The 288,358-nt window shown below is 44.3% G+C and overlaps 1 protein-coding gene across 1 annotated transcript; it reads right to left on the minus strand.

Moving 5' to 3' along the window:
- Positions 1–49,246: 49,246 nt before the first annotated feature.
- On the minus strand, positions 49,247–218,522 carry LOC146786126 (cytochrome P450 2J2-like). Its single transcript, XM_085635626.1, has 9 exons — positions 218,008–218,522; positions 197,345–197,507; positions 182,380–182,529; positions 176,076–176,236; positions 169,233–169,406; positions 165,667–165,808; positions 153,926–154,113; positions 71,300–71,441; positions 49,247–51,216 (listed from the first exon to the last, which is right to left on the minus strand). The coding sequence occupies exons 1-9, from the start codon at positions 218,176–218,178 to the stop codon at positions 51,038–51,040; spliced, it is 1,470 nt and encodes a 489-aa protein (XP_085491752.1). The 5' UTR covers positions 218,179–218,522; the 3' UTR covers positions 49,247–51,037.
- Between the last annotated feature and the right edge of the window lie 69,836 nt (positions 218,523–288,358).

A 288,358-nucleotide genomic window follows, 5' to 3' on the forward strand; every position in this document is an offset into this window, starting at 1 on the left:
ACAATAATCAATGCTTAGGAAAGGAGAGGACAGAGAGAAAAGAACATCAACAATTAACGAGAAATTATATTTACCAAGGATGGTGTGAAATACCAACCGCCTGGCCAAAGGGCTGGTAAGGGTCCCCCGGGGTAGGTCAGGACAGGATAGTTGACCTCTCTAGAATACCGACGGTTGTGCCGCACCCCTCTCTGACACTCTCTTCCTCCTCGAGATTCTTCCGCGATCTTCTTATCTAACCCAATTAATTAGGATAGAAAGTTCTGTATTTGGCTCTTCATCAGCATCCCACAGCATCTCTCCCAGCAACAACAGCATCCACGACTCACAGCATCTGTGTCTTCTTCGTCTAACTAACTAACTAAAGCTATCTTAAGTATACCTTTCGTTCTTCATGTTCTACCGACTAAAATTTCAGTATCGTAAAAATACTAAATATGATTGGTCAGGCAAGGGGGGCAGCTCCATCACACCATGCTTACATGTCATTAAAATCAGTTCAACTATTGTTCGCAAACCTATGCCCTTAATTTTTATTCATAAATGTGATTCCCATGCGCATTCACATTTCACTTTGAAACAATATAATAACATTTTGAATAAGAGTCTTCATTAGTTGAACTCTTCACCGTCCGTTCCCATGGTGTAACACTCAATCATGGCTCTCTTTCAAATGCGCAGTCATGGCCTTCATGGAATCACTCAATGGGCATGCATGGATTTCACGTCACTCAGTTTAATCCAGTTATACGAGAGAGGCCCAAATACGCACTAGTGATAAAGTCATAAAGACAAATATTATTTTCACAAATAAAATGGTCACACTGTATACCACCCACCTCTACTCTATTCCCCTTTACTTATTAATACTTTTCCCGCAAGCAAGCAGATGCCATGCACAGGAGTCTTCAAGACTCCATTTTAGTGTCTTCTGCTCATGCGCCAGAATTTCGCTCCAAGCATTAATACGTCATACTACATAGATGCAGTTGACACATGCGCACAACAGTTCCCCGTTTAAATCGGTACTGGTCCGTCCCCATTGTTATCCGCATTAGTACACACATACACAAGCTTCACTAACCCATGTGTTCATGTAGTGCGTATTAGTTATTCACGAAACAAGATTAATAACTTCGTTAGTAAGTTAAACGAGTGGATTGCATCCGAGCAAGTCTCTTTTCCACGAAACCTTGCTCCATCATGCACACCTTCAATACCTTTGAAAGTCTGTTCTTGGACATTATACTGTTATTTGATCTTAGTGGGGTGTATATTATTTCATATTCTATTACCACCACTGCTGTAATGTGCACACCTCTTTATTATTATCTTTTATGAACGTATTAACTCTGAAGTATTAACTCTGGTATTGCTATATTTTTGTGCTCTCACTTTATTACTCTATTGCTATTAGTCATGGAAGCTTCAGCTGATAATTCGGTACAAGTACCCAGTGCATCATCTCAAATACCCGCTGCATCATCTCATGTTTTTGTTATCCCACAACCCTTTTACTTGATGCAGCCAGGTACACCACCAATGCCTTGGGATGTTTGGGCCCTCATGTTTGATAACAATTTAGAGGCACTGGGTGGAAGTGAGTTTAAACCCTCTCGAAAAAAGCTTTGTTGTTGAGTGCTGTTGGTAAGGAGGGTTAGAGAGTTTTTAGTTATCTCCCTCAAGCGGCTGGTGCTAATGGAGATATCATTCAAGATGTGTGTATGGAGGCTAGACGGAGACTATAGTTATGTTATGCCAAAGAAGAAAACTTAGTTATGTCTTGATACAAGTTTTACAAGCAACATCAGAAGGTAGAAGAGAGCATTAATAAATTTGTGTCAAGACTTCATGAATTATCCACCAAGTGTAAGTTTGGGGCACTGACAGAGGAACTTATTAGAGACCAACTTATTGTTCAATGTGCCAATAAGAAAATTCAAGAAAGGGTATGGGCTTCTAAGAACCGTAGTCTTAATGACGCTATAGGTATAGCCAAAGTTTTAAAATAATCCAATTTGTGTATGAAGGAGTTAGAGAGGGCTGATCAAAAAACAGATGTTTCTGAAGTGGGTGCTGTGAACAAATTCCCTCAACCCAGTACCTCTTGGGGCAAACATTTTCTTCAGAGGGGTAGGTCCTTGCCTCCCCCTGTTTCCAGCAAGTGTTGCAATCGTTGTGGCAGTCTCAACCATGGTTCTGATTCTTAGTTCTGTTTTACACAGAATAATGAATGTTGAGGTGTGGCCACTTTGGTCACTTCGCAAAGATGTGTAGGTTAGCTCGGAGGGGCAGGGTTGCGTGCGTTACTGAAGAAAATGTTCAACCGGTTGAAACTCCTGACAGGATTTTATGTTTTGATGGGGAGTGCCTGGAGATTGTGAGGATGATTCACGCAGACACAACAGACCCAAAGCATTGTTTAAGGTAAATGGCAAAGATGTGTCACTCATGGTGAACACTGGTTCCAAATACACTATTGTCCCCAAAATCCTGTTCATGCGCTTGTGGTAAGGTACAGTTCTGGAACCCAAGGATATCACACCCTCTGCATACCAAGGGAAAATAATTGACATTATGGGGTTCATGGAATCTCGTATTGAGTTTGGAGGGAGATCAGTTTGTGGTAAAGTGTATGTTTCGGAAAGTGGCCCTGCTATTTTGGGCTGGGTTTACCAATATGACCTAAATATTAAAATTGACCCCAGGGATCCTATGCAAGTCATGGTAGTAGAAGATAAACACCTTGAGGATATTTTGAATTCCTATAAGCATGCCTTTGATGAGAAATTGGGTCTTCTCAAGGGTTATGTGCACAAGATTGTCTTAAAAAAATGCTAACCTTGTACAGCACAAATTCAGAAGGGTTCTGTTAGGATTTACTCTACTCCTCAGGATCCGGGCGATGCAATACAGGTCCACCTCTCGATATCCCCGGACTCCAACCAATGGTTACGGAGCCCAAAGGTGATCAGGCGAGGGAAAGAAGGGAGAAAAGGGAAGGGACAGCTGGGACAAGAATCTGAAAGACAAAACAAAAAGCATTCAACAACACTTTCTACTGTAACTGTTTACTCTCATGTAGGTCTCACTAGGTAACAGAATTACCAATTGCTCTTGTATCGGTCATCCATACCACTAGTCCCAGCGGTTCTCATCCATGTTCAAACATATGTAGATCAACGTAAATAAACGCTCCCTGTGTTGCCAAGAAGAACTAACCCCCTTTTTGATTATAAGGAACAACTATAGGAGGAGTGACAGTCTTTCCTCAGACCGTATTTCCACTCCGTGGAGTGAAAGCCACAAAAGTAACAAGGGCAACAAAAGGGGGGGGGGGCTTCTACGGTGGGTACATCGCCGCCCAAGGCCAAAGCGACGTAGCGCTCCCTCACTCCGGTGAGTATCAACACGCTAATGTTACTAGAAGGAGGAATCCACACCAGGCAGCCAGTCAATGTCCTTTCTAGCACTGTTCCCCAGGTTATGCTCCTCCGAATGCCAAGGTCTGCTGCTCATCCGAGCACATAACACCCCCTAGAGTGCTTCCCCGAGCACTTGAGGTCACCGCTCCTCCGAGCAGTGCGTGCTTCTTGCTCTACCGAGCACAGGATCAAGATAGGCACCTCTATGTGTGCCAGGTTCAAGTCACCGCTCCTCCGAGCAGTGCGTGGTACGTGCTCCGCCGAGCACGGAATCCAGATAGGCACCTCTGTGAGTGCCGGGTTCCGGTCACCGCTCCTCCGAGCAGTGCGTGGTACGTGCTCCTCCGAGCACGGAATCAAGATAGGCACCTCTGTGAGTGCCGGGTTCCGGTCACCGCTCCTCCGAGCACTGCGTGGTACGTGCTCCTCCGAGCACGGAATCAAGATAGGCACCTCTGTGAGTGCCGGGTTCCGGTCACCGCTCCTCCGAGCAGTGCGTGGTACGTGCTCCGCCGAGCACGGAATCAAGATAGGCACCTCTGTGCATGCCGGGCTCAGGTCACCGCTCGTCCGAGCTGCTGAAGGGAATCCTCACCTTCCGTTTCCGGTACTTGCTCTAAGAATTGCCGCAAAAACTGCAAACACCCTTCGTGGAGTCAGGACCCTCCGATCTTCCTCGCCTCTTCCCAGGAAAGGAATAACGCACGCCTCAAGCCGTGCGTGGCGTCATTAAGTAGACGCCTACTTACTGGTTCTGAGGCTGCTGGGAATGGTAGTTCTAAGCGCTGGGTAGGCGCTTCAGGCCCCGAATCCTTACAGGTTCCTGTCATTGTTAGAGAAGGAGTTAAAACATTGTTGGAGGATATGCTTAGGGAGGGGATTATTGAACCTGTTGAGGCCTCCGATTGGGTTTCACCTCTAGTTATCACACGCAAGGCAGACGGTCGCCTGAGATTTTATGTGGACTTAAGGTCTCTAAATCAGAATATTGTTGCAGTGACCTTCCCACTGCCTAACATCAATAAACTGGTCATGCTACTAAAAGGTGGTAATTTTTTTTCTCCAAATTAGATCTTAAGAGCACATACCACCAAATAAAGCTCCACCCGGACTCAAAACCCCTTACAGCTTTCATCACTCCAGAGGGGATTTTTCAATTTACCCACATGCCGCTTGGACTCTCTTCTTCGGCCAGTGTGTTTCAACGTATAATGGCTCTAATTTTGTATTTTTAAGATGATATCCAGGTCCTTGGTGCAACTGTTCAGGAACACAATTCTGTATTAAATCAGATTCTAAAAAGAATTGCTGATGTCGGAATAACTCTGCACAAGGATAATCCATAAACGCGTCCTGTTCAAGGTCCTCATCATCACTTTTAGGGCATTCCATTCCTTGGGCCCTCAATATCTCCGAACAAGATTCAAGCGCTACTTTCCCTCCCGGAGTCTAAGATCATCAAATGCCAATCTGCTGAAAATGCCAGCTTTCAGATTGGCATCGAAGTGAGGATAATCGCTCACAGTGATAGGCTCAAAGGCATGGAATAAACTTCCTCTACAGCTCTGCCAGATCACATTCAAGTCCTTTTTTAGGAAGGACCTAAAAACCTGGATCTTCAGTGCATCAGACACTCTCTGCAAAACTCTGATCTGATTCCCTGTTCTTACTGTAAGCAGTCAACCAGGCCTTTTGCTTCCATCTCTGGGTTCCGTTTAGTGCCATGATGCTCCTCGGAGTGACAGTTGCGCTCTGCAAATGTGCTATTACATTACATTACATAAGTGTTCCTTTCTTACTGAGAGTGTTGAATATTTGGTTCATACCTTGTCATCTGAAGGTGTTAAACCCAAACTAAGCCTTCTCTGAGCCATTGAACAAGACCCATTGACAAAGATCAACAGAGATCCTTTATGGGTTTTATTGACTACTACGCTAAGTTTGTCAAGTCTTTTGCTAGCAGGACTGAGAAACTCAAGACTCTTCTAAGTAAATGGCAATGTTTTCTGTGGGGCCTTGAACAACAAGAATGCTTTGATTGATTGCATCAAGAAAGAAATTTGCAGTGCTGGCATTTTATTGCCTTTTGATGTCAAACAACAGTCAATAATAACTGTTGATGCGAGTGCAACAGGCTTGGGTGCTTTCCTCTCTCAAAAACATTGTGGAACTGAGAGGACAGTAGCCTTCGCATCCAGGACACTTTCTAAGTCCGAAAATAACTACTCTGTTATTGAGAGGGAGGCCTTGGCTGCAGCTTGGGGGGTGGAATAGTTTTGCAATTTTGTCTGGGGGTTCAGAATTTTATTACGTTCAGACCATAAACCTCTCCTCACCATTCTTTCTCCTGGAGGTGCAGGCAAAGGATCAGCACGCTTAGCCAGGTTAGCAGCCAGGCTGCAAGAATATTGTTACTTTCTTGAGTACATACCTGGGTGGCAGAATAAACAAGCAGACTGTTTATCTAGGTTGGCTGTAGATAATTCTCAGATGGACAACACACTTGCCTCGAACAAACATGATGATCACGGTGCTTCTGTGGAGAATGTGGTGTGTGAAGGAGCAGGTGTGTTTTCCCAGGAGGAGTGGAGTGTGGAGATGTCTAAAGGTTCTGGTCTTGGTGAAGTCATGCGTCTGGTGTCTTCTGGTAGAAGGAGAGAGAGTTGTGTCTCTACTACTGTGTGACCTTTTCTTAAAGTGGTGGATGAATTGTCCACTTGTGGCAGCGAGATACTCATGAGAGGTGACAGGTTTGTCCCTCCATTTTGTTTGAGAAGCAAAATTATTAAAATGGCACATGAGGGTCATCTTGGTCAGAGTTTGACTCAACGTCGAGTTAGGCTCAATGTTGGTGGCCGGGCATGGATAGTCATATTACTGATTGTGTTGTTAATTGCAAAGTTTGCAAGAAGGGTGAGAAGAGGCTCAAGGTAGGCAAGCAGGCGGTCATGGGTCACATCTCTAATCCTGGCAAACCGTGGCATAGTGTTTGCATAGATTTTATCGGCCCAATGTCTGATTTGGATGAAGATTGTAGATTTGCCCTGGTTGTGGTGGATGTGTTTTCCAGGTCGCTTCCTGTTGTGTTTTTGAAGGAAATTTCCACCATTTCCACCATTGTAAGCCTTAACAAAATTAGCCTACTACTAATCACTGACAATGGCACCCAATTATTTTCCCAGGATATGGAAGTTTTCCTTAGGAAGCATGGTATCTCTCACCATTGCACTACTTTATACAATCCCCAGGGCAATTGCATGGTTGAGAGGGCCAACAGAACAGTGAAGGGTGCTATACAGATGGCAGTATCTGCGGGTTTGGATGTCAAGAAAGCCGTGCAAGACCTCGTTTGGGCCTATTGCACAACCATTCAGGAAGCTACTTCCAAGTCTCCTTTTGAGATTACGAGAAGCAGGCCTCCAGGGAGCAAGAGTGTGGCTTCTTGGTTGAAGGAGTTGGTTCAAAAAGAGGGCTCTCTGAACCTAGAGGAATCGAAGGATGTATGCTCCAAGGGAAGTGTGGTGGAAAGTGATTGGGTCAAGATTAGATCTGGGCGCACAGTAAGGGGCCTCTCCAAGTTTAAAGGACCCTACAAAGGTTTGCGTGCTTTTGATTACTATGTCATTCTTGAGAATGGTGAATGCTGGAATCGGCGCACAGTTGCTCTGTACCAGGAGGAGGTGTCTGTTCAAGAAAGCAAGAGAGAGAGAGTGACGGCTACTTGCTCATGGATGATGTGAGGTTTGGCCATTGTGAACAAAGGCAACAAGTTCCTGCTGCGTCAGAAGAACCTGTGTTTCCTATGTGTAGTAGAGAAAGGAGCACCACTGATGTGAACTTCGATAGTGGTGCAACATCTAGGGTTGGTAGAGTTTGTAGATCACCTAAGTATCTAAAGGATTATGTATCTTAATCTTCTTTCTTTATTTCCTTTTTGGTTTTCCTTAGACCTTTGTTTCTGTTTCTCTCTCTTTTCCATGGCTTTCTTGTCTCCTTTGGTTCTTACTGTTGGCCTCTTCTCCTTTTCTCTTTTGTTCTTTGTTTTGGTATTGAACGGAATGGGATGTGTTATGTAGAGCTTGTGTCCACAAGAGCTTGAGGACGCCTCGTGCCTCAAGGTCTCATGGTTAGTGAGGTTTGGAATGTGGGGGTTTGATCCGGGAGGTGAAAACGGTTTGCAGCTAACGTTGGCGAAAGTTGTTGCCGGCCAAGTGTTTCTCCGCTGCTTCCTGTGTTCTTTGAGAATAAAGTTACCTCTTATCTCACACATTGTGTTTGGCGTCTTCCCTGTACAACAGAGATTTCAGCGTGAGTGTCCTTGCCAGGCAGATAACGTAATCAGGGGGCAAATGGACAGAATTCTCAACTACAATGCCCCATCTCGACAATGTATAAGCAAACATGTTCTGAATGCCAGGAATGTGAGTTACAAAAAAAAATATTGTGAAAAGAAATAAGTCCAATGGGCTTTTCTGCTACTTTTACACTGCATGCTCTGTAGAAACTGGAGTTTTTAATGGTTTTTAATGGTGTGACCGAACCGCAAAAGGTTCAACTCCTCCTATTAAAACATGCCACCACTTCATACAGGCTTATTAATGGGCCAAGAGCTCACATTCCAGAACAGAACGTCTTAGTTCACAATGGTTGAAGAAATGAGAAACATAAAAGATGGGATGCTTCAGATTGTCCTCCGACTGGAGCTGAAGCTATGCTTTCACAGCAAAATGAGATGCATTATTTACCACGGTATATTACTCGGATGCATCTGGATGCCTGAGATTGGAAGCTTGGGTGAAAGTCTTCTTGAGCTTGATCCTTTGAAATCAAAGAAAAACCTTGAGCCGGTTCTCCTTCTTCACACACATTATTAATAAACTGTCTATAAAAGTTAGCCAGTGAAAGAGAATCTATAGGTCTCCTTGATAGACTTGGTGATTGGCCAGTCCAAAATGCCAGCGATCTTAAGAGAGTCCATACAAAATACACACTCACAGAGATAAAAACCCAGATGCTCCACTTCTGTTCTCTCAAATTCACTCTCCTTCACCTTACAGGACAGATGATTTCCTCTGAGATGAAGAAGGGCTGAATGAACATGGAATAAATGCTCTGGAAGGGAAGCAGAGAAGATCAGGATATCTTCCTGCTATACCACAAGAAACTGGTTCAGGATGTCAGAGAATTTGCTATTTACAAACCTCTAAAAACCTGCTGGAGCACAGGAAAGACCAATGGGTATGGCCCTATTTTCGTAGTATCTGGAGGGAGTCCGAAAATACATCTTCCATTCTTCTCCTTTCTTAATCAAGAGAAGATGGTAAGCTTCATGGAGTTCTAACTTTGTGAAATATTCTGTACCACGAACAGACAAGTATTGATGGATAATATCTATTTTGGATATTGAGACTGGAACTACGTTAAACCCATGGACCCTCAGAAGAGGGGCAGGGTCAGTTGTCGATATCTGGAATCTCTGCACATATGGTGTGGCACCCACAAAAATTGGCTGGCAAATTATGCTTCCCAAGTGCTCAAATATAATTTCTGGAAAGCAAAAGTAGGTCTTTGATGAGTGGAATTGAATAGGGTGTTTAATGATGAGCTTTTTAACCCACAATATTCGATGCAAGGCACACATCTCTGGACTTTCTCTGGACTTCCTAAGGACGAAAATAAGTTGAGCTCCAGCAGGTGATATAGACAAGATAATCAGTCCATTCTGAAAATTTTAGTCAAAATAATCCTTCAATACCACCTGTTTCTCATGCTGGCACAGGGAGTACATTCTGCCATAGAGAATTATGGCTCATGCTGTCCAAACTTCTATGTGGCAGAGAAACAGAGCTAGGATTCTGAAAGACATCAGAAAATTACAAGTAACGAATGGGCAAACTCTGAACAATTGTAGCTCGAGACGGGTCTTAGGAAAGTTCTTGTACCACGTAGTCCAATAAATCACATCCGAACAATAGTTATGTCTGCAGAACTGTGATGATAGAGATATGACCCTGGTCTCCCAATTGACATAAGTATTGTGTAATTTCAGCCAGGGTATCCCTAGCACTACGGCATAGTTAGGAGACGTGATTAGATCAAAAGTAATTATCTCCTTATGATTGCCTAAAGGTGTAAAAGTGAACCTCTGGCTTCTGTTTTTCCATTCTCCTTTCCTTAAGTTGGTGTTCAACAGGGAGTAACTCGTTCAGAAGTTCGGAACTCTTCTAGCTCATCCTTTAAGTCCTCCTTTAACCCTCTCTGGAATAAAGAAATCTGTGTGTGTTTCACCCAGGTTGTCTCAGCAGTAAGCTTGCGAAACTGAGTGCAAGCGGTGAGCACAGTGGAATTTCCTTGAGAAATTCCACCGTTGGCTTCCACAGCGGAAGCTTGACAATCTGGTCCCTCAAACATTTTCTCAAGCTTTGGCAAAAACACTTGGCGTAATAATTTGGGCACGGATTTTCAACAATAACTAAGGAGTTGCCCAGGCAAGAGCTGCATCAGTCAAGGAACCAATCAAATATCCCAATTTGGGTCGCTGAGAGGACAATTGTCCAGGTCAAAAGGCAAAATAAACCACCAGGTCATCCAAAACCTCTCCAGGATCTCCAGAATACTTTGCTGTGGAGGGGCTGATTGGACCTGGAATGAATAGCTTGACAAAGGATAGCAGTCTTGATCCTTAATTGGTTCAATTGAAGGGTTTGTTGCAGGAGAACAGTGGCCAAGTCAACAGCAGGATCCATGCCAGAAACTGTTGAAAGTGTTTGGCATTGCAACCTGTTCAGCACTGAGCATTACCAGCAATCCAGAACTGGGACTTACTTTACCCAAGGTCAGGGCTTCTGTTGACAGAAGCTACAATGTCACCACACACTGAAATATATGGTAGGCAAGTGCCCCCGAGAAGTTGCAACCTTCTCAGGAGTTAAAGGCCAAAGGGGCAAAAAAATCTCTCTGCTGATGAATTTTTCAGAGGTTGGAGAAACCAGAATCAGGTATCCAGGTGAGGATCCGATCAGGTGATCTCAAGAACTACAGAACTCACTACATGTTTCCATTAACTGTACAGGTTGCGGGTTCAGTACTTCATTTTTAGTGGGCTCAAACACATTAGTCCAGTGCTTGCCATTAGAACCATAACCCACTTTCCAGAATGACAAACTTTGACGACCAACCTAGCTCTAAAAGACATGAGAAGGGGGCTATGTTTTAAGGTAATAGCAGACATGCTTTCAACATGCTGTGAATTACCAAAATAACATACTCCTTACAATTGTTTGCGTTTCTCTCTAACAGCAATTATTGGTAAATATCACAACCATGACTTTGTCCTTCGATATGTTTATCAGACTGTAGCCAAGATACTGAACTGCTCATAAAAATGGCTGATGATAAATTGTACTGGAGCTGGAACACATTTCACAGTGGAGTGCTGGCCTGTGGCATCTGTTCGCTAAAATCAAATGGTCATAAGGCTTCTGAAAAATCTTGGTGTTGATTCCAGCGTTTGTAGCAAATTTGCAATACCCCTTCTGCAGCAGAGTATCTGGTAAGGCCTCAAATCTATTTTTATGGTAAAACTAGATCGTGTGAGGCATTTGAAAAAAAATAAATATATATACATATATATATTTATATACCTATATATATATATATATTCACTGAAAAAACCATAGGTTTCACACACGTTATAGTTAGGAATTATCATTTACAAAACCTTACAAATTCACTTAAAAAACCATAGGTTTCACACATGTTATAGTTAGCTGTACATTTCACTCGTAAAAAACCAATGAAATTCCACGTTATAGTTAGATCAGATAACTATAACTTGCGCGCCCACAATAAACTGCTGATGACGTCACATAGTACATCACTCAGGACATGGTCAGTGACATCACTCATGACATCAATGATGACATCTGAAATTACACATTGTGGATTGCGGTCACGCAAGTTATAGTTACCTGAAATGTACAGCTAACTATAACATGTGTGAAACCTATGGTTTTTTAAGTGAATTTGCAAGGTTTTGTAAATGATAATTCCTAACTATAACGTGTGTGAAACCTATGGTTTTTTCAGTGAATTTGTACGGTTTTTTAAAGTTATGTATTTATTTTTTATTTTTTTTTCTGGTTTTTCACTATGCGCACACCCTGCGCGCACGTTGCGCTTCGCGCACCGTGCGCGCGCTGTGGGCGCTCGGTGCGCATCGCGCACCAAGCGCCCACGTTGCGCAGTCCATGCCATGCGCGCCTCGCCTTTTTTTACGCAGTAACATTTGTTTTTTTCTCCCTTGTGGGTCCTTTAATTTATTTAAATAAATGTGATTGTTACTTCTTTATTTATTTTTTTTTATTTTTTTTGCCGTGCGCGTACGGTAAGCTTACCATACGCGTACCCCGCGATTTTTTTTTTAAATTATTAAATTTATTTTTCGTACTTTTGGGTCCTTCTTGGACCCCCTGACAAACACTAGGGGGTCTGCAACTCTCTTCGTTGCCACTGTTTCACGTTCACCACCTTTGTTTCTCAGTGCGAGAGACAGAAAATGGCGGCCGAAACTTCCTGATTTCGACCGATTCGAATGTTTACAGTCATGTAACCACCAATCAGAATTGAGCTCGCGCACGGCACCGTACGCGTACGGTAAGCTTACGGTAAGCGCACGGAGCGCGCTTACAGATATATATATTGATTTAAATGCTATTTTCTCAGGACCTACTGAACAGATTTACACCAGAGCTACAAATGGCACATCCTTGACCTGAGGACTACCTCTCTGCCAAATTTCAAGTAATTCTGTTCAGCCGTTCGGGCTGTAGCTGTGTCTAAAGGTCCTATTGAAAAATGCATGGGGAAAACGCATTTTGGGACCCCCCTTTTTTCTCAGCCCCCGCTTGACGAATCCCCCCAAGACTTTCAGGGTAACTATCTACTGGCGACCGCCAGTAGATAATATATATATATATATATATATATAGGTAGTTATAGTTAGGACCCTGTTTCCATAGGAAAACCGCAACATTCTATTTGGAATAACTTTGGCGCCGGTCGACGAATCCTCGCGAACTTTTCAAAACTAATGGGGCGCTACGCTCCGCTCCTACCCTGAAAGTCTCGGGGGGATTCGTCAAGCGGGGGCTGAGAAAAAAGGGGGGTCCCAAAACGCGTTTTTCCCATGCATTTTTCCATAGGACCTTTAGACACAGCTACAGCCCGAACGGCTGAACAGAGTTACTTGAAATTTGGCAGAGAGGTAGTGTACAGGTCAAGGAAGTGCCTTTTGTAGGTCTGGTGTAAATCTGTTCAGTAGTTCCTGAGAAAATAGCATTTAAATCAATATATATATCTGTGGCAGCTTACGGTGCGCTTACCGTGCGCTTATGGTAAGCTTACCGTACGCGTACGGTGCCGTGCGCGAGCGCGATTCTGATTGGCTGTTAGATCTTAGTAAACATTCGAATCGGTCGAAACCAGGAAGCGTCGGCCGCCATTTTCTCTCTCGCACTCTGAGGGGGGAGGAAAAACAAAGGGTGAAAACATGCAAAGGGGCAGGTTAACAGCTCCCAACCACCTAGACTTGATCAAGGTGTCCAAAAAGAACCCCCCAAGCAAAAAATTCAATTTAATTTTTTTTCGAAAAAACACCGATTTCGCTTACCGTACGCGTACCGTAAAAATTAATTTAAAAAAAAAAAACGGTATCCACACTTTCCCACCCCCGTGTGCAAATGGTGTCCGCAGTGCACCATTTGTGCATGGCATATAACTCAATCGAACATTTAATAGATTACCTTTCATAACGAAGGGCATAATATGTTCTCCGTGAGCGGACGGTGCGCGAAGCGCATCGTGCGTACATTGCCCATCCAGCGTAACGTGGGCACGCGGTGCGCGTAGCGCACCGTGTGCCCACCGTGCGTGCACGGCACTAACTGCGTAAAGTGGGCGCGCAGTGCGCAAAGCGCACCGCGTGCTCACTGTGCGCGCACGGTGCGCGAAGAGCACCGTGAGTGCACAGAACGAACTGCGCTAACTGCGTTAAGTGGGCGCGCACGCCACGAACGGCGTAAAGTAACTTAGCATTTAAAACACCGTACAAATTCACTGAAAAAACCATAGGTTTCACACACGTTATAGTTAGGAATTAGCATTTAAAAAACCTTGCAAATTCACTGAAAAAACCATAGGTTTCACACATGTTTTACTTAGCTGGAGATTTTACTCATAAAAAACCAATGAAATTCCCCCGTTATAGTTAGTGCAGGCAACTATAACTCACGCGACCGCAATCCTCTGCTGATGACATATGTGTCTTTATGAAAAAAAAATATTTGTAATATATGTATGGCTAAAATTTAATGGAAGAAGACATGGGCAAATAAGTGTCTAAATACAGTATTAGCATCAGCAGAGGATTGCGGTCGCGTGAGTTATAGTTGCCTGCACTAACTATAACGGGGGAATTTCATTGGTTTTTTATGAGTAAAATCTCCAGCTAACATGTGTGAAACCTATGGTTTTTTCAGTGAATATATATATATATATATATGTGTATATTTTTATATAATTTTAAAATGATAAAACAAATTAAAATTAATAGTTTATTAATTATTTTAAAGTAAATATGTATGTGTATATATATATATATATATATATATATATATATTCACTGAAAAAAACATAGGTTTCAGGGGTGTTATAGTTAGCTGGACTTTTCACTTGTACAAAACCATTGAAATTCCCCCGTTATAGTTAGTTCAGCTAACTATAACTCGCGCGCCCGCAATGCACTGCTGATGACGTCACATATTACATCACTCATGACATGGTCAGTGACATCACTCATGACATCACTGATGACATCTCAAATTACATCACTGATGACATCACTGATGACATCATCTAGTGAATGTGTGTTTTTCTGAAAATTAAATATGTTTTATATATGTATATCTCAAGGTCGATGGAAGAATAAATGGGTATATAAGTGTCTAAATGAATGATTTGTTTTTGAAAAATTGATTGTGTAACTGACTGATTAAGTGTATCATAGTGAATACATGGCTTAGTGAGTAATGTTTAAATATGTAAATATCTGTATCAGTCTCTCACTTTGTGTATAAGTGGCTACATGGGTGTCTATATAGGTTATTAGTTGGTTTTTTGAGTATCAGTCTGAGTGTCTGCATGGTTCGGTGGGGGGTATTACGTAGTGCATGGGTGCATGAATGAGTGACTCACTGTTTGTATGTGTTGACGACAGCATGTGTGCAGGACTGTATGGGTGGATGAGTGTGTGTATGGGTGTGTTAGTGAGTGAATGACTGTCTCAATAGTGTCTTTATGAGTAACTACATATGTTTTAAACTAGTATATGTGACTATTGGTGTATATAAGTGAGTATATGTGAGAGTGAGAGATTGAAAGAGTTCCTGTATGAATAAGTATGTGTTTCTATAAGTGATTGTTTAAAAGACTAAGTATGTGTAAGTTTACATAGAAGTAAGTGTGGTGGTGTGTGTATAACTGTATATGCAAGTAAATGTATGTTTGATTCTTTATTAGCATGAGTGACTATGTGTGTGAGTAACTCTATGGATGAGTGGCATTGTGTAACAGGATGTATAGGTGTATGAGTACATATGATGAGTGAGTACATGTATGAGTGACTGTATAGGACTGTTGGTGAATGAGTGGATGTGTATGTGGATCTTAGAATTACTGAAGAGGTTGTTGTAACTGGTATTGGTATGTCCATTGTTTTGAAAATTTTAGTCTCTATTTTTGAATGTGTGTATCAAAGGTTATATTAGGGTGAGAGAAGGTCTGCCACTCTATCACAAGGATGATATCATCAGTGATGTCATCAGTGAAGTCATTTGAGATGTCATCAGTGATGTCATGAGTGATGTCACTGACCATGTCATGAGTGATGTAATATGTGACGTCATCAGCAGTGCATTGCGGGCGCGCGAGTTATAGTTAGCTGAACTCACTATAACGGGGGGGATTTCAATGGTTTTGTACAAGTGAAAAGTCCAGCTAACTATAACACCCCTGAAACCTATGGTTTTTTCAGTGAATTTCTGAGGTTTTTTAAATGCTAATTCCTAACTATAACGTGCCTGAAACCTATGTTTTTTTCTCTGAATATATATATATATATATATATATATATATATCTCACCAAAACATGTCCATGCATATAGACACGCACTCCTCCAGCTGGAGATTCAACAAAATCTTTAATTCGTAGGAACAGGCATTGTTACTTTGATTATTTCTCTCCTGCTGCCTGACGCGTTTCAGAGCTTCCAAGCTCTTTCTTCAGAGGCAGTTTGCCTGCACCACCATTCCTCTGCACCCACAGTTCCTTGCGCTTTTTAAACATTTTATTCAGCTTCAGGTGTGCCTTTCAATTAATTACCTTGCGCAGTGCATGCCGGAACGTGTAGTTAATTCAGATCGTTTTTAGCCTCCGGTGGCTTTGTGTGCATTCCAAACCATTTCCAGGACCAATTATTACCCTCCAGTGGGCCTCGGAGCAAGAATCCTGTTCCCATTAATTATGAACCAGCTGCGCCGTCACATATTCACCCGAGGAATTCAGGCAAGACGGTCCCCTCCGATCTTCCTTAGGGGTGGTGCGACCTTCCCACGGCTGGACCCACCGTGCATTATTTCTCACCAAAACATGTCCATGCATATAGACACGCACTCCTCCAGCTGGAGATTCAACAAAATCTTTAATTCGTAGGAACAGGCATTGTTACTTCGATTATTTCTCTCCTGCTGCCTGACGCGTTTCAGAGCTTCCAAGCTCTTTCTTCAGAGGCAGTTTGCCTGCACCACCATTCCTCTGCACCCACAGTTCCTTGCGCTTTTTAAACATTTTATTCAGCTTCAGGTGTGCTTTTCAATTAATTACCTTGCGCAGTGCATGCCGGAACGTGTAGTTAATTCAGATCGTTTTTAGCCTCCGGTGGCTTTGTGTGCATTCCAAACCATTTCCAGGACCAATTGTTACCCTCCAGTGGGCCTTGGAGCAAGAATCCTGTTCCCATTAATATATATATATATATATATATTGCGCTTTCTTTCTCCCACATTCAAAGATTGACGACGCTGTGTTCTGGCCAAATAATTTATTAGCACAGCTTGAAAAGACGCGTTTCGCCTGCCCAGCAGGCTTGTTCACCAATAGTTTAACTATTTGTAAATTGGCCATTTTAACCTCAGTGTGTGAAAACCCTCTCACGTGGTGTGACTACAACACCAGTGTATTAGACAAAAGACTGGTAGTTCTTTGATAACGGAATAGTCCGTTTTGCCTGCAATCATCTTTTGAGATAAATCATACATTTTCTTACAGTAGATGTTGATGCAACAATTAATTCAAACGGAATTCATAGCTTTTTACAATTAAAACTATTCCAATTCATTATTTTGCAATTTGAATAAAACTTTATCCAACTGCTAATACATACACAACCTTTGCTGAATCAAGCGATTGTGTATTTTCACAAACCAACCCTAGTGGGCATGGCAGCATCTACTCTACATATAAATATTGTTTCTATTCTCAAGTGACAATTGCCAATGTTTCAGCCCCAGTGGGCAACTACAGATCTCAATCTACACCAGTCTTATCTTAAATTTTGTGTCTACCTGTGAAAAAATACAAAAAATAAAAATTGAACAAAAACAGTTAAAACCAAATTTCTGAGGGGTTATCGCTGTTCCTTGATAATATGGCCCTGTGATGGTTAAATTGTGGAGTTCCAATAACTGGGTTTTACAGACATCTGTGAATCCCCAAATGTTTTACTTATTCAATTTTCACAGAGCAAGGGAGCTTTTCGACCCATAATCCATTTCAGTTCCATGAACCCAAAATCGGATCTGGAGAGATGAAGCCCTCCGGTTGGCTGGTCTTCAAGAAAAATGGTGCCACCACCATTACAGGGCGCAAGGGGCTCAGTAAAATTAAAACAAAAGGACACATAAATGGGCAGGGTGAGTACACCATGACCCCCAGGACCATGTGGCAGCAGTGCAAAGGGGCCTCTGTTCCATATACAACAATGAGATTAGATTTTACTGTTCTCCTATGTTTCTCTCTACCAGAAAGTCAGCAGGTCTGAAAAAGATGCTTGTAACTACAAGTACTCATGACAGCTTTTCCCTAGGGCCCAAGGGTTGTAGACCTCTAATAAGGTTCCTCACAAAAGCCGTGTGAGACATCTCAATGAATGCTTGAGCACCCACCAGGCCTACTTTAGGGAGGATGTGTTTTCAGAGGAAACAACTCTATTGAGCCTTTTAGCTATGACAATAGTGGAGATAACTTTTTCACAGACACATACAACATGCTGTATTATTTGAAATTTGTTTCTACTGCCAAGTATTATTTTCGCATCCGGGATCTCCAAGAGAAAGCCATCATCAACTTTCCAGGCTGGGACATTGTGACTCCCATGTCTTGGTTCCTTCCTCTCACATCACATCCCACACTGTGCTTGGGTCAGAGTAAGTGCACCCTAAAACATGGTGAGGAAAGGAATTTGTGTGTCTCTGACCACTTACACGTGATGCTACCCTAATGACTTCTCACCCACGTCCAGATCTCCTGTTCTTTATCTCCCTTTCTCTAAGCCTCGCTTATCTGTTTTATTTCTAGGATCTAGTCTCAGAGAAACCAATGCTCTCTCCTGTAATTTCGGACTTTTCTCTTCCTCATATCTGATTCCTTCTCAATTTCTAAATGTGCTTTTGTCCTCCCTGCTTCAATTTCTCCCTTTACTGCTTTTGGGGTCGTTCACTGAGCTCGGTGTTTCCAAGTTTATGTCAACATTTAGGACGAGGAGCATCCTCTGAGCCTCGTTGTCCATAGTTAGGGCAAGTCACTACTTTTTTCAAAAAACTGTTCCCTTATTCTCTCCTCTGACATTGTTGGTACAGTGGTCAATTGAAGCCAGGGTGCAAGTGATTTTAATGTCAAGGCAAACAGAAAATATATTCTATGACATGGAGTCACTTTACAACTCTACTATGATGCCTTTTGCCAGGGATGCTGAAGGCTAAGGCTAAGATCTACATACAGAGTTTCTCCTTTCAGTCATCTCATCCAGGTCTACTCCTTTTCTTTTTCATACTGCATTCTACCTTTTCTCAATCCTCAGCTATCTGGGCAATAACTAGTTCTGATTCTCTGCTTGTTTAACCAAGATTATCCTATTGCCTTTTGCCATTGAATCCACTGCCAATTTTTCAGGCTTGTAGCCCTCTGATGATATTTCGGTAAGTACTGGTGGTGTTTGCACCCTATCTCCACCCCCCACCTTCAAGGGATCGCAAAAAAGAGCCCCTATTTTCATCCATCTCTGCATAGGTCGCATGCCAACAATGAATGACAGATGGTCATGATGCACCTGGAAGCCCTTTCAATGTGTTGGGACCTGTGGGTGTGAGAAAGAAAATAATTCCTTGCAGATCGTCTTTCTGAATTGGACCTCTGAGATGTCCCTCTCTGGATCTCTTTGAGGCCTTCCTTTTTCAAGCTGGTCCAGCAAAAACAGTCTCCTTGAAGGAAGCCTGCAAGGTTTCATGACAGACTAGAGAACTGTACACATCATTTCTAAGCATCCCAATGTCCTAATGCTCTCGGTTCCGTTTGCAGTGCAGAAATTGGGGGTGTAGGATCAGTGGAAACACTAAAAGGGTAAGCAGGGGAAATAACATTGGTCCACCATTATTCCAGAAGGTAACAAGCACTAGGTGGAAGCTGGAGACTGTCTCCTTCTGGTAAGACTGTAGAAATAACTGGAGAGAGTTGAGCACCAAGCAGTTACTGAAGGGGGCCATGTTACATCCTTACATATATCTGCATGTTGTTTGTGCTGCAGTCACATTCTTTTCTTATTGCTATTTGTGTTATGTTCTCTATTCCAATTCCAATTGGAACCCTGTTGTTAGGCAGCTGAAGAGTCAGTTGCACTGGAGCTTCGCTATAACCAGTCTGTCTCATGTTGCTGTGCTGCATGTTAAAATCTCACCCTCGTCGCCAATTGTTGGCCCAGGAAGAAAGACATAAGTGCGGCAGTTATGCCTTTGTTTAAAGTTTCTGATGAGTTAGAATTGCATGGAGATCTTATGTATAAGGAATGGTAAATGTTTTCCACCCACTGGAGTGCAAGATTTAGTTTTGAAATTGGCTTACAAATCTCATCCTGGTATGCCTGCCATGAAACGTCTTGTGAGAAACTATTTCTGGTGGCCAGGAATGGATCGCATGGTTGATCGCACTGTTAGAAAATGTGATGTGTGTATATCTAGTGAAAAGATGTTGAAAGTCAATGTACCTCCCCTTAAAAATTCTGAGTGGCCTGATGAGCCATGGAAATAATAGCTATTGATATTTCTGGTCCGTTCATGTGTTTACCATATGATTCACGGTATGCTTTAGTACTTGTGGATTATCATTCAAAGTGGGCAGAAGTCAAGTTTGTTCCACACTCATCTACCAATATTGTATTGGAATTTTTTAAGGAAATTTTTGCGAAGAAAGGTTGTCCATCAATCCTCGTCACTGATAATGGAGTACAGCTTATTTGCAACGAGATGGAAGAGTTTCTTAAAAGTCACAACATAAGACACGTTACTAAGTTTCTTTATGAATCACATGAAAATGGTCAGGTAGAGCGCTTCAATCGGGTTTTGAAGGGTTACATTTCTGATGTCCTTAAGTTGGGGGGTGAGTGGAAGACTTTACTAAGGGAAAGATTATAGTTATATCGCATTACCCCCACATACAGTCACTGAAGTTAGCCCTCTCCGCCTTTTGAAAGAAAGGGATCCTGCATCCAAAATATGTCCTTGGTGGTTTAAAGAGAAATACAAGAAAAATGAAAAGATTGAAGAAATAGTTCATAGTACTGCAGAAAGAGTGAAAATTAAACAGGGTAAAACTAAAGTGTTGTATGACAATAAGCGGAAAACCAAAACTCATGATTTTAAAGTTGGAGATTGGGTAAAAATCAGGAAACCTGGTTTAATTAGCAAATGCTCAATAGGTTTAGGAAAGCCATGAAAATTACCAACGTTTTTGAAAACAGTGTTATCACACAAGATGAAAAGTTGTGGAATGTAAAACGTGTTGCAAGATGTCCTGGTGATTTCTATGGATCTAGTGTTATTGATAAATCTAATAAAAATTCTCGTGTAACTTTGGAGAATCCTGTTCACAAGTTGGATCAGGATATGGTCACCAGTTCACGTCTTGAAAAGTTGAATATTTCTGATGCAACCAATGGTTATGATGATACTGTTGCTTACTGGGTAAAGGATTCCTGTTGCATTAGACAGTTTCCATTGAAATTGCATGATTTTGTAAGATAAGCTGTATTCTTGTTTTCCTTTTGTTGTTTTATTATTTTCACCTTTTATTTTTATTATTTTCACCTTTTATTTTTTTTATTTTCACATAAGGGAGATGTGTTACATCCTTACATATATCTACATGTTGTTTGTGCTGCAGTCACATTATTTTCTTATTGCTATTTGTGTTATGTTCTCTATTCCAAGTCCAATTGACACCCTGTTGTTGGTCAGCTGAAGAGTCAGTTGCACTGGAGCTTCGCTATGACCAGTCTGTCTCATGTTGCTGTGCTGCATATTAAAATCTTACTTAGAAGAAAACCTGGATCTTCATATTTGTAATAGGCCACCAAAAACACAAAAAAGATGCACACAAAGGAAGGGGGCTGTGTTAGTGAACTAGTCAGCAGCAGAAGTATTTACTAACTATGGACATTGTGAAGCATTGCCTAGAAGGTAACTCTGGCTTACATACTTTTAGAATATCTTTTAAACCGAAAGCAGAGGGCCATCAATCCAGTCAATGACAGTCATTCAGGCTTGGGAAATGAGCCATTACGGAAACAGAGGTCATAAAAAGTTGGTGGCCATTTTGAATCAGGGAGAACGCTAACCATGGACAAGGCACAATGGACAAACAACTTCTATGACAGTCCAGGTGACTAACAGTGCACTCCCTCCCCCATTCCCCCCAAAACTGGGGGCCACCTAACAACTATTGTGAAGAAGGAGAGGCTGCGACTGTCTGCTGGTCATGCAACTACCAGGAAGCCTCAGTAAGTCCTGACACAAAGTCACATGACTGGAGAAGCTCTTGATGGGTTTAGAACTTATACATGAATCCACCTCATTGCCCTACATTAAAATGAAGTATTATATCCCTCCCACCTTCCCAGTGGGGTATCAAGTTGCTCTTTCTTGGTGTATGCCTGTTTAATTGCCTCTCAATTGTTCTCTCAGCTATTTGTCTCCATTCCTATTCATTTCTCTTTCCCTCATGATTGTCCATTCTTGCATTTTTTTAAGCTGTTCACCTAGCTCTTGTTCTCTTAATGTGGCACTCCAGTAGGTGTCAGCCCATTATCTGTTGTGTGGCCTTTTCAGCATTGAGTCTCCAGTACTATTCAGCTTTGATTTGTTTGCTCATCAGGCTTCTCTTTTCTTTTCTTCCTATTTTGCAGCTGAGTGCCATCTGTTTGTCATGTTACTCAACTTCACATGGCCATCTTCCTGTGGAGTCTGATCATCCATTTCCAAAGCCCTTTTTTGCAATAATTGATCTTCTTCAAATGTCCCGCCATCATTTCTCTCTAGTAACAGTTTCCATATGCCTGCCATGGGTTATGTCCACCTTACATCAATTGCTATGTTTTCTTGCAAAGGGTTGTGGTCACTCGCTCTCTCTGTCCTTTTTCCTTCTTGCCTATTGCTCTTTGCTCTGCCGCCATATTACAGGAGCATTGTGAACTCTGAGTGCTTTGTTTACTCATTCTCATGAGTTGGTTATGGTTACCTTGAAAATGATATACTTTGCCTATTATTTCTTGCTTTGTGCCATAAGCCTTTATTCTGGGAGTCTCTCACAGAATCTTCTCTTTCAGATTCCTCGTGATCTTTTCTTCTGCTCTTTTGTCCTCCTTTCTATTTGGCAGTTTGTTAGACCTGACAGGCTTAGGGTGGTCTTCCTCTAACCTTTTGCCTGCCCCCCTCCATTTTTTGACCTCGTTTTTGCTTGCTGTAGGACTTAGTGCACTTTACTACTGCTGACCAGTGCTAAAGTGCCTGTGCTCTCTCCCCTAAACATGATAATCTTGACATACTCACAATTGGCATATTTCATTTACTTATAAGCCGCTAGTAAAGTGCACTACATCTGCCGACAGTCTGTAAAATAAATTCTACTAGTGGGCCTGCAGCTCTCATTGTGCCACCCTCTAACCATGGTTCAGGCCTGCCATTGCAGTGCCTGTATGTGCACAATATAACTCTGCCACTTCGACCTTTCAAGATAAACCTCATGCCCGGCCTATACCTTCCCTTTTCTTTGCATATAAGACACCACTAAGGTAGGCCTTGTATGACCAACTGGACAGGGTGCAATATATTTAAAAGACAGGACACATACTTTTAAGTTTTGGTAGTGAAAAACTCCCAATTTCTTTTTTGACTGCTGCAAGGCATATCTGTCTCATAGGATTGCATTGTGATTACCTTATTACATTTTGTAAGTGAAATTCCCAATTGTGAAGAGATAGATTTTTCAAGTTTGGTGTCACTGAACTCTTAATTTAAAATCACAACTTATGATGAAGTTGGATTTTAATTAGCAGTTTAGCAAATGCCATTTCTAGAAAGTTGGCATTTAGTCACTTGGGCCTTTCTGTGCCTTCCGCCTGTCACTGAATACACTTCTGGGGTGGGTGACAGCTGGGCTTTATGCATTCCCTCTAGACAGCCATATACAAAGGGAGCTTAGGTGTAACTGGTGGTCTATCTACATCCTGATGGGCAATCCTGTGCAAGATGGGAGGGAGGGGATGACACTTACACCTGAAAGGGCTGTGTCCTGCCCCCACACAAAGGGCTGCGTACCCCCTAGTAGTGAGTCTGGAGCCAGGGCAGGAGGGGAGGGCCTCAGTGCACTTTCAAGCTTTCTTTGAAGTCTCCTCCACTTCAAAAGCACAACTGGGTATAAGTACTGGACTTCTGTCACCATGACTTCAGTACACTTCTGGACCTATGACCACTCTGCCAGAAAGAAGAACTGCTGTGCTTCCTGAACGACTGGCACTCTGCTGGACTGATGCTTTGCTGGACTCTTGCCTTGCAGTGCTCTTGCAGAGCTGTGCTACCATGCTGCTGCTATTCTCCTGCCTAGGTGAGAAGAACTGTACCTACATCACTTGAACTTAAAGTGACTCCAAGGGCGTGCCTCCTGTTTGAAGTCTCAGGGATATCAACGACTTCAACTACCTGCATCTGCATCTGGACTCTACAGGTTGTGAGTTTGCCCTGCGAAGTTGTGCCACCCCAGTCCTGGACCATTGGAAGTGAGGCCTAAGGTGTTAGTACAACCAGAACCCATAGCATCCTCATTGGTTCCGGTGCATCTTTGCCTGTGTGTGGGTCGGAACCGCTGATTCCTCCTCGAAGCGTGGAACTGAGAGCATTGCATTCAGAATCGACGCATCTCCTGCTGCGGGAGCAGTAGCCGTGCATCGGCTTTGGAACCGGTGCCTCGCCATGGTAAACGACACATCGCTACCACTGCATGGAGAATCTCGACGCATCTTGCCCACTGCGTAGCTCAACACTGACGCATCGCTTCGGCTGCACCTTGCATCTTCTTCTATGTAAGCACAGATCGAGGTACTGTTGTCCAGCGGGCAGCAATTGTGAATTCTGAACTGACTCCATCTTGCTTAAAGTCATGCAAATACATTCCTGAAGCACTACTGCATGCATAACCTTTAGCAACTAATAATGAAAGGTATGTTTTTAAGAGCTCAGCTTAGAATAGCATGGAAAGATCAGGGAATTAGATATGATAATCTCATTCTGCAAGTGTTTCTCAAGGATGTATACGTAGTGGGAAGAATTCACTGTTTTACAAATGTAATGAAATGTACCAGGAAAGAGTTGTTGCACGTATAATGAATACATGACTGCTCACTTCGCCCGAGAAGTGAACTGCTGGGTAAATTTCCATCACTGAGGGAGGGAACAGCTCTCAGTCCTTAATGTTTTTGTCAGACATTTTGCTGGCACTCAAGGACTTCCTATGTCATTCGGATAAATAAAACCAGGCTCTCAAAGAATGATCCTGTTTAGAATTTTATAGGTGTCTGTCAAACTTTAAGCATGTTTGTCACAAAGTGCAAAAGTTATACGCAAATAGATAGTTGGCTTTTCGAAATGCAAAAAATGTTATCTTTTGAAGTCCACCCTGAACCTATTTCAGACACTAATATCTCAACAACTACTGAACAGATTATTCTAAACCATGAAAAAATGTGCATACCACAACTCAACATGCATATGCTGACTGAGTATCCGTCCATAAGGCACACATTTTTAGGTAAATCAAAAAATCCTGGATTGTGCAGCTATACCATAACTACACAGTAGCAACTACCACTTTCAAATATATATGTGTGTGTGTACTGAATGTAGGACGCCAAGGCTTGATTGGGATCCAAAACCAGCATTGGCAAATTTTATTGTGCCAGCCCCCCATAATGGACAGAGCAATTCAGAGATGCAAAAGTGCCCAACCATTTCTAGAAGAGTTTGATTGGTTCCCCCCTCATGATTGGGGAAATGGGAATTTTACAAGACATTGTTCATTTTATGATACCTTTTCCACATCTATTCCCCCACAATATTCCTCTCTTCTGCACTCATCCTTTCTCCTGAACCCTCGCCTCCTGTTATCCAACCATAACAGCTCCATGATTTCCCAGTCATCCTTCCTGTCTTTTGCTCCCTGCTTCTTACTGTCAGTCCCCTTAATCGCCCTAATTCTTACTTCAGTCTCCTCCCTGTTCTACTTCCCCGTCTCTTTTTCCTTGCTTCACTCACCTTCCTTCATGTACAGTCCTGGGTAATCCTCTCAACAGCACTGCTTCATTTTCATGATTCAGCTCCTTCTTCCTTACTCTCTTCTTGTAGCTAACTTGCATTGGATTGCTCCTTTCCCTCTTTTGCCCCCTCTTAGTATACCTTACCTCCTGTTTGTCTTCCTTCGCCTTGTATTCACTTACTCCTAAAGGCACAAGTAAATCAGTGAGATCAGTAATAGAGTGAGAAACTAAAACGCTAAATGCCATGAAAGGTCTGACAATAACGAGCCGGCTGGAAATGGGTACACTGGGTGGCCATAAAGCACACAGGAGGAAGAAGGGTAAAAGGGCATGAGTAAATCTAGAGACTCTGGGCCCGATTCACGAAAGTAATCTGAAACAAAATCCTAGCTTTATGACTTTTGGTATTCACAAAAGGCATTTAGTAGTAGCAAAGTTAGGATTTTGTCTTAAATTGTCGCAAGTTTTGACCTTAAGACAAAATCCTAACTTAAGTTAAACTTAAGTTAGGATTTTGTCTTAAAGTGGTCTGGAGTTTTGGTTTTAAGACAAAATCCTAACTTAAGTTAAACTTAAATTAGGATTTTGTCTTAAATTTGTCTTAAGTTTTGTTCTTAAAACAAAATCCTAACTCAAGTTTATCTTAAATTTAACTTAAGTTAGGATTTTGTCTTAAAACCAAAACTTAAGGCAAACTTAAGACAAAATCCTAACTTTACTTCTCCTAAATGCCTTTTGTGAATACCGAAAGTCATAAAGTTAGGATTTTGTCTCAGATTACTTTTGGGAATCGGGCCCGCTTTATAAGCAGTGCAAAGCAATGGTGGCTTAAGCAAGTGTGTAACACACCTGATCCTCTGCTGACCAAGAACTGGTCCACAAGAAAGTCTCTAACCTTCATTTTCTTTATTTATTTAGGAGTTTTGTGCAGCGCCACATGTCACATTCTTGTCACTGCAGGGTGTTTTATAGCCCAGGAGGCCATGGCACACAGTGGCTCACTGGTTGGTGTTAATAATTCAGCTTGAAAAAATTGGAATCACAAAAAGATTTGAGCCAGTGCAAATGGTGCAAACAGAAACCTGAGGGAGTTTTCACATATTGTCTGAACATGAGAGCACAACCCCTTTCATGGAGCAGTTAATATTTGTGTAAATAAACTACACATTTTGAGCATTGAATAAGGACCTCAAACATCATTTTGAGGCTGCCAAGGTAACGTGTATCCACTGATGGACAGTACTGTATAAAGACATATGAAATATAGCACAGTACAGGTTATGGAAGTGCTGGGACAGCAATCGATTGGGGGATGCACAGCCTGCTTCGTCATTCCTCCTTGCTCTTCCTCTGCATTTTGAACTATAAAGTTGTCCATTCCTCAGGCAAATAACTATGCAGTTGTTTCTGCTGCAAGGGTCTCGGAGCCCTCAGTTCATGCCTGCCAATTGTGGCAGGGAAGCATTTGAAGCACGAAATGCAGCATACAGACAGATGGATTAGATGTAGTATCTAAGGATGGAGAAGAAGCAGTGTATGCAAGCAAGACAACAGTGTGCAAGGAGTTAAGGACTATAGCAAATATATATATGCACATAGTCGCACTAGACAGCTGAGTCTCACTGCATAATCATACATGCCAGCTGGACCATTTGAGGCGGGAAAAAAAGGCTTTACTTTAGCTGTCTCCCGCCTGAAATTGCATCTGATACGATATAAATCAATGGGGAAAATACACTCCCCCAATTTTTTGTCAAACTCTCTCTCCCATTTTACAGTTTTTAAATGTCATGCATGCACAAGGTAACAAGCATGCAGAGCTTCACATTTCAACTGGTACTGCTTAGTGAATAACCTGAAGGACAGTGTCTTAACTTGCCTGTGGTGCCTTCTACAGCTCTCAGGGTGCTAGAGTTTTCTCTGGCGAAGCCAGGCTACTTTAAGGCCAAATCTTCACCATCTTCCATAGAAAGATCTCGTGCTGAAGGCCTGAAGCAGTGACGCAGGTTCAGACACCAAGCCCCGCCCTCAAAGCCTCTCTTTGCCGGGAACTATGTTGATTGGCTGCAAGTGCTATCGCGTGCCCAGTCTCAGGCAGCCTTCTTCCGCTGAGGCGGTGGGGCTTGTTTTCCCCCCATTGTATTGCTTAAAATGGCTGCGTTGTTCTGCCCCGGCCGGGCCGGCCCTCACGTTGACGAAGGCCCGAGACCACCGAGGAAAACGTCTGTTGTCCCCGCAGTCCGGCCTGGCGGACCGCCCAAAAAGTTTGGTTTTTGAGCAATGTATTTTTGGAATGGTCTGGTGGCCGGACTTAAGGGAGGTGGTTTATAAATTTAGCAGGCTTTCTTTGTGAGACAATTTAAGAGATTTCACAATAACAGTGATGTGATATGAAGGATACTTTAGGGAGGGGGTGGCCCTTCAAATCTAGTCAGGCCAAGAGAGCATTGCTACAGTTGACATGAGAGATTATAAATGCCTTTACAACATGTTCTAGGTATTTTTGTGCGGATGCAGCGTCTGATACCAAAGAGTCTGAGGTGGGGGTGTTCTTCATCATGTTTTTAATGTATAGACCTGGATGAAGCCTGTTATCCATCAAAAACCCAAGAAACTTGGCAAAGGTGACCTGCTTTGGGGAAATCTCTAGTACTGCCAGAGGGGCGAGGCAGGCCAGGCAAATGTGAGGAGCAGGAACTGTCTTGTCTAGGTTACATTTAAATTGGTTGATGGTCTGTCAGCCAAGCTTCGAATGAGAGGAGGAGCTAGCCAACTGTGAGAAATCTGTCCTTGAGTTCCGACCAAGTACACCTTTTAGAAATTTGTAGCATTAGATGTGTAGTGAAGAAAAGGCAATCAAGATGAACAGTCCAAAGCAAAATCCTAGAGTTGGGCGCTGGAGAACTGGCAAACAAGATGGCTTTGTCTGGATTGTTATCCGCACGTTTGCCTCCTGGAGCTCCCTGGAAAATCTGCAAAAGGCAGCTGACAGAGATGCGCACAAAGATACTTCGGTGAGTGGGAATGGGGAATTGTCTTTTCCCTCTCTGCTTTACCCTTTTTTGCTTTCTTGCTTCTTCCTTTCTTCTAGTTTTTTTTCTGTATCTAGCTTGGTCTGTTGTCTGATTTCTGTAGCTGGTGGATGTACAGAGTGTCGCAGGACTAAAGAGGTGAGGCAAGGTAAGTCTATTTTAGGGATGCTTGTTGGATTGTACTATTTTCCAATTTGTCCCAGGCAGCTACCAAGAGAAAGTGGATCTCTTTTTTTTGCCAAAGACTAAATGGCTTATTAAGTAAGAGCCTGGTGGACTATTGCAGTTGTAATATTGAGCTATATTTTTTATCACATAAAGTGAACCTTAATATGATTTTCTTCCTTGCTTCTTGTCTTTCCCTATCCCTGCCCTCGTTACTCATGTGTCAATGCGTACAAGGCATTCGCACTCTTTTCTTATAAAGTTGGCATGCTAACTGTGCTAAGTGAAAGTTGTGTATGAACTCTGTGGAGATGTTTGGAGAGCTAAGTTGAATGGACGCTTTGTGCTCCTACTGAAGACCTCCAGCGTCAATATGAGCATTTTCTGGTGATGGGACCGTGTTGTGCCTTACACTGGCCATCCTCGTCGCCAGTGTAATAAAGTGTCGATCCGCTTAGAGTTGAAGTAATGAAGGTTTATTATCTGGTACAGCGGGATCAGCAAGACAGCACCAACTGTTCAGCCATCGTCTCTCTCTGGAATGAACGATACATCACCCGATGCATTACTCCATTTCATGACATAGAGAGAATTCCAACAGTACAAATCATAACACATTGCCATACATTACTTCACTCAAATCAAATCAAAAGATCTTTATTCGTCCAAATATGACCATAAAACAGAAGACATCATAAAAAACTTACATTTGCTACATGTAAATGCTAAAAAACTGTGCTAAAACAGTTAAGTGCCGTCAGTTAATATAGCAGGATTATCAAACGGATTGGCATGCAGATATGAAACTCCCCGATCTTTACAATAGAAGAAGATTCCTTGATTTAAAACAGCAAGAGAAGATATGATGGAAACAAATAATTTATACAGATATATACAAAACCAATACAAAATTCATAAAGTGCAGTTAGTTAGCATAGCAGCAGCAGTAAACAGATTTGCGCACAAATAAGGAGCCGCTAGCAAATACTCTCAAAACGTGACAATAGAGGTTGGTTCCTTGATTGTTACAGCAGGCGAGAGTAGGCAGCACGGAAAAGCCAACCTTCCTTTGATTTTGAGCATCTCACTGCAGCTAATAGGAACGAGGTAACCCTCGAGCAAATGTCATGACTGTTCAACAGTTGCAAGTGGAATAGAGTTTTTCTGCATTTCCATCGGCCCAAATTGTTTAATTATGGTTTTAGAAAATTTCAAAACAAAGGATAAAAAAAATTGCAAAAAAAACTATGAAATGCAGCAATGTTTGTTCTGTTGAGCGATCATAAGGGCAGGACGGGCCATGTTCCCCCCAGAGCGCTTTAGCACACCCAAAAACACAGAAGCCACCAGACCATTCCAGCTCTAAAGTGCCAGATCTTTTGGTGAAGTCCAGAGGGTCTGAAAAGGCATTTGGGGGTACTCCTCGAGGGATTGGCTCAGGTTTTTCCCATCAGTGTGAGGGGGAACGTCGCAGAGACCCAGATAAGTACCAGTGTAGTTGGATGGCTGAGGGGTCCCATGTCCTGTCTCAGAGGAGAGGGAGTGGGGGTGGACAGAGGCCCAGGGTGCCCGATACCCAGTCCCAGGACCTGGATGGTTCCCACAGGGAGCACCAGGAGGGGGGCCTAGTCAGCACTGGAAGGCCATCCATGGAGAGGAGTACCCTAGTGACAGGAGAACTTGTGGGGCGGCTGATACAAGTGTCCCACCAGTTCTGGTGTCTGGCAGCACCACTCCAGAGAGGAATGTTCAAAAAAAGGGGTGGGGGGGGGGAGACAGTCCCCAGTGGGAGGACCAGTGGGTCAGGAGTTGCTACCTCTAAGGTCAGAGCACCCCAGGAGTGACCCTGGTGAGACCACTTGTCCGGAATGTAAAGATTACTCAAAGAGCGGAGTGAGAATCCAAGCTTCTTTATTTGTATTCACCAACACAGGCTCCGACGGAGCGCCTCAGATGCTACCGTTCACCTGGTCATCAGCTGTCAACTGTCAACATTCCAATCTGACAGCTGATGACACAGGTGGCACGGTACGGAGCGCCAAGTGGACATAAGTCAAACGTAACACATCTTCCCCCTTAAGGAGGGATGAAAACAAAGATGAGAGAGAGTGTAGAAGAGAGAGAGAGAGAGAGAGAGAGAGAGAGAGAGAATGAATAAAACAATGCAATATGTCTAGTCATGCAAGAACAATACATTGTAAGGTGATGCAAGTAGTGACCGGAAAATAATTACTCTGCAAAAGAAGATAACAATACATCATTCACGTACATAGTCAGACAGCTTAACGGGTGGTAATACCCTCCTACCTACACTGCTGGTGACCTGAGTGTGGCTTGATTCAGAAGTGGGTATGGAGGGTAACCTTCTGCTAGCTCTTCCAGTGCTTGAAGCACACAGACCACCCTGGATGGGGAAGAGGTAATCTGTACGGGTTCGGTCGGCTCAGGAGAGTGGTGGGCGTGAGGTTCGCAAACTACTTCCTCATCTGAGGAATCAGCGAACGTGCTATCATGAGCACGGTTGTGTGTCTCCCTTTCAGCGTTATGCTCAACAGGAGTGTTTGCACAACGTGAAAGAGCGGAGAAGTGCCAAACCTTACCATCACTGAGTAAAGCTGAATTACAATACACTTTACGTACAGATAGGGGCTGTGTGAATTTATCATCACCTTTGCTAATATGTCCACTTCTTCTGACTTTGACTGTGTCCCCAACTTCTAGCCTGACAGGTTTGCACCCATGTTTGAGGTCATACCTTTCCTTGCAAGAATATTGTGCTACTTTCATTTTCCCCATAACTTGTACATTAGACCAGTCGACTCTCTTTGCAGCTTTGGCCCATCTACATTGTCCTTTGACAATGGGGTTCTACCACGCATCAGTTCAAAAGGGCTATGACCTGCAGTGACACATGGTGTGATGCGGTAAGCCCAAATAGTTTTAAGAATTTATTTTTTCCATGCCAGCTTACTGCTGTTAGCCAGTTGTACAATCCCTTTGATAACTCTGTTAAACCTTTCAACCGCCCCATTTCCGGCGGGGTGATACACAGAGGTGGTCTTATGACAAATGACATTTCTCTGGATGTAGTTTTTAAAAGTTTCAGACGTGAACTGAGGTCCATTATCGCTGATAATGGTTTTAGGTAACCCCTCACGTGTGAAGACCTCATCCATAAATTTTAATACACTCAAGGAATCTGGCTGAGTGATGAACTTAACCTCAGGCCATTTAGAAAAGTGGTCGATGAGGACAATTACATATACTTGTTCACCATTATCCAATATGGGTCCAGTAATGTCCACCCCAACCCTTTCCCATGGCATGGACGGGCAGGGAATAGGCTGTAACGGAGGTCTAAAAGTTACCCGAGACTTATCTGAATTTATACATAAGGTACAGTCTCTGACCGCTCTTTCAACAGCAATACTCACACCTGGCCACCAGTAACTATTCTTCACTCTATTCTTTGTCTTGGCTATTCCAAGGTGTCCCTCGTGGCAGATTTGTATTATTTTCCTTCTTAACATGTTGGGAGGAACGACTTTTCCCCCCCTTAAAAGCAAATCATTTTCTTTTGAAAGTTTGTTCTTCACTTCCCAAAAATGTCTTAGACTTTCAGGTAAGGATGATTTTTGACCCCAGCCTTTTTCAACTCTCTCGATCACTTCACATAAGGTTTTATTTTTTTTTAGCTCAGAAACCCATTCCTCTTGTGATATTCCATCAAGGTCCTCCTTCACGCTAGCAATGCAAGGTTCATCACCTTCTTCTTTTTCCTCGCAATCAGGCAAAGGCATACGGCTCAAAAAGTCTGCAACAACGTTCTTTACCCCAGGGACATACTCTACAACATAATTGTATTCAAACAGTCGCATCGATAACCGTGCAAGCCTAGGTGATGCTGCATACAAACCTTTCGTGGTAAAGATTTTAGTCAAAGGCTTGTGGTCACAACGTAGGGTAACTTTGTTACCCCAGACAAATTGCCTGAAATGTTCACGGCCCCAAACACAGGCTAGTGCTTCACGCTCAATAACAGAGAATTTTTCTTCACTGGGAGTCAAAGAGCGTGAGGCAAAAGCGATAGTAAACTCATTTCCTTTGATATCCCTTTGGGTTAGCACAGCACCTAGACCTCTACAACTTGCGTCTGTCGTACTGATGTTGCAAAGAGTGGGGTCAAAACCTTGTAAAGGTACCGTTGAGCACATTTCCTGCTTTAAGGATACAAAGGTATCCTGACCCTCATTATCCCATGTGAATTTGTTCTTTAATTTCAACAATTGTCTTAAGGGATAGGTTTTCTGTGAGAAGATCTTTATGAATTTTGCATAAAATTCTACTAAACCCAAGAAGGATCGTAACTCCTCCTTATTCTTGGGCACAGGAGCTTCGTTGATGGCTTCCAAAAGTTATTTCTTTGGACGAATTCCTTCACCTGTAATTTCGTGTCCCAAGTAATTAACCTTACGGCAGGCAAATTTACACTTCTTGTGCTCAGCTGTCAAACTCTTTTCAGCAAGTATACTCAGAACCAGGTTGACCTTGTCGTCGTGTTCTTGCCTGGATTTTCCCATGACAAGAATGTCATCTTGGAACATCAGGAGATCAGGAACGTCTGCAAAGATGTTTTGCATTAACCTCTGAAACATTGCTGCCGCAGAAGCCAAACAAAAGGGGGCTCTATTGAATTGATAACACCCAAAAGGCATTATGAACGTGGTGAGTCTTTTGCTCTCACGATGTAACGGGACTTGGTGGTATGCGGATTTCAAATCTATAGTCGAAAACCACTTTATTCCTTTAGTTTTTGCCAGCATTTCATTAATTCTCGGTAAGGGGTATTGCTCAACTACAATATTTTGATTGAGGTCGCGTAAATCAATACATAGTCGAAGACTGCCATTAGGTCATTTAGCCACGACCAATGGAGCCACCCACTCTGAAGCTTCTACTCGCTCTATAATTCCTTCCTCAAGGAGGTTGTCTAATTGTGTCTTTACTTCTTTCCTTATTGAGAAAGGCAGATTACGTACTTTGTGCACAATAGGAATTGCATTCTTCTTGACTAGTATTCTGTGTTTATATCCCTTGAGTGCGCCAATTTCTCCCTTGAATACACTGGGATACTTAACCAACAAGGTCTTACTGAAGCTTTCACTGTCATGCACCACTAAGACAGGGTCCGACCTGCTGGGATCCAGTTTTATTCCCAGGTCTCCTTGGTCCAGCCATCCTAATACGGATGGTCCCACAGCAGATACGTAGCGTTTGCAGATTGGCTCCCTACCTTTCAACGCAAATTTTAATTTTCTAAATCCACATACTTCAATTAGGTCCCCAGTGAATGTTTTGATGGAGATGTCAGCCTTATCCACTGTTCTCCCAATCGAGGTGCGAATTTCTCCTTCCATACCTCATTGTTCACTATGGTATACGGTGAACCTGAGTCAGCAACAATATTCATTTCAATACCACCAATTGTCATATTGCAAACTGGTTTTTTTGTACGATACTTGTTTTTTTCATTAACACTTGAAATGCAGTTGTCATCAACATTCAACACAAATGCATCTGTATCATCAACCTCCGATGTGTTCGTGTTGTGTGTTTCATCGTTTTCTATTAATTTTATCGAACTGGTGTTCTTTCTGTAGCACACCTTCTGAAAGTGCCCCACCACACCGCAGCATGTACATTTAACATCACGTGCAGGACACTTCCTGTCATCAGCAAGATGATTGCTGCTACCGCACCTGTAACAGCGCCGTTTGCTGCTGAATTGTGACCTGTCTTGCGTTGGTTTGTAATTCCTGTTAGTTTTACTATACTTTTTTGAGTCCGAAATTTTATTAACAGTACTTCCCTCGTTCTTTTCTTTGTTCTCAGCAATGACAGCTTTTGCACATCGACCAGCAAGTTCAGCTTTCTTTGCAATGTCAATGAATTTCTATAAAGGGTACTCCCCTTTTGCCCATAGATTGTCCTGGATATTGCTGTTGGACCCTTGCATGACAATTTGGTCTCTTATAAACTCGTCATGTAAGTCTCCAAAGCGGCAGTTAAGGGCTAAGTTTTTTAATGCAGACACATAGTCATCAATTGATTCCTCTTTGCCTTGCTTTCTGTGAAAAAATGTATATCTATCCACCCACCGCAAACTGTGGGTTTGTAATATGTGTTCAAGTCGTCAATAGCATTTTCAAATACATCCCCCTCACTTTCACTCCTTGATGTTTTGTTAATGCTATTGCATACTTTTATTCCGCCAGCACCCAGACTATGTAGCAAGATTTTTAGTTTTTTCTCAGCTTTAAAGTCATCATCATCTTCAAAATTTGAAATATAATTCATGAAATATTCTCTCCATTCCTCCCACTTAATTTCAGGTTCTCCCTTACCCGGAAGGAAAGCTTGAGGAGGTGTAAGATTCCACAAATAACCTGAAGCCATGTTTGTCTTAAGATCTTTAACACACTGTATAATGTCGCTGATTACTTATGTTCGCCTTAATTTTTATGTGTACAGTAATTCTCAGAAACCTCTACGTTAATCTGGCGCAGGAACAAAAAGTTTTTCATTAAAGGTTCAGAAGTGTGGTTTAGTCATATCACTTACTTAGGCTTTGTCTATATTTTCTTTTTTTTTTGTGCAGAGGAGTACATATAAATATTTTCCTTCAAGATCTGCTCAGCGACAAGCAATTAATTGTGTTGCTCACACTACTAATTTTCCATGTGTCACCAATTAAAATTAGAATTTTCACTCAAAACATTCCTCATGTACCTTCTAATCTTTCTCCTAGTATCTGCGTGTCCCCGCTTCGAGCGATCTTCTTCCAGAGAAGATTCCGATCGCCCGACGCTATGGATCGCTTCCGTTACGATGCGGAGACTCGAAGAGAAGCACAGTGAAAATGATAAACTGCAACGCTGAGCTATTTTTCTCCCAAAATGGCCGCCAATACGTGAGCGCACACCTGCGCACGCAGTCAACAGCTGATTCCTTCAATGTTGATCGTAATACACGTCACGTTCTTCGTCACAACGGTTGTCGGCAAGAGCATTCAAGCCGTTAAACAGTTATAACGGTAACCTTCTATGCATCAATCCTGACAGGAATTTCTTACAGCTGATTTAATTTGACAAATTCCGCTCTTCTTTCACTTAATGTTCCATGCTGATTTTTCCCACATTAATTCGCCTTCCATTCTCATACATTTCATGTGCTCACTACTCTTGAGTTTTTACAATTTTTCTTCGTCGAGTAGACTAGGAGATATACTTTCTTCCTTCTTTTTTTTTTTTTTAACACCAAGTCATCCAATTGAGTCTTCTAAAATTTTACACTGACCTTCTTTTATTTTTCTTTCATCTCCTTCATTAATTTTCATTTAAGTTCTCCTTTCCTTTTTTTTTCTTCTTCGCACGCGTAGATCTGTGTGTTGGTGATCATCGCCAACTTTTGTAAAGATTACTCAAAGAGCGGAGTGAGAATCCAAACTTCTTTATTTGTATTCACCAACACAGGCTCCGTCACGACGGAGCGCCTCAGATGCTACCGTTCACCTGGTCATCAGCTGTTAACTGTCAACATTCCAATCTGACAGCTGATGAAGCAGGTGGCACGGTACGGAGCGCCAAGTGGACATAAGTCAAACGTAACACGGAAGTCCTGGCTTTCTTGGCACAGGTCCTGCCTAAGGGTACAGACCCTGGATTGGAGGGCCAAGTTCAGGGTGCCCCCCCTGACCTGGAGGGAGAGGTGTAATATCTTATGTGTTATCCTTGTTCTGAATGTTGCTGTGCTCTCTGTTCTGAGAATGTTATGTAGCTCCTAGCAACCCTGTTAGGATGATTCAGTTTAATGTTAGCTGCTGTTGGAGTCGGTCTGGCCCGTCTCCCTTTACCATGTAGCCTTAATAAACCACTTAACTCACTCTCGACCAGTGTGTTTACTACAAAATTATTGGTGACGAGCTAAGGCTACATGGTCATCCTACCCACATGTGTTGGCTCATCAAAGAACTCATCAATTTACTACTTGCCAGCAAGTTTTGTTTTGGTTTTCTCTGCAACTGCTGACCAGTTTATGCAGCTGTGGACTACTTGTGGCCAGAGCGTACAACAGAGGCGGTGAATTTTCTGCTTGTTGTTTTGTCAAAATTGTTTTTATTAGCATCAAAGAGAATGACAATCGGGACATACCATGACAATTGCATTACAACTGAGTAGACCAGCAAGCGAGGATGTAGAAAAGAAGAGAGTACCGACCCTAGGCCATACACAGAAGAGGCAAACTTCCCCAGTAGTAACATACGCTAATGGAGGGGTACAGTAGAGCGAAAAAAGGAGGGGAAGCAAGCCCTGAAACTACGCCCTGGAGGACTCCAGTGGGCTTCAACCAGAATCTAATAGTCCGGCGCCGGTCGGTTATGCAGAAAGGTGAAGTCCAAACAACCCGCCGTCTCTGTGCCATGGAACTGCAAATTCGTTTTATAAACACCCCAACTCCCCAAAATCCCTCCCTCCCCACCCCACAAACCCCATAAATCATGAGAGACAAAAAGAGAAAAGGAGAGAGAAGGAAAAGCAAGAGAGAGAGAGAGAGGAGGGACTCAAGGAGGGAGCTCAGAAGCCTAGGGCCGGAGAGAGGCCCATCCAAAGTGGAGACAGGGCAAAGTCTCATCCAGGGGACCCCGCAACTGCGAAATAGATTATCAGGAGAGTCCACCCGTGGCCGCCTCAGCCGACTACAGCTGAAACAGCCGCAATCCCCTGACCTGGGGCGGACAAACGGCCGCCGGTAAACCCCGAGAGAGGAAAGTCACCAGCGGACCCCACTTGAGCTCGAATGCGGCATAGTCCTCCCTGAAGATGTCCGCCATTCTTTCTAAACTTAGGAGTCTCCAAAGGCGGGCATGCCACATTGAGGCCGTAGGTGCCGCCTGTTTCTTCCAGTTAGCGGCGATAGCCACCTTCGCCGCCCCCAAGCAAAGCCACATTATGGCCTTATCTGCTCTGGTTTGGTAGCGCAGGGAGGGATCCCGAAGGCCCAACAGTGCCGTCTCCATGGAGATGGGGATCGGATAGCCCAGCATAGATTTAATTTGCGCCAGAATCTCCTCCCAGAAGGGGCGGATCGTAGGACAGGTCCACCAGATGTGCTGAAAGTCCCCCAGCATCCCACAGCCCCTCCAGCAGCGGTCAGAGGTGCCCGGAAAAATACGCTGCAGTTTAGCTGGGTATAAGTACCAATCCACCATTACTTTCATGTGAGCTTCTCGTAATTCTATCGAGTGGTTGTGTTTTGAGATGTCGGACCATAGGGCCTCCCACTCCCGCTCCTCAATCGGTCTAAGCACCACCTCTTCCCATTTAGCCTTAAATCGCGGAGATGGGGAAACCACAGTGGCCAGAAGGTGGCCATATAGAAAGGAAATTGACCCCTTCATGGTGGTGGTAGTGCGAATGAATTTTTAAAACGGGGTCTGGGGCCTGTGGATCGCCGCCTGAATCTCCGATGATTGAAGCCAGTGCCGTAATTGGAGAAATCTATAATGTTCAGTTTGCGGGAGGCTAAAGTCATTCCTACATTCTGAGAACGTCATCAACCTAGAACCTCTAAATAGATGTCCGATCATTAAACAGCCCCCCTCCTCCCAAGCTGCGAATGGCCCTCTATTGAACGCGGGCGGGAAGGCCGCCTGCCCATGGATGGGGGTGTGAGGGGAAGGGAAAGTGATCCACCGGTAATCCGGGGACAGGGAGTCCCAGACCCGCAGCGTTGTTCTGGTGGGCGTACTAATGTACGCGTTATCCGGCCTATCTCGTTTCGTGCGCCACGCTAAGTCCCAAATAGTCCGTCCCGCCACCGACCTGTCCATATGTGACCAGTGTTTATCCGACTCTCTTTTCGACCATTCAATCAACACGCGCAGTTGCGCCGCCTTATAGTAGAGGTGGAAGTCGGGGAGGCCCGCCCCACCCGCAGAGCGAGGCCTCCGCAACATGGAATACGACAGGCGGGCTCTTCCCCCCTGCCAGATATAACGGGAACAAAGGGAGCGCATAGTCGAGAAAAAGGAGAGGGGGACGTCAATGGGAAGGGCTTTAAATAAGTGGAGCAGTTTCGGCAATACTGTCATTTTAAGCGAATGAATACGCCCCAGCCAGGATATGAACAACGGCTTCCAGCGTGCCAAGTCCGCCTTAATTTGCGCAAGAAGGGGGGGGAGTTAGCCTTATACAGATCTTCCACGGACGGAGTAAGCCGGACTCCCAGATATTGGAGCGATGTAGTTGCCCATCGGAAAGTCGTGCTCTGTTGGAGGCGCGGGAGCTCCTCCCCGGGTATCGTAAGATTGAGGATGTACGACTTGTCCAGGTTGATCTTGAACCCCGCCACCTGTTCAAAGCGCCGTAACTCTGCATGTAGAGTCGGGAGCGACGTGGAAGGGTGAGTGAGGGAGAGGAGAACGTCGTCAGCGAACAGGGATATCTTGTGGTCCCCTCCCGCAAACGGAATACCCGTTATCTGTGGGTTGTGCCGATTGGCCATCAACAGGGGCTCAATGCTCAGGGCAAATAACAGGGGGGATAGAGGGCAACCCTGTCTCGTGCCCCTAGAAAGGGTAAACGGAGCCGAACAGGCCCCATTGACTTGAACACGCGACGTGGGAATCCGATAGTTGGCCTGAATCATTGCGATAAAGGCATCCGCGAAGCCCATCCGTCGCATTGTGGAGAAGAGGAAACCCCAGTCCACCCGGTCGAACACCTTTTTGGCATCCAGACCGACCAGGAGGGCCGGCAGGTGTCTTCTAGAGGCTTTTTTTATGAGATGTACAATACGTCTTGTGTTGTCATGCGTTTGCCTCCCCGGAATAAAACCCGATTGGTTGGGGTGTATCAGCGCTGCCATAAGAGGATTGAGCCTGGCGGCCAGGATAGAGGAGTACAATTTAGCGTCCAAGTTTAACAACGCGATTGGGCGGTAAGAGGAACATTGATCCTTGCGTTTCCCCGGTTTTGGGAGGACCGTGATGATCGCCTCCGCCATGGACGGGGAAACCACCCCTTGAGCGATGACGGCGTTAAAAAGAGACTGCAAGCGTGGAGCCAGGTCCGGTGCGAAAGTGCGGTAGAATAGGGCCGTGAGGCCATCGGGCCCGGGTGCATTATTGAGTTTAAGCGCCATAATGGCTTTGGTAACCTCTTCCAATGAGATGGGGCGCAGAGGTCCGCGTTGGTAGAGGCGGCGACCTGGGGGAGCGATAACCCCTGCAGATAGTCTTCCTGCACTGGGGCCTCGAGAGAATCAGATGTATACAGTGTGCTGTAGAAGGAGCGGAAACAGTCCGCCTTCCCCTCATTGGAGTGAGTGACCACATCCGCAGCGTCTCGAATCCCCTCAATATATTCCTTGTCCCTTTTAACTCGGAGCTGTCGGGCTAGGTGTCTCCCGATCTTATTCCCTTGAATGTACGAGGTGTGGCTTAGGTGCAAGAGGGTAAGCTCGGCCCTGTTGGCATATATAGACTTCAATTTGCCCCGCAATGCCTTAAGGGGCCGTAAAGTGATGCGAGAGGGCTTGGCCTTATGGCTCTGCCGCCACCAGCTCCTCCTCCAGTCGTTCCTGTTCCGCTGCTCTCTGCCGGTTGAGCGCGGAGTTAAGTGCGATGCACTTGCCCCTAAGCACCGCCTTAAAGGCGTCCCACCATATCAGCTCTGAGGTCTCCTCCACGCTATTGAGGGCAAACTATTCGTCTATAGCCTCACGCAGAGATATGCGCAGTACTATGTCCCTAGTGAGGAAGGCGGGGAAGTACCACTTGCGCTGGCGGTCCCGTGGGCCAGCCCAATGGAGCGTGATCATGACCAGACTATGGTCAGAAACGGAGAGGGGAAGAATCTGTGCATCTCGTAAGAACCCCGACAAAAAACGATTAATAAAAATATAATCTAGACGGGAATAAGACTGATGGACATGTGAAAAATGGGTGTAATCCTTCGTGGAAGGATGAAGTGTGCGCCATGCATCGCAAAGGCCCAGATCCGATAAGCGTTGCTTGGAAGCCGAGGGAAAGGAACCCGAATCCGCCCTCTGCAAATGAGAACTATCCAGATCCGTCTGCCATACCAGATTAAAGTCCCCCATCAAGACGACCGAGCCTTCCGCAAACTGTTCCAATTTTGCGCAAAAGGTGGACAGGAACCCCGCCTGACCAGTGTTAGGCGCGTAGATCGAAATGAAAGTGCATGTCTGACCCCTTAGAACCCCTTTCACCATCACCCATCTCCCCATCTTATCCGAGCACACCTCTAAGGGTTGAAACTTTACCCCGCTATGAAACATCAACACTACCCCCTATGCTTGGTGACAGCTGAGGAACTGTATGTGAGTGGGAATGACCTATGTCGTAACCTGTGTTCATCCCCCTTACGTAGATGTGTTTCTTGGAGTGCAACTATGTCCAGGTGATGATCCGATATGTATTTCAGCACCCTCTGCCGCTTCTGGAGGGAATTAAGCCCTTGCACGTTCCATGAGCCTATGGATAAAGCCATCGTGGGATTGGATGTAGGCTACCAGCATTAGCAAGGCTCAAGGTCTGCCCCCCCACCCCCCTGGAAGATCCCCCCGCTCTCCGTGTCAAGAAAAGAGAAAGATAGAGAGAAGAAATGAAGAGAAGAAAAATAAATAACCAAAAGACCCCAAGCTCACACAACATCCAAGTGCAGAGGACTCGGAGGGCCATGACAACCCGCCCACGCCTACCCCGGCTGCATAAATCTCAATGCGAACAAGATAGATGAAAAAACATCTTCAACTGTTGAACCCAAGTCCCAGACACGCCGGATCCTGTAATCCACTGCCCAGCGCGACCCCTTCTCCTGTACTGGCGGCCAGCCTCGGTGGTGCAGCGTCCAAGCGGGGCCCAGCGGGTCTGCAGCAAGTACACAGGGCCCCCTTCTGTGGCCAAAGCGATCTCCGGATGGTTTCTCCTGTGGATTCATCTGGGAGGAGTGCGACCCACCGTGGGCCACTCCCCGGCCTTCGCCCCAGATCTGCCAGCCGCCGAGGCCCCCCCTCCCCCTGCTCGTCTCCCGTTGGGGAAAGTCCCAATATGGCCCTGCCAGCCGCCAGGTCCACAACAGTCCGTTGCTTATTTTGGTATTCAAATGATAGGCCAAGGGGGAAGGTCCATCGGTATCTAATGCGCTCCGCTCTTAACTTAGTCGTCAGTGGCCGAAAGGATTGGCGCCTCGCCAGCGTCTCCGGGGACAGATCTTGAAACAGCGCACACGTAAAGCCCTGGAACGATACCTCCGAAGACGCCCTGGCCGCCGCCAGGACAGCCTCCTTGATTTTGTAGGAGTGAAATTTAGCCAATATGTCTCTCGGCCGCCGTCTGTCCCCTGGCGCCAGGGAGCTCACCCTATGTGCCCGGTCGAGCTTGATTTTGAGGGTTTGCGGCTTCACCACCTCCGCGAAAAGGCCCTCCAAGAATGCTTCTAGGTCAGGGCCCTCCGCCCGCTCCTCCAAGTGGCGCACGCGGATGTTATCGCGTCGAGCGTGGTTCTCCAGGTCCTCCGCCTTGAGCTGCGTCTGTGTCAGTTGATCCTGGAGGGCCTGAATCCGTCGCGAGTGGTCTGCGGACCTGCTGTCCAAGTCCTGATGCTGCGCCTCCAGCTCCACCACCCGCGTGCCCACCGCGTCGACATCTTGCCCGAGGCCGGACAGCTGGTCACGCAAGTCCGAGCGCAACTGGTCAATTGAGCGTTGGATATCCCGGCCTATCTCCTCCCGCAGCTCAGTTTTGAAGTCCCGCAGCGAGGCCAGGAGGTCCTCCTTGGTTAACGCCATCGCCCCGATGGGTCGGCCGGAGCCCCAGACGTCCCCCTATCCGTTGGGCTGAAGAAGGCAGTCACTGAGGTGGTGCGTTTTGCCGGACCCTTCTTAGTAGGCATATGGCCGCCCCCGATCGGCCCAGCGTGCGACCAGTGAGAGCAGGGGCCTCTCGGCGGGCGTGCCGCGATCACGCAGTGCCGCACTGATCAGCTTCGGTGGGCGCAGAGGCCAGCAGGGAGTCGCCCCCGTGCGCGGGAAGGCAGCTGCCGGATCTCCTTCAGCACCCGGGTTCTCAGACCACTCCGGTGTCGCGCATCAGCTGCTTTAGGCCCCCCACGCCGAAGCCGCCACTTGATCCCCGAAGACTCACCAGGCTGCACACATGTAGGGCTCGACCTCTGCTCCCACCACTGGCCGGACCTCCTCCGTCACCCCTGGCCTGCACCTGTGCGACCTCCGCCGAAGTCCCTTACCAGCCCCCCAGGGGGAGGCGCGTAGCTGATGTCCCTCGGCGTGTCCACGAGGGGACGTCGCACCCACCAGTGCCCCAGGATCGCTTCGCCCGCGGGCCCGCCCCGCAGGGACTCGCACAGCGGCTCACTGGCAGCTACACCTCTCGGTCTCTCCAGGCTCATTAGCTCCACCGGGACTTATCCGTCAGCTCTCACCTCCGCGCGGCACCGTGCAGCCTCTGTTCGTGCTCCGGCCACTCCTCAACGCGGCCTCCATATCCGGGGCCGTCAGGTCGCGGGTCCCGGCCGCCTCACAGCCTGCAGCCTCAGGGGAATCTCCAGCGGGTCGGCAACTGGTCCGCGTCCCGCCCCTCCGGGCCCGGACCGCCACAGAAGCACCCAGGGGGAGTCAACGGTGCTCGCCTCCGGCCAGGCTTCGCCGGACCGTCATCCTCGTCTGGCGCGGAGCGCGGATCCGTCCCCGGGAACCGCCATCTTGCGTGTCTCAGGCGCCGCCGCAGTCGCGAACTTCGGGCGTTTCATTCAGCCACCAAGCATGTCTCGCCCACCTCCACGAGTGCCCATCAGCTTGCCATGGCACTTAGTAGGCGTCCAGCCTGCCCAGGGGCCCAGGAACAGCGCTGCAGCCGGGGTAAGCCCAGGGTGGTGCAGGAGCCGACTCGGATTAGGTCCGATCGGCCATCTTGCCCAAGCCACGCCCTTTTTTCTGCTTCTTTACTTATGGACTGGTGTGTCTTCACTTTGAGACTTGAACAGTGCTCCCTGCACCTCTCTTTGTTTGAAGACTTATGCTGCCATTGGATACGGTAGGGCGTTTGCTTTCCTTGCTCTACCTTGGCCTCCCGCTCTGCGCTCCACTATTTTAATCCCCATCAAGTCTTGTTTGACAACAACGGCTTTGCCCCACGCTCGTGTCTCCCTGGCATCTTTTAATTTACTGACTGTGCATGTTCGCATGAATTCTCACGCTCCTCACCTAGCAACTTCCACTGATGCCCCCTGGCAACCAGCGCACATGTTCGTCTTCCTTGCGAACTGAATTCTGCTTCGTTGTCCTGCAATTGTGACGTATGCAACGTCCCGACGTCACAGAAACCTCCGCTGTTGTTGTCCTGACATCACGGAAACCTCCACTGTCGTTGTCCTGCAGTTGTGACTTATGCAACGTCCCGACGTCACGGAAACCTCCACTGACGCTCCCTTGCCTGGCAACCTGCACGCATCTTCCTTTATCTTTGCGGACTGCATTCACCTTCATTTTCTTTCTATTGGTGACGTATGCAACATCCTCACGTTACTTCACGCACCAGCGGCCATTTTGGATTGGGACAAGTTCCTCGCATCTACTTCCTGTTTTTCTCTTGCTGTGTGTTACGCGGTGACACGCACACCCTTTTAATTTAAACAGCCATCTGTTGCAACATTTCATTTATTGTTCTTGTGTGACAATAAACAATTTTCAACAAGTTTTTGTTTTATCAAAAGGAAGGGAAATCAGATCTACTCAACAAAATGATCAACATAATGACTCCTTCTTTTCTGATACAGTGCGTCACACGGTGATACTCACATCTGTTCCATTGCACACAGTGTCCTGTTGCAACTTTATGTTACTTTGCTGTTCCTTTATTGTTAACATACTTTCACAATTTTTTTTTTTTAAACTTTATTGCTACCCAGTTCAACAGTTCTCTTGTTTATCACAGTGATACACACACATGTTCAACTTCTAAACATTGTGTGTTTCCCTTTCTCAATATTTGACATATTTTCAGTGATGCACACACTTATATTATAATATTTCTCTCTTTGCCTACCATTTCATTCATCCAAAGTTTTTTCTTTCTTTGAAAAAAACCCACAATGTGCACCATGCAGTCCATTACTCCTCCTCCATCATTTTTGAATTGCCCAGGAGAGCCAACGGTTGGGAAATTTGGCATGATGCTTTTGAGACATACTTTTTTTTTTTTTAACTTTATTTTCCAAGGTGCCACATATCGAAGCATACAGGTATGGTGGTTCACTGTCAGGTATAACATCACCTAAGTAGCAATAAAAGCATCATAATTGAGCATTTCAATAACGTCATGACAACTACTTTGGAAGTATAAGACTTAGCAGATCTCTAAAATCACAGTCCCAGCGGCTTCTCCAATATCCCTCTTTATTCGTTACCAGTCCATCACGATATCCCCGGACCCCTGGATGCAACATACATAAAAAGCCAAGTAGTCGAGAGGTAGTTTGTATTAGTGGGGAGTACTAAAAACCTGTGTCATAATATAAAAAGGATGAGATCCGCTACCCCACACCCTCCGGGACGATGCCCCGTTTCAGTTGGGAGTTGGAAGTCTGTCCTGAAGCCTCCACATAGGCTCGAAAAGGGCCCCATATGTCTTTAGGGCAGGATGAGCTAGGCATGATGCTGGCGTAGACCTCGCAATTGGTATTACAGTAGGCCAGGCTGCACAGCCAACTCTGTAGAGTAGGAGCTGACTTACTACCCCACAGTATAGCTATTTCTCTTTTGGCCAGCAACAGACCGAGGGATGCAAACCTTCTAACCTTTTTGGGAAAGTTGACCGTATACCCCAGTTGAGCCACTTCCGGTGTAGGGATAAGGGACAATTTAGTCATGGCTCCTAGTGTGCTGTGTATCTGTTCCCACTAGGCCTGAAGTTTGGGACAGGTCCATGTGAGGAGTGCAAAATCAGCATGTGGGGCAGCGCACTTCTGACAATTATGTGGTCTGGACGGGTCCAGCCTATGTGCAGTGGCAGTGGTAAAGTACATTCGACGTAAAAATTTGAAATGTAGAAGCTTATGCCTGCTGTTAAGAGAAACTTCGTTCGTTACCTCGCAACACTTAGTCCACTGCTCATCTGTAATGGGCCTGCCTAAGTCGATTTCCCATGTTTTGCGTACCTTGTCATCGCTCACTGGTCTCATATTAGCACACGCCTTATATAGTTTGGATATTAGATGAGCACCATTCTCTATCTCAATGATAAATGTGAGGGGAGTGAACGGGTCAGTTTCAATGGGTTGTTGGGAAGTGTGGCGCGAAGAGCCAAGTGGATTCAGTCTAGAACGAAGTTGTCCATGAAGGAGACTTCTTGGAAACGGACGTCTGCCGACACTGAGAAGATATGTCCCTCTGGGTAGCAATCTCCCAGTTTGGTGATATCGAATTTGGCTACTGTGCGTAGTACCAGTTTTTCACCTGTTATTGGCAGCCAGCGCACGTTGGGAAGAGGTAAGGCAGAAGAATGTGGTGGCGCTGGTATGCCGTTGCAGTTTATCCCAGGCCCAACTGGTGGTGGAAACTGTCTGTATGTCATTAGGGTTTCTGGGAACGCCTTTGGACAGAACAGTGGACAGCCGCTCCGGCAGGACAAAATCCGCCTCCGGGCGAAGAAATGGGATTCTTGCGTCTGGATGAAACCACGCATAAGCGTAGCAGCATTGGGCCTCTAAATAATACAATTGTAGATCCGGGACACTATATCCCTCCCCTATCATATGGGAGGGTGAGCACCTGCCAGCGATCTTGTGCCTGCTTGCCCCCCCAAACCAATCTGATGAGGTGTGTGTGCAACGTCAAGAAAAACCCGTTCGGAAGAGGTATGGGAATATTGTTAAAAAGATATAAAAATTTGGGGATCACAACCATCTTAAGTATCGCGACTCTCCCGGCAATCGACAGCGGTAAACGCAACAATCTCTCCACCTGAGTCTCCAGGGTGCTAACTGCTTGCCCATAATTCAAGCAGAGGATCTGGGCCGTGTCCAGCTGTATATGAATGCCATGATATTTGACTGAGTCCTTGCACCATTCGAGAGGAAGATCACAGTCCCATGGACCTGTGCTGGTTGTTAACGGAAAGATCACCAACTTATACCAATTGATGCCCAGCCCTGATAAGAGGCCAAATCTGAGTATTTCTCTAATGAGCGGCTCCAAATTCATCCAGGGATCCCTGACGCAGAGGATAGTACCTCTGCATAGAGCGAGACAAGGAGGGGGCCTGTGTTGAATTGCAAGCCTCTCTGTAAATGCAGTTCCTGGAAATGGCAGATTAGAGGATCCATAGCCAATTTAAACAGAAGCGGGGACAGCCCAGACGTGTGCCGCAGTAAAGTGAAAAGGGTCGGGATAGAGTGCCATTCAGGCGAAGTCTCGCCTTGGTCCGGCTGTATAATAATGCAGTGGTGGCTATAAATCCCATGGGCATGCCCATGCGGCGCATAACCGAGATGAAAAATGGCCATTCCAAGGAATCAAACGCCTTTTCTGCATCTAACAGGATTATGGCAGCAGGGACCTCCGGGTTAATTCTATGGATAACAGAGAAGAGTGTCCTAAGATTCAATGAGGTGGAACGGTGGCGAACTAAGCCAGATTGGGCCAGAGATATGATAAATTCCATCAACTGAGAGAGGCGGTTGGCGATAATCTTAGCTAAGATTTTATAGTCTAAGTTTAATAAGGATAGAGGCCTGTAGGATCTTAGGCCTGTAGGTTTGGGAAGGAGAATAATGACCGCTTCCCGAAGTGTGGGGGGCAGTATTTGTTTCTCGAGTGCTTCTGCATAAACCTCTATCAGATGTGGCGCCAGTAGGTCCTTATATGCCTTGTAAAAGTCCCCCGGAAAGCTGTCCAACCCAGGGGCTGAGGAGCTGTGGAGGGTGTCAATAGCTCCGAGGACATCGGCCTCGGATATAGGTTCTGCTAAGAAGTCTTGCATATTTTTTTCGAGAAAAACCAGAGGGATCTCGGACAGATAAGCTTCCTGAGCCGAGGGGTCGCTCCCTATTTTAGTAGTATATAGGGTCGTGTAATAATCCAAGAATTCGTTACGAATCTCTGAGGTGGAGGTAAGAGTTTGATTCGTGGAGGAGCGCAGTTCGGTGATGTAGGCTTTACTGTATGGGGGCCGGAGCATCTGCGCAAGCACCCTGCCAGGCCGCTCACCCTCTCTATATCTCCTGGCGCTCTGATATTTGCCCATGTATAACAGCTCGCGGTCCGCAGCCTCCCGGAATTCAACCAGGAGGGCCAAGCGTCGTCCCGCCGCACCTGGGTCCGGGGAATGAAGCGTTGTGGTGTCTGAGTCCGCGAGGTCGCGCTCAATGCGTGAAAGTGTGTTTCGGAGATCTTTAAGTACTCTGGCGTGTTTGACAATACAAACGCCCCTGATGTTCGCTTTGAAAGCCTCCCATAGGACTGCCCATGTATCAACTGAGCCAGTATTAATGGAGAAGTAGTCCTCAATGGCTTCGCGTACCTCTGCATTAAAAAGATCATCGTAGAGGGCGCGGCGCGGGAACCGCCATTGCTGCTTAAATCCCTCAGGACGAGGGACCCTCAGGTGAAGCTGTACCGGAGAGTCATCAGAATACATACTCAGTAGTGTCACGAGGGACCGGAACCAGCCAGAAACACCAGGGGAAACCAGCCAAACGTCGATTCTAGTCTAGGTGTTGTGTTGGCCGGAATGATGTGTATAGTTTGTGAGGGTGGGATTGCGCATGCGGCAAATGTCTAGAAGCGATAGCTACTCGCAGAGATCTAAAAGGGCGCGGCGAGCTCGTGGTTTTGTGTCTGGAGAAGTGGCGGTGCTGTCTAAGCTAGGGTTAAGGAGCAAATTGAAATTACCCCCTACCAAGAGCAAACTGGGTTCTAACCTTACTAGCTGTATGAATGAAAAAAGTCGAGAGAATCAGTGTTCAGGCCATATACACATACCAGTGAAGTGCTGTGTCCCATGAGGGACCCTGTGACAATGATGTATCTTCCCTCACTGTCCCCCACAACGGAGCTGAATAAGTGCACATGTGAATAATAAAGTGCCATCTTGTCCTTTTTTCACAGTGATTACGTTTTTTCACAGTGAATACGTTTTCTAGGTTTACATATAGATTGCTGTAACCTTTCTCTGACGTGGTATTGAGTAAACATCCCTGTATATATAGGGGATGAAGACACAGTGACCTCCATGTGATAACGTTTTTTTTAGTAATTATAGATAGTTTAGGCAGTAGAGTGTGAGTACACTACCTTGAATAAAAGTGAGGAGTGGTAAGGGAAAAGTGTGACAGAACTCCTTCCTCGGCTTATACAATTAACCTCCAGATGAGGAGCCTATAAATGAACAGGTCTTTTGTGTATACATATATCACAAGGTCTTCTGCCAGTAGACAGGGTGAAAGGCAGGCGCGGTGCATAATTACTGCTATGGTTCAAAAAAGGAAAATGAGAACTATATTTTTCTTCATCTGATATGTTTTTCTAAAATTAAAAGATTCAGCAGATAGGAGATATTTCTGGCAACATGTTTATTTTTTCCACTATGTAATTACAGAAAAAGTAGAATGCATGTTTCAACACAGATTTTTTAATATGATGTGAAAGAGATCCTAATATCTTTTGGCAAATAATAGTAACTGATTTTTGTTTAGTAGTGTAGATTCTGCTTTTATACTTCGTGTCTACAATGAACATGAACTAGCTAGACACTAAAGGGCAGATTTACAAGAAAGTACCGCAGCGCAGCACCGCAAGCCCTTTGGCTGCGCCACGCTGTGGCACTTTCAGAGCATAGGAATGCAACATATTTACAAAGATAATGTCTCATTCCTGTGCTCTCCCCTGCGCTGGCGCACAATCAGCTGCCATGCGCCGGCACTGGCACCCTTGCACCATGGTGCAAGGATGCCTGCGCCATGGGGAGATTGTTTTTGTGCAGGAAGGGGCACCTTCCTGCACGAAAACAATCACTACAGGCATTTTTTTCTTTCAATGTGTGCTGTAGAATGCAGCTCGCATTGAAAGAGGAAAAAACGAGGAGGAATTAAAACATTTCTCCTCGTTGCGCCTGTAGCATACTGCCGCAATTCTAGGTTTATGATTCCTTGTAAATCTGGAAATGTGTCTGGTTCCATGGGCGTTGCGTGGGAACACCCACAGCAACACTCATAGAACGCCCCTTTCACGCAAAGTGCTGTGTGTAAAGGGGCTGTATTTACAAGGGCAGAAAAAGCCACGCAGGGTGGCTTTTCCTCTCCTTGTGAATATGGGGCAGAGAAATGCACTGTCAGCGCGTCACAAAAAGTGACGTACTGGTGGCGCAAGGGGCTTGTATATCTGCCCCATATGATTCAAGCAGTTTGTCAGAAAGGTGCGAGTGTGACTATGTATTGTAAAAAAGAAAATACCCTCTGCCATACATTAAAAGGATATTACAAGTCACCTCTCAGTTTCATGGACTTATAAAGAACTCGTATTTCGCCCTCGTTCCTCTGTATGAACATGGAACTCCCCGGTGACGTGCAATATACTTATAATGTACAGCATGGGGTACTTTACCCCATATATGTTGCATAGAGTAGATTTCCAGAATTTTGGCCGGTTCTGGTGAGCCTGCAACAAAATAACTGATAAATTACATCTGGAAATACGAGCAAGATGGATCTTTCTGGGTTTTAAACTGGAAGGATTTATTTAAAGGACTCGTAAGTTTATTTCTGTCCTTTTCACACAAGCAGCTTCCAGAAAGTATATCATGAAGTTCTTCTGCAGGGCTTGAATTACAGCATCGCTTTCTGCTCATAACTCCCTTATTACTTTACAAGGATTGGAATTATCTGTTCTGAATCCGTTATTTAAGTTTTGTTCTCTTTTTCATTTACACTATATAAGTCTACTTATGTAACAACAACTTTTGATGTGACATCACCACAAGCTGAACTGCCATTTGCTGTTTACTCATCTATGCCTAGTACCCTGTCAGCCTCTTTGAGTTGTTCCAACACTTCGGGTCTCTCCTCCTTGCACGTGTCACCTGCTCCTACCCTCCTGTCTGTGGTTTGAAGTTGTGTTGGTGATCTCTTGCCAGTGTCTGTAACATAGAAGTCATTGGAGAACTAGAGGTGATGAAGACAGATGTGTAGTGCTATAAAATGACATATACAGAGTCTGTTATGATGACACAGCAGGCCTAATCCATATACAAGATGTCACATCCTTAACGTGACTGCTACCATTCCATCCTGATGTTGGAATTACAGGCAAGCCCATACATAGTACATGGGAGGCGGCTCTGTGGGCCTTAACGCGGAATGGCGCAGACCTTGTACGGATAAGGCTGTAGGGTTCCTGCAAGAATATAGTCCTCCCTGATTTTCTTTACTCCCTCAGGAGGCCTGAAGTTGAAAGCCCGAAGCAGGCTGGAGAAGAATATGAAAAGCTCGACCCTGGCCATCTGTTCGCCAAAACACACCCGGTGGCCTGGGAGAGAGGGAGGGAGGGAGGGAGGAGAGAGAAAGAGAGAGAAGCCACCATTAAAATGCATTATGGGTGAAATGTATTCATTGTAAAATATACATCAGTCATTGGGATCTCTGTGTAGCCTCAGGCAACATAAACCAATGAAACTGCGCTCGACTGGAGTGGAGACATGTCATTTTCGGTCTCACCTACTAGCGAGAGCACGCTCAACTGTTGTAAGACTATTGCTAGCTTACATTGGGCTTAAAGCCCACTTACTGTGTGCCATTGTGTGCCATTGGTTAGCTTCATTGTCACTCATTTGATTGCTTCTAATACAGTACATAGTGTGGGCTTTCCTTCCTCTTTTCGTGTTTTTCACTGCCCTGGAGCATGGATGCATTACTTGCACCCTTCCACTACTCTCATTTTAGGTGCTGCTTTTTACTTTTTGTTTAAGCATTCCACGAGTGCATGTGTGTTTTCTAGCAGTCTCTCTTAAGCACATCCCCTTTCCTCTATGCTTGCTTATGATGCTCTTTCGCAGCTTGTGTGCATTTCCCCTCCTTCATCTATAAGGCTTTTTAATGCTTATCCCCCTTGGTGTTACTTTTTTGCCCATGAGCTTCTCCCCCTCCAGCTCGAGGTTGCTCTCTCTCTTGTCCGTTTGCCCCCCATCCATGATCCCCTCTCTCTGTTTGGTTTGCCCCCACTCTGGCCCCCATGTTCCTTCCTCTGCCTGCACCTGTGTTGGTTCTCCCCGCTATCCTGTTGCTTCCCAAGCCCTGCCTATTCCACCCTCTCCCCTCCTCTCTGTTCTCCCCCCCCACCCATACACAAATTATTTCTTCTGTTTGCCAATCCAACCCGAATTGGCAAAGAAAATTGCTTCGTCATTGTGTAGGCACCTACATGCTTGGTGTGACAGTATACAAAAAAATGACAGAGGGATCCATAACTTTTTTGTATACTTCAGTGTAACGCACTAAGTGGGACGGGTATGCTCAAACATGGGTCCCGTACACACTCTGCAAATGACACTAGGCTATCCCAGACTAATTGTCCTAATACTGGTCCAAGGTTGCTTGTGTACCAGTCCAGGGAGGATCTGGCATGGCAGTTTGTACTGAACTGTTCCCATTGGAGCAGAGTCAAGACGGATTTGCATATGGCTGGGTCCAAACTGAGGTGGCATGGTGTGCAAAATGACTATGGACTGGATGCGCCCGTGGGCAGATAACAGTAGCTGTGATTAATTCAAGTGCTCCATTCATCACTTTTGGTACATTTCAGTGCATGCACCTATAAAATGACACGGTTGGTTGCATCATAGCCTTTTGTAAAACTTTTAACAGACATGCTGCACAGCATCGGATATGCAAAGGCAAAAGGCCCCAGCATAATTTCCAAATTCCACATATATGTTTCCAGATGGCACAAATGACAAAGCTACTGCTAACACACTGTGTACCAGTAGGCATAGAGCAAAGAGCGGAACTTACCTGTTTCCCTTTCAGAAAACCTTTCTGGCCACACTGCTGCATGCAAGGCTTCCTTTGATCTCCCAAAGAAGGGTCCATATTATCAATTTGTAACTTTTTTTTCAACATAGTTTTGTACATTTTCCGTTTTTATTTTAGAACATAGATCAGAAAGAACAACAGTGGGTCAACAATCAATCCAGCAGTATGATAATAAGCTATATCATCTCTTACAGTCTATGGCACCCATTCCATAGTGACCAACAGAGTAGAAATTAGTGACGCAATCACTGGTGAGTCATCAAAGTCCCAGCAATGTCAACCATCCATATACAACCACAAGGCAACACACAGCACATTCACATTTAATACCAATCAATAGCTAAAAAAAAATCCAATGTGGCCAAATAATTTTCACAGTTTGTATGGCCTGGCAGATCAAGCTAGACTGTTCCTATTAGAGCAGGACCAAGACTGATTTGTATATGGTCGCTGCTTGTGTGCAATTGCATATTTGGCAGAAAATTATTGACTAGAATGCAGCCTGAGTTGATTACCAGAGGCTGAAAATAGTATATGCATTATGCCCACCCCCTTTAGTTGTTTTAATGTGATGACGTATGTGCAACAGTAGTGTACCTGGTCGGTCCTGTGCTTGCTGAGACATAGGACTTAAGCAAAACCTCACTGATGTGGTCCAACCAGGTTGAAACCAGTATGCAGTTACCTGTGTTTGTGTTTAGAGGTGACATGGATTGGTAGTTCTGGACAGACTTTTTTGGAGCCTGACAAAGACTGATTTGCATACACTTGCTGCCCATCTAGAGTGGTATAGTGTGCAAAACAACAATGGACTAAAATGCAGACCAAGTAAATCCACGTGACGGACACTTTTGCAAGCATCTCATCACTTTTTGTTGTCTTACAGTGATGCTCTAAGTGCGACAGGTTCATCCAAATGTGTCCTGTGCTTGCTGTGTCAAATGGCTCAAGTTTCATCTTATTGAAAAAACTCAACTAGGCTGAAATGGACTCGGGTTACTTGTGTTCCCATTCACAGGGGCCTTGGCCTGGCAGTTTAGGCTTGACTTTTCATTCTGGAGCAGAACAGACTAATTTGCATATAGATGCTTCATGTCAGCAGTGGTGCAGTGGGCAAAAAAGACTGGGATAGAACGCCGGGGGATTGCTAATGAATGACATTTATACAGGCATTCCACCTATTGCCTTTTGTTATTTTAACATTTGAAGCACCTCACGATTGGTCAGGCCACCATTCTTTTGAAAGCTTATCTTCATGTCAGAAAACAATTTGCTACGTCACCGCCAATTAAGGTTTAGTCCTGGTGGTAACACTGAAAAAGGCAACTTTATAGCCATGGATAAGGTGCTGCATGTTCTTGATGATCAGAGACTAATTTGTGTTTTTTTATGACCACTGAACAACGCTGAACTCTGTAGACCACAAGATGATCTTCAATATATTGAGGAAATGTGTTGACAATTATAGGGGACAGTTTGCGGGTGTATATCATTCCTTTATTACACACATACAGGGACTAACACCAGGAATCCATATCTCATGTGGCGTTGCTCAATTCTTATTCCACTCCTCCTTCAACATTTAACTCGGGTGATCTGACCATAAAGATGTTATGATCTGTATCTTAAAGTACCCATCTGAAGAATTGATAAAAAATCTTTATGAATTTTTTCATGGTTATTTTCTGTGTTGTTTTAGAACACTGTTCATTTTTGATAATCTCCCATTTGATGGTCTTGTTTCTCTTGATGAAGATTATTGGGACTAATGTTGATCCACTGAAACTTAGATCAGCGTTTTTTAATTGACCACATTGCTTTTCTTTAACCTCGGTGTATTCAAATATTGCCAAAACTGATTGCCTAGGGTCTATTGTTGACTCAAAATCATTTTATGTTCCTTAATATGCTTAAGAAAACGTGCATAATTTGGAGTGGGAGATTCATATGGGTTTAAAATCCATTTAAGTGTTTCTTTAAGCATGAGGAAGAACTACTGTATAATGTTAAAGCAAAATAGTTTTTTGTATTTTTGTGAATACAAGATGAGGTAGTAATAGAGTTATGCTTATTTATGTGTGTAAGTTATTTGATTAAAACTGAATGTGATTAATGTGATGACATATAATATATTAACAAATTTATTGAAAGATAAAGTCAAGGTAAGCAGGGTTCTGTTGTAGCTGTGTCTTATCCGTTCCGTGCTACCTATATTTGAGGGTTCCCTTATTTTTAATACTTGTTAAAGCAGTGCAACATGCACCACCTCACCCCTGTAATTCACCAGGCTGCATTGCAGGACTAAGGTGAAGTGTAGGTTAGATCACATGTATGGGTTCCCTACGTAGGCCTAGAATTATCTGACAATTCATCCCTCTCTTCTTAGTACCCCACCTGACATGCCTGGGTTCCTCACATGTCTATCCTGAAGGCACAAGGGTGTGTGATGCTCTTAAAATTGGAACTGGAAGGAAACCTCCATACCTACACCATATCTCTCCCTGCAGACGCACCCAACTAGGCAGCCATATGTTATGTTATATGAATTTGTAACGCGAGCGGCTACTAATGAGTGTCCCGGCGCGGAGCCTAGCGGGGTATGAGCAGAGAGCTTCAGGGAAATAGATGTGTTTTCAATTTCATCTTGAACACGACTGGGCCCTTGATGGTACGCAGGGCAAGAGGAATAGCATTCCAAGCAACTGCCGCTTTTACTGCAAATGATCTGCACCCTATCCTCTGAAGCTTGAAACGAGGGACCTGAGCATAACATAAGGACGAGGATCGCAGGGAGCGCACGGGAACATAGAAGGAGAGACGCCTCTGCAAGTAGAGAGTACCACAGCTGTGGAGAGCACGGTGGGCTAAAGCCAGTAGTTTAAATTTGACTCTATCCACCATGTGGGGCCAATGGAGAGAGTGCAGCTGTTGATGAACACTGCTCCTAGCCGACATGCCCAATAAAAGTCTGGCTGCCGTATTTTGAACCACCTATAACTTCTTCGCCAGGTAGCCCGGGATACCAGCATAAAGGGCATTGGCATAGTCCAGCCGTGACAGAATCAGCGCACAGGTGGCCGTTTTCCTTGCCGTCTGAGGTAAGAGGGGAAAGGATCTTCTGAGACTTTTAAGCAGGCCGAAACAGCAGCCAGCCAGCTTCTTGATGTGTGTCGAGAAGGTAAGACATTCATCGAACCATACCCCCAGATTTTTAGCTGGCTTCCCTGACGAGGTGGGTAATGGAAACTCAGGAGGCCAGAGCTGCTCTCTGAAGTTAAGGGGGAGTTTACCAAATAGCAGAATCTCTGACTTTTCTTCATTGCGCTTAAGCTGCGCTTCCGCCAGCCATTTAAAGGTGGAAGATAGTCAATGATGAACCAGTAGTACAGAGTCCGCATCTTTGTCCCAAGTAAAAAGCAACTTGGTGTCGTCAGCGTAGGCCATCACCTTGGCCCCTAGCTCCTCCGCCAGATAAATCAGAGGAGTACACATATTGAAAAGAAGGGGGCTAAGGGAAGAACCCTGGGGGACACCCGTTGTTACTGGCTGAGGGGAGGAGGAAGACGGAGGAATCCAGATCTACTCAACCCGCCCTTCCAGGAAGGACTGGAGCCAGCCCCACACGGCATCCCGACAGACCAATCTTGGCCAGACGTGGCAGGAGAAGTGAGTGCAGGACCGTGACAAACACCGCCGAGAGGTCAAGCAAAATTAATGCAGCTCTCCCGCCGGCTTCCAAACACTCCCAGATGGCCTCCGCCACCTCAACCAGCACTGTTTCGGTACTGTGGGACGCCCGGAACCCTGATTGGGCTGTATGCAGGAACACCTCTCTTTCCACAAAATCGGTGAGCTGTTTATTTACCACCTTTTCACACAACTTCGCCAAAGCAGGAAGGAGAGAGATAGGCCGGTAATTCCCGGGACAAAGGGGGTCCAGTGATGGCTTTTTTAGGAGTGGCAAGATCTTAGCCTCCATCCAAGCCTGTGGTACCACCGCTTTCGGGAGAGACATGTTAATGATGGTATTCACTTGGGAACCAGGCAGCAGTTTTTGAAGCTGTGCGTTCACTAGATGTGCGTTATCGTTCAATCTCTGCTATTTTAAACATCGTTTTTAATTGTGTTGTATATTGACTCGTTTAAAAACATTTAGTATATTTTACATTGCTATTTGCACTACTTACCTCATTTGAATTGCTGAACAGTTGTGGCATCGAGCGTGGGGACTGAAACGGAGTTGTGTTCAATACTCCGGGGGCGACGGGGCGGCTGACATTTTGGGAGGAGGAGGTTAGCGGTGCAGTTGCCGCTCAGAGCACGCACGTCATGGGTCAAAAAGGGCGGAGGTGGCGAGCGCGCACTTGAACCAGGCAGCAGTTTTTGAAGCTGTGCGTTCACTAGATGTGCGTTATCGTTCAATCTCTGCTATTTTAAACATCGTTTTTAATTGTGTTGTATATTGACTCGTTTAAAAACATTTTGTATATTTTACATTGCTATTTGCACTACTTACCTCATTTGAATTGCTGAACAGTTGTGGCATCGAGCGTGGAGACTGAAACGGAGTTGTGTTCAATACTCCGGGGGCGACGGGGCAGCTGACATTTTGGGAGGAGGAGGTTAGCGGTGCAGTTGCCGCTCAGAGCACGCACGTCATGGGTCAAAAAGGGCGGATGTGGCGAGCGCGCAGCGGACGCGCGCATCGGACGCGCCGAAGGCGCGCCTAAGGCAAGCCCGTCTGCGCCCGTCCGCGCACACCCGAGACCAGAGGCCAGTCCCCTTGCACCTGCAGGTATAGATCTGCACCCATATTCAGCGGAACAACTGAAGGAACTCCGGGGCACGGACAATTGTCATCACTGCTTGGGCCCCCCCTTTGAACAGATTAGCTGTACTAACTGTAAGTTTGCCCTGAAACTCGAAGATCAGACAGATAAGATCTCTCCTCTAAAAACCAATTTTAATATGAAGCTGGTAAATTGTCGTTCTCTACCTAAGCACGCGCTAGAAATTAGACTACTTTTAGAGGAGACCAGACCAGACGTAATATTTCTTACTGAGACTTGGCTTACGGGTTGGTCTAATCCCTCGGTAGTTCAGGCGCTCCCCCAAGGCTACTCCATCCAGAGGCAAGATCGATGCAGTGGCCGAGGAGGCGGACTTGCCATTATTCACAGGGAGTCCTTAAGCTGTCGAATCTCAGAGGGACTTATCCGGGATTGTGAAAGCTGCTCCTTTTCTATTAAGCTATCTCCCACATGTACATTTTCAGGCATGCTAATATACCGACCTCCAGGAGCCATAGGATCCTTCATCAGTGACTTGGTGGATAATATTTCCACATCGGTCAGCTCCCTGTCCAACTATACTGTGTTGGGAGACCTCAACCTACATTTCGAAACCCGATCAGATACCTATGTAGAGGAAGTAATTGATGCATTAGAGGTCTTACTGCTGTCCCAGAAAGTGACGGGCCCCACTCATGTTAAGGGACACCTGTTGGATCCAATTTTTTAAAAATATCCACCTCCAGATAGAGGATCCCCTGTCGGTCCCTTGGACGGACCATCACTTAATTTCGTTCTCTTGGCCGACCTCCGAGAGCAGGAAGGCTGAAAGTCACTCCAAAATTCCGAACCAGAGCTGGTCGAATATCTCCAGAGAGGAATGGGTCGCTATCCTCAAGGGAACAAGGCCTAGTCTTGATTCTGACCCCGAAATTGCTAACATACAATTTAATCAATGGATTAAAAATTCATTGGATGTACTTGCCCCTATAAAACTTAAAGATATCAAAAAAGGCACAAAAAAAGTGGCATGGTATACCATGGAGCTAAGAGATCTAAAACGGAACTGCAAGGTGCTTGAGAGGCACTGGAGGAAAGATTTTTCATCTCAAAAAAAGAAAATTTATCGTGATGCTTTAAAACTGTATAAAACTAAGATCTCCAAAGCCCAATCTACATTTTATGAGGCAAAGATTTTGTCTGCGCCCAACGCTCCCAGAGAAATCTTTAAAATATTCAAAGCCCTGACCACCCCTTCTGTAACATCAATGACACCGATTGATTTACAAGGGCGTTGTGACAATCTAGCAGAATTTTTTCACGACAAGGTTCAGGCGATCTACTCAGCCTTCTCGACCGTCGATAATTTTAATAATGACCTCTCAACGGTGGAAAATACAGGCCGCCGAGATCAAAGCTTGGAATTTTTCCCGCCCTTAGACGCAGACATAGTGGTGTCTTTACTTAGTAAACTCAAATCAGGTTCCCTTGGCGCCTCCCACTGTACTGCAGCAGGTCGCCCCAGAAGTAGCTCCTGTCATTGCTACACTGATCAACTCTTCTTTTGTAGCAGGTAAAGTCCCTGCACTATGGAAGGAAGCCATGGTGAAAGCCCTGCTAAAAAAACCGGGATCGGACCCGGAATTAATGGCCAACTATCGCCCTATTTCCCTGCTCCCGGGAATAGCTAAAATTGCAGAGAAACATGTTAATACTACCCTTTCCTCCTATTTGGAAGAACATAACTGCCTGCACCGGACACAGACTGGCTTTAGATCTCATCAAGGGACAGAAACCGCCTTGGTTGCAGTAGTGGAAGAAACAAGGAAAATCATGGACTCAGGAGGGTCAGCTGCATTGATTCTCCTCGACCTCAGTGCGGCCTTCGATACTGTTAATCATCAAATCTTGATTCTAAGGTGTCTCGAAATGGGGGTGACGGGCTCAGCACTGAGTTGGTTAGCCTCCTTTCTGGTAGGTCGCACTTTTCAGGTTTTTGAGGAGAACGTGTCCTCTAGGAAGGTTCCCCTGAAGAGTGGAGTGCCCCAGGGCTCCTCCCTTAGCCCCACTCTTTTTAATATTTATATGAGTCCCCTAGCTAAAATTGTGGAGGAATTTGGCATACAAATAGTGATGTATGCCGATGACACTCAGCTGATTGTCTCGCTCACAAATCTCGGTCAGCCACAAAGCAATCTCTCTAGATGCCTTGAAGAAATATCAGCTTGGATGAAACAGTCTTGCCTCCAACTGAATGGAGCAAAAACAGAGCTCATGCTGCTGGGAAAGCCTCTGCCCCCAGACCTGCCTTTGGCTTGGCCCAGCTGCATGGGATCCCCACCCACTCCAAAAAACCACATTAAGAGTCTAGGAGTGTGGTTGGACGAAAAATTAGACATGAAGACACCGGCCAATAAGGTTGCTGGATGCTGTTTCGGGATCATGAAAACAGCTAGGAAGATTCTTCCTCTTCTCCCATTCCACGCAAAAAAACTGCTCCTTCAAGCATTGGTTTTGTCACGTCTGGACTACGCTAATGCTTTATATCTAGGAGCTCCCCTATCTACAATAAGCATTCTGCAGAAGGTCCAGAACTGCGCAGCAAGAATTCTCCTACAAATCCCGCGGAGAGAATCAGCTAAAGGAGCAATCAGACAATTGCACTGGCTTCCGGTCGCAGAAAGAATCCAATTCAAGGCCCTATGTATCACGCATAGGATCCTGAACAAGAATGGCCCTCCAATCCTTCAAAAGTTAGTTTCCCCGTACCATCCCAACAGACACCTTCGCTCTGGTAGTAAACACCTGGCTATGGTTCCGAGAATTCTAAGGTCCAGATGCGGAGGCCGTTCTTTCTCTTATGTCGCATCAAAGACTTGGAATATCCTCCCACACTCCATTCGAATGGAGGAAAAATATCTTCCCTTTCGTAGACTCTTGAAGACGCATCTTTTCCCCATCGCATAAGCAGTCAGCATCTCTGTTTTCCTGGTTCTCAGCGCTGGGAGGCCCTAGGGTAGCCATGCGCTCCACAAATGCCTCTTTCATTTAATTTCATTTCATTTCACTTCTGTGTTTGCGACACCTGCAACTGCTGCTAGTATCCTAGCAGGACATGGGTCCGGAGGCGAGCCAGACTTTAGACCCTTGAGGATTTTAAGACAGTCCAATGGATCGACTTGTCTAAATACCGACAAGGAATTAGCTGTGCCAACAGGTTGACACTCCAAAGATGCCTCCATTCTGATGTCGCGGGGAGTAAATGCAGCTTGGATAGCACAAATCTTATCCCTAAAACAGCAGGAGAGAGTGTTACATCAGGAAGGTGAAGTTGGCGCCACACTAGCTTGGGCCAGAGGGGACGTGAAGCTCTGGACAATAGTGAATATTTCTTTAGAGTTGTTACTGGCTAATTCAATATGGGCCGCGTAGAATTGCCCTTTAGCCAACGTAATGGCTGCATAGTATATTTTCTGCTTATCTCTGAGCTTCCGCTTGTCAACTGGACAATACACACTCCTCCGCCAGGCCCGCTCAAGTTTACTTCTACTTCCTACACCCTTGCATTACTATTTGGTCTGGAATCTAACTGCATTCGCAGCCAGGGCAGCATGTTTGTCTTCCTGTCCGTTCTTTTATCCCCTATGCTTCTCTATTGTAGGAACTCACACTAACCTTTTCTCATCTCACTCGCCTTTGAATGAGGTTAAAACTCGGCTATGTTAACTTTCATAGCCCTGAATTTCCCTTTATTTAGATCAATGTGTTACTGCAAATGTGCCAGTGATGGGAAAGACCGTGTATATAGCTAACTCTATGTCTTCCCCTTATGAGCACATATGGTACCGGCTATCTCTGAATTCCCGTCCACCCGGGCTCCCTTTTTTCCATTTTATTTATTCTGCAAGCTGAATGATGGCTTGTGCTCATAATGTATTGGGTTTGTAAACTTTTTGTGGCTTGGTTTATGTTGTAAAAAATGATAAATAAATTAATAAAAAGTTAAACTTCCCCCCCAGGCAGTGTACATACATGGTTGGCTTTAGCGCTGGAGGCTTCCTGTGCAACAATCTTTTCCGGACACCCGCAAAAAAAACTGAAAAAAAAACTCCTTCACCACAGATTCCATCAATGCTACCCTCAAAAGTGCTCCTCTGAGACCTCACCTCTTAATAGCCCCTCTCTCACATGTATTTCATTTGTTTTATAGTGCTACTCATCCCAGTCTAGTGTGTTGTGCACTTTACATCACACACACATTATACAGAGGCAATGAATCATACGTGTATAAATCAGTACATAGAAAAGGTGATTACAAGGTGTAGGATTCAAATGTAACCTATACTGGTAGCCATTTTTTAAGAATACTTGGTCTGGGGAAACACAAACTCTAATAAGAAATATAACACAATGGTTATGGTTGGCTTTACTAATAATAATTTATTTCCACCATAACAAACCTTTTTAGCAACATTAGGATATTGAAAGACTGGGAAAAAACCTTTGAACCCGTATCATGCAGTTTGCATGCAGCTGTTTGATGGTAGTTCATAGCTCACTGTGTTATATTACGATTGTAATGTGCAGCGGCAGGTCATTCATAGGGGCATTGAACCCCTACTGCTACAAGCCACTTCCTCCCAGTCTCATTTTCTCAATTTAAAGAGCACCATACCTCCATTCATTTTTTTTCTTCCTTACGGGGCGGGCTGGTGCTCTCACGAAAGTCGTAGGTGGGTAGTACGAGCAACTGATGCTAAAACTGAGCTGCGCATGTCAGATTGGCAAGTATTTTTGCACTAGCCAGCCTGGCATGCGCAGTTCAGGCTTCCACATTGAAGGCTACCATGGAGCTGCGTCAGCAAAGACACAGCTTCATCTGTCATCAATGGAGTGTTGTGTTTGCATGCCCCAGCCTATCTTAGTTTTTATGCTGCTTGGTATTATATGCAGCATAAGAGCAGAGCTTGGATTAGGTGGGGAGCTTGGGCTTATTTCTCCCAGGCCAGAAGGAGAGAGAAGTAGTGGCCTGAAACTGAGGTGTGAAAAACCATTGCTTTGTCCCAGGCTGTACTGCGACATTTTAAGGTATTGGCCGGCCTCCTATCTCACACTCAGTATTCTGTCCCCTGGTGTTCTGCGGACAGACTGCAAAAGAAGGCCGCCTAGCCCAAAATCCTGTCCTCCCAGCGGCCCCTACCCTTCTCTGGGACTGAGGCTTATCGGCGTCACAGTAACTACAGATGAAAGCTGCTTGTTAATTGAGGTTTCTGGCAGACACTGACCAACACTTCCCTTTCGATAGGAGGGCCTATGTCCTGCATCTTTCTTCGGCTGTATTGTCGAGCTTTCTCTCCAGACCTATGGTTTTCAAATCTACATTTTTCTCACCATCTATGAAAGCCCAGCAGGAGGAGGTGAATAAGTGAAAGTGAGTATGAGGGAGTGAGTCAAGGAGTGTGAGTGTGATAGAAGGAGATGTTGATTAAAGGTTGTGAGAGAGAGTAGAGGTGAGTCAAGGGTGTGGATATCAATAGTGCAGCATGTACAGTTGCACCAGGGCCCAGAATAAGTGATTGTGTGCAAGTGTGTTAGTAAGTGAGAATAAGAACCAGGGAAGGTTAGTATGTTTGTATGTAACAGTGAGTCGGAGAGAGTATGAGTGAGAATAAATGAGAATGTGAGTTCGAGTAAGTGAGGGGGAAGAGAGTAAATGTTTGGGGGAGTGAGTATGAATGAGGCAAAAAAATATTTAATGGGGGAATTCCTGTCCGATATTGCGTCTCACCACTTTCAAAGATCACCAGCTGCCACTGGTAATGTATGAACTGCAAGTAACAAAGGGTTGTATGACGTTATAACACATGCTTTTATCCCACATGCCATTACAATGCAAAGTTTTACCACAACTTGCTTTTGGGAGTGCGCTGGATGTTGGAATAGTATAATTTACTATTCCAACTCCAGTGTGTGCAACAGTGGGAAGGTGTTGGAGTTAAATCCAACACCTTATACCTCCCCATAAGCCATTTGCGTTGTAAAGGCATGCGGGGTAAAAGCATGCGTCGTAAAGCATGTGTTGTAACGGCTGTTTCCCGTAATAAAGGATCTCTATGACAAAAGCAGTAACCCACTGATCTATCAACATGAAATACAGTTCTGTGATATGCATATTGCTTGTTATTTGCATCAGGCATGTTAACCTTGTGCGCTACTTTGGATGAGTCAAAGCTGCCACTAGACAAATTTCGAGCAGGAACATTAATCACCAGAGTTATCTTGACATTTTTATTGTTGCCTGAAAACTGCTAAGCACACAAAGAACTCTGCCCATGAGGAACTGCTGGAGACACAAGGAATTCTTTAAACTGAGCTCAGCGCCAGGTGAGGCTGGACCAGACATACTGCCTTAAAGTTGGCCCTTTACCTGCCTGCCGTTGACCGTATGTAATACAGCACTAATGGTTCAGTAGGGTCCTCAAGCCTTTGGATCCTGCTGCCACTACACCTGTGGCACCAATGGAAGCTACGTGCAGAGTGCCACCTGGCCTCTACTATACATTGTTTCGCACACTCACCCGGAAGGCCGGGCTCGGCCGAATGGTATAAATAAAGGGCCAAGAATCACTTACAGTTCTTCTGTGAGATCTGTACCCAGTGTCTGTGTGCAGCTCTCTAAAGCGGTGTGTTCCAGGTCAAGTAAACCTATACTAAGGGTTGACATGGGCCCTTTACACTGGCGACAAGGTCGAAGGTCCCTCTTTGCAAGAGTGCCCACCTCTCAGTGCGGAGTGTGGCGTGGCAGACTAGGTTTCACCGCCATGTACTGTTTGGTGTAAAGCTGTTCCGCGCATTGATGTGAGGGTATGTGAAGTGGCAGCTGGTGATCCCTGGCCCCCTACTCCCGCTGAGTGTGCTGTGGGTGTTTCCAGACTGTCCAGAGAAGTGCTGTGTTTCCACGCTCAAGGTCGGTGAATGCGAAGGCAGCGGATGGAGCCCTGCCCCCAAGTAGTGTTTGCCAAAGAGAAGTGTTGCTGCTGTGCCAGGCAGAAGCAGGCCTCGTGGACACACAGGTCCTTCGAGGGGAGCAGTTGCAAAGCTGCATGGCCACAGGTGTACCGGTTGAGGTGCAGGACACAATCCAGGCGTTGGTGAGGAGATATGCACCAGCAGAATTAGCGGCTCTGGAGGTGGCCCACACAGGCATGGCCGTGGCGGAATGCCCAGTGAGAGCGGACAGTGGGGATTTAGCGTGCAAGTTGCTTAACAGATGAAAGAGGTGAGAGATCTACAACACTCCATGCCTGTGTCCCTGTGTAAGTGGTGAAAAAGCAGTGCTAGATGCCAGGGAAGCAAGAGGCCAGATCACCGGGGTGGAGTTGAGTGCATAGCCTAGAGGGAGGCGCCCCCAGTGTACTCAGTGGATTCAGTATAGGAATGCTGGGAGAGAGAGAGAGGGCGCCACACCCAATGAGAGTTCTGGCTCTTCTCGCCTGGCGGATGCTCCGCCCATGCATCAACACAGTGCGCATGCGCCAGTGGCAGCGAGCCCACCTTTCAGTCAAATGGCAGACAGTGACAGTGGTTGGGGAGGTTGGACAATTATTTTCGAGCAATGCGAGTGACTGATAATGCTGTAAAGCGCTCCATGATGCTTCACATGGGTGGTGATGAACTCTGTGACGTGTTTGAAAACCTTCCGAATACTGGGAGCAACAGTGATTTTGATGCAGCGGTGGCTGTGCTCAACAGGTACTTTGATCCACAGTTAAATCCTGATTGTGAGATGTATGAGTTGAGGCAGGCGGGCAAGCAGGAGAATGAATCAGTTGATGCTTGCTACCTACGCCTTAGAAAGCTCGCCAGCACGTGCACTACTATTGACCGGCTGGATAAGATCAGAGCGCAAATCATACAAGGATGCTGGTCCTTGAATTTGAGAAAGTCGATAAAGCGCCAACATGGAATATCTCATGATGAAATGCTGATCCTAGCAAGGTCCCATGATTTAGCGTATAGTTGCGCAGAAGATATGGCAGCGGCTATGGCACGAGGAGCGGCAGGGGTGTCATCTCCAAGAATGAAAAAGGTCAAAGAAGAGAAAGTTGAAATCATTCAATGCAGACTGGCCAGGGTTAGCAAGACATGTTGTCCGAAGTCAGGTGAGAAGTCCTGTGGGGCATGCACAAGTTGGCAAGTGGTTGTCCGGTGCAGGTGAAACCCTTTCTCAAGTGTGGCTGGCTGAACCATTTTGCACGAGTATGCCATAGCGCTAGTAGCATGACTGGGTCAGGATTTTGTAGACCGGCTCGACCCACTCTCAAACTCCTGGAAATGGGAGAAGATGATGAAGCTGGCAACACTCAGTCAGAGCACAAGGTCCTGGAGGGAGGCTGTGTGGTAGATGACAAAGATGAAGAAATATTCACAATCTCCCTTGTTGTGCGTAAGAAGCAGTAGAAAAGACCGCCTCCCCTGTGCCATATCACCATTGAAGGTGTCAGGATTTCCGCTTTGATCGATACAGAAACTTTGGTGAATGTGATGGACGACATACAGTTTCAGAAACTGACACCACGCCCTAAGCTGGTACCGACCAAGGTGAAGATTTACACATATGGGGGACAGGATCCTATTTCCCTGCAAGGAGCAATCGAGGTGTTAGCTGAGAGTGAAGGAATGATAGTACTTAGTCGTTTCATGTGACCAAAAGAAATACTGGGACTCTCGTAGGGTGCCATACGGCTGAGGATTTGGGGTTTGTTTTCTTTGATCGGCAGATTTATCAATCGCATGCTGAGGCCACTTTGGCGGACTTTCCAGAGTCATTTAATGGCCTAGGATGTTTAAAATGAGTAAAGGTCAAGCTACACATTAACAAACCCATATGTCCAGTTGCATTATGACATAGAAAAGTCTCCTTCCTTCTGCGATGAATGGAGGAAGAGTTCAAAAAAGTCATTGAAAAAGTATCAGGGCCCACCCCTTGGGTGTCTCTGCTTGTGATTGCCCCAAAGCTGAAGGAACCTGGGGCTACAAGACTATGTGTTGACATTAGATTACTTAATAGAGCAATTCACCATGAAAGAAATATCAAGCCCACAGTGGATGAAATCGTAGCAGATTTAAATGGCGCTCAAAGGTTATACAATTTTGACTTGAATGCCGGATATCACCAACTGTTACTTGACGAAGCAAGTAGATACATCACAGCATTTTCTACCCACGTGGGGTTGCGACAATATCGCAGGCTCATCTTTGGGATCTCCTCAGCCGCAGAGGTGTCCCAAGAAGCAATCAGGTTGAGTAGGGGTGATCAATGTAACTGACAACATTCTGATCTTCTCTAAAACTTTGGAAGAGCATCATGTGAAGTTGAGAGCTGCGCCTGGCGGAAGGTGGCCTGACACTTCATCATTAAAAGTGTCTGTTTTACACTAACAGAGTGGAATTTCTTTGGATATTCCTTTGTACAAAAGGGTCTCCAAGTTAATCCATAGAAAGTGGAAGCTATCAAATTGGCTGATGAACCTCTAAATGTAACTGAGGTATGAAGTTTTCTAAGGGTTGGCTAATTATTGCAGACGATTCATTCTGATATTAGTGACTCTATCAGAATGCTAAGGGCTGTAACCAAACATGACACACAGTGGGAGTGGCCTGGTGAAGCAGCGCAGTTGTTCAAGGCCGAGAAGGATGGAACTCTTGCCTGACGCCACCATGGCATATTTCAGTCCTCAAAAGAAGACAAAACTGGTGGTCGATGCAAGCCTAGTGGGCTTGGGGGCAGAGCTGCTATTGGAGAAATGTGCTGGCAGGTGGGGGCCCATTGCATACACCAGCCGAGCACTCATGGAAGAGGAAAGCACTGCGCTGGGTGTGCCTGCACTTTCATCTCCATTTGTGTGGACAGATATTCATAGTGGTGATGGATCACAAGCCAATAGTTACTCTGTTCATGGGCACTGCCTGTAATGGATCCCGAGGATTGATCGGTTGGCAGTTCAACTTCAACAGTGTGCATTTGAGATGGTTTAGAGGCCTGGGCACAAGCATTACAGCTGACTATTTGTCCCATCACCCACAGGGGTCAAACATTATCCATGATCAAAAAGCGAATTAAGGCACAGAGGCATTCGTAAAGATGGTTGTAGAGGTGGCATGACCAGTAGCGCTCTCAATAACAGAGATCCTTGGAGCAATGGTGGCAGATAGCTGTATACAGAAAGTGAAGGAGGTCCTTAAGAATCAGGGGTGGAGACATTTTCTGGATGGCATCAAAGTGCGGACAGTGGAAGATCAATTGGTCATGACCCAGATGTAGAAGGTAAGTGATGAATTGAGCGTGAGTGCTGAATGTCAAGGGATTGGTAAAACCAAGGCTTGTTTATGACACAAAGTATGGTTTCCAGGGATGGATAAGATGGTCGATGAAAAAGTAAGAGGTTGCCACTCTTGTGCCATCACAAGTGGAGACCCCCCCTATAGTGCCACTGACCACAGAAGAAGCAGTAATGCAACCCTGGTTGCCAGTCAACTTGGATTTTGGAAGCTTTCCGGGTGGAAGTCTGACCGCAGTACTCCTTGACAGTCATTCAGAGTATCCAGCAGTGGAGTTAGCGAGGTCCACATCATTTGCTAATGTCAGGCCGGCCTTAGAAGAGATCTTTGCAACATTAGGCCTCCCAGATGAGATTAAAAATCCATAACAGACCCCCGTTTCACGGTCAGGAATTTCAGGATTACTTGCAAGAATTGAACATAAGGCACAGAAAGATAACTCCCCAATGGCCACAGGCAAATGGTGAAGCAGAGCGTCTTATGAGGACACTAAATAGAGCGCTCCAAATTGGGGTGGACCAGGGTGAAGACATGGAGTGCTGTTTATACCAGTTCCTGTGAGCATATTGGCAGACTCCGTCACAGTACATCTAGGTGTGCCTCCAATGATCTGATCATGAGACAGAGCACGAGAGATGTGCTGCCAGCCAGCCTGTATCGGGAACCTGATGTCATCAATACACAGGCGGCTTGAGACAAACAGAACACCACAAATGAAAGGGCTTGAAAAGATCAAGGTGCAGTCATCCAAGACTTGAGAGTGGGTGACAAAGTGATCATCACCCAGGTTGGAAGTATCGCAACCCCTATGAGAAGGAGAAATGGGAAATCGTAAATGTACAGACGTCCGGTCAAGCAACAGGTCCAAGAAGGAGATGGTGAGCGAGAAAAAACTGAGGAGCTTGAGTGGTCAGAGACCAACTCGCCTAGTGGGACGTCAATAAGTAGTCCAGAGATGGCCATAAGTCCTGAATCATCACAACTGGGGTCTGAAAACAACTTGGACAATAGCTCCCTAAGCCAAAGAGACATCGGAGGTAGTGGGAGATATGGACTGCGTCCCAACCCAGTCAACGTCTAGGAGACTTTGCAAGTGGCATCCAAAGTGGCTGAAAGAAAGGGCTGACTACTAAATGCCATCATAGTTGTGTTTGTTATTTTGATTTGTTGTTTTACATCAATAAAGTTTGGAAGGGATGTATCGTGCCACCCGGCCTCTACTATACATTTCATGGCACACTCATCCAGGAGACTGGGCTCGGCCGAATGGTATAAATAAAGGGCAGAGAATAGCTTGTGGCTCTTCGGCAAGACCCGTACCCAGTGTCTGTGTGCAGTACTCTAAGGCAGGGTGTTCCAGGCCAAGCAGGCCTATACTAAGGGTTGGCTTGGGACCTTTACACTACTCTCCTTCGTCAATTTACTTAATGAAGTGATAAAGCAGTAGTTGAAGTGCAGAAATATATGCACTTATAGTTGCCAACTTAACCAGAAATAAAATACCAGGCATTTGTTCACATTAAAAAATTGTGCAATGGCCTGAACACAGTACTTAAATAGGACTTTATATATTATAGTCTGTATTCATTTGTAGAGGACCTTTCCGTGTCTGTCTACTTTAAAGATCAATTGCTGCTGATCAGCCAATCTGACCTTTTATATGCTGCAGAGGTCGGAACTTGGCCCTCTGTGCCACTGCCAATGTCGAAATCAATTAATAAAATCACCAGCAGGAAGCTTGCGAGGAAGAGTTTTTCTTTGCCTCCTTGGCAGTCCCGAATGAGCAAATACTTAATACACTCCAGCGCAGGGGCTGGCTACAAGATTGTGTCATCCAGGCCTGCATGATCTGTTCACACTGTTCTCTATTTCTGATTTTTAAGAGGAACAAAGTCATGGAATTGAAAGAGGGACAATCGTACAGACGTATGCGTAATGCGAATGGCACCGATTTCGGAGCACAGATGGCACCTCCTGGCTTGGCGCCTGGTGTGGTGCACTGTCCCACCACCCTAAAGCCGGCGCTGTGTACACCACTGTACACACACAAAATGAAGTACAGCTGTAGTGAACTGAGCCAGCCCTTGTTAATATGCATGATCTATATACAGGAGCTAATCACAGTGGCGCAGCGAGGGGGGCGGCGGGCTCCCCCACTCTTACATGCGGCCATCGCGGGCAGCAAATGCAGCAATCGCCAGCACCCCCCCCTACTCTTTCATGCGCCCACCGTGGGGCGTCAAACACAGGGACAAAAGGTCTAGATATGCCACCGGCTAATCCTACTAAACAAATGCTCTCTCAATATCTTATCTCACCTACTATAAAATCCCTCTGTTTTATCATCCTCAGCTACCTACCCTTATCCTCTGCATCAATAAACTAGCTCAGTCACCTAATTACTTTCTTTACACCCTGAAAACTTAAATCGTCTTCTGATCCCTAACCTACTAAGAATTGTGGTCTAAAACCTGATAATCTACCGCCTCAACTACCCAAATGCAGTTCCTTTGGGTCTCCCAACAGCTTATCCCTCCTCTGTGAATCTGTCATTCTTACAACTGTCTGTCTGGTCACCTCCACAAGGAAATCTGACCACATGACTCCAGTTCTGCGGGAACACTATTGGCTCTCCATTCAAGGATCCAATGCAACATTGGATGTCTCTCTCACAAGGCATCGACCTCAAGCCCCTTCCTCATCTTGCAACTCTCCTTATCAACTCTGGTGAGGCGAAGAGGGGATTTCGGAGCTAGAACTCTGTACTTTTGGAAACTCCTGCCTTAAACACAACTCTAGCGGTGTTTGGACAAAATATCGGACACACAAATATCTGGGATAGCATATTGTGTCAAAAATATCGAGAACAAGAATGTTGTGAAGGTAATTTTCTATGGGTAAGTACATTTTTACTATATATAACTCCACATATATGTACCTTGACAATATATATATCTTCAAGGTATGTAGATCTGGAGTTAAGAAAAAAAAATGTATACTTACACATTTGCACTTACCCTCTTGATATTCTAGTCCTTGATATTTTTGACACGACATTCTGTCCACACAATATTTGTATTTCCGATATTCGGTCACTGATCCATCTCTAGCACTAAAGCAACTTTCTCTGGAGCTGCAAGTACCTTCTACAACCCCTTTCTGCCCTCCAGTCATCAACATCAAATTTGCCTTACTCACCTTCATGGAGCTTCTAAAAAAACACCTATTATTCCCCCTACAATATTTTCTGTCCTGCACTGGTTCTTACAGGTTACTCTGTACTCAGTCTTTGCAAGTTATTTGTTGAGCTCACCGATTCGTTCCTGGTAAAGCGCTGCTATAGGAAAAAGTACATAAATATATAATGAATAAAACAGATGTATTCATCCTGCTCCCAATCATTCATGAAGCCATGCATCCCTTCAGACTGGAGAGCTTTGTAAGAATTACCTGCACCAAAAAGTAAGAATGCCGCTCTGTTTACAAAGTTGCCTTCTTTGTCTAGGAAGTGGCGAGGGTTGAATTGGGCCGGTGTCTCCCATTGCTCAGGATCATTCAGGACAGAGGATATATTTGGTTGAACAGATACACCCTGCAAAGAAAAAACTCTGTGAAATACTTTGATCTGTTAGTGGTTTGTTATAGCAATATAGTAAATTAGACAAATGTTTTTGTCTAAAATTAAACACCAGCAAGACAGAGGTCCTCTTTTTTAGATGGGATACCTCATTTCGAGCACCATCCTGCTGGCCACTGGAACTAGGTCCGTTGCTTTCACCAGTCAAGGAGGTAAAGAATTTGGGTGTTCTCGTGGATAACAAGCTTGTCTTTGTGATGAAGCGAATGCCACTATCTCCGCTTTCTTTTATACACTCAAGTTAGTGAAAAAGATCCTCCCTTACATCCCCCCATCTCTACAGAAAATAGTAGTGAAAGCCTTGGTGCTGTCAAAACTGGATTACTACAACGGGCTCTACCTTAACATGCAAGTGCAGTTCATCAACAGGCTTCAGTCCCTTAATGCTGCTACAAGGCCTTTGTTGGGAATTCCTAAACTTCAGTCTGCCAAACCTGCTTTACAGAAGCTTCATTGGCTCCCAATCAAACAGAGAGTTAGCTTCAAAACCCTTTGTATCACCTTTAGGGCTTTGCACAATCTTGGCCCAAATGTTCTTAAAGACAGGTTCAAGTGGTATCATACAGAGAAGCTTCTCCCTTCAAGTACATTGTTGTTCCTAAAATAAAGCGCACCTCATGGGGCAGAAGGAGCTTTGTGACAGGGGCCTCAAAACTGTGGAACACACTCCCCTGCATATCAGGTCAATGCCTGACCTTCGGTCCTTTCCCAAGGCATTGAAGACATGACTTTTCATGTTTTAATTTTGCTGGCCATCTCTGTAACCTAGCAGCGCCTAGACGCCTCTGGGCATTTGTTTGCACTTTATAATTTTTTTAACATTGCCATTAACAAACAACATTTCAAAAAGTGTCAAACAGTCAAGGATCCTGCTAGTGATAGGACACATCTACGAAAGTGGAGCAGTTTTGGTCAACATACGCATGCCTTTAACAGCGAATCACAATGGAAAACAAGCATTGGCATTGCCAATAGGTCTCGCCTTTGGGACCATTTAAGTATTTAGTTATGCAGCAGGTCCCAAAGGCGAGACCTATTGGCTATGCCAATGATTGTTGTTATATTTGGGCATGTTGAGAGGCTAGGGGACTGGGTCTCGATGTCGGGTTAGGAGCACAGCAACGACCTACTCAATTTGAATGCGTAGGTAATACAACCGGAGGCGTGAAATGAAAGGCTCACTACCAGGAATAACAGGAAGGTAGAAAGTTAGGCTGGTTAGAAAGGTAAGGAGGGGTAGAGGCAGGCATGGTGGTGAGGGGAGAAGCAGGTGCCTTCTAGGAGAGCGCTGTGAGGGAGGGAGGCGAAATGGGAGGAGGCACTGAAAGGTGGGTCGGTTAAAGACCGTAGTAAGGCAAACAGAGGGGTGCTGAGGGGTGAAGGGTAGACAAAGAAGTGAGGTGTAGAAGAAAAAGATTCAGATGCAGAGACAGGTAAATCAAAGATGTAGAGGGGAGAATAACGCAGTCGTAGAATGAGAGAGGGCCAGGTAGAGAGAGGGAGAGGTGTGTCAGAGACAGGTAGAGACAACTGAGGAAGAGGGAATAATAAAGACTGAGGTAGACAGGTGAGGTAGAGGGGTGCGTTGATATAAAGGAAGTGCTGAGATGTGTCAGAGAGATGTTACTGAAGAGGAAAAGAAGTAGAGCTATTGAGAAAGGAGTAAGGTACTAAAAGAAGTAAGGGGGTGAACAGAGGTAGAACGAGTGGAAGGGGAGAGAACACATCGAAGATGAATGGCAGGGTAAAGTGAGCGATCAGGCAGTGAGTGTGAGGAGTGGGATACAGAGGGATATGTGGCAGTGAGCGCAAGGTGTGGGGTACAGAGGGATATGTTGTGGCAGTGAGCACGAGGTGTGGGGTACAGAAGGATATGTTGTGGCAGTGAGCGTGAGGTGTGGGGGTACAGAGGGATATGTTGTGGCAGTGAGCGTGAGGTGTGGGGTACAGAGGGATATAAGGCAGTGAGCGCAAGATGTGGGTTACGGAGGGATATAAGGCAGTAAGCGAGAGGTGTGGGGTAAGCACCCAAGCACACCACAGGAAGCAGTGACAAGCACAGGTGACTGCAAGAGCACAGCTAGGAAGAGACATGCGAGACTGCTGCAACACAAGCACTCATGGTCTGCTTAACCAAAAGGAAAAAAAGCAGGTCAAGTAAGAAGTGGAAAGGCACAAGTAATAAAGCCGTGCCACCAAGCGAGAGAGGGTAGAAGAGGAAGTCAAAGCTATACTAGGCAACGAATAAAAAGCAAGCCAATGTGTGACAATAAAGACGGATTGTAAGCGATGGGCAGGCGCTAGGCCCACTGCAAGGTCACCAGGTCTTCCACAGACAAGTGAGATCTAATATGCAGCTTGCTGACAGCCATTACCTCCACTAGGGTGTTAATCGCGTTAAACGTTGTGCTTCAAAATTCTCTGCAACCATTGTATGAATCAGTAGGGACACGGGGCACCTGCTTACAGAACTGTAGGCTGGAGGAATTTAATGCCTTGTGATGCTCAGAGACATTATGCTGTTCCAGAAATAGCGTCACTTACTGTTACACCTTTCCTGCGAGTATTAGTCTATACAGGGAAACAAACGTGCCTCAAATCTTGAGAAAAAGCACGAGCCAGCTGCAGCCCGCAAGCGATTTTCTTTTCAAATTTTCAAATGAGTGGGGTGGGAACAGAAGCTACGGGAACAGGAACAAGGATCAGCAGGGGACAACCAAAAAACTGAACGCAAAAGCAACATTTAGTAAGGGCATGGGGCAGTCGGGGTACGCAAAGGGATAGAGAAGGGTACAGGTACACGAGTCGACAGCTCGAAACCCAAGCAGTGGAAGCGGAGATGCCAGAAAAGCGTTGGAAATGAGGAATAACTTAATGATATCAGACCGTCACCGTTACACTTTAAAAAATTGGAAATGGCAGCAAGCAGAAAAACCTTCAAGGTTTAAGCCATTTTCTGTTGTGGTTTGAAAACAGTTAAAGCCATTGCATGCGTTTTAGGGAAGAATTTATTAAGGCTTAGCGCCCCCCCCTTCCTCCAATATAGTCAATGTGAGCAGGAGGAGAGCCCGGGAGTGGTGCGTATGTGCGCGCACAGTCTGCTCATTTTTAAACACTGCACTCGTGCTTGTAGCACGCCGCTGCGTGCTCCCGCAGGGTGGATGCCGCCACAAGTACGAGCGTGTGCTTGAAAATGACCAGAGCGAAGGCTAAAGCCAGCGCATGCGCACTGCGTAGGCGAGACCTAAAAATGGTACTGCGAACCAGTGAGGGCACCTGTGTCAACATAAGTCATCTAAGACGGGGACTCTAGTAGTAGCCAGTGCTAGACATTAGCAAATCATTTGATAATTACAATCCTAACCAAGAAAACATTGGAAAAGTATGTGAAGCAGGAAGGAGGCTTAGATCTCTTTTCCTCATCGAGTAAATTCTTGTAGAGGTACAGTGCCCTGAAAGGAACAACATGAAGTTGTTATGTTGATCACATCAAGGGTACAGCTTTCAAGAGGAAAATAAGCTTCTGTAATACGCTTTGCAACCTTTGCATGTTACCTGGCTGGTGTGGACGTTGACCTGTGACTCAGCCTCTCCCCACAGAGATATACACTCTAGAGTAGTGAGATATAACAAACGTGGACTTAATCCTTGCATTCAGTACCCAACTCACTGAGGCTTCCAGAGGATGCCTGGAGATGTGTGACACTGGATGTGGCGATCTGTGAGATTCACCTGAGGTGGCATCACAGTGAGCTGGATGAAGTCTTTGTGATTTGGCGCAGCGGGACCTTCTCAGGATGGAACTCTACATCTCAGAAGAACTCCGTGAACCATTTCTCACACTCTTTGAAACAAAGATATCAAACATTGTTAAGTCTTAACTTGTAACCTCAAACTTGGCTTTTACCCCTTTCACTGACCTTAATATTCCATCCATTGACAATAGCACAAGTCTGAGAGTGTGTGTCATTATTGCACAGGTGTCTTTCAGCAGTTTATCTGGCCTGTCACTAAACAGCGTGCTGGAGGAGTGAAGAGCCTTACAACCTTCATGCATCCCACAACTGCCAAGCTAAAACAAGCTAAGGACAAAAGAGGTAAGGCTTCATACTGCAGCGAAGCAACTCAAGGTTTCATACATATATCCATGTTTCCAAGGGCTTAATTTGTAAAAGAATAAGTGCCTGGGCCACTGCAGCTTGCACCACCCATTGTCCCGTCATCGCTGCCAATAACGGTACCAAAACAACTGACAACCATCTCTCTCTCTTGCAGGTGCGACAGTTCAGATTATTCCAGTTCCCCAAAGCTAAAGCAATGACTGTGGAAGCAGGAATTAGTAATTTTGAATCTATATTGTGTACATAAACAACCTTTGTTCTCTAAATTAGATGAGCAGCGCCGCCATGTGGAAGACTGTCATAAGTGCGATGTTGACAATTAAGTGCCAGTGCCGAGCACTAGAAACCAACCAAGTATCGGTGCCCCACGGACTCAAATTAAGCACTGATGTCTTCTCAAAGTAATGCTGAAATGGGAAACCCCAAAATATGAATGTTGTTGATCCATATTGGCAGAAAGGAGGAGTTTGAAGCTTCTGCACAACGTCATGCATGAATTAGCCTTTCAAAACAAGCCCTCATTTAGAGTTTAGCGCAGCCGGTGAAATGCCCTAAATTGGTGGATCACTCACCCTGACAAGCTCATGGTCCCTCACCACATTTAGATGAGGGGGAATGCCAAGGTTTTTACCCGCAGGTTCTCAGCTGGCTTTAGAGCCATTGAGGCTGCCACAGTCCCTTCTTTCCCGCATTTATGTACTCTGAGATCACCACTGAGGGTAAGTGTATATCTGGATTGGGAGTCCTGTACCACCATGCAAAGGTTGTTTTGGGTGTACACTGTTTGTGTTTTTCACGATATTTAAGCCCAGATTTAGTAAGAATATACACTAGTGCTATGCGTCGCTAGGTATTATACTTGAAATGTGCCCTTTTCTCTCTGCAAAAACCATTTGCTCTTTGTTGAGTTGCCTTGTGTTGGGTGGGGGGAAATGGAGGGACGTTATTGTGGTGGTTCAGCACAAAAAACACATTTTGACACAAAGTCTTACTTACTAAAACAGCCACACCAGGCTAATGCCTACTTGAAGCAGACATAAACAAGAGGACATGTGTTCATTTCTCAAAGAAATCAATGCATTGCTTGTGTGCTGCAGTGCCCAGCACACATCCAGTGCATGGGATCCTTCAGTTTGTTCAGGCAATAGAATTTGCACCAGACGGATATACGTCTGCAACAAATGCAACAATAGAGAGTGTACACTCACAACTACACCGGTGTTGAGGTGGTGCTTTGTGCATGACAACATTATTAGAACATCAATGGGGATGGCAGCAGGAGCTCGGCATTCTTAACAGATATGGTTCTTTGCTGCCGTTTTCCTGTTGTGCAATACAATGCAGAAAATGTGGTTGCTGCACACCGCTACCTGACCAATTAGTAAATCTGGACCCACATGTTTCACTGACTCTATGGCATGGAAATATTGCATTGTTTCCTTGGACTGCTTGTTTACTGCAGTATTTCCCTTTCTGGAACATTACTGACTCTATTGCATGGAGCTGTTGCATTGTTTCCTTGGATTGGTTGTTTACTGCAATATTCGCCTTTCTGGAACATTGCTGACTATTGCACGGTATTGTTGTATTTTTTCTTTGGATTAGTTGTTTACTGCAGTATTCGCCTTTCTGGATCATTACTGACTCTATTGCATGGAAATGTTGCAATATTTCCTTGAAGTGCTTATTTACTGAAGTATTTGCCTTGCTGGAACATTACTGACTCTATTGCATGGAACTGTTGCATTATTTCCTTGAAGTGCTTGTATACTGAAGTATTCACCTTGCTGGAGCATTACTGACTCTATTGCATGGAACTGTTGCATTATTTCCTTGAAGTGCTTGTTTACTGAACTATTCGCCTTTCTGGAACATTACTGACTCTATTGCATGGAACTGTTGCATTATTTCCTTGAAGTGCTTGTTTACTGAAGTATTCGCCTTGCTGGAACATTACTGACTCTATTGCATGGAACTGTTGCATTATTTCCTTGAAGTGCTTGTTTACTGAAGTATTCGCCTTGCTGGAACATTACTGACTCTATTGCATGGAACTGTTGCATTGTTTCCAAGGATTGATTGTTTACTGCAGTATTCGCCTTTCTGGAACATTACTAACTCTTTTGCATGGAACTATTGCATTGTTTCCTTGGACTGCTTGTTTACTGCAATATTTACCTTTCTGGAACATTACTGACTCAATTGCATATAACTGTTGCATTGTTTCCTAGGATTGGTTGTTTACTGCAGTATTCGCCTTTCTGGAATATTACTGACTCTATTGCATGGAACTGTTGCATTGTTTACTAGGATTGCTTGTTTACTGCAGTATTTGCCTTTCTGGAACATTATTGACTCTAATGCATGGAACTGTTGCATTGTTTCCACGGATTGCTTGTTTACTGCAATAATTGCTGTTTTGGAACATTACTGACTCTATTGCATGGAACTGTTGCATTGTTTCCAAGGATTGCTTGTTTACTGCAATAATTGCTGTTTTGGAACATTACTGACTCTATTGCATGGAACTGTTGCATTGTTTCCTAAGATTGGTTGCTTACTGCAATATTTGCTGTTCTGGAATATTACTGACTAATTGCATGGAACTGTTTTATTTTTCCCGGGGACTGGTTTGGTTACTGCAATATCTGCCTTTCTGGAACATTCACCAGGGTTGTCCAAAGTCAGTCCTGGAGGGCCGAATCCATTTCAGATTTTTCGCATATCCCCATTTAGATAAATGTAGCTATCTTAAAGATCTGGCATGGATCTGGCCCTCCAGGACCGACTTTGGAGAACCCTACTACAGACAGTCTTTGTTCCGTCTCTTCCATTTACTATTCATCTAAATACAGAAGGGATTTCCATTTCTTATTCCGCTAGGTCAAGTGGTTTGTTCCATTTATGTTTTCGCTTTTTCACATCTCAGTTGTTCCGCACCAGACATTGGGCCATATGTAGGTAGCAAAATACCGGTCGGTTACGGCCGAAAATCGGTAATTTCCCCGTTACCGACCGGTATTTAGCCCTTTCTAATGTAGGAGGCAGGTTTAAAGGATTCGGTAATTTACCGATTTAAGGAATCGGTAAAATACCGAATCCTTAAAAGCTATGTAGGAGGCACTCAAGTGAGTGCATTTTTGCATTCAGGATTCGTTATTTACCACCAACTACAAGTTGGTGGTAAATACCGAATACCTTTAAAAAGGCAATAATTAGCTTTTTTCAAGGTGCCATGTGGCAGACATACATGCCCTTAGGGCATGTATGTGTGCACATGTGCACACATGCACGATTCAGGGGTGCAACAGGGTGTCAATGTGACACCCTGCCACCCTTGAATATGCTCCCCCTATTACCGATTCGGTATTTACCGAATCGGTAATAGTGAATGGCTTCCCATTCATTCCTATGGGCCTCCAGGCCCATAGGAATGAATGGGAAGGTGATTCCTTATTACCGAATCGGTATTACCGATTCGGTAATAACGAATATTACCGATTCAGTATTTTTTGCCGAATTTTCAGCTAATTGTCCCTTAAGACAGTGTTCATTCCTTTAAAAATAAGAACTTTTACATTTAATTCGATTGTACTTGATATATGCACATATGAATTTACCCTAGGCGGTGTATGGGTTCCTTTTCATTAAGACAATTGTTGTTTAAAATAAATCACTAAAACCTTCAAAAAACTTATCTCACATCAGCCCAGTCCTTATTTTAGATCATGCTTCCATCATCACAAGCTTCGAGTAGCAAATACATGTAGGACCACAAATAGGATGGAGGTTTATTTCTGCACTGTTGACGCATTATGTTTAATTTAAGACCTTTGGTAGTTCCTTCATAAGTTCTTTGAGTTTAATCAGACCGCCCACACATCTGCTATGAATAATTGGGTCATCTACAAGGTTTCAATGAGGAATAACATCATACAGTATGTGGCTAAAGGTAAAATAAAAACTATAAATGATAAATCCACAGAATACTTGCAAAATATGAAAATACTATACCGCCCTTCTTGTCTTCAAAACCCTCTACATTCCTTTTCTCCTATTTACCCCCTGATATGAAGCATGTTAATCCTTGGGCAGGATATTTTTGTCAAGCTCTGAGAGCTCTGGATTTGGAAAATATGTGGATCCTTAATTCTACTTCCATGAAATTCAAAAATACTTTCAACATTAACTTCTGTAGGCTATTTCTTATTCAAGAACTGGCAGTTTTAGCTAAAGGCAGACACCAACATCACAGTTTTCAACATTACAGTTCAATCATTAATGTAATGGCCCAGTCTATGCACTGTAATACCTTACATATTACTTTTTTACTTTTACCTGTTTTTGAGCTTATGCGCTCCTTGGTCAATTTTATAAACAAGATAGATTCCTACCATTTATGTAGGTGTGTTACCAAATCTTTCATCTAAATCTTTGGTTTACATCCATGTTTATTAAACAAGAGACAACTTTTGTTAAGACCCTATTTCTAATGGGTACTTCTACCTGAAAATCCCTCACATTTTGAATAACTCCAGGCTTCGGACTGGAAGTGGAAACTTTCCAGTAGCTCTCTTGTTCCTGTAGTTGGCGCTGGCTAAATCTTAACACCTGAGGCGGCACAGGTGTGGCGTCACTGGAGCCATACAGTGCCACCATAGCACCCTGACTTCAGTTCCCTTTTTTCTTACCCCTCAACGAGGATCTGAAGCTGCTCTCCATGCTTTATTTCTCGTTTTCAATCTACTTTCAAATATTTCTCAAACATTTTGTGCATTTCTTTAGGTACATCACCCCCTAACAAGTCACGGTTTAAGCTCTTATGTTCCTGTCATGGACAGATGTCCTCAAGATCTGCCTTTGGTGTTTAGACCTGAGGCACAACTCCAAGTTGTGTGACAATGTCAGCCCAATGCACACCAAAGTAATCAAGGTTGCAAAGGCAAAGTTACTCATGGCGTGCGTATGCAATGGACACCATGCTCAGTGGCTTTTGTTCTCTAAGAAGAGGAAAATGAAGCACAAAAAGAAGAGGAGTCATGCTGACTTCTCTCCCAAATGTCACTCATACTTGAGAGGTAGGTCGCTCTGTGTTCTCCACCCACAGCGGAATCATCCTCCAAGCCGGAGCTAGTGGACATCACGTGATCACGCCTGAAGGTCTTCCACTTACCCGGCTCAAAGCCCAGCTCCTAGCCTAGACCTGGCTTCCATTATGGTCCAGCTCCATTCCAGACCCTAGCCCCAGACCCGGCTTCTGTTCCGGCCCCAGTCCCCTTACTGACTGCAGCCCCAGCACTGCCCCCAGCGTAAGTACTGATGTCCTTCCTAACTGCCCACAATTTCTTACACATTGTTTTGGAACACTGCACTTGCCTCTGGTACACCTGAAGGCCACTTGAAACAATTGGTCCTCTGACTTGGTTACGCCAGTGGCCCCGGTGCTGTGCAATAGGGCACCCTGGCTCTGCCTTCCAGAGTCACCCTACTCTGAATACTGTGCTGGTGATTACTGCTCCACCTTGACATCTGATGCCTTTTTGGACAGCACTCACCTCAATTCCAATGGCATAGATTCCGGTGCCAGCAATGCACACACTCCCCTCCTTTCTTTCCACACAGTACAGGTCTATTTTGATGTGGTCCAGGAGGTAGGCGAAATGCAGCTACAGAGAGAGTATCCAGCCTGGTAGTACTCGCAGACCATGGACAACCTGTTTAGGTTCAGATTTAGACCTTGTCCAAATGCCACAAAGCATCCCTCAAGACGACAATGACACCAACAAGCCAGCTACTTTTCTCCCTCGAGTGGGCCCAGTTACAGCTGGCTAATTGGTACTTCAGACCCTTCACCAGATGTGGTCACAAAATTTACTGCAGGTCAGGCACCTCAGGAGGTGGCTTTGCTTAATGCTGTGTTGAGGAAAGTGGCAAAAGTGGAAAAATTGCAGCTTACTACAGTTGAGGCTCTATTGAACATCTTAATTGAGATACTACAGCCTGCTTTGGTAACAGTGGAGCCACACCCCCTTTCAATGAGGGTCTCATGGAGCCCATAGTAGAGGAATAGAACAAGCAAATGTCTGCCTCATAACTTAACAGGATAATTTCAAGATACTCTAGACCAGCACCAAGCATGTGAGCAGAGGAGCGCCGCCCCACAAGGCCGTGAGCTAAAAAATAAAATGGTGATAAAGTTTATTTATTACCATTTTATTTCTCAGCAACTCATCCCGAACTGAGTGTTAAGGTGTGGGGGGGCTCGGGGGGGGGGGGGGGGGGAGTGCTGCCGAGTGGAGCTGGGCACTAAAGTTTGAAATATGCATGTCTCTTTGGCCAGCTATGTTGCGACGGCCATCCAGATGTGCATTTTAAACCTCTATAACCCAGCTTTCTTAGGCAGCTGGTTTAGAGAAAATGCAGGCCTCCAGTGCTCTTGAGAGCGCTGAGTGAGGCCGCTCCCTCCACACCTAGAGCTTCTCTCATGCTGGTTAACAGCTTGAAAGTAGTGCCAGGATTGGTTAGGGGAGCTGACTGAGTCCTGCGTTTGAGCCTGCCTCGAGGAGAGAAGACCCAAGCGAGGACTATGTCACACAGCAAGCCAGAAATCTTATTTTGTGCCCCGTCCCACCTCCCTCAGTACATGCCAGCCACCCCAGGCACCAAGTGCCCAGGATTTCCTCTCTACTAATCCCTCTCCTGAGAGTTTAGTAATTCAGGCATCTTCCTGCACTAAGCAAAGCCAGAGGGCTTTAATGACGGCACCTCCTGACAGGAAATAAAAAAGGTTAAAGCAATTTGCAAATTATTTTCGTCTGGATTCCAGCCCTGAGATCTAGGAATTACACGTTTCCTTATCAGGGTATGGGATGCGCTATGAATAGATTGTGGCCAGGTTTGGATGACCATTTGCAGGACAACTCTGGCTGTATTACAGAAAGTGCCCCAGGGCGCAATGGGCATTTGCGCCACCTTGTGCGCTCCCCGAGCTCTTTGGTATTACAGAAGGAGCCGCAGATGCTTGTGCAGCCCCTTCTGTAATACCGATAGCGCTGGAGCACTTAAAGCACCAGCGCTGTCTTTAGGGGGCGTTCCCTCATTTGCATTGGGGCGTGCCCCATGCAAATGAGGAAATCCCTTTGCCTCTGCACACGCGCCTTATTACAGATGAGGGCGCAGAGGCAAAGACACTCTCAGGAGGCGCACTGACGGTGCGCCCCTGAGAGCAGCCCTCTGGAGGGGGGAAACGGGGTCCCATGATCCCCCCAGACATCCCCTTGCAGGTAGGTGTGATCACTGACTGCACCTGCCTGCAAGGGGATCTCTAATCGCCCTTCAAAGTGCAGGCGGGTTGCCGCCTGAACAGTGAAACAAGGAGCGGCTACTTCAAAGGCTCTCTGTATTTCACTTGAATGTGCTGCCCCCAGGGCAGCACAAGTTTGCGGCTGCCCTGGTGTCAGCGCATTCTATGTAAAAGGGCGTACTTTCTCTGTGTGCGTCCGGCGCACCTGTTTTAAGGTGCGCCAGCCACAAACAGGGAAAGTGCACCCTAATACATAATATTTAGTTGCATAAATCCATTAAACAATTAAACAAATGACGAGCCAATGTTGCTAATCCACAAGCTTGTGTGATTTATTTCACTTTTCTTTTTAACTTTTTGAAAAAATGTTTTGGATGCATTTAAGTTATGTCATCAAAAAGAACAAACCACAATTCCAACAAATTTTGAACAGTTGTCACATAAATACATACATTATATATCCATGAGTGATACAGAAAATAATAGGTACACATTGAAAAACATAGCGTAAGACACCAGTCCTATACTAAAAGCGAAACAATCATACTGGGGCGGAGAATGTATGAAGTGTGCAGACCTTAAATTTAGGATGTCTCCTGCCTATGTGCAGCTCTAGGACCTCCTGGAACACTCCATGAAGCGAGCATGGTATACACCTAGGGAGCATCTACTTATCAAAAAACATAAGCCACCGACAGAACGCTTGGTATGCGTCATCACATTTGGACCACATACCAATTTTTTCAAAAAGATCATTAAGAATAATTGGCACTTTTTAATAGAAGGTGCAGTCATGAACATAGGATCACCATTATTTGCTCTCAAAAAGAATCAGAGTATTGGGCAACAGGTAGTCCGTGCCGCAGAACTAGAGAATCGACGACCAGACACACTTCGTTCAATGTTCAATATGAAACCGGTAAAGGACATCACAAGTGGGGCAACTGCTCCGTATGCAGCTCGACAATTGAGGGTACCATCTTCACAGATGGCCATACCAGTTGGCATCATACGGAATTTACAAACTGTAAAACTAGAAACGTGGTATACCCCATAGTATGTCCTTGCCAGAAGATTTTTATTGGCAAAACGAACCAGGAGGTTAAAAAACGAATTATACAACATCGTTCCAGGATTAAAAATAGAATTCTTACAGCTCCCAGGTGAACCATTTCATTGAAGAATGTCATACAGACAGAGATCTAAAGTGGACAGTGCTCTGTGCTATAATGCCTAACCCTCGTGGGAGTGATCCAGAAAACCTTCTACTACGTAAAGAAGCTTATCCTCATTATGAAATTTGACGCAGTTTTCAATGGGCTAAATGAAATGTCAGAGATTTCCAGAATATAAACATGATTACATGGTTCAACTGAGTATAAACGAATTCACGAGCGCTGTCCCTGAATAGAGAATCGTCTCCAAGTCACACTCACAATAAAATTCAGTAAAGTTTGACTCATAAAATTCTTTGGGTGTTTTTTATTCTTCTTTGTGCTGATTGTGTGATTGTTTAGCTTTTAGTGTAGGACTGGTGTCTTACGCTTTGTTTATCAATGTGTACTTATTTTTTTCTGTATCACTCATGGATGTATAATGTATGTATGTATGTAACAAACCGTTCAAAATTTGTTGGAATTGTGGTTTGTTCTTTTTGATGACATGACTTAAATGCATCCAATTTTTTTTTCTAAAAGTTAAAAAGGAAAGTGAAATAAATCACACGAGCTTGTGGATTAGCAACATTGGCTCGTCATTTGTTTAACTGTTTAATGGATTTTTGCAACTAGATATTTGTCTGTAAATAAAATATTAGTGGTCCTATCTAGTGTGCGCATGGACCCAAGCCTACCGTAGGTTTCAGATAATACATAATATGGCCCCTTGTGTTCTCTCAGTGGAAGCTTGGTTAGCCCCTGCTTGCGATCCAAGCCGCTGTTTTTATCCGGTCTGAGGATTTTTCTGCTCTATTCTGTTTCTTGGGGATATTGGGAAATCTTCAGGTAGCTAGAGTATCACCCGAAAGATAATTAACAAATGTAAATAACTTTTACTGCTGCAGGAATTCGGACCAGTCAGGAAGCTTTTTGTTGCATTGTGTCAATGCTCAAATCCAAGGTTATTTAATAATATATAATTTTATTTATATTGAGTTTCGTTAAGCGCAAAGTTTTATATTAAAACTCACGTAATGTTTAACTACAATGATCTAATGAAGATGCTTGTCTCTGGTGAGGGCTCACACATATTTTTAGTTTCTGTATTCAAGACGCCATAAATAGTGTCTAATATTTTGTTTCCATTGTTATGAATTTAAATATTCAGCAATGGCATTTGTTCTCTCCCTGTATACATGCCATAGATACACACCTGAATTTATAATAACAATACAGTAACAGAACTACCAAGCTTTATATGCCTCATTCAGGGCTAAATTTTAATTTCAGCAACTTTCTACATAACAACTTTGGTGGTTTTAATTAAGAAATAATCAATATTTTACTATAAAGTCAAAAAGCAGATACAACGTACTAATGGATTTACAGAAAAACCACAAAGATCATTCCCTCATCAATATAGAAGGACTATTGATTATCTCTAATAAGGATACTTCTGAGGTATTCTAAAATTGTATTAACCCTGTATACCGATGAACACACTGCAGAACCAACAAACGTAGGAGATTCTCAGCAAGACTCCAACATTGTATCTTGGACTAGATGTCTTTGTTCAGCGAAGAATGGAAGCTGGAATAAGAAACTTGAAAATGGGTCACCTTTTTGATTGCTAAAGGAAGGGTTGATTCCTCCAAGTACTCACAGCGCCACCTTGCACAGACTAATATGCATGAAAGGTGCCAACTGCCTCCTTAAAAGGTTCCCAGTGAGGAGGAAAACCCCACAAGGGGTAAAACAGAAACTGATTCTGTTTCTGTTGCCTTGGCAGTCATTTAGTTCTTGACTGGGGATGAAGATAAACTATCAAGTGATCAGCAAGGCACCAAACTCCCCTAACATCAGGGTGGAGAAAAGAGCCAGGCTTAATAATTAGAAGTGGGGTCCAGTAAAAGATACAAACTTCTAGAAGCTAAAATCAGGTACAAAAATTGTTGCAAAAGAGATGGAGAATGCAATGAAAAATCAAGGGCCAAAAAGGTCTGCTCATAGCCTCATAGCTCTGGTCTTTGCATCCATGGGTACATTTTTAGGTCTCGGCTAGCGAAGGCTGCGCTTGCGCAGTCTCGCTCACGAGAGATAATGACTTGGAGTAGAGGGGCTTGAACCCGCCCCTCTTCTCCCCTGTTCTCCATTGGCTGGCCTCTTGAATGCTGGCCAGCCATTGGAGAAGAGGTCCGTCACTCTGAACAGGCCCCGTCCTTTTCGCTGCGTTTCTCCGAGGCATTTCTGCTTCGCCTCGGAGAAAGGCGGTGGTGTCTTCCGGTGCCCTCGGCTTGTTCCTCTTTACTTGTTGTGGAAAGCAGGAGCTCTCCACGAGCCAGTCAAGGTAGTTTATTCGAAACTGGATGGAAATTGAAGCTGAACAGACAAAACGGAAGTTTTAATCATCGTTGGTAAATCCGATCTTTGGCGGGACACATACCGGCCAGCAGAAGTTGATTCCTTACCCATGCAGTCTTTCATGGTAAAAAGCCTTGTAGAGAAAAATCGATAATGCTCTCTCTATCGCGAATCAGATTTCCTCTGTAGTATCCCCGTGTGTTTTTTCACCTTAAAGTCTTGAGGAAATTGCTGCCTTTCCAGCCTGAGGTAGGGAAAAAAGCTGCTGTCACGGCGATCACGGGCTATGGATCGGATTATGCAAATTCGCTGTCCCTCGGCCTGCTATCCACACTCTTAAACTTCAGTTGTTTCAAAATGCGATAAACAAAAACGCCAAATAAAAAAGGAGTAAATGATAAATGAACTCTAAATTGATATACTTCATCTTTAAATATATAAAACATAAAAAATATTTATTGAAATTTTCGAAATGTCCACATATGCGTTGGAATCTCGCATCTCCATCACTCCATGTTTCATTGACGCGTACAAAATGCAAGTACATTTCATTTACGGCACCAGCAATGTAAAACCGTCCTGTGATAATGAAAGGTGCTGAATGGAACTAAGCGCAGCCGGCGGTGACGGCTTCCTGTTGACAAATGTAAACAAGAGGGCTCGAGCCGGGGTTAATCAGGTGCCTGTTGGCGCTCCGTGTGATTCACTGTAATGCTGCAGCAGCGGGGCGCGTGCAGAGGCGGGGCTGAATCTGACGCCGGCACGGTGACCTACTTTTCGAATGGGACGTGATTCCCGGAAAGCAGTGGTGGTGCGGCAGACGCTGCAAGTGTAGGACAAGGGCTGTCATTTACTTTACTTTGCGATGCTACCTGCCCGTGCCCGGCCTTCCGATCCGAACCCAACTATGCAATGTTTCAAGGTGGTGGGTAACAGATTGTGAACGGCAACATGCGCTGTTCCATTGAGAGCGAGGATGCTTTGTGCTGTTCGATTTGCAAAATCTTCATTGGAAAAAATTATGTTTTGGAAAGTGATGCAGCAATTTCGCAAACCTGCATTCTGTGGGGTCTCAGAGGTTGTGTATGTGGTGTGGCACTACTATTGTCTCCCTCATTGCATTTGCACCCACACACAGAGCCACCTACACACACACACTGATTAAGCTATTGACATTGTAAATAACAATGCCGTTTCTTTCCATGTTTTAAAAACAAAAACATAAACAAAAATAATGTCATGAGCAATGCCAATAGCTCTAACTTTTCCAAAGCCGAGACCATTGCATTGTAAATGCTTGTTTAAGTTAAAGTTGGTTAGTTCTGATTTAAGCTGGTCAATGAAGCATACACAAAATGATGGATGAAATGCTTGAATTATTCTCAGCCACTGGTAATTATTCTTTATGCATCCCAGTTCATCGTTATTACCAATGGTTGAGATTAATTCAAGCATTCCATACATTTTTTTGTATATTTTAATGTGCTGCCTTAAATGGGATGAATATGCCCAGACTTAGGTCCCGTGAATACTGTGTCACTAGAACAAAGCTATAACTGGCTGATGAGCCATAACTAGAACGAAACCGGTCCTGGGTTACTTGTGTTCTGGTTCAGGAAGGCCCTGGCTGGCAGTTCGGGCTGGACTGTTCTCATTGGAGCAGGTTCAAGACTCATTTGCATATAGCTGGGTCCAAACTGGGGTGGCATGGTGTGCAAAATAACAAGGGAATGAAATGCGGCTTGAGTAATTGTCAGTGGCTGAGATTAATTGAAGCATTCCATAAAGACCTCTGACCTCCAGGTCAGGGACACTGCTCTCCCCTCGCACAGCTCCTTCATTGCATCTCTGCCCCAGCACCTCTCTGGTTCCAGGTAGGTGTTCGAGGCCCTCCTCCACCTGCAGGCTCCTGCCTGTGTCCCATCCCTGGTGGTCCAGTGGGAGAGCCTTGCTCTTCTGCTGGTCCGCTCTGCCAGCCTTTCTGTGTTCTCTGTTTTTCTCTGTCTGTGCCTTCTCATCTGTTTGTGCCCTTTTATCTGTTTATGCCTTTTTATCTGTGCCTGCTATCTGTTTGTGCCTTTTTGTCTGTGCCTGTTATCTGTTTGTGCCTTTTAGTCTGTCTGTGGCGTTTCTGTTGATTTTTTCACTTTTGTTTTGGTTCCCCAGTTGCCTTTTTTCAATCCCTTTCTTGCCGCTGCTGCCTCTGTGGCCCCTCTCCCCGCGTATTCCCGCACACGCCTCCCAGCTGCTCTCCCTCCCCCTACTTATTGGTGGCCACTGTGTGGCCGTGCCGCTGGCGTGCCAAAGACAAGCCCGTCCGTGACCCGACCAGCACCAGGGACCATGGCCCTCCGACCCCCCCACCGCTACAACTCAGCAACCCTCCACGCACACTCAACCCTGGACACAACAACAACTGCTGGCTCTCGACACCGAGCATCACCCAACGCCCGTTCTCCTGCGGACACTGCCACCACACCTTCACCCACCTCCAGACCCCATCAGCTACCGCCAACCCACCGGACACTAGCGCACCCAAACCCCTGAGCTGCATCCTCCTCAACGTATGCTCCCTGCACAAACACGCAGTAGAAATCTGGGACCTCCTCAACACCCTCTCGCCCGATGCCACGTTCCTCACAGAGACCTGGACCAACGCCAGCTCTGCACCCGACATCGCAACCGCCATCCCCAACAGGTACATGATCCAGAGGAAAGACTGTCCCAACAACCCTGGAGGAGGCCTCGCCATCATCCACAAAAGCTCTCTCGGATAGACAACCTCCATCTCAGACGACTCCTTGCCCCCTATGGAACACATCCACTTCCAGATCCAGGTCAACCCTAGAACAACTCTATTCGGAACTCTTGCCTACAGACTTCCTGGACCCCGCACCCCCCTCACTAACACCATAACAGACTACATTGCGCCCCACACACCTTGCCTCCACGGACTACATACTGCTTGGAGACCTGAATTTCCACTTTGACAACCTCAGTGACCCCAACTCCACCGCCCTCCTAGACAACCTCGCCAACATTGGACTGAAGCAACTCATCACCACCCCCACCCACAAGTCAAAACACACCCTCGTCCATCTTCGCAAGAGGAATCAACATTTGCTTCAGTCACACCACACAACCTCTCTGGCCGGACCACCACTGCATTCACTTTTCCATCTCGAAACCCACCGCACAAAATCAATGCCATGCCCCGTGCAGAAACTGGAGCACGATCACCGAAGTCCACCTCGCCTCTGCCCTCAGCAGCACTCCTCCCCCCACCATGACCGACGCCAACCCTGCAGGCAACAAATTCCACAAATGGATTGGCGACTGCGCCAACACGCTCGCACCCCTCCAGAACTCCAGCAGACAACACACCACGAAAGCCACTTGGTTCACCACGGACCTCCAAGAATCCAAGTGCATGTGCCAATGACTTGAGAAAGCGTGGAGGAACAGCAAAACCCCAGAAGCACGCACCGCCTACAGGACCACCACTACAGCACACCACCAATTCATCGGATTTACGAAGAGGAACTTCATCCAGGACAGAATCCTCTCCAACTCCCGCAACTCCAAGGAACTCTTCAACATCATACAAGAATTCACCAGACCCCCCGGAGAAACCGCTGATGTCCCTCCCTCCCAGGACCCCTGCAACAAACTCAGCTCCTTCTTCCACCACAAGATCAGGATTCTCTATGACAACTTCGACGAACAGATCCAAGGCACCGACCCAACACCTTCCACCAGCAACTCCACTCAGCCGACCATCCTTGCCTGGACCCCTGTCACCACATAAGACACTGCAAAGACCATGAGGAGCATACACTCCGGAGCACCCACTGACTCCTGCCCGCCGCACATCTTCCACAGGGCCACCACCACCATCGCACCAGAACTACGACAGACAATCAACTGCACCCTTGAAACAGGCACTTTCCCCGATCACTGGAAATGCGCAGAAGTCAAACCCCTCCACAAGAAGCCCTCCGCAGACCCGATGGACCTCAAGGACTCCAGGCCCATCTCCCTCCTCCCCTTCGCTGCCAAAGTCACTGAGAAGATCGTCAAAATCCAGCTAACAAACTTCGTAGAATCCAATGACATCCTTGACACATCTCAATCCGGCTTCCGCAGCAACCACAGCACTGAGACCGCCCTCCTAGCCACCACGGATGACATCAGCACACTCCTCAACCAAGGCCACACAGCAGCCCTCATTCTACTAGACCTCTCAGCAGCCTTCAACACCATCTCCCACCGACAGTAGCCGCAAGACTCCATGACGCCGGCATACAGGGAACTGCTCTAGACGGGATCCGCTCCTTCCTCGCCAGCCAAACTCAAAGAGTCAGACTCCCGCCCTTCATCTCCGAACCCACAGTGATCAGATGCGGAATATCCCAAAGATTCCCCCTCAGCCCCATGCTCTTAAACATCTACATGGCCCCCCTCGCAACCATCGTCAGGAAACACAGACTCAGCATAGTATCCTACGCCGATGACACCCGGCTCATCCTCTCCCTCACCAAGGAACCCAACATCACCAGGCGCAACTTCCAGGAAGGAATGAAGGACGTCGCAACCTGGATGGGGAAACACCCATTACAACGACGGTCTTTTCACGAGCTGCCATCGCACCGCGACTTTAACATTGCAGGAGGCTTTACATCGCATGCTTTTAGAACTCATGCTACAACTGCACATTGACTTTTACATCGCTAGCAATGACAACGCGTGCTGCGATGATGCCTGCGTGCCTGCGTGAGCAATGACAATGCGTGCTGCGATGATGCCTGCGTGAGCAATGACAACGCGTGTTGCGATGATACCTGCGTGCAAGATGATGGATTATGACAGATGCAAGATGACGTGCCTGATAAAGGCAGATGACGGATTATGAGAGATGCAAGGTGGGATGGATGAAGGATGGATGTATGGATGGATAAAAGGCTGCATGGATGAATGATGGATGGATGGATGTGTGAAAAGGTGGGTGGATGATTGATGGGTGGATGGATGGATGAAAGGGTGGATGGATGAAGGATGGATGTAAGGATGAAAGGGTGAATGGATGAAGTATGGATGTATGGATGGAAGGATGAAAGGGTGGATTGATGAAGGATCGATGGATGTGTGAAAGGGTGAAAGGGTGGGTGGATGAATGATGGATGGATGAATTGAAGGATGGATGAAAAGGTGGATGGATGAAGGATGGATGTATGGATGGAAGGATGGATGAAAGGGTGGATGGATGAAGGATGGCTGGATGGATGTGTGAAAGGGTGGGTGGATGAATGATGGATGGATGCATGGCTGTGTGAAAGGGTGGATGAATGATGGATGGCTGTGTGAAAGGGTGGGTGGATGAATGATGGATGGATGCATGGCTGTGTGAAAGGGTGGATGAATGATGGATGGCTGTGTGAAAGGGTGGGTGGATGAATGATGGATGGATGGAAGGATGGATGAAAAGGTGGATGGATGAAGGATGGATGTGTGGATGGAAGGATGAAAGGGTGGATGAATGATGGATGGCTGTGTGAAAGGGTGGATGGATGAATGATGGATGGATGGCTGTGTGAAAGGGTGGGTGGGTGAATGATGGATGAATGGATGAACGGGTTGATGGATGAATGATGGATGGATGGATGGCTGTGTGAAAGGGTGGATAAATGATGGATGGCTGTGTGAACAGGTGGGTAGATGAATGATGGATGGATGTGTGAAAGGGTGGGTGGATGAATGATGGATGGATGGGTGAAAGGGTGGGTGGATGAATGATGGATGGATGGAAGGATGGATGAAAAGGTGGATGGATGAAGCATGGATGTGTGGATGGAAGGATGAAAGGGTGGATGAATGATGGATGGCTGTGTGAAAGGGTGGATGGATGATGGATGGATGGATGGATGGGTGAATGGATGAATGATGGATGGATGGTGAAAGGGTGGATGGATGAATGATGGATGGCTGTTTGAAAGGGTGGATCAATGACGGATGGATGGATTTATGAAAGGGTGGATGGATGAATGATGGATGGATGGATGGTGAAAGGGTGGATGGATGAATGATGGATGACTGTGTGAAAGGGTGGATGAATGATGGATGGATGGATGGATGTGTGAAAAGGAGTGTGGATGGATGGATGAATCACATCCCTCTGTTCTAACTCCCTAATCCACCACAAGCCAGACCGAGGAAAGACACTGGAAGGCATTTCCTGTGAGGGGATGTCAAGGGACAGCAGAGATGTTGTGTGACTAATGCTTAATTTTGGAACATGGTTCAGGGATGCAACACTATATCAGCAAGCGCCTATGTCAACAGCATTGTCGATCAAGGGAGCATGCAACTACTTTAGACAATTTGTTCAGACAATTTAAATGACCAATCACTTAGCTTGAATGGGAATACACTAAATGGATGCGAGGCAGAGCATCCTGGACAGCAAATATTGAAAGTGTGAAGTTTCACTTTTCTTGCTTGCTTAAAACCGAAATAATGGTCGATATGTTTTCCCATTTGAAAAACCCAATTGGTGAGTGGCTTTTTACTAGATTAGTTTAATCAAATGTAATTTTTGGAAGTTGTTCTTTGTGTCCAGCAGAAAAAAACATAAGCAAAGTACTACTGGCTAAATGTATACCGCCTTAACTCAAACTGACACCTTTAAACACCAATAGCCCGTCCCATCTGTGTTTTCAGCAACCCACAGGCTACCCACGGTATCCACTAGAAACCTTTTTGAATATATCGGTTGTGATTTCCATCAGCACTCTATATCTGAAGTGAACATTTAAAAGCGCCCTTTAGGGGAAAAATCAACACCTTGATCCTAATGTCCTCTGGGTACGCACATCAATGTGCAGAGTAACACAAATATTTACTACAGATTCAGCCACTGCATGTTTCAGGATTGGATGAAAGGTGAATCAAAGTTGAGAATAGGTTGTTTTGTTTACTGTAAAAGAGCAGGTTGACACATTATAGATGCCCTGAGGAGAATGCAAGATGGCCGCCCTGAAGCCGCAGAGCTGGCTCAGCTCCCACTAAAGCTGAATAGGCTGGTTTCAGATTCCACGTGCAAGAGAGATGCCAGAAACTATATCTGATGTCACTCACAGCCCGAGGACATGCAGCGGAGTGGTTGTCACTGTGGGCTCAAGCAAAATAGAAGAAAGATTAGAGGCCTGAAAGACAACAAGAACAACGGGAAGGAGGCAAACTGTCCCAACACTACTTCTGCCCAAGCACGCAGGTGACTACATTACCAGAGAAGCAGTAGATTGAAACCTAGAGACGAAAGGGCCTCAAAGGAGATGGCCACGAAAGAGGGGGATAAAGAGACATCAACAGAGAGAAAATGTTGTTAAGTGCATGTTTTGACATTTGAACCTGTCAAAGAGCGGAAAGCAGTAGAAAAAGGAAAGGAAAATCTTCAATGCCCGATAGATATGATTGCTTATGCTCACAATCGCATCACTATTTTTCGCAATAAAAATTGATGCAGTTTTGAAAGCACTTCTGCAGTCTTTCAATGTATTATCCTGCATATTAGTCAGTAATATGTGAAAGATTTGAGGTTATTTTCCTGAGGAATTTTGCAAAAACAAGCAGATGTAATTACGCCGAGTTAGCTGTATCAAAAAAGATACGTTTTTATAAAAATAAACTTTCCTCGAGTAAATGATTTTAAAGTTAATAAACACCCAGAGAAGAAGTATTGGCAAAGCCAAGAGTTCTGTCATTGTCTGCTGACCTTTGGCTTTGTCAATGGTGGTTTGTGAACACACACAACTCATTGAAAAGAACGATGTAAGAGCAGGCGATTTGGTGACCTGCGTTGTAATGCCCCAAAGTAGCAGAGACACTACAATTGCGTGGCAACAGCATGTGCAGTAAATGCGTGCGATGTAATGCCTTTTATGATTTAACAACAGCGTGGTAATTGCTTGCGTTGTTACGGTAGGCGATGTATCATTATACATCCCCTGGATGAGCAGCAGCTGCCTGAAGCTCAACTCAGAGAAAACAGAAGTCCTCATCCTTGGGACAACATCTGGTGGCCCCCTGCACTCGGCACCCACCTACCCACTACCACAGACCACGCCCGCAACCTCAGCATCATACTCAACTCCTCCCTCATATCGACAGATCAGTGCTGTACCCGCCACATGCTTCATCACCCTCTGTATACTCCGCAAGACCTTCAAATGGATCCCCCCCGATTCCAGGAAGACGGTCACATATGCACTCATCGCCAGCAGGCTGGACTATAGAAACACCCTTTATGCCGGAATCAACAAATCTCTACTCCACAAATTCCAGACTGTCCAGAATGCTGCAGCCAGACTCGTCCTCAGCATCCCACAACAAGACCACATCAGCCAGCACCTACAAGACCTCCACTGCCTCCCTGTCCAAAAAAGTGTTATGTTTCATATAGGTACCCTAATATAGGCCCGGGAAACATCATACCCCTTCACCTACATTACCTCCCCTACACTACACTGTAACGAGCCTTTTCGGATTGAACCGTTACCTAGTTATAGTCCTGGGTGCAAAAGGAGGGTTTCTCCTAAACAATAGAGTCCTATACCTCCATCAATAGACTCACACAGTATGAATAAATATTCATAAGGGTTCTTGGAAACCAGGCTGGGGCTACACCACCTTCCTCCCCATATCTACGTACACAATTCATGGCATACGTCATCCTCAGATCCAACAATGGCTAATACAAGAAACAAGGGACAAAGGAACACTAGATACTTTCTGTATGAATACAGCACCCCTTGCTAGCATTAGAGAGAGGGAAACAAGACTTCCAGGCCGACACACTGACCAGAGATGCTGAGGCTCCTCCATGCAGACGCTCCATCTGACAGTGGTCTGAACATCCCTTGTGGGGTGTCCAACTCAAGACCAAGAAGGGCTCCTACATTCTCATACTTCAGGGAATGGGGTTCGACTATATCCTAGAGGGATTCTTGGCTTTACACCTACTTACATGCTAGGTACACTTAGGTGCATCTAGATAGGCATCATAGGAGTACGCGCACACTTTTATCCTGCATTTTATATTCATGTATTTACTCATGCTTATTGCAAGATGGTAGAACTGTACTATCCTTTTATATTCACTGTACTGCTAATCCTATATCTCTGCTACTGTCTAATGGTTGTTGCAGCTCATATATTTTACACAAGAATAACAACTGTTCAATAAATCCTTATTGAAATGCCCAGGCTGTTTATTCTGTGTATCTCTGAGAGAAACCAAGTAAGCACGAGTGACTGAGCGAAAAGTAGTATATTGTTTCCACGGTCCTGAGGGATCAGGGTTGTCATGTTCTAAGGCTGCCAGAAACTATTCTCTCCCCGATAAGAGGAGACACTAGTGGCACTGTGAGCTAGCTAATGCAAACAGGCTAACATTCTCGGTGGGGGTGCTCGGAACCAGTCTTCCACAAATCCCACAGTTTATGTTATCCAAATACACAGGTCCTGCAGGGGTACCATAGGAACTACACAACATGGCACCCAATGTTGGTTGGGTACTTATTGAGCAGTAGAATCGGAATTTGCCTAGTTATCATGACGGTAAGTTCCAATTCTATTAAGGACACGGAGGCGAGGATTATGCTTATTTCTCTGTTCGCTTTATTCTTATCAAAAAACACAGCAGCCAGAGAGATTTCACAGTAATCATAGAACAATAACCATATACAAAAAACTACAACTCCCTACAACCAGGGAGGCATACTGTAATACAGTCCATCATCTGTTTCCATAAATCATATTCAAAGTCCTCTGTCAGCTTCCCCCCTTCCTCTTTCTTTGCGCAAGTCACGCCATCTCATCATGGGTCCTGTTTGGATCCGTCATTCCCTGAAAGAACCAAGCAACGAGGTCAGAAATTGGTAACAGTTGACTGTATGCGATGCAACAGCAACATATCAAAGAACAGTCAGACCAAGAAGCAAAAAGCCTTTAGCAAACCATTAATAAAGAAAAAGTGATTACTTACGACCATACGGGCGGGTTCGCACCAAAGGTGCCCCGGGCGGGATAATCCTCGCCTCCGTGTCCTTAATAGAATTGGAACTTACCGTCATGATAACTAGGCAAATTCCGATTCTATGTAAGGACCGGAGGCTTCGGATTATGCTTGTTCAAAGCTTACTTACCACTAACTGTGCCACATTAAGTACCGGTTTAAAATAAAACCTCTTGAAGGTAGAGTCCGAAGACCAGTCCGCCGCACGCATTAAATCCTCCAAACACGCACCCAGTGCAAAAGCTTTCGAGGCCATAGCACCTCTGGGCACCAAACTGCTTCGTGTCAATACCAGCTTCTTGCATAACCCATCGCACTCACCTAGCTATGGTGGGAGAAGAGACCGCTTTGTGTGGCTTTTTGAGAGCTATCAAGAGTTGTCGCTCGCCCGGAGGGCAGATTTCCTGCATCAAGTCCTCTTATGCCTTCAGGCAGTCTACCACACATAACTTCGGTGAGTCCCGGAAAGCCAGGTACGAAATCGTGCGTGTATGAGACTTAGTCCTGCGACCTATCGTAAACACAACCCCGTCCGGGGAAAAAACCCGCGCCGAGATGTCCAGGGCGCGAACATCTGAAACTCTCCTGCAGGAGACCAAGCATAAAAGCATAGCGAGCTTGGAAGATAGTTCTTTCAAAGATAGATATCTATTAGGTTGCCAAGAAACAAATTCAAGACCCTGTTGACGTCCCAAAGGACGGAATAACGAGGCTCCGGGGGTAACGATAATCTTACACCCCGTAGAAGTCTGCAAACCATAGGATGTTCCCCAATTGGTGCTCCGTCCAAAGGAACGTGACCGGCCGAAACTGCGGACCTGATTGCATCAATGGAGCGATATGCTAGACCTTCCGCCGCTAGATCGGCAAAGAAATTTAAGCGGGGAACGATTCCTGCGACCACGGGATCCTGCCCCCGTCGAAGACACCAACGAACCCATCGTGACCACGTGGATCGGTAACGTTTCGTGGTGCTGTCCACCCAAGCTTTTGACAGGAGGGCCTCAGCCTGTCCCGAAAGTCCCGGCAACGACATCGTCGCCTGAAAGCCTCCAGGCCATGAGTCGGAGTGTCCCCTGTGCGACTAGATGATGGGGATCCCCGTCCGGGTTCCGCTGAAGTTGAGGATACAGGGGGAGTAGGAATGGAGAATCCCAGGAAAGTTCCAGAAGAACCGGAAACCACACTTGAGGTCTCCAAAGGGGAGCTACCAGGGTCACCTCCGCACACTGCCGGCGGATCTGGGCCGTCGTTCTCGTTATCATTGAAAATGGGGGAAACGCATATCCGTGCTCCACCCTCCAGTCCTGAAGGAAGGCATCCGTGGCAAGAGCCATCGGGTCCGGTCTCCAACTGAAGAATCTTGGAACCTGATTGTCCAAGCGGGAGGCAAAGAGATCTGCTGAAAACGGTCCCCAGAGAGTGTTCAACCATCGGAAGACCGAAGGGTCCAGCTTCCAGAGGCTGGAATCGTAGAGATGTCTGGAGTGCCAGTCCGCGACACGATTGTGTTGGCCCGAGAGATACTCCGCCGTCACCGATATGTGGTGATACAAGCAGAACCCCCAAAAATCTTTTGCCAGGTTGGCCAACGCCCAAGAACGGGGCCCTCCCAACCGATTGACATATCGGACTGCGGAGATGTTGTACATCTTCAAAAGGATGCAAGACTGCACCCTGTCTTTGGTCCAACAGCGTACCGTGAAATCCCCGCATCGAGCGCCCCAACCCAGTCTGCTGGCGTCGGACTCCATGATCAAATCCGGAACGGAGCCGAAGATCGCGCGGCCGTTCCAAGCCTCCATATGGGTGAGCCACCAAGTAATCTCCTCCTTGGCCTCTGCGGAAAGTGGGATTACATGATCGTACGACCGACCCCTCCTGAGGTGATAGGCCTGAGGTTCTGTAGCGATCCGAACCCGTGAATTCGGTATCGTAGTACTGACACGATTTCGGTACCAATGAACCGCAAATGATCCATTATATGCATGACAGTGTTTTCGCTGCGCAACTAGCATGAATTCACTGGAAAATAGGGCATTCTGTTGTAAAAGTCATGGCATCCATTTTAGTTACGGCATCCATCTTGTTTCTTGCCCTCACATAGTCAATGAACGGACGATGACCCCGGCAGAGTCACCTTGTTAAAGGCACGTAAGCTCGAGCCCGAGAAAGGCTGACGCTGCATGACTAGGCAGAATCAAGCTGCCTCCCTTGCCTGAGGCCAGTCCTGCTATACTGGTTCTCGTGTCCGTTGTCCTGACTGAAAGGCCGAAGACGGTAGCCATGCCCGTTTATGATCCATAAACACCTCTTATCCTACGTTTCAATCCTTTGCACTTGGCTCTGCTCCTTTCCTTCTGGGCTTTTAAAATGGGGAGGTTACGATTTTTTTGATGGGGAGGATCGGGCAAAGAATGGAAAACTGTCGAGAGGACCTGATCGAACTCCGAAAACCTACGACTAATTATTGTTTGATGTCTATTTATTGTTTGTTTGGGATACCGGGTTGGGCATGAGAAATATTCGTGTAATGTTTGCCTAAAGACATTTTGCGTGTATTTAAAGAGTAACCCACTTAATGCAATTTGAACAGTCTCGTAGATTCTGCCTCTGTGTGGTTCCTATGATTTCTGTGTCCCTGCAGTAAATAAACCTTGGTCTTTGACGCCACCATCGAGAAGCCCGTGTCTCTGTTTATTTGTGCACCGGGACAGGAGGAACTCAGGGGTCTTCGGGTGTTGTTTCCCTGACACCTCTGGACTTTTAAAAGTCCAGAACCTCAAATTGGCGCCCCACGTGGGGCGACGTCATCCGGTACCGGTCCAAAGCCTGAAAAGTTCGAGAAGTTTCGTGTGAAGATTCCGGAGAGAGGTACCCCGCTTCATCGATCCCTGCATGTCGTAAAAGTGGCCCGACGATCTCTTCCACGAGGGTTCCCGTTCCCAGACGGCTACAGAGGACCGCTGCCTTGACTGTCGCCCTGTCTTGGACCCGAGGTGCAGACCTTAGTACGGCGAGACGTAGACGGGTTCTCCTTGGTGACGTCTTCCACATTTCAGTTAAGTATTAAGTGGGTTACGCTCAGTTTGGTTGTTCCTTGTTACTCTGGTTTAATTCGTAGATTATCATTGGTTGCTCTTGTTTAGATAATCTCTGTTTTGGTATTAGTTCATTTTGGTAGGCCTAAGTTCTCTGCGCATTTTTGTTGGAATTTGTCTTTGTTGTCATGACTACCAGTAGTAATTGTTTCTTGTCCTGGTTACGTTGCAACGGGGATTCCCGGTTGGAGGATTCTTGTTCGGTTCCTCCGATTGGAACTCCTACATATGAGCTCTATTGTAAACATGGTGTGGGTCCTATTACGTATAATGAAGTATGGGTCCGTTATACCAAAAAAGATGGTGTCCTTAGTTGGCCACCGCATGGTAGCTTCGAAACGGAAATACTAGACAATCTAGAAATGAAGTTGTTTAAGAGAAAAGCCCGGCCGGCAATGTTTGATTCTTTTCGTGTATGGCGAAAAGAAGCCAAACAGAGAGAAATTAGGAAAACGAAGAAAGAACAGAAAGAGAAAGGGTTGACTTTAATGGAGTCTGCTAGGCAGCTGCATGTCAACGAGACTGAGAAAGCAATGGAGATGGCGAATAGAAAATATAATTTGGCAATTGATAAATGTTACCCTGCATTGCCATCATGTCCTGCTAAGCCAATGGAGGATCATGAAAAGGATCCTCTGTTGTCTTACCTGTTGAATTCACCTCCACCGTATGCACAGGGTATTACAGTACCACAGTTACTACCTGTTGTACAGCCAGCTGCTGGTCAGCCTGGAATAGTTGCTCCACTTCCTTTGATTGCAGCTCCTATCCTTCCCGTGGTTAATGTTCCTTCGGCACCCCCTCTTCCTGGGTCGCCTGTTCTGCCTTTGCCTGTCGTTTCACAAACTGCATTACCTGCTACTATTTCATCTGCTTCAGCTGTCCTGTCCCCGAACCCTGTGAACATTCTGACTCCGCTTTCCGTTCGTCGGAAAATAACCGACTCTGTCTTAACTCCTCTCTACAGGTCTTTAATTGAGACCCCCGTTTCTGACTCTATACAGCGACGTAGCCAGCTTCCTGGTCCCCAGGAACGAGACGTTAGATTCGACAGCTCTTAGGTGGATGTCAAAAGCTGCGAAGTATGATGCACGAAGAGTGTTAGACACCTTTATGCAATGGAATGAACCTACTCAACGTTATGTTTTTGACGTGTTGTGTTCTCTTGTGCGTGAAGAATGGGAAGATGATGACTTAGATTCCGTCCCCCCTGATCTAATAAATATTCAGCAGAAATTCGCCACCGGAATGGTGATAGGTTCAGAAGTAAGGGGAGCGATAGAACTGATTTTAGCTTATAGGGATGATTCCCCTCTTCGAGCGACAAGAGACTCTGATGGTTCACCGATTACTACTAGGAAAAGACGAGGTCAATATCCGATGAGGGAAGTTCCACCCATATGGCGTGATGCAGTTCAAGCTGATGCGGCTAATGGTATTGCAGCTGCTCCGGCACAATTCCAGAGAGTGTGGATACACATCCCTTGGAAACGGGCCGAAGTATTAGCAGTAAAACAAGCGTTACCAGACCCACGTAAAAATCCTGCTGGTTATTACAAAGAGTTAACACAGACAGTTCAAGCGTGCGTCATGAATTTGGCAGACATTGAAATGTTATTTGGTAATGTAGTGCCACAGCCTATATGGGCCAAGATTCGGCAAGAGAACCACCCAGTCGCCTTAGGAGGTGATTGGGCAGCTATTGTAGCGGCAGATGGGCAACAAGTTGGCGGTGCTAAACCCGAACCTCTGATTGCTGCCTTACCTGGCAGAATAATTACTCTGATGAAAACGCTGATGCCAGCGTTACGAGTCAATTGGGATAAACTATCGGCATGCAAGCAAAAGAAGGACGAAAGCGTCTCTGACTTCTTCACTAGATTTGAAGAGACCTTCGTAGACCACAGTGGGCAAGATATGAGTACTGAGGGAGGCCAGAGATTGTTTGTCGACAAATTCGTGTTTAATTTACTACCTGAGCTTAGTAACAAGTTAAAGGATTCTGAAAGTGCTTGGGCAGTGTCGACAACAGCACAGATACTTGCAACTGCTCAGTATTACGAGAATAGAGAGACAGAAGAGAAGGAAAAGTCAGAGAAGAAAACGAAAGATTTAAAGACTAAAGTTCTTTTGCAACAGGCGTATCCGCCTCGTTCGAATCAGTCAGATTCACAACAGCGACCACAGTATCAGCAACAGCCACAATTCCAGCAAGGGACGGCCCAAAGATTTAATTATGGTTTTCCCCGACAACAGTTAGCATGGAATCAGTGTGCTTATTGTAAAAAGGAGGGTCATTATAAGAATGAGTGTCCAGTACTGCACCCACAAACTAGTGGTGTCCCAGCTCAGAGAGGTAATGTTGGGTTTATGCAAGCTCCTAGAGGTAGAGGGCGTGGTACGATGACACCACAGACTGATCGCCAATCGAATTATTTCGATCAGCGAAATGTACAACCTGCGCAACCAGGTAGATCTCCACAGTATCATGTTGAAGATTACTATGATCATAATGAAGACATTCAAAGAAGCGAGCACTAGGACAGCCACAGGCAAAGAGAGGGAGCAGTATCAGTTCCAGTTGATCAGAGTGGACCTTATGTCGCAGTAGTTACCTCAGGCGTGGTCGAACCGTTTCTGTTGGATACTGGTGCGGCAAAAAGTTCAATTATGCATGCGAAACTCCCTGGCGCACCTTTGTCTGGCTTTACGAACACTTCAGTAGGTTTTTCAGGCGCCCCTGTTCACAATCCTGTTTCTAGTCCTTTGCCAATATCTGTTGGGCCATGCGAACTAGAAGCACCCCTTATCCTAACAACCGGTTGTAATGAGAATCTGCTTGGTTTAGATCTGTTGAAACGCCTGCACGCGACACTGTACTGTTCTCCTTCGGGAGTACAGCTCACATTAGGCAAAAGAGTCATCTCTCCAATGTATATGTCGATGGATAAGCTCCCACCGGAGCTGCGTTCTCTCCCTGATACTCTTTGGGCGACTGGTCCTAACGATGTAGGCCTCTTGGAAATTCCGCCTTATGTAGTAAGTCTGAAAGCTAATGTTAAATTCCCACGAATTCCACAGTATCGGATTTCGAATGAAGGTGAACGTGCACTCTTGCTGATTGTGAAAGACTTAATACAGAAAGATGTGATTGAGGAAACTAGAGGAAATGTCTGCAATAGTCCTGTTCTGCCGATTTTAAAACGTACTGACCCTTCCAAACCTCCAATTTACAGATTTGTGATTGACCTCAGAGAGGTTAACAAAATAGTGATTCCACAGTTTCCTGTAGTACCAGATATCACTGCATTATTGACGTTGATTCCTGCCTCAGCTTCATGGTTTACAGTAATCGACTTGAAAAATGCCTTTTTCAGCATTCCTATAGCCGAGGAAAGTAGAGACATTTTTGGTTTCTCCTTAGGAGGTCGCAGTTTCAGATTCAAACGCGCTCCACAAGGTTATTGTGAGAGCCCTTCAATTTACAGCCAAGCATTGAAGAGTCAATTAGACGCCCTTGTACTTCCTCATGGTGTTGCTCTGATCCAATACGTAGACGATCTTTTACTGGCTGCTGATGACAAGGAAACTTGCAAAGCAGCTACAATTTCTTTATTACGTCATTTGTCAGACTTACATCACAAGGTGTCACCTTCTAAACTGCAATATTGTTGCCAAGAAGTGACCTACTTAGGTCATCTTTTGTCAAAGGAGGGAAGAAGGTTGACCCCAGAGAGAATCAAAGCAATTTCGCAGATGACTGTACCAAGCACACAGAGAGAAGTACGTGCGTTTTTGGGTATTACGTCATACTGTAGGCAATGGATCCCAAATTTTTCTCTCATGGCGAAACCATTGGTAGCCCTGACTGGAAAAGGTGTTCCAAGCCCTTTGCCATGGTCTGATGAATGCCAACAGAGCTTCTCCGACTTACGTGATGCGCTGTGTTCAGCTCCTGTGTTGGGTACTCCTGACTACAGTAAGCCGTTTACTCTATATGTCCATGAAAGAGAAGGTTGTGCGTTGAGTGTTTTAACGCAACAATTTGGTGACAAACAGTGGCCTTGTGCATATTTCTCATCCACATTAGATCCAGTAGCAAGAGCGTTGCCAAGTTGTTTGAGAGCTACAGCGGCAGCTGCAGTGTCTATTCGACAGTCTGCTGGACTAGTCATGAACAACATGTTAGTAGTCATGGTCCCACATGCTGTAGATACACTCATGAATCGAACGAAAACTCAGCACCTCACCAGTGCTAGACTATCAGGCTATGAGCTGACGCTTTTGGCAAATCACATTCAGATTAAGCGATGCAACATCTTGAATCCAGCAACACTGTTGCCGACTACTCAGGAGTCGAGTGATTCAGAGCCCCATGACTGTTGTTTCAGAACTGAGGAAGAGACAAAAGGTCGGATTGATTTAAAAGACACTCCGTTGCCAGATCCAGACGGCACTTTATATGTCGATGGGTCTTGTTTTAAGTTACAGAATGGTGATGTGACGGCCGCGTATGCAGTTACGACTTTGAGTACGATTGTTGAGACTGCAAGAGTAAGTCAGAATTCTGCCCAAGCTGCAGAATTAATTGCATTAACAAGAGCGTGTGTTTTAGCTGAGGGAAAGAGAGTGAATGTGTTTACTGACAGCCAATACGCCTTCGGCGTTGCACACAACTTTGGGCGTCTCTGGAGAGAAAGAGGTTTTCTCACGTCCCATGGGACTAAGATCCAACATGGACAATTAGACAGTGATCTATTGGAATCGCTGACTCTACCGAATGAAGTTGCAATTGTGAAGTGCAGTGCACATCGGAAGATTACGGATGATGTTGGCCGTGGAAATGCGTTTGCTGATGAGGTCGCTAAAGAAACGGCCAAGAACATGACGAGCCGAATGTACGTTGCAACGTCTGCAAGATGGATTGCGGAATCAGGAATGTGTGAGAATACGATTGAAAGTGTGAAGGCAATCCAGAATGAAGCAACTGAAAACGAGAAGAATGAATGGAAGGAGAAAACGGGTAAAATGGATTCAAGTGGATGTTGGGTTGATTTGTCTGAGCAGCAACGTTGGATGTTACCTGATGCATATGTACTTGCGGTAGTCACGATGGCGCATGGAGCAGCACACATCAGTTCGAAAGGGATCTGTAAAATGTTAGCTCCAGTATGGAAGAACGATGGAATTACTAAGTGTGCAGAAAGAGTGGTGAAAAACTGCATGATATGCCTGATGCATAATCCTGGCAAGGGAACCCCAACCCCAACTGGTCATTTTGCTCCCCCTTCTTGTCCCTTTGAAGTGATTCAGTTGGATTTTATCCACATGGACAGGTGTAACAATCTCAAATCCGTCCTAGTGGTAGTCTGTGCCTTCTCAAGATGGATTGAGGCATATCCGTTAAAGGATAACACTGCTTTGTCCACCGCCAAAATCCTCCTCAAAGAATACTTCCCCAGGTATGGTATGCCACGGATTGTTTGGTCGGACAATGGAAGTGAGTTTGTAGGGAAAGTTATGAAAAGTGTGTGTGCGGGTTTGGGTATTTCCCAAAAATTTCACAGTGCGAATCACCCACAGTCAGCGGGTTTGGTTGAAGGGTACAATGGCACCCTGAAGCTGAAACTTGCTAAAATTCAAGCTTCCACTGGTCTCTCTTGGCCAGACGCCTTGCCTTTAGCTTTACTGTCCACCAGAGCGACTGTACACTCTCGAGTAGGGCTTAGCCCATATGAGATTGTGTTCGGCCGCCCTGCTAATGTTTGGGGAGTCCCTAGGCCAAAGGAATTCAAACAGATTGAATACCCAATGTTGATTGATTACCTTCATGATCTGACTGCTAAATTGAGCCTTATTCATCAACAGGTATTCGAATCCTTGCCTAAACTGCCGGAGAGTCCAGGCCACACGTTGAAACCCGGCGACCAAGTTGTAGTTCGGAACTTTGAACGTACTCGGAACCTCCAACCAAGATTCGTAGGTCCGTTCCAGGTGCTCCTCACAACAAGAACTGCTGTACGCCTAGCTGGAAGAAAAAATTGGGTGCACGCTAGCCATACGAAGCGTGTCCCTCTCCCACTCCCCTATGACAACTGGGTTAGACAGGGAATTGGTGTATCCGAGACAGAACCTGTTCCTAGGCACATCCCTTTCAGTGATGCAGAGTACATAACGGACCACCCACGAACTGAAACACAGAACTTTGACACCTCAGCAGGAACCGCTCCTTTGAATCCTGAACCGAGTATTGTACAAAGTGAACATTTGTCACCTGTGGAGTCGAACATTTCCGCACCTGTAGACCAGCTATTTCAAGACCAGACAAGACCCGGAAAGTACAGATATAATCTACGTTCTCATGTTATGAACTAATGACATTGCATAATTACCTTTCTGTTTGAAAACTGTTTTGATTGTATTGCATTCCATTCAGTCGGGAAGTTTGCTCAAATTTTTTTTTTTTTTGTTTCTCTCACCTTACCATCTGGGTTACCGTAGGGTCGTAACGTGTGCCTTGTTTTAATTTGCAGGGAATCAGACACAAGGTCGGTTTCTTCTGTTTATCCTGGGAACTCCCAGGGTAAACAGAGGCAAGTTTTTTAACAGGTACAAACCATCCGTTGCGAACGGTTGTAGAAGATGGAGCTTCCTGAATTACGACGGGTTAACGTCATAAATGTGCACAAGACAAAACTACATGACATATTATACAGTAAATGTTTCCTAATGCAATGTACTCTGACACTTCTAATTGTTTTAATAACTTTGGTAGGCGGAATTATTTTTGGTATTCAGTTGATCTTTACACCTGTTACATCTACAGTATCTCCCCATGCTCCTGTTTCTCCGACTGTTGTTTCTCTTCATTCTTTCCATCCTTTTCCTGCCCACGAGCAAGCTCGACGCTCTGAGTTTATAAATAACACTTTCATTCAGCTCTTGCACCAACATCAACTAGTGGTTAACACAACAAACTGCTGGGTGTGTGGTTTGATACCACATACCATGGACAAGGGCATCCCTAATCTGGTTCTGCCTTTTAGTTATAATGGATCATTCTGGGCATTTCAGACCATGTTCGCTTATGCCCTAGAGACCTATCCTCCACGACCTCCGCGTTCCACCCGGTATAACTCTGCTAATAGAGCCTTGGTAAAAGGAATCACTGACATGGTGAGAGATGTCAATAATACTCCGTTCATTCCCAAGGATGAATTGCGAGTTTACATGGGTTGGAATGTTACGGAATATGGCATTACTCTGGGTGAGAACAAACGTAGGAGCTCAACTCCGATCTGGGTCGTACCCCACCAAGGTCAAGTCTGTTTGCAAGGAAATGGGAGGAATCCGAAAGCTCGACTAGGGAAAAGTGACTGTATCGAAACATATGTTTTCCCATCACAGTCTTCCCCTGCATTCTTAGCTGCTAAGGGTACCTATTTTGTTTGCCAAGACAGAGCATACACATGGCTGCCTGCTGACTTCTCAGGCTCATGTTACATCGCTCAACTGTTACCTCCGACATATACTGCTGCACCGGACTATCACAAAACTAGAGTTGTGAGAGGTGTTTTCAGTAAAGAAGATACTGCTGGCCAAGAGGCAGGAGACTTTTTCAAGGGTTTCCTCCCATTCTGGGGGCCTATGGCCAACAGTAGAAACTTACGTCAACTAACACGGGTAGTTGAATCCACTATCACCGAAACTGCGGGTGCCCTTAGTAACCTGACAGCTGAGCTTCAAGCGGATCGCCTCATGACGTTACAGAACCGTATGGTTCTTGATGTGTTACTTGCAGATCGAGGTGGAGTATGTAAAATGATCCAATCGAGTTGCTGTGTTTTTATTCCAGATAATGCGCCAACGGTATACAAGGCCATCTCTAAGTTACATAAAATTTCTGACTCTATTCATGTAGAGGAAGGTGACTGGTCATTAATGGGATGGTTCTGGAGCCTGTTGTCTGCGTGGGGATGGAAGGTTCTGATAGTCACTGGTGTTGCATTAGTATTTTTATTTTCGTGCTGTCTCATTGTTCAGTGTGGTCCTGCCTTATGTAATCTCTGCATTTCTACATGCGTAAGAAGACCACCTGTTTTTAGAGATACGCCACGAGATAGAGTAATGCTTCAACAACATATCAGTGACCTGATGAACATAGAAATGGACTCTGACATAGAGTGAGTTATTGCCTATGTAAGGGCAAAAGGACGGTCTGAGGTTCTGTAGCGATCCGAACCCGTGAATTCGGTATCGTAGTACTGACACGATTTCGGTACCAATGAACCGCAAATGATCCATTATATGCATGACAGTGTTTTTGCTGCGCAACTAGCATGAATTCACTGGAAAATAGGGCATTCTGTTGTAAAAGTCATGGCATCCATTTTAGTTACGGCATCCATCTTGTTTCTTGCCCTCACATAGTCAATGAACGGACGATGACCCCGGCAGAGTCACCTTGTTAAAGGCACGTAAGCTCGAGCCCGAGAAAGGCTGACGCTGCATGACTAGGCAGAATCAAGCTGCCTCCCTTGCCTGAGGCCAGTCCTGCTATACTGGTTCTCGTGTCCGTTGTTCTGACTGAAAGGCCGAAGACGGTAGCCATGCCCGTTTATGATCCATAAACACCTCTTATCCTACGTTTCAATCCTTTGCACCTGGCTCTGCTCCTTTCCTTCTGGGCTTTTACAATGGGGAGGTTACGATTTTTATGATGGGGAGGATCGGGCAAAGAATGGAAAACTGTCGAGAGGACCTGATCGAACACCGAAAACCTACGACTAATTATTGTTTGATGTCTATTTATTGTTTGTTTGGGATACCGGGTTGGGCATGAGAAATATTCGTGTAATGTTTGCCTAAAGACATTTTGCGTGTATTTAAAGAGTAACCCACTTAATGCAATTTGAACAGTCTCGTAGATTCTGCCTCTGTGTGGTTCCTATGATTTCTGTGTCCTTGCAGTAAATAAACCTTGGTCTTTGACGCCACCATCGAGAAGCCCGTGTCTCTGTTTATTTGTGCACCGGGACAGGAGGAACTCAGGGGTCTTCGGGTGTTGTTTCCCTGACACCTCTGGACTTTTAAAAGTCCAGAACCTCAGGCCTTGAGACGTTGCAGGGCCCGATAGTGTAAGGGACCTGGAAAAATCGCCTGGATCGAGGACGAAAGAAGGCTCACAACTCTGGCCAAGTGACGTAGGGAGATAGTCGACTTGGACGCTGTCTGGCGGAGCTCGTGACGAATCTTCGCCATTTTCCGAGACGGAAGACTCAGAGTCGCTTGAACGGAGTCCACCACAAACCCAAAAAGAAGGTGACTGGGCGCGAAGGCTGAAGAATTGACTTCACTGTGTTGATAACAAACCTAGATCCTGTAAAAGAGACACGGTCTGTTGGAGTTGAAGCAACAGGACTTGAGGAGACTGGGCCATCAGAAGAAGATCGTCTAAGTAGACGATCATGCGAATACCCCGCGCTCGAGAAACTCCACTGCAGGGTGAAGCACCTTGGTGAAACACCACGGTGCCAAAGAAAGTCCGAATGGAAGGGCCGTGAACTCGTACACCAGACCTCCCCAACAAAACTGCAGGAACTGTCGGTGGGGCGGATGAATGGGGATTACCAAGTAGGCGTCTTTAAATTCCAGACGCAGCAAATCGTGCAGCAGATTCCCTCCATCTTGAAATGGCGATACACTAACCAAGCGTTGAATTCCTTGAGATTGATTACAGGTCGACGACCCCCGTCGGCTTTGTCGACCAGGAATATATTGCTGAGAAAACCGTGAGGGTGCAGAGTTGAGCGACAAATGGCTCCCTTGCGAAGCAACTCGGAAACCTCTTCGTTGATCAACTGTGCGTCCTGCGGGCTGAATTGCAGCGGGCGAGGCCGCGTCTCCTGACGAGGGTTGTCTAGAAATTCTACATGAAAGCCCCGAACAGTCTGAAGGACACATGCATCGGAAGATAACGCCGCCCAAGCATCTTGGAAGCACGCTAGTCGCCCCCCTATAAGAATCTGATCTGCGGGAAGGACACTCACGTTTGAATTTCCGCCTCCGGAATTAGATTTGAAACCTCCACAGCCTCTGAAACGCTGCCCTCGTGTTGGATAAAAGTTGGTGTAGTTCGCGGTCATATCATATTGGCCACGGCCAGAGCCTTGTCCCCTTGAAGGGTTTTGCTGGAACCCACGGCCGGACGAGCGGCCCCTGCCTCAACCGGCCCCGCGGAAAACCCGCTGGGTAAACACTCTTTTAATACTGGATTGGGCTTTGTCCAACGAGGTAAAAGTAGATACAACTTTCCCCAGTTCTTTAACGAATCGTTCACCAAAAAGGCCCCCTTGGGCCACTGCCCCAGCTTCCGAAGAAGCTAGATCCCGTAGTTTGGGATCTAATTTGATCAACAACGAGCGGCGACGCTCGGTTGAAAGAGCACAATTCGCGTTCCCCATAAAAATGATGGCGCGTTGGGCCCAATTAGATAAGACTTCAGGAGAAATTGTCGAACCTGTCACTTTATCCTCCTCCGCCATGTCCAAGATTTTAGCCATTGGACCGATGGCATCAAGGAGTTTGTCCTGACAGGACCGCCAAGATCTATCAATGCCCTTCCGGGGGTCTTTCACATATTTTGCCCAAAAAGTGGCCATTTTGGAGTCTAACTCTGGCATAAACGCGATCTTATCTGGCAAAGAGGGTCTCGGACACTCTGTTCTCAAACAACTCTGCGCCTCCTTCTCCAGAGGTTTGCGGAGACGGTTCGCTAGGAAATGAACAACCTTATCCCCGGGACCCAAGCTGAGGACCGGGGATGCATGATATTGTCAGGATTCAGTATGTCTGCATCCTCCTCCGGCGCCATCGAAGAGGCAGTCGGAGTCGGACGCCAAGGACGGGTTGACCCCGCTTTCTCATCGGTATCCCCCTGGGTGTCATTTTCTGTTGCCGGGGATGGGGGGGTCCGGGATATCCTGGGGCGGTCCCTCCAATGGAGTGAGGGGAACAGACGGGGCCGCCTTCGCTAAAAACGCCGTCTTAAGGCGCGCAAAGGCATCTACATCCACACCGTCCGGACGCTGCTTTTTGGGGGGTGGGGGGCCGCCGCCAACCTGTTACATTGCTGCACTATTCTGTCCGAGAGGCGTTGCTCCATAGGCCCCACTACATCATTAACCACCTGGTAAATGGAATCATCAACTGCGTCAAAGAAATCATCACTATACGGTAAGTACTCCTGCACCTCCTCCTCATAATAGTCAGACTGACCAGCCATTGTGATAAAGGTAAGTACGCAAAGGGAACTCAACTACAACTCAAGGTGTCTGGTAACAAACACAAGAATACACCCCAAACTCGCAGGTCAAAGTTTTTAGTGCAGGCCGGAGGCTGCAAGAATTAGGGTAGCCCAAAGGATTACAAATAGGGCTGCACCACAACCCACAACGCGCGCAAACCCTAAGGAACAACCTGACCGGGTATCTGCCCCCCCAGCGCGTTGAAAATAAAATATGTGCCCAGTAACGTGTATAACGCCCACGCACTGCGTGGGATTTGGCAAGGTGCTTACAGCGCTCCTATGAAGCGCGTCAAACGCAGTTGCAATACCGCACTACGGACCCCCGCCGGGGCGTTCAAACAAATGCAGAAATAAAGTCCGCGATGCGGACGTCTCGGTGAAGAAGAGCAGGGGCAAGGCTCGGTGACCGTTACTCTCGCGGCGCGCTCCTCATCTGAAGAGCCGCGACGCGAGAGCAACGAGACGGACGAGTCCCCCTAGCGGCTTCAAAGGACGCCGCACCAGCAGGGAAGCCGGCTGCATAAGGAGCGAGAAGAGTTCCCGCGGCCGGCAAGGGGCTCTGAAAGGAAAAAACTTCAATAAATAAAACACAGTCTTAACAATGAAAACAAAGCGCAATAACCATATTACACCTCAGAAATGATTACCAAACAGATTAAGGTCACAAGAGAAAACAAAGAGCACTTAACTGGCTGCGAAGCAGCGAAGAAAGAGGAAGGGAGGAAGCTGACAGTGGACTTTGAATATGATTTATGGAAACAGATGATGGACTGTATTACAGTATGCCTCCCTGGTTGTAGGGAGTTGTAGTTTTTTGTATATGGTTATTGTTCTATGATTACTCTGAAATCTCTCTGGCTGCTGTGTTTTTTTAAAAGAATAAAGCGAAGAGAGAAATAAGCATAATCCGAAGCCTCCGGTCCTGACATGGAATCTGAGTAGTTCAGTCCTGCTATTTCTCAGAGACCCCTACTCACAAAACACCAGAGACGTCTGGAGTGGGTGGGAACAAACTCCGCCACAGCTGAGTAGGCGAAATATCCTATTTATTAGCTGCTGGTTAATTAAGCTTGACAGGACATAGTGTTCCTAAATTGTGCATAACACCTTATCTTAGTTCCCTTGAACAAACTCCTTCTCGGTGACAAAATGACTAAGAGCAAAAATAACGCAGTATTGGAGCAAGGCCTCTCAGCAGAAGATGAAGAGGTGGATGGAATTCTCATTCCACCTAAATTCAGACGTACTATCACCCTAAAACTACTAGAACATGGTTTATCAGCAAGGGGTGGCTTAGTAGCTTTTTGTGATTGAGGCACACAAATCAAACAAAACAGAGGTATTCTATTTGTGGGTTACATTCCCAGAAGCAGATGCTAGAACACACACATTTCACTCTTACACAGAGGGAGATGCACCAGCGGAATATGGTTCATGTGAGGACATTGAAGTTCCACTCACGTACCAGGAACACCTATACTGGTTTAAACGCGCCCTACCCCATATAAGACACAGAGTAAGATTAGGCCCACTCGGAGGAGACGGGGCAACATGGCCAATATTATTGGCCTACACACCACATCCTGACATTGATACAATGCCACAACCAAACTTTCTCATACAACACAGAGATTTAATTACAATCTACAGAACCCTGATGCAATTCGTCATGCAGACTTTCACAGTCTAACCAACAACAGTTGCAACTAATGGAACACTATCACAGGGTACAGCAACTAAAATAACTCCACAAACATTACACGCGGTAATGGGCAAAATGCCCACGAAACGTGAACAAATTCCACCACATTTGAAAAACACAGAATGCTAACAATCTGCTTGCCCATGGGGATAACACCACAATTAGAGGATTGCTCCTCTTGGGGTACAGTCTTTGCTGCCATATATACCAGTGCAAAAACAACAGTTGATGGACAGAATGTAGAACAATGTCATACATTCACCCCAGTACAGAGATCAGGGCCTAAATCCATCGTTGTTTTGCTCACCATGCCGTTCCAGTTTGAACCCAGCCATATGCAAATCAGTCTTGACCCTGTGCCTCATGGGTACAGTCCAGCCCGAACTGACAAGCCAGATCCTCCCTGGACTGGAAACAAGCATCCTAAGACCGGTTTCAGGGTTTAACCCCTCTTCAGCCAGGATATCTTGATTCCAGTGGCATGGAGAGCACGGGACTCACGTCTGGGCATACCCTTCCCACTCTGGGTGACATATGCAAAAACAACAGTTGATGGACAGAATGCAGAACAATGTCATACATTCACCCCAGTACAGAGATCTGGGCCTAAATCCATCGTTTATATACCAGGACACATGGCATTCCATCATTAGCAGTGATACCAGATGTATTAAGACAAATACAAAATGAGTACAGAGCAGAGCCTGCTCTGAACTTAGGGATGAAGTTATTAAATAACTATGACCAGGTATCGGCCATAATATTAACTAATATTAAAGGGGAAGCTGCTTTAGTGGCAATCCGCCAACGCCTAAGAGAGTTCGGTCCGTTGGATCAACAACACAAACACAACCTGCCCAAAATAATTGAAACTGCATATGCAGAATTAGGCAGAGACAGTTTGGGTGGGAAAGATTTAAAACCACAACTGATGGGCAGTCCTGAAATGAAAACAGAGTGTGTGCTCTGGTGTCGTGAGATAAAATTCCCTACAACACTTTATCACAAGTATTTATTGGAGAAATTGTGATGTGGGAAATTAAAAAGGAAAGTGGTGCGTGTGTAGATCCAGTTACTAATCTACCGCACTGATATTAGTCAACATGTTTCAGCCTCGTGGCAAACTCTAGAGGCTTTCATCAGGACCGAGGTGTGTTCTAAGAGCGCATTGTGGCTCTTAAAAGAGTGGTAAAACTTACCACCCTTGTTGTGTTAAGTCAGACCTGTAGTATCTGTACCTTATTATTGATGTTCTAGGCCTCCTCGGGGTACCGATGAGCTAAAGGAAACCTGATTCGGTTTCTGCAAGTCACTTGCTTGTTCAGGCTCTGTACGCAGTGCCCCGGGTTATACAGGACAAGTGGTCCATTCTCCCCCCTCTTTGATTTTTGTACTAACCATTGGAAGCCGAATGGATCACAGCTTCTCTTTCCTTCCTCATTGATTGTAACGGATAATAAAAAACAACAACATTTTACAGAAAAGAGATCTCAATCCCGAGGTAGATCTCCTCCACAGGAGCACTCTGAAAAGAGGTACAACCTTAGGAATAGGGAAAATATTAGGAAACCTGACAGGTATCAGGATACTGATACACGTTCCTCTCGTTCTTTCAGGGCTTGACGATAAACTCTGAGAGAGAAGGATGGTTAGAGCACAAAGAATGGCGTACAAAGTCCAGACACAAGCAGCACGCTCAAGTCTACACTTCTAAAAGAAAAGACAAGCCAAAATCAAAACCTCAATTTAAGAAAAAGAAAGTTGAAGGTCTGAAGATCAGACATGCCGAGAATTCTGAGGACGCAGCTTCTGAACAGGGAATGGGCTCAGACGATGCTAGACAGTGCGGCAGAAGTAACAAAAGCTTGTCAGAACCTGAAGGAATTTCTGGTGACAGCGGACTTGAATGATTACATCACGTTGGAAACACCAGACACAAGAGCATCCCACATAAGTTACACTAGATAACACTCCAAATTGAGGGAGAGAAGCCCAGGAAAGTTAGAGATCTCTTTTGGGAAAATCTGTCATCAGGGTATGACATCCTATTAGTAGAACAAGATTGGCCGCCAGCATTCTTTATGGAGTGCCCTAGGGAGGAAGATATAATTTTTCCAGCATTCTCCGACCTCGTTCCCATATACCTTAAAAATGCATATGCATGGGAGTGGGCAGTAGCCCTATCTCCAGCACTGTATAAAAATCATGCAGGGTGAGATGAGGAGTCAACCCACCACGTGATCCTGTTAAAGTTTCACCAAATGCACAATGCAATATCCTGTTAAACAAAAAGCCAAAAAACAGGTCAGGGAGATCTTAGATCAACTTGAATCCCAAGGGGTGATCGAAAATTGCACCTCACCAATGAAGAATCCTTTGTTTCCCGTATCAAAGTCGGATAATTCATATTGTCTAGTTTTAGATTACAGACATTTAAACACATGCACAAAGACATTCGCTGTCCAAAACGCACACAGTGCCACATTATTGAATAACATTGTGTGGAAAAATGACAAGACAACACTTGGGGGCCGATTCCGATCCTGTTTTTTTTTATTTCGGACGACTCGTATCTGTTTTTTTTCCCGTACGAATCGTACAAGTCACGTCCAACCCGTGAAGTACGATTCGTACGGGAAAAAGTACGTACGGATTGGGCCGATCTGTATCGTATCGGGAAAAGTTGTACGAGACGTACCCGGACACTTTTCCGTACGAATCGTAAAAATACAGTCCGAGCGTACAAGTACGATCCGGACTGGCTTTCAGATTTACGATTCGTACGGAAAACGTCCCGTACACGGGGAATGTCTTTACCTGCTATGAAGCGAAGTTTGTACGACTCGTATCCCGGGAAAAGTTATTCCCGGGGTGCGAGTCGTACAGGCCCCCCAGCACGCATGTATGCACCGTACCCCTCGTGCGTATGTACACACCGTACCCCCAGCATGTATGTACACACCGTACCCCCAGCGCGTATGTATGCACCGTACCCCCAGCGCGTATGTACGCACCGTACCCCCAGCGTGTATGCGCTGGGAGTACGGTGCGTACATACGCGCGGGGGGTCCGGTGCATACATACGCAACTCACGGGGGTGTATGCCTGTACGACTCGTACCCCTGGGGACTCAGCTTTTACGGCTGTTATTGGCTCCCGTAAAAAAAGAGCCGTACGGAGTGACGTAGGAATGAATCGTACTTGCTGGGCCGTAAAACGCTGCTTCAATACGTACGGACGTCGCGTACAGGCTGTTCCGGATCAGAATCGTAGGTTTGTTTTACCCGTACGGTCTTTTGTACGATTCGTACGGAAATAGGCTTTCTGTACGAATCGTACTTCCTAGGTTGTACGGACAGTTTACCGAGTACGAGTCGTACGGAGAAAACGCTCCATACGACGATTTGTACGGCCTTTTTCCAGGATTGGAATCGGCCCCTTGATATTTCAAATGGATTTTTCTGCCAAAATATTGCGCCTGAAAGCAGGTATTTGACCGCATTCTCAGCAGTGGGGTCACTGCGACAATTTTGTTGTCTCCCTCAGGGGTATAAGAACAGTCCCGGTGTATTTTCAGCAAGTGTAGCATTGTCCTGGATGATATTTATCTGACAAACGATGACTTAAAGAGGCACTTGACCAGAGTGAGCACCATAATTATGGGATTCCCTTCTGAGGGCTACAAATTTAACTTTAACAATCAAAAATTGCCCACCTCAGTGTCCTTTTTTTAGGATATAAGCTGTCACGTGAAGGGAAAAGTCTGGCAGCTAACTTTTTAGAAAAGTGTGCGCTGCTCCAACCTCCAAAAACATTTTGAAAAGCCTACTATCAATACTAGGATTCCTAAATTTTGGCAGAACATACATTTTGTATTACGCAGAAAGAGTAAAACCTTTCTACAACTTAATAAAACCTGTCTTTTTCAGTTAGACATTGGACACAGGAACACTCAAACATCCCATGTTCACTACAAGAAGACATGATAGCTTCCAAACACTTACAGACATGCGTAAACATACACAACTTAGTGATCCGTGTAATAGCTTGTCAATGCGGGTACACCTACTTAACCTTCAGTGAAGACGAAACAGTACCAAACGCATACAAATCACATCTGTACACAAACACAGAAATGCGTTTCACTTAAACAGAAACAATCCTGACAGAAGTTCAGACCGCTGTAGCAAGAGAAAGAGCACTGGCTTAGGGGAAACGCATAATCGTCATCACCCCGGTACCAGCCTTAGAGGCTGTTACGAAGGCAAGCATTCCAAATGCAAGAGCCTTACATCCAAGATGGAAACATTGGGCTAATTCTCTTACTGCAACGGACGTTGAACACAGATTTGATCCAAGTCTAAAAACACAAGCATTCCTGCAATACGAACAAGAATATCCTCTACCAAATAAACCCTTGCCTCTAGATCAGTATGAATATATTATTTACACTGACGGATCTGCTCAACCGGCCATAGGCAGCAAACAACAATACAGTGCAGCGTGTGCTATCTTTAAAGGTTGCATGCAGGATGGAAAGTTCCATCCAAGTTGCACTAAACGCAATCTCTAGGAGACTGCACGGCTCAGTTGGCAGAACTAAAAGCACTGATACTGGCACTTGTAAATACGGATCACAAATTCCCTACACTAATTGTGTGTGATTCTTTTTACTGTGTACAGTCGTACAATGAGTATTTACCTCATTGGGAATTAAACAGGTTTAAAGATGCAAAAGGTGGCACACTTAAGCATAAAATGCTATGGGAACAGGTAGTTGAGTTGATAAATGAATTACCGCGAGCTCACGTGATACACACACCGAGTCATCAGCGTGATGGCGTTCACGTGGAAGGGAATTCATTGACTGATGAAGCTGCAAAGGGGGCTGTATGCACTGCTTCCTTAGCTGCAATCACTCGTTCTAAAATAAGGATAGATGGCGAGATAATGGTGGCTGTCATTGCTTCACACAAGGGCAGCTCAGCAGTACCAAAGAAATTTCCACTCAAGTACTCCTACAAGTTAGATGCACACAACATTCCATATGCTCAGATTCCTGGAGTGGGGGATAGAGTAATACCAAATATGGATCGTAGGCAAGGTTTAATACTAGCAGCACACAAGGGTTTGGGTTCTGCGCACACAGGCATTACAGCGACTATTTCTCTATTGAAACAGTGCTATTGGTGGCCAGGACTAACAAAACAAACTAAAGACTAGGGGCCTCATGTAGGAAGCCAAATACCGGTCGGTAACGGCCGATTTTCGGTAATTATACCGTTACCGATCGGTATTTTGGCTTTTGAGATGTAGGGGGAGAATTTCATGATTCGGTATTTACCGAATCGGTAAAATTACCGAATCGGTAATATTACCGATTCGGTAAATACCGAATCATGAAATGAGATGTAGGGGGAGTGTGTGGTGGGTGTGGGGATTCGTTATTTACCACCAACTAAAGGTTGGTGGTAATGACGAATATGTGTAAAAAAGCATTTTTGTGCACGTTTAAGTGTGCAATGTGGCAGACATACATGCCCTTAGGGCATGTATGTGCGCCACATGTGCACACATGGCCGAATCAGGGGTGCAACAGGGTGTCAATGCGACACCCTGCCACCCTTGCATGTGCTCCCCCATTACCGAATCGGTATTTACCGAATCGGTAATGAGGCATACCTTCCCATCAATGGGAAGGTATGCCTCATTACCGAATCGGTAAATACCGATTCGGTAATCACCGAATTTCTACCAATCGGTAATTTTTACCGATTGAATACCTACATAGCATTTACCACTTCATAAATACCGAATCGGTATGATTCGGTATTTATGAAGTGGTAAATGCCAGGCCACCTACATAAGGCCCTAGGTCTTGAAATGTGACATCTGCCAACAGATGAAAGGCTCCACCATTACACGCCCGGCACAGACACCATTATTAAAATCAGACAAACCTCTCGCTTGTCTATATTTGGATCACTGCGGTCCCTTATAATCTGATGGGGCTTACATGTATATCTTGGTGGCAGTGGATTCATGCTCCAGATTCCTATGGGTTTGGCCTCAGCGCTCGGCTGATGCACAAACTGTTATATAAAAGATTTGCAAGTCTTTATAGGGACATACGCATTTGGCACGTTACACTCTGACCGTGGCCCGGCGTTTAGTTCTCGGGCTTACGAAGAGGCCATGGAAAGGATGGGCGTAGCATTATGGTACTCCTCTCCATACCATCCTGAGGGAAATTCGGCTGTGAAGAGGAAAAACCGGGACTTAAAGCAATCTTTAACAGCTAGGTTATTAGGCAAGGGCGGTAGTTGTGTCAATCACTTATATGGGGTACAGAGAGCCCTCAACAACCAGCCAAGAAGTTCTCTAAGGGGTGTCCCTCCATATGAGTTCCTATTTGGGACGAGAATGTGGGTACCTGGCCTTGATTGTGAAGGCGCAGTGGCGGATAGGAAACCATTTGATATCCAAGGATGGTTTGGCTGTTTTACAGGATCTAAATGAATTCAGGACAAGACAAAGTAACGTTCACACAAAACAGACCGCCACTGGGGAAGTTAAGGCAGTTACGGCAAGACCTGTCTGGATCCTAAAAGTCGGGGATCTGGTCAGAGAAAAAATAGCGGACAAGAAAGAATTCAGGCCATCCTACAGACAGCCTGTACCGGTCCTAGCAGTACAAGGAACAAGAACTGTACTTTTGCCGCCTCCTACCAGAAAAAAGGAGAAAAGATCTGTCTCAATTGACTTAATCAACCACACTATGTGGCCAATACTGAACAGTAGGCCTTGTGGACTCCACAGTAGCAGACACCCTCCTCTAGCTACAGTCCAAGAAGTTCAAACAGAAAGACTCATCATGTTTGAAGAGCCTCCTGTTCGAAATGAAGGACTATGCATCAATGCTACAGAACTCGTTCCACTTGAACCCGAAGTTCATCTTCAAAATCTAATTCAAAATAATAACCAGGTTGCAATTAGACCTAATACAGACGTCTACATCAACATGCCTCGACGAGAGCAAAATGCGATTTCAACAAATCCCGATGCAATTCCAACAATTGATCGAACTGTTTCTGGCTACTTCATGAACTTTGATACGTTTTCTTTAGATCCAAGTGAACTTGAAATGACGCCAGCCCAACAATCACTCAAACAGCAAGTTAAAGACTTTCTGAACTTTCTCAAAAAGACTTACCTGGTATCACCTTGGTTAGAACTATGGGTAATTACTGGGATACAATTTTTTCTTTTCTGGCTAGGTTTAGTAAATTTTAGCATGCTCATTAATGGACGATACCATCAACAAAGCTCTACAGCCCAAAAAGTTAATTTGATTCTGAAACCTCATCAGTCCTCACATCGTGAATAAAGAGACTTGTCATCAGTAAACATCACCGCGGTTCCTATACCGGACGGAATAGTTTGGGACAAGGTTGATTTCAAACTTTTCGGTCCGACTGAACTTTTAAAAATTTCTCACATATTTAAAAATTCTATAAGTGATATCATTACCTCCATTACATTTTCTGATGATTGGGACTCTGAAACTGTTAATAACATGTTGTCTGATTTAGAAAAAACTGCTGCATTTCCGAACACTAAAATGTTAGAAGGTAATTCAGACTATGACACTTTGTACTGTTACCAACATTATGGTCATCATTTTCTGCATAAATCTATTTCACCTAGAAATGATTTTGAGTAACGTCAATGAGAACATTGCCCTACACCACTAAAAAGTAGTTTGCACACATTTGCACAGAAATTTTCACATCAGTGACCCGACCTCATATTATTGTAAGGTTACACTGACATCAACACTTAAAATTATGTTGGCAAACACCAAACAGATTTACTCTGCTTCCTTTATTACCAAATTGTCTGAACAGGGTTTTGACCTATGAAAGGAAACAATAGACTTAAAATCAGTCTGGAGTTCTAGAGACTTGGGAGTCCAAGGAACAGAAGTGCTATTTAGAGCAGTCCTCATCGCACAGCAGATGATATTTCTAAACGAAACTGTGCAACAGACATCCTCTCTTGGATTAGTAAAGATCAAGGACCTGAACACACTTCGATTTTCAACACCATCATAGATGGGAGGGTGGCAAAATTCGACTTCACAAGAAGGGGCAACAATAGATGACATTCTACAGTACAATAGATCAGACCCTAATTGGAAGGAATGGTTGGTTTGGCCCTTAGACACGAACAGTTGTCAGAAAAGATTCTGGAATTCCACCTAAGGGTATAGTATCCATAGGCCAGACCCATGTTATGTACAAAGAGAACACCCAGGGGTAGTGACATACTGCAGTGTTGGGAAGTTGTGCCTTGATTGGCTAGAAACCTCAACACTCACAGAAATGAAACAACTCTTAGCCGATTTTTTACAAAGTCCCACGAAACCACGTCAGAAACGTTTCATATATGCTGGCATTTATGCTGCCTATAATGAAATCTGTAAAATATCCCAACAAGAGGCCGCAGAGAGAATACGGGAAATAGGCCGTATTAACTTAGATAAATCGTTAGCTGTGGTAGACAATGTGTTAACAGCTTTGACCTCCAGGATATATTCTTTAGGCAACATTGTGTATTCTGCAATAGACATCCTAGAACAAGATTTGTCCATATTACAACACGGGCAATCTCAATTACGTTCTATCATGTTATTGAGCTGGATGCTGCAATCTTTGCGTGCAGGCTATGTGCCTTGGCGTTTTATAAACAGTACGTCTCTGTTTTCTGAATATAATTTAACAGATACACAGGTTGAAATGGCACAAAGGGGAACTAAATATACAATGCTGCGTATTGAAAAACTGGACCGCCGACAATTTACAGTAGCGGAAGGTCCGTCTACTGTGTGGCTTATCCATGGACACATAACTCATACAGGTCCCTACTTTTCAGTTTCAATATTGCCTTGAACAGAGACAGGCGGTCAAATATGAAAAATGGATAAGGATTACATTAAGGAATCCTGGGATTTACCATATAGATTTTGATGCTAAAGTGGGGATCAAGAAGTGTTTCTACGTGGTACGAACTGCAAGAAGGCTTTGAACGGTTCTCTCATGTGCCAGGACATTTAATTGCACGGAGCTTGTAATGGGTCGGTAGCAAACTTGTTTTGCCACATGAAAGGGACTCCGGCTGCTGTGATTAAACCGGTATTCGAGCTGCTCTCGGATGGGAGTTACTTGATGCTGAGCGATCAATGTTGCTGTGGTATGCTTCCAGGCATTGCCTATCTGGTCACCGTGAACTCCAGGGTTACTTGCTGTATGCAAGTATTGTTTCCCCCAACAAGTACAGTCAGGGAGGCGCCATTATGGCCTTTATTGAATGTTTCTTCTATACAGTTTGATACTTTGAGCAGACTGAAAGCCATGCTTTTACAGCAAACAGTATCCTTAACCTCCGCTCGAGAGACCTTTGATCTTCAAATCGCAAGGACCTCGACTGAGATACAGGCACTTATATGTACACACTGCCCCATTCATTTCACAGAAATGGTGGGTCGTATCTTTAATATGTCTCATACGAGTGGTATGGTACACCTATTTAGGACCATAGGGTCAGGATTTCTTAGCACCTTTCAGACAATCCTCAGTCATTCCAAACTTTATACACTCCATATTTGGAAGCATTTTTGGAGGTCTACCTCTGATCCTGCTGTCAAAAGCGGGAATCCTGATTGTCATTTATCTGCTACGCAATGGACGGCCCAATCACCACGAGATGGCAAAAGCTCTCCTGGAGCGGAGATAACGTGAACGCATGGTACAGCATCTGGGCACACCTTGCCTACGGCAACTGAGCGCCTCTTAGTTCCTATCGTTTAGACCAGTCTGGATGGACTGCATCTTACCTGTTCTCCAATGCCTGTTTTGCGATGACGAATGCGTGTTAGACCTCTGTCTGACACTTGCAACGGACACGCCTGCGGACTTGAATACCAGGCTGGAACCCTTGAGGTCTCATGCTCGGCAATGTCCCCAGCTTACTACTGTACTGATGACTGCATTCCTCGAGAACCCGCAGGTGCCTTTTACAACTGGGGTGAGCTTCAGCTCCACCACTAGCACCGAGGTATCGACTACAGCACCGGCTGCCTCTACACCAGCTATTGGCAGTACTGAATATCATTTGTGCTCCATTGACGTACTTTGCGAGGTGTTACAAGGACCGTCCCCTGCAGAAGTGAGCAACGATGATTTTGCGTCTCCCAGCCAGGACATTTAATCTATAATTGGCTCATCGATTGCTGGGAAAAAATTCACATTTTCCTTTCTTTTAAAGTTAACTAAATTTGGAACATTTCCTAAAAATTTACAGTTTCTCGCCAAAAAGCATGGCCTTTTTTCACTTATAGAAATTAAACTTACATAAACGAACTCAATTAGGACTGTGGCTTAAGGGACAATTCCAAACAAACTGATTTTCATAGTAATTTTTGTTTCTTTCCCCGTTTAACTGTTTTTAAAATGATTTTAAAACAAAGTGTTTACAAAGCTCATTGATAAATGTTTTACGCACTACTATCTGGTAAAGAGAATAGTTCACTAGCATTTTTATCATTGTTGACTGTTCGGAAGAGGAGTGGGTGTTATGCTTCATATAGGTATCCTAATATAGGCCCTGGTAACATCATACCCCTTCACCTGCATTACCTCCCCTACACTACACTGTATGAGCCTTTTCGGATTGAACCTTCTAGTCCTGGGTGCAGAAGAAGGGTTTCTCCTAAACAATAGAGTCCTATAACTCCTTCAATAGACTTACACAGTATGAATAAATATTCATAAGGGTTCTTGGAAACCAGGCTGGGGCTACACCACCTTCCTCTCCATATCTACGTACACGGTTCATCCCATACATCATCCTCAGATCCAATAATGGCTAATACAAGAAACAAGGGACAAAGGAAAACTAGATACTTTCTGTATAAATACAGCACCTCTTGCTAGCATTAAAGAGAGGGAACCGAGACTTCCAGGTCGACACACTGACCAAAGACGCTGAGGCTCCTGCATGCAGACGCTCGAGCTGACAGTGGTCTGAACATCTCTCGCAGGGTGTCCAAATCAAGAGCAAGAAGGACTCCTACATTCGCATACTTCAGGTAATGGGGTTCGACTATATCCTAGAGGGATTCTTGGCTGTACACCTACTCACATGCTAGGAACACTTAGGTCCTTCTAGATAGGCATCATAGGAGTACGCACACACTTTTATCCTGCATTTTATATTCATGTATTTACTCATGCTTATTGCAAGATGGTAGAACTGTACTATCCTTTTATATTCGCTGTACTGCTAATCATATATCTCTGCTCCTGTCTAATGGTTGTTACAAATCATATATTTTACACGAGAATAACAGCTGTTCAATACATCCTTGTTGAAGTGCCTAGACTGTTTATTCTGTGTATCTCTGAGAGAAACCAAGTAAGCACGAGTGACTGAGCGAAAAATAGTATATTGTTTCCACGGTCCTGAGGGATCAGGGTTTTCATGTTCTAAGGTTGCCAGAAACTATTCTCTTCCCAATAAGAGGAGACACTAGTGGCACAGTGAGCTAGCTAATGCAAACAGGCTAACATTTTCGGTGGGGGTGCTTGGAACCAGTCTACCACCATTCCCACAGTTTATATTATCCAAATATGCAGGTCCCGCAGGGGTACTATAGGAACTACGCGACTAAAGAGTGACCTGAAACTAACTCGGTGAGTAGTGCGCTCTATAAATCCCTGATTGATTGATTGATTGATCAATCATTTTTTTGTTTACTTTGTTGAGTGTGTGTAGGTGCCCGGACTCATGTCATTCATGACTGTCCACTATTCCCTCACAATGGTAATAAATAGAATATTATATACTCTGCACATCTGTACATAAGGGGTTTGCTATTGCATTTTTTCATGGGTATTTGTTTTAACAAATGCATTTAAGTAAAACCTGAACGCAGGCTGTTAAATATGTGCACCAAGGTAAAAACACACTCAAGAGAAATATCACTATAAGGAGAGTTGTTACATGCAATCCGGGAGGAAATAAAAAGTGCTTTTACAATTTCATGTTTGCTATACTGTGGTAATACCTTCAGTTTGACCTTTACATAGCAGTAATAAATCTGTTTATTTGTACACTGGATCTAATTGACCAGTTATTGGGCCACAATTACTTTCACTGCCATGGCGTAAATATCTATCTATCTATCTATCTATCTATCTATCTATCTATCTATCTATCTATCTATCTATCTATCTATCTATCTATCTATCTATCTATCTATCTATCTATCTATCTATCTATCTATCTATCTATCTATCTATCTGTCTGTCTGTCTGTCTGTCTGTCTGTCTGTCTGTCTGTCTGTCTGTCTGTCTGTCTGTCTATCTATCTATCTGTCTGTCTGTCTGTCTGTCTGTCTGTCTCATTGTCTGTCTGTCTCATTGTCTGTCTGTCTGTCTGTCTCATTGTCTGTCTGTCTCATTGTCTGTCTGTCTCATTGTCTGTCTCTCTGTCTGTCTGTCTCATTGTCTGTCTGTCTGTCTGTCTGTCTGTCTCATTGTCTGTCTCTCTGTCTGTCTGTCTGTCTGTCTGTCTCTCTGTCTCTCTGTCTGTCTGTCTCATTGTCTGTCTCTCTGTCTCTCTGTCTGTCTGCCTGTCTCTCTGTCTCTCTGTCTGTCTGTCTGTCTGTCTGTCTCTCTGTCTCTCTGTCTGTCTGTCTGTCTCTCTGTCTCTCTGTCTGTCTGTCTGTCTGTCTGTCTGTCTCTCTGTCTCTCTGTCTGTCTGTCTGTCTCTCTGTCTCTCTGTCTGTCTGTCAGTCTAATCAAAGTATGTAGATGTCTAGATAAGTATAGTGAATCTATGCTTATCTAAATATACTTAACTTCACAATGTTTTTGTACTCAATATTGTAGCTACTGTATATTTGGGTGGCAATATTTATAACATGATCTTCCGGTGGACTGTACTATTCTCTGATATTTGTTTTCTCATATTGTGGTTTGAGAAATGTATACATTTATAGGTTCACAGTGTAACTGGCCTGGCCCTTCTGTTTGTGATGATGGTGCCGGAGTAAGTTAAATTTACACATTAACTTTTCTGATTGTCTAATAAATGAGAAACAACCTCTTTTCATGCTGTCACCCCCATTTTATGTTCTTATGCTGCTGTGTTTTTATTCTGTGCACTGGGACTCTACTAATCAGGCCCCAGTGCATGTGCTCTGCCCTCCAAAATATGTTGAAATTTTTTAGAATCCTAGTTGGCACCTTTAGCTTTCTTATTAACCCATAGTATATGTGCCTGAAATACAATGTCAATAAAGTTAAATGTCAACTATGGGCTATAGTTCTACTGTGACGTTCACTAGTGTGACAAGAAAAACATGACACTAGAGGGCCGATTCCAGTCCTACGCGAACCGCTACGCAACGGAGCCCCGGTACGCGACGTACACGCCATGAACCCCATCGTACGTGTCATCCCGGTCCTCCTAACCTACGACCTGGTGCACCGGACCCGACGCACACGCCGCAGAAGGTGAGAACAACACCCAGGGGCCAGGGTGGGGGTGAGGGGCAGGAAACATACCCAATACCCAAATCCAAACCTATAATATGGAGCCCATACATTACCACCAGGGTCTGGTCACTTGGGGGGGCGTGGCCAGCAACCCCTGCGTACCGCAACAACGGAAGTGGACGTGTACGGTGCGTTGCACACGTACCCCTATGGCACCAGTACAATAGTGATACGGACCGTACACACGCAATGAATGCGTGGGTACGGTGAATTTCACGCGTAACCCTACGGCACCAGTACAATAGTGATACGGACCATACACACGCAATGAATGCGTGGGTATGGTGCGTTTCACACGTACCCCTACGACACCAGTACAATTGTGATACGGACCGTACACACGCAATGAATGCGTGGGTACGGTGCGTTTCACACGTACCCCTACGGCACCAGTACAATAGTGATACGGACCGTACACACGCAATTAATGCGTGGGTACGGTGCGTTACACACGTACCCCTACGGCACCAGTACAATTGTGATACGGACCGTACACACGCAATGAATGCGTGGGTACGGTGCGTTTCACACGTACCCCTACGGCACCAGTACAATAGTGATACGGACCGTACACACGCAATGAATGCGTGGGTACGGTGCGTTACACACGTACCCCTACGGCACCAGTAGAACAGTGATACGGACCGTACACATGCAATGAAAGCGTGTGTACGGTGCGTTTCACACGTACCCCTACGGCACCAGTACAATAGTGATACGGACCGTACACACGCAATGAATGCGTGGGTACGGTGCGTTACACACGTACCACTACGGCACCAGTAGAACAGTGATAGGGACCGTACACACGCTTTCATTGCGTGTGTACGGTGCGTTTCACACATACCCCTACGGCACCAGTACAATAGTGATACGATGCGTACACATGCAATGATTGCGGGGGTACGGTGCATTTCACCAGTATCCCTGAGGCACCAGTACATTTGGGATACGAGGCGTACACACACCACGAATGTGGGGTTACGGTCTGGCCCTGCATGTTACCTTCATATTGGTGTGTGTGTAGGTCCAGGCCAGCAGTGTACTGCTCCAAGGGGGTGGGTGGGTGGGTGCAGAGGATTCCCAGCAGTGGCCAGCCATATGGGGGTGGCTGCAGATCAATACCAGCAGTGTCCAGACATGTAGGGGTGGCTGTAGAGGACTCCCAGCAGTGGTCAGCCCTATAGGGGTTGCTGTAGAGGAATACCTGCAGTGTCCATCCATATGGGGGTGGCTGCAGATGAAAACCAGCAGTGGACAAACATATAGGGGTGGGTGCACAGGACTCCCAGCAGTGGACAGAGACATGGGGGTAGGTGCTTATGACAACCAGCAGTGGCCTGCAATCTGAGGGGTGGGTGGAGAGGACTCCCAGCAGTGGACAAAGATATGGGGGTGGATGCAGAGGACTCCCAGCAGTGGACAGAGACATGGGGGTGGGTGCAGAGGACTCCCAGCAGTGGCCTGCAATATGAGGGGTGGGTGCAGAGGACTCCCAGCAGTGGACAGAGACATGGGGGTGGGTGCATATGACAACCAGCAGTGGCCTGCAATCTGAGGGGTGGGTGCAGAGGACTTCCAGCAGTGGACAGAGATATGGGGGTGGGTGTAGAGGACTCCCAGCAGTGGCCTGCAATATGAGGGGTGGGTGCAGAGGACTCCCAGCAGTGGACAGAGATATGGGGTGGGTGCAGAGGACTCCCAGCAGTGGACAGATACATGGGGGTGGGTGCAGAGGACTCCCAGCAGTGGCCTGCAATATGAGGGGTGGGTGCAGAGTACTCCCAGCAGTGGACAGAGACATGGGGGTGGGTGCATATGACAACCAGCAGTGGCCTGCAATCTGAGGGGTGGGTGCAGAGGGCTCCCAGCAGTGCACAGAGATATGGGGGTGGGTGCAGAGGACTCCCAGCAGTGGACAGAGACATGGGGGTGGGTGCAGAGGATTCCCAGCAGTGGCCTGCAAAATGAGGCGTGGGTGCAGAGGACTCCCAGCAGTGGACAGAGACATGGGGGTGGGTGCATATGACAACCAGCAGTGGCCTGCAATCTGAGGGGTGGGTGCAGAGGACTCCCAGCAGTGGACAGAGATATGGGGGTGGGTGCATATGACAAGCAGCAGTGGACAGGGACATGGGGGTGGGTGCATATGCCAACCAGCAGTGGCCTGCAATCTGAGGGGTGGGTGCAGAGGACTCCCAGCAGTGGACAGAGATATGGGGGGGTGTACATCATTATCAGATGACCACACCTACATGGTGGTATGTACGCATCCCTAACTTTGGACTATGATGACAGTGCTATAACAACACATCACTGACAGCAGTGTCCCACTCCCATGAGGATGGATGTCTTTCGCCCACTGCATGACACACCACATGTGGGTGTGAGGACAAATAACACATGCATACCCACCCATGGCGGATGCAGCACATTACATACCCTGATATCATGCCACAAGTCTGTATAGTCATGTAACTGGCTACAAAACTAAGATAGCCAAAGGGAACACACACTGTCACGCACATCCCAGGACTGATAGGAATGTCCAGGTGCTGGTCCAGCCACCAAGATGTTGTCTCTCATGGAAGGAATAGGGTGGAATTCCCCTATATACAATGCCCACAATTGTGAGTCAGGTGCCCAAATACCCTGCATAACAAGTACCATTTGTGTGGTAGGCTGTGATTACACACATGCATAGTGCTGAAATGGGTGAATTTGTCCCTGAAGGCATTTCGACATACTCAAAACACAAGTATAGTGACTAGCAAGGATGGCACAGGCGATTCAGCAGGAGACATCGGTGAGCAGGGATGGCCATTGTTGAAGGGATCGGTCACCAACAAAGGAAATGTTGACACAGGTCAGCACAACAATTGTGCAACTGTTTGCAGGGAAGATGTCAGGTGCCACAGAGAAAGGACACTCCTTCGGACAATGTCTCAAAACAAAATGAACACACACTACCAATGATTCTTTGCAGAGACATTGTGATGGCACACAGATACCATGGTCCACCTCATGACCATCATACAAAAACATTTCTCAGAACCCTAACACATTACCAGAACATCAACTCCAGAAGCCTCATCACCAACATCAAGTACCTGAAATGCAATAGTCTTGAATGTAAAAATAAAGGCTTTATTCAGCACAAAAAAAATATAAAAAATAGACTATTTACACAGGCCGATGGCCAGTCCATACGTAAAGTCCAAGGGGGGTACGTAGGGGACCGCGTCTACCCCTAGCTTGCCTTCACAAATGAACCTCCAGGTTCGTCGGACGGGGGTGGGGCATCATCTGCGGCAGTACCAGGCACCGCAGGGACAGGAGGTGGAAGGGTAGGTGTGGTGGGTGCAGGGGTGGACGTCTCCACCACAGGGGGTGGGGCAGCGCAGAAGGTGGAGGCGAGCTCGGCGCTGCATACCGCTGCTAGTACGTCCATCCGAACCCCTGCACCTGAGGATTCCCCAGGGACAAGGGAGGGTGTGGTGGGCGAGGGATGGGGTGCAGCGCTTCTGGGGAGGGGGTTGACGTGGTGGGGGACTCAACTCCCGTGCCCGGGGACTTCCTCGCCCGCTTGTGGGGTGGTGGCTCAGCGGGGGCGAGGTCCAGCCCACCCAGAAAGAGCTGCTTGGGTGAGCGTTTGGCAGGGGAGCCAAGGGGAGTGGTTTTGGAGGGACAGGGTTGTGAGGACTGCGGACTGCGACTGTGGCTGCGTGTATGTCGTCTGTCCCCAGATTCTGTGGGTGTGCCTACATCCCCCTGAGTGTGCGTGCCAGGAGGTGTGCGCTTTGCCTTACTTGGGGGTGTGCCGCCTGTGTCTGGTGGGGTGCGTGATCGTGACTGTCTGGGTGTGCGTTGGACAGGTATGGGAGAGGGAAGTGTGGATGGGTGGGGGGGACGGAGCGCTGCAGGAGAGTAATTGCTGCCGTCAGGGAAGAGTCCATGGACCACAGAATCCTGCGTTGGTCAGACATCGTTGCTGACATGCCCTACATGAACGACACCATCTGTGTAAGCAGTTTAGTGAGGCCATGGAGGACATTTAGCACCGATGCCTGCCCAACCTGCAACTGCCGCAGTACGTCCACAGACTCTTCACTGACGGCAGCAGGGGTGACAGGGGCAGGGGGTGCGGTGCCTGGGCCGAAGGAGACATGGTGGGCCTCTGCACGGACAGAAGGGACGGGAGCAACTGGGAGGGCGGAGATGGTAACGGAGGAGGCGGGGACAAATGTGGGGATGCTGCCAGGTGGTGTTGCAGCCTCCGCCTCCTCGAGGAGGTCAGCGTCGGACCCGTTGGCATCGTAGCTGGTATCGCCTCCAGACAGGTCCTCGGACTGACTCCCCTTGCCCTCCGTGCCACTGGCTCCTTCTGACTCTACAGCACTGGTGGCACTGTCGCTGGGTCCCTCCTCCAGGTCCGTGAATGTGTCTCCTTCGGTTTCCGATGATGATGCTGTGGGCAAGGAGAAGAAACAGAAATGCATCAGTCACCTGTATACATCTGACACATGAGCACAAAAACAATAGGTCACAGTGTATATCAGGCAATGCATCATGAGTAACAGATAGATTACTCCGCACATATGTAAGCCCTGTACTGCCCAGTTGGTAGACCCACTATGCCACTTGGACACAAGGAAAAAAAGAACACACCAGGCCACAACTTGAATGAGAAATACACTGAGAAGCTAGTGTCTGTGAACAGGTGAGCACAGCAATACAATGCCACTCTTGATTACCCTGAAAGAAACAGTAGTGGTGCACCCAACGTAAACTAACACACCTCACTACTCAAGGTGTCACCACACTCAGAGACCTGTAAGTACTTTGGAACACAAAACGAAAAAATGCTGTTACCTTGGGACTCACAATACTTTACACAATCGACATGTATTGAATGTGGCAATTCGCCATTTCGTGAAAAGAACACTCATGTGCCTGCATGGAAGATGTCTCCCAAGGAAGTGCACACAAAACTACATTTACACTGTCATTGAAAAAGCTGGCACCTTTTTCAAAGAAGCACTGTTAGAAATAAATGGTGTTGCAGAAAGTACATATACATGGGCCCACGGAGGTTTTGATGTCTTGACACACGTTAGTTTGTATCACCAACAACAAAGGAGTTTCACAAAATCAAGACCACTGTGGGAACATGTATACGGAGAATCTGCAACACCATTTAATTCTAACAGTGGCTTCTTTGAAAAGGTGCCAGTGTGTTCCATGAAAGTGGAAATGTCGTTTGGTGTGCACTTCCTTGGGAGACATCTTTCATGCAGGCACATTAGTGTTCTTAACACAAATCATCAAATTTCCACATTTAAAACATGAAGAACTGTCGACAAGTGCTGTGAGTGCCAAGGTACAAACATTTTTGACTAACAACTTGAATTATGTCAGTTGTCACATTGCCATCCGTTACCTGATGGCACAGTTGGCTACACATATGACCCACTGCCTGTCATGTAGAGTGGCACACATGTCCAAACCCAGGACAATGCATAAGCTAATGGGCCTGCAATTGAGTTGTAAAAAAACATAGCTGTACTGTGGAGACACCCTCATGGCAAGCCAGAATGTCCACACAGATGTCACCACACAAAGACCAAACTGTGTTGCATCTGAACCACACACATGTGCCAAACATTTATGAGCAGTATTCATGTTTTAAAAAAAATGACACAGGCTGCAGAAGCACGAACATTAAGCACTGGCCACCATCACAGGGGCACTGCACGGTGATTCTTTGTACAGCCAATTCTCACACACAGGTCAGACCTGGCAAGGAGAAATCAGGGGTGCCCATGTAGGCCTCTTCCGCACAACCCCCCCATACCTGAGTCAATGTGATTGATACAGATCAAGAAGTGACACCTCTTAATCAGGGTTTCCTAAACTGTGCAGCAACAATTGCTAACTTGACACAACATCACCTTGTGGGGCTGCCAACACATATTTGTGACAAACAACCATCAACAGATTGTTGTGAATAGCCACACAGGTACTGCCCAGTGTGAGTGTGCACAAGCCAAATGGTGTATCCCTGTCCAGTGGACACATGTAGCACACATTGGAAAAATACAAACTAGGCCAGGGAACAATGCCACAGAGGCAGACCTATGCTGAACCCACAGAGAATGTGCACAGTGTTGGATGACACACATGATTAGGAGGCCAGGGTGTCTCAGGGGATTGTAGTGGGCACACTGCTCCGTGTTCCTGGAATGAGCTGACTGTACCATGAGCAACCGTCATGGCAATATGCATATCTCCCACTCATGCACATCATGTCTGAGGCCACAACAATGGCCATGCATTGTGCATGGGTGTTCAGTTGAAACCTCACACTCCTATGTTGAGACTCATCATCAGTGCCAACAAATATGGACCCCCAACATAGTGAACAGGTCATGGCACAGGCAAGGTACCAACACATGTCACAGACCACCCTCCCACATGATGCGGAAAGCAATGTGCACTTTGATTTTCTGGCACCCTAGATGACCATGTGCAAATGTGATTACACACAGACCAGGGGACACATGTCAAGGAGGGGAAGGGATGAAAAAGGGCACCAGGTGATATTGGGGAACAGAAAATGCACTGCACATATAAACTCTGGGAGTGTATCCAGGCTACAGAGCACTTCCAAAAGCTGGTGACACATAACACAACGAACAGCCATGTACCTACCCCCTCCTTGCTGCAGTCTCTCCTGTAACTGCCTATCGAGGTCAGGGAAGACCACCGCCAGGACACGGGTCATGTGGGAGGTCAGGCGTCGGCGGCCGCCGTGGGGGCGAGTAGGGTCGAGCCCCAGCTGGACCCGGGCGATCCGCCGGGTCCAGCACCGGATGTCCTGCCACCGTTTTCGGACCTGTGGTAGGCGCCGACTCTGATCCCCCGCCGTTCTCACGGCCCTGACGATGTCCTGCCAGATCACCATCTTCTCGTAGGCAGTTACCTGTCAGGATGACAAAGTGAGACAACATCACTACACCTGCTCCATGTCCCAGAGACACACATTTGAACATCTTTGATATGTTGAACAGGGCATAGGATGCTGACAGGAATTGCATCATTCTCAATGAGAAATTGGCCTGTGTGCAAGCCCTAATGCAGTACATGGCATTGAAAGTCAACAGGTGGCATAAGGGGTGCGACACACTCACTGATCATGGCACACACTGTGCAGCACATGCAACAGCAGGCTGATGGACAGCACATGCCAAGCAGTCACATGTCCCACTCCACTGACGCACCCTCAGCAGACTAGACAGAAACACCCAGGCACAGATCACTCGCCTGTCAGTGACAACAGCGGATACAACCCTCACTCTGCACATGTGCCACTTGCCTGTGGGGTGTCACAGGTGTCGTGCTAGCTCTGCAAGTTAGACACACAGCACGGCTTACTTGTCACATCAGATGGGTAGAGCTGTTGCCTCCTCCATGCAGCTGTGGTGCAACACTTCACATAGACACTCACCCACATAACAAGGAACATTCACACACATCAATGTCCATGAGGTCGTACACATCATTTGGACACTCTCACCACAGGTCCACTCAACCCATACACATCTGTGGGTACAGTCGCCTGTCACACCGGGGGAGACCACTGTATCACCTCAGGACAATAGGAAAAAAAGCCACCAAGGATTTGCCAGGCTGAATGTGTCATGCACTATGCAGTGAATGTCACAGTAAGCACAATGCAAGTGAGGAGTGCACACAGGAACTACCTCATGCTCTGCATGAGAGACATAAGCATGCCCTCCCCCCGGGACCCACTCTAAACAACTGTGCATGTCTGTCACACCTGGACACAATGCCAGAAGTGACAGTCACACAACAGGTGCATAGGGAAAGGTAGTGGAGTCAGCACTCACCTGCTCCCCTGGTCTCCCATACAGCTTGGGGTACTGTGGGAGGAGGACATCCAGCAACGCCTCATTCTCCTCTAGGGTGTATTGCTGGGCCCTCTCCACAGTACGCGAAATGGTCCAGAGGAAGCAGAGACATCAGCAGTGTGGTCGACTGGAAAGTTGTGCAGGCAAGTGCCCTCTCATGGGTTCTGGCTGCCTTATATCTGTCTCTCTGAGGGGCATTCATTTAGAGGAGTACATAGTGATTGGTCAGACTCATTCGCATCATACGTTTACTCCAATCCCTTTAAACATACACCAATGACAAGCATTCGCAACGTTCAAATTTTGAGCATCATGTCAAGTCAACAACCACTTTGCAACATTGTATTATTTGGCCAACTGACTGTTCCAGGACACCTGATGGACACATTGCAAATGAAAACTCTGTATCTATGACAACCAGCATGCATTTTGGGCCTAATACTTGTCCCCTATGTGTCCCCTATATAATTTTGAAATCCACACACATGTACGGTGCGTTTCATACGTAACCCTACGGCACCAGTAGAACAGTGATACGGACCGTACACACGCTACGAATGTGGGGGTACAGTGCGTTTCACACGTACCCGTACGGCACTAGTAGAATAGTGATACGGACCGTACACACGCAATGAATGCGGGTGTACGGTGCGTTTCACACGTACCCCTACGGCACCAGTAGAACAGTGATACGGACCGTACACACGCAATGAATGCGGGTGTACGGTGCGTTTCACACGTACTCCTACGGCACCAGTAGAACAGTGATACAGACGTACACACACAATGAATGCGGGGGTACGGTGCGTTTCACACGTACCCGTACGGCACCAGTAGAATAGTGATACAGACCATACACACGCAATGAATGCGGGTGTACTGTGCGTTTCACACGTACCCCTACGTCACCAGTAGAACAGTGATACGGACCGTACACACGCAATGAATGCGGGTGTACGGTGCGTTTCACACGTACCCGTACGACACCAGTAGAACAGTGATATGGACCGTACACACGCAATGAATGCGTGGGTACGGTGCGTTTCACACGTACCCGTACGACACCAGTAGAATAGTGATACGGACCGTACACACGCAATGAATGCGTGGGTACGGTGCGTTTCACACATACCCGTACGGCACCAGTAGAATAGTGATACCGTACACACGCAATGAATGCGGGTGTACTGTGCGTTTCACACGTACCCCTACGGCACCAGTAGAACAGTGATACGGACCGTACACACGCAATGAATGCGGGTGTACGGTGCGTTTCACACGTACCCCTATGGCACCAGTAGAACAGTGATATGGACCATACACACGCAATGAATGCGTGGGTACAGTGCGTTTCACACGTACCCCTACGGACACCAGTACAATAGTGATACGATGCGTACACACGCATTCATTGCGTGCAACTCGTAGCCCCGTGGAGGGCTACGAGTTGCACAAGGATGTCCATCAAGTACTTGTCATTGCATACTTTCATGTGCAGGCCCTAGGTGTGTCAGCCAGTGATATTGCACAGGTCATCTCATCTAGTTGCACAATTGATGTGTGATGACCTGTGTACACATGTCATGTGTGATGGGGCACTATGTGGCACACATCACCTTGACACTTGCCACATGTCTGTCTGTAGTCCAACTGTGTCATGCACAGCAGCAGTGGGATGGCACAGTCATCACCACCCGCACCTGTCTCCTGATGCCAGGGACAGGGACACCCTATCAACTGACATGTCACGATCAGCGTGCCCCTATGTGACTATGTCAGGTGTGTTTCATGTGCTCCCATGAGCTTGCTGTTAGTGTTCCGTCAACTGCATCTGCTGTTGGTACATCCAATATGGGTCTGTGTGGAGATGGGCATGGCACACATCTACGCACCCCATGCCACATGTGGATTCCCACGGCTGTAGGGTCTGTGTGCATTGGACATCATATTTTCCCAGGCATACATGTCTGCGTCGTCTGAATGGCTGTGTTTATTTGTTGTCACGTGTACCCCTTCATCGCAATGTGTTTCATATGTACATTTGACATTCCATGTGACCTGTGCGTGTGCCTTGCAGTCAACTGTCTGGATGAGATGACATCCTTCCAATGCAGCTATGTGGATGTGTGTCACTCCGGTGATATCTCTGGCTGTTCACTCAGACTTGCCCCCAGCTCATTTCAGGGCATGTAATGTAGACTTGACAATCAACAGGTGTATCTGGCTTTTCGTAGGAGTGCCAGCAAGCTGGCATATGTGTCCTGGATGTATTGCACACACCAGACTCCATAGTTACCTGATGTTTAGTAGCAGTTTAGCATGTGCTATGTTCATTGACATTGATGTTGGCAGACTCTCAATCTTCATTATTCCTAACAATGTCTTGCAGGGCACCGCCTGTCCCAAGACCAATGCCAGACTTGGCTGCCATGAGGGAACGTGCCTGCATCCGACGTTACAGATTCACTCGACAGTTGATTGAGGACTTGACCGACAAGCTGGCACCACACCTCCAACCGCGACACAGGTATCCTACTGCGCTGAGCCCCAAGATGAAGGTGATGGCAGCCCTACATTTTTTTGTCACAGGTACGTTTCAATTGACCATAGCTGATGTTGGTGGGATGTCACAGACAATGTTCAGCCGTGTCCTGCGTGATGTTTTGGCAGCCATGTTGGAGCACCTTGATGAATTCATCAAATTTCGTACTCCTGAGGAGTTGACAGATGTCAAGGGTGATTTCGATGCCCTGGGAGGGATGCCCCATGTCATTGGGTCCATTGATGGGACACATGTGGCTTTGGTACCACCACAGGCACAGGAGCAAGCCTATCGCAACCGTAAACATTACCACTCAATAAATGCCCTTGTGGTGTGTCTTGCTAACATGCTGATTTCCCATGTCTGTGCAGGTTTTCCAGGATCAGCACACGATGCCTACATCATGAGGCGTAGCAGGGTGCCACAAATGATGATGCGGCTGCACAACGAACGAGCATGTCTTGTTGGTGGGTATACTGTATTTGTCCTGTGTGTTGCGGTATCTTTGGCTCTTACGGCATCTCCTGACCCACTTATTTACATGATGTTTCCATGTAGGGGACTCTGGATATCCCAACATGCCATGGCTAATGACACCTCTCCGCAACCCAAGAACAGCTGCAGATCACCGGTCCAACAATGCACACGGGCAGACCAGGCGAGTGATTGAGAGGACGTTTGGCCTCCTGAAGAGCCGATTCCGGTGCCTTGACAAGACAGGTGGGTCCCTCCCATATGCACCGGAGAAGGTCTGCAAAATCTTCATTGTGTGCTGCATGCTGCACAACATGGCCGTTGAGAAGGCAGTGCCACTCATCCTTGTTCCTGATGAGCAGCAACATCCACCCGTGGAGGATCCAGGGCTTGGTCACGAGGCAAGTAATGAGGAGGAGGAGGATGATATCCAGAGTCAGCTAATACGCAACTTCTTCTCATAATGGTGAGTCACTGGGTATGAGTGTGCAAGCTTGAAGCATTGAGTGGCATGTGTTGCAATGTGTGTGTCCAGCTGACTGAATGCAAAGTGACTTTGATGTGTGTACTGATGTGTCACTCGAGTGATGATGTCATGCCACACAGTTTTGCGGAGAGACTTTCTTTGAAATTTCCATGTGTCCAACATTGTTCATGTTTCGGAACTGACCATGTTTGCGGCGAGATTTGTTTTAGGTGACTTCTTGTGTGTCTGTCATTCCCGGGTTTTTGCGCCTGTTGTCTGCTCGTGTCATCTTTGTCCTCCTGCTATTCCTCATGAGGATTGCAACGTGTGCTGAATCAGCGTTCCATGCACGGACATGTGGAAATGTCAGTTGGGGTAAGGATTGCAGCAAGGCTTTTTGGTGGTGGTACGGGTTGGGAATGTGTGGGGACTGCTTCTGTGCATGTTGTGGTACCATGCATACATGTCTTCTCACCATGGAGCATATAACATGTAGCATCACTCCCATGACATGATAGTCACCCTTCTTGACAGTCATCTGTAGTGGAGTGTGGAGTCTGATGAAGGCATCAATGTGCGTAAACCTTGCCTCTGAAACATTGCGGATGTTACGGGTGGACATAGTGTGGGACATCACAACAACAGGCTCTATGGTGAATTGCAGCCTCTCCGTGTGCAGCAGGATGTGTTTGGCTCATCCCCTTAACTTGTGTGCCAGTTCATTGGGATTTACAACATCCGTGTTGTGAAGGGGGGGGTCCAGCGTATGTCCCACATGTTCTGTCAACTGACCTGTGAGTCTGTTAGTATGGATGCATTTCCCTTTGTGTGAGTTTGTGCAATAAAGGTGTTCAGCACAATCCAAAGTGCCTCATCTCTGTCACTGCAGATCTATTGCCAGTTTGCATGCATCATCTATGGCATAATTGTCAAAGATTGAGCATATGAGTGTATGTGTACTTCGGCAACATGCATGCAGTTCTTCATGGCTAATAATCTCTATTGTGCATGAAGTACCTGGTTGTGTATGTATTTGTGCAGGTTGCTCCCCACAACGGGACGTCAACGCCTGCTGACGGTGTGTCTCCTGTGCGCAGCTCCCCATTTTGTTGCCTGATCCTGTGACCGTCATTTTTGTTGATTCTTCATACATTTTCTCGGAGTGACCCATGAGTAACCTGACACTCCTTCCTTTACATACACCTGTTGCACTGTGCCTTTCTGACCTCCTTGTCTTTGTGTGCTAGTTTTTGCCTAGTTTCTCACCCCTTCCAAGTAAAGGAAAGAGCTAGCGGTATCCCTCTAGGACAGCACTGGATTTTTAGCTAACCCATCATGTTAGTTGGTGATATTTTAAGTTCACCCCACGTGTGCACTCTTGAATAGCACCCGCCAGCACAATGCTTCCCCGGGTTCTGGAGCATGTGTAAACAAACAGCAAAAGGTGCACCACTTCAACAGATGTAATATGTATTAAATCAGTCCATGTACTTGATGTCTTTTCTTTTCAAAAATTCTTCTTTATTTTTCATTTGTTATATAAGTATTAAAAACAGCCAAAGCAGCCGACGCGTTTCGTCCAACTTGGGACTTCTTCAGGGCTGCAAAAGTGCATATGAAAAAATATATATAAATAACACATATAACGACATTTAACAAACAATTTCTAAAATACAAGATAACAAAGTCAAGATGCACGTAACAAAAATGGTTATAACATTGATTCAATTCCTATGGATATTATAAAAAGACATCACTTGACAGTTCTGGGAAGGCATAAAAAGGTTGAAATAGCCATCATACCAGCGATTATTGTAAGCTATTTGTAAAAAGGTTTGTATAAATCATTTACACATAGGCTAGTTGGAATTGTGAGTCAACTAGGCATACAAACATGGCTCAATCGCATATCAACTGACAGAATAAATGTGTATAATCTCATTCTAAAGTTTCAGCGATAGACTCGTTCCTATGTTATATCCACATTAATTATACTGGTGTTTGCCAGAGATACCAACAAAGCACGACAGAAGAGAAGCACATTGTTTAGAAGTGTAATCATCATCTTAATGCATCAAAAAGAGGCTAAGTTTAATTCAAAGGAAGGGGACTGAAAATGTACCCACCGTAGACAGTAATATATCGGTGTGTGTTTACTATCGTAGCAATTTCAAGAACACCATTCAATGACACTAGAGAGATCCAAAAATAGAGAGATGTGTGAAACAATATACGTTCTCAGGGGAATTATTTTTATAACAGAAATTTAATAATAAGATAATGTGATTAAGTCATCTATTATGGTGACCTTAAGGTATAACAAACATTTATCGTTATAGATGACTTAATCACATTATCTTATTATTAAATTTCTGTTATAAAAATAATTCCCCTGAGAACGTATATTTTTTCACACATCTCTCTATTTTTGGATCTCTCTAGTGTCATTGAATGGTGTTCTTGAAATTGCTACGATTGTAAATACACACCGATATATTACTGTCTACGGTGGGTACATTTTCAGTCCCCTTCCTTTGAATTAAACTTAGCCTCTTTTTGATGCATTAAGATGATGATTACACTTCTAAACAATGTGCTTCTCTTCTGTCGTGCTTTGTTGGTATCTCTGGCAAACACCAGTATAATTAATGTGGATATAATATAGGAACGAGTCTATGGCTGAAACTTTAGAATGAGATTATACACATTTATTCTGTCAGTTGATATGCGATTGAGCCATGTTTGTATGCCTAGTTGACTCACAATTCCAACTAGCCTATGTGTAAATGATGTATACAAACCTTTTTACAAATAGCTTACAATAATCGGTGGTATGATGGCTATTTCAACCTTTTTATGCCTTCCCAGAACTGTCAAGTGATGTCTTTTTATAATATCCATAGGAATTGAATCAATGTTATAACCATTTTTGTTACGTGCATCTTGACTTTGTTATCTTGTATTTTAGAAATTGTTTGTTAAATGTCGTTATATGTGTTATTTATATATATTTTTTCATATGCACTTTTGCAGCCCTGAAGAAGTCCCAAGTTGGACGAAACGCGCCGGCTGCTTTGGCTATTTTTAATACTTATATAACAAATGAAAAATAAAGAAGAATTTTTGAAAAGAAAAGACATCAAGTACATGGACTGATGTAATACATATTACATCTGTTGAAGTGGTGCACCTTTTGCTGTTTGTTTTCTCACCCCTTCCGCCTGCTGCAGCCTCACCTGTGGCACTGCCCCACCGAGTGCCCTGATTCTGCAACCCACACGCCTACAAAATGCTCCTCCCTTCCCCCCTCCACCCATTCTTAATGCAGCCAGCAGCTTGTCTGTGCCACTGTTGCGCCATCGCCGTGCCAAAGCCAGGACCGTCTGCGCCTGCAACGTGCACAGTGCACGACCCTCTGGTCCTTGCATGACCCACATCACACAACAGGCTCATGCTGCCGCCACCCTCCAAGCAATGTCTACCAGACAAGCAACCGCCTGCTATCAAGCAACCCCTAAGCGCACACACGACACCTTTACATGCTGAGTGTGCAACTCCAACTGCCTACACAGCGCTGCCCCGCCTACCAGACCCTGTCCGAACAACCAGGTCATGTGCCTCCTACTCCACACCCGCTCCGTCCACCAGCACGCCATTGGACCCTGTTACCTCCTCAACACAACAGCCCCACACATCACCTTCATGACAGTAACCTGGATAAAAGCATCCTCAGCACACAACTTCTTCATTGCCATCTCTGACGGATACAAGATCACCCGCAGGGACGGCACCAACAATCCCGGCGGATGACTTGCAATTTATTCTCAAGTACACCCTCAGAGTCACAAATCCGGTTTCGCACCAACCCCCTGGCAACCCTCAGAGTAACTCTCATCTACAGATCTCCAGGCCTACGTTCACAAATCTGCAAAGCCATCAACACGTACATCTGCACGCACGCCCTCACTGCCACAGGATCCATGTGGCTGGGGGCCAGTAACTTCTTGCTGGAGGAGAACCACACCACCATCCATCATTGGTCCATTAACATTTGCATCCACGTCTCCGACAAGCAACACACTGCCCCACACCCTGCTACTGATCCCCCAAAGATGCTTGATGTAAGTCACCACAGACAAGCTGTGTGGGACACTCGAACCAACACCCCTGCCACACCCTGCAACCTCACACACTGGATCAGCAACTGATCCAACAATCTTGCCACATTGACGGACTTTCCTGTGAAGCACAACAACAGTTAAGCCACCTGGGACAAGGCAGACCTACTGGACTCATACAGATCTAGCCGGACTCTTGTGCAAACCTTGCAACACAAAGAACCATCAGTTACCTTACAGCCCTGGAAAACGCCACACACAGACATCACCATGTCATCAGCAAGGACAAGTGGAGATCCTTCAGATAGGGCCGAGGCACCAAAACACACGACATAAAGGAGCTCATCAGCATTGTGAGTGGACCGACAACAGCTCTCCATCCAAAAGCCACCCCACCCTTGCAAGGCAGATCAAATCCGTTGCAACTTTCTACCACTGCAAGCTCATGGACACACACGACAGCCTTGGCACACAGAGGCAGACAGCACCATTATCCGCGGGACAAACCCCCCTCAGGTTCTGGACTCCCGTCAGCAGCAAATACACCACCTGGCTCATGTGCACCATCCACTCTGGCTCTCCATCAGGTCCCTTCCCACACAACATCTCAACCACATCATTCCCCATCCTTGAAGCCCACGTCCAGCACGTCATGAATGTCTCCTTTGAGTTTGCCACATTCCATGGGAGCTGGAGGCATGCAGAGACCCAGGCCCGTCTTAAACAACGGACGGCAGTACCGCAGGAACTCCTGGAATATCACCCTGCTTCCCTACCCAGCAAATGTCATCAGGAAGACACTCAACGACCAACTGACAAATTTCCTCCACGCAAACAGCTCCAGGCAACCGGCACCAGACCATCTTCCACAGTAATCACATCACTGCAACCGTCATAATTGACACCACCAATGACAACTTTGCCCTGCTCAACAATGGTGAGACCACCCCCTTGACCTCTCAACGGCATTCTACACCATGTGCTACCACACTGTCAGCTCACACATCTCAAACACTGGTATCTAGAGGAGGGCCCAGGATTAAATCAACAAGTAGCTCACCAGCAAGGCCCAGGGAGTCGGCCTCCACCCTTCCGCATGTGGTACACTGGGGTCATCTGGCCCATGCCCCAGGGCTCATCTCTCAGCGTGACGATCTTCAATGTCTCCATGACCCCCCTCTCCACCATCACATGTGCACACGTCCTCATCATCATCTCGTATGACATTGACACCCAGCTGCTCCTCACCCTCACCAAAGACCCACTCATTGCCAGATCCAACCCTCAAGAAGGCATGAGATCCGTTGACGAATGTCTGAACATCAGCCACCTGAGGCTGGACTTGGACAGGACTGAGGTCATCATCTGAGGATTGTCCCCTTACAGCTGGGTCAGCTCCTTGTGTCCCACCGGCCTGGGCACCGCACCAGCACCCAGTGGCCATGAATGCAAGCTGGTGTTCATCATGGACTCATCGCTCACAATTACCATGCAACTCAACACCATCTGTACCTCATGCTGCAACACCCTCCGCATGCTGCAAATGATCCACAGATAGATCTACTCCAAGGCAAGACAGACCGTCCCCCAGGTCCACGACACCAGCCGGGTCAACTACAGCAACGCCCTCTACGGAGGGACAACAGCAAAATTGCAGGAGAACTTGTCCACATCCAGGGTGCATCCGCACACCTCATCTTCAACATCCCCCGCCCCAGTCACATCACCGTCCACCTGAGATAGCTACAATGCCGCACTGTCTGCTGCAGGATCACCTTCAGACTCCTCACCCACACTCAGGAGGCAGTCCACAACCCCAGACCCAAAACCGACCTTGGACGTCTGTCATCCAACACCCCATTGGCCCAACTCCATGCAGACAACCTTGCCCTGGCCACCATTCATCACATCCACAGAACAACTGCATGCAGGAGATAGTTCTCCCACCTCGCCAAACAGACCTGGGACTCCCTCCCCGGGCACCTCCACATGACCCATCACCTCTACGCCTTCATGATACTCTTCCAAATTGGTCTGTCCGAGCAGTATTGCAAGCCCCCCCTCAGCAGCTTGAGGCCATCACGGGTGAGTATTGGGCCCCATGTCTGTATTTGATGATACATTGTGACCCATGTGCGTCCTCGACTGGACTCAGATCCCAGTGTATGGATGGCTGGAGTTAGTTCCACACTCAGGAATACTTTGACATATCCCCACACTTATGTTGTGGACTCATGCGAAATGACTGCAACATCAAATGTAATTTTTGTTTTGTATTATAGGTCTGGGGCGTGATTTGTGCAAGAAAAAGGTGCAATACAAGGACCATAGAATCCAAAGTTCCCATGGGAAGATGGGATCCTTGGCATTTGAAAGCAGCAGAGTCCCGACCACAGGGTTTGGCATCATTGGTCAGACTGTGACCAGCAAGTCCATGTGGCAGAGAATGTCAGTCAATGAGGTGATGCTGTTGCACATGAAGGCCAGGTGACCTAGGAGATGTGGATGGGCCGCTGCCTCTCACGGTCTTTTCCGTGGACGATCCACCTTCCTCGGGGGACCCTCAGATGCAGGCCTTGACGATGCTTAGGACGCACCATCGGACAAATCCTCCTCCTCCTCCCTCCCTGTGGCTGGTGGTGGTCTTCGCCTGGTGGCACAGGGAGGGTTGCCCATGTTGTCTGCGATCCGACAGAGTGAATGGCTTATGTCCCTTTGCACCGCCAGGAGCTCAGCCAGTCTTGCCTCCATCCGTCCTTGGTGTTCTTGTTGACTGGCATGTTGCTCGGCCTGCTGGTTCATCATCTCTGTGATGGTCCCTTTATCTCTGTGAGTGTCCCAACTACCTGGCTGATCTCCCTGGTGTCACGCCGGTATGCCTCCATGATGTTGTGTATGTGTGACATACCGGTCTCTTCAGCTGGCTGGTCAGGTTCTCACTTCCCCCTGCCTCCACTCCCACCACCCCTGCCCACACGAGCCTGGCCTGCTGTTGTGGGCACATCCGGTCTACGGGACCCCTGAGGGATGGCAGTGGTGCTGTTGTCTGCCTCCTCCTGGTTGCCCGGCGTACCTTGTCCCTCCTGGTCAGACTGGCTCAGTTGTTCACTGCGGGCAGGGCTCCTCGGTGTCTCCTGGGATGTGGCAGGAATGGGGGTGGTGGTTGGCACAGATGTTCCTGAACCAGGTGCTGCAGGGGCTTGGACACCAGAGGGTCCAGGTCGGTTGGGGTCATCCGCGGAGTGTTGAGAGGCGCCGCTGCCGATGGGATCAGGTTCCTCCCGAGCCTGTGACTGTGATTCTTCACCCCCATTGATGGGGGGAGATTCCTCACGTTGCACTGTGTGTGAGAGACAGACAATGTTAATGCTGTTTCATGCAACATCCATGTTTCATACACATTCTAGTTGGCACTGTTCCTCCAGGTAGTTGTATGTGCCTAGCATTCTCCTCAATGTTCACTTGCGGATGGGTATGTTGCGGGGGACAGATTGATATGTGTTCCGGAGTCTTTGACTTGTTGATTTTTGGCTTGGATGCTTCTTCGGCTATGTATTGGTCTTGTTGTGTTACATGTCCATTGTGACAGTGGGTAAATCCATTGCCTGTCCCGGGGGTGTCTGCTTGTGTAAGGGGTGTGTGTGACAGGGCCTGCTGGTGGGTGTAGTGTGATTTTGCACTGGGGCTCCCAGGTTATGTAGCTGTACCCCATGGAGCATGCTGCCATGACAGTGAGTGTGAGATCCTGTCCTAGATATCTGATCTTGTTGTCTTGGTGTTTGTGTTTGCACTGGTCACAGGAGGACCTTGTGCTGCCTACACCAGGGCCCAGTGTCAGTTACCTTGTCAGTACTTTCACAGTCCCTGTGCATTGAGCATGGTGCATGGGTATGTACCTGGGCCATATGGGATGAGGGCAATTGTGTCTGATTTGGAGTTCAACAATGCGTTTTGTGACACCCACCCTCCCTCCCAGCATACCGGACATCCATTCTTGGGTTATTGCTTCGTGTAACATGGGACATAGCATGGCCTTGCTTTCTCAATGGGGCATACACATGTTAGTGGCATTAGCGTTGTTTTTGACTATGGTTCTGGACAGTGAGTGGTTGGAGGTAGTTGCGTGCATTTTGTGTAGTTGGGGTGTGGATGCCATTACCCCCATGTTAAATAAGTTGTTTGTGTACTCACCAGGCTCTGGAACTCCTTGAAGTCCATGTACTCCCACCGGCGGAAGCAGGGCCATCACCTTCTCTTCCCAGGGATGGAAATGTACTGGTCTGCGGGGCACACCACCTCCAGTGATGTTGCTCTGGGCGTAGTCGTCATTCATTTTTCGCTTGACTGCCCTCCGCAGATTGCACCACCTGGCTTGGCATTCAGTCCTGTTCCTTATGATGGGTGCAACAGCATTCACCCTATCGATGATCCTCTGCCACAGGCGTGATTTTTCGGCTATGCTGGTCTGTCTGACCAATGTTCCAAACAGCTGTGGCTCGACTCTGATGACTTCATTGACAAGGATCTCCAGCTCCTCTCTTGTGAACTTTGGATTCTTGTCTGTGGGCATGGTGTGGGGTGATGGTGTGGATGGTTGTGGGTGTGTGGGTCTGAATGTGAAGTTGTGGGTCTGAATGTGAAGGGGGGTATGCGTGAAGGAGGTTGAGTGAAGGTGTATATGTTAAGGTGGATGGGTGCAGTTGTTGGTGTGTGCTCTCTAGCTGCAGTGAGTCTGTTGCAAAGGCTCATGGTTTGTGTGTGTGGGCCCTATTTATTGGTCCATTTGTGGGTGGGCCTCAGTTTGAATTTTTGGTGGGTGTGTTAAAAGGGGTGGTTGTGAGTTTGCCCCGCTGTGTGCCTGTTTGGATGTGGCCAGGTCAGTCATTTCCATGTTTTGTGCACTGTAGACGTGTTTTGTGGTGTTGTGTGAGTCAAATAGACCCTCCTTGTGCTGTTTTACATTGCCTATGTACGGTGCGTACATACGCGATGTTGTTGTGATGTGCGTGCATACGCGATGTTGGAGTACGCACCGTACATACGCGATGATGTTGTTGTAAGGTGTGTACATACGCGATGTTGGTGTGAGGTGCGTACATACGCGATGTTGGGGTACGCACCGTACATACGCGATGATATTGTTGTAAGGTGTGTACATACGCGATGTTGGCGTATGCACCGTACATAATCGATGTTGGGGTACGCACCGTACATACGCGATGATGTTGTTGTAAGGTGTGTACATACGCGATGTTGGCGTATGCACCGTACATACGCGATGTTGGTGTATGCACCATACTTACGCGATGTTGGGGTACGCACCGTACATACGCGATGTTGTTGTAAGGTGCGTACATACACGATGTTGGCGTACGCACCGTACATGCACGATGTTGTAGTAAGATGCGTACATACGCGAAGTTGGCGTAGCACCGTACATGCGCGATGTTGTTGTAAAGTGCGTACATACGCGATGTTATTGTAAGGTGCGTACATACGCGATGTTGGGGTATGCACCGTACATATGCAATGTTGTTGTAAGGTGCGTACATATGCATGGGGGGCCTGTATGACTCGTACCCCTGTACGACTCGCACCCTGGGAACTACTTTTCCCGGGATACGAGGCGTACAAAGTTTGCTTTGCAGCGGGTAAAGTCATTCCCCGTGTACGGGATGTTTTCCGTACGAATCCTAAATCGGAAAGCCGGTCCGGATCGTACTTGTACGGATCGGACTGTATCTTTAGGATTTGCACGGAAAAGTGTCCGGGTCCGTCTCGTACAACTTTTCCCAATCCAATTCGTACGGATCGGGCCGATCCGTATGTATTTTTCCCGTACGAATCGCACTTCACGGGTGGGACGGGACTTGTACGATTCGTACGGGAAAAATTACGGATACGAGTTGTACAGAAAAAAATACAGGATCGGAATCGACCCCTAGGTCTACCAGTGTAGCCTGGCTGCTGCAGTTTTAAAACTGCACCGACCTATCAAAATAAACCCTTCTTACAAGAGCAAACCTCCCCTTTAAAAATAATCAGAGTCCCCTGTGTAAATCTTGTAGCTCTCAAGGCGGGGTGTCTGGTATTTAAAAGTAAGGAATGTAGCCATTTTAGGTTGACATGTCCTTACAGTGACAGTAGGAAGACTGGTTGGCCCATAGAGAAACATTGGGAAACAATATTACATGTTAATTATAATAATTCAGGCTAAGAACTAGCTAGAAAAATAGTTAAATGACTGTTTTAATGCTAATTAAAACCCCAACATTATGGCTAAGTTCACCTTCCAAGGGTTTCAAGCTGCCACAACACGCACCCACTGCGTCGCTTGAAACTTCTCCGGAAACTTTTCTGTTCCTGTGTTTCCAAACAGGGAGCCAGCTCACCTTGGCCCTTGGGGTTACAAGACACAGCACAAAGCACAGTCTTCTTCAAGCAGGGGGACCCAGCGCACACAGCACAGTCCAAACAGCCTCTTCCCTGGTTAAAACAGCAAACTGCAGACCAGCCCCAGATCACGAAGCAAGGGTCTGTCTTTCTCAGCAGTCTCTTCAGTTGCTCCTTCCTTAGCAGAGGTTCCTCTTGACCACAAAATGGGGCCAAGCCTTTTCAGTCCCAATCCATTTCTATTCCAACGTTCAGGGGCCTCAGCTCTCATAGTTATACCCCTAAATGACTTTAAAGTTCGTATGTGCTCAGGGGTCCCTGACCCCTGACCCCTGCCTAAATCAGTTCTGGGTGTCTCCCTCCCTGTGTCACCTTTCTCCCTTTGATACTGGGGGTCTGGATCCTTAATCACTCAGCAGGAGATGGATCAATTGGTTTAAAGCACCAGCCTCAGGCCTTTTCACCTCCCGGGCTTCTCCTCCCCTACTCTCCAGATGCAGGGCAGCCCGGTGCCATCTCAACCCCTCCCTGGGTCAAGACCTCTCTCAGCTCCTCGCACCTCTCAGATCCAGACAGTCAATCCACATTCAGCAGAGACACACAGAAATGCTTAAAGCACAAAACTCAGCCACTTTCTAAAAGAGTGGTTTATGAACACACAGTGACAAAACCACTTTCATCGAAAGATGTGTTATGACACTGTGAGTTTATACATACTAAACTTCACCTCTCCATTTTAAAATTATAGGAAACTAGGCTAACAAACACAATTCCCAGCCTCCCCCATTCAGTCCTATGGGCAGGATGGCCTTTCACCAGTGAAAAACAAAATGGAGTGTTTTTCACTGTCAGGACATAGCACACACCTCAGTATATGTCTTGCCTTTTACTTACATTGCACCCTTCCCAGGGGTTACCCGGGACCTACCACACGGTAGCCCACTGTGTACGCAAAAGGGAAAGTAAGGCCTGACAAGTGGTTGTACTTGTTAGGACAACATGCTAACTTAGCAAACTACGCGCAGGCCCTACACTGCAGGCCTGAGTTCCCTTCTCCGCGCGCCTTTGCATTACTAGCCCTTGCACACACAGTGCACATCACTAGGGACTTTACTAGTAAGGCAAATATACCAGTCATGGACAACCAATTACCATTACACTTTACACAGGGAACACTTGTACTTTAACACTGATCAGCAGTGGCAAAGTACCCAAAGCATCTAAATTGGTAACTATGTCAGAAAAACAATCTAGGGGGAAAGCAAAAGGTTTTAGGGAACTTTAGCCATAAAGGCCAAGCCCTACAGTCAACTACACCCAGACATGTAAGACAGGCTACAAGCACCAAATGGCTAAAGCAAGAAAATACCAACTTTCTAAAAGTGGCATTTTCAGAATTGCAATTTAAAAAGCTGATTCCACCATGTTTTCATTTTTAAATTGTGATTCCAGAGACACCAAACTTTGATCACTTATATCCTCCCATTTGGAAATTACACTTATAAAATGTGATAAGGTGATCCCAATGTTATCCTAGGGGAGATATACGCCTTGCAGTAGTGAAAAATGAATGTTTGAGTTTTTCACTATCAGGACAAGTAAAACTTAAAAGTACATGTCCTACTTTTTAAGTACATTGCACCTTGTACTCTGGGCTGCCCAGCGCCTACCCTAGGGGTGACTTATCTGCAATGACAAGCCTGAGACATGGTTAAAGGTCTACTTAAGTGGGTGTGCCGATGGGGTGTGAGCCAGTGTTACCGTGTTCAGAGGAGAGAGCACATGCACTTTAGCACTGGTTAAGTGCTCAAAGTCCCAAGGCCAACAAAAACAAATTCAGCAAAAAGTGGAGGGTAAAGAAAAACGTTTGGGAGGAACCCTGCAGAGAGGGCCATTTTCCAACATGTAACAGGGCACAGATGTCTCTGTGGGATTGTAATCACTAAAATATTTTCATTGAAAGGCCACTGACATAGAAGACAAGTGTGAAGGTACTTAGAGGCCACTCTGCACTATGCATTCCAGACTGCTATGTGTTCCTGCTCACCTTATGAATTTTGACTGAACTCTTCTGTAACAGGCCGTACTTCCTGCAATATGTACACAGCTAATAATACCATATATTTAGTGCATTAGTTGTAGTGGTTAGGAATCGCCCAGTTGCCAAGAAGGAGGTTAACTCTCACTATCTGCAACATGGCTCAGTGTAACTCAAATTAAATTCTTTTGGACTTTATGGACAAACTGTCACGATCACAGCATTAAAACATATAGGAAAAATAATGCCCAATGTATAAAAACTAATGTTACAACATACTAAAGATACATGATCGATTACACATCTACAAGCGCCTCACAAACTACATATTGATACTCCTTGCAATTCGCGGTTAAGAGGAGGCATGAAAGGGCTGTCCACCTCCTTGTGTATTGCAATCATATATGTCTGTGGTTTGCAAAACATTGATTGGATACTGATATTTCAAAGGGACTCATATCCATTCTCATGTTCAGAAGCAACAGCTTCCGCTGTGTGAATGTAGGCTATGGCCAGCCGGGGAAGCAGGCAGTGGTTCAGGAAATCGCTTTCTGCCTAAGTGTAATTTACACTTTTGAAGTAGTTTTACCTTCAGATTTTGTAATTAGTGGTAAGCTTACTCAAAAGTGTAAATTACTCAAAAGTGTATGGCCCCTAGGGCTCTTAAATTTTGTGGGGAAGGTGTGCAGTCAAAATATCGTTTTTTGAAAAATATCGACCTACACTAATATCGAGCTTTTATTATCGTTGGGTCAGAATATCGATGTCAAGAATATCGGTGACCAGAATATCGATCATAAGGTAAGTAATATTGTTTTTTTAATATCGAAGTAAGTAATATCGTTAGCAAAAATATTGTTGTTAATATTATCGATATTTATATTAGTGTTATGTATTTTAGTATGTATTTTATATGTATGTTTAACATTTTTTGTAATGTATTTTCATTATTTTTAAATATATGTAATTAAATGTTTAGAAATTAGTAATTTTTTAAAGTAAATTTTGCGTTTTAGTATCAGAGTGGGTTGTGGGTTTATAGGGGAATAGGGTGGGAAGTAATTTAATTATAAGTAATTAATATGTTTTTTATTTACTGTTAGTGATTATTAATTTATTGTTAATTAATTATTAATTGGTAATTAATTTTTATCAATTGATTAATTCATCATTATATTAATTATAATTAATGTATTATTATTTATTTATTGTTAATTAATGCATTGTTAATTAATTATTAATTGGTAATTAATTGTTATTAATTGATTAATTGATATTTAAAATAATTATGTTAATATGTAGCGGGTTGTGGGTTTATAGGGAATAGGGCGGGAAGTAATTTAATTATTATTAATGAATTAATATGTCTTTATGTATTGTTATTGATTATTAATCAATTATTAATTGCTCATTAATTTGTATTAGTTGATTAATTTATAATTACATTACTTATAATTAATTTATTATTATTTATTTCTTGTTATCGATTATTAATTTATTGTTAATTATTAATTAGTAAGGATTTTTATTATTTGAATACTTTATAATTATATTAATTACAATTTTTTTTCTATGTATTGTTATTGTTAATTTATTATTAATTTATTATTAATTGGTAATTAATTTTTAATAATTGATTAATCGATAATTAAATTAATTGTGTTATTTCTTTATGTGTAGTGGTTTGTGTGTTAATGGGGGAATAGGGTGGGAAGTAATTTAATGTCATTTAAGTAAATATTAATTAAATTTTATTGGTATTTATTATTAAATTTTGGTTAATATATTATTAATGTGTTATTTATTTTACAAAATTCATTTAATTAATAAGTATGTTAATTTAACCCCTACGATATCCAACACTTTCCCTACTGTTGCACTCCCTGGAGTGGGAATAGTAATTTTTACCCCTACGCTATCCAAAGCTTTCCCTACTCTTGCACTCACTGGAGTAGGAATAGTAATGTTTAACCATACGCTATCCAACGCTTTCCCTACTGTTGCACTCACTGGAGTGGAAATAGTAATTTTAACCCCTACGCTATCCAACGCTTTCCCTACTGTTGCTATCACTGGAGTGGGAATAGTAATTTTTAACCCTATGCTATCCAACGCTTTCCCTACTGTTGCACTATGTGGAGTAAGTATATATATTAATTTATATGTATATGTTTAATTTATGTTAAAATTATATGTATTAGTTATTCTTTTTTAAGCATGTTATAATATTTTTAACTATGTTTCTTTTATTTATATGTATTATTTGCTTAATTTTACATTATTATGAAAACATTTTTAAAAACGATATTTTTAACATCGATATTTTTGACAAAGATATTTTCCCCCCCGATATTTTTGTACTTACCATTATGTAGCTAGGATTTCGATATTTTTGACATTGATATTTTTGGGTTGATATTTTTGTAGGTCGATTTTCTGTCCGTCGATATTCTGTCAGACATTTGGTGAGGAAATGTAAATTACACTTTTGGAGTAAATTTAGACTCTGAGTTTATGAACAGCCAAAAAGTAGTAAACTTACTGAAAAGTGGAAGTTAGTCAAAGTGGTAAGTTATCTTTGTGAATCAGGCCCTAGGTGCCAATGCAGTAATCACCTAAGAGGTCACAGAACCCCTATATACTCCATCTCTGAAGGCAATATGCCAGAGTTGAACTCAGGTGTTAAATCATTGGTTATGATCCTTGATAAGGTGCCAGGTCCACTGGAAATTATTTCAATCAGATCACGTTGCAAAGCCAAATGAGGGCACTGAAGAAACTGTTATTGCCCCAGCAATCGACAGACCATTGACAATGAAACATGTGCTATCTGATCCTCCAAATACCGTTCCATCTCCTGAGTTGCTAGACCCTGCACCTCGAAAGATGACCCTACACTTTTGAGGTCAGAAAGTGTGACTTTTACCCCGCATTCTCCTTTGTTACATACCTTCCTCCACTAGGGATCTTTTCTTAGTAGACCTACTCAACTACACAGCCAGATATGCAGCCATAAACACAGTTTACCATGATCACTCTCCATGGGATGTGCACATGGACAAAACACAAGGTTCACCGATTAAGGTGGGTGAGCTAGAGCTTCTGCTACTCACTTTTCCCACCATCTGCTTAAACCGTCCTGCAATGGTGACTGGACATGACAAATATAACAGAGGTTTAATTTTAACTAGAGACAAAACAATAGATTGGCAAGTGCGTGATACACGCAACACCCATGTATAGTCTGCTGCAGGTCATTAGATCTCAACCCATACTCCACTGGAGCTGTAGAGGGTCTCAAATCTAGGTTTCAGTCTGCGCGAAAGTAATTTCTGTCTGTATGCGCAGTCAATGAATGGATCAAGCTGCCTAGAATCTGTCCAAGCTATATTTTGTGGAAGTATCCCTCTAGTGCTTCAAAATCTGCTTTTCAAACAGAGCACTGAAGAAGGTGCTCACATTTGTTGTAGTGCAGCCTACCTTATGTAAGTTCAGAAGCAGCCTGCCTCCCTGTACTGTATACCCTCTTTCTCTTCTAGTCATGATTCAAGCTGTACTTCTTCGCAATAGACTCAGTCGCAGTCACAGAATGTCCTTCAGTGGATGTGACATCAGAGCCCAGTGGGTACAGAACGAATTATCAAGACCTGTGAATTTCAGTGTAGGTTGACAGCCTACACCACATTCTCCAAGTAAGGTCTTCTAAAATCATGGGAATGCATGTCCATACCTTCTCAATTTTGAACCCTTCCAGCGTTGTCTCCTTGATACACTTTCTTGGAAAACCAACTCCCACAATGTTACAGTAGCGTTGGATCTCATGGATGACAGCATTCGTATAGGGCACTTTTTGCCGATCCTCGTAACTGATAATCTGGGAATCACCAAATACAGCATCCAGCTCCTTTTGTACTTTATCTAAGGAAAGATATTTGCTCTTTAAGGATATGTAGTTACTGAGTGATGTGACAGCCAACATTTAGTACAAACTTAGCTGAATTGCTCAAGGGAATTTGAAAAACCTCCTAAACAACAATGCACAGTAGTCGATAATGTAATCGCGGACATATTTTAATTGATGGTCTGTTGACATAGAAGACAAGTGTGAAGGTACTTAGGTGCATCATTCACTCCGGACTGCAATGTGCTTCCGCCCAACTTAGGAATTTTGACTGAATCTTTCGCTGGTGGGTTGCTCCTTCCTTCTATCAACAGGCTGCTAATAATGTACTATAGTAATGCTTTAGTCATAGTGGTTGTGAACCGGCCCGCTTCCTTGAAATAGGTTAACAGCAGAAGATGTCTTGCTTTCCAACATGGTTAGGGTAATCAAACCAAGGGCCATATTTATGACCCGGATTGCTTCATATTTCCACTACGCAGCATGGTACATGCGTGACACAAACTTTAAGTCAGATTTGTGAACCCACGCAAGGCCACTTTGCGTGGCCCTGAGTGGCATCATAAATCTGGAGTAAGGCAATGCAGCATAAATCGTTACATTGCATTACTTTGCCCTTATAAGGTGCTCCATTGGTGTTGCGGAGGGTGTTCCCACGCATCTCTCATGGTTTTTGACGCATTCCCAGATTTACCAGAGCTGGTAAACCAGGGAATGCCCCAAAAAGAGACACCTCCCTAGGAGAGGTGTTATGAGGAGACATTTTTACATTTCTCCCTGTAACGTTCTCTTTCTATGTGTGCTGCATTCTGTAGCACACATAGATAGAGGATTATACCTCTCAGGATTGTTTTTGTGCAGGAATGTGCCCCTTCCTGCACAAAAACAATCCTGCATGCAACACAAGCACCTTTGCACCATGGTTCAAGGGTCCCTGCATTGGTGCTAGGCAGCCAAAACTGCGCCAGCACGGGAAAAATGCAGGAATGTGCCCTATTCTTTTAAACATGGCACATTCCTGCCCTTTCCCTGTCACGCAATTTAGCGCAGCAAGGTGACTTGCACTGTGTGCCAATCCCCATAATAATGCCCCTAAATTCTTTGGGATTTCCAAAAGGTATATAGGCAAGCTAGAGAGATGACAACATAAAACTAAAGATAAACAAGAGGACCCAATTTACAAAAAGGTTTTGTCGTAACAAAGGGGGCAGTGAACAAAATTATTGGCCTTGTGACCAGCAAAAACAAATGTTACATGATTAGTAGCAAATCTATTTGGAAAAAGTACACATTACAAATCCTTACAATTCGAATTTAAGAGCGGGCATGAGAGGGATGGCCTCCTCCTTGTGTATCAAAATGATATCTGTCTGCTGTTGGCAACCCATTGATTGGATGCTGTCATTTCAAAGGGACTAATATCCATGCTCACGTACACGAGGAAGAGCTTTCTGTTTCTTATTACAGTCTACGGGCATCAGGGGAAGCAGACCGTTGTTCAGGGGTGTGCATCCTGCTCCCTCTGATATCCATTTACATCATGCCATTTAATTAGGTTTCGTCTTCACATCGCTTGCGCTGTGCTTTGTGCCATCTTTTGTAATCAAAACCAAATCTTATAAGGGGCTTACAGCCCGCCCTTACATTTTATTTGCTCGTATGCTTGTCACTCCTGTTTTCCTTGCTTTCTGTTAGTTGCAGCATGATATTCCCTGTTGTGTTAATGCTCTCTTTGTGTGTTTTCGTATCAGTGGAGCTTGGAACAAGTACTCCTTCCTTTGAACTTTTCATCCTGGCACTACTTTTTTCTTTGTGATTAAGCGTGTTTGGCGACTGCATGTTATTTGTGTAGCTCTGCCGTTGGACTTTTCTGCCTCCTTTTTGACGTCCTGGTGCCTGCCAAGCAGCACGGCACCACTCGCACACATTGAAAGAGAACATGCTATCCAAACTCCTCAATAGTCGTGTTTGTTTTTGGCACCAGTATGTTAGCTATTATTCGGTTCATCTTAATTTAACGTGGGGATAAAGCCATACTGACATAAATGTAATTTATTTGTATTGTCTATGGGGTCGATTAGTCCGCGAGTTTCCCCCAGCCGAATTAGGATGGCGGGGGAAATTGTTTCCTGACCGCAGTGGACAGAAAGACCGTCCGCCACTTGTCCATCATAAGCAATCATTCAGATTGCCTGGCAGACGGTCCAGCGACCCTAAAATGGTGGAGGTGCCTAGCAGGCACCTTCCACCAAATTACAATTATAGTAATTGCAAATTACCAAATTACGATGATGGTAATTGCAGGCCTTTCCATGGCGGCGATGCCGCCATGGAAAGGCATGTGGGGATTACTTAGGGGGGCCCGCATGTGTTGGGGGGAGGTGAGGGTGCACATGTGGGGTACCCATGGCATCCCCCTACATTTCACAAAACTACTTGGCAGGCACCGTGTGGTGCCTGCCACATAGTGCAGTGAAATGCACAACATGGCTTTTCGCTTCGCGGCGGTTGCTGCTGTGAGCAGCATCCGCCGCAATGTTAAAAACCAAAATGCGACCGCCATGGTGGAGGTCGCATCCTGATTTGGTATGCGGGACCGCCGCATGTTTTGCAGACCGTCCCGGTTTACCAAAGTATGGCGGACAGACTCAAGTCAGTCCGCCATCCTAATGAGCCCCTAAGTGACGGTGCTCATAAGACTACAGACTGCGTATCCCTAAAGAGCCCCTTCCTGATGAGATGAGGGCTGAAGGAGACTGGGGAGGTCCTCTGCATCCTAAAGCTCTTCTTCACAGATGGCCAGGTTCTTTTCAGAAAAGTGGTCCCTAGAGCAACAACAGTAAAAAGGGGGAATGAATATAGACCCAGTCAGTACTATATTTGTATAACTTGTCCAGCCGGACAGAGGTCCGATATTTAATATTTTAAATTCGAATAGGAACAATACAGACAAGACAATTTGTAAGTGGGAAGCAAGCCTGCATCCAACTAAACCAAGAGGGAAAAACAAAAGGCTCAGGCAAAGCTGTAGGTTTGTTAAACACAAAATTTTCAATGTAATAAACAAATTGCAAGAGATCACCTTTACACATTAAATGACAATTATTACTACTGTAGTTTCATACAATATATTAAAACAATTAGTGAATGGAATACAGCAATTGTTAGCACTTGGTGACTGAGATGGAGAGCCCGTGGTCGACGATGGCGGCAATAACACTTAACACAACAAGGCACCACTTTTACAATATACACTGCGGGAAGAGTGTGCATTGATAGAAAATACAATAAAATAATTATTTTATCATGCAGCTCTGCTCCGTTTTTTGTCAGCGTGGTGTGTGAGCGAGCGCAGGGAGAAAAGAAGATAATGTGTGAGGGCTGGTGAGGAGTAGGACTCGATGGGGGAGGGAAGAGAAAGAAGAGTGAGTGACCCCAGGACAGAGGGAGAGGGCAGGGGGTCCATCACAGCTCACCCCTTCTAAGTTCTTTTCCGCTGCTCGGCAATGGCATCTGGTGATGATGAACCTGATGTCCGCAAACAAAGGGCAGACCCTGAGAGGTCTGCACAGAGCATCACTCGCTCTGAGGCCCAGGAGTGAGGGCAGGGTGTCCCTCGCAGCTTGCCCGCCTTCTCCTTCAGTGATTGGCTCCGTCCGTAGTAGTACTCCAGTCCATAGCTGGTGAGGTGTGTCCCGAGACTCCCGACTCCCGAGGCCTGATCAGGCAATCCCTTGACTCTGAGGTCCAGGAGGAGTGTGAGCCCACTACAGTGAGTGCAGCTCACAGCAGGGCACACCCCTCCTCTAAACAGAACTCCGTGTGGCACAGGGGTCGCAGCTGTCCCTTGCCTACCTCCCGTGTGCTACTGTTGACCTGCGGTGCGGACTCACTCTCTGCCTGGCTCTCTCCTCCCCTGCAGCTCCACCCCAGTCCCCCTCCCAAACAGGCCCGGACTGGCCGTAGCGGGCACCGGGCAATCCCCCGGTGCGCCGCACGGGTGGGGGCCGGTTTTGGGCCCCTGGGGGCCGTTTTTGTTACAGGGCCGTATTTGCAGCATAGCTGCAAAATCGGCCCTGCAACAAAATCGGCCGAAAACCGGCCCTGGCAAAGAGCTCGGCGGCACCCCCAAGCCCCGGGGGGCCGGCTGAGCACTTTGCCAGGGCCGGTTTTGGTTCCCAGTCCGGCCCTGCTCCCAAACTTTAAAAAGAAAACTGCTGCCTTCGCGCCGGAGCATTTGGAGTCAGTGGCGCCTGTAGAAAAAGGCCTAAATGTTCCCCCACTTCACATAACGAAATGGATGGGCGTATCGCCCGGTTGTATTAAACTTTTAAAATTGCATTATTTTAGTCTTTTTTTTACTTAAGCACGCACATCTCAGAAACTCCGCTCGGCCTGCAGTTCGGTGGAGTTTTTTACCGAACTTCGCACTTTAAGCGGAGTGCCAAAAACTCTGATAACTCAGCCGGCGGAGAGGAGTTCCCCGCTCAGGGTTAGAAGGGAGTCTCCCTGAGTTCTACTCAGTTTTTTCTTCATTCAAGCTTCTGGAATTTGTTCCTGAAAACTGATCTTTTCAACATGTCAGATAAAGGCCTTTTCCACCCATGTAAGACCAGTGGCAGGAAGAGAGTCCATGTGGATGATCCACATAAAGACTGTATTTATTGCTCCACTTTTCTCATGGGGTAAGACAATGCAAGATCTGTTGTACCTTTTCTTCTAAATCTCTGAGGTATAGAGAGGGGAGGCTGCTTTTGTGGCTCCAATCCACCAAGCAACAAAAGTCTTCTGAGGAGGACAGTAATGGCTCATCCAAACCGCACAAAAGATCCAGGTCTCAAGATGATACCCATGGAGAGGGCAGGAAACTCATCAAACCCTCCCAGGTGAATAAAGACTCTAAAACGGAGAAGCACCACAAAGTCTCCTCAAAGCCTGCAACATACGTTCCCATCTCTCCTGTGAGAAAGGAGAAGGAACGTTTCAGAGCCTCATCCACAGATTCTATGAGAAAAAAGGATAGAAAATCATCGACAACGACAACACCTGGATTGTGTAGGACAACGAGAAGTACCACAGTCACGCCGTCAGCTCCGTTGACGGTAGGAACAATGACGACGGTAGCCATTCCGGGGCCCATACTGTGGACGAAAATCTCATCGTCGACATCGAACCCGTCAACCTCCATCTCAGCAACAAAGACTTTGTCCATGAAGAAGGTGCCGTCTACGAGTTGCCCGTTGACAAGCGCATTGTCGGCGGCCCTGTCGTCGACGAGCCAACTGACGACAACATTGATGATGACATCGTCACGGTAACGATGACAGCACACATCGAGGGTAACACCAGCGATGACAGCACAGTCGATGACGAATATTACCTATGTCCCTCTTCAGGGTTGATGATACCATTGAAGCTACAGTCGATGACGCTCAATATTACCAAAGTAACAAAGACCTTTCTCCACCCGGATGTCTCATCCTTTTGCAAATATCTCCCCTTTGCCTCCCTTGCACCTATTGGACTCCCAACAATCAGAAGATGAGGATGAGGATGACAATGGGTATAGCCCATCCTAGTTGCATGTGAAATGTCAGGACAAAGAGGATGATTATGAGGACGAACAACAATAGTATCAGCCGTATCTGGTTCCTTCACGCCATTACCAACCTTATAGCTATCCCCCTGAGCCTCGTCCTAGAGAAATTGTGCATTTACCACCATCTTTAATTCAAGACCTTCAACCCATGTTAGAGGACTTTAGGCGGAGATATCCGTCCCAAGATGTCCAGATTGAGCCACCGCCACATTTGTCACAGCTCCCGGCAACGCCAACCTTACCCCAACCAACAACACCTTCAATACCGCGCCCTCCAACACCGACGCCTGATGAAGAAAACCCCTGTTCCTCAGAGGATGACAGAGAAGAAGTAGAGATCCCGGATCCACACCCACGGGCAGATCGCTCCACCTTCTCCTCCAGCACATCACCCTGCGGTCTCACCTCCAGAAGACATTTGCAATTACCATCATCGCAATTTGGTGGAAGGTACCTGCTAGGCACCTCCACCATTTTAGGGTCGCTGGACCGTCCGCCAGGCAATCTGAATGATTGCTTATGATGGACAAGTGGCGCAGCAGTGTTGAGACGCCAGGGATGGTTGAAGGCCCCCACCTTCAGACCGGAAGTCCAAACAAAAATCTTGGACATTTCGCTCGATGGAATTCTTTATTCGGCAAACACATTGATGAGGTGTTGCTCCACATAAAAACGGATATTGACACAGCAAAGTCATTAACTACCCTCTAATATAGAAACATGTCCTTCAGAGGAGCAAAAGGACACGGGTTTCCCACATACAGAGGCGGTTTTCAGAGGCAACAGCAATTCCAGCCCTATCTCGTCAAGGGGGCTGCAACAGAACGCCATCCCAGGGGTCGGACAACGGAAGGAAGCAATGATTAGCACCGGGTCCCAGCTCCCCCCCCCCTTATCCCTCCCGTTGGTGCGAAAATGTACAATTTCTACCAGCAATGGGAGAGCATGACATCAGACCAATGGGTATTGGATCTAATTGCCTTTGGTTATACTCTGGAGTTCACAAGCAAACATCCAACTACTCCACCCATGGGAACCCCTCCCCCTCATCTTCACTTATTGCACAAGGAAGTAAAGATCATGCTCTCAAAAGGTGCAATCAAGGAAGTTCCACCTCTACAAAGGGGTCAGGGTTTCTACTCCCATTTTTTCTTAATAATGAAGAAATCAGGGGAGTGGAGGCCAATACTGAATCTCAGGAAGCTTGATCTAGAAGATGGATATTTCCACATCCCCATCCTCTGGAAACACAGAAAATTCCTCAGGTTTACGATAGCTGGTACCCACTACCAATTCAAGGTTCTCCCTTTCGGCCTCAAGTCAGCACCCAGAATATTTACAAAATTCCTCGCACCAGTGGCCGCGGCCTTACGCTCTCAAGGCCACCAGGTTTTCCCCTACTTGGACGATTGGCTACTGAACGCACCAACAGCCGATCAAGTGACCAAAACCACGGATATTTGTTTCCAGCTATTCAACAAACTAGGATTAACAGTAAACATCAAAAGTCTTCATTTCTTCCCAGTCAAATAACACCTTTTCTGGGAGCCAAGTTGCACACGATCCAATGCAAGGCCTTCCTATCGAATGAGCGACAGGCACATCTACAGCAGCTTGCTTTGACCATCTCAAGTAGAAAGTCGATTTCAATGAGAAGGTACAAGTCGCTCCTAGGAATGTGTTCATAAGCAATCAACCTGGTACCCTTAGCCAGGCTCAAGATGAGACCTCTGCAGGAAGAGCTTAAAAAACAATGGCTGCAAACGTCGGGATCCTTTGAAGACACCATTCAAATAACCCTGGCAATGAAAGCAGTGATGCAATGGTGGTGTGTCAGACCACATCTTTCCACAGGCCTCATGTTCTTGCAAGAGATCCCAAACCACATCCTGACAATGGATGCCTCCATGGAAGGCTGGGGAGGTCGCATATAGGATCTCCAAATCCATGGCAAATGGTCCAATTCTCAAAAACAAAGTCATATCAATAGCCTGGAGTTGAAGGCTGTATTCCTCTTTTTACAGGCCTTTCTACCGAGAATAGCAGGCGTCTCTGTACTGGTCCGTACAGACAAAATGACCAGTATGTTCTACATAAACAAACAAGGGGGAACCAAATCTCTCACACTTTCACAGGAAGCACAGGAACTATGGAGCTGGACAACAGAGCATGGGATCTCTTTCAGGGCCAAGCACGTTCCAGGCCTGCACAACATGCTAGCGGATGCTCTCAGCAGAGCTACAGACAATTGCCATGAATGGAAACTCAGATAATCCCAGCTGGAAAGAGTATTTTCTTTACGGGAAAAACCAGCGTTGGACCTGTGTGCTACAGACATCAATGCCAAATACCGGTCCTATGCCAGCAGGTTCTCCCTCCCGAGGTCTCAGGGCAATGCCCTTTCGATACGATGGTCAGGGATATAGGCCTACGCCTTTCCCCCATCCCATTAATCCCCAGAGTGCTGACCAAAATGAAACTGGAGAGATGTTGGCTAATTCTCATTGCGCCCAGGTGGCCCAGGTACGTTGATTCCCGGAACTTCTTCATCTTTCAGAAGCCAGACCCATACATCTACATATGTCCCCTTCTTTTCTGACCAGGGACAACTGGCCATCCAAATCCGAAGTCTCTACACTTGCATGCCTGGCACTTGAGTTCATGGAATTTAGGGACATGAACATTTCAGAGGAATGTAGAGACATCCTCCCAAAGTCCAGAGGGCAAAGTACCAACAAAACATAGGAGCTGAAATGGAAAAGATTCTGTTTTTGGTGCCAACGAAATGGCCTGCATCCATTTCAAGTGTCCCCACAGCAGATTTTACAATACCTCCTCTCCTTGGCAAAATCTGGTTTAGCTTTCGCCTGAGTTAAAGTGCATCTAGCTTCCATCTCTCACTATAGAAGAACTTCCAGCACCACTACTCTTTGTGCTTCAAGCCTTATCAAACAATTTATGAAGGGACGTTTCTGTATCTTTCCTCCAGTGTGAGCACCTCCGCTGGAATGGAACCTCAATGTGGTCCTTGCACAACTCATGAAGCGACCATTCAAACCCATTCATAAAGCTGAGTTAAAATTCCTAACATGGAATGTCGCTCTCCTGATGGCCCTCACCTCAGCCAGAAGGGTGAGCAAAATGTAAGCGTTCACCATTAAGAATCCCTTTTTACTATTTAAAGAAGATGCTGTGATTCTAAGGACTAATCCTACATTTATTCCTAAAGTGCTGTCGCAATTCCACCTCAATGAGGCGGTCGTTCTCCGGTTCTTCTTTCCGCAACGATCAACGCCTGCAGAGCAAACATTACATACGCTGGATGTTAAACGTTGCCTTAAGTTCTACCTTCAGAGAACTAAGGGCATTCGAAAAACTGATCAATTATTGGTGTCCTACAGCCAAGGCAGAGAAGGGACTGCAATAACAAAGGCCACTATCGCAAAATGGATATCGGCAGTGATACACTTCTGTCAAGTCAAAGATAACAAATCTTTGGAAAGGACAGCAAATGCTCACTCCACCAGAGCAGTTGCCACGTCAGCTGCCCTCTTCGCCAGAGTAGAATAAATGTGTTGCGCTGCAACCTGGAGGACCACTCATACCTTCACTCAGCACTACTGCCTGGAGTTTGCACAGGATGCAGAAGCAACGGTGGGCCAGGTGGCCCTTCGCCATCTCTTCCATTAAGATAAGCTTCTTTCTGCCCATTGGAAAGAGTCTTTTGTTCTCATGGTGATTTCATATGCTTATATGTTCTTAATGATGTTAAACATAACTAGGTAAGGTGTATTCTAAGTTATGCTTTTTTTCCTTGCCTCTCGCTACTGCTTTGTATTTGAAAATGTGAGTATATAAATAATAACTTAAGTTTCTTCTTATGATTATGTTCTGTGCATATCTTTTCTTCCATCCCATTATCCCCCCCCCCCCCCCCCAAAAAAAAAAAAGCAGTAGGCGCAGGTATAGCCTTTAAGGTGCCTCTTGTATTGCCTCAAATTTTTGGGGTGCATTATGTTTTAGAAGTCACCCACCATCCACAACAGACAGGATAATATTGGATGTGACTTCTTTCTACTCTGATTCAGGCATATGAATCTATGAAAGATACCCCAATACTGGATAAGAAAATAAGTTACTTACCTGTAACTATGGTTATCCAGTATTGGTATTTTTCATAGCTTCACATGCACCCACCCTCCTCCCTGTAGAGGCTGTTCCATATTATTCAATAAGATTCTCACTTGTGCTGGGAAAATCTGAGGGCAACTGCCTCTGCTAGGAGCGTTATTGAGGGTGCCAGTGGCTGATTGGCTGCATTCAACATTTAGTCCATTTTTTAAAAGGACATAGATGTAAAACATGGTTCAGGGCCATTATAGCCTATGGCATTATTTAAATACTGCTTGATTATGTTACCGTGGGAATATTGGATAACCGTAGTTACAGGTAAGTCACTTATTTTCTGGCAGCACTCATCCCACATCACTGTTGGAGTAAATGTCTAAGATTCCACTTACCAGAGTTTCAGGATTGGACTATTGCCCATTAAATATCTATTTTGCCCGATGATTGTATAAGCTGTATTGGAATTTAGATGATCAGGTGCTTTCAACTGGTTCTTTTGTCCTTTCCAGTTGCACACTCACCCATCACTTTCATTTCAGTTACACCTGAGCATTCCTCAGGACTTACTACAGGCAAATACGTAAACAACTCCCTCACCCCAGTGCTGTTTGGATTAATGAAATCCTGACAATTCACCTGAAATTCTGTTTATTTAAGGGTCTCCCCTTCTGCTTCCAAAATCTCACTGAGGAAAGGAGTTGAGTTCCCTGAAACATCTAGGCTTTCAGGAACGTAACTCAAAATATGTTACACAGGAGGTTGTCTGCATGAAGGATTCTAAGTGCTATCTATAAAATATGTGGCTTATTGTCTCTGCCAACTAGCGTACCACTATTACTCCTACTTTTCGGCAGTTATTCTTTGCAAGCACTAGAAAGGTCATCCTGATGGGCTCAACCCATCTTAGACCTTAGACAATGTCTTTTCACCTATGTGTCTTAGACGCTGCAGTAGGGTTCCCTATCAGCTTTGCCATGGAAATCACAAACAAAGTTTCCAAATCAGATAAACGTTAAACTTCAGCTGGGTGAATATATTGTGGAACCAAATAAACACCCCAGTTTGCATTAAAATCTTGGATGGGACATCCTCATTACACATATGTTCCAGTTTATAGCTGTGGAATTCCCCTTCATGGATGTATGGGTCACATATACATAGCAATACTGCCTGTATAGGTGAGTGACTCCCAATTTGTAAAAACCTGATGCTATTTTTAGCTTTCTCCCTCCTAAAAGTACCACCACTCCCTGTGAACTTGTGGAAAAATATATCCCCAAAATGTATTTGAATCTCTCTCGAGTGCTTCCAAATATTGTTATTCATAGTCACTTAACCATAGATGTGCAGCGATCTACCATTAATAAGTGATAGTTCAAAGAGAAAGGAGATACAATAGGGTTAAAGAAAGAAGGATAATTACTAGAGAATAAGGATACTAAAATATATAGAAGGATTCACGACGATAGCAAAGGATATGAAGAGATGTACAGTGCTTTATGTAAATAGATGAATTAATAAAGAGGTGGACATACATAGATTATAAAGGGAAACTGGGGAATTGAAGAGAACAAACACATAGAAAATAAGAGAAGAATAAACAAGTTAAATGGATGGAGAGTTGTAGTGAGGAAGGCATAACAGTGCCTCCATTCAGTTTTTAGAGGGCCATAAAAACTTTATGTAGATGTAACACCTAACTTTGTATTTTTTTTAAATTGTAGTGTACGTTGAGTTGCAAGTGCTCTACGTGTGAATATGTTGTATGATCCTCTAAAGATGGATTGTGTGTCTATGTGCATCTGCAGAGTATGTATACTGGCAACAAAATTATGCTTTGTACCTTGTATTTCCAGATTGTTTGCCATGTGGAGCAGTGCCCAGCGCAAGGTAGTGGTGGTGGTCTCTGATCCTGCGAAATATAGGTCAACCACCACTTGCACCAGGCTGTCCTCCCCATAAGTAGAGGAGGGGTCTTCTTTTGTCTGAGAATGAGATTTGAGAGAAGAAAGTTAGAATTTTGAAATTATTACACTTTGTTGATCTTTCTTTATCATGTTCCTCCACAGATTCTATTCAAGAATATATCCTTGTTGACTCAATTGCACCCTCAAATCCTGGAACAAAAAAAAGCATTCCCATCTAGGTACGGAATTGTGATATTTGAGGTGGATGCTGTGCCAGCAGTGGGACTAGATGGAAGTTCACTAAAGCTCCTCATCTGGGTTTTGTTCCCAAGAGACAGAGCATCCCTGACTGTCATAGTGAAATTTTCAGTTTAGTCACAAACATAAGAGACTTCAACTTGCAGAATTTGCATATCTCATTCAGGCAGTTTTGTGTGCCTACAGATATAATTTCTGGTTAATAGTATACCTTAAGTACTTGACAGCTCATAAACTCTCACACAGTTTCAGTGGCCAACCCGCCCACAGCCCAAGCATATGCAGACAGTCACATGTCAAGAGTAATATCACTGGGATAGTTTTGAGGTTAGAAATGGAATTAGTAAAGGTCTGAGTGAGTGAGTGAATGAGTAGGTAAATAAATGCCTTACTGGATGTGGAGGTAAGATAGTGGTTGAGTGCCCATATTGGGCAAGCCAGAGTGTCTGAGAGAAACTAGAACTGGGCAGGTGACTGCTACTGGTTGATTTGGTGAGCTAATGGGTAATTAGATAAATTAATGTGAGAAGGAGTGAATACACATGTGAGTGACTTGGTGGACGCCTATGACTTAAATTGGGTAGATGAGTGGATAGTTCATTGAAGAGATGAAAGTGACTGTGACAGTTAATACATGAGCGTGTGGATAAACAAGTGAATTGATAAGCACGAAACCAAATGTCAATGGGTTGATGACTGATTGTTGCAGGGTGAGTGAGCAGGTAGATGAGCAATTGGTTGTGTGAGTAAAATGGTAGGCCAGGGAGTGGACAAGTGACTGAATGTTTACCTGCAAGTAAGTGAGTAGTGAGTGAGTGATTGAATTGTTGCATAGGGCCCCATTACGATGTCGGGCGGAAGGCCATTTGACAGCTCGTCAGTGGCGTTCCGCCCGACATCTGAGGCATCTGTCCGACTGCCGAATTAGGATACAGGCAGTCCAACCAATGTCTGCGGGGGCAGGGGGTGATCCGCTCTGCCTCCGACAGGTTCAAGGAGCCTGTCATGGCTGAGGGCAGATCATAATCCCTAAAATGGAGGCAGTGCTTGCTCAGGCGCCGCCAGGGGAATTACGATGTACGTTGACGACAGCCTGTCCATGGCGGTCTGACGCAATAGAAAGGCTGTCGGAAGCAGACTTTGGGGGCCCCTAGTACGGCACCCGTCCCCCTGCGGCCTTCATGTGGCAGGTCATGGTGCCTGCCACTCTGTGCATGGATGTTTAAAAAGTTTAATTTTCCTATTGAAGCTTGTGCTGCAGCCCACAGCACAAGCTGCAATAGGAAATATACACTTTCTGACCGCCATAAAGGCGATCGCATCCTAATTAGGGAAGCGGGACCACTGACTCCTTGTCAGGCAGTCCCTTTTCCGACACGATAGCGGTCGGACGCTGATCTGACTGACATCGTAATGAGGCCCATATTTGGGTGTGGGACTCTGGGTCTGATTGGAGAGCTGTTCATTGGTACCCTAATCTTATTGGTCATTGATTTTGACACTGGTTATGCCATTGCTCACACTAATTGTGATGTCATCAGTAAAGTCATGATCATTACGTTGCCATGGGAAGAAAGGTTGAACTGGTAGCCTTATGTGCTGAACTTCTCAGTACCTAAGATTACCTACCATGTCTTCTACTGACATTTGTATAATTATATTTGTGAGTTTTGTTATTACCTTAGGACTGTTGTTTTACTTAGAAGGAAACTTCTATGTTAAATAAATGAGGGTTTTTCATTAGTATTGTAATGCAGCCATGCCCTATGTTCAATGTGCTCAGGCCATTGACCCTTCCATGCATGTGGTATGCTTACATCAAAGCCTGTTGCCACGTATTCTGTTGTCCAATGTTCTGTGGACGGTAAGCACAGTATTGAGAATGATTGACAGGTAATTTAATTATGCATTCTAAGTATTGTGAGGCTCCCTTAAGAATGAGTATGTACGTGTGAAATTAGACTAGGTCAAGAAAGTATGGAAATTAAGATTTAATCAATGGCTCCATCTCGTTTCTCTTCACTTTGCTATAATCTAAAATACTATCTAAATTAGGTCTGCAATGTTTTCCCAATCAATATTAATAAAACTATTATTTATTTACTTGTTAAGCTGATTTGTAGAGTGCATGGCTACCAGTGAGGTTTCACAGCGCTAGCCTATTCATCCAACCTAGGACAATCAGCCGTTTACTGACGGATTATAGTGAAGGAAACAGCCAAGTTTTTAACTGCTTTCCACAAAATGCAAATGATTGGCCACCTTGCCACAATTTCCTAATCCTAGGAACCACTGCTTGATCTTGATGAATGGATCAAAGTGCGCGATTTGGAAGATAGCCAGACACAAAAGGTCTTAAATACATTGGCCCTGTATTCGTAAGACATTTGTGCATATTGCACAGAGTTTTAAACTGTACTCGCTGCTCAATCGGAAGCCAATGCAGGATGTATAGCAGACTGGCTCACGAAGAGAGCCTAGAGGAACAAAGGAGAAGGTGAGTAGCTATGTTCTGAACAGTTTGGAGTCACTTAACAACACCCAGGTACAACACATTACCCTAGTCCAGCCTGGACTACAGTTCGTTAGGAGGACCAGGAAGGCAGGCTAAGATTGTTTTAGCGATTTAAGGACACCAAAACTGGTGACAGCCACTTTATTTATCTGGTAGAGCATAGTTAGCTAATCCTCTATCCAGACATCCAAGCTTTTCACCACCTGGGAAGTGGTAGGGCTCGTACCCAGATCACATGGCCAAAGATGAAAGCCCCAGAGATGGGGGTGGTTGCCCACTAGCAACACTTCCGTCTTGTCCCCATTAAGTTTCAGCGAGTTGTTGTTCATCCATGCAAGACAAGTGTTGTGGGCCTCTGCAGTGTTGTTTTCCTTTGTAGATAACCCACAATTTGCGTGACATCAGAGAAAAGTGTAAACCCAAAGGATTACACAATCTCAGCAAGAGGCCCTACATAAAAGGTTGAAAGGCAGGAGGTTAAGGGTAGATCTCTGAGGCACCCCTAAGGCTAAAAAGTGTGGTTTAGACCTGTATTGATGTGAATGCACTTGAAAGGTGCGATTAGACAAGAAAGATCTCAGCCACTTCAGGGCTGTGCCTTGAATTCCCATTCCTACCAGTCTACGCAGCCTACGTGTACTACCTATTATTCTACATGGGTAGCATGTTCAAATCCAGGTTTATGATCAATTTGTGGGGCATGTGATTCCCTGGTTTGAAGACACCTACTTGTTCTATCTGCTTCAGGTAGTAGTCAATAAAGTCTTGTGGTTCATCAGACAGGTTCTCCTGGTGGGTCTTGATCTCCTTCTTCATATATGATCGAAGCTTTTCCCACTCTACAAACACTTGATATTCAGGCAGGGGTAGTCTGCTCATTAGGGATGGGAAAGCATCGTAGAGCTGCAGAGAGAGTAAAGAGGGAGAGATTAAGGGGGAAAGGTTGTTGAATTTAGCACCTTCAGTCAGGGTCAGAAGATCCAAACAAAACAGCACATACTCCAGTTCAAGCAGTGACCCACAAAAATGTGTGTAAACTGAACCACTGCATAAAGGCACACAAGCCACTAGATTTCAGTGTGCACCACTGTAGATGTTATTCGGGCTATTAGACCTACTTCTACCCATAAAGTCAGAGTCAACTCTTAAACTTGGTAAACTTCAACTTATTGACAATTGCCTTTCTGCCTTTATCAGGCTTTCATTATCATCCCCTCACCAGATAAGATGATATGTTTAACAAACAGAGTAGTAGTTTACTCTGACAACCCCTTGTCCAGAACAGTCAGACCAATTGGAGATCGTTCACAGTTCGGCTACCAAATTAGCGAATAGTTTAAATCACAAGTTATACAAAGAGAGGTTTTATAAAGGTGTGTATTTGAGGGAAAAGAATATTTTTATTTTATGTGAAGACTGAAGACTCATAATATGCATCACTTTCTTACTGTACTCGCAGCAGCTAACCAAACAATATAATTTAGAACAATAAAAATGAATAAATAAATTTAGAACTATAATCCCATGAATCATGGGAACAAAGTACAAGAGTGATTCAAAAGAGTTCCATTTTGTGGTTTTATAATGGAGGTGTTTTCTAGTCCTTCCTCTTTCTTGCTGCTCACTAGCAGTCAGTTAAGTGCCTTTCTGATTTTCTGAAACCTGCTGTATTTTATTTTCTTGTTTGATTTACTCATTGTAGATTTCAATGTTACGGGGCCTACTTTTCTCTTGGCTACAGGCTTTGTGTAAAATATTTTGCCTTTCAGGTGTATTTGGGAAGGGAACAAGTACATGCATGCATCCAAGTGATATCACATGCTTTTTCCCTATGTGACTCTTCATGTGTTTCACAACGAGAATTTGCACTGCAGAGGCGGATGCGCCGTTGGATTCTGCATCTACTTGAGTCATGTATTCTGGTGTTGTCAGCCCTAGACCTGAGGGTTCATCGCCTGCTCTTGACTCTGGTTTACTACCTGATATGTGACCCACCTTGATAAACGAAGATTGTCATTCTAGGAAAAAAGTTTCTTGACAAAGTTGCCCCAGAGTTTTCTGATGATTCAGACTTATTTAGAAAATTCACAAAATTATGATTCTGATGCTTAAGATGGTTCAGAATTAAATTGATTTGGCCATAACAAGGACAACATTGCCTGATGCTCTACATTCTCTTTTGAGAAATCCAGTTTATGGGCCTGCTCTGACATATATATTCTGCTGGAGGTCCTCTGGTCAATCCCAATCATCTCTTCCATCCTTTCTCTCTACTGAGTGGTCTACAATATCCCATATCTCTGACTATATCAGGGCCCATGTTTGCCAGCCTCTGTATAAGCCATTTAGAAATAAATACAAATGTGAGTTTCCAAGACCACTGATTCCAGATCAGGTATTGGTGACTCCTGCAATAGACCAAAAACATTTGGTGTATCTGTTTAAATAAGGCAGAGATCCCACAAAAAGGGGTTGATCAACCTTAGTCATCATGCCAGAACATGCGACTGGATCCAAATGGTCCATTAACAAAGATTTTTGAAATGGAAAACCTGCCAAATAGGGAAAATCAACATTGATCCTGGTTATATATGTCAAATTGGGTTCAGAGAACTATCTGCTTATTGGGAAGTAGCAATCTTCCTGAAAAGACGCAAAGGATTTGCTTATCAAAATTGACCCAAAATTGATGGAACCATCAATGTCCGACCCAGGCTCTTTGGCACAAGGAATTCTGATTTGTAACCATTTAATTAAAGAAATATTGAAATACAACAGTGCATTTACCACGATTGATAAGGCGCAACTTTCTCTCCGAAATGTATTTGGACAGAGGTTTTTGTAAGAGCTGGCTCAAGAGGGGGACGGTGTGCTAGCCATTTCCAGTACGACAATAAGTCCCTATTTTATCCATCAAGAAAAGGTTTAAGCTTTCGAAACAGATCGTCCTTCATTCCCTAATGAGGGAGAAGATATCGCAACCATTGCCAAGAGGGACAAGCAATAACCACTGTTACCAACAGTTAGAGTTCAAAACCCTCCTCTACAAAGCAGACACACAGCTATTTTATGAGGCAATTGGTCTCAGCTTTCATCAGACTCTTGGATTCTTCATACAGCGTTGATTACCAAATAGATTTCTTTTCCCGTCATGTCCAATATCATTTTCCTTAAGTCATTTCATCTGTCTCAAATAGACATTAAATTAGTCAAGAACTTAAGGATCTTCTTTCGAAAGGTGTGCTAGAAAAATCTATCTTGCATCCACAAATCTTTTTAAGCAACATATTGTTGATGAAAAATAATAGCAAAAAACTCCATCTTGTAATAAGTGTTAGGCATTTCAATGCTTTTGTTTTGTGCACCACTTCAAAATGGAAACTATTTAGTATCTTCCGCCCGGAAATTGGACGACTCGTCAGGACTATAATGATGCTTAATTTTTTTTACCAATCCACTCTTTCCAAAGGAAGTATATTGAGTTCAACTAGAAAGACTTAAGGTATGAGTTTAAAGCCCTATCTTTTGGTCTTTCATTAGTTAAATGGTACTTCACCAAACTTCGGAAAATGGTAATATCTAGTGCCAGATGCTGGGATTCATATCTCTGATTTATCTGGATTATATATTAATCATGTCCCAAGACAGGTCCAAATCATTACTGCATCTTCAAATCACAATTTCCCTTTCATAAACTTTAAGATTTGTTATAAACAAGGAAAAGGCAATTTTAAATTGAGTTCAGTCTTTAGAATTCTAAGGCAGGTAAACTCCATATTTTGTACTTACCAGCTTTTAGAATCAAAGGTGATTCTTATAGGAAAGTAACTTTCACATTTTGGAACTCTATCTCAGATTTCCTATCACCATTTAGCAAGTATTATAGGTCTTCTAGTATCCTTGATCCAAGCTGTGTTTCCAGGCCATTTTTATTATCAAGCACTACTGATATTAAAAAAACATAATCTAAGAAAGGGTCTCAGTTACTTAGATTTAGTCCCTGAGATCGAGAGACAAAAGAAGAAGCTGGTGGGTAAAACACCTAAGTGCCTGGAATGGAAGAACATATTTCAATTTAACTCCAGATCTACTATCAGAATCATATCCCAGTGTAACTAGTTGCATAGCTTGTTGCGGTGAGTTCTTAACCGAAGGAGTATAGCCTGTCATGGACTCCTGCCTGTACACAAATTGTTTCGAACTTCTTGCAGGTTCCTCTACAATACAACTTTTCAAGATGCATCAAGCTCACTGTTTTGTGGTTCTTTCGATGGACAGTTTTACAGCAGTCTAGGGCAGCACATGTTCAGAAATTCTTGCCAAACTAGCCAAATAAGTTTGGGAATTCAGCCTGGCTCATCCGACTTCGCTAACTGCAGAATATCTTCTTGGTCATTTAAACAAGATAGCAGATTGAAACTGTTGTCATTTAAGTGATCACAGCAATTTTCATCCACTCCCTGTGGGGTATGTTTCCCTTCGATCTATTCACCACAAGACTCAACAATCAACTTCTTCAATTCTTCAGTTTGAGGCCGAATACATTATCTTTGGCAGTGGATAGATTATTTATCTTTAATATAATGACAACCTTCTGGCCATCTCAGATATGATTTTTGATCCTTCTTCAGATGTCAGTAGACATTCCGCCTCTATTGCAAAATAACAGCTATCTTCTTATCAGTCACCTGGACCATCTTCATGATCTTGTTATATCAGGTTATCTTCATTTAATGGTGTGGAAGGTGGAAGGCATAGTTTCTTTACAGAAGGCCTTTGCAATAGACTATCAGATTCAATAATTCATATAGGTTCCCGAAAGATCCAAGGTCTATAGGTGGACTTGAGCAGCTTGGTCTTGCTGGTATTTGGAATCAAATACTGAGCTCTTTTCTGCCAATGTCACAGCAGCCAATTTTCATAGCTCCTTAGACAGTTACGGTTGAGGCTATAGATCAATCAGTACTCACAGATCTGCTATATCTACAAATAACAAGTACATTAATGGTAAACCTGTTGGAGATTTGCAGAATACTTCGTGGGATTGTATGATTATCCTTCCTACTCATAAATATACTTTTCTCAGGGATGTCAAAATTGTTTTGAAATTTTCAAGTAAATGGCCAGATAAAAATGTATCCCTCAAGTATATTTCTGCCAAGCTGACAATCTTATTCTGTTTAATATCATGTAAAAGAATATTGGTTGTTAAGCCTTTGGACCTGTTAGCTAGACAGTATATTCCTAAACTACACTTTTTCTTGGTTTCAAGGAGACCCAAAACTCTTACAACTTTCTTCTTACTTCATCCAAAACTCTCTGCTGTCCATTGACTCAAAGAATATGAAAATTGAATGGTTGCTCTCAGACGAGTCCTCCGTCTTCCTCTAAGTGATTAATTTTCTTCATAAAACCTCCTGCGTTGGTCTCCTTTGTTTTTCTAGCAGGATGGGTTGAATAGGTTATGTCTCAATCTGACAACAGCTGCCAGATTGGAGGATATTTTGAGAGTAGCTGATTGGTCTTCATCTTCTATATTCAAATCTTTATCACAAATCTATTGCTCATGCTTGATATGGATTTCCCAAGTGTTAATAATGGTAAGTCATAATTTTATTAAATTAAATCTCTCAGTATTTATATGCTCTTATATCAGACATTATAATAAAAAATAATAATAAGGCACAAGGTTTCAGCACAAGTGAAGGAAAGAGAAAAAAAAGATTTTGAGCCCCAGGTCCCCCAGGACATTGAACAATGCTATCTTAGGTATAAGTACTAGACCCCAGATTTAGTGCAGAAGCAGAGTCATACATAACTGAAGCAAGAGTGTGGAAGAGAGATTGATTGATAGAGACAAAAAGGAAAAGGGAGAATGAACTAATGCAGGTATGAAAGAACCTTTGACGTACAACGAGAGGTTTGAAGAGAAGCAGGAAAGAAGCCACAGAACTAGTAGTGAACCAGGCATACCTCCTACTCTGTGCTGCCTCTGCTGGTAAGTCAGTGGACCCACCATACCCTGTTACCAAATGTGATTAACCTTTTTGTATTGATGAATGAGTTAGTACTATATATATAGTCCATCTGCTTAGCTGACTCAGTAATTCGTGCTGCCATGGGTAAACCAGTGGGTTGGGAGTCCACTGTTACCATTGCTGAGAGAGAGGGATGCCATGATCTCTTACTCCTGCACAGCCCCCAGTGTGATGTCAGAGACATGTTAGGACACATCCCACAGACAAATGACAATAAATACTGTTCCTAATTCATCACTTTGGTGTGGCATGAACATATGTACCCCCAATCAGTTCTGATAAGCAACTGGGGTCATTTGCTCTATCTGCACAGCTAAACATGGGCCATAAAGTGTAGATATCCAGCAGTATCCTATACTTTTAACATAGTGGCATGTCTGAATAGCCTTCTGTCTTTTGACTGTCTCGCTACACACAGCATTAGCTGTCTGTTACAGAGGTAGCTGTATTCAATACTCTAGTGTATACTAAAGTGGGCTTTGGGACTGCCCCTTACTCATGACTGGATGACAATTTGAATTCACTGCTCCTGGTTTAAATACTTTTCTCCCTACTTATCTGCATGTCTCACTCTTGGAACATTTTGGTTTTTTGGATTGTCTCAATGTATCCTTCCACAGATGACATCAGGCAATTATCTTTTTGCTCTGTTTTTTACGTAGCGTTTGTGATTTAACATTCCATTGACTGAATGGCTTTCTCCTACCCCTCTCTTTCTCTTATGAGTACTCCTCACAAGCTTGTCCTCTTTCCCTCAAATCCTGTCTCTCCTTCCCCATCCACCAGTCATTATCTGTTCCTTCCCGTCCTCTCAAACCATCGGTCCAACCCCCACTGTCTTATATTCCTCTCTCCTCTTCCCTCTGCAACCCAGCACTACTACCACAGAGAGTCTTTCTCGCTCCCCTAGCCAGACTCTCTAGTGCTGCCTGCTACTCCCCCTTGCTGCTATTTGCTTTGCTAATGCTTGTGAAATTGTTCTAGAGGTGGTGTCTGGACATTCTTGAACACTATTTTCTATACTTCTTGCTGTACATGTTTGTTACTTTACTTGTAGATGCAAACTGGAAACCATCTCGGAACAATAGATAGTAACAATTTATCTTATGTTATTTTTATACTTCCAAAAGGTCACCACTTGCTTGGAAGTATATATAATGTTCCGAGGTGGCTTTCAATATTTTCGAAATGGCTGCCATGTTAAGTCTACACACAATGTGATGGCCGCCTTGGAAGTATTATAAATACAATTTCAAGCTTACTGGCTGCCACTATTGAATTTACCAATGTCAGCACACATTTACAAGCATTGGCAAAGCCACTAGCAGCAAGCAACTAGTATACATAAAGCAAGATCCATAGTCTTTGCCAATGCATGTTACTCCATTAAGTCATTGAGTAAACTAACCTTATTTATGTCTTTATCATAATCTATTTTTGTTTTTTAAAACCACATTACCCTTTTCACCAACAGTTTCACTAGCTTATTTTTCAGTTATTAAAAAAGGCAGAAATCCCCATTTTTATTGCTTACTCTACTCCACCATTGTGTGCGGATGTTCACCACACTGCTAGTGGCTTTCACCAGTTGTTGGAAAGTGCTGTCATCTATGTTGAAGGTATGACCAAAAACCACAGAACTTATCACATTGGCCACACAATTGACAATCGGTTGTGTGGGGTCCATGGCTTTTCCTGGGGATAGAGGAAAATATCAGATATTAGTTATTTTGGCTATACGAAAGAGCAAACTTGTTGCACGGTGCACTGGGTGTGTTTGTATTGCTTGGCCTTTAGGGAAATTACTGCTGCAGTCCTGTCTTTTTTCAGTTTTAAAACTGTCCCTTTCATTTTTTAGAATTCTAATTCTTCTGCAAGTCAATTCAATTTTTTTGTAGACTAAATAAAATCATTATAATGCATTCAAAAGAATGCATACAACATAAAAAAGTAATAGAAGAAACACATTAATACCAACAGAGGCTGTGCTCCAAAAAATAAAAATTCTTACACGCTTGAAGAACTAGTTTAAAAGTTGTGCTTTCTTTTAGTATGTTTTCTTCAAACTGGTGACCTGCTTAATTTGTAAAAGTGTCAGTTCCCAAATTCTGAGAGCCGGTGGGTGTCACCTTCAACCTGTGCTCAAATTTAAAACGTTCAACAAAAAGGGGACTAGGCACAATTGAGGTTCAGCTTGCACTCTCCCCTGTATAAATTAATCAGTGTACAAAGAGTATGTAGTTCCTACGTTTATATCATGGGGGAACATCATTTGTGTCTAACCCATGCCAGAGAAGGAGGGTGGAAAGGGAAAATTCAGGGACAAGAGCCCTCATCCATCCAGATGGGTGATATGCTTCATCATGGGGCATCTCCTCATTGGGCTGGCGCTGTAATGCCCAACGGGCCCCTTGAGGGGGCTCTTTTCTGGAGATCTTTTAAAACGATTCTCAGTAGCAAGCCTGAGATGAGGGTGCTGAATATGTAGATTGGAGAAGGAAGGGTGAAATGTTAAAAATGATTAAGGGACACCTAATGACTACGTTACTATGATGGTGGTTCTTGTCATATCTAAAAACAAAATGAAACTAGGAAGAAACTAATGTTCCTTATTTATCTAAAGGGATCAAATTAAGTAAAAGTCAACATGTTTCTTGCCAAAAAAGGAGTCACGAATGATCTGTGGGAATTCATCAGGACTGTCAAATATCCTAATCTATGGGGAATTGGGACAGGTGTCCAAATAGGTGAAGTGCCTGATCCAAACGACCACATAAAGTGTGGCTAAACCAATACCTCATGTAAATAGTGAATAGATAAGGAAGCATCTGACCTGAAAGACAGATTAATAGAAAGAGAGGCATGTCTTTGTAAGTATTTCTTATCAGGTATTATCTTCATAAAGAGAGAATGCAAACATTCAGTTTGGATGCAAAACATTGTGATAGTGGCAAATATTCCCTGTATATGGGCCACCAGAAATGACAAAGTGGACGAAACACACACTTAACACATCAAATAAGTCACCCCAAACATAGTGAATAAGTCATACATTATATTTTACCCAGTCGGACAATACACATGCCTCTTAAGTATTGCAGGGATACCGCACATTGTGCGGTCTCTGTAAATCCATATATTATCATCCTCAATGCCTCATTCACTAGGAGCTGAGGACCGAGGGGCTGAAGAGAATACTCTCGGCATTGAGCGTGGTAAGTGAGGATGACCTACCCCCTCTCTGCAATCCTGGCAGTGCCCAGAAAAGGGTGGTCACAGCTTAAGGTGTCGCTGTCTGTACCTGCTGTGTATCTGCTCTTGTGGGCGGGGTACAAGGGAACGTGCACATGTCATACTGACGTGCTGTACATGTTGCAGAGTGAGGCAGAGTGAAGCCGCCATGTCGGAAGTGCTGTTTTCCAATAGAAGCGGCTTCGAAAAAAAGTGATACAGTGTATAAAATAGTAAAAAATTGACCGCAAAAACCTGTTATCAATAAAAAAAAACATTTGCACTACAAACATATATAAATCAATACTTGCGTCGAAAAACAGAAATAAAGGGGATGAGCTACAAAAAGACTCCATCATTCCTGATGGAGTAGAGTAAAGGAAAGCAAGAAAATGACAATAATGCTTGCTGAGGTGGCTCAGTGTCAAAAAGAGGGGAAGGGTTTAATGTGCAGTCATGTGTGACACTCAATAGAAAGAATGTGAAGGCAGGTCACAGGACCAAACTGGCAGGATATTCTGCAGTCATAAGATGTTAAACAGTCCGTTAGAAGCAGAACATCCAGGGGTAATGGATGTTGATCAACACATACTAGAGTGATGAGTGTTAATCCAGTTCACTCCAGGGGTTGTCATTATTAAGGTCAGTCATGTGGGTCTGCAGATGGAACACCCAATGTTGTTCACTGTAGAGCAAAGTATTTTTATTTGCACAACGCTTTGTTTTCAGAACTACCCAGTTAATGTCATATGGAGTGTGGTTCATGTCTTGAAAATGTGCACTCATTTCAGTGATTTTCCTTCTGCACCATTTGCCACTTCAGTGTTCATTTATTCTTATTTTTACAGATCTAGTGGTCATGCCTATACATCTAAGTCCACATTGACACATGACCATGTAGATGTAGTTCTTAGTGTTGCAGTTCGTATGACTCCTCATCGTCCAGGTGTGTGTGTTGTCTAACACAATCTCTTTAGTGGGTTTTGTCAAATGGCAGACCCAACAGGGGCCACATGGTAATGGCTGATAATGGATGGCAAGTCCCATAGGTTGCACTGTTCTTTCCTTGGTGTACTTCTTGGTCTGGCATGTACCAACATATCTTGTAGATTGGTGGTGCGCTTGAAAGTGAACCGAGGGATATGAATACCAAGGGAGCCTGTTTGAAAGTGTCCCAGCGTTTTTGAATGATCTTTTTGATTCTATTAGAATTGGGCATGTAGGTGGTCACTCATGTGAGTGTGCCATCAGGTTGAATGAATGAAAGGGTTTATATAGCGCTCAGCTCCTCCAAAAGGAGTGTCCCGGCACTGCAGAATCACATAGCTGCTAGCCCAGAGATGGTTTAACTTCCAAAGAGCCAAGTTTTCAACAGTTTTCTAAAACTCATCAGATCTCTCACACGTCTCAGGGGCAACGGATGTTTGTTCCATGCCTGTGCCCCCAAGAGGCTAAAGGATTTGCCCCCCCTGCGCGCCAGGCGAACCTTCGGGACACAGGCGAGCACCCCCGCTGTTGATCTAAGTGCTCTAGTCGGAGTGTACCAACCAACATGTCTTATAAGGTAGCTGGGCCCTTTGCCATGAAGAGCCTTAAAGAATATTACTAAAGTCTTAAACTGTATCCGCTTCTTAACTGGGAGCCAATGTAATGCTGTGTCATATGGGACCTCAGTTTTAGGCTAAGAATCGCCCAGGCTGCAGCGTTCTGCACCACCTGAAGACGTTGCAGGAGGGAGTTTGACACACCCAGATAAAGGCCCTTCCCGTAATCCAGTCTTGATGTGAACAGTGCCTAGATCACGGTCCTCCTACAGTCTAGCGGAAGAAGTGGAAGAAACTTTCTCACCATTCGTAACAATCCAATACAGGTCCCGACTAGCGCTTGAACTTGGGAACGCATAGTAAGAGCATCACCAATAAGAATTCCCAAGTTCTGACTATGGATTGAGCCACACTGGGAGGAGAAAATTGCTCCGGCCACCATTGACTCCAGTCCTGGACTGTAGGCAGGCTAAAGAAGACTAATTCTGACTTATCAAAATTACACTTCAGCTGGTTTCCCTCCAACCACCTGAAGACGTCAGTGAGGCAAGATCTAATCATGCCACCATCGAAGTCATTACATTCATTGCAAGAGAAAACTAGCTGAGTGTCGTCTTTTGTTTTAGGTTTACAAAGAGCTTCTCAATGGTTTTTTCTAGCCCTTTTCCGGGGCCATGTTGATGATATGTTAGGGGTAGTTCCTTTCTCTCAGATTGTCTGTCAAACACATAGCTTGTTTGTCAAAGACTGTAATGGTGCTACAATACGGCAGATCCTCAAGAATTGGCCAAACTGGAGGTTATCCCAGAGGGCCCTAGGGTGGTGGCTATTATATAGTAGGAGGCTAATGCAATCAGTGGCTTTTTTGTATGTTTTGGTAATGAGACTCCCCTCGTCGATGGTGATAATCAAATTAAAAAAGGAAGTACCTTGTTCAAGATAGTTTCAGCAAAGTAAAGATAAGAATTAAGAGAATGAATCCATTCAGTGAAGCTCTCGTAAGTGGTTGATTCGCCCTGCCATCGTATAAGGATGTCATCTATACAGCAATGCCCCAGCAGGGTATGGTCTGCATATGGGTTATCACTACAGAAAATAAATTCCTTCTAAAATGGGACATATAGAGGAAGGCCTGACTGGGCGTAGAGGTTCTTCCCATGGAAGTATCTTGAGTTTGGAAGTGCAAAGTGCCTTCAAACTGGAAGAAGTTCTCTTTGAGGGCAATGATGGCACATTCAGTAATAATGTGCAGCGGTGTAGGAGAAGACCAGGACTTAGATCACATAGTTTCCTCGATGACCTCGAAGGTTGTATCCAGGGGACTATTAGTGTAAAGAGCCTTTTATGTCTAGGGTGACCAGTAAGTCTATGTTACTGAAATTTTTGGCTTCCTTAATCAGATTCAAAATATCCTTAGTGTCTTTAATAAAGGACATCGTTTTTCCACTAAAGGTTGGAGAAAGTGATGCCCTTTCGTATCTTGGAAAGCACATAGAAGTATGGTATCTTGGGCTGAACGTTAATCAGAAAGTCAGCTTAATTTTTAGCCACCCATCCAAGTATGTCAGCCTCATGCACTAATAAGAAGATTTTAGCAATGATTTTGTTTGTGGGATCATGCTTAATAGGTTCACAGTACCTACGATCAGCGAGTTGTCGAAGGCACTCATTTCTGTAATCTGATGTGGGGAGGATGACAATGGCTCCTCCTTTGTCGGCTGGTTTATTAGTAATGGATGAGTCATCTGAGAGAGACTTGACAGCTGAGAGCTCATCTGTGAACATGTTGAAAAATTGATTTTTAACCCTAGGGTCCTTAATATCTTTACGGACAGCTTGTTCAAAGGCGAGGATCTCATGGGGAGCTCAGCTTGCATTAGGAGTGAACTTAGAAGGATTCCTCAACCTGGAATCTCCTTACCTTTCTGGGGCAGGTCTGCCATCAGGTTCTTTTGTTTAAGTCTAAATAAGGGCTTCACAATGGTTATTTCTAGTAATTTTCTGAGCCATGTTGATGATATGTTGAAGGTAGTTCCCTTCTCTCAGATTGTATGTCAGTGACATAGATTGTTTATCAAAATCTGTAGTTTGAAGAAACAAAAAACTAGGACAACTTGATTGGACTTTCTTACTTTTTTCGGTGCACCGGTATAGTTATGAATTTGTGTTCGCTGTAAAGCAGAGGTATCAGGAAGCTGCAGATACTGATAGGGTGTGCACCACACACAACTTCAGGGATAGGAGAGCGGTGCAAGTTGTTCTGCCTGCCGATTTTTACAACTAGTACCCACCTGTTGAACACTTAGGATTGTCCACTGGTTCCTGGTCTAGCTCTTTGTGAATATTTTTAATGCATGGTATTTCATGCAAACTCCTAGAAGCTCCTAGCATCAGTCTTCTTGGAGGCCACCTCCTCTGCAGAACTCTATATACGAACTATATACCAGCTGACTCATCCTCACAGAAAATGTTGGCTCAGATACACTTTAGGCAAATCACAGTGAATCTTCCCCAAAACCTTTTTTACATTTTCGTCTTAAGCACACAGTCCATTTGAGCATCTGAGCTTCTTTCAATGCACATGTTTAGTATATCTTTCTCTTGCATAACATTCTAAGCTATGCAGACAATCCAGCAAACCAGGGATATTACATTGAAATTTACAGACTGTGCATTCTTCCAGCAAAGATTCATGAGGTTAGAACCAGTAGCAGAAGTTATTAATTTCCTTCGCAAAATTGTTTTACTATTGATTTAAAAGTTACACATTTTTTCTAAAACAGGGTAATAAGTGCAAACAATTGCATTCATAGTAAAGTAACATAACGTTTTAGTCAAGGGTAAAAATCATTAGAAGTATCTCAACTTATTTGCATCAATATGTATGAGAAGAAAAGTATGACATACGTGAGTGTGGCATACATTGCACCTAAAATCCTTTTACTTTAACAAGCGTACATCTTATACCTTATTTCATTTATTTATCAATTTGCTAATGAAGGTAAAAATAAGTATAGCTACGAATTAATTCCTTTATGGACATGCAACACAGCCATTACTTACCTTTCTCTAAACTGAAATATTCCAAAAGTTGATGGGACACCTCCCTGATCTGGACTTCAAGGCTCTTTTTGCCAAGTCCCAAATTTCTCATGGTTGTCATCCCAAAGCGCCTCTGCTGCTTCCAGGTGTGGCCATTGGAAAACAAAATCCCTGCATCAAAGACAACAAATAGAGCTGAGGCATTTTTAGTTACAGAATAATTTTACTATTCAGGTTTAATGTCACCATAACGTTTTCCTGACACATGTGCAAATTACCCTGCTGTGTTGCAGCATGGCTCTTTCATTGCCCAATTTTGTTGCAGTTGGCAAAGGATCTGTGCATAGTCAAGGCCATGTGACAACCAATAAAACATGTACACAAATGAGACATCAGTCCTCTATTGACTGGTAGCAATATAGGATTTTGTGTAGGTATGTACTTGTGCATAGTTTTCCAAGTAAAGGTGATCTGTTGATGAGTGTTTTGATGTTTGTGTGTTTTAGAGGGTTGTTTGTGTTGCTTGACATGCTTGTGCATGTCTGTGTGTGTGTGTCTATGTATGGGGCCATTTGTGTTGATACATGTATGTTATTGTGAATAGGAGTGGGCAGTTTGCATCCTACATATACACTCACACAAACACACACAAAATCAGTTTGACATGTGTGGCATGACTTTTATATGTATTTATAATGTTGCATAAAACACAGTTTGTAATGGCACTTGGTACGCACAGGGGTGTAAACGCATGTCCTTTATTCACCCAACTGGCTTGTGGCCACAGGCACAGAAATACAGCCGTCCACTTTTTATGCTGCCAATCAACTTCCATTCACCCTCCCAACATTCCAGTATCTAAGGATACACATTGATAGATTCCATGGCATGACACATTATCACTAAGCTATCTTAGAACCAACTGCACAATCCTGCCTTTTCTTTTTTAACGCAAAAATACCGGTAAAACACGGGGGTCAAAGGGAAAATTTAAAGACCTGCAAGGAAAATATCCCCTAGTATCTATATCTGAAAACAACAAGAAATCCGTGGGTCTACGAACGCTGTACTAATTGTCCGCGAGCTCCTCCTTCCTTAGCCACCCAGGAGTTGTAGCTCTTTAACCACACCAGGTTGTGGTTAAAAGGAGGCCCCAGATGATGAAGCATGCCACTTCGGTGGGTGATGGGACTCCGTCCTCTTTATGAGGACTTTTGTGTTTGTTTATAGCATCTGGATTTGTGGCTTTGGACAATTAGTACGGCGTTCGTAGACCCACGGATTTCTTGTTGTTTTCTTTTTTAACCACAGCATTAGAAAAAAAACTGGAATAAAAATGACACTAGCATACACTTTAGGGATATTCACGCCAAAACAAAAACAAATGCAACTAATATGGAAATAAAAAAGCAGGAAAAAAAGAGGAAAACATATACATAGTCATTTGATATAAGAGCATATACATTCTTTTGAGTTTTGGAAGGCTCAATTCTCTTACAAGAAGTGCAAAATTTCACAGGATCCATTTCAACAGTGTTTGGTCTCCACCATAAATATCCTGAAGTACAACAGATTTTTGTCTCTCAGACAAACTCAAATTACATCGCAAGCCACCAGAAAGATCTGATATTCCTTCCATGAATTCTCTTTGGAGGGCATCACTGTGCACCATTCCTTTTCAAGTTTTTTCATCTGCTAGATCATCATCTATCAGCCACCAGAATGATATCCTTTCTCCAAATTTGTCCTTGTATTCATTATCTCAGTTATACTTCCTGGCACCAGCAATCTTGCTCAAATGCCGACCACAACCATCATCCAGTTTACCAGCATTTGCCATCACTTTAATAATCTTCTTAGACTCACGTTACCTATTGCTTCCTTAGGGCATTATACTGCTCATTTTCAACAGTACCTACTGCCTAATCTTCAGTGGTACATTGTTCCCATTCTGTTTGGCATCATCATACGTTTTGGATCCAACTACACTGGACCAATCTACTTTTCTTTATTGAACCTGGAATATTCTTAGAAAATTGGATGTGTCCCCTCAGAGTCACTAAATATATTATGCTGGTAGATTCTTGAATGGTGATCCCGTAAGCCCAAAACGTCTTCTCTTCCTCAGAATCCCAATTCTTCCAATTCTTCCTCACATTATTAGCAAACTGAACAATAGCCTTATTCATTTGATTCATGCCCTCCACTACACCTATACCACTTCAGTGATAAAGCGCGGGACATTTGAGTTTAATTCCTGAGAGCCTCAAACATTCTACCATATCTAGATATCTGTTGGTAGCCTTTCTCTTACCAACGCTAACCTCCCAAAAACATACTGACACTCTCTGTGCCTACCTTGTCAACAATCTCTATTTCAATCCACTTTGAATACAAATTAACAAGTATCTAATTCTGAGTTCCACCCTCCCAAAGTATTAGTTTCCATCAAATCCATTGCCCCTTTTTCCCAAATGAAAGTATAACATTCTATATGACACAAGGGAGGCCTGAAAGTTTTGTATGTCTTATTTGCATCCTCAAACCCCATGCATTTTCTCACAACTCTTTCTGTTTGCAAATCAGTATCCGGCCTCCACTAAAGCTTCTTGATTCTCCTCCCAGGCCTGGGATTGCCCATGTGACCTACATGACATAAAGCTATTATTGTTTCCTTTAACTGATGAGATCAGCCTCTTATATCTCTGTAAAAATCCTCCATCCACACTCAATTCATTCAGGACTTTCCAAAAAGCTCAGATATTGGAATGTGATTTACACTTTTCAGTCCAATCACCCTTTAGACAATCTTTCACCTTTTTAAGTAAATTCTCTGAGTTGTGTTCAGCCAGCCATTCATTCTCTAAAACAGTCTTCTCGCCCATTGAATAATAGAAATATAAAAAGTACTCTGATCGCTCCAAATACCATCATCCAGCTTGAACATGGGAATGGACATTCTACTAAGAAAATAAGAAGTCACAATCTTAGCTCCTGTAGTGGACTTTACATCATGTTAAAAATCCTGAAGGTGCATCAATAATCTGGTAGTTCTAGAAGAAGCTTTAGTTAAACCATCCATGGTGAGTAATTTCATCAATGACTTGTGAGCACTTCTTCAAGTGAATCCTTTACCCCAGATGTATATTGTGGAACTATTCCACACCCAAGGCAGAAGCCATCATTTCTCTCTCAATAACTGTGTATCTTTCTTGGTAATAAACATAATGGAAATGCAATCACAACTTTGCTCCCATCCATACTCATCTGAGTGAGCACAGTACCTAACTCTTTGCAGCTGACATCAGTTGTTTCAAATATTTTTGTGCTGGGTTCATATCCTTGCTGAAGGACCATCTAGGGCACTATAAGGGCTTACACAACACGTTTCTACATTTTCTACCTATAAATTTACACAGTCCTATAACCAACATATCTACGCTGCCCCAGTATAACATCCAGGCATGATATAGATGGTTCAAGGTGATCACCAACTTTATAAATGAATTCATCTTCTCAATTTTTTTTGCAATAAAAGTATATAGTGACTCACAGTCCTCCGCCATTTGTAATGGATTACCCCCTCCCCAAATCCCCCTTTGCTGACTCTTCCTTCAGATATCTCTTCCATTGTATCTTCAAAACATCTGTGACTTTCCCTAAAGAAGCCTTACTGTTTCTTTTCAATGGTTCTGCTTTTTAAACTAAGGCTATGATGTCCTGAAAAAAGCAATCTCCACTAATTCACAGCTACGCCTTAATCCCTTGTTTTTTTTTGTTTGCATGACAGTTTGGTCTGTGGTAACATTGTCATGAAAAGCAACAAACTGGACAGTTGACAACGACCTTCTTTGGAGCCAACAGTCATCATGTAGTATTATTGCCTCACGCTGCCTCAAGACATTAGGCATCTCGAGGAATGTGAAGTAATTTTCCACGTGGAACGTGAGCTAAATGAGGACAGTTGGTGGAGCACTGAGGGAGGCGCCGCTGTGACTGAGCCTCAGGGTGGCTTCTCATTTGTTTAGAATATATGCTATGTTGATTATGAAACTTTCTTTTGATAATCAAATTAAGAAAGTTACTGGCAAGTGCTTTGGAATTCTTAAAGTCTTAAGAAAACTTATTGATCTTTTACCAATAGCGGCCAGGAAAACAATTTTTCATTGCCTTGGTTACATCTCAATTAGACCATGGCAATATCCTATATTTAGGATTATCCAAAGACAGTCTTATTAAACTTCACCGCATTCAGAATGCAGCTGCGCGTCTAGTTCTCAGTCTCCCTAGAAGATTCTCTGCCTCTAAGGCTCTGTCCTCCTTTCATTGGCTTCCTGTAGAGAAGAGAAGAGAATTAGCTACAAGTCCATGTCCTACTGCCACAGAATCTGGTGGAATAAGAGTCCTAGCTTTCTCCATTTCTTGATCACTCCCTACACTCCCATTTGGAATCTCAGATCAAGAGGAACCCACCTGGCCAAGGTTCCTAAAATTCAAAAAGCCAGAAGGGGAGCTTGTTCATTTAGCTACCTTACAGCAAAAAATAAAACACTCTGCTTTTAATGGTGAGCTCTGAATCGGACGAACAAACATTTCTTAAACAACTGAAAACCTGGATATTTGCTTCCTAACTCGGTTTTGTTTATCTAGTGCAGCTCTCTCCTCAGATTCTATCACTAGTCTGATACGACTGTGTTTCTATTTTGTTCTCCTCTGAGGCTACGATCCTAGCACGGGGACACACCGTTGGTGTAACCAGGCGCTTTACAAATGGAATTTGATTGGATTTTTTTTATTCGGCTTTGTTGTCCTCTTTACTAGAACGTTTTTGGCGATGAGCTGTAGTAAAGGAACCACCCCTCAAAGAAAAGAACCCATGAGACAATTCCAAAGTTGTCGAAATTGTCCACTCACCGACATTGAATTCTATATTAGGGAGAAAAGGTGGCCAGACCAAACCATTTCCCACACTTTTAATTTTCTTCAAGAAGACGAAATCTGCAAGGGTGCTGCAGTCTACAGGGCAGTGTACTCTTCCAACGGTACAGTGCGGCAAAAACAGTTCAACAGGCTGCATGAAGCAGCGTGAGGTGGGTCTTTAATTACACTGAGCTGCACACACCCTCCGTTTAGTCAGCACAGTGTGCAGATGCGACAGCCAGCCTCCAACAAGCCATAACTGTTAATGAAGAGATTACTGCACTTCTATCAGGAAGGCTTGACATTTGGCCCAATATTCTAAAAACAGTTACTCTGATTTTTTTTCCTCTTGCTCAAAACCTGAGAAAAGGCAGGTTTTGAGAGCTGAGAACAATTTAGTGGTGGAAAGACGCAGCTCGTTAGATTTGTATTTTGTATTGTGCATCACTAGTCAAACATTGCGTAGGGTCAGGCATCTATTTTGAATATATATATATATATATATATATTATCTACTGGCGGTCGCCAGTAGATAGTTATAGTTAGGACCACGTTTCCATAGGAAATCCGCAACATTCTATTTGGAATAACTTTGGCGCCGGTTGACGAATCCTCGCGAAATTTTCAAAATAGGTGGGGCGCTATGCTCCGCTCCTACCCTGAATGTCTCGGGGGGATTCGTCAAGCGGGGGCTGAGAAAAAAGGGGGGTCCCAAAACGCGTTTTTCCCATGCATTTTTCCATAGGACCTTTAGACACAGCTACAGACCGAACGGCTGAACAGAGTTACTTGAAATTTGGCAGAGAGGTAGTCTACAGGTCACGGAAGTGCCTTTTGTAGGTTTGGTGTAAATCTGTTCAGTAGATCCTGAGAAAATAGCCTTTAAATCAATATATATATCTGTGGCAGCTTACGGTGCGCTTACCATGCGCTTACGGTAAGCTTACCGTACGCGTACGGTGCCGTGCGCGAGCGCGATTCTGATTGGCTGTTACAGCTTAGTAAACATTCGAATCGGTCGAAACCAGGAAGCGGCGGCCGCCATTTTCTCTCTCGCACTCTGAGGGGGAGGAGGTAAAACAAAGGCAAAAAACATGTAAAGGGGCTGTTTAGACTGCACCCAACCACCTAGCCTTGATGAAGGTGTCCCCTAAGAACCCCCAATTCAAAAAATTTCAAATTAATTTTTTTAAGAAAAATCGGCGATGACGCTTACCGTACGCGTACGCTAAAAAACAAAAAAAAAAAAATATTATCCACATTCTCCACACCCCGTGTGCAAATGGTGCCCGAAGGGCACCATTTGTGCATTGCATATGAATGGAATAAAGGAAGCAAACATTACCTTTCACAACGAAGCGCATAATATGTCCTCCATGTGTGCACGGTGCGCGAAGCGAGCAGGGAAACAGACACATTGCTTTGGGATCCAGGGAGCTGCATGTTAGCAGCTCACTGGATCTCAAAGCAATGCCAGCTGGAGGTAACAGAGGGGCTAGTTGGCCCCCCAAGGATTCTCAAGAGGCAAGGGTACTTTATCCCCCAACTAGTAGTGCGCCAGGAGGCGCGTTTGCAGAGTGGAGGAGAAAGGGGGCATGACTACCGAAGACCTCTTTGCAATCCCCCTGTGTGGGACTTATAGTTAGGAATTAGCATTTAAAAAATTCACTGAAAAAAAAAATGTTACATGGACATTATAATTAGGAAATAGAATTAAAAAACTTAGAAATTCACTGAAAAAAGCAAAGGTTACAGGGACGTTGCAGTTAGGCTCAGGTTTCACTCATACAAAACCAGTGATAGAAATTCAGCAGCTATAGTTAGCTGAGCTAACTATAACTGGCGCTCCCTCAATTCACTGCTTAAGACTACACATATTACTTCACTCATGACATGGTCAGTGGCATTACTGATGACATCTCAAATGCAGGGATGTGGAATTCCTATAGCCCAACACCTGGGACATATTGTTTGGGGTCAAGGTCAAACAGCTAAACTACTGTAAAATATTAGGTACCATATCTTTGCAGCATCATCTAGTAATATGTTGATGTATGCTTGTATTTCCCAAAAATATTCATAATGGAAAATCAATGTAACCAGTTTAAATATGATTATGGGAAACAAAAATAAACAAGCATTGGCAAAACTAGATGGTCTGAAATTGGTGGTCAGCCTTTTGGTTTTGTCAATGCGTTACTTGTTTAGGCATGGTTTTTGTAAAACCTTATCAGTGTGGGAGCTACTGCGTCCTCAAGCATTGGGAAAAGTTAAACATTTTTTTGTCGCAAAAAGCACACATTGCCACATCAGATCCGGGCACTGAACAAAACTACTTTGTGTGCCAATATGCTCCTTGTCAAAAAGCAGAATTCTGTCACTCACAGTGAAGCCAGCTGATAGACCGAAAGAAATAGAGAAAGAGAGAGAGAGTGAGACAAAATTGTATTAAACACAAATGGTCATGGTTAACGCCAGGCCTAATTAAATGCCCAATTATTACAGAAAGTCTCCAGTGTGCATCCATGGTATATATCCTTGCATTAAGTGCATATATACAGTTTCTGTGAATTCACAACAATTTACAGAAGTAGGCTTAGAAATAGTACTCCTAGAAAATATTTGTGAACTGCATTTTAGCATGAGCAAATGTGCAGGTGTACATTTGCTCATGTGAACATCTGAATGTTTACTTTTCCTCCAACCACTTTTTTCCTAACCCTGGAAATTTTTTTATGTCTGCCACTGTCAGGAGTAAATGTCCAACCTTTTTCAGTATGGGAAAAGATTAGAAAAGAGTTGGTGAAAACCCTTAAAACATGCAAGTTAGTAGGTTTGCACAGACTCAAAGGGGCATTCCACCCCGTGAACTATTGCATACCATTAGACCTGCAGAAACATAGCAACATAATGGAAATGCTAGTATTCAAACCCTACTATGGTATGAGCCATGGCATAATTAGAGAGGCTATATCAGAACTCTTATATAATGAGATTGCAGCTGTAATTTGTCGCCGCATTACATGGCACAAAACGAACAAGTTCTTTTTGTTACAAGACAAGTAGATTTATGAAGCAACCTGCCCCATGGGCAAGTAGATATTTTATTAAATTCCACACCCCTGCAAATGACATCTCTCATTACATTATCCTCAGAATCTCTTACGCACCCACTCACACCCCATATAACCTTTCATACACCCACTCCAACTTCCACACTACCATTCTGAAACCCATTCACACACAAATACCAGTACTTACAAGGCTACTCTCTGATTTATAGATCAACACACACATCCACTCACTCACCCATACAGCCACTCACACACCCACTCACTTACTAATACAGTCACTGACATATCCACTCATACACCCATGCAGCCACTCACACACTGAGTCAGTCACCCATAGAGTTAGTCACACACCTACTCACTCACCCTTACAGTCAATCACATAGCCAATTAGTCACCCATACAGTTACGCACACACTCACTTACTCATACCGATACTTGCTTTTACTCATTCACCTATACAGTCCATGACACAAAGACACATTCACCCATACAGCCACTCTCACATTTACTCACTCACCCATACAGTCACTCACATACCCCATCACTCACCTATACTGCTGTTCACATAAGCAGTTATACACCCATATACCACTGACACATGCACTGACTCACTGACACAGCCACACAAACACTCACTAACCCATAGAGCCACTGACACACCCACGTACTTATCCATACAAGTACACACACCCTCACCCACTCATGCAGACACTCAGACAACCATATAGGTACATAGTCAACCAATCACTCACAAATACAGCCTGTCATGTTCCCACTCAAACACCCATACAGCCACTTAGACACCAACTGACAGACAGATACAGACATTCATACAACCAGTCACTCACCCATACAGCCACTGATTCACTAATACACCTTGGAACATATATTGAACACACATAAACTTTTTTAAAACATTCACAGTCACCGGATGATGTCATCAGTGATGCAATTTGAGATGTCATAAGCAATGCATTGTGGGGTGCGAGTTATAGTTAGCTTATCTAAGTATAACTGCTGAATTTCACTGGTTTTGCACAAGTGAAACTGAGCCGAACTATAACGTCCCTGTAGCTTTTGGTTTTGTCAGTGAATTTCTAAGGTTTTTTTAAATTCCATTTCCTAACTAAAATGTCCCTGTAGCCTTTGGTTTTTTCACTAATATATATATGCAAACACATTAGCTTGCAGAGCGGCTGTTTTACTAATAGTGAGTACCAGCTATTTTGCAGACTCAGACAAGGTTCAAGCGGCTCATCATTTGTGCAACTGTCTTGATGTTCTGCTGTTTTTTTAATGCACACATTCATAACATTTCTACAACAGGAAGCCACTGACAGTTGTTCTACAAGCACCGGCTGTGGCAACCAGTTCTCCAAGATTTAAATATTTATTTTTACCATCGTATTAGAGTTGTATGTGTTCAGCCAGTTTATGACATATGCATGGAAACTATGGCACACAGTGGTGTGCACACCAGTTTAATAGCTATTAACAACAATAGTGAAATATATATGTAGTGTGTGTTGGGATAGTATGGTGCATAATTTCATATGTGGTGGTTTTTCCAGGAAACATTGCAAACAGTTGTATTTGTAGTAAAAACAAAACATGCAGTCTGTGAGTCCACCTTCACCATTTTTAGACACTCCAAAAGACCCACCCATACCTTAGAGACAATGGTTCGATGCCTTTGAAATAAATTCAGCAGCCACATGGGCATCAAGATTCAGAACTACAAAGATAAAATATGTATTACTTCACTCCATTGGATTTGAAGGCAGGTCCATTTTTAAACATCTGCCAGACTTATAAGTAGTGGAAGGTGAGGAACTGGATGATTTTCAAGAAACTGTGAAAAGGTTAGCAAACAGATTTGATATGCAGCCTAACTCGTTGTTTTCCAAATACACATTTTTGGAAAGGGTACGTTAACCCAATGAAGATGTTGACTTGTATATTTTATCCTTACCGATAGAAATGGGGGTCTCTAGTTGGCAGAGATAGGTACCTTTGTCCAAATAGGGACCCTTGCTTCTAGTCAGGGTAAGGGGGATACACTCTTTAGATAACCCCTGCTTACCCCCTGGGTAGCTTGGCACAAGCAGACAGACTTATCACAAAGGCAATGTGTAAAGTATTTGTACTCAAAACACACAGTAATACAATGATAACTCCACAAATGGACACCACACCAGTTTAGGAAAATAAAGTATCTTTATATAAATTCAACAAGACCAAAACGACAAAAATCAAACATACTTCTAAAAGAATATGACATTTAAAGGTTTCAAGCAACTGGGTCCATAGAAAACTATGGATGTGTCAAATTTCACACGGTCAAACAAGAGATGCAACAGTTCCTGAAAACCTGGGGAGGCAATGCGATAGTTCTGCTGCACGCAGGAGAAGTGATGTGTCGAGTCCAGTCTGTAGTGATGCATCGACTCCAAGACGATTCTGGACCCCGGGTGATGCATTGGGAAAACTTGCCGCATAGGTACAATGCATAGGATATCTTGGGTACGTCTGCGATCGATGAGGCGGTTTCGAGCAGCACTGCATTGTTTTTTTCAGTCACGGTCCCTCGGTTCTTGCACCCACGACAGGTGCTGTGTCGGTTCTGCAGTGTCACTGCGATGCTTGGAGATTCTTCTCGTACAGCGGTGCTGCGTCGGAAAAACAGCATCAAGAAGGGCGATGCGTTGCGTTCTTCAGTTCTTCTTTTATTCCAGCTCCCAACAGCAGGAACAACCACCAGAGGTCCAGAACTGGAACAGGCACCTCCTTGCAGGTCAGAACTCTCAGCAGCAGAGTTCAGGGGAGCTGGGGGTGAAGTCTTTGGTCCCTGAGACTTAAGAACTGGAGGCCAGCACTCACAGGCCCTTGGAGACCTTCTTCAAGCAGTTTCAATGCAAAGTTCAAGTCTTTGTCCTCTCCTTGGTAGAAATAGCAACTGCATGCCAACCCCACACAGCACACAGCAAAGGGGTAGTACTGCTCCTCACAGCTCTTCAACTCTTCTCCTTGAAAAGGTTCCTCTTGAGTCCAGATGTGATCTAAAGTTCAGGGGTTTTAGGTCTAATACTTATACCCCAAAAATGTCTTTGTTCTCTTTGTACAAGGGTCTCTGTGCCCAGTCCAAACCAGTTCTGTCCTCACTAGTGCAGTATGACCACAGGGGGTGGAGACAGCATTCTACAAGGGAGACAGGCCCTATTCAAGTGCAAGGAAATCTCCCACTACTCTAAATTCAGCCAAGGTCTATTCATCTCAGTTCTGAGTCATCCAGGAAAGGCCAGGCATACCTCAACCCCTCCAGTTGCTGTCTACAGTGAATGCACAGCCCCAGCCCCTGTTACTCCAAAACCAGACAGTCAACACACAAAAGGCAGAGGCACACAGAATGGCTAAATAAGAAAATGTCTACATTTTAAAAGCTGCATTTTCAAACACATAATTTAAAAAACATCTTTACTAAAAGTTGTGTTATTAAATTCTGAGTTTAGAGAGCCTAAACGTTATATCTCTATCTGGTCCCAATGGAAAGTTATACTTGTAAGATGTTTCAAAGTATTTCCCATTCTATCCTATGGGGCAGATAGCCTTTCCATAGTGAAAAAACAAAATTGGCAGTATTTCACTATCAGCACACACCTCACACACACCAGTTCATGTCCTACCTTTCACATATACTGCACCCTGCCCATGTGGGTGTTTTACATGTAAGAAAAGGGACGGTTAGGGCCTGGCAAGTGGGTGTACTTGTCAGGTCGACATGGCAGTTAACAATCTGTGCACAGACACTGCAGTGGCAGGTCTGAGATCCCTTTTCGGGGCTACTCCATGAATGGCAAAATCAGTGCTGCAGGCCCACTAGTAGCATTTGATTTACTGGGACCTGGCACATTCAGTGCACTTTACTAGGGACTTACCAGTAAATCAAATATGCCAATCAGGGAAAACTAATTGTAACAACAATTTACACAGGGAGCACCTGCACTTTGACACTGATCACAGAACGTATCTCACAGGGGTAACCTTAGCAAAAATAGGAACTAGGCAGAGTGTTTTATGTCTGTGCGGCTGTCATCAAGTGGCAACCTTCTATCATACTATATGGGACTGTCCGCTCCTACGCCACATATGGCATGGGGCAAAGACACACATGCAGGATGCCACTGGGAAACAGATAACACTCACTCCACCGCTGGGGCTTCTTAACATTTGGGAAGCTACTGATCTCACAGAAATGGAAAATCAATTTGCCACGCTAGGGTACACGTTAGTCAATCGACTAGGATTTGGGTGGCTGAAATGGATAAATGCATGATTGCGGAAAAAGAAGTGTATAAATCTAGAGGATGCCCTAAAAAATGGGATAAAAAAATGGAGCGGGTGGAATGCGCACAGAGGTGACTTATGTATATCCCCAACTGTCAAAATGGAAATGTCAAGGCGCAATAGACATTTATCCGGATCGTTAGACTGATTGAATATACACTGTATTGTCATGGCTACATGATGTAACATGTTCGAAGATATGCATACCAATGTTTTGTGATTCTTTGCAGTTTGAACTCAATAAAAAAACTTTTTTTTTTAAATACAGGAGGTAGAGGCAAAAAGTCAGGGGAAACTACGCCAACAATGCCAGGTCTAACACTTACGTAAACAGGTTGCTGAGTGCCAAAAGAGAATTTCAGTGATCAACTTATTCGTGACCAGTTCATTAGTCACTGTTCTGATAAGAATATACAGCAAAAATTACTCACCTTGCGAAACCCAACATTAGTAGACACTATTAGGATTGCCAAAAGTATTGAGACATCTTTCAAATCAGCAAAGGATTTACAGAACAAAGACAGTGAACAAGTTACACTCATGCGAGACAAAGAAGAGAGTGGGAAGGAGAAGAAATTTCCACAGTCTTGTAGTTCAAATCATTTCAGCTCATTTTTCAAACAAACAAACATTTATTTAAGATGTGGAAATCCATTTCACAGCAAGAATGGGAGACTATGTCTTGCTAGGAATGTACTGTGTAGAGTTTGCAAAAAATTGGGATTTTACTAAAGGCGGGTAGAGAACTCTGCTCCGCCAGCGGAGTGCGCGGAGTTTTGCCTACTCTGCTGAGAACACAGAGTTTAGGCAAAACTCCGACTCTGCACCTGAGCAGAGTTAGCCAGCCCCCCCCAGACAAAAATAGGCTCCCCGCCTCCCCTCTAATAAAAAAGAAAAATTAAAAAAGAAAAAAGGCACTTACCTCTACTGTGGCATCTCCGGGCTGCCCTCTTCCTCCTCGCCGTGGTCTCTCTCTTCTAAACCCCTATGTCGGATGTACATTTTGGTAGGACTGCGCATGCACGTGTGTGCGCACATGCTCAGTTCTCGCAAGACGTACCCATTATTATGCGCTGGGCGGAGGCATCGGGCGGAGGCTCCGTCCACGGCACTTCCGAAGTAGCCCGTCGGTTCTTCAGAAGCCATCCATAATCCACAATGACAATGGAGCCAGGCTTGGCTCTACAATCGGGATAATGATGGGACTTTCTGACAGCAGTTCCATGTTGGCCTTTCCAACATAGAATTGCCTGAAGTGGACTTCCCTATTACCCCATGCTTATGCTATGGTGGGCAGAACCAAAATGTGTAAGACAGTTGCATAGACCAATGGATGAAAATCGCTCACCAATAGCCTCTCTATGTATGTATTTTTGGTCCGTCATCCTCTCTAGTTGAGACTGAAAGAATGGTTGTTGAACGGCTTAAATTCTGTTGTGTAGAACATATATTATCCATTCATGGGCCTAATCTCTGCCTCTTCAGTGGGTCCCCTTCTTTTAGATCTTAGGGAGCGAAACTCTCTCTATAAAACTGTTAGAAAAAAACAGAAAGATTGTATGTAAAAATAGGAAATACAAAAGTATTGATCCGCAACAATATACTGCAAAATATTGATTTGCACAATATCATCAAATTAAGCATACTTTAGAGAGTTTAGATTTACTATTCTTACTCCACAAATCTTACCCACAATAGGATTGGCCTGAACTCCTGAATTCTAGGAGTATAGCCAGCTTGATGCTGCTTGAGTTCTGTTTGGAGTTATGTAGGTGCTTTAGTGCTTTTCCATCTAGGGCCTTGACAGGCAGCTCCACTGCATGACTGAGGATTCTCTGGAAGTGCCTTGCTGACTTCCTCATGCACTGGCTTTTTCAGTGTTATCTGAAATGGGAATTCTTTTGGGTTTGATGGTGGTCTCCAAATGACACAGGTCAGTTATTCATCTGGAAAGTGACCACCTTGAAAAGGTTTTCAGAATTTGAGTCTCCCTATTCAGTCTATTACAAGAGCATCGGCTGGCAGAAGGTGTCGATTTTTAACGGTAGTACTGTCAAATCTTGCCAGGAGTGCCTTTCTGTTTTACGGGTGTCACTATTTAAGTGATGGAAAGGAAGTACATGTAACAATGAGATAGGATTCCTTCCTTTTCCCTAATGATGGAATCATGTTTGACAACTTACCAGTACTGGGTTCCAGTGCACTTCGGCCTCCAACACTTTCATCCCATAAACATCCCCTGCCATCAGCTCACAACTTGCCATTAGGGGGAGATAGAGGGATCGATCCAGTCCATGGTAGGATACCACCCTGCTTTTGAGGCTTCGTCCTTCATCTCCAAGCACCCTTGTTTGCTTGTGGGACCTGGTCTGCCTATCTGTTCATCTGACTTTATCTGATGTGCCGGGCTGCACTTTTCCATCCCTCCCTCTCAGTACACGCATCACATGCTTTGCCTGGTGTGCATTTTAGTGTTCATTTACACCACATGAAACAACTTGCAACCACCCTGTGTGCTCCCCTCAAAGAGCCTCTTTCTACAACTCTTTACAATGAAGGTCCTTTTAAAGGATCATGAAGATATCAAAGTTGAAGATGGGCACATTTTTTCTTCCTAATTTATGAAGAAGTAGAGATCAGTATCTTACCATTAGTTCCAATAAATGCCAACGTGAGTGGATTTGCAGGTCGTCCAGAGAATTCCTCAGACTGGGAGATGAGGGCATTTCTAACTGTCTGGTACCCATTGAGTATAATCAAAGGTTTTCCCCCCAGCCATACAGTGAAGACATTGCCATATGTCTTTGCCATCTGTAGAGATAAGAGTTAAAACACTTTCAGTAAAAATAAAGTGATATTGCTTACTTATTAATTATGTTCACACGTGCATACATTCCCTAAAGTAAAGGGAATAAAAAAAGCTTAAAGACAGAAAATGCTCAAAAGGAACCAATGCGCCATCCTGCAACAGGTGTCCCAGGGTTCCCACCTCACCCGCTTCCCATGTTGCCGCTCCCTCCCTCACAAGCAGCTCTCTAAATGGTCGAATTGAACCTAAGCGGATCCCAGGTGCATACTGAGGCAACCTCGGCATCAGACGCAGACTCTGCTGAAAGCTATCCGCAGTAGGCTATCCGCAACAGGTCACCAGCCTGACAGGGATCACTACCAGTGGGAGGAAAGCTTCCCTCACCAGCTGCTGTCCATGGGACCTGGAGGCCAGCCTCAGCTCTTCCACACACCTACCCGCCAACCAGCATGTGGGCCACTGCAATTGTGCTGCCAGCTAATAATACCAAAGGTGTTGCAATGGGTCCAGAATATGTCTTGATCTATGCAGGCTGAAGAAGTGGTGCATGGGGCGAGAGGATGCCTGAAGAAATTTAAAAGATTTGAAGTCCATGGTGAGAAATTTGTAGTTATGATTACATAAAGGCTATAAAAACGATGTAGAGGGGAGGGACGTGCAGAGATGGATGACTTCACAACCCACCAAACTCAGGTTGTAGGTAAACATTGTGTTTCACTAATATTATGAGGGGTCTAAACTCAAACCAACTTAAATGATGGAAATGTATTGCTAACATCCTCTGCTTTCTTAAGTGTTGGCTCCATTGAATGTAGAATTGCCGTTATGTTGTATAGAAATTAATTTTAAATTCAATATTTAATTTAATTAAATAAATTAAATACAAATATTTTTTCTGAAGTTTATATTTAATTACAATCCCATTTAAAGGAAAACAAATTATATTTCCTCATTAGATATTGTTAATTATTTAAATTGATGTGTAGAATTAATTAAAGGTAATTTAATTATATTTTAATTAAAAATAATATATTATTTTTTAAATACATTGTTTTCATTATTTTTTTATTCAATAATGTATTTTTAGATGACACAGTCAACATTTAATGTATAAATATTTTTATGTCAAAAGACATTATTTTAATTTAAAGTTATTTCTGATAGGGTCTTATTTTAGGGCTTTGCCACCATTCATTTCTATGGGGGGGTGGGGGGTGGTTGGCCCTGTGTGGTATTGGACTTGTTAGTGCTCCCTTTTGACCGCAGTAACTTTGCATACATACATTTGGCTCCACCTGGTTTCAGGCAGCAGAGACATGAAAATCTACACTTTTGATTCACTTTACACTTGTAAATGGGGAACAGCCAAAAGTAGAACATTTACTAAAAAATATAGGAGTAAACTTACAAGTGTAGATTTACTCATATGCAAGTTTACCTTTGTGAATATGCCCCAAATTGTTAATTGAATGTTTAGAGAGATGAGTAGAATTTAATGAAGGCTATATAGGATTTTCTTTGTACTTGTTTGTATTATCTCTTCTGGATCTTTAATAGTTGTAATTCTTGGTTTCTCTCTATTGAATTTCTGGTGATTACCTAGCACCTTCCCAGCCTTATTGAATTCAGAGTCTCTTTGATTTATTGTTGATGACATAGGTGTAAGAATTTTATCATTTTCATATTTCAGGAGCCTCAGTTTCTGTAGAGCCTCCAAGACTTTTGTGTAGGCCAGCATGCGATCTAACTTGGTTATCTTTTAAGTGTGTTTAGAATATGATTGTTCTATTTGTTTATAAAGAACATAATAATCATAAATCCACTCACAATGGCTTGTGAAAAACCTAAACACAACATTTATCTGCCAACTGTCTGTAATGGCTTTCAGAACATTCCATATTATTTTTGGTTCAGTGTCTGGTTCGGTTTTTTCTATGATAAAGTTTTTTTTGGAAGTGGTAATCTGCTTCTGACCTTCCTCATTGTCAAAGAGAGAATTATTAAACCTCCACCCTGTCTTATTGTGCGTTGTTTAGTCTTGGTTGTAATTGATAGAAATGTATGTATGGTCTGGAAATATAATAAATAATAATAACCCGGTACTTGCAAAGCGCAAAATAATCACCCCCAAGGGTCTCAAGGCGCTGGGGGCCATCGGAGAAATTAAGTGAGCTATTGCCCAGAGTCACATGATGCTGAGCTGCCGCTGGTGCTGGGCATCAAACCGTGAGCCCCGTGCTCTGGAGTCAGCCGCCCTGGCCGCTGTACCACACTTCTCAGGGCACGGGGCTCACGGTACGATCCAAAGTACAGGCGGCAGATCAGCTCAGCATCATGTAACTCTGGGCAATATTGACCAATATCGCTGCTCAGTGCTGCCCCAGACTCCTATACATCACATGTATTAAAATAAATTAAAGGAAAAGAGTATTTAAAATAAATAATCTATATTTAAGAATCATTCAAGGTCATCAGGGCAGGAATGCTTGGAGAATGGAGCGGAATCAATCAATGGGTCCCCGAAAGGGTAGGGCCAGAGCCCACTTTCCCATGCCTTAAGACGTCTCTGCAAGTTGCTACCTTGGCAGAATCCTCTCCCAGTGTGGGTTGTAGTGGTTGAGAGAGCAGTCTTGAAATGTGTGTAAATTGGAGACTTCCTGCAAACGTTTTTTCACTGAACTCACAATTCATAATAATCCCTGAAAAATATGACTGAGCTTGCACACACTAAATCCATTCTTAGCCATCCCCATATTCCATGAAATATGGGGGTCACAGTTGATGCAACATCACTCCTAATGAAGGTAACAAGTAGGATCTAAGCCTGGTAATAAAGGTAATAGATATTAACTTCAAAGCAAAGAACTAGAAGGCTAGTGTACTTGTTCCTGATTGCAACCCTAGATCTAGATATTAGTAAATCCAGTAAATAATGGGAGCACTCTTCTAAGAGGCTTCTCCTTTTGGCGTGTCCCTACCCCTGAATGAAAAGTGGGAGGAAAAAGTTAAACTTTGAAAAGAGAATGAGAGAGAAAAAGTGTGTGTGTGTGTGTGTGCGTGCGTACGTGCGTGCGTGCGTGCGTGCGTGTGTGTGTGTGTCAGCTTGATAAAACTTTCTGTGGTTAATCTGACTAGGGTTTGTTTTCTTAAGGGGGCACAGACTCAGCAGTATAATGTACCTTCTGTGCTGTCCAAAGAGTATTCAGGACTCAAATCGATCACAAAGAGTGTTGAGTCTGAGGTATAAAATTACACACATACCATGGAATTTCCAGAGAAGATTGGTCATCAAGCAGGGTTAGGTGAGTAAATGATGAGCATGGGAATGGTAGATGTTTAGTTTGTTAAAAGAGGTGAACAGAAGAAAGGTGATTTTAGAAAAGTATTCACCATTCCTGAAGCTTTTCAAATGTATCTGTTTATATTGTCTTGTTGAGGAATTTTCTTTCTGCATGTCCACCAAAGCCAATCGGTCTGGCCTTTCACATAACTACAGTTACATCAAGTAATTAGTAGATGTCGTTTTCGAGTCAGAAAACACAGGGTGGAGTCTTTATCAAGACTGAATCCCTTCAGAACTTGAATATTTTTTTTATTTAAAATGTTTTATATAGCGCTGGCTCCACCCAGGGGTATCAGAGCGCTTTACATTGAAATGACAATAGTACATGGAATACAAAACAGTGGTATCCAAATGAAGCATTCAGACATGGTGGACTTAGAGAACACATTGAGTAATATAGTTTGAATCAATAAAAAATGCAAAGAAGTAGCAATTTACGAAACAACACGTGTATAGAGTAATTACAAATTACTAAACAGTATAAAGGAGGTAGACTAATTTTTTGTGAATAAGTAAGGGTAGGAAGGGGGGAGGGGAAGTGTTCGGAAAGGGGTGGAAGGGGGGACGAAAAAGGTGAAGATGGGTAGGGAAGGGGGTGAATAGGTGAGGTCGACACGAGGAGTGAAGAGAGAGGGAAGGCAGGGGTTTCAAAAGGAAGTGAGAGTATAGCAAGTATGGTATTAGTAGGATTAAGAACCCAATATTTGTTGAGCAGGTGCATTTTAAGGTCTTTTTTTAAACTGACGTATGAAGGGTTAAGTCATAGATCTTTAGGGAGGGCATTCCAGATGCTGGGAGCCTTACCAGAGAAGGAGCGAGATTGCGCTGCTTTTTTTTTTTTAACAGAGGGGGGATGAGGAGGAGAGAGTTGGTGCTTCTCATAGGTCGGGCACTGCCCGCTTTATTGAGTTTGTTTGAGAGGTAGAGCGGGGTCTTTTGATGAAGGGCTTTGTATGTAATGCAGGCTATTTTATAGGAGGATCTGCCTTCAATAGGAATCTATTTAAGGGTCTTAAGAGCAGGCGAGATGTAGTCAGAGCGTTTGCAGTCAGTTGTAAGCCTGGCCGCTAGGTTGAGAACAGATTTGAGGGGGGGAAGGTGTACTTTGGGAGATCCGGAGAGTAGGGCATTGCCATAGTCAATTTTCAAGAGGACTAGAGATTGGACAACAGATTTGAAATCTTCCGCTGGAATGAAAGGTTTGATTTTTTTGCGATGTTGTAGCGTGAAAAGTGCTCCTTTTGCCAGGCGAGTTTGGATACCAAGGAAGAAACATCGCAGTTAGTGTTGCAAAGTGTCTGAGTTAAAAGAGTGAGGTGGGACGTAGTTGAGGCAGGAGGGGTCGAGGTATGTTCTGGGTTGGGGCGGGGGGAGGAGTTCTGGCGTTCGGAGATTGTGAGAGGTCTAGGGGCGAGAACGGTGCTGACGCTGTGGAAGTGGGGGAGGTCTGTGGGGGTGAGAGAGGGAAGTTCCGGCAGTCGGGGGAGGGGCGTGGGGAAGGACGGGATAGTTAAAGAGGTAGTTGGAGCAGGAGGGGGGAGGAGGTATGTTCGAAGTTGGTCGGGGGTGGATGTTTGGTGTTCGGAGAGGGTGAGAGGCCTAGGGTGTGGTAAGCGGAATGCTGAAGCTGTGGGAGTGGGGGAGGCCTGGAGGGAGAGAAGGGTGATCTGGCAGTGTGCTGGACGGACATGCATGGAAAGGGATGGGATAGTTGTAGGGGATGGAATTAGAGGAGAAGAGAGGGTGGAAGGGGTGAATAGAGAGGCAACATCAGAGTTGGGGGTAGGGGGAAATCCGGAGAGGGGGAGTAGGGGCAGGAGGGGGTGTAGTGGTACAGGCTAAGAGGGGAGCTTGGGGGAAAGAGAGGGGTTAGAAGTGGTGCTAGGGGTCAGAAGGTAACAGTCATTGGAGAGCATGGGAGTTTGAGAGATGGTGAGTGAATTTGAGATGTTTTGGGGGGTTCGGGGTTGGGTTCAGGATAGGAAGTCATAGAATGGGATATATCCTTAAGGTTAGAGATGTCTAGGGGAAGAAGGGTATTCGTTGGGGAGGCAGGAGAGCACAATGACGTGTCCATGAGTTGGGGAGTAGAGGGGAGAGGAGTAGGTAAGGACAACTGGTGGGACAGAGTGCTGAAATGATAATTGAAAATGTTGAGGTGGTGTTCAGAGGCTTGTATGAGGATATTTCCAGTTTTGAAGATAGAGATGTCAATTTCACCGAGAAAAATAGGGGAGGGAGTAGTAGATAGTTTGAAACCGTAAGGAATATTGTTAGATTTAGTGACTGGGAGGTGGCGTAGGAAGGTGCTCTTCCATTTGGAGGGGCGCTTAGAATAGATGTCCCTCACAGGTCAGAAGCAACTGATTAACAAATTTGGCACAAAGCAGCAATAACTCAAGTTGTTACTTAATGTCCCTCGTGAGTCAGATGCTATTGCTTAAAATGTCCTTCAAAAAGTTGAGGGGGTGAGACTTCAATATAAAAATGTTTGTATTCCCCTTTGCTACTCTAATAAATGGTGCTTGATCTCAATACGATAAGTAAATATGCAAATGCTGGTGTATGCTGATGACTCAATATCGCCACTTTCAATAAATGTCTTGATTAGTATGGAACATTTGTAAAGACAAACAGTGATTAGTTGTACCTATATATACTAGGTTAAGTCAAGTGCCTTCTACCGTATTGTTGGGGAACAGTTTTTTTTAGTGCCACTATATTTATGTCTTGGTAAAATGGCCACTGCCTTATTCTTTGGGCTGTGGTAGGAAGAAGCAAAATGAAAGTCAATAGGTAAAGAAATCTGGTGAAGGGTTCATATATATGCATTAATAGGCAATTATCATAAAGGAACTTTATAACCAATGCCTTCTAATGAATCTGCAATGTGGAAGGATAATAGGGTGTGGAGAACAGCCCAAATTAATGAAAAATGAGTACTGCAATACTAGAAAATTGTGGAAATGACTTCCTAATTAGTGTTGGAGAAGTGCACAGTCTAGTTGCTGGATGAATGAAATTGACTCGGGACTGGTTCATGATATGTTTGTGGTTCACACAATGGAATTGTGCTCCAGTTGAAGGCTTTAGCTTAAACGTGTCAGCCACATTACTTTGTTAGTTGTTGTATTTTTTCTTCCCTTTTTACCCACACTATGTAATGGATTACCCACTTACAGACTCACTCAAACACTAACGCACCCATTCAAAGACACACTCAGACACTCATGCTCCCACCCACAGACCCACTCAAACACTCATTCACCCAGTTATAGATCTACTCAGACACTGGCACACCCACTAACACACCCACTCAGGCTCGCACACTCTCTCACAGACCAACTCAGACACTCATGCACCCAGACACAGACCCACTCAGACATGGTTGCAGACACTCAGAGACCAACTCAGACTCTGATGCACCCACTCACACATGCATTCAAACACTCATATATCCACTCACAGACCCACTCAGACACTCACATACCAGCTCACAGACCCACTCAGACATTCATGCACCCTCTCACAGACCCACTCAGACACTCATGCACCCACTCACAGACCTACTCAGACACTCATACACCCACTCACATACCCACTCAGGCACTCATACACCCACTCACACACCCACCCAGACACTCACATAGCCAGTCAGAGACCAACTCAGACACTCCCGCATCCACTCACATAGCCACTCAGATACTCATACGTTCACTCAGACATCCACTCAGACACTTAAGCACCCAGTCACAGACCCGCTCAGACACTTATGCACCTATTTACAGACTGAGTCAGGCATTCATGCAGTCACTCATAGGTTCCTGGAACGTAATAGTTAGAAAATTAACCTATAAAAAACGATAGAAATTCAATAAAAACAAAAGGATAAAGGGATGTTAGAGTTAGGTAATAACATTAAAAAGAACCTTAGAAAATAGATTTTGAAAAACCTTTGAAATTCACTGAAAAATACAAAGGTTGTAGGGTCGATATAGTTAGGGTCTCATTTCAATCATACAAAACTATATAAATCCACCAGTTATATTTACCTGAGCCAACTATAACTTAAACCCCCACTATGCACTGCTTGTGACCTCACATATTACATCACTCATGACATGGTCAGTGACAATGGGCTTAGAAGAATCACTTTTCAGTATTCTTAAAATTTGTGAATATTGTCTGAAGTCCAAGTTAAGACACAGTAGGCTTATCCATTCCCTCCTTTTGCGTCACACAGGCAGGACAAAAGAATAGGACGTACGCCACATTCCCTGCTGCAGTAACGGGGTACAAAGTGCAATCGTTGTCATCATTTTTGTTACCACCTTTTTTCCATTTTGATGTAAAGGATTCAATTTGTGTTATGTCAAATCAAACTTTTATGTACAGTGCCTTGGCTAATGGTGGCTGTATATCATCCAAAATCCTTTCAAATGAGGGTATGGCTTTGATATACAAAAATTGAGCTGGTACTCTCCCGTTATTGGGGCAGTGGTGCAAACTAGATGTAACATAGTTCCAATATGTAGTCTTCAGTGACTGTTTAGATGTCATTGTTAGAGAGGATGGTTCTTTCCAGTAAGTTTCCACACCTAAAGTACTAAGCCAAGTATTTACATGGCAGAGCAATGGGAATGTAATAGTGTTGTCTGACTTATTTACTCTTCGGTCCCCCACTATAAGGGAAAACTCCCCCACTGACCATATCCTAAACCGATAAAGAATTGCCAGAAGTTCTATCCTATTCAAACCTATGTCAAAAACTAAAGGAGTGAGTGGTGTACTTTTTAGAACATGTAATAATGACCATACAAAGAGATTCTGGTTTACCTTTTCTATACCCCAGATGTGGGTTCTGAATAGGAAGGCAGCCTGGCCTTGGCATGGGAGATGGCCCCAGAGATCGTTAGCTAATGCATTTTGGCTATAGCTGCGGCCCTATGTTGCAGGATGGCTCTACATTTCCGGATGTGTGGGTTCCATGACATCTTGCTATCAAACATACTACCCAGATACTCAAACTTAAATTTGCATTCCAATCTGTTTTGTCCTAGGTATATGTTCACTTTGAAGGACTTGCACGTTCTTATCGCCATGTATTTAGTTTTGAATGTGTTGATCTTTACCCCCTTGTTGTCGCAATAGCCTTGAATTTATCCAATAGTAGCGCAGCTCCGTAGGTGTTCTTGACAACAGAAGAGTGTCATCTGCAAATAGCAGAACCAGGATGAAGGTGCCTTCTAGTTTTGGGGAATCGCTGGTGTAACCTAACAGGGCTTCAATGACATCATTCACAAATGGAGAAAAGGGCAGACATAAGAGCACAACCCCGTCTGCCTCTCCTTTGAACTGGGATTTGGTCAGTGAGCACACCCTGGCTTACCCAGTGCATCTGAGTGTAATTTATTTTGATATTTGTAAATCAGCATTGTAATGTGAAAACCTTAAAGTTTGCCTCACTGATGAGGGGAGTGGTAAAGAGTATTTGTTATACTATACTCTAAGGGTCCAATTCACAAAGGTAAACTTAGACCTGAAGTCTAACTTTAGACCTGAATTCTAAGTTTTAGTAAAATCAAAAGTATTGTCTAACGCCAGAATTATTAGACATAGCGCATATTTTTCAATGTTACAATCTATTATCAGTATGTTTAAAAATTGTAACTTTGAATTGTCTTTAAGCTCAGTAACCCCTTTATTTCAGGAATATTGACCATTTATTTCAGGAAAACATACGTGTGTTTTACTGGAAGTGAAAATTAGTTCTTAATATGTATTTATGTGTCAACATGTGATTATGTTTATTTGTTGTTAATGTAAAGCAGTAATGCAGTGAGGTGGCTACTTTAGAGTTTTATTAAAAATTAACATGATTACAAACTTGACCAATCCTGGCGGCGAGGCCCAAGATGGCCGCCTGATAGCAGAGCTCCATGCCGCGGCGGAAGTGCCCTGATTACCATGCGGTTCCCGCGATCCTGAATCCTTAGAAATCAGACTGCAAATGACACCGGAAGGCATCCTGCACTGAAGGAAGGTGTTTTCATTTCTTTTTTTGGCTTTTTTTCATATTTTTTATGGGCCTCTAAACCCTCCCTCAGTATTGTGGCAGGCATTTTCTTTTATAGAAGCTTGATTTCTCTCAGCACTGGGCTGATTGTGACTGCTTTTGAGGCTTGTTCCCCCATAATATTCAATATTTTATTGGCCTTGTGTTGGTTTTGCCTCGCTTTGACCTACCTTGAGCCTTTTAGTCTGCGGAGATTTGCGCAACTAGCAGACTAACTGTCTTTCTGGCTCGGGGAGCCTACTGGAGGGAAATATTTTGCTCATTGTTGCCTGCGCTTATTTCTTGTCGGTTCATTTCTTGACTGCGCATTTCAAAGCTACTGATGGGCAGAAGAAAAAACGTATTACATTCAAATAAGAGTAGCACTTCTAAGATATCCAACGCTGATTCTTTGTGTACTGAGCCCTCCATGCACTGTTCGTCCTCTACAGCGGATAGGGCTCAGACATCTGCCTCTCGCTCAGTACCGCCACTTTTGCCGAATTCTGAGACGCAGGCAACCCCCATGGCTAACAAACACCTCAAACAAGATTCGCCTTCCCCTCCTAAACTTCCTGCTCCTGTATCTTTAGATACTATTCGGGAAGAGATACGCGCTTTGCGCCCTTTTATTGAGGAGACTAACACTCACCTACAAGTGATGGATAACAAGTCGTCCTCTATGGATTCCCGACTTTCCTTAGTGGAACAACATGTTGGCGATATCCAGGATGCTGCTGTGAAGATTGCAACGCTAGAGAAAGATGTTTCACTTCTTAAAAATTCTGCTGAAGATCTCGAAAACAGGAACAGACTTAATAATCTACATTTATATGGTCTTCCGGAGGGTCTTGAAGGGAATGATCCTGTTGTGTTTTTCACATCCTTATTTCCATTGCTTTTAGATCTTCCTCCTTTGACCAATTTAAACATCCAGCGTGCTCACAGACTGGGCCCTCGTCTGTCCTCTACGTCTGCCCCATCGAAACCTCGGGGAGTTATTCTTCTTTTCTTACAATATACAGACCTTCTTCAAGTGTTAAATGCAGCCAAGGCTAAGAAACGTCTTGTCTGGTCAGGTGTCAACTTGTTTATTTCCCACAATATTTCTACAGCAATGGCCAAATGGTGAAAAGATTTCCTCGATCTGAGACCTGCTCTACGCACCCTTAGACCTCGATATGGTCTCTTTCATCCATACCTCTTCAAAGTGACATTTCAGAATAATATGTCCACATTTGAGGATCCTGCAGACTTAAGGAAATTCATTCATTCACATTCTACAACATCGATGAAAATTTCTGGCCCATCTTCTTTCACTTGACTTTTATAGTTTTATATAACTATTGTCCTCAGTTATACTAATGATTGCTTCCTTTACAGGTTGCTTCTTGTTGTATGTTTTTCTCATTTGAAGTATGTTGACTTTCTTCTTCATCTTTCTTCTTTCCTTGCGGGTAATTTGAAATTTGGTTTGTCTGTTCCGTAAATGTTATGTTGGCGTCCCGTGTGGTGCTTTCTCCCTTGTCGGCTGTGTCATCTTCATTGTTGTCACCACTCCTTCTTTTTGTCTTTCTTCTTCCCCGTAAAAGGTATGTATAACAGTCGTCAGTTTGACATGTACTGTTCCTTCTGGCTGTATCTTTTGTTCCTCCTTTTCCTATCCTCTTCTATCCTCCCTCTGTCCTTTCCTCTAGCATGAGTATCTTTATATTCTTCTCTGTACATCTGTTTCATCTACCTTTTTCCTTCTTTCCTGCTCTGCTTATTTTTCCTTTACTTTTTTACTGTTTTTGGTTCTATAGTTCCATATTTACTGTTATTTTCTTACATTCAGAGTTGTTACTTGGAATATAAATGATTTATTAACCCTATAAAGAGGCAGAGAATTATTTCACATTTAGCCTCCTATAATCCTGATTTAGTTTTATTGCAAGAAACTCACTTGTCAGAAGCTGAGGCTCTTAAACTCAAGCGCAGTTGGGTTGGTTCCGTTCTTGTTTCCCCTACTACTACAAAGAAAATGGTGTCATTATTGTATGCCATAAAAAGTTGAAGTGTTCTGTTGTTTCACAAGAAATAGATACTGACGGTAGATGGATTTTAGTTAAACTGCTCATTAATAATAATATTCCTTTAACTGTATTCAATATTTATGGTCGGACTCAACCAGATTACGCCTTCTGGCCCACAATTACAAATAAATGCTTGCAACCCAAGGATGAATTATTTATCCTTGGGGGCGATTGCAACCAGATCACGGACCCCTTTATTGACCGTAGATTCCAGGTATGTTTTGTCCCTCACAAAACCCACAAACAATTCCACAGTACAATCACACAGGCACATCTCGTAGATGCTTGGAGACAACGCAACCCAGACCAAACAGAATTTTCTTTCTTTTCCCCTCCACATGGCTCCCTGACCCGATCAGATTATCTATTCCTGTCCAAACCTTCGGCTCAAAATCTCATCTCATCTTCGATTGAACCTATTTTGATTTCTGATCATGCTCCGGTGATTGCTGATTTTGATTTGCTCCGCCCACAACCCAAATCTTCTAGATGGAGATTTAATAATTCTCTTCTACAAGATCCAGTTTTTTCCTCCTCCTTTGCTTCTTTTGTGGAAGAAATATTTTCTTTTAATGAAGGTCCATCTATTTCTCCTGTCTTGGTTTGGGACACTTGCTGCCCGGGGTTTTATCATTGATTTTGCATCTAAGGAAAAGAAACACACCCTTACTCAACATACAGCCCTGCTAGCCAATATAAAACACTTGGAACATCGATTTTATACCTCCTCATCATATTTCACTATGCAGAAGCTTGTTCGTGCAAAGCTGGAATTTAATAAGATTTGTAAAGACAACGCTTCTTCTATTCTACTTCGTAGCAGTGCTCGGTACTATGGAGGCCGTAAGAGGGTTGGATCACTCTTGGCTCACTATCTTAAGTCCAGAAAAGAGAGGCCTCTAATTGATTCTATTCAGTCAGTGGATGGGAAACATCTTTTTAAGGATCATGATATTCTGGATGAATTTTCATCTTTCTATAAAAATTGATATACTCCGGAATTACCAGCATCAGGCCCCCTTATCGATTCTTATCATAGCAGTATCTCTCCCTCGTCTTCTTCCTCAGATCTTGATTTTAAATCCCTAGAATTGGACATATGGCTTCAGGAGATCGCTGGCTCTCTAGGTTCACTAAAGAAAAATAAATCTCCCGGTCCAGATGGTCTCTCCGTGGAATTTTATTCACATCTTTCTAATCTCTTACTTCCAAAACTCTTCAATCTCTTTCAGTATTTTTGCACTACTGGAGAAGCAAGTGGTACTTTCCTAGAAGTCTCTATCTGTCTCATTCATAAAGAAGGTAAAGATCCTAACTTCTGTAAAAATGATCGTCCTATATCCTTGATAAATGTGGATTATAAAATTTTCCCTAAATTATTAGCACTCCGCCTTGAATTACTTTTACCCCATTTAATTGGCCCAGAGCAGTGTGGTTTTGTCAAGGATTGTTTAACTTCTGATAAGTCTTGGTTATTCTTTAATGTTCTGAACAAGGCGTCTACTCTATCCTATTACTTAGCTGCGATGTCTATCGATGCAGAAAAGGCCTTCGATAGAGTCAATTGGTCTTTCTTATTTAAGACACTACGTTGGCATGGTTTTGGTACTAAATGTATTTCCTTGGTTTCATTACTCTATACCACACCTACTGCTTCTACTATAGTTAATGGTCTTGTTTCAAATCATTTTTCGCTTCATTGCGGTGTTGGACAAGGTTGCCCCTTATCTCCTCTTCTTTTTATCCTATCCCTTGAACCCTTTTTATCTCACATCCGTCATAATGCTTCAATTTCTGGGTTTCTATATGGTGATCACCACTTGAAGCTCTCTGCATATGCAGATGATATCTTACTTTTTATATCCAATCCAAAATCTTCTATCCCCCCGTTATTTCAAGAAATGTCAGATTTTTTGGCGGTATTGGGTTATAAAATTAATTCTGACAAAACAGAAATTCTTCCCATAACCAAATTTTGCTGTAAACATCATTTCCACCTAACTGGATTCCGCTGTAATAGCTCTAGAATTAAATACCTAGGCCTATGGTTTACCAACTCCATTTCGGACTCGATCACAATAACTATGAAAGAAATTCTTGATCGGGTTTACAAATTACTTTACTCTTGGAACCGTCTTTTTCTCTCCTGGTGGGGACGCCTGGATTCTATTAAGATGATGGTCACGCCTATCTTGCTATATGTTCCCTTTCCATGATCCCAGTTCATATTCCCTCTTTTTATTTAAAAAATTGGACTGTCTTCTCTCTAAATTGTTATGGAACGGTAGGAAATCCAGAATCTCTTTATCTCATCTCAGAAAACTAAAATCTACTGGTGGTGTGAATTTCCCAAATTTTAGACTATATCACAAAGCCTTTTGTCTTAAGCATGCCTCTTATTGGCTCCATACGGGCATCTCTTCTCTCACCCCTTTATGGATTAATGTTGAACGCTGCTTACTTTCCCCTTTCTCTTTCCCAGAGATCCTAGCTTTTACGGCCAAAACTAGTCTCACATCTCTTCCACTTTCTAAACACACTTGCTCATCGTTAAGACCTTATTGTCAACCAAAGATAATCTCTAGAGACACATTTTTACGTTCTCCTCTTTGGCATAACCGCCTTCTCACTATCAACAACAGACCCCTGTTTTGGAACTCTTGGAGATCTAAGGGTATCATCTGGGTTCAGGACATGTTTGATGGCTTTTCTCCTGTTCTTTTTCTCAGTTCCAAGCCATTTTTTAGTCTCCTTGTGACTAATAGAAACAATTCTAGAAGTTTTGTATTCTCTTCCCTCCGAAGAATCCTTGTCTGTACAGGATCCGCTTATCAGAATTTTATTATTGTCTCCAAAGGCCTCTCTCATTTATACATTTTTCAACTCCGCTGATCCGGAGAGAGCTAAGACTAAAGTAGAGCTTGCATGGGAGTCTGATTTGGGTTGTGAATGGAACACCGACTTCTGGAGCAATATCTGGATCAGATCGTTAAAGATTTCTAGATCCACATCTACTACTCATGTCAATAAAGCTTATTGAACTTTTTTTTAAAACATAATTACAAACTTCATGCCTCATGTCCCATTTATGATGTATTAGTCTATAATTGCTTTTGATATCATATGTCCTCACTATTTTATCAAAATAACAAGCTTTGAGTGTAAATGATAGTAGCCATTGATTCATAGTTTCAAAACCAGCCTCTGTAATCTTGATTTTTTTTGATAATCACATTTTTATTGATTTTCAAACACTTACAAACAGTTCAGCATAATCACGGATAGCAGATATTAATGTACATCTTCAAGAGAAAGAACACCCCCCCCATAGCCCCAATACAGAACCCCACAGGGAATGCAACCACAGGAAACTGGAAGCTTCATTAACTTCCCCCAACTGCGCCCAGCCATTTGCCCCACATCCTTCTGTATTTCTTGGGGCACCCACGTGCCGTGTATAAAGCCTTCTCCTGTGTCGCACACCAGTCCATTCCTTTACGCCACTTTCCCAGAGCTGGTGGATCGGGACAAATCCATGCTGCCGCTATATCGCGCTTGCCAACTATCATTGCTGTGTTAAAAAAGGTCTTGTCGTTCCGGGACCCGTCCAGCCAGTCTTGTACTCTTGATTTATGTTTATTTTGATTACATGTGTACATGTTATAATGATGTCATACTGCACAAATGATGAGCTGCTTATAAATGGAACTATTACATTCATTGAGCTTTTGAGATGAGGATAAGAAAGAGTATTACAAAGAGTACTGAAGGTGATCAGAAAATAATCAGGCCATTCCCTTTAAAATGAGCAGTATGATAGGGTTGTGAGACCACTTCCTGTGATATCACACCTGTGAACCACAGCACATTGCATATGATAATTATTCCCCGGCTTATTTTTGAGTACTTGTACCCTGGTCCACTCTAAAAGCAAGACTTATGCCATCAACGGCACTGCTTTCACCCACTTCCCATTCTGCTTTGGGCTGGATCCGGGAAATGAGAAGGGAGGATGGTATCTTTACCAACAACCCCAATATCTCAGTTGAGAAAATACCACCCTTAACATGGTCAGATCACAATGCCATCTTCTTCAAACTCACACACCAGGAGAGTGATAGGTTCCAGCCAAAGAACCTACCTCCCATTAAATCTAGGCCACGGCATAAAATCAGGAGAGAAGAGCTAGAAGAGTTGTTAGATACAAGTCTACCGCTGCTAGAGCCAGATGTCAATGAGGCAGCTGATAACATGGATGAATAGATCAGATCAGCCATTGAGCAGCTGGCCAGCTAAGACTAAATAAACAACGTCGAAAAAGCGCTTCTGCCCCTTGGTACAATCCAGACCTTAACGCCATAAAAATCAGCTGTAGGCACTTAGAGAGGACAGAGCAAACTTCCCTATAAACTAGTTTAGAGGAGTATAAGGAAGCTACCAAAAATGCGAAAAGGAAGTACTTTACTAGCAAAATTGAAGAGGCTACAAACTCCTCAAGAGAGCTTTTCAAGACTGTCACGGCGCTATCCATACTTAACCAAGAAAATTAATTTGTACCTTTGCGATAAGATGACAAGCTTCTTCCAGACTAAAGTCCAACTGATCTATGACGAACTGGTAGGGAAATTCCCGAACTCCTGTAATATCAGTACAACTGAGCCAGCTAACTTAAACAGACCGACCATGGCAAGTCAGCTGAGCAGTTTTACCCCTCTATCAGTGGATAAAACAAGTGATCTGCTATTAGCAGCAAATTTCCGGGTCCCCAACAGACCGTTGCCCGCCAGCTATAATACATTTGGTCTCAGATAAGATCAGTAACCAACTTGCCCCGTTTCTGAATAACATCATGAGATCGGAAATTTTCCCCATTTCTTGGAAGAAGGCATGTATTAGGCCAATCTTGTCTAACGTTAGCGGCAAAAATCTTGGAAAAATCTATGACTCAAGATTTAATAGGATATCTGGAGCTTAATAACCTCCTAGACCATTCTCAACATGGCGTCAGATAACAGCACTCCACTGAGTCAGCCCTAATTATTGCCACCGAGGAAATACGTAGAGAACTTGATGGCGGAGGAGAGGTCATTCTAATCCTACTGGACCTTTCAGCCGCTTTCGATACCGTGAACCATCAGGTACTAATTCAAAGGTTGAAGGCAATACGAATTAATGAGCAGGCTCTTGACCTTCTGGCCTCGTTCCTTGTGGCAAGGGAACAGAGGGTGTGCTGGAACAAATATCTATCAGAGAGATTTTCCCTCTCTGGTTGAGTTCCTAGGGGGTCAGCCTTGCCTCCAACACTTTTCAAAATGTATGTGATACCTCTGGCTGAGCTGACCAGGGGGCAAGGTTTCTCATTGGTGTCATATGCTGACGACACCCAATTTGTCATTTCCATCTCCTCAAGTGCTAGGAAATTTCAATGCTGTCTAAAACATATTATGGATTGGATGCACCAGAATTACCTTAAATTAAATATGGGAAAAACACAGGTGATGGAGTTTGGGACTGGGGCACCGCTCTGGAACCATGAGTGGTGGCCGGTGGAGGCAGATCAATGTCCAGTACCCCCAGGAAAGGTCAGGAACTTTGGGAATCTTGCTGGACGATCAACTAAGTTTCGTTGGCCAAATTAAGCAGCTTACATCGGCCTGCTTTTTTCAACTAAAAGTCTTACGGAAATTCTTTCCCTTTATTCCCCTGGAACTTCGGAAATTGGTTGCAGTCGCTTTGATCCTTTCACGAATTGACCACTGTAATGCCCTCTTTCTGGGCATTAACAAGCGCCAGCTGTCCAAACTACAATCTTTGCAAAATGCTGCAGCAAGAATGCTGCTAAACCTTCTGAAGAATCATCACATTTCCAGCTGCATTAAATCACTTAATTGGCTGCAGGTGCAACAGCGAATTCAATTTAAGGCTCTGTGCCTGGTACACAAAGCCCAGTTTGGTGGAGGAGCAGCAGACTTACCAAAACTATTCTGGGAGTACATTCCTCTGCGTAATCTTAGATCTGCCAACAAAGGTCGAGTCCAGATACCTAGAATACAAAGGACTAGATGGGGAGGTGAAGCCTGACATATCGTGCGTCCAACTTATGGAATGAACTACCAGTCGACATCAGACTACAACCCTCCAGACCTCGGTTCAGGAAATTGCTGAAGACGTGGCTATTTATCAGGCAGAAGTAATACATGCCTCCCTTGCTAAACCAGCTTCCTGCTATAGCGCCAAGACGCCTCGGCATTTGAGCGCTTTATAAGCCTACTACTTACTTACTTACTTAGGATGACGGAGGCCCAGATTTACAAAGGTTGCGTTGGGTTTGTGTTATCTTTTCAATGCAGATCCAACACAATTCTTTTTTTTTAGATTTACAAATCAAAGCGAATTAGTACTTGCATTGGTTAGTAAGGAAAAGTAACATAAACTGCATCCAGGTAGGATTCCATGGGTGGTCCATGGGGATTCCCATGCTACCACCCATGAATTTCGATGCAAACTTCTATCTACAAACAATAGCATATAGGGTTTTTACCTAAAAATGAACGCCACTTGAAAGCAGGCTGTAAAAGAAGAAATGCTCTCATTCCAACTTTCTTTTCCGACTTTAGAGTGGGAAGTGGGAAAGTTGTAGACTCGGTCTAAGTGGAAGTATTTTGTAGTGGAAGGGTACCCTTCCAGTACAAAACCTATGCTAGGCTCGCACAGACACCTTTGCACTAAAGCGCAAAGGTGTGTGCATGGCGCTCAGCAGCATAATTCTGCTAGGGAGAAAGGAGGAAAGTGCCATATCTTTGCAGATATGGCACTTTTCTCCTCTCTGCCTGCATGCAGCGCCACCACTTTGCGTGCTCTACTGCGTTGCCTGAGAGTTTTGTAACTCTGGGCCAGAGTCTCTTCATTCTGCTCCTCCCCTACTGTGGACCAAAGTAAGTGATAAGTCTCAGCTATGCTTCCAACAACAAGCATTTGCAAAGCCAATAGGTCTCGCCTTTGGGACCTATTGATTTTACAAATGACGTTTAACTATGCTGCATAGTGTCCTGGATGCTGTGCAGCATGGCTAAATCCAAAAAGGCTTTTGCGTCATTTTTTAGGCATAAGTACGATGCATGCACACCTACAAAATTATGCTACATTCAACTCGATGTGTAAATAATAAGAAAAAAAAACAGTCAAAGCATTTTTGGGGGAAAGCGGGTAAGTGTAGCAACCCAGCGGGGACGCAGAAGCAAGATGGGGCAAAGCGGGTGAGTGGGAGCAACACTCTGATGTACGTTGAAGCAACATGGGGGCAGTGCTTAATTTGTGCCAGTGGTTTCCGGTACTCAGCACCTGCACTTAATTGTCAGCACCGGCTCTAATGACAGTCCACCACTGTCTTTTTAGTTTCCAATGAGCACAACAAAAGTGTTTATTTAGTCAGTATTCATTAAAAATGAATAACACCAGTCTATCATGCAATTATTATAGCTTTGTGTGGCCTGAAATAGTCACACTTGTAGGTGTGATGGTTAGGTGTTATGTTGGTACTGCCATTGGCAGCGCTGGCAAGGTATGGGCAGTGCAGGCTGCAGTAGCCTTCCGATAAGTGCCCTGGTACTTAATATTTTACAAATTAAGCACTTCATGTGGGTCTATAAGGCCTGACCAACATGGTGGTCCGGAAGCATCGCTGAGTGCGCGGGGAAGAATCAAAACGGAGGGCGGGGTAAAAGAACAAACAGGCGAGAGAGACAGCAATGTGGAACATAAAGTGGGGGAAGCAAATTGGGGCGCAAGTGAGAGCATTTGGAGCTAGGAGGTGGTAATAGCACGTGGGCTAGGGTGACCAGATGTCCCGGATTTCCCTGGACAGTCCCAGTTTTTAGAGGAGTCTCCCGACACTTTTCTTAATTTTGGCTAAATGTCCAGTTTTTTGGGACAAAGGTCAGGTCATTCTGCAAAGCAGAATTTAAAGTTATACCTCAATTCACAGGCACCTCTGAAGAATAAAATATTACGCAATTTATCTGTTTACTGCTGCCTGCTCCCACTAGAGACAAAGTGGGGCAGAATGCAGGAGGAGTTCAGGATGGAGGGATCCTACCACAGACATATACACACACAGTTGCAAGCGTGTGTGTCAGTGTGTGTGTATATTTATATGTATATATATATACACACAAGCATTTACAAGGTGTGTGTGTGAGTGTGCGTGGGTGTGTGTGTGTGTGTGTGAGTATATCTATTTATATATATATGGGGCGGGACAGGCCAGATATAGAAGACTAAAGGCTTTAATCCAACTTTTATGTCTGGCCTGTCCCGGTTTTTCCTTCTCAAAATCTGGTCACCCTGACATGGGCGAGAAAACAATGCTCATGAGGCGCACACGGGGACAAGCGAGGGGGGTGCAGAAGGGAAGACCGTACTTAATTTGAGCCAGTGGTAGGCACTGGCACTTAATTGCCAACACCGGCAATATATACATGGTGGAGATGTTTGTTTTATATAGAGTGAGCACAACAACAGTAGTTTATTGATTCAATATACATTAAAAATGACTAATACCTGCTGCCCAAGCCATTCTTATAGTTTTAAGGGCCTGGAATAGTCTGAAGCGCCACACTTTTAGTAGGGTGATGTGATGTTCGTATGTGTGTTCGTGCTGTCATCGGCAGCGCTGGCCGGCGCAATGGGTGGTGTAAGCTGCAAAGACCTCCTGACCACAGCTCAGCCACTTATGCTTTTTTTTTTTTTTACAAATTAAGCACTGGGGGAAAAGAAACACATTAGGGAGAGAGCTGGCCTGGGAAAACATGTACTGTCGTAGAGAGCTTAGGCAAAAATAAAATCGCGCTTGAAAAAGCAAGCAGTTTAGAGCACAGTAACGCACCCATACGTTCTACTGCTCTCACTCATTCTTTGCCATGTAGGTTTGTTTCGCATTTTCTACCTCTTCTGTTTCTTGGCGCTCTGAAGCCGATGGCGCACAGCTAGCTAGACGTCGACGGGGAAACAATGAATAAATAAATAAATACCTGAATGAGTTTCTCGTGGTTTAGTTCAAATTTCAGCGCCAGCAGGTTTCCGATGAAGGGGAGGGGGGTCGGGCCCGGGGGAAGTCGCCTGATCTTCCATCGCTGTCTGACAAATTCTGCAGCGATGACGCAGACCACCAGGGCAAGAAGGAGCTCGCTGACCACCAACATTGTGTGTCCCTGTAAATGGCACCGTCTCTGTCCTTTACACGCGATGATATCTATCTTCCTCTTCTCTGTGTTTGCTCAGTCTCTCTGGGTTGTCTCTCTTCTCTTCTTTTGCCTCTTGTCTTTGCTTCTCAGGCTCTCTTCTCTGTGCCCTCTTTACTCCGCTACCACTATCCGTCTCTCTGTCGTTGTTTGTCTTCGCTAGGTCTGCCCTCTCCTCAGGTGTCCTGAGTTGGCCGTTACACCTCGGCCCCCACTGCCTGTCGTCGCTGTGTTGTTTCCCCCCTTTAACGCTAGAGACGGCTGTGGCACGCTGCCTCGCTCCTTATAAGTGACCAGGCTCAGGCAGACCAGTTGCATGCTGGGAGGGGCATTGCCGTCACAGGCAGCCATGTCGCTGAACTAAGACATGATGCATTCAGATTTACTGTTTGCCCGTCCTACCTTCACATTTGGGTCACGTAGTACTGCAGTGCACTGACCCCTGGCGAAGTCCGGCCAGAACAATCTATTGTAACTCTGATGTGGGTGAAAGGGAGCCAGGGCGAAGTTTCCTCGCGGTTACGAAATGGAACAAACAAGTCTCTGGGGAACTTCACCGCTTTGTGGTTTTTGCCAACTTCGAGGCGCACACCTGATCTCTAGTCCACTGCCTCTGGCTTGAACGTCGAGGAGCTGCTTCTACCTGAACTCCATTGACCTGTCTGTTGACTTGGCAGCTGTCTCTGGCTGAACTCTGATCAGACCTCCTGCCTCCGCCTTGCAGTTTGATTTCCTGACTGTTGCATGAACTGTGACGACCTGCCTCCATCCTAAACGCAGACAACCTGTCCAGGACTTTGATGGCAGGCCTCTGCCCTTCTCCAGCTATCTGCCTGTGCCCTCTGAGAACCATCTGCCGCCCTGCCTCTGCAACCTACTCTTAACTGAGTTCCTCAACCCTGATGTCTTGCCTTTGCCCAGGGCACAAGTCCTAAACAAGCATTGAGATAGCCAATAGGTCTCGCTTTTGGGACCTTATAAGTATTTAGTTATGCAGCACAATATTCTTGGGGCAACAACATTAACTGTTGCATGGTTAAACACTTATAAGGTCCCAAAGGCGAGACCTATTGGCTATGCCAATGCTTGTTTTGTTAGGCACAGGGAGATTAAGTGATTTGTCTAGTAACACAGGATGTTCAGCATCGTTACCAAGACTCGAACCCAGTTCCCCAGATTCGAGGTCCACCGCCCTAGCCATCAGACCAACTCCTCTCCCCTATAGATTACTTTGTGAAACACAGCAATTCCACTTTGGTTTTTTAAGCTGATCCTGCCTGATAAAAATTCCGGGTGGACGAGAGAGTCACTGATGACCCGAGAGGAGTGATTCAGCACATTATCAGTTAGAACAAGAATATCAACGTCATGGTCAAGATGGTTGCAGAGATGTCAGTGCAGTTTCCAGCAGTGCATCTGTCATTTAGGACAGTGCCGTTTAAGGTAGTCAGGATTGTGTGGTGGGGAAGCTGTGGATGACACTGATCATAATGAGGTTTATCAGGCCATTTGATGGGTTACGCTGATTGCAGGCCGGGGAGTTCGAGTTTGTGGTCCACAATGTTACTAAAGGAATGAGATTTAGGAAGATCAGGATCTATTGAAATCCACGGTCTGCTATTAAAGCCACATTGCATACGTAACTCCATTACAGGAATCATGCATCTTTTATTGTTTGTAGCACATCTGTAAGAATTGTCCCGCTCCTTTCATAACAATAAAGGAAAGGACCTTATGGACGTGCACTCGGTTTAGGATATACAGGGCTGGCTTTAGCACTGGTGGCGCCCTGTGCCACAATGTTTGTTGGTACCCCCCTCCCCAATGACCAGCTCCACCACAAGTTCCCTCACGACCACCGTTTGACAGTGCCCCTCAAGTCTCCATAACAACTGTCTCTTAGATTCATTTAGCTTCATAGCGCCACTCATGCCAGTTTAAGATGTCAGAAAACTTTACATCACCCATGCATTGCACAGAGACAATCAATCATCTCTGTGTAAATCTGTGTATAGGAAATGTTACATCAGACAGAGGCCTACAAGGGGTAGGAGTCACATGTCATTCATACTGGTGGGCAGTGGCGGACGGTGACATTTGAAAGTGGTGAGGCGTAAAATGTTTGGCATACTTCAGCATAGCGAGCGAGCGTAGCGTGCGAGCCCGAACAACCTAAGGGGGGTTCGGGGGGGTTTTCCCCCCTGAGAAAAGTTTGAAAAAAAGAGTGGAAAAATGGTGCATTTGCAAGCAAATTTGAGAAAGCAGAAAGGTTATTAAAGCAATGAAGAAAGTGCAGTTATTACAGTAATAAAGAGATCATGTCATATAACATAGGTAGCTGCTTATTCAGTATAACCACAGAGCTTCATAACAGACTTTGAGATATAATGCATTTCTGAGTACCTCACAGGTGTTTTTTATTTAACAAACAACTAAACAGGTGGTAGGAAACTAGCAGCATTGAACATACATATGTTTACTTTTTGTATCTAAACTCAGCACGTCTGTCTTTTAGAGCAGCAAACTTTTCAATTACTTGAACGTTAAAATCAGAGATATTTTGAACTAACTTGCTCTCTATAGAAAGCATTGCCAAAGCATTCAGTCTTTCCTGAAGCATGGTGTTTCTTAGGAATGTCTTAATCCTCTTTAAGGCGTAAAAAGATCGTTCTGCCTCTGCTGTTGTCATAGGAGTGGTTATGACAATTTTAAGTAAAGTCACTGTCTCTGTAAATGTCTTTTCCATATTTAGTTTATAAATTAAAGTCAGTAAAGCCCTGGCATCTCTGGCATTTCGGTACACAGGCATTGAGTACAGTACAGTCAGCTCACTTTTGAGGTCCTCTTGGTTGAGCATGGGATAAGCTTCCACAGCCTCATGCAGAGCATGCTGAGGGAAGGATTCACCATATTTTGCAAAGTTTTGACTTTCCAATAATGCTGCACTCACCAAATGTTTTGTGAAAGCAAACCGTTCTTGTGCATGCACAATTACAATGTCACATATCTCCTTTGCATTTCGGACCAGAGTGGTGATGTTTTTCCTGTGGTTTCCAATAGTTGAAGCCTCTGGCAGTTTGCTGTCTAAATTGTCCACCTCATTTCTCACTATGCTTATGCGCTCGACAAACATAGCGGTATTTCTTTTCACAGAGACAGTATCGATCTCTCGTGCTTGTAACTGATTGTATACATTTTCGACAGCTGACATTATGTCTTGAAATAAAAACAGAAAGAACTGAAACTCTCTATCTTCTAGTGTTCTAGCAAAGCCACGGGCTTCACTTTGAGTTTTGAAATCAAAGCTGTCATTGACTTCTATATTATGAAAACATTTCACAAGGTCCTCCCTATATTGATATATTAGTTGCACTGTACGTATGTTAAAGTTCCAACGAGTTGAGGATCCCCTTGGAACCCTTTTGTCCACAATCTCCTGAAGTGCTTCCGTTCTTTTTGGGGAACGTGAGAAGAATGCTGCCATGCCTCCTACATCCAGAAAGAAAATTCGTGTCTCGGAGATCTTTGATACTGCCTGCTGCATAATAAGATTAAGTTGGTGGGCGTAACAGTGCACGTAATGAGCATAAGGGTACACATCTCTAATTCTTTTCTGTACTCCACCAAGGCTTCCACTCATTACGGACGCACCATCATAGCTTTGTGCAATCATTTTTTTTTTTTGGTGCACCTCTGGAAAAATGAAGTTGAGTTGACGCAGTATAGCTGCAGTAATGGTTTCTGCAGTAGAGTCTCTTAAATGAGTGAAACCATAGAACCTCTCCACAACATTATTGTCATTGTCCAGGTACCGAAAGACTAATACGGACTGTGTTTGTGTGGCCACATCAGTGGTGTCATCAGTCTGAATAGCCACAAAGTCTGTGTTTTGCAACTCTTGGACAATATGGCTTCTCAGAATTTCGAGCATACACTCAAGGAGTTCATTTTGGATAGTTTTAGAGGTGCCCTTAAAGACTGTAGCAGTTGCTAAATGTACTTCCATTTCTTTGTCTATGCTTGCTATTAAATGCACAAGGCCTTTGAATATTCCTGGATTTGTGGAATCTTCTGATTCATCATGGCCTCGCAATGCCAGTTCGAAAGCACCACAGAAACGAATGCAATCAATTAATTTTGATAGTATGTGCCTATTCCTATCAACTGTTTCATTGTGTTTCTGTATTGTTTGGCGGTATGCACTGCTTATGTGCTGCTCAATCGGTGTGTCTCCCAACATTCCCAGTCTTGTTACGTTTTCCATATGCTTTTTTGTGTGTGCATGCTTCTTGATTTTTTCAGACAGATGCTTCAAGTCTATCACTCCTTCTCTTGTCCAAGGAAAATCACCAGTAAACAGCAAGCAGGGGAAGCAGAACAGTTTGTTTCTTGTCGGACACCCTGTAAGCCATTCAGCTTTTGTGTACCAGGTGTTTGAGAATATACGTGTGTAAGATTTTCCTCTGTCCTGGGTAACTTGTTGTAGTTGTAGGTCTGGCCGATCAGGTCCTAATCTCTTTATCTGTAGTTTGTCTTCTAGTTGCCGTGCATGGAATGACCGTGTAATTAATTGTTCTACCGTATTCATCATGTCGATGTTGTCCTTACCAATATGAAAGAAGCCTGTCAATAGTCAAAGTACAACGTATAAGATTTGGTGCATTAATTGCAAATTACAGTATAAATACATCTACCTTGTGCATTTTCGCAATAGATCTCCAATCCAACAGCTCCCCTTTGCGCAACAGGACTGCTAAAAATACAGCCTTACCGCTGCTCGCTGCCTCTGTGTGCCATAGTGGTTGCTGAAGGCACTGAAACAGACACTGTTTGAGGGCCTTGAAGAAGGCAAGGAATAGATTGTGCCTTTCACAACCGTTATAGCCCAAACCACAGGGCTAAGGCTCAGTATTAGTAAATTCCATCCACTGAGGGAGGGTACAATGTACAGAATGTGCACCCACCCCAACCACCATGTAGAGTGACCAGAAACATAGCCCTAACTCCAATCTAAATAAAAATATAATCAGTTTCCTTACCTTTAACACTGGTGTTTGCTGGGTCGTAGCTGGGATGAAAGAGCAGCAAAGGAGGTTGGGGCCTCTTGTTCTTTGTCCAAAAATTAGGTAAAGGTTCCAGTTGCAACTTGTCAGGCTTTACCAGGTGCTGAAAATAAAAATATAACAATTTATTTTTGAAATATTAGGGTAATCAAACAAAGACTGGGGGAAAAAAACATAACGCTACAATTTTTACCTTGCAGTTTGCATGCAGCTTAGATGACAGTTCATAGCTCACTGTTGTATGTTAGGATTTTTACTTACAAACTTCAATTAACAAAATGATCTCTCTGACAAATGCAGTGACTCACTGACCTCATGTGCATTTTGTGACCTGCATCAGGTACATGAACTCCCCTGAAGCCTAATGCTAACACTGGGGGTTTCCAGCTCAGAGGGGAATAAACAGACTGAAAAGGTCAGTGACAGTGATGATGGGCCAGTGCAGCAGTGGGAAAGTTTCTGCTGTGCGGGAAGAATTAGAAACAATTGGGGCTAATACCCCAATAGTAGGCCCATTTTCAAATATTTCGTCTGCCTTGCAAAGGTGGTCGAGCATTTAAAAAACATGATGTTGGTGGGGCAGCTTTCTTTAAAAATCCGCCCACCTCTATGTGTACAGCACAGCACTTACTATCCAAAGAGTGGCTGGTGGTTCTTGAGCATCGGCATGATGTTAGGCATGTTTTCAGGTTTAAAGGAATGTGGCTGAGTCAATGGAGGCATTGAGGATTTGCGTTAGTGCTTCGTTTATTGGTAGCGTGGTGGGAGGTAGCATACTACCTATTCAGCTCTAAGATTTCATATACCAATCATTCTAAAATCACGACACAGACTATGCCTTAAAAAATCATTCGAATTTTTCAGAAAAGGCTGTATTCATTTGATATAATCTATCCTTTGCTTTACATACACATCGCTATAATGTACTTCGTGTGAAGAGGACGGTGGCCTGCTGGGACCTCGAGCCTGCCTGCTACAGTCAGTCGGGGGTGTGAAGGGATTGTTGGGGGAATCCAATAATCAGTCAGTTTAAAGACGGGTCCTGAAATTAATATGATCTGCGCATTGGTGAATATGAAGTGGGAGCTTATTCCACAAAAGGGGAGCCAGGTAAGAGAAGGATCTGCCTTTCGAGCGAGTTTTCTTGATACGTGGAACCGACAGCAGGGCTTTATCACAAGATCTCAAAACTACCAGGATGATTGTGAACAAACTTTACAGAAAGGTAGCTAGGCGCATTGCCCTGCAAAGAGTTGCGAGTCAGAAATGTTTCTTTACTGATTTACTTTTTCGTCTTTTTCATTTAGGAAAATGCTATATAGAAACATTTTCGTTTTGACTTTTGCATATGTCTGGTGATTGCTCATTCCATTGAAATCCTTGTTAAATAAATCCATTGAAGCAATGGAAAGCTACAGGCAGCTTTAATGAAACTATATGTGGACCGTCAGTGCTTGGGGGTGGCCATGATATGTGATAAGCTCATAAAATATACACAATTCTGTCTGCCAGAGACCAAAGAAAAGGCAGTCTTCAATGCACCCCCAGCTATGCAATTGTCATCGGGGTGCGGCAGGCCACCTCCAAAGATGTTTAAATTCCAGTTCTGTTCCACCAGTTGTGGGATAGACACGGACAGAAAAGACCAACCGAATTAGCCACTCGACAGGCAGTGGTGACAGCCGAAGCAGCCGGAGGCCATGAACGGAAGGTTTTGTTGGGCAGAGCTGAAGTGCCCCTCATTGGTGAGCAACAGGCGAGGTGACAACAGGCGAGGTGACCACCTGCGAGGTGACCACCTGCGAGGTGACAACAGGCGAGGTGACAACCTGCGAGGTGACAACAGGCGAGGTGACAACAGGCGAGGTGACAACAGGCGAGGCGACAACCTGCGAGGCGACAACAGGCGAGGTGTTAAACCCGCGCCATACTGTAGCGCCTCCTTATAGAAGGGAATTGACCCCTTCAAGGCTCGGTGTTTAGAAAGTTCCACTGGTACCTGAGGTGGCGGCGGGGGCTGTGACACGTGCAGACGGGTTGAGCGCTTGTCTGTGGGAAAGGTTTGAGCGGTAGCGCTATACTTTGCATACTGTGCTGCCTCCTCCCTTCACCGCCCCTGTAAACAGTAGATGAGAGGATCAGGGCAAATGCACAGGCACGCTTAGAAAAATAACCCACGCTCCCGTTTTAACCAGGCACGGAGGCATCTGAAAACCGGCACTGGCAAAGGCAATAGGTCCAGTACTGGCCGCCACCTTTGTATTTGCTAATGCGTGTTTTGTATTGGCATGGTTTTTTTGCAAGACGCTTAACATTGTTGGGGTACCTGCAGTGCCAGGCACTCGTCAAACAAATTGGCTAAAAGTAAAAATCTTTTTGGTCTCTAAAAATCCACATTACCATCGGAGAGGAAGTAACCTAACATCTAGAGATAGGCATTGCCCCGCGCTGTGTATGATGGAAGAAATATGTGAATGAGACAGTAATAGACCAATGGATGAAGAGGGCTCGATGAAATCCCCGATAATGAGTATATACGTCACGTCAGACCTAAAATAATGCGAGCGTGCGCGGTAGTAGTGGCCAGTGGCCCTACAAAAATATATAATAAAGGCAGTATTTGTCGGTACTAGGGAGGCAGAGGTGGTATTCATTTTTTATATAAAATAAATGTATTGACGGCGCTCTGTCGGGATTCGTTCTGAGCGGTGTCGGGAGACGAAAACACGCGTATTTTTGTTCTTAAAAAACTAAGCCTTTTTCTTCTCTGCTTTCCCCGTTGTTCATATTTTTCATCTTTCTCTTCCACCTACTTTCCCTCTATTGTGATCGTCTCTCCTTGTTCGGAGCCCAAAGTCTGACAATTACCAAAGTACGAAACTTCTTACAATGAGGCCAATAGACGAATCCCCGGAAAGGACAGCCCTCTCTTCGTTACTAGTCTTCGGACAGAAGAGTGTGGTAAAAGTAAACATACAGGTTCACTAATCACTATTTCATCTTACCTTTCTGCCAGGCCCGCCACCGCCAGATGGTGAATAACGATAACGAACGTAACGTCGACGACTGCGACAGTGCGACTCGTGACTGACTCGACTCCGTGTCCGTGAGTGACTCCAGTCATGTGGCAGCACTGGCGCGAGGCGGGGACGAGCGACACATGCCAACTGCCGAGGAGTCAGCGAGCGTATCAGCGTACGCCTCGGGAAATCAGGCCAATCATACAAGTGCGGCCACCACCCACGCGCGGCACCCTGCAGGCTGCGCGCCGTGCGCGGTGTCTTAGCCAATCATGGCGCTGCATCAGCAGCGCACTTCAACAGGATTGGGCAAAGAGCAGGGTTACTCCCTGCCCATAATGAGACCCGGGGGCTGCGGTCCCTCGCCTCGCCACACCCACACTGCCTCAGAATGAGTCGCTAGGGGAGGAGGGGGGAGGAGGGAAGGTCAAGGTATTGTGTGCGTGTGCGCATGTTCGGGCCAGTCATGACTAGCCCAAAAATTGACATGCGCACACTGCTGCTGCTGCCTGCTGCACTATTCGCGCTGACAGCCCCGCCCCCAGTGCCGTCCACATTGAGTCGGGCATATCCCGATTCTGAGTGCGTGCGGCGCCGTGCGCGAGTCGTGGCAGGCTCGCGATCGAAATTCCAAATATGCATGATGAATGATGACTTGTGCTTAGTGGGGCAACGCCCCAACGCCCCCAATGGACGGACCGCCACTGCTGGTGGGCAGTATAGTTTAAGAGTCCTAGGACTGGAAAAGCACAAATTCAGAATTTAAAATGGAACACCATTGTTAAGGGTTTTCTTTAATAATAAAAATTGATTTCTACCCAAATGAACCCCTTTTGCAAAATTCGGACAACGAAAGTCTGGGCAAAAAATATATAGCTCTAATATTTTCCTTAGAGTTTTCATGCAGCTCTTTGATGGCAGTTAATAGCTCACTGCTCTATATTAAGATTATAACTTGTAAACTGCAAGCAAGAAAGGGATCTCTGACAAAACCGGCAACCCATTGACCTATTTATATTATATGCACTTTGTGATGTGAATGGGACACGGTTCTTTGCAGCAGTATGATCAGTCAAAACATTCATTAGACAAAGCTCCGGACTCTCTCCTGGAAGAACATTAATCACTGGAGTTGTCATTTGCGGGGACAAAGTATGCAGCATCAGGTGCTTTTAAAGCGATGAACATGGCGCCCCACCCCAAGTCAGCGCCCGGTGCGGTGGCACCGATCGCACCGCCCTAGAGCCGGCCCTTAGGATATAATTTTGTTTCCCTTGTACTTAGGAGTGTGAAGCTTCTGTCTGCCACAAACCCCCAGTCCTTGCATTTTACTGTCCGCCTCCCTCCTCTAGCAAAGCAATAGCCCTAAGAGGTGTGTACGTACACGGGGGTGCATTCAGTATTCTGGGAGATGGTGTGGAGCATGTGAGTATCTTACGTGCACGCATTGTATGCATTTATAATGAAAAAAAACCTTCGCGGGGTTCCCATGTTGCTACCGGTGGGGGGAAGGGGCATCACTAGTTAATCTGATTTAATGCGCCCCCACTGCGTGCTGATTCTCAAGTGTGAATAGGTTCCAGGAGTCTTCAGGCAAACGTCTCTCGTCCACGCCGAGCGCAGGATGTCACTCTGTGGGAGCAGGGGCCCCTTTACACTGAAGAGCTCTGCTCATAGTCCCTATGTAGATTCGGTGTCCCGGACGACAAAGGCTAGGCGGAGCACTGTTTGTGTATCAATGCGCCTTTTAATTACTTCTGACAAGTAGTCCCTGAATGGGAATTTAGGCTGCCATTTCCACAGTGGTAAAGAGCTTCATAAGCTTGGGGTCCCAGATTGCCCCCCCCTACTCCGAACACTAAAGTAAAAGGCTTCCCTTTAAAGCGTGCTCCTAGTGTGCAGCTCAGTGCATGAGTGAACAGACCAGCCTGTGTACCTCTCAGTCCTTCCCCCGAAGGACACCATCCATTGCAGGCCTACGACTGGTGGGCTCATTTACTTTGAGAACAAACAAGCAAGCTTCCTCTGGTAGGGTCAACAGGGTTGGACCCCTCCCCTGCTACTGGGACTGGCTCTTCTTTAGCCACCTTTAAAAGATTACTCAAAATCTCTTCATAAGCAATTTCCAAGTAGATATACAATGATTGCACAGTCTGAATATGGACAAAAGTATAGACATTTGTGTTTAGAAAATATGTTTTCTTTGAAGTCCATTTTTTGCCACCTTGTGGGTACATATTTAAGGCTGCTGGCAGTGCATAGCTCCGCTCATTCACAGTGTCCGGACTCTGGTAATTTGAACCTGTGTTCTGCGAGCTCCATTGTCTCCTAGTTACTCATAAACAGTGGCCCTGGTAGCCCTGCCTCGCGGACGGGCCCGAGCTTTCAGCGGGCTCCCAGGCACTATGGCGACCTGCGTGCTGCGCCACATTTGTAAATGTGCTCTTTGACCGAAATTAAGAGGCGTGGAGGAATGTTGACGACTTCGGGATGAGACAAAACCTTTTAAAAGCTGAAGTGTAACGATGTGATACACACCAGGCGAAATGTGGGTGGGGCCTGTTGAAATGTCAGGACAGCAGTCTGGGCAGAGAACACAATAGAGGCAGATCTCTCGTTGTGGCTCTGCATTTCACCCTTTGACAAGTTAAAACAAAAGTTTCTAATCGAATGCCAAACGGACATGCAACTTAATGTTGCAACAACATCTGTCAGTCATGTAGAGCTGCTGAGGAGAGATTGGCCCCTCTTGCCAGAGGATTATAGCTCAAAAATCAAATGCTGCAGTTGTGTTTCACTGAACAGCAAAAAAGAATATTCAAAAAGTTTCCGCGAGAAAAGCATGCGAAAAGAAAAAACAAGCGCGCGCGCCTCGCGCGGCAGCAGTGGGAGAGAGGAGGGGGCCTGCGCGATTCATTTGCGGGAGCGAGCGGCTGGTGCCGCGATAATTGATAACATATGGCGCCAGTCGCTCGCTCCCGCAAGTGAATCGCCACACGGGCATGCATTGCCATTGAAGACAATGGAACGCGTGCACGTTTTTGGCCGCAAAGCTGTGCCGATGATTATAGGTCTCGCCTATGCAGGGCATGCGCGCTGCGTAGGTGAGACCTAAAAAATAAGTGGGGGGACTAACCTAGTTAATCAGAATGCAAGTCGCGTTATGGCACGTGACATCACAGCGCGTGACATCACAGGAAGTGGCATCATAAGAAGTGACATCAGATCTTAAGCCCTCACATATATGTTTATCATGTCTATCATGAGTATATTGGAGCAAATTTCGAGTATATAGGGAACGCTCCTGATTTAGGCAGAAGATTCACACTTTTGTAGGCTACACATAAAACAGTGTTGCCTTTTGTCAGCGTAAACTTCCTCCACCCATAGTGCTTTAAAAGAAAAAATAGTGGTACTTAAATTATTTCAATGCCTCCTCAGGGGTAGTAAGCACTATATAAATTACATTTATTTTGTGTAAATACAGGGAATGACCAACATATCTGACATTCTTACAGTGAATGCATATTTTGTAAACAGGGACTACACAAAGTGAAAAGCTGCCTCTCAAGTATGTGTGAAGTGCTAACAAAGTGTGAGCCTTTGTTTCTCCTCTGCTGCATTTTCTTGTAGGTGTGAGGCTCCTGACCCTCCCAGCCAAGAGACTCCAACAAAAGCTGGCCTGATGACCCCGAGATTCGGCCTTTGTTATGGGCCCAGCAGGAGTTTGAACTAAGAACACCCCCTCCCCACCTGCACGTTGTTGCGGATCTAAAGCAGACAACAATGTGCAGGCGCTGCAGAATGTGTCTTGGTGTTTGCAAATTACACCGGGACAAATTCAGGATATTTTTCAGTGGGGCCCAACTTCTAGGCAGGGTGGACGGTGTCCACCCTGTGAAAATAGTGGGTGGACACCGTCCACCCGCGTGTACCCCCAACTCGTGCCCTGCCTTTGCCCTAACCTCAGCTAATCTGCCCTGCATTAAACGTGATGACCCCTCTGTGCCCTGACCTCTGAGGACCTTTCTTTGCAAGTAGCTGGGTTGAGCTATCAATCCTCAACCTGCTTACCAGTCAATTGTCTTATCCTGGTTCTCCCATCTGCCACTGTGGTCCTCATTTTAGGACTGTCTACCCCTTGCTAAATCAACAAAACTTTCAAACTAAGCCTACCTCCTTCCTGTTTGGGCCACCTCCTCTCTCAAGATGAGGCTTTAGGAAAAGTCCCTCCATTCCTAATATCTCCTGTACGCCTACCATAAGACACCACGGACCCAAGAAGGGCCATTTACAGGAGGAGAATTGGCCAAAAATACAGGTAAGAGGAAAGTAAATCAGAGTAATGTTGATTAGCGTCTGTAGCCTGCCTTTTTTTCCCTCCCTTAGGATATGAGAATAAACTAGGGAGCAGTGTCTTTAACTCGACTGCACTGAAACAAGGAAAGCACCGGATGGGTTGGTTTTGGATATGCCCTTGTGGCTCGTCCTTGTGTAAGGATGGCCGCTTATGGATTGTTCTGCATAAGACTTCCGCCAATATAAGGGAGGTACCCTGATGCTAGGAAAAGGGACGGGTCCGTGAAACACAAAGAAAAAGAATTCCCTTCTCAAAGAGATCAAATATAAACAAAATGGATATGCAAGTAGATGTTAAAACCCACCCAAGGTTTGGATCATATGGTATAAGTACTTGTGGTATCACAGGCCAAAAACTACTAATATTGTCACTAAAGAGAGAAATGACAAAACCTTCTAGATGAAATTACAAGCTGCTGCGATGTGTTACAATAATTATTCAATGATCAATAATGTACTCAAGTTTCAATTATTTATTTAAAACCCTTATAAAAACACAAACAAAGCCAGATTGTCTCGAAATCCTACAATTGCAGTTTTATAAAGTTCAAATTCGTATAGTCCCCAGTATATTTCAAAACAGTGATTTTCTTAACAAATTGGTAGAATTTTTTATATTCATTTCATTATTTCGAACAACAAATACAAAATTCATATTTAAAAACTGTCATTAAAAAACGGAGAAATTGTCGACGAGGCGTTTCGGCAATAAGTTTCTTTGCCTTCTTCAGAACAGAAATTATTTCATTTTATCTAAATGACAATAAGAAACATTTAATTGCAAAACTATGAGTGCATACAGACATTTTGTATTTGTAACTCAATCCTTGAAACAGCAACATTAACTGTATTTTACCTTCACATTTATTTTGGCTATTCAAACAATCCACCTACAATTGCCGATATACAGAATCCCTCCTAACCCATGTTCATAAAAGTACATTTTTACAAAGAATCTTTGGACAACGTTCATCAGATTTTTTTTTGGTGCATATATCACATGATCCTTTAGTTATCAATCCACTTGTTTACCCATTGAAAACCTACAAATAGAATAACTGAAATAAAAAATACCTTACCGAATAAAATTATTATATTGAGAACCAAAAGAAATCGTCTCTTGCTTAAAATGGCAAAAACCACAGATGGAAGAAAACTATGTTCGTCTCCCGGCGTCCACTCATCATGGGAATCTACCGAAAGATAGAGAGCTATTACATTGTAGGTGGGTGATTTAAAACAAGCTTTTAGATCCTGCTAAAGTATGTCGGTATCTGGGCAACAATGTAATAGCTCTGCATAAGACTGCCATTCCTGTTCCCCAGCCCCATGGCCTACCAGAAGGAGTGGTACCTCTGCTTTACATAAGTGATTTCCACACTGCCCTGCCCAGGTCAGGGCTTTGTGGTGGAGACCTGTGGGTCTACCCACAGGTGCTGCTGGAAAGGCCAAGCATTTCACCACATTTCAAGCTCAAGCACTGAGTGAGCTTGTGTTCATCAGTTAATAGCTTCTAAGGCAAGAGGACCTTGTAGCTGCTACTTGTTGTGAGGAGTAGGGCCGATGCTATGTATACCACTGCAAGCAGTTCTGCTCCACTGATGCTTCTGAGGGTTGATCCTGGGAGGGTGGGTCTCTAGAGGCAAAACAGGTTATACTGCATCCTCATCAAGCGGAGCCCTGAGGGTGATAACTTGCAACACTGCTGCTGTACCCCAAGTAGTGTGACCCTTGTGCTCAACCCATGCTTCTCCACTGCAGCAACAAACCGAGTTAGGCAATTCTCACACTACTGCTACTTCCAGGAATTTGCATGCTTCCCAGAAGTACTTCTTGGAAGTACCTTGCCCTCTAAGACGTATTCACAGACACTTCTGGATCAGTGAGTTTTCAAGGACGGAGTCAAAGAGGCGCTGTCTTAGAAAGGGTTGCAGAGGCCCAGTATGTGTGGGCTGTGTATTCTCTAGTAGCACTATTCACAAAAGTAAATATAAATGGGTATATTTACTCTTGTGTACACCTATGTGTAACTCACCATTATTTTGCTATCCACCATTTTCGAGTGAAGACTTACACTTAGGTGAAGACTTACATGTGTTCACCCCATCAAGCAAGAGGTTGTAGCCTCCTACAACAGAATCAACAAGTGTAAAGTTACTAAGTTACTTCTGTTGGGGTAGATGTCCACCACTGGAAGGAGCTCTCCCTATGGAAAAATATTGGAAAATGTAATCCAGTTTATTATCTTTTAAAAATATCATTCACACATATATATATATATATAGTGGATTTCTCCGAACTGCACAATACTAAGTTCATATATTAACACTTCTCCTGAGGCTTGAGCTGGGAGAGCGGGACTACAGATTCTAGAACAGTGCGAGGGCTCCTGACAGCGGGACCATATTACTTTAAGTATTTTAATTAGCGTTTTTGCACAGAGGAATATCAGGTATTTCCTGAACTCTTTTAAAACTTTTGTATGTTGAAGGGCTTTATTATATTGCTGTGATTTTAAATACTTTGGATGCTTTTAACATTTGGGGCATTTTTATGATCACTAGCGCGCTGACACCTGAGCAGTCTCTCGCGGCGTGGGCGTGCTTCGAGGGCTGACAGAGGCGGCCATCTTGGGGGAAGCTAGGTTAGCTGCCTAGTTTTTTAGATGCCGGGCTACTTAGGGAGACGCTGGCGCGAGCGCGCTCTAACACTTCTCTTGAGGCTTGAGCCGGGAGAGCGGGACTACCGATTCTAGAACAGTGCAAGGGCTCCTGACAGCGGGGCCATATTACTTGAAGTATTTTAATTAGCGTTTTTGCACAGAGGAATATCGGGTATTTCCTGAACTCTTTTAACACTTTTGTTTGTTGAAGGGCTTTATTATATTGCTGTGATTTTAAATACTTTGGATGCTTTTAACATTTGGGGCATTTTTATGATCACTAGCGCGCTGACGCCTGAGCATTCTCTCACGGCGTGGGCGTGCTTCGAGGGCTGACAGAGGCGGCCATCTTGGGGGAAGCTAGGTTAGCTGCCTAGTTTTTTAGACGCCGGGCTATTTAGGGAGACGCTGGCGCGAGCAGGCAGCGGGCGCGCCGCCGACGTGCCGAAGGCGCGCCCAAGGCAAGCCCGTCTACGCCCGTCCGCGCTCGGGCCGCGTGCAGCGCCCTAAACCCTGGATCTGTGACGACACATAAGAATGTGGATTGGGGGGAGGAGCCAAGATGGCGACCGGAGCAGACACTTGAGCGCCCGGCTCCGTCGGTCCGTGGCCTCGGACTACTATCCTGATGCCCATCCTCGCCGATTCTCGAGGTGCACCGTGTGCGAAGACGCGCTGACCGCGCTGCTGCTTTCCCGGAGTCTCAACCCGCCCGGATGCCCGAGTTCTGGGTGCTTTTGTCCTCGGCACTGAAACCCAGCGCCCTTACGGCCTTTGCCGGCCTCCTGGAAGCTCCGCAGTTACCGGACCAGCTAGCGCTAACCTGAGCCTTGCGGTCCCGATCTCGCCTCGCACCATGGATCGTTGCCGGATGAGCCCGGGGAGAGACGGCCGGACACCTTCTGCACCCTGTGCCTGACGGGCTGGAGCTGTGGGGTGGGCCCCGGTGCGGTGAGTCTCCTGCCCCGCTCTGAGGACCGAGCTGTGGGGGGCTGCTGCCCCCTTTGCCTATTGCCTAGCCAGCGGCGGGGGGGACCGGCGAGAAGATAAGCGACTGTCGGCCTTTCCTGTTGCGGCGTAGACCTGCGGGGAATTGACCCCTTGCCACGACCCCCCCCCCCTGGCCATTGCACCGTATAGCGGCAAAACATGGCGTTGAGTGCCTGCTCGCAGCTGGGGGGTGATACTCCGGTCTCGCCCGCTGCCCACTTCGCCCTCCCTCTTCCGGACACCAGCTCCACAGTGCCGTCCCGGATTGCTGCCGATGTTGGGGCCCAGCTTCCGCTGACATGCGGCTCCGTTCTGGCTGTCCTGCGGGACTTTCAACTACAGATGTGCGCTGGCCTGCAGGCGCTGAGTGAGAGGTTTGACCCCATACTGTCGGCTGCGGGCCGTGAGCGCACTGTTTGTCATCCACAGGGCGTGGGTCTCCCGGTGCTCTTGTCCTCTTGCGGGGACGCAGCGGCGGTGTATGATTGTGCTACACTGGTGCCTTCATCTAGCGCTCCCGGCGCCCAGGGTCCACCGCTCTCCACCTCAACTGCGGATACTTTGTCCCCCTGGTCATGGCTGCCTGCTTCATTGTTCCCTGCCTCACCGCGTCCGCGAGGCTATCCTGCTGAGCGATACCTAACGGCTTCGAGGGACCGTCCGCGGTGGCCCACTGCTGCCTTTTTGTGGAACTCCTGTACCTTACTTGCCAGGTTTGGATTTTATGTGGTGCAACGAGGGACCTCAATCGATGGTCGGCGGCCATTTCGTGATCCTACTTCACCATCCTCTCACAAGCGGCCATCTTGTCTTTGTCTGCTCGGGACACGGGGCCTTCACGCAGGAGCTGGTTTAATCCCAAGCCCGCGATCGGGCCAGGGCTAGACTGACTTCTATCGCTATGGTTTATGGACGGGCTGGCCTGGGACTGGGACTGTATGTATGTTTTGCGCGCACTCGTCGCGACTTGTATCCCTTGCTTAAACTGTGGTGCCATGGTATCTTTGCATGCCGTTTTTTGGCGTAGAGGGCTCTCAGTGTGTGGGGGCCATAACTGGCTGATGGTTCGGGGCGCTCTGGTGTCCAGTGGGCTCCTCCCCACCTTCTTTTCTGTTTTCTTCCCTTCTTTACTCTGTTCCTACTTTCTCTCTTCTCTATATTTCGGGTTCATTGGGCGACAGGCACTATGCTGGGGGGGGGTAGGCCGTAGCCTCCGCATTGGTGTAGGGTGGGGGGGTAATACTCTGTTCTCAATTAGTTCTATGGGCCTTTCTTCTTTTATGTCTCTGTGCTCTACTTTCTTCGATTCGGGGTCCGGGTGTGGGGTGGATCGAGTGGGGGCGGCTCTGGAGGGGCGCGTACTTGCTCATGTGACTATCCTGATATATCTCTGCACCGCCTCACTGATTGAGATTTTACTCCCATTGTTGTTCTTACTGATGTTGCTGCTCGCCCGTGTGGTGAAGCTATCTTGCGGACTCGAATCTACTTTGCTCTTATCCTTCATTGACTTTTTTCTCTGATAAAATTATCAAAAAACTTAAAATTAACCTTCACCTCTCCTTCCCCGGGTTTCGAAGATATCTCCAGTATGTGACTCATAACCTGTTGTTAATCCTGACCGTTGATGCACGGGGGCTGTAATGTGGGTATCAGTGCTTTACTGTATCGTGGCCGGCCTGACGGTTGTAGGCCCGTATTTGTTCTTTTAAGATGCACGAATAAAGGTTTTTAAAAAAAAAAACAAAAAAAAAAAAAAAGAATGTAGATTACGCCTATTCTAGAGAGGCATTATTGGAGCTGAAGGGGACATTTAACAATGCTGATTGCCTCTGCTGGGCCATGGATTCTGGGCTTCCTATGCCAAGTGGGCCCTGTTTGAATTGTAATAGGGTGCTCCCTAACATTCTTTATCAACAGATTAAAACCAAGAAGGTCCAGAATACTCGGGCTGGCTCTCTGGCTACAACTATTAAATGTATTTTGATGAACGCTAGATCATTGGTAAAACAGAGCAGTGAATGCGCAAACTTGATTGAGGACAATGGTATAAAGGTAGCTTTCATCACTGAAACATGGACGGACGAAGCCTCCGGTCCGGATCTGGTGAAAGCCACCCCACCGGGTTTCCAGTGCGAGGTCCTTAACAGACCAAACAGGAGGGGAGGCGGGTTGGCTATTATTTATCACAATTCTATTCATGGAATTTTTAAACCGATAAATTTGCCTACTTGTGAAGCACTTGCTTTTAACCTCAGCTTATCACATCTTCACTCCCTCAAGGGCACATTACTCTAAAGGCCTCCAGGAGCTAGACATGCTTTTTTCCCTTCCCTAGGGAATTTACTGGAAGATGCCCTTCTGTGTGATTCATACACTATTCTGGGTGACTTTAACTTCCATCTCGAACTCCCCAATGACCCGGAGACAGCTAGATTATTGGAATTTATGGACGCCGCAGAGCTCACACAGTATGTGAGAGGACCCTCCCATCTAGCGGGTCATACTTTGGATGGTGTTTTCTCTAATTACCCAGAGTTGTCTTTTGTGGGACTACTGCCCCTGGTCTGGTCTGATCATGCGGCGGCTCTATTTGATTTGAATTTGGAGAGTCAGATGTTTAAAGGTAGGGACTCCAGAGAACAGATCGAAACCAGAGCCTGGAATAGGGTTGATGCGCGGACCTTGCATGAAGCCCTGACCACTTCAGTTGGCCATGTAGCACCGGGCACTGAAGAAGCGGTAGCATCATACACTAAATGGCTCTCGCATGCATGCAAGGAATTAGCCCCTCGAAAATTTATTATTACGAAAAGAGCTTTTCCCTCGGCCCCTTGGTACACAGTTGAAATAAAAAAGCGTAAGTGTATGTGTAAACGGCTGAAGCGGAATTGGAGGAAAGGGTACCTAGACACTGATAAGGAACTATGTAAAGCCAGCTTGCAAAGATATAAGCAAGAGGTGCGGCTGGCCAAACAGACATATTACTCATCTCAAATAGAATTGGCCAAGAACTCCTCTAGAGAGCTCTTTTATACGGTCTCCAAGCTGGCTACTCTGAGACCTCCCATGATCCAGTCTAGCCCTGAGCTCTGTGAAGGGATTGCCACGTTCTTTCAAACAAAGGTCACTAATATTTTTTCTGACCTCGCTGACCAAAATAAAGTTGCCCCGGTTGAAGATATTGATTTGGAACACACACATTTTCCATTGGTAACAATGAAGGTTTTTAACCCTTTGACGGTGCAGGATACCTTGGACCTGTTAACTGGTGCAAAATCCGATTCACCACTGGACCCATGCCCTTTGAAAATTATTAAACTGGCCCCTGTCCCTATTGTATGCTGTCTTACCTCTATTTCTAATGGTATGTATGAATATGGACATTTTCCTAAACTTTGGAAGATGGCTTCCATTCTACCTTTTTAAAAAAGCCCAGCCTTGACCCACAAGACCCCAATAACTTTCGGCCTATCTCCCGCCTTCCTCTTCCCGCGAAGATGGTGGAAAAGGCGATGAATAGACAACTCAGTACATTCCTGAAGAAAGCACAAGTACTGGACTCTTCCCAACATGGTTTCAGAGAAGGATACAGTACTGAGTCGGCCCTGATAAAAGCTACAGAGGAGATCAGGGAGGTAGGGCAGCCCTGATCCTGTTAGATCTTTCAGCTGCATTTGATACTGTCCATCATGGGAGGTTGATGGACCGTTTAAAACAATGTGGTGTAGTTGGCAAAGCTTGGGAGTTGCTGAATTCTTTTCTAGCCGACAGAAGCCAGATAGTAGCATTGGGGAAATTTCAATCAAAACCTTTCTCACTGCCATGTGGCGTCCCGCAGGGGTCGTCCCTGAGCCTGACTCTTTTTAATGTATATGTTTCAACTTTGGCACCAGTCATTAGGGCGTTCGGGTTTGGGATCACCTCGTATGCAGACGATACACAAATTGTGGTAGCACTATTACCTGGCAAAGAAACCGGGCTGGATAGCCGTTTCCAGTCTTGTATGGAAGAAGTTGGACGATGGATGGCAAGTAACTGCCTGAGGCTGAACTCGGATAAAACCGAGGTGATGTTGTTTGGAAACAACCCTAGTTTTTGGACCCCTTCGTGGTTGCCGTTTTCAATGGGGTCTCTCCCCATCCCAGCAAAAAAAGTTAAAAATTTGGGGATACTGCTAGATGAGAAACTCTCTATGGGAGCTCAGGTCAATGCGGTTGTTTCTAAAACAAGTTACGTTTTAAGAATAGTGAGAAAAGTATTAAACCTCCTACCGCTTGACGGTCGCAAAACAGTGGTCACGGCCTTGGTCTTATCAAGGCTGGAATATTGCAACAGTTTATATTTAAACATCCAGCAAAAGCTGTTGCATAAGCTCCAGATGCTCCAAAACGCCGCGTCTAGACTTCTTACTGGTACCCCAAAATTTGCCTCGATCTCCAATGTGATAAAAAAACTGCACTGGCTCCCGGTTAGAAATCGGGTTCAGTTCAAATCACTATGCATGGTGTTCAAGGCATTGCATGGAGAGGGATCTGACCACCTCAAAAGCCAATTCCTATGGTACAAACCAATGCGCACGCTTCGATCTTCAGAAGCAAAATTGATCGCTGTTCCGCCAATAAAAAAAGCCCACTGGGGTGGTCGAAGCTTTACCTTCTGTGCCGCAAAGGCCTGGAATGAGCTCCCATTCCAGCTGAGAAATGCAAAGAATCTGTTAAGGTTCAGAAAGGACTTGAAGACCTGGCTTTTTGATAAATAGTCCCGCCTGCCCTGGCCTTGTCTTGAGAGAAGTGTTTCAGCGCCAGGACACCTTCGGGTAATCGTGCGCTTTAGAAATCACCTTAACATAACATAACATATACATAGGTAACTTGACTACAAGTTACAGCACGCACCGTCAGGGGCATTCACGTCACTGATGAAATGTAGACAAGAGTGCGATATAAATTATCAAGGGAAGTTACCAGACACTATGCATGCAATATCAGGCCTGTTTGAGTACAATTGAAATATTACCCTATGGTCTCATGTTTTACTAAATATATGTGCTCTCACCGATGTTTAATACACCAGGAGTAGGACGTACCTTACCAGTAGCTACACAAATAGAATCAACCATTATGGAAGTACTAAGAAAATACGAGAAATTACACAAACAAGAGAGGTCTAAATGGTGGGAAACCAACATCACTCCAAGACTATATAGACAAAGAAATGGTGCCCCGAGGCCTAAGAATCTATATAACTCCCTCCTACGATTCTCCAGATCCACGCATGTTGGAAGAATGGTCAGCAAACTCGGCGAACAGCTCGAAGAATATGCTAGAAATTCTAGTAAAATATGCCTGATCTGACAGGGAGAACATAAAGAGGCAGATTGGGCGTATCAAAGAAGAACTGAACACGCATACAGAACAAGAACTTATCTCCAAGTTCCTTGAAGAAGTGAAAAAACGGCTAAAACAAGTGGAGGACGATATAAAAGTGAGGAAACAATGCAAGCTTCACCGAGATTGTGGTGATTACGAATCGGGCAGGATTCTTGCCTATAGCCGAAAATACGACCATCGTTACAATACTGTGAGACCTACAAGGTTTTTTCCCATGTGGCCATTGCAAGGCCTGTGGGAATAGCCGAATGAGAAAGGAGTTTTGGAATTCCAGTACTAACAGTATGATCAGTATCAGGCAGTTTCTCACATGTAACAGTACATTCGTAATTTATGTTTTGGAATGCCCATGCAAATTAAGATATGTAGGCAGCACTACATACATGGCAAAGAAACGTGTCCTTGAACACATGAGGGCCATTACAAACAGGGATCATCAATATCCAATTGCACGTCACTTTGAAACAAAACATTTTTCAGACTGTACCAAGCTCTCCTATTATCTGATAGAACAAGTGATGACAGACAGGAGAGGAGGTAACCACACTTTGAGACTAAGGCAGCGGGAATCCAGACACATCATAGGGATGGGTACCCATTATCCAAATGGACACAATCTGGACGAGGAGATGGCCATACACCTGCAGGAGGATTAATATACTCACTTCCCCTATATAGATGTCTCGTTCACCATTACAAAGTGTCATATGTTTGATATTTCTAGTGTCTATATGATCAAAATTACAAGGTTTTAATTGTTATCGTGTGTTTGATCACATGCTCTTTTTTCTCCCACAGGAGGAAAGGAAGGGACTATGTCTCAGGACTGATGACAGCGTGATCCCTACCCTTTTCTTCGTAACATCATCCAGCTATATTCCAGTTTTCAGGTAAGAGTTCCTTTTGTTTTCCCTTTTTTATCATTACTTGCACTGAAGCTTTGGGAGGTAGGGGTGAATAAGAAGGGCACATTTCCAATGGTTCCTGGGTGTCACTTGGGCGTTGTAGCTAGCATTATGACTATTCACATTGTAGCTAGTATTATGACTATTCACATTGATGAGAGAGACCAATGCTACTACCGAGTTTTCCATCACAACATTAAAACGGGCCCCTAAGGCAGCACCTTTGGATCCGACTATCCCACTAAGCAGGGTGGATTTCCCCGAACTGTACAATACTAAGTTCATATACATAGGTAACTTGACTACAAGTTCCAGCATGCACCGTCAGGGAAATTCACGTCACTGATGAAACGTAAACACGAGTCCCGATATACATTATCAAGCGTAGTTACCAGACACTATACGTGCAAGATCAGGCCCGTTAGAGTACAATTGAAATATTACCCTATGGTCTCATGTTTTACTAAATATACGTGCTCTCACCGATGTTTCATACACTGTAACCGCATTAACTGTTATACGTTTTGTTGTAATTGTTTCAACTCCAAGATGGCGACTATGGATTTGACAAATGTATTGTTTGACATGACAAGTCCATTGTCTATGCTAATGACATACTAGGAACAGTATGTAAGCTGTAGCCACTTGTGTGAACAAGCCCCTCGGCGCCACCCCTCGACAGGCTATAATCTCCGGAAGGAGATATATATATATATATATATATATATATATATATATATATTCACTGAAAAAACCATAGGTTTCACACATGTTATAGTTAGCTGGACATTTCACTCGTAAAAAACCAATGAAATTCCCCCGTTATAGTTAGTGCAGGCAACTATAACTCACGCGACCGCAATCCTCTGCTGATGATGTCAGATATTACATCACTGATGACATATGTGTCTTTATGAAAAATTAATATTTGTAATATATGTATAGCTAAAGATACAGTATTAGCATCAACAGAGGATTGCGGTCGCGTGAGTTATAGTTGCCTGCACTAACTATAACGGGGGAATTTCATTGGTTTTTTACGAGTGAAATGTCCAGCTAACTATAACATGTGTGAAACCTATGGTTTTTTCAGTGAATTTGCAAGGTTTTTTAAATGCTAATTCCTAACTATAACGTGTGTGAAACCTATGGTTTTTTCAGTGAATTTGTACGGTTTTTTAAATGCCAATTTTTTTTTGAGATTTTTGGTAAACCTATGTATAAAATAATATATGTACTATATCCTGCATTTTTTTAATGCATTTTTTGCCGTGCGCGTACGGTAAGCTGACGCTACGCGCTCCGTACGTTATAAGTACGGTGCGCTTACGCGACATAAGCGAGTGCGTCTTACGTACGCGCTCCGTAAGCGCTCCGTAAGCGTCACGTTTGCGCATGCGTACTTGTTTACGAGCGCGTACCGTAAGCTTACGGAGCGCGCACGGTAGGTCATGTGATCCACAAAGAACACTTTTCATTGGTTGAAACTACTTTCAGTTCCAGAAACTTACCACACCACACCCATTCTCCTCATTACTGCTTGAGATCCCCTAGGAGAAGGAGCTGAATTGACATTGAGATACAATGGCAGAACAGCAGACCTCTTCTGAGAGTGAGGCTAGCAGCACCACCATCATCCAGAGAAGGAGGAAACAAAAGAATTCTTTTGTATGGGAGTATTTTACTTTTCCAGAGGGGCAGAAAAAGGTCAATGCTCCATTGGTCACTTGCTCACTTTGTGACCGTGTTTTATCTAGAGGAAATCCAAGGAAGAAGTATTCCTTTGGAAATCACTCTATGATGAGACACCTTAGGGATAAACATCCCAGGACCTTTGCTCGACATACTGGAGAAAACTCTTCAGTAAGTCACCAGAGCCCAACCTCAGAAGCTCAGCCGAGTACATCATCGGCAGCTCAGCTGAGCCCTTCCTCTGAGGTGGGAGCATCACCTTCTTCTGCTCCTCTGGACGTTAACCCTCGATTTGGGAGGGTTGCAATGAGGTGTACAACGTGTTGTGGTCTTATTGTTTTTGGGAAGACCAGTGTTTCCCTTATTAACAATAAGATAGACCAGCACGTTTGTAGACGCTCATAATATTCCCATTCTTTCTTTCCTCCATCCCTGTATTAACCCAACGGCTCTTTTAAGAGCCAACCTTACCTCACAATTTTTTTTTAATTTTTTTTTAAGCTTTCCTTTTTGAAAATTTTTTTTTGCCGTGCGCGTACGGTACGCTTAATTACGCGAAGTTCGCGAAATTTTTCCGTTTACGCCGTGCGCGTACGCTACGCGCATTCGGCGATTTTTTGAAAAAAAATTACAATTAATTTTTGCCCTTGGGGGTCCTTCTGGGACCCCTTGACAAAGGCTAGGGGGTCAGGAACTGTCCAGCCTGCCCCCTTTTCACGTTATCCACCTTTGTTTTTCACCCCCTCAGACTGCGAGAGACAAAATGGCGGCCGACACTTCCTGGTTTCGACCGATTCGAATGTTTACTGAGATCTAACAACCTATCAGAATCGCGCTCGCGCACGGCAGCGTGCGCGTACGGTAAGCTTACGGTACGCGCTCGGAGCGCGCCCATAGATATATATATTGATTTAAATGCTATTTTCTCAGAAAATACTGAACAAATTTACACGAGACCTTCAAAAGGCACATCCCTGACCTGAGGGCTACCTCTCTGCCAAATTTCAAGTAATTCTGTTCAGCCGTTCGGGCTGTAGCTCGGACTAAAGGTCCTATGGAAAAATGCATGGGGAAAACGCGTTTTGGGACCCCCCTTTTTCTCAGCCCCCGCTTGACGAATCCCCCCGAGACTTTCAGGGTAGGAGCGGAGCGGAGCGCCCCACCTATTTTGAGAATTTCGCGAGGATTCGTCAACCGGCGCCAAAGTTATTCCAAATAGAATGTTGCGGATTTTCTATGGAAACACGGTCCTAACTATAACTATCTACTGGCGACCGCCAGTAGTATTACCTACTGGCGGTCGCCAGTAGGTAGTTGTAGTTAGGACCCTGTTTCCATAGGAAAACCGCAACATTCTATTTGGAATAACTTTGGCGCCGGTCGACGAATCCTCGCGAAATTTTCAAAACTAATGGGGCGCTACGCTCCGCTCCTACCCTGAAAGTCTCGGGGAGATTCGTCAAGCAGGGGCTGAGAAAAAGGGGGGTCCCAAAACGCGTTTTTCCCATGCATTTTTCCATAGGACCTTTAGACACAGCTACAGCCCGAACGGCTGAACAGAGTTACTTGAAATTTGGCAGAGAGGTAGTCTACAGGTCAAGGAAGTGCCTTGTGTAGGTCTGGTGTAAATCTGTTCAGTATTTCCTGAGAAAATAGCATTTAAATCAATATATATATCTGTGGCAGCTTACGGTGCGCTTACCGTGCGCTTACGGTAAGCTTACCGTACGCGTACGGTGCCGTGCGCGAGCGCGATTCTGATTGGCTGTTACAGCTTAGTAAACATTCGAATCGGTCGAAACCAGGAAGCAGCGGCCGCCATTTTCTCTCTCGCACTCTGAGGGGGGGAGGAAAAACAAAGGTTGAAAACATGTAAAGGGGCATGTTAGACAGCTCCTAACCACCTAGCCTTGATCAAGGTGTCCTAATAGAACCCCCAAGGCAAAAAATTCAATTTTAATTTTTTTCGAAAAAACGCCGATTACGCTTACCGTACGCGTACGGTAAAAATTTAATATAAAAAAAAAACTATCCACACTTTCCCACCCACGTGTGCAAAAGGTGCCCGCTGGGGACCTTTTGTGCATGGCATGTAACATACACGGAACAATTAATAGATTACCTTTCACAACGAAGCGCATAATATGTCCTCCGTGTGTGGACGGTGCGCGAAGCGCATCGTGCGAACATGGCCCATCCAGCGTAACGTGGGCACGCGGTGCGCGTAGCGCACCGCGTGCCCACCGTGCGTGCACGGCGCACGCCACGAACGGCGTAAAGTAACTTAGCATTTAAAAAACCGTACAAATTCACTGAAAAAACCATAGGTTTCACACACGTTATAGTTAGGAATTAGCATTTAAAAAACCTTGCAAATTCACTGAAAAAACCATAGGTTTTACACATGTTATAGTTAGCTGGACATTTTACTGATAAAAAACCATTGAAATTCCCCCGTTATAGTTAGTGCAGGCAACTATAACTCACGCGACCGCAATCCTCTGCTGATGCTAATACTGTATTTAGACACTTATTTGCCCATGTCTTCTTCCATTAAAGTTTAGCTATACATATATTACAAATATTTTTTTTTCATAAAGACACATATGTCATCAGCAGAGGATTGCGGTCGCGTGAGTTATAGTTGCCTGCACTAACTATAACGGGGGAATTTCAATGGTTTGTTATCAGTAAAATGTCCAGCTAACTATAACATGTGTAAAACCTATGGTTTTTTCAGTGAATATATATATATATATATATATATATATATATATATATATATATATATATATATATATCCAATTGCTACTAGTGCCGTCCAAAAGCAGTTCGGTAGAGGCACCCGTCCAATAGCAGTTTGGCAAGATTAGTGGCAATTGGATGTATTAATTGAACTTCCAGAACTGTCCCTACTGAAGGTATGCCTGCTGACAGAAAGTCAGACATTATTAAAATATTGGACGATGGTTACCTAATCAGCGCCTGTAGGTATGTGCCAAAGGTCAGTGTAAATAGCGGCTGGACGAAGGGCACAGATTTTTTGATTTGAGCCTACATGTTTAATGGAAAAGACAGGCTGCAATTTAAAAGACGACCAACATTTTAATAATACATGTGTGTGCAAAGTTTCCTGACTCTACAAAGGGACATAAAATTACTAAAAATATACATAAGCAGGATGTGCGCAATTCACTGGAATATTTAATGTTTTACAACAACGTTGAGACTCAAATGAGTATGAACTCACCCAACTTTGGTAAAAAAGATGAGCAGTCTGTTTTTATTTGCCATGTATTCACAATCCAATGGGAATGTGGCAGATATGATTTAAAGATGTGACAACTGGCACTTTGTAAAGGAACCAGCTTTGAGAAAGACGAAGAGTGCTCCGAATTATATATATATTATATTAATATTTGAGAATTGTGAGATCTGATTGGCTGAGGCGTTCAGAGCATGAGCTTGCCTGGGATTGGCTGCCAACACTTCAAACTAGGAAGGCTTCGGAGCCATTTTGTGACTCTGTTAAGTGGAAGAGGGTAGGGTAGGAACAGTGTGACCTTCCTAGGGTGGTCAGGGGTGTCACAGGGAGTCTGAATGGAAAGAAACATTTTTACATGTTTTCAGCAGGATTCGCATAGGGCCTGGAAATCACGGCGGAAAAAAGAAAAACGGAGTGCGGTGTGGAGTGTTTTGTTTAATTAAGCCCTCGTGGGCTAGTTCCCGGGAGCAGTGTCTAGTTATAATGCGAGGTTTATTTCTGTGACGGGTAGCGACACTTTGTTGGAGGAAATATATTGATATGGGAGGAGGGGTTCACATCTTACGTCCCCCTCCGCTTCGAGGAGCAGTACATCATTGGAGGTATACGTAAAAGTTAAGTGTAGAGGGTGTGGAAGGGGGAAGCTTCCCCAGACAGCAGGAAAAAGAGAAACGGAGCGCGGTGTGGAGTGCTTCGTTTAATTATGCCCCTGGGTGGGCTAGTTCCCGGGTGCAATGTTTAGTTATGATGCGGGTTTACTTCGGTCACATGGACTGCCATTTCCTTGGAGCAAATATAATGATATGGGGGTTTTGCATCTTTCCTGCCCCTCCGCTCCGAGTAGCAGCATGTTGTTGGAGGTATACTTATTTAAGCGTGGAGGGGTAAAGCTTCCCCACACTGTCCCGGGGGCTCTACTTCTTTGGGCATTCATGAATTAAAATGAGGGGGTCGGTTGCGGATGCCAGCCTCGGGGAGTACAATGTTCTCGGGCTTTAGATTGGATGGAGGCGCATCGTCCAATTTTTGTTGAGCTTTCCATGGCCCTGGGTATCGTTATGTCCGAGGGACAGTTTCAACAATGAGCCATGGTGCTTACGCCATAGACATTGTAGTTTGCTATGGCAAGACGGGATCTATGCAGAGTTGCAGCTCTGTCATAGTAAACTTTTGCTTCGCTTGATGGAAGCGAGAGGAGGAAATTTGCTCTCACTTTCATGAGGCAAAGCAGATTTGCTTTTGGGCAAAGGGAGCTTGCATTGAGCTGCTGGCTTTGTTGAAAAGGAATAGTGGGTAACGTTAACGAAAGGGTGAAGGTCAAAAGTTCACCAAGTTTTATCCCAAGAGTTTCTGCAACATTGAATGCCACGTGCAGGTCATAAGTTCTCCATATTTCATCCTAACAGTTTCTGGAACATTCAACAGTACTTGCAGGACAGAAGTTGACTATTTTTTTAAAGTTAGAACAGTACCCTCCAAATGCAAATAGTTGGTGTGGTTGCGCTCCGCACGTGATCTCATCCTATGCAACATTTTTTATTAACCAATCAGAAACAAAGTTTTTCACGAAAGTAATATGCACATTAGTTTACAGTACATAATGTTGTTTATCACCTAATCAGTTATCAATTTCTGAAAAAAAATACTTGTTTTCCACGTTTGTGATGTTGCAATGGTTACGTGTTCTTGTGTGTAACGTATAGGGATGAATTGGGGTGTAATATCGGCCAGGGTATTGTACAATAAATGTCCTTTTGCAGATTGAAGCTTGTGGAAAAATACTTGAAGTGTGGGGGGGCTTTAACACGCACATGCTTTATTAACTTCAGTGAGATGAAAAAAATGAAATGTTGTTTCATCACTTCGTGCATTGGTTTGTGCACACTTGTGAAGCACACGTTAAGGTATTTAGAGGCAACCAGATCGTGCTGTACCTAGGTATATCACAGGGGCAACAGATCAAGAGACTGGGAATGACATGTTCCTTGAGCCCACCCCCCCCCATCCTCTTCATCCCGGTCTCTAACAGTTTTTCTCCCGGGGTTTGTAAAAGAAAGGTAACAGTGGCCCTTGTGCGTTGACTGTCACTGGGCTGCTGGGGGCATGTGACGGGCAGGTAGAAAGTTATAATCAATTTCTGTGCTATATAAAAAAGACGCACACAGGGGCATATTATTAAGTGGCGGAGAGAGGCGTTAGCGTTCTTGGCTTAATGTATCTTTCCGCCACTTCGGAAACGCGTGGCTGCACTATAATAACAAGGATATGGTGAAGCCTTGCGTTTGTCACTACAATGATGCTAAGTTTCACAACTTAGCGCTAACGCTGGCACCCTTGCACCAGAGTGTAAGGGTGTCTGCGAGCAGGGAGGTTTGTTTATGTACAGGAAGGGACACCTTCCTGTACATAAACAAACCATGGCATTTTGCTTTTTCCATGTGTGCTGCACAAGGCAGCACACATGGAAAAAGCAAAAAAGAGGAGAAATAAAGCATTTCTCCTCTTTTCGCCATCGTAAGACTAGGATTTTCCTGTTCTTAAATTCGGCGCTGCCACCTGTTATAGCTACCCTTGATAATGGGTGGCAGTGTCGAATTCAATGGGTGTTGCGGTGGAACAGCCACCGCAACACCCACTGCACGCCCCCTTTCACGCTAAGTTTAGCGTGAAAGGGGCACTATTATCAAGGCAGCGTTAAGCCACTTAACGTGGCTTTAAGCCACGTTAAGTGGCTTAACGCTCCCTTGATAATAGGGAGCTGACCCTATCGCCACCACAATGTCACAAAAAGTGACGTTGTGGTGGTGATAGGGGCTTGATAATATGCCCCCATGTATGTAGACATTAATTTTTTAGTTTACGATTTGGCAATACAGTGTGACTATCAGAAATTGTTAGCCACTAAGTTTTGAAGGCCAGTAATCTGTATTCCAAATTGTTTTGTCCTGGCGCCGATAGGCCCCCAAACCCTTTGAGGTACTACAGGGTCACAGTAGTAGAATATACACTGTGACACTATAATAGCTCATGGGAGAAGGAGAATACAGACCAAAAGACAGAAAAAGATAAATGACGAACTGTTATCAAGCCTTTAACATCATTAATGTTTCTGTTCTCTGGGACTTGGGAATGTTGAGTCCTGGCGCCGAGAGTCCTCCAATGCCTCTGAAGTGAAATAGAAAGGCAGTAGTAGAATATACACGGCCACACTATATCACCCCAGGGGAGAAGGACAATAAGGGCGAGAAGTGAGAAAAAGATAAATTACTAAATGTTATTAAGCTTCTTACTGTTTTTAACTTTATGTTGTTTGGGACTCAGGAATGTTGAGTCCTAGCGCCGAAAGGCCTCCAACTCTTCTGAGATTAAATAGAAAGACAGTAGTAGAATAAACACAGCTCCTCTATTTCATCTAAGGGGAGAAGAAGAATATGGACTAGAAGAAAGAAATGACGAAATGTTATCAAGCCTCTTACTGGTTTCATGTTTGTGTTCTCTGGGACTCCGGAATGTTCAGTCCTAGGGCCAACAGGCCCCGAACGCCACTGAGATCGAATAGAAAGACAGTAGTAGAATATACACGGTCACACTATGTCACACCAGGGGAGAAGGACAGTAGGGGCGAGAAGAGAGAAAAAGATAAGTGTCTCCTGAATTCTGTCTGTTTGTGAACAGGTGTTGCTGACGTTAGATATAAATGCAAATAAACAAACTATGTAAGAACTGAATATCAAACACACGTTGAACTTTTTACAATCTTTTATACAAATACCTAAAGTTTTGAAATCTTGATAGCTCTTGATATCTATGTATAATAAGACTTTAAACTAAATAGGATTCTATGAAGAAATACTTTTAGTTAGTTGTTTCCTAGAACACAAAAAGCAACTACAATGGTTAATTCCATCATTCGGATAAATAGTTACGTTTTATACATATCTACTATCCCTTAATCTAACAATTTACAAGTCCGTAATCTCTTTTGTTGTTGCAAAAGAAGAATCCGACGCTGGAGAAGGGAAGCTGCCTCACTGACTGGAGACAGGGAAAAGACTCGCAAAAACGAAACTAATCGATTGTCAAAGGGCTGTGTGTGGTTTATATAGTCTTTGGTTACAAAGTAGTCTATAGAAGCAACGTGCTGCGCACGCACGTAGATATTACGTTGTTTGGTTAACATGTGCTCACGTTTTGACTTTTTGACATGTGCACGTGTTGGGAAAAGGTGGAAAACTGTTAACCGCTAAAGCTTCTCATTTGCATCGTCACACGTGTTAACTGTTTGACATGTGCACACGTTGGCAGAGGTTGAAAACTGTTAACCGCCAAAGCATCTCATTTGTTTTCTCGTGACTGAAAACGCCTAATACTTGTTATGATTCTGAATACAAGACATATGAATAAACTATGGTTCAGATTACAAAAAATTGAAAACAACATAGGAAACATTTAGGGCCCGATTCCGATCCCGCTCAGAAGCACTCCTGACGGCATCCGTCAGGAGCGAGTCCGAGTCGTACGTGCGATTTCCGGATGACTCATACAGCTGTACAAGTGAGCAAGTACGATGCGAAATCGCCTCGCAGTCCGAGCAACTCATACGCGTCAGCGAGCCCCTCCAGACGACTCCACCATGGCTGATGCGCACAGCACGGCGGGACGACCAAGTACGATGCGTGCGTTAAGCAGACGTATCGAATCGGAGCATCCGACTCAAAAAAGCTGCGGGAAGCGGACTTCGGGGGTCTGTAGTGGGCCCCCCTTCACCCGGGGCACTACGACTCGATCACTGGGGGGACCCATGGGTCCCCCCTACACATGCATTCACGGTGCTGGCAGGACCAAGGCGTCCCCACGACAGGGGGCACCCATGTCCGAGATGTGCGTTTTTTGTCTATGGGAGCCTATGTACGTAGCGTACACCAGGCTCCCATAGACTTCAATGGAGCTCTGAGTGACCAAGTCCATCAGCGCTGCAACACATCGTGCTCTGTCACACAGAGCCCAAGTGAGTCGGCCTTAGCGCTTTCCCAGCGAGATTGGAATCGGGCCCTTAGCATTAGAATTGTTTAATATCTTGATTAGTGCGAAGTAAGTTTTAATCGTGGTTGAGTTATGAGTCATGACACAGTGCTGTTACAGTAATTTTTTGAGCACAGAAGTTTGGATGTATTTATGTAATTCACTGAAAAAAACATGGGTTTCAGGGACATTATAGTTCGAAATTTTATTTAAAAAAACCTTTGAAATTCACTGAAAAAGCCATAGGTTTCAGGGACATTATAGTTAGAAATTAGCATTTAAAAAAACCATAGAAAGTCACTGAAAAAAAACATAGGTTTCAGGTATGTTTTAGTTAGTTGGACTTTTTACTCGTACAAAACCAGAGAAATTCAGACGTTATAGTTAGTTGAGCTAACTATAACTCGCGACCCCTCATTGCACTGCTGATGACGTCACATATTACATCATTCATGAGATGGTCAGTGACATCACTGATGACATCACTAATGACATCTCAAATTACATCACTGATGACACCACTTATGACATCATCCACATGATAATCTGATGCACCTCCTCACTCCCTAATATAAACTTTGAAACACCTACTCTAAAATACATACTACCATTTTCAAAACCATAGACACACCAATACCAGTTACTACATACCCACTCACTGATTCCTATTTCTACACACACGTCCACTCATTCACCCATACAGTCACTCATACATGCAATCACTTATCAATACAGCACTATCATTTGCACCCATACACCTATACAGACACTCACACATTGCCATTCATCCATAGAGTTACTCACACACCTAGTCAATCATGCAAAGAATCATTCACACTCTCATTTACTCACCTATACAGTTATACACACACCACCTCACTAATTCATACAGATACTAACACATACTTACTCTCTTATACAATCACTGACACAAGAACACACTCATCATACAGCCAGTCTCACAATCACTCACTCTCACATATAGTCATTTATATAGTCCAACACTCACATATATTACCTTTCACATATGTAGTTACTCACACATGTACCACTGAGACATCTAAACACTCACCAACACACCCACCCACACTCACCTGGGTGATTGCAAGACTGTAGGAGTAATGTCTAGGTGTTTGCAGGAGTGCATGGGTACTGCCTGAGTGATTAAAGGTGTGCATTGGTAACGCCTGGGTGATTTTGTAACAGCATGAGTAATGCCTGGGTGATGTTGTAAGTGCATAGGTAATGCCTGGGTGATTGCATGAGTGCAAATGTAATGTCTGGGTGATTGGAGGAGTGCATGGGTAATGCCTGAGCGATTTAAGAAACACATGGGTAATGCCTGAGTGATTGCATGAGTGCATGGGGAGTGCCTGGGTGATTGGAGAAGTGCCTACTAATGCCTGGGTGATTCCCTAAGTGTAGGAATAATGTATGGATGATTGAAGGAGTGCATGGGTAATACGTGGGTGATTGCAAGAGTGTAGGAGTAATGGCTGGGTGATTGCATGAGAGCATGGGCACTGCTTGAGTGATTAAAGGTGTGGATTGGTAATGCCTGGGTGATGTTGTAAGTGCAAGGGTAATGCTTGAGTGATTGAAGGAGTGCATGGTTAATGCCTGGTTGATTGGAGCATTGCATGGGTAGTGCCTGGATGATTGGAGGAGGGCATGGGTACTGCCTGAGTGATTGAAGTAGTGTGTGGCTAATGCTTCGGTGATTCCATAAGTGTAGGAGTAATATCTGGGTTATTCCATGAGTGTATGAGGTAGTGCCTGGGTGATTGGAGGAGTGTATGGGTACTGCCCGAGTGATTGAAGGAAGGCATGGGTAATGCTTGAGTGATTGCAAGAGTGCATGGGTAGTGGCTGGGTGATTGGAGAAGTGCATTGCTAATGTGTGGGTGATCCCATAAGTGTAGGAGTAATGTCTGGATGATTAAAGGGGTGCATGGGTAATACATGGGTGAATTTGTAAGAGCATGGGTAATGCCTGGGTGATTTTGTAAGTGCATGAGTTATGCCTAGGTTATTGCATGAATGCATGAGTAGTGCCTGGGTGATTGGACGAGTGCATTGTTAATGCCTGGGTGATTGTAGGAGTACAGAGGTTATGTCTGGGTGATTGGAGGAGTGCATGGCTAATGTCTGGGTAATTGGACGAGTGCATGGATACTGCCTGAGTGATTGAAGTAGTGCATGGGTAATGTTTAGGTGATTGGAAGAGTGTATGGGTAATGCTTGGGTACATGGAAGACTGCATGGGTAGTGCCTGGGTGCATAAAGAAGTGCATGGGTAGTTCCTGGGTGATTGGAGCAGTGCATAAGAAGTACCTCCATGATTGCATGACTATACGGTGTAGTGAGGGCTGCAATTTATATACATACATTGCTAAGTTAGCATAACCGCGTTAGATGTTAGAAAGCCATCTCACCACTTTTGCTGCTTTTGCACACGACACTGCACTTACATGTTATTATTGAAAAATGCTTGCTCGCCTTTTTCTTCACATGAGAACTGTCTGTTGTTCACATCCCTAGACGTGCGCTGCGACCTTGGTCTGAACATTGTGTAAAGCAACAGTCTGGGTCGCCAGACAATGCATGTTTTCGAGTTCAGGTTGATCGGCCCACTATTTAGCCATAACACGCACGCAGCGCAAATACCTGAAAGTCGAGTTCTTTTAATATTGCAGTCTGCATGCTTTAACACACATTCTGAAGAAGAGCTTTCCCAGGAGCAGAGCACACCTGATCCTGTGATGTGATTCAACTAAGCTGATCTTTACGGTATGGGGTTCCCCATTCAAGCCTAGAGACCTTCTACTAGTCTAATAATATTAGTTTACTAGCGAAAGGAAGGTGGCTGTATTCCACTGTCATTTATACTATGATTTCTCCTTTCATTTTCTATGGTATTGTAACAATGCTGATGGTTTTGATTTTAATCATTTGTCTGCTTATGTTAGCCAAAGTACTGCATCTTAGGACACAAGGTTTATAAAATAAACTCTTTAAACTTTACCGTGTCTCTGATTACTCTTGTTGTGGACTGATATGAGAATAATAACGAACCGGTGTTTCTAATTCCCACCATTCCTGAGAGTACTCGAAGTCGCTTGTTCTGGGTTGTCTATACATTGGGACCTCCGAGATAATACGGATAACGAATGGGACACTGATGCTGGTCGGATAGGGGTTCTGGGTTCTGAGGTGAGTTTTTGGTACACCACAATTCACTGAGGTCCTGGTTTCCTGCGCATAGTTCTGTGCATGAGCAGAATCCCTGCAACATGGCGCACCTAACGTTTGGTCTATTGATTTGAAACGCCTAAGTAGTGCTTGTATTAGTCCACGACTCCCTCACTCTTGTTTCCGGATAGCGGGAGTGACGGATCTTAACCTACCTATTACTCACCTGATAGGTTCTTTCAAGCTTGATCATTAAAAAGGTTTTCTTCGTTTTCTGAACCCTTGTGCTACTGATTAAACTCGTTGTTGATCTTCTGTGTGTCCTTATGGCGGTCGAAATTGCTCCACATAGCCGTACACCTCTGAGATGTCATTTGACGACTTATGGGGTGCCGGACGATGGGATGGCCGTTATTTTTGTGGTGAGTGCCGATGGGACCCATCCTTATGAGTTATTTTTCTCTTGGGTAACACTGCCAGCAGTAAATGCGGAAGATAAAACATTTTACTCGTATACTCAGCGGGTCCCAGCCAATTATACGCCATATCGGACGCTAGAGATCCCCCTTTCAGCCTGGCAGCATAGCATTTGGTTTAATGGCGCCCTTCCCCATGCGGTGGCACCAGCTAGAATGGGCCCTTTGTCAATTCCAGGGGCCACATGGCCAGTGCTAGCCGGATTTACGCCTCACCCCGCTATTTGACTATTGCGGTGGATGAGCTGCGTGCGCTCCATGCAACCCTTATTTCAGTATATAGGGCTTTGGTGCAATACGTTTCACGCAACGTGCAGGTAGGTCCTGCTGTTGCGGGACTACCAGCCGGTCACCCGGCGGTTGTTATTAGTCCCGTCATAGTTAATTCGGTGATGGGCAAGTGCCCCCAAAATAAGGATGATTTTCCTTATTGGCTTGCCGAGAAATTTGACCAGCTGGAAGCAGTGTTTCCACACTCTACAGAGGTGGAGAAACACAGAATACTCACCATTAGTTTGCCAAAAGACATAATCCCTGATGTGTCTGATTGTGAGAACTGGCGAAAGATCTTTGCCGCGTTCTACTCGAAGTGCTTCGGCACTCCGTCCATGGCCGTCCTGCCCTCTGTCATTAAACGTGTTCAAGATCAGCACGGACCGGAGGCGGCTGTAGAGTTGGGAATGAGGCTTGTCGGAGTATTCGACATTGTTGCCCCCCTCGTCCTTGGTAATCTCAAGGGAGATGCGGTACAATTCAAGTCGCAAATGGCTTAGCCCTCGTCGCTGAAATCGATAAGCCCAAAGAATTACCTAAACGTATTGCGGAAGCCTATAAAACTATTGGCCGCAGTAGTCTAGGAGTAAAGCCAACTGTAATCATTCCCGATTTGATACAACAAACTAAGGTGAGTTTGTCTATTAAAGACGATCGTCCAGCTTTTCTGCGGTACAATTCAAGTCGCAAATGGCTTAGCCCTCGTCGCTGAATTCGATAAGCCCAAAGAATTACCTAAACGTATTGCGGAAGCCTACAAAACTATTGGCCACAGTAGTCTGGGAGTGAAGCCAACTGTAATCATTCCCGATTTGATACAACAAACTAAGGTGAGTTCGTCTAGTAAAGACGATCGTCCAGCTTTTCCAAAGCAGAATTGGAGAGCAAAGAAACAGGGAAAGCAGCAACAGAAACAGGGGTCTCGTCCTGCGTCTCCCGTACAGCAGACTACCGAACGCACTTATGATTTGCGCGATCGTACTAGTATTAAGTCGCCAGATAGATTTCAGGTTACTGAATAACGCTCTCCTCGTTCTTCACAGGAGACATCGGCCTCACAGTCCGGTGGCGGAGACCGTGGCAAAGGACGGGGTGCACAACAAAGTCGTGAACAACCCCGTCAGGCTGACGGTAAAGGCAAGCAGGACGAGTTTGCACGTCAACGACCCCCGTTTCAAAAGAAGAAAGTTGCTGCACTGACAGCGAGGTATGCCACAGATAGTGAGAACGCAGCTTCGGAACCTGACATGGGCCCTAACGCTGCTCGACAGCGCAGCGGAGGTTACAGTAGTGCGGCAAGCACTGCGTCCATATCTGGTGGCGACAGCAACTGACACGTTCATTACTGTAGAAACTGCTGACACTAGAGTGGCTCCGCCTGACAGACTATATGACATAGTCCTCCTAATTGAAGGTGACATACAACGTACAATTCAAGCGATTTTTTGGGATAATCTGACCTCTTCTTATGATATTCTCCTAGCGGAGGCAGACTGGCCCCCGGCTTTCATTTTAGATGCTCCTATAGGGGAGGAGGTAATTCTCCCTTCCTTTGCGCACACAGTGCCAAAGGAACAAGCTAAAAAGTTTGCAGAGGAGTGGGCACAGGTGCTAGCACCGGCTTTGTATCGTACTCAGGTAGGCTGGGATAAATTGTCACCCAGCCATGAGATTCCATTGCGGTCTATGCCCCAGCCACAGCCCCAATATCCCATGCGTCGTGAAGCTAGACTTCACGTCGCGGCAATCCTTGAGCAATTGGAATATCAAGGTGTTATTGAAACATGCGTGTCACCAATGAATAATCCTTTATTCACTGTGGCGAAGCCTGATGGGTCGTACCGCCTAGTTTTGGATTACCGGCATACAAATTCTCATTGCCAGACATGCGCAGTACAGAATACTCACAGTTCGGCTCTCGTCGATAGTCTCGTGCGAAAAAGGTTTAAAACCACACTTGACATTTCCAATGGCGTTTACAGCCATAACCTGTCCTCTCTTAGCAGTCAGTAGACAGCGTTTACTTCTGGCGGCAAACAAAAACAGTTTAAAAGATTAGCCATGGGCTACAAAAACAGCCCTGGTGTCTTTGCCGCACGTTTAGTCTCTCTTTTAGAGAGCATAGATCCAGATGCGTACTCGTATGTCGATGACATCTATCTCACAGACGACGAGTTGTGGCCGCATCTGTGTCGCGTTTATCGCATTATTGTTATGTTCGCAGACTTCGGTTACAAATTCAATTTTGCGAAGTCTCACATTGCAGAGTATACAGTGTTGTTTTTGGGCTACGAACTCAACAATGAAGGTCGAGGATTGGCTCCGCACTTTCTGGAGAAGTGCGCATGCCAGCGTGCTCCTACGACACTGAAGAAATTACAATCTTTGCTGGGCTTTCTGAATTTCGGTCGTACGTACATTCCTGATTATGCCCAGCGTATCAAGCCACTTTATGCCTTGGTACAACCTACTTTTTCCAAATCGTGCTGGCTGCCGGAGCATTCAGCTATTCTGCAATGACTGCAAGCTGATCTTCTTGCTTCAAAATACTTACTGACACGTGATAACCGCACAAACCTGGTGATAAGAATTGTGCCAGGCACAGTGGGTTTCACGTACTTAACGTTCAATGAGGGAGACACAGTCCCCATTGCCTACAAATCACACCTGTACACTTCGGCTGAATTGCGCTTTTCCTCTGTCGAGAAAGTTCTTACGGCAGTGCAGATGGCGATTCTCAAAGAACGAGCGCTGTCACAAGGAAAACGCATGTTGGTTGTCACACCATATCCTGCCCTTGAGGCAGTGACCAAAGCGAGTGTGCCAAATTCTAAAGCTTTGCATCCACGGTGGATACAATGGGCCACTTCCTTGACATCGCCCGATGTCACCTATATCTTTGATGCCTCGTTACAGACTCAGGAGTACTTGCAGTATGAATTCGTTCATCCCGCTCCTCTGTCTTTACGCCCGCTCAAAGATTACCATTGTGTCATATACACTGACGGTTCTGCGCAACCGGCGATTGGATCGAAGCATGCCTATTCAGCGGCCTGCGCAATTGTGTTAGGTACCTTCGTAAATGGTGAATTCCAATCTGATGGCGTGCATACGCAGTCATTAGGTGATTGTACCGCACAGTTGTCGGAGCTTCGTGCTCTGGTGCTTGCACTTGAGTTCGCTGATCCTCGAGTCACTACTCTTATAGTAAGTGACTCGTTTTATTGTGTTCAATCTTACAACGACAATCTACATTTTTGGTCTCAAAATGAATATCGTGATTCCAAAGGTAGCACAATTAAGCATAAAATGCTTTGGGTTCGAGTGGCAGAACTTAAAGAACATCTGCCTCTCGTGAATGTAATTCACACTCTCGGTCACCAACGAGTTGGTGTCCACGCTGTCGGCAACAGCTTAGCTGACGAGGCAGCAAAAACAGCAGTGGCAACATATTTAGTAGCAGCAGTTACAAGATCGAAAAGTAAGATTGATGATGACATTTTGGCAGCTATTGCTGCTACAGAAAAGGGAAGTAATTACCCGAGAGTTTTCCCTTCTCGTTATCATTATCACTTAAGTCCTGATAACGTCCCGTTAGTGAGGATTAATGACGTTGGTGACAGATTGATTCCCAACGCGGACTGCAGACCATCTTTGATATTAGCAGCTCACGTGGGTATGGCCTCTGCCCACGCCGGCGTTGCAGCTACTGTATCTCTGTTACAACAACGTAACTGGTGGTGCGGTTTATATAAACAAGCTCACGCTTATGTTCTTAATTGTGACATTTGCCAGCAGATTAAACCTTCAACTGCTGCGCGCCCACCACAGACTCAGTTGTACATATCTAATAAACCACTTGGGTGTGTTTATTTAGATCACTGCGGTCCTTTTTCCTCTGATACTGTGTACAAGTACATCTTGGTTGCAGTGGATTCGTGCACACGTTTTCTGTGGGTATGGCCACAAAGGAGTGCTGATGCCCGTACTGTCATCAAAGATTTGCGTGTCTTTGTGGGAAGTTTTGCGTGTGGTACCTTTCATTCTGATCAGGGCCCTGCGTTCGCCTCTAAGGCGTATAAAGAAGCCATGAAAAATTTGGGGGTCCAAGTCAAATTTTCGTCTCCCTACCGGCCTGAGGGTAATAGTGTGGTGGAGCGAATGAACCGTGACTTAAAGCAATCTTTGACAGATAGGGTTTTAGGTACTGGCCAGAACTGGCAAGCCCATCTGTACAACGTCCAACGTGCACTTAATAATCTCCCTAGAAGGTCTCTGGGTGGGCAGACCCCATACATGATGCTCTTTGGCATACAAATGTTTGTCTCGGACCTTGATGGTCTAGACATGGCGGCGTCAGCCGCACCCTTTGACGTAGATGATCACTGTGCTGTATTGCAGACTCTACAAGACGCCAGAGACAGTCTAGCGAAGGAACACGTACCCTCCACATCTGATGCTGCGCTTCAGATTCCGGTAGTCGGCTGGCTACCTCGAGTTGGTGATCTGGTCCGTGAGAAGGTGGAGAACAAGAAGGAGTTCGGCCCCTCTTATCGTGCACCGGTTCCAGTGCTTGGCGTGCAGGGTACACGAACAGTCATTTTACCTCCACTTCCTGGTCGCAAGGATAACAGGTACATCTCTATTGACAATGTCAAGCTACAGCGAGTGGCCGATTCTTCTTAGCATGACTCCAGCGGTTTCTTGCCCTGCGATGCTGAGAAACTCTGTTTTGGCTCCAGCTTCTACCACCTTGTCTGATGTTGCCATCGAGATGCATACAGTTACTGATCCTTTGTTGCTACCACCGGCTAGTGGTCTACCTGAAGATACTGAGTATGCTTATCCTGCAGATGTACCATTGCCTGTTTTACATTCCACCGCGGTTAACCAGTCCCGTTTCTCCTTTGACACTAGCTCAATGACTTCCAATGCCCCGTCAAAGGTTTCCATTTTTGCTGTTTGGTTTAAAAGACATTTTTTAATTCCCCCTTGAACTTACATTTGGCTGATGCTCATATGTATTTTTTTGTTCATGTCCATTGGATTTGTGGTCGTGTTTTTCCGTCTTGTGAATGGACACTACCTCAAAGAAAGATCGACAATTAGACTAATTGATGGAACTTTGGCACCCCACTCCTCATCACACATCATGAAGAGGGAGCAGACTTTTGTGAATATTACTGCCTGGCCCGTGTTAGATGGGATTGCGTGGGATGCTGTTAAATTTCATATTCATGGTCCAACGGAGGTTATTAATGTACCAAATGTATTTCGTGTTTCTATGGGGGATGTAGTTAAACAAAACATCCGTTCTGATGATTGGGACGTTCAGGCCATAGAAGCACTATTTTCTTATTTGAAACATTATGCTGCGTTTGATGCTGAGGATTTGTATTTAGATACTGCTAATTATGGTGAGCAGTTTTGCTATCAACATTATGGAAATCATTTCCTATATAAAGCCAATACATTTCGAAATTTTGTAAATTTTACCCAATGGGAACATTGTCCAACGCCAATCCTGGGTAGCTCCACCACGTTGGTGGACAAATTCACATACTTTTCTGATTTCAGTGTTTCAAATCCTGCCTCCTTTTATTTCAAAGTGGCGGCTGAGTCTGCCTCGAAGGTTAGGCTGACACACACAAAATTATTATATTCCAAATACTTTATGGATGATTTGTCAATCAAAGGTTATGATCTGCGGAAGGCTACTATTGATCTTAAATCGGTTTGGGGTTCCAAACCGTGGCAGGTACAAGGAACAGAAGCTTTGCATCGTGCCTGCCTCATACCAAACCACATGTTGTTTTTAATTCAACGATCTTCCAGACCACCTGCTTTGGATTGGCTACTTCGAGAAAAGTAAATTCTCCCTCTACTCCGAATCTGGGCGCTTATCCTGATAGGGATAACCATACAGATTTGTCCCTTGTTGCGTTGCAGTCATACATTACTAATACATCCTTTAATATTACCAAATTGCACTCTGAGGGATGGTTGACTTGGCAGACAAGCTCTGATTCCTGTCAATGTCGTTTTCTGGGTTTGATACCTAGGTATACGCAGGTTCGCGTAGACCCTCGTTTTGAATCTTCTCATTCTGTAACTACTTACTCTGTCGGGAAGTTATGCTGTCCTGGCTACAACATTCCACCTTGGCATCTGTTAAACTTCATTTATCTAAATTACATGACAAAATAGATTTGAATGATTTTGTTAAGGGTCCTGTGGGTGGAAGGTCCAAAAGATGGATGTATGCTATTTATAACGAAGTTTGGAAATTATCGCAAATTGAAGCTGCTTCCAGGTTGAGGGCTATTGATCAAGCAAATATGGAAAAAGTACTTGCTGTTATAGATAATAGCATTAACACCCTTTCATCCAGAATTTACACTTTAGACAACATTGTTTCTTCTGTTGTTGATATTGTACAGGATGATGTGTCTGTTTTGTATCATGGTCAAAATCAATTGCGTTATATAATGCAGTTTGCATGGACTTTGCAAAAGTTAAAGGCTGGGAAAGTCGCCTGGGACTACATGAATACATCCTCTTTATTCCTTCCCTTTAATCTCACTGCAAAACAACAATTCATGTCCATGAAGGACGCGACATACTCATTACTGCATATTAAAAGGTTAGAACCTTTGCCTTTCTCTGTGGCCGAATTGAATTCAGCTGTGTGGCTTATCCACGGGTTAATCACATTGCCGTTTCCTTTGTTTAAATTCAGTTCATGCATGAAACATTATGCCCTAGGTAGATATGAACAACTGGGTACTGCCTTCCTGCATGAGGTTTGGTCACTCTCATTTACATACAGGTGTACTAGAGACGGTAAAGAGGTCTACTTGAAGGGTGAAGAATGCACTTCCACACCTGATCGCTCTGTAGTATGTAGGCACATTCAATTGCATGGCGCATGCAATGTGCACACTCCTAATCTAGCTTGCATCCTGAAAGGGATTCCTGTACCAGCCATTACACCCTCTTTCACGTTGCTGGCTAACGGTAGTACATTTGCTTTTAAATAATGAAGCCTGCTGCGGGATGTTAGTGGGAATTCCCTACATAGTGACTGTATCACAGAGGGTAGTCTGCTGTAAGAATGTCCGTTTCCCACCCCCGCATGGGCGGCTGGATGTATCCATCTGGCCTTCGATTCCAACCTTGAAAGCAGAGTTCAACAAGATGAGCAGAATAAGGGCTCTATTGTCTCAAAAAGAAGTCGCGCTGACTTCTTCCCGGGAAACATTTGTCCTTCACGTATCAAACACGTGCACCGAGGTGCAAGCGCTTTTGAATACTGATCTCCCACTTCATTTTGGTGCTCTGATTCAGACTATTTTTAATGCCTCATCTACAAGTGGCCTGGCACATTTTTTCAAAATCGTGACCTCCTTCCAAACTATTTTTGGTGTGATCCCGGCATTTTTTCATTCAATTTTTTCCAGCGTCTTTGGAGGTCTCCCGTTGATTCTCGCCCTCGTGGCTGGGGTGCTGTTGTTGGTCTGCTTACTACGCAATGGCTGCACAGTTTGTGTCACAAGAGAGCCTGCCCCGGCTGCTCCATCTTCGTAACCGGATGCTTGAATACTATGGAACACTACCACTGGCAACCTTGAGCTTAGCCTATGGATTGTCCTTCCGGTTTTCCTACTTTACATGCGTACAACCTGTCTTTCATTGCCTAGAATGTCCATTCCAATGGGCTCTGGATTTGTGCTTATCGAACTCGGTGTCTCCCGCCCTGGATTATGATCGACTCATGAGTCCCTTAGTGGCTCATGAGTTGGACTGTTCTGGTGTCAGGATTATGGCCTGTGGAGCGGCACATGGAGTCCTAGGGAATTGGGACATCGGTACGGCTGCGGCTGACTTCCTTGCACAAAGTTATCTTGAAGAACACCCCAGTTGTCCTCTGATGGTACTGGAGGCTCCAGTTGTCGAAGAACATGTATGTTCATTCCCCTTACTGAACTGGATGGCAGACAATTTTGCAGGACGTTCCAATGATTTCCTCTTGGAGGCCGTTGCTACTTACTCTGCTTATACATTGATGGATTAACTTGGATGTCGTCCAACTTTCCTTTGCACAGACTTTTTGGTTTTTCATTCGACATTCGGGCTCTTTGAGCCTTGCCATTAAATTTTCCATTCAATTTTTTTTTCTTTTTTTTCCCCTTTTATGGTTTTTTTCTCTTCGAACCTTCACTGTCCTTTATATGGATTTCCAATTTGTGCACTTAGTTCCGTTCTATCGAACTTGAACTCTGCGTTCCTTAATTAGATCCCTATTTTGCTAGTGGTCCGATCAAGGGGGGGTGTAGTGAGGGCTGCAATTTATATACATACATTGCTAAGTTAGCATAACCGCGTTAGATGTTAGAAAGCCATCTCGCTACTTTTGCTGCTTTTGCACACGACACTGCACTTACATGTTATTATTGAAAAATGCTTGCTCGCCTTTTTCTTCACATGAGAACTGTCTGTTATTCACATCCCTAGACGTGCGCTGCGACCTTGGTCTGAACATTGTGTAAAGCAACAGTCTGGGTCGCCAGACAATGCATGTTTTCGAATTCAGGTTGCTCGGCCCACTATTTAGCCATAACACGCACGCAGCTGCAAATACCTGAAAGCCGAGTGCTTTTAATATTGCACTCTGCATGCTTTAACACACATTCTGAAGAAGAGGTTTCCCAGGAGCAGAGCACACCTGATCCTGCGATGTGATTCAACTAAGCTGATCTTTACGGTATGGGGTTCCCCATTCAAGCCTAGAGACCTTCTAATAGTCTAATAATATTAGTTTACTAGCGAAAGGAAGGTGGCTGTATTCCACTGTCATTTATACTATGATTTCTCCTTTCATTTTCTATGGTATTGTAACAATGCTGATGGTTTTGATTTTAATCATTTGTCTACTTATGTTAGCCAAAGTACTGCATCTTAGGACACGAGGTTTATAAAATAAACTCTTTAAACTTTACTGTGTCTCTGATTACTCTTGTTGTGGACTGATATGAGAATAATAACGAACCGGTGTTTCTAATTCCCACCATTCCTGAGAGTACTCTAAGTCGCTTGTTCTGGGTTGTCTATACATTGAGACCTCCGAGATAATACGGATAACGAGTGGGACACTGATGCTGGTCGGATAGGGGTTCTGGGTTCTGAGGTGAGTTTTTGGTACACCACAATTCACTGAGGTCCTGGTTTCCTGCGCATAGTTCTGTGCATGAGCAGAATCCCTGCAACAATGGGTAGTGTCTGAATGATTGGAAAAATGTATGGGTAGTGCTTCAGTGATTGCATAATTGCAGCAGAAGTGCGTGAGTGCATGTATGAGTGCATGGCTAGTGCCTGAGTGATTGCATGAGTGCAAGGGTAGTGCCTGTGTGATTGGAGGAGTGCAGGGGTAGTGCTTGAAAAGATGGATGACTGCAATTAAAGTGACTGTAAACATTACTTCATATTAATATGCTTCTTACATTATTTCATCTTACCTTCTTTATTGAAGTGGGTAATGCCTGAGTGCATCAGTAGTAAAACATCGAGAGCAGAGGAACATGTAAAGAGAAATAAATAGCTGAAGGCGTGACATAGGTGTTGTTTGCAGGAGTGCATGGGTACTGCCTGAATGATAAAAGGTGATTTGTAACAGCATGAATAATGCCTGGGTGATTTTGTAAGTGCATGGGTAATGCCTGGGTGATTGCATGAGTGCAGAGGTAATGTATGGGAGATTGGAGGAGTGCATGGTTTCTGCCCGAGTGATTGAAGAAAAGAATGGATAATGCTTGAGTGATTTCATGAGTGCATGGGTAGTGCCTGGGTGATTGGAGAAGTGCATTGCTAATGCCTGGGTGATCCCATAAGTGTAGGAGTAATGTCTGGATGATTAAAGGAGTGCATGGGTAATACCTGGGTGATTAAAGGTGTGCATTGGTAATGACTGGGTGAATTTGTAAGAGCATGGGTTATACCTGGGTGATTTTGTAAGGGCATGGGTAATACCTGGGTGATTGCATTAGTGCAGAGGTAATGTCTGGGTGATTGGAGGAGTTCATGAGTAATGCCTGGGTTATTGCATGAGTGCAGGAGTAATGTCTGGGTGATTGGAGGAGTGCATGGGTACTGCCTAAGTGATTGGAGGACTGCATGAGAAGTGGCTGGGCTATTTCATGAGTGCATGGGTAGTGCCTAGGTTATTGCATGAGTGCATGAGTAGTGCCTGGGTGATTGGAGGAGTGCATTGAAAATGCCTGGGTGATTGTATGAGTGCAGAAGTAATGTCTGGGTGATTGGAGGAGTGCATGACTAATGTCTGGGTAATTGGACAAGTGCATGGGTACTGCCTGAGTAATTGAAGGAGTGCATGGGTAGTCCTTGAGTGATTGCATGAGTGCAGGGGTAATGTTTATGTGATTGGAGGAGTGTATGGGTGATGCATGGGTACGTGGAAGACTGCATGGGTAGTGCCTGGGTGTATAGAGGAGTGCATGGGTAGTTTCTGGGTGATTGGAGCAGTGCATAAGAAGTACCTCCGTGATTGCATGAGTGTATGGGTAGTGTCTGGATAATTGGAAAACTGTATGGGTAGTGCTTCAGTGATTCCATAAGTGCTGCAGAAGTGCGTGAGTGCATGTATGAGTGCATGGCTAGTGCCTGAGTGATTGCATGAGTGCATGGGTAATACCTGTGTGATTGGAGGAGTGCATGGGTAGTGCTTTAAAAAATGGATGACTGCAATAAAAGTGACTGTAAACATTACTTCTTAATATTATGCTTATTACATTATTTCTTCTTACCTTCTTTATTCAAGTAGATGCCAAACTCATTGACACTATTTTACAGTAGTTTTATTGTAAACTGAATTTTAAATCTTTTCAAGGTTTAGTGTTACTTTCTGTAAAAAAAGAAGAAAAACTGTTATTGCTTATATTGTTATAGTTTTAAGAGCACAACAAAATTTCAAAATTACATAACATATTCAGTTTCCCTTTTTTGCTGTTCTCAGATTCCACTGAATTTCACCATTCACAGTGATATCAATGTAGATCATCATATAACAGTGGGGAAAAAAATAAAATGAAAGAGATTGTAAAAAAAAAACATTTGCGTTGAAAATATTTACAACAAGTCCAACTATTTGTTCACCTATCTACAGTTTCTAAATTATATTTTTTCACTACAATAAATCATTTATTTCTCCGAAGTGCATTTCTGAAATATACACTCTCATTTACATTGCATATAATACAAAGGTCAAATATATAAACTATGTCTTTATTATTTATTATTATTTATTTATTATTAATGCGCATAGCTGCCACAGCAACGAGGCGTCCCAGCGCAGCAGCGAGAGCCCGAGAGCGAGAGCCAGAACAAATCAAAGGGGATTAGATGGTAGGGAGGGAGAAAAGCCACGTCTTCAGGGCCTTTCTTTCAAACACAATTTTACAAATGCAATAACAATTAGCTCAAACAATAATCCAAACAGTAATTTTTCACATCTTCCCAATAGGCAGAATAATGTTTACTAATCAATTTCCATAGAAAATATCCCCCAAAAAACATATTTATTTGTGTTTACATCTTCCCAATAGGCCGAACGATGTTTTCAAAACTTTGGCATCAAATATATCAGATATGAATCTGGTAATTCGAAAGGCAACCTACATTTAAATTGCAAATGGGCATCATTGCAATGTGTCCATTCTTTATTGCACTTTAAATACACAGTATAGTGCCCAGATGTTGTAGTAGGTCCATCATGGAAAATATTAGCCACAGCCTTAAAAGTTCTTCCTGAAATTGATAGGTGACTTACCACAAAAGTTTTAATTTTTGTTTCCAATTTTCTTCCATTTTCTCTACAACGTTGTAGCATTAAAATGACATATTTTCCAAATCTTTCTATATATAACGTTGACAACATTTCTGATTTACAATGAGAGCATTTCATATTTTGATTACCTGTTTTTACTAATTTGTTAAATGCTGCTGATTTGCAATCTGGTATCATCAAGTATATGAATCGTTCAGTGTCTATTCCAGTGGTGGAAGAAAATGAACACTCTTCACATTTATGATCCCATCTGTAACTTAGTCCAAATACATTTTCAATTTCTATTCCTGCATCTTTCAATACACCAAGTATAAACATAAGAAATTTGTGTGCTTCTTGTTGTATATTGAGTGTAAATTGTGAAGGACCAGTACATAAATCCAAAAGATACCGAATGCCAGAAGCAGTATGGATTTTACTTCTAACCGTTACCAACTTATGAAAAACATTATGTAGTAAAGAACAGTGTAGTAATCTGCTTTGATTAAGTAATGCATCTTTCCTGCCTATGTTCCCTGCCTGATGCTCTTACAGTATGATGTCATTTGGAATGTGAGGAATGTTTGTACTGATGGAAGGGCAGTTGGAGAAGATGGGCTGAGAGCCAGGAGGCTGCTCCTGGTGGGGCTTATATTGAGGCTCACATTGGAACTTACTAAGATGTAACTTGGAGAATAAACTACCAACTAAAAGAATTGTCTACAAGGCTTCTTTCATTTCTACAAGAGCCAGTGTTATTAAAATAAGGTTGGGGGCAAGATCGGGCCCAGGAGTATAGTGATGACAACTGGCGTTGTGAGATGAGAGGTCTTCACCTTTTAAAGTGGTGTTTGAGAGCAACAACGTGAAGCTACGAACCATCTGTTATTGTGGGAGGCTATGACCCATGTGGTGTGTGACTGTGAGATGTAGCCCCGGTGTGAAGTACACCTTGAAACCTAAATTTTGGAGATCCGCTAACTTTGGTTGTTTCGATTAGCCTGCAGCGTGCCCCAGTGTGTGATGACACTTGAGAGGCCGCAATCTACTGTAGGCATCGGGGGCAAACATCGAGCCCTGGCGTTAATAATTTTATTACAGGGAATTTGAATTGTGGTGTTGACTTCCACAGTGCAGTGTTGATCTCCCTGATTTGAAGTGTGCGAACCACATTGAGGATCTCTGCGGTTGCTCGGGGGCAGAGGTTCGGGCCCCGGTGTGTTACATTTGTGCGCTGTGGTGATTGGTGACAATTCAGAGGAAGAAAGCATAAGGTGCAGCTTCATGTTAATTCTACTTTTTGCAGCAGTTTGGAACATTTTAAATAGGGCAAACAGAGTTTCAAAAACATCACTCTGCGGTTCAAATTTCAAATTGGGCGCGCGCCACTTATCTGGCTTTGTTGCTCGCGCAGTGTGTCTGTTGTCTGATTCTTGCCTCCGTCGCTTCCAGCTCAGAGCTTGTGAAGGACGCCCTGCTGATCTAGTGTGCCGTGAGCCATACGGTAAGGCGTGCCGAACGTGACGCCATTTTGTGCTTGGCACCACCGGTGCATAATAAGGTTTTTAGTAATTATGCCTCGCAGTTCATCACTACCAACCAAGTTGTTCATTTTAAATAAGGTTTACGGTCTTCAAGACATGACCGGAGACATCGTCACAGGCAAGTGGACTGGGGATCGTTTTCACTAATGTGGCTCAATTAAAATACGAACGTTCTTAAGTTTATGCTTCATTAAGCAACATTCGATGTTTAGAAACGATTCAACAGTGCCCTCTAGTGGTTATATAGTACCTCGGCACCAGAGCAAGGAAAGGAAAGCTCACTTGCTATTGACACGGTGAATCGGAGAAGCAATGATTTTTCAAGTATTCAACTCCGTGGCAACCCGGTATTTTCGCATACCTTTCCTGAGAATTCTGCCTATGCTGACTTTTTGGGAAGTTGGCCTTTCTCTTGGGAAATGTTTCATTTAAAAATTAGTACTTTGGGGTTCTTCACTAATTGTGGTGTGTAAGGTATACAGCCGTGTGTAGGTTTGGGAGGAATTATCTCGTATTAAGCTTCTTTGTTCCTCACCTTTTAAGTGTTATGGTTTGTTGTGAGTTGGTCTCTCTGTTGGGGAGGTTGTGAGTGACTTTTGAGGTTTGGTCACTCTGTATTACCACCTGTGATTGTGTAGTTGACCTGTATTTCATCTTGAAGTCACTCTAGTTTATCCCCTTGTGTTCTTGTGAGTGTGTCTTCATCTTACTTTTGGGTGTGTGTGTGTGAGTAGGAGTTTTCTTTAGGCAGTGTGTGTGGTTTATAGGGAGGTGGATTCTTCTTTTGGGAGGTTACTGCGTATGTGTGGCTTATAGGGAGGTGGATTCCCCCTTTCAATGATCCGGGAGGTTAATATGTGTGTGTGGTTTATAGGGAGGTGGATTCCCCTTTGGGAGATTATTGTGGTGTGTGTTATAGGGAGGTGGATTTCCATTTTATTGTGAGCTTGTTAGTGGTGAGTACTCATTTAATGAGTTTCCCTTTGGGAGGTTATTGTGTGTGTATGGTTTATAGGGAGGTGGATTCCCCCTTTACAATGATTTGGGAGGTTATTGCGTGTGTGTGTTTTATAGGGAGGAGGATTCCCCCTTTTAGAGGTTATTGTGGTGTGTGGTTTATAGGGAGGTGGATTCCCCCTTTACAATGATTTGGGAGGTTACTGTGATGTATCGGGAGGAGGATTCCCCCTTTTAGAGGTTACTGTGGTGTGTGGTTTATAGGGAGGTGGATTCCCCCTTTACAATGATTTGGGAGGTTACTGTGATGTATAGGGAGGAGGATTACCCCTTTTAGAGGTTACTGTAGTGTGTGGTTCATAGGGAGGTGGATTCCCCCTTTACAATGATTTGGGAGGTTACTGGGATGTATAGGGAGGAGGATTCCCCCTTTTAGAGGTTACTGTGGTGTGTGGTTTATAGGGAGGTGGATTTCCTTTTTTGTGTGATCTTGCAAAAGTGTGCAGTAGGGTTAAGTGTACGGTATATTACTGTGCATGCAGTAGAGGGCATGTGATATTCCCTGGTCCTACTATTTGTTTACATTTATTATTTCTATTTTACAGTTTATTACTTGCATTATTATTACTGCATTACTATTATTACATTTTACATTATTATTATTACTACATAAGGAGAGTTTTTCTCATTTTAGTACTGTGTTATATTATGATTATTTCTGAGATGTTTATCTTCTCTTCCTTTGTTTATATATGTGTATACTGTTTGATTTTCTTCAATCGTTATAAAGGGGAAGATGTGTAGTAATCTGCTTTGATTAAGTAATGCATCTTTCCTGCCTTTGTTCCCTGCCTGATGTTCTTACAGTATGATGTCATTTGGAATGTGAGGAATGTTTGTACTGATGGAAGGGCAGTTGGAGAAAATGGGCTGAGAGCCAGGAGGCTGCTCCTGGTGGCGCTTATATTGAGGCTTACATTGGAGCTTACTAAGATGTAACTTGGAGAATAAACTACCAACTACAAGAATTGTCTACGAGACTTCTTTCATTTCTACAAACAGGATCTTTTGATTTTCCATAATCACAAGATGAAGATCTTCCTGATAAAACACAACATTCACAATTACATTGGCATAGCAGTTGATATCTGAACTATTTTCTAACTGGTATCCTACAATATCATCAACAGTGTCCATTTTCATTTTCTTTGTAGCTTCATCATTCTTTTGAATTGTTTTCTTTTTTTGAACATCACTAGAATGTTTGTCATATTTTCATTTTAGACACACTACACGCTTTTCATTTACGGGATATTCACCTAAGTTAGGAGCATACAGTCTTCTTAACCGATTATTCTCTCTTACACAATTGCATCAGCACTAACCTTTTTCTCATCAAAATCAATCAAATACAAACCAGATAATGTTCTACTCGAGACAATGCAACGTATGCCATGCCTTCTTTAAACACTGTACTTCCAATATTTACCAAAGCACTGTCTACACTTAAACCTTGAGATTTATGAATGGTTACTGCATATGCTAAAGAAAGAGGAAACTGTTTTCTACAAACATACAAGTCTTTCACAAGCAAAAAACGAACAGCACATCGTCCAATCTGTTTTACCTCTTCAGTCTGATGAAATTTAATCTTCAAAAATTCAATTCCATCTCTGTTCTGATAATTAACAAAATCAACAACTTTTCCCATTGTTCCATTTACTAAACCTTTTTCTACATTCAAGTCACGTCGTAAAACTACCTTACATACATATAAAGTCTTTTCTAAACCAGCAGTCTTAAACACTGACTTTTCCAAATAATCCAATTCTGTCTGTAATTTCTCTGAGAGAAGAATAGTAACTCTTTCATGCTCCATTTTATCAATGGCTTCCATTTTCACTATTGGTTGTTTTTCCAGTTTCAAAGGTTCATGATTTAATGTAGAACATCCTTTCAGTGTTGGCATTAGTCAATCTATAGACTTCTTTTCTCCATTTTTTTGTACATTATTTCAGGTGCAAATTTTTCATTTGGAAACAAATTCATTAGTAGCCCACTTTGTAAAACTTCTTTACTATGTTGTTTTAAAACTCCAATTCTTATATCTTGAAGAATGTTTCCATAGTGTTCATCATTTACTTGTCGCATATTCTTAATAAGTTCTTTATATTCAAAATGAGACCAAATGTTTACATTTCCAATACTTCCCAAAGATTTCCTAGTATCTTCATAGATGAAAGATTAAAAACTGGTCCTTTCACAGGAGTCAGTTGTGGTAGATCACCAAATACAATTAGATGTTTTCCTCCAAATAAAACATCATAATCTGTTTTTAAAATCTGTTGCATTCTTAAATGTACAAAGGCAAGCATTAAGTTTGAGACCATGCTCACCTCATCAATGATTAGAAGTTTCATTTTCTTTAGTACTCTTGAGACTTCATAACAAGCTTCTCCAGATAGTTTATGATATTCCAACTTATTTTCCTGTTCTACTGGTAGCATGAGTAAACGATGTAAAGTAACCACTTCAATGTTGTGTGCCGCTAACCCAGTTGGAGCTGTTACAACACGAGAAATGTGATTCAGTGGTTTTCTGTAGATAACTGGTCAAAACTTTAATTAAGAAACGTTTCCCTGTTCCAGCTTGACCACTGATATACATTTGAATAGGTTTAAATGAAGTGCAGTTGCACTCTTTTTTTTCATGAAGTAAACCATGCTGTATCTGTTGTGTCACTTGCTGATATATTTCTTTTTGTTCAAAATTTAGTTGGTCTTCCAAGTTTCCCAACTCAATTACATCCTGTTGTGCTCGTTGCATTGCCGTTTCTACTTCATTCATGGCTATTGCTGCCTAATTTTCAAGAACTGGTTGTCCTAATGGATCTTGACGTAGAGGAGCAGAACTTTGACTATCTTGAGAATTGTCTTGAGCTATTTCAGTTGCAATAGTAGTTTCTTGTTCAATCTCTTCATTTAACATTTGTAGATAATTTGGAAAAAGTGTGCATTGAATACTATCTTTACATGCATTAAAAGAATCTTCATAGCAGTCAAAATCTTCAAGTAATTCCATTTCAGTACGCGAAGGATTGAAGAGTTGCAGAAGTGCTAAATAGAAAAATTCAGTTTTATCTGGAGTTAAGCAAACTGAGTTTTCTGTGATTAATAAGATTTCATTTGGCATGTTTTGCCAAACATCCATCACATTCAATTACTGCATATTTTTATTCATTTATATTTTCTGTAACTTTTCTCTTAAAACTATAATGTTGTAGTACTTCATAGAGACCTATGTTTTCCAGATGTGGACTTCTTTTCTGATAGTACGTATCCAACATATTTGTTTTAACAATATCTGTATTTTCTGGTTCATTCAATGCTAAGTATTCAATTTCTTGTACAGATTTCAAAACTCGATTTTGTGTTACAGCAAGACCTAGACTTACCCAAATGATTCCTCTTGACTTTGAATATAAACTTGCAGAGGTCAACCGATTCGAACATTCGTAGGATCCAATCTCTTAATGGGAAAGCATCTTCAAACTAAAACTGTCAAATTTGTTACTAAGAGTCTTCTCTTGTGAAATTTCTTCCCACATTTCTTTCAACTCCATCTTTTCATATTTGGTTATGCATGATGTAACATAACGAGCAACAGCAATCAAGTTATCTGCAACATATTGGATATCCATGTTTGCATTCCACATTGACAAAATTACTGGATTGTAGTCATTAATATACTTTGAATCTTCACTTCTTTGTATGTTGTAAGTATTCTTTGAAGATTTTCGCATTATAGTATGTCTTACTGTTGACATGAAACTGTTGACTTTTCCCTTTGATGTGTATTTTCATCGACAATATTTTCCACACTGATGACTTTGAAACCATAAAACTTGTTGTTGTAAGCTGTTTTCTCCTCCTTTTTTTGGAATGGCACAGGTAACATAGTCGTGAATGAAAGACAAAACAGTTTCATCAGAATTGGTTCCAAATTTAGGTGTATTCTTGATCCATAATAGTATGTGTATATGAGGAGCACCTCTGGCTTGGTACTCCTTTCTCCAAAAGAAACCAATAACATCACCAAGAGGTGGATTATTTTTATTGCAGATAAAAGACATCACACCTTGAAACCTATGATTAAAATATCTGCACACATTTACAGGATCCAAAGAACAGAGTTCTCCAGCTGTCTTCAATTCAATGCTTTGTACATTTGAATTTGCTTAACCTACATTTAAGTTCTGCGTGACGATGATACCAATACTCATTAGTACCACGTTGACACGCCATCAAATTAATTAACTGAGATTCTAAATGATCATCTCTTTGTTGAACTTTATCCGAAAATTCATTTGCAGAAAGATGTGTAAGATGAACTCCTGTTTTTAGTATTGTGTTTCACTGCATATGAAAGTCCAGACAAGTCACTTTGAAACAGAAGATGAAATAAATATGGAATACACTGTTGAAATCTTGGATCTTCTGAGTACAATCTTGTTGTACAATATTCTGAAGCTGGCAACTGTACTGGTCGTTCATCATATCGTCCACCTTTTCCAGTGGGAAAGAGGTGTGGAAAGCAATGAGCTTCTAAACTTTTTTCCCATACACTCATGGGAGTTCCCTTCGCGTTCTTCATTTGGAATAATTCAATAGTGTTTCCTATCACTTCTTTTGAATGTTGAGGATGTATACTATAATGTTAATACATTTCTTCTCTCCTCGAGTTGTCCACTTTTTATATTAGACCAGTTGAAATTTCTCTTTCATTTTCTGTAGATAATTCTTGTTCTTCCACATATACATTTTCAGAATAAAAATTATTTTGTACAACATATAAAGTAGCCTTTTGAAGTTTGGTGACATCTACTAACTCTTGCTATATTTTCCTACTCTTTGTTGATACACCATTAACTAGAGTAACTACAGGTTCAGTTTCCTCTCTCTCTCTACCAACAGTTTCAATATTTTTCTTAAAATCTAAAGGTAAATACACAACTCTCCCTTTTAAATCTCTTGGAGGCAGCTTACCTGTTTTAGGCTCCATACTAACTATAGCCTGAAACGGATGCACAGATTGAACAAGAACTGACTCATAAGTATTTAAATCTACCAGTTCCGGAGGAATAGCTACGAACTCTAGGTTGTTATGTATAGCTCTAGCTGGAATTTTATTCTCTTCTAATTTGTTGTAACAATATTTTCAAATACGTTGATCACTACCCAACTCAAAACGACCTTCCACCAACAAATAAGCACCAAATTGCTCCCACTTATCATTGTTTTCCTTTTCACTTTTTAAATACACATCAACTTTCCTAGTTTGATTTCTATAGTGAGTACATCGACAACAAATAGAAACATAGTTTGTTTTTTCACAAGAAACTACCTTAAACTTTGTAATTTCTTCTGTAAACTTCTCAGTAGTACTATCTTCCACCTCTTCTTCAACACCTACACTTATCAAACTCTCACTTTCTCTACACTCCTCTTGAGGACCAAAGAAACGAAACTCTATATCATCAGAAACTATTTTTACATCCAATACTGGACCATGCAAAATAGCTGTGTTTATTTCACTTAAACATAATACAGGACTTTTTACATAGTACAATCTTTTCCCTAACTTCCGCATTTCTGAGTGATGTACTGCTAACACTCTTAAATGATGAAAAGTACTTCTACACACTTTTCTAGAAAGACAAGCCAGAGAATGACCCTGCAAGTTACTATATTTTCTCACTTTACAAGGAACTAGTCCTTGCAACATCTTATTCTTTTGTTTAACACATTTTTTTACCATAATCTCGTAAGAAATTTCATAATATATCAATAGATTCTTATCGTATACTACAAATACTACTACATTCTAACTTATACACTGGAGCTTGTGTAAGTCTCCCTTGAACTTCTTCAGCTTTTACTTGTTCCACATTTCTAGGAACCATCTTTTCTTTTTCAATTGGCCAACCATTTTGATCTCATAACAACGACCCCTGGTATCAACTGCATGAACTAATGTCATTTGTTGAAAATAGCTTTCTTCATTAAAAAAAGCTCAGAACTAGAAGTGTGCTTCCATTCACCCGAATTGTTTTTGCAAAAGTTAGTTCTATTAACCAGTCTTTGTCTTTTACTTTTCTCCTTCATAAACTGCATTGTTGTATTCAATGTCTTCATTCTCTTCAATACTAATATACACAATCTTCTTTTCAGTTCAAAAGCCTTTTCGACTACACTTTCAATCTGCTGTTTTTTCTTGTAAAAGGCTGATCTTCTTTTATATTTTTTGCAATCTTTCAATACATTTTGTAGTACTCTACTTTTATACATTCTCTTCCTAATGTCTTTATATTCTTTTATCCTTCTTTCAATATTGATTGTTTTCCCATAACCTGATTTTCCATAAATTATTCCTTCTAATTGGTTGTACAACTTTTCTTTCTCATTTCCCCATATTGATAATTCATTACATTCTTAAAAACACTTTAAACAAATTCTTTAGTTCTCTTACCAGACGTTTTATTTCTTCAATGTCACATGTTGTACTTTTCTTGTCATACTGAATTTTTCTTAATAAATATGGAGAAAATCTGAAAAAAAGAAAAGTTTAAATAGTTTTGTTAAGTAATTTACTATTATTACAGTAATTATATACAAATATTCTTATGTATAAATAAAGAAATATTTTTAATTACACTCCAAACCTATATTAGACACTCCATAATTCCTACAATTAGAAGAAATCACAAGCTATACAACAGAATCATAGAGCACAACTAAAGGATTTCTCTACTGCTACCCAAATCAAATCTAAAGTACAGTCTGTCAACTTTTAAGGCCTGCATAATGTTGTGATTGGGGTATGTCTCCACTTGCACATGAATTCTCATATGTGTTATACATTTGAAGATGCTTTACATATAAAACAGATGTACACATATATTTGTATGCTTTTTTATATATAGTACACTAGCAAAAAGCAAAGACTCATCCATGCGTGGTTTCAAAAAGATAATGAAATTTACAGCACAAACATGTAAAGGGTTGCTGCTTTGTTTTTACCTATACTCAATACCTAACTATTACTCCTTTCTATATCCTTCTTCTTTCTTTCTACACCTCTCTTCTCTCTTTCTTAACCCCTGTTCTCTCTTTCTGTACTTTTCTTTACTGATTCTACATCCCTCTTGAATGTTTCTGTACTACTGAAATATGTTTCTACAACTCTCTTCCTCTTTGTGCACCGCGTGTGCCTCTTTGTGCACCTCTATTGCTTCTTTCTGTACCTCTCTTGCTTTTTTCTGCATCCCTGTTGCCTCTTTCTGTACGCCTGTTACCTCTTTCTGCACCCTTCTTCCATCTTTCTGCATCTCTGTTGCCTCTTTCTGCACCAGTGTTTCCTCTTTGTGTATCAATGTTGCTTCCTTCTCAACTTGTCTTGCTTCTTTCTGCAACTCTGTTACTTTTTTCGGTACCGTGGTTACCTCTTTCTGCACCCTTCTCCCCTCTTTGTGTATCTCTTTTACCTCTTTCTGCACCCTCTCCCCTCTTTCTGTATCTCTCGTATTTCTTTCTTCACCTCTCTTGCTTCTTTCTGCACCTCTCTTACTCTTTTTCTATCCCACTTTAATACATGTCTCTTACTTTTTTCTCCACTACTCTTGCTTCTTTCTGCACTTCAATTACCCTTTCTGCACCCCTGTTACCTCTTCCTACATCCTTCTTCCCTCTTTCTGCAGTTATCTTGCTTTTTTCTGCACCCCGTTCCCTTTTTCTGCACCTCTCTTGCCTATTTCTGCAACTGTCTTGCCTCTTTCTGAAGTTGTCTTGTCTTCTTCTGTACCTCTGTTTCTTGTATCCACACTTCTCTTGCAATATTTTACACCTCTCTTAGTTCCTTCTGCACCCCTCTTGCCTTCTTTTACACCTCTTTTGGTTCCTTCTACACTGCTCTTCGATCTTTCTGCATTTCTTTTGCCTGTTTGTTCACTTCTCTTGCCTCCTTCTGCACCTCTGTTGCTTCTGTCTGCTTTTCTCTTGCTTCTTACTTATTTATTTTGACTATGTTCAATACTTAACTAATAGTAAAATGGTAAAGCAGCAGCAGCAGAAAAGTAATGTTTAACATAGGTTAGGTGACAAATTAGTGATTATAATATTTTGTAGGACTCTCTGGAAAACTTCACTTGAAGTGCACTACATAAATCTAAGTGTCTCTTTGAAATATGAAGTGCACGCTCTCAACTTTTAACGTCTTCGCGGTCTTCTGTTTAAGATATGTCTGATCGTGTACATATATTGTGATATGTCTTATACATCTGAACATAGTACACATAAAACACAACTAAACATCTATTTGTATGATTCTTTGATATATGATACTACTAACAGAAAGTACAGACATATGAATGCATGTTTTTAAGATCATTGCGAGACTTACACCAGAGACATATGAAAGGTTGCTGCTATATCTTTTACTAGGCCAACACCCTATGTAGTCATAGTGCCTGAGTGATTACATGAGTGTAGGTGTAGTGTATATGAAATTAGAGGACTGCATGAGTACTACCTGAGTGATTAAAGAACTGCATAGGTAATGCTTACGTGATTCCATAACTGCATGGGTAGTGCCTGGGTGATTGGAGGAGTGCATGGGTACTGTATGAGTGATTGAAGAACTGCATAGGTAATGCCTGGGGGATTATATGAGTGCAAAGACAATGCCAGCATGATTAGGCTAATACACAGATGCTGCCTTGGTACATCGAAGAATACATGGATAGTGCCTGACTGATTGGAACAATGCATAGATAGTAACTTGGTGATTGCATAGTGCAAGAGTTCTGCCTGGGTCATTACATAAGTGCATGTGTAGTGGCTGGATGATTGAAGCACTGCTTTTGTAATGCTTGTCTGATTGCATGAGTGCAGGTGTAATGCCTAGGTGATTGCGCCTAGCCAAATATAAAGCAGCAGACTATTATATGTCTCAAGCATAAGTCTCTCCATATTGTTAAAAGCAATCATACATATGTCTCTACCTTTTCAAATCATCATCATATCTAAAGGAAATATATAAAAATATTTCTGCAATATAGTGAAACCTACAACTGAAACATGTAATAGATCTGCTTCAGTGATTGCATAACTCCATGGGTAGTGCTTGGGTGATTGTATGAGTGCAAGCGTAGTCACTGAGTAATTGCAGGAGAAGATGGCTAGTGACTGGCTAATTGCATAAGTGCACACAAACAGGTTGAGTGCATGGATAAGTATCTAAATAGCACCTGATGGCATAGATGAGTCATGTAGTAGTGCCTAGGTGAATACATAAGTGCAACAGTACGGCCTGGGTGATTGTACGACTGCAAAGCTAGTGCCTGAGTTATTACATAAGTGCATAGGTAAACTCTGCATGTTTCTATGACTGCAGGGATAGTACATAACTAGTGCCTGCGTGAGTCCATGACTACAGACGTAATATCTACAGGATTACTGGAGTACATACCAAGTGAGCGGGTGATTTTATAAGTGCATGAGTACCCCATGGGTGATTGCAGGAGTACTGAGGGAATGCCTGAGTGATTGGAGGAGTGCAAAGATAGTGCCTGGGTGATTTTATAAGTGCATGGGTACTGGCTAAATGTTTGGATGAGTGCATAGATTCTCAGAGGCTGATTGCAGGAGTGTAAGGGTAGTACCTGGGTGATTAAACCACTGTATAGCTAATGCACTGGTGATTGCATGAGTGCAGAGGTAATGTCTAAGGGATTGCAGGAGTACATAGGTAATCTCTTGGTGATTCATGAGTTAAAGGATAATATCTGGGAATTATAAGAGTACATAGAAAGTATCTGGGTGATTTTATAAGTCTATCGATACTGCCTAGGTGATTAGAGTACTAATGTGGTAGTGCCTCCGTGATTGGAGGACTGTAAAATTGTGCCTAGGTGATTTTATAAGTGCACGGACACTGACCAAGTAATAGGATGACTGCATAGATTGTGAAAAGGTAATTGGAGGAGTGCAAGGTTATTGGCTAGGTGATTGAACCAATGTGTAGCTAATGTATTGGTGATTGCATGAGTTCAAAGGTAAATCTGGGGACTACAGGAGTACATAGAAAGTGCCTGGGTGATTTTATAAGTGCATTGGTACTGCCTGGGTGATGGGAGCAATACTGTGGTAGTGCCTCAGTGATTGGAAGAGTGTAGAGGTAGTGCCTGGGTGATTTTAAAGTGCATTGGCACTGGCTAATTGATTGGAGGAGTGCATCGATCGTGAAAAGGTAATTGCAGGAGTGCAAGGAATTGCCTGGGTGATTGAACCAGTGTATAGCTAATACATTGGTGGTTGCATCATTGCAAGAGTTATGTCTGGGGGATTAGAGGAGTACATAGGTAATGCCTGGTGATTCTATGATTGCAAGGGTAATATCTGAGAGATTACAGGAGTACATAGGAAGTGCCTGGGTGATTTTATAAGTGCATGTGTACTGCCTGGGTGATTGGAGTAGTACTGCAGTAGTGTCTGAGTGATTGGAGACATGCAACATGCTGAGTAGTAACAGAATACAGGGCTAGTGCTTAGGAAACAAGAAGACTGCCTGAGTGATTGAAGAAGTGCATAGGTAATACTTGGGTGATTGCATGAGTGTATGCATAGTGCCTAGGTGATTGCAAGAGCGCATGGGTACTCTCTGAGTGATTGAAAAAACGCATACGTAATACCTGGGTGATTGCATGAGTGCTAAAATAATGCTTGTGTGATTAGAGCAATGCACAGATGGTGCCTTCGTAAATCAAGGAATGCATGGGTACTGCCTGACGAATAGCAACAATGCATAGGTAGTACCTAGATGATTGCATGAGTGCAAAGGTTGTGCCTGGATGATTGGAAAACTGCATGGGTAGTGCTTGGTTGATTACATGAGTGCAGAGGAACTAGCTGAGTGCATCTATCAAAGCATCAGTAGTGTCTCAGTGAATGTATCAGTGCATCTGTAATGCCTGGGTGATTGGAGGAGTACAGAGATAGTGCCTGACTGGCTGCATAAATGGCGGAGTAGTGCCTGACTGATTGAAGAACTGTGCATATAGTGGCTTAGTGCATGGGTAGTGCCTGGGTCATTGCAGACTTACAGCTGACACATCTCTTCATGTTGCTGCTTTATATTTGACTACACCCAACATCCTAAGTAGTCAAAGAATACTGAAATAGCAACACAAAAGTGTGGTTTATAACATGGTGCACACTTTTCTAGTACAGGTTCACCATTCTCTAACTGCTCAGGGTATTGGGCCTACCCAAATGGAAAACATCAAACCAACGCATATCTCTGGTATAAAGCTTACCATATTCATAAAGGCATGTATGCATGTGTCTCTACCTTTTACTAGTACTATCATTTCTAATAGAAACATACATAAAAAAGATATCTCTCTTTTATACATGTAGCATCTTGAGATGCATAATACATATGAGAATACATATATATCAACTAGGAAATTCATCAATCACACGACCATGCAGACCATAAAAGCTGACACACTACTAAACATTTGGAACAGACACCTAGATTTATCTGGCACACATCAAATAAAGTTTTACATAGACTCTTTTAAACCATCATAATCAGTAATTCCCCACCCAACATCTATTAAACATCACTTTACTGCTCCTGCTACATAACCATCCTACTACTACTACTCAGATGTACAGTCTACCAAAATACAAAGCAACAGCCCTTCACATATCTCTATTGTAAATCTACTCATATTTAAAAAAGCATGGATGCATGAGTCTCTACCTTTCCCTAGTACCATCATATATAAAAGAAACATAGAAATACATATATACCTGTATTTTATACATCAACCATCTTTACATACATAACACATATAAAAATACATCTGCAAATACAAACATACCTCAGTCACAAGATAATACACACCTTAACACTTAAAAAGCTGCACTTTTCATTCCAAGTAGAGATCTAAAAACATATGATATATTTCAAGCACTTCAGTGCACAGGTAGTGCCTTGGTGATTGGAGGAGTGCAAGGGTAATGTCTAGGAGATTTTATATGTGCATGGGTAGTGGCTGGGTCATTTTCTAAGTGAATGAGTATTTGCTGAGTGATTACATAAGTACAACAGTAGTGCGTTTGTGATTGAAAGAGTAGAAGGATAGTGCCAGGGTGATTAAAGCAGTGTATAGCTAATGCATTGGTGATTACATGAGTACAGGGGTAACGTCTCAGTGATTAAAGGAGTACACAGGTAACACCTGGATGATTGCATGACTACAGGGGTAATTTCAGGGGATTTACGTGACTACATAGGAAGTGACTGGGTGATTTTATAAGTGTATGGGTAATTCTTGGGTGATTACAGGACTACTAAGGTAGTGCCTGAATTAATAGATAAGTTCAAAGGTAGTGCCTGGGTGATTTCATAACAGCATGACTCCTGGCTGAGTGATTACAAAAGTACAAGGGTAGTGCCTCCATGATGGAAGGAGTGCAACAGTAGTGCCTGCGTGATCATATAAGTGCATGAGTAGTGACTACATGATTCAAAGAGTGTATGGGTAATACCTTAGTGATTGCATGAGTGCAGCAGTAATGTGTAAGTGATTACAGCAGTGCATATGTAGTATCTGGATCATTTGAGGACTGCATGGGTAGTACTTAGTTTTTTTTATAACTGCATGAGTGTTGCGCCTAGCCAAATATAAAGCAGCAGACTATTACATGACTCAAGCATAAGTCTCTCCATATTGTTAAAAGTAATCGTTGTACATGTCCACACACTAAAACAAACTACCATAATCACTAATCCATCTTCCAATATACACTTATTACTATACAAATTATATTTCTTACAGCATTTAACTACAATATAACAAACGACAATACACATCTCTACATGTAATAATATATTTCAAACATCACAGTTCTTGAATAAATTTTAAAGTTTAAAAATAAAGCTAATACATAATACACCTCAGAAATATATACCTGGCCCATTAAAGTCTAGCCACCCCAATGTCCCTAATTGTGATGAGTGTATGGGGCCCGAACTGGCTTGTCAGATTGAAACTGTCATAGAAACAATAAGCATCAATGAACTAAATATTCAGAAGGCTATTAGCGTGTTATTCTGGAATGTGGCTGGCCTCCGGAGTAAACAAAATACCCTAGCCTAGCTTGATTTTGTCGATAGTTTTGATATCTTGTGTTTTCAAGAGACCTGGTTGGCAGAGGAATTTCACATTGAAGGTGATAAGACATTCAATCAAATCATGGCAGACATAAGTGGGGGGGGGGGGGGGCTCTGTATCTACATTTCCAATTTACTGGAGGTGCAAAACATTTCCCTGATAAAATTTACGAATTACTATCAGATGGGACTGATTCATGTGGGCTCGAACTGTCTCTTAACTGTGATAAATTTTTATAACAACATAGAGAAGGGTCATCTGGGGGATATCTTGAGACAGCTTAGTGATGATATTGGTAAATTGAGAACTTCGAATGACACAGATATGATTACCATTTGGGGGGGCAATTTTAATGTCAACCCATGCTCTAAATCAGGACTAGGCGCCTGTGGTTTCACAACTGAAGAGGACGATCCAATAATACACTTTGAACACACGGAGCGGGGAAAAAAGTTTAATGAACTCTTGTTTTCCCACGATTTCGGTTTTGCAAACCGACTGTGTACCCCAAGAGTGGATTTTGATTACACCTTCATAGGTAGAGGCTGTCAGTCCATAATAGACTTTATTATTGTCCCAAATTGCTATGCAAATTGGATAGCAAACTTTAAAATACACTTAAACGTTATGAGTGATCACCTGCCTCTAAGCATTGATCTAGTATTGCCAGATGCACCAACTCAGCGATTAAATAATAAACTGGTCGGGACCCAGGGTGTTCATCTCTCTACCCAAAATGGATATACTTTGCTTCGGGAGAGCTGTAATCCGGTTGAGTTGAATAAGCAAATTATCCTTAAAGCGTATGATTTAATTTTAGCCTGCCTGCAGGAAGATTCATCCTATGATACCACATTGAATGCTTTTTTACAGATTACCTCAATTGTTCAAAATATGCTCAAAGTTGAAAATAGAAGTAATCGAGACCGTAAAAATGGGTGGTTTGATACAAATTTTACAAAGTCATACTCACGTTTAAAAGAGGCTCTACACAGGACTGTGAGAGACCAAGATGAGATCAGAGAGTTTCGAAAGTTCTATAACACAGCGCGAAAAATTCGTAAGAAGGAATGAAAAAATCAAGCTTGGACGGCAATTCATGACGCTTCATTGAGTAAAGATTGTTCCCTGTTCTGGCGGGCAGTAAATGCGCCATTTTTTTAAACTAAGGATGTTGCGACAATTGCGGTCGCAATAGACGAAAAGACATGGATAGATTTTTTTTCAAAGGTCTACAGCACTGAGGGACAGGAGGAAATCAATCCTGATCTATCTGAAAATTCCACTACTTTTATACCCATTGAATTACAAATCTCCCTTGATGAAGTGGCTGAGGCATTAAACGCAAGTAGAGGTGGTAAGGCACCTGGACCTGATGGGCTTCCCATCGATTTTTTAAAATCCACCCCATTACTCTGGTCACCTTTGATAACTAGGATCTTACAAGCCAGTTGCGCAAGGGGCTTCATGAAAACATGGTCGGAGTCAGTAATTGTTCTGATTTTCAAAAAAGGAGACCGTGAAAACCCGGCATGTTATCGCCCAATATCCCTTCTCGATTCTTTAATGAAGGTTATGGGAAGAGTTGTTTTGAATAAATTACAATCCTGGGCTGATGAAAATAACATAATAAACGATGTGCAATATGGCTTTAGACAAGGGCTGGGGACAAATTAGCAAGTTTTGAACTTAAACATTTTAATTGGAAAGTACACACAGGCAAAGGTTGGGAAACTTTATGTGGCATTGTAGACTTAACTGCCGCATTTCATTGTGTGAAACATAATAAACTGTGGAGTATCTTATCTAATCTTAAGGTTGATCCGGTTTTGATACAGTTTTTAAAAGAATTATATTCCGTGGCTACCGCCAAGGTGCGCTACGGCTCTAACGGAGAATGTACCGCACCATTCACCGTGGATAGGGGGGTGCGACAAGGCTGCGTGCTTGCGCCGTTCCTCTTTACTCTATATACTAACGCATTAGAGTAGGAGCTTGAAGGAACGGCGCAGGACCCCCGTCTGTCAACAAAAGGCCAATAGTTTCCCTCCTCTACGCTGATGATGCGGTACTTATGGCCCGCACGCACTAGGTTTGCGGAAAGCACTTATTTCATATTCATGTTTTATGGATAAGCTAGGACTGAAATTAAATGCTAAAAAAAAAATATAATGACTTGTGGGAGAGGGAGAAGAAAATGTAATAGCCTCCATATGAGGGATAAAAGGGTAGACTCCACTAATACTTTTTCTTATCTGGGTGTTTTATTTGCAAATACGGGCTCCTGGGGCCCAGCGGTGAAAAGAAGGAGTCTATTATTTATGAAGTCAACTGCTGCTCTTGTTAATTTTACCAAGAAAATGGGAAAAAGGCCCCCTGGTATTCTTCTTAAAATTTTTCAAGCTAAATGTATAAGCATTGCGATTTATGGGGCAGGAGTTTGGGGCTTTTATGATGTCTCTATGATCCAATGTGTAGAAAATGCCTTTTTTACAGTTCCATTTTAGCTGTACCAGCAAGCTCCCCGGTTTTTAACTGCCACAGTGAGCTGGGTATCCCTTATGTCTCGGATATTATAAAAATGCAACCTGTTCTGTTGTGGCATCGCATATGGACCACTAGCAGCACAGGTTTAAGTAGACAGATAATAAGGGATTCTATGAATCTGGACCATGCTAATAAGGTCACGTGGCTGAATTATCTCATAGAATTTTGGAGTGACATAGGGCATCCGGATTATTATTTTACCCCAGAGAAAATGAGTTCTATTCCGAGGAAGGAGCTCAAATTAACTTGCTTGTCCCATTGAGAGTCCGTCAGAGCCACCCAGGAGAAGAATAAGGAGACTGTAGTACACCACTATTTGACTTTGACTACGTATGACATCCACCGAGATTTCCTATCCGTTCGCGTGCGCCACGAGATTTTAAATCCGACCGCACGATCCCCCGAGAGTGTGCGAATGCGAATACGTCATTCGGACGCGCGATCTGACTTCCGGCGGCAGTGTTGGTAAGATCCCGAACACGCAGAAACTGCAATCTGGTGAAGAATATCTCTCGAGCATCATAAAACCTTCTCGAAAATTATCATTTTGCTAAAAAAAACTCCTCAGATTGTGATTTGGCTGTAGTTTTTTGTGCAAGGGGTCCTTTTTCTGTTTTTACTTTTTTTTTCAAGAGAAAGGATGTACCCCAGAGTCTCCAACTTCCTGTTCCTGTCCAGCAGGCTCCTCCCAGTGCTTTGTGCACGCAGAGCCTGAACTGAAGAGGTGCTGCCGCTAGCTGTTGTAATTATCCTTTTATATACTTAGATTCTACCCCATATGGGCCGTTTTTATCCATTTTAATACGTATCTTTTACTGTGCTGCTGAATTGTTATTTGTGTGCCCTGCTCCTTGCACTTTACTCACCTCCTGCACAGAGTGCTCCGAAGCCCCGGTCCGACTTGGCTTGTGCCATTGAGCGGAGGGCTGGACGGAGACACTCCTTTGGGCAGGTTACTTCCGGTTCCACAGTCAGCCAATCAGCGCTCCTCGCTCGCGCTGACCCTGCACTTATCTTGATGCACTCACAGTCGCGCAGCGGACGCGCGCAGAGCCTGAACTGAAGAGGTGCTGCCGCTAGCTGTTGTAATTATCCTTTTATATACTTAGATTCTACCCCATATGGGCCGTTTTTATCCATTTTAATACGTGTCTTTTCCTGTGCTGCTGAATTGTTATTTGTGTGCCCTGCTCCTTGCACTTTACTCACCTCCTGCACAGAGTGCTCCGAAGCCCCGGTCCGACTTGGCTTGTGCCATTGAGCGGAGGGCTGGACGGAGACACTCCTTTGGGCAGGTTACTTCCGGTTCCACAGTTAGCCAATCAGCGCTCCTCGCTCGCGCTGACCCGGCACTTATCTTGATGCACTCACAGTCGCGCAGCGGACGCGCGCAGAGCCTGAACTGAAGAGGTGCTGCCGCTAGCTGTTGTAATTATCCTTTTATATACTTAGATTCTACCCCATATGGGCCGTTTTTATCCATTTTAATACGTGTCTTTTACTGTGCTGCTGAATTGTTATTTGTGTGCCCTGCTCCTTGCACTTTACTCACCTCCTGCACAGAGTGCTCCGAAGCCCCGGTCCGACTTGGCTTGTGCCATTGAGCGGAGGGCTGGACGGAGACACTCCTTTGGGCAGGTTACTTCCGGTTCCACAGTCAGCCAATCAGCGCTCTTCGCTCGCGCTGACCCGGCACTTATCTTGATGCACTCACAGTCGCGCAGCGGACGCGCGCAGCGGGCGCGCCGATGGCGCGCCAAAGGCAAGCCCGTCTGCGCCCGTCCGCGACCGACCGGGACCAGGGGCCAGAACCCTTGACGGTGGGAACCCCAGTATCCATTATAGTGGACATCGTCTTAAAGCTCTTAGGGGCCCCACATCTGCTAAGTGCGCCCACTCTATGAATCCTGCCACGCAATACACCTGTTCCTCTTGTCACTTCTCACTGCTATCCCCTCTCAAAAAATTACATATGCCCTCCCCACCTCTCACGCTACTTTTGCTAAACTGCCGCTCCTTGCCCAGACACTCCACAGAACTTCATCTTCTTTTAGAAAATCGTCAACCTGACGTCTTATTTTTAACTGAAACCTGGCTCCATGACAACTCTGCACCGGATATTGTCCAGTCTCTTCCTCAGGACTACCGTATTTGCAGGTTGGACCGGAAAACTGCCAAAGGCGGAGGCTTAGCTATAATATATAAAGCATTTATAAGCTGCCGCAGTTTCCCCTCAGACGGCCTCTCCGACTGCGAAAGCATGCAGTTCGCCTTAGAATTCTCCCCTGTATGCACCTTTTCCGGCCTTCTGATCTACCGACCTCCCGGCCCCTTGGGTCAATTTCTCTCGTCCCTCCCATCATTTGTAGCAGAACGAGCTGTAAATCTCTCTAACTTTACCGTGCTCGGTGACCTAAATATTCATCTAGACGATGTCTCGAACCCGACCACTATAGAGTTGGCTACAGGCCTCTCTGCTTTACAAATTATTCAAAAGAGTTCATGTCCAACCCATGATAAAGGCCACCTACTTGACCCTGTTTTTAGCAATGTACATAATCTGTATGTGGCCACTCCCATCCCACTCCCGTGGTCTGACCACTTCTTAGTGCCTATGGTCTGGGAGCACGCGCACTCCACCCCCCCCCAGCCACCGATAAACACACTACAGAGACAATGGGCTAAGCTCTCAACCACTACTTGGTCCACTAAATTAGCCATCAGCAAACCTACCTATGACCCCAACCCTGAGCTAGCGAATGAGAAATTTAACTTCTGGATCTGTAACTCGCTAGATTCATTTCTGCCTAAGGTTCCAGCCCAAAAAAAAGTTAGGGAGAAATCGGCGCCCTGGTACACCCCTAGTTTGAGGAAACTAAAGCAATCATGTAGACGCCTAGAACGAAGCTGGAGACAGAACTATGAGGCTGCCAGAAAACATGATTATAAAGAAGCAATAAAACATTATAAATCAGAGATCAAATCCACCCAAACACGCTTCTATGCGGAGAAGATTAATGCCGCCGCCTCTGCTCCCAGGGAAATTTTCAAAATTGCCAAATCCCTCTCATCTGTTCCTACGGAACCTCTTAAAATCAAGGACCACTCCCTCCACTGCAATAAGCTGGCAGAATTTTTTAACCAAAAAATTCAGATCATATGCCAGTCTTTTTCGCCCTATGTGTCCAACTTATCAGACCCTAGTCCGAGTTCTAAGTCGTCAAATACCCTGGAGAATTTTCCCCTGCTTGACACTAAAACTCTGGACACTCTTTGCTCCAGTGTCACATCTGGCTCCCCTATTGACCCTGCCCCCCCGCAGCAATTAGCCCTGGTCTTACACATGGTTGGCCCGGTCATTATGAACATCCTGAACTCTTCTATCATCTCTGGTAGAGTTCCCCGCGCGTGGAAATGCGCCCAGGTCAGAGCGCTTTTGAAAAAACCTAACCTGGACCCTTCAAACCTGGCCAACTATCGACCCATTTCCCTTCTTCCGTGGCTGAGCAAATTGACCGAACGCCACATCAATTCCATGTTAGTCAACTACCTTGAATCTAACAACTTACTGCATATCTCCAAACAGGCTTCCGCCCTCAGCTAGGTACAGAAACTGCACTACTGGCTGTTACGGAAGAGGCTAGGAAACTTCTTGACCAGGGCGGTTCAGCAGCTATCATTCTGCTCGACCTCAGTGCC

The sequence above is a fragment of the Triturus cristatus genome, chromosome 11 (assembly GCF_964204655.1).
Source record: "Triturus cristatus chromosome 11, aTriCri1.1, whole genome shotgun sequence".
NCBI lineage: Eukaryota > Metazoa > Chordata > Amphibia > Caudata > Salamandridae > Triturus > Triturus cristatus.

What these genes read in the sequence shown, in the direction of transcription:
- LOC146786126 (XM_085635626.1), bottom strand. Translation starts at nt 218,178, where the DNA reads ATGTTGGTGGTCAGCGAGCTCCTTCTTGCCCTGGTGGTCTGCGTCATC. An exon ending in GCACACAATGGTGGAGTAGA is followed by an intron (nt 169,407 to 176,075) that starts GTAAGCAATAAA and finishes CTCTCTCTGCAG; the next exon opens with CTCTACGATGCTTTCCCATC. An exon ending in AAACAATCTGGAAATACAAG is followed by an intron (nt 154,114 to 165,666) that starts GTACAAAGCATA and finishes ATCTTTCCTTAG; the next exon opens with ATAAAGTACAAAAGGAGCTG.